At 44.3% G+C, this 276,727-nt stretch overlaps 2 protein-coding genes, 1 long non-coding RNA gene and 2 pseudogenes across 16 annotated transcripts; 3 read left to right on the forward strand and 2 right to left on the reverse strand.

Moving 5' to 3' along the window:
* The first annotated feature begins 291 nt into the window (after nucleotides 1-291).
* LOC147637177 (uncharacterized) lies at nucleotides 292-32,660 on the forward strand. The gene is made up of 3 exons (XM_086800787.1): nucleotides 292-503; nucleotides 31,523-31,633; nucleotides 31,788-32,660. Exons 1-3 carry the CDS (start codon nucleotides 387-389, stop codon nucleotides 32,418-32,420), a joined length of 861 nt encoding a protein of 286 aa, XP_086656913.1. The 5' UTR covers nucleotides 292-386; the 3' UTR covers nucleotides 32,421-32,660.
* A 16,337-nt stretch (nucleotides 32,661-48,997) lies between these two features.
* On the reverse strand, nucleotides 48,998-51,169 carry LOC147637178 (uncharacterized). 5 transcript variants are annotated; one of them, XR_015266344.1, is made up of 4 exons: nucleotides 50,710-51,169; nucleotides 50,529-50,627; nucleotides 49,488-50,451; nucleotides 48,998-49,407 (listed from the first exon to the last, which is right to left on the reverse strand). It is a non-coding gene; the product is annotated as an uncharacterized LOC147637178 (long non-coding RNA). The 5 variants fall into 5 exon arrangements; XR_015266340.1 differs by having other exon boundaries at nucleotides 49,488-50,627; nucleotides 50,710-51,168; XR_015266341.1 differs by having other exon boundaries at nucleotides 50,529-51,168.
* A 40,744-nt stretch (nucleotides 51,170-91,913) lies between these two features.
* GPAT9 (glycerol-3-phosphate acyltransferase 9) lies at nucleotides 91,914-198,694 on the reverse strand. Of its 10 annotated transcripts, none has more exons than XM_086800792.1 (16): nucleotides 198,496-198,691; nucleotides 198,339-198,358; nucleotides 161,531-161,608; nucleotides 160,217-160,330; nucleotides 148,558-148,615; nucleotides 148,279-148,397; nucleotides 146,723-146,822; nucleotides 145,831-145,926; nucleotides 145,645-145,741; nucleotides 145,395-145,482; nucleotides 145,202-145,298; nucleotides 93,174-93,259; nucleotides 92,784-92,903; nucleotides 92,599-92,697; nucleotides 92,420-92,479; nucleotides 91,914-92,087 (listed from the first exon to the last, which is right to left on the reverse strand). In XM_086800792.1, exons 3-16 carry the CDS (start codon nucleotides 161,560-161,562, stop codon nucleotides 92,066-92,068), a joined length of 1,188 nt encoding a protein of 395 aa, XP_086656918.1. In that variant the 5' UTR covers nucleotides 161,563-161,608; nucleotides 198,339-198,358; nucleotides 198,496-198,691; the 3' UTR covers nucleotides 91,914-92,065. The 10 variants fall into 10 exon arrangements, with proteins under 10 accessions (XP_086656918.1, XP_086656923.1, XP_086656914.1 ...); XM_086800788.1 differs by having other exon boundaries at nucleotides 92,060-92,198; nucleotides 198,496-198,694; XM_086800791.1 differs by lacking the exon at nucleotides 161,531-161,608 and adding an exon at nucleotides 160,581-160,678 and having other exon boundaries at nucleotides 92,060-92,198; nucleotides 198,496-198,693.
* A 26,044-nt stretch (nucleotides 198,695-224,738) lies between these two features.
* On the forward strand, nucleotides 224,739-226,377 carry LOC147637180 (uncharacterized; annotated as a pseudogene).
* Nucleotides 226,378-226,464: 87 nt separating this feature from the next.
* On the forward strand, nucleotides 226,465-227,082 carry LOC147637181 (uncharacterized; annotated as a pseudogene).
* Nucleotides 227,083-276,727: the final 49,645 nt, after the last annotated feature.

A 276,727-nucleotide genomic window follows, 5' to 3' on the forward strand; every position in this document is an offset into this window, starting at 1 on the left:
CAATCTCTGATCTTAAAAAGAATGAGAGAGAGAGAGAAGAGAACTTTTTAACGTCGTAGGAAACTATCCCAAGAGAGAGAGAGAGAGAGAGAGAGAGGGGGTATTAACGTCGGTAGAATTTAAATGTGTGAGAGAGAGGGGCGTGTGTGTGTGTGTGAGAGAGAGAGAGAGAGAGAGAGAGAGAAGAGGAGAAGAAGAGAAGAGAACTTTTTAACGTCCTAGGAAACTATCCCAAGAGACCAAATGGATCTATCCCACAAGATTTGAACTCAAGACCTTTGATTCAAGAGGGAAATGAGAGAGAGAGAGAGAGAGAAAGAGAGAGTACCTCACCAGGCTAAAAAGAATAAAAAACGCAGGCTTGGAGGCGAGGCAGCAAAGCACTGATGGGCTCCTTCACGAGAATTGCGCGCTACCTGAAGGACTTTTGGAAGGTGGTCATCCGAGGTGAAAATGATGATCTGCAACGCCAGACACTTGGGATGCAAGAGCAACTGGCCAGGGTGAGTTCCCCTGCACATTCAAAATTGTATCATGCCTCACCGCATCCTTCCACCCATGCATTCTACCTCACTGTATGCACTTGAGAGCAACCCTCATGCCATCCTTTCAACCCACCTAGGTCTTGCAACTCAGCCCATCCTTTACTCTCATTCTGGTTGTGATTTACGTTATTCAAGTAAAGAGGAGTCTTGGACACTTTTTATTCAATGTATGGATATACATATTTATGTATGCGTGTATATGTATGCATGCATTTGTACAATTACAGACAAATAAAGAGGAAAATCAAGGTTAAATTTGATCCTTTTCGCCTGCCACAATCAGCCTGTAGGACCACGAGAGTCACTGTAATCTGGAGTATGCTTGTAAGGGCCTGGCAAAAGTGATTTCTGCATTGTTTCATCTGCAGCTATGCCACGCTTAAGTGCTCATAAAACCATAACACACATGACAATATTCTCAACGTACATTCTTAGTGATTCACTATCCTCATGCTATAGAAAATTGGTTTGTTGAGAAGCTATTAACCCTCTTCCTGTAGCATGTGCACAATTTGCATATTGTAGTTGTTCTCTCTCCTATCTGTACTGCCCTACCTTTGTAGGGGACATTCTCCCTCCTAAGATGCCTTGATTGGCTTTTTGATCCGGGGTCAACTCTGGTTATCTTGCTTGGGCTTTGTTGGGATTTGGAGTCTCTTGTGTGTGAACACTCCCTATGAATTTTAGTGTGTATAAGCAGTGACGTCATTCAGGAGAGCCTCTTAGGCTATTAAAGCATTGTACTTTGTGAACTTTATATCATCAATCAAAGCATATCATTGTACTGTGCAATCATCTGCTCTCTCACTTTCAGATACATCTATCTCTCTCCTGTACGCACCATGGAGATCTTTTATCCTCCTTAGCTTACCTTAGGTCCGTGTAACCCTAAAGGTCGACATTTGGTATCAGAGCCCGTCGCCCTCGTGTGTCCAGCTGAGGGTACCTTTATGCCACTTCTCCGCCCCCTATCTCGAGGGCACTAGTGCCCGCAGCTCCACCGCTACCCAGCCCACGGCCGATGGCTCCTCCCCATTCAGATGGAGCTTATGTTAGAGCTGCCCAGCCCAGCTGACTGAGCTGCCATGCGCCGGGGGGTGGTGGTGGCGGGGGGGGGGGTGGGGGAGGGGTTTGAGCCGCCCACTCTTGGGGCTTACTTGGATGAGCCGCCCGCCCTTGGGGCTTGCCTGGTAACTGTCGATTTCCAGTCCGCTGGGAAGCTTTTTCCATTGACTTTCTTTCTCGACGGCCCTTCTGCACACCTGTTCCTGTGCAGGAGTCGAGTGCTGTAGGTATACCAGCACCGCCTGCTGTTCTTGACGGTCCTCCCACACACCTGTTCCTGTTCAGGAGTCGAGTGCTGTGAGTATAAGTGTCGCCTGCTGTGCACCAGGAGTGCCAGCGCTGTCCTGTGCAGTCGCTCATGTGCCTCTGCCTGTGCTGCCAAGTGCGCCCGCTTCCGCGACCGAGCGCTCCCACCAACACGTTTGTTAGCCTTGTACATACAGCCTCTGCAGCGGATACTTCCATGCCTTTTTGATCTAATGCTTCTACACGATCTTGTTGATGCTACTCAGAGGTGTCATTAGTCTTTGCCTACACCATGCAGCTCAACAGAAGCAACATCTCTTTCAAAAGGTTCTTTGGCACGAATTTCCCATCATGGTAGACATAAGTCAGGCTCTTGCTCATGCGAGATGGAGTCTGGAGTGTTGTCAATGGCACGGAAGAGAAGCCTGAAGGTGTAGCTAAAGCACTGCAAACAGAGTCTGGACTTGGCGACAATTTCATTCATCACGTTGACTTTGACAAAATTGCCAATTAGGTACGGGAAAATCTCGAAAGTGTGTTCGGGAATAAATTTAACAATTCAAAAGTATTTCTCAAGCAAAAGTATTATGGTTTAAAAATGAAAGAACATCACACATTGCAAGAGCACCTTATTAGCTCCTCAGGTTCCCTCCTCCAACAACCAACTGCTTTAAAAGCCAACATTGATGAAGATGACAAGAAAGCAGTACTCTTCTATGTTAGAAGTCATCTCCTGTCTTTACAAGACACCAGGGCCTCTGTTGTGGGTGTGCCCGCCCTTTGGTGTTTTCTCATTTTTCCTCACTCCCCGTATTTTTTCCCCGTTTCTCCCTATTTTTCCATGGTATGGGTGGCTGCCCTATGATGGCAGGATGACCCAGTAGCTGGCCGACTGCACCAGTATGCACGTGTTCATTTCTGGGAGCTGGCCGACTGGGTTGCACAGGTCGTGGACTTCTCTTGTGCTGGCCGACTGGATGACACCAGTCGTGAGGCTATCGGCAGCTTTTGCACAGGCCGATTGGGTACTTGGGGCCATATAAAATGGCCCCATGGCCCCCATTCCATTGTATCTTGTATCACTTCGGGATCTTGTGTATATAGAGCAGAGTTACACGCCTATCTCTCTCCTTGTCTTGTGCTGTCTATTTTCTACACTCTACTTGCTCTTGTGGTCTCAGATTTGGTTATCATCTTCGCTGTGTATTTTGACATGGTATCAGAGCCCTAGGCTCTTGATAGATCTTGGGAGTTTTATGAGCAAGAGGGGGATTGTTGCGTTGCTGATTGGTGGATTGTTCGGGACTGTTCGGGAAGAGAAGAAGCAAGAGGATGGCGGGCTGAGTTGCCTGACAGCCACTTGTAGGTGTAAGTTTTTTTTTTCCCACCCACCCACCCACCCAACCTTTCCAATTACATCCCCGCGATGGCAGATTTGTTAGAGATGGCTGAGAAGCATGTGAAGATCCCAACACTCCCCACGTTCCCAGTGGACCGTCAGTTGGACAAGAACAATTACGGCATATGGAAGGTTATGATGGAGTCTGTGCTGGAGTCATACGACCTTGCTGATTTCATCGTTGTTGGGGTTCCACGGCCGGAAGCAGAGGAAGGGGAGTTACAGTCAACCAGAAAGGACCGCGAGGCACAGGCACAGGCACAGATGTGGGATTGTGTCAACGCCAGGGTCCGTTCATTTATCTTCCTCAACTGCACATCGCAAGTAATCAATCACGTAAAGCATATGACGCTGGCCAGAGGCATATGGCAGCACTTGGCTTCTCTTTATAACAGGGTATCGCCCATGAAGCGGATTTCCTTGGAAGTATAGATGCGGGTTATGAACCCTGCAAAGTCGTTGATGCGGGAGCATATTAACAAGCTGCAGGCCCTTCAGCAGGAAGCCCTCCAAGCTGGGAAGGAGATATCATCAGAAGATATGGCCATTACTTTGCTGTCCCACTTGCCTTCTCAGTATTCCGCTTTCTACTCCTCTTTGATTACTAGTGGCAAGCTCAGCACCATTACATGGTAGGAGCTTGTGCCCATGGTCTTGTTGCGGGAGGAACGATTCACGAACCCTCCTCATAGCGGAGGTTCGGAGGCCTTAACTGGCCAACGGCCGAAAGGCCGGAATAACAACAAGGGCAAAGGGAAGGCTTCACCAGAGAAGTCTTCTGTGAAGAAGCCTGACATAGATCGAGAGAAACTGAAGGCCGAGAGGTCCTGCAATGATTGTGGCAAGAAAGGCCACTATTGGAGGAAGTGTCCTAAGCGGACTGGGGGAAGAGTGCTGATTCTTCAGCCTCAGCTGCAAAGACTCCAACATTTGTGCACTTAGAGATGATGGACTCAGATGCTTCATCGTCTTCGAGCGAGGAGGCAGTTGGCTTCACCGCAAAGGATACCCGGGAGTGGATTCTTGACAGTGGTGTTCCAGGCACATGACTCCTTCCTGAGACTTCTTTTTGGATCTGAAACGGCAGTCAGGTCGCATCTTCATTGGCGACAACTCCACCATTCCGATACGCAGTGAGGGCCGGATGGAGATTATTCCCGATGGCAAGGGGGGTAAGCATTCCTCCCGTGTTCTTTATGTCCCTGCTCTTGGTTTTCATCTTTTGTCAGTGCATGAAGTATGCAAGACTGGCTTTCGAGTGGAATTTCAGGAGCATTCAGTTGCTCTGCGGGACCGTGAGACTGGCTAGGTTGTTTGGGAAGGCGGTGTGGAGAATGGTATCTACAAGCTCTCTGCACTCTCCTCTTTGACAGGTTCTCAGGTCGGAGATCTGTGGCACTTTCGTTTTGGCCACTTAAATGTAGATGCACTGCGGCGAGCTTTCCGGGACCAGATGGTGGTTGGCTTGCCAGATGTTGGCAGTGATAGAATGTGCAGCGGAAGAAGGGAAAGTGGAAACACAGGAGGGAGAGAGAGAGAGAAAGATGGAGAGGAAACACAGGTGAGAACCTGCTCTCAATATCATCATCAAAAGGAATACATGTCCCGAGCAAGAGGGGAGAACCTCGTAAGTGAGGGACTGCAACTAGACAAGCTAGGCAAGCAATGCAAGCAGTGAAAATATGAGGGAGGCATGCCGGCCATATATACCTCTACATGAAGGCAGCCGACTAGGGATAAAAGACCTCCACGACTGGGGAAAATCCCAAGACCATAAAATGGGAAATAAATATGGGTAAAATATGAGTGAGGGGTGACCAGCCCCTCTGACTAACATGGTCAGCCCTAGAGGCTAAAATAGGACACCAAATAGGAAGCCAGCAAGTAGGGGATGATGTCTAACACCCCCTCTCAGCACCGGATGCTGAGCAAACTCCAAGAAGCCAGAGACGCCGTCCTCGATCAAAGATGAAAGACTGCAGAAACAGGTACCAAGAAAGCTCCACAAGCAATCTCCTCAGCAACTCAGCGGCAAAAGCAACAGAACAAGCTGCCAGGTACACCGTTCCTCTGGAAGAAAACAACCATATAGGCTGCGACGTGCTGCTCCAAATAATGGTTCCAAACCCAAGTGTAAGAACACTCCCCGAAGTCGAATGTCGTGTATCCAGCCTGGAGAAAGTATGAAAAATCTCATAACCAACCAAGATCAGATCCTGTATATAACCAATCCTGGGAGAAGCAAACTGCTCCTCACTGGAACCCTCAAAAGAAATAGAGTCAATCTGCTCCAACTCTGTACCAAGAGTAGCCAAATGCTGTATAAAAGCATCCTCTGAAAAGGTCGGCATCGCAAGATGTAAAGACTCTGTAGAAAATATGGGGTCCATCTGCTCAAACTCCATAACATGAGTTGCCCAATGCTGTACATAAGTACACGCCACTGAGGTGGGCATCGCAAGATGAAAGGACTCCACATCCCCCTCTGAAAAATGATATCGTCGGACTGGTACAAGCCCAACCTGATTCTGATCCAAATCCAAAAAACTCTGAAAGTACCACTGTGCCGCAGGCATGGTTAGCAACCACAAATCCAAAGCATCCCACTGGGTCCAAAAAACCACCCTCCACAACAACAAGCCATCAGAACTGGCAGGGGGAGGGGCATCCTCAAAAGCATCACAAAGAGAGGCAGAGGTAGACTCCTCACAATGAGGAAGGGAAGCAGGAATATAAACTGCAGTGGCAACAACGTCCTCAAAAGCATCACAGATAGCAGAAGACTGTTCCAGAAGTAGAACCAGATCCCAAGAATCAGTAACAGATAAAAAATCCATGTGAAAGGATCACACCCAAAAGGGCAAAACACCCTCCTTGTTCTGCAAATACTGCAAAGAACACAAGCTCGGACAAAATAAACTCTGCTCAGGATCTCTGAAAAGATCACTGCTCTCCTCCAAATAACTGTAAACTCCTGTCAAAGAAGAATGTCTCCACAGATACAACACAGCTCCCGAAACTGATCCTCAAGTGAAGTAGCTGGAGAAAGGCCCCCTCTGAGTGTAGAAAACTCCTGTGGGAAGCAAAACGCAGCCAAAACACTGCTATCCAGCAAAAAATAGCACTCCACCGCCAACCGAAGGCAAGGAACATGTAGAAACCGGGAAACCGTGTAGGCCAGGAACAAAACACAGGTATAGATGCTTCAAAATCAGCAAAACGCTGACTGAAATCAGAAATTCAGAATCCTCCTCAAGTACCAAACTGCCTCCAAAGCCACAATCCAATCAAGAAACCCCCTCTGCAAGTGATCTGTGTCCACTGGAGAAGAAAACGCAGCCAAACAAGGGCTACAAACCTGAAAATTCAGGCCAACCAGTGTCCACACCTCCTATGAGGAAAAACGCTGAAGAGAAGGTACCTTCGGGTCCAACAGATGAAGCCCAGTTGAAGGTAGAGCTACCAGCAAGATCGGTTCAAAAAAAACACAGCAACCATGGCTGCATATCTGAAAAACGCAGAGGTAAAAGGGGCTGTAGAACGGGCTGAATCTGGAAACGCAGAAGAAAGAGGTACACCCAAGCCTCAGATCAGCAAATCAGCATCAGAAACCTGTAGAAGAAGAAAACGCAGCAAATATGCTGCTATTGGCCTGTACAAAACAAGCAACCAGCACTACAGGGGGGTATGAATGCTGAGAACTGCTGAAAACTGCTGTAGACAGCCACCTGAAGAAAAACGCAGCAAACTATGTGCTGCTGTCCTTGCTGAAAACGCAAAAACGCAGGTCTGTCCAGGGGCAGAAAAAACGCAGATATGAAGAGGTATAGGAGGGAGCATCCAACGCTGAAAATCACCGGCGCTCTGATACCATGATAGAATGTGCAGCGGAAGAAGGGAAAGTGGAAACACAGGAGGGAGAGAGAGAGAGAAAGATGGAGAGGAAACACAGGTGAGAACCTGCTCTCAATATCATCATCAAAAGGAATACATGTCCCGAGCAAGAGGGGAGAACCTCGTAAGTGAGGGACTGCAACTAGACAAGCTAGGCAAGCAATGCAAGCAGTGAAAATATGAGGGAGGCATGCCGGCCATATATACCTCTACATGAAGGCAGCCGACTAGGGATAAAAGACCTCCACGACTGGGGAAAATCCCAAGACCATAAAATGGGAAATAAATATGGGTAAAATATGAGTGAGGGGTGACCAGCCCCTCTGACTAACATGGTCAGCCCTAGAGGCTAAAATAGGACACCAAATAGGAAGCCAGCAAGTAGGGGATGATGTCTAACAGGCAGCAGGCAAGGACGTTGCAGTTCTTGCATACGTGGTAAGCAGCACAGGGAATCCTTTCCGAAGCAGGCTTCCAGGTGGGTTTCAAAACCATTGGAGTTGATTCACACTGACTTGTGTGGACCTCAGCAGACACCATCATTGGGAGGATCTCTCTATTTCATGTTGCTTGTTGATGACTGTACCAGATTCACGTGGGTCTACTTTCTTTCACAGAAGGACCAAGCTTTTGCACGGTTCAAGGATTGGCACGTGATGGTGGAAAAAGAGTCTGGATTGCAGGTAAAGACTCTTAGGGCTGACAAAGGGGGTGAATTCTCTTCGAATGCTTTCGTCAGATTTTGTGCAGATCATGGCATCAAGAGGGAATTGGCCAATACAGGATCGCCTTTAGAGAATGGAGTTGTAAAATAAAAAACAGGACTGTGGTGGAGATGGCGAGGACCATGCTGGAGCATCGTGATCTTCCTCGTCCACTTTGGGGAGAGGCTGTGGCAACGGTTGTCCATACCCTCAACTGGTCTCCAACGACTTCAGTACCTAATATGACTCCGTTTGAGGCATACTTTGGCAGGAAACCTGATGTCTCCCACTTCCGTGTTTTTGGGAGCGATGCGTATGTACATATTCCGAAGAAGCAGAGGGGGAAGCTTGACTCCAAATCCCATAAGCTTATATTTGTGGGGTATAATTCTCTTTCCAAGGGATACAGATTGTATGATCCAGAGAGGAATGAGATTGTTGTCAGCTGGGATGTGGTCTTTGATGAGCATGTTCCAGTATCCACTATCGAGGAGCCGCCACTTCTTGGAGTTCCAGAGGAGTCTGATGATGATTCCCAGACCATTGTTCCAGTTGGTCAACCATAGTCAATACAGGAGGTTGAGCCCGCAGCTAGAGTAGAGCCCCCGCAGCATCAGGAGGCTCCACGATCTGTTCGAGTACCCAGGTGGTTGATGGACACCCTTCGGGAGTCAAGTGTCACGGAGCTACCCTCCGAGTGAACCACAGAGGACGGCCCTCGAAGATCGCACAGAGTCCGCGACAAAAGCAATACAATGGAGCTTCTTTAGGTAAACTATGCTTTGATGTCTCGTATCATGCGGGACAAGGAGCCCACTTCCGTTAAGGAAGCCCTTTCACAGGATACTTGGAGGAAAGCCATGCAGGTGGAACTTGATGCCATCGAGAAGAACAACACATGGGAGTTGGTACCGAGGTCGTTGAAATGGTCAGTCATTGGTGTCAAATGGGTCTTTAAGACCAAATATGCGTTAGATGGGTCGGTGGACAAACACAAAGCCAGACTCGTGGCTAAAGGCTATGCTCAGCGGCCAAGCATCGACTATGAGGATACCTTTGCACTGACAGTGAGGATGACCACGATTCGGACCGTTCTTGCCCTTGCTTCTTCTCAGCGGTGGCCCATATATTAGATGGATGTGAAATTTGCGTTCCTTAATGGTGACCTGCAGGAGGAGGTGTGTGTTGAGCAGCCTCCAGGCTTTGAGGTTCCAGGATTAAAAGGGATGGTTTACATGTTGCGGAAGGCCTTGTATGGTCTTAAGCAGGCTCCCAGGGCTTGGAATCAGAAGATTGATTCCTTCTTTCTACGGACTGGATTTCAGAGATCAGTTGCAGATCCTAACTTATATCTCTTTCGGCAACGCGGCATGGTCACGTTGATCATCCTTTATGTGGATGACCTCATTCTCACTGGCGGTCATGTGGACCACATTGCCGTGACGAAGGCTGCCTTGTCAAAGGAGTTTGAGATGACTGACCTAGGCTTACTCCACTTCTTTTTGGGATTGGAGATCTGGCAGACCATCAGGTTGGAGTCAAAAAGGGAGCCCATATGTGGACAACCCCAAGTGTGAAGGGGGGCAAAAAGATTTAAACTTAAAAGGTTTAAAAAAAAAACCTTTAAAATCATTTTTTAATGCCTTTTATGAAAGAAAACGTGGCCCATATGCTATTTTGGGGCCACGTGTGCTTTTTGGGAAAAAGAGGGGCTGGCAGGCAGAAAGGGGCGCCTATCTCTAGATGTGTGTGTGCTTTCCGCAGGAGGAGGACTGCTCTTACACGCCAGTTTTCTTCTTTGCACAGAGGCGACTGCTGGGCTACAGGGAAAAAGCACCGGGCTGAATACACTACCTTCTACCTCTCCCTTGGAAGGGGATTGACGGGCTGCAGGAAAGCGTAATGGACTGTGCTCGCTTTCCCTCTCTCTTTCTCTTGCATACTGGCAGGCTGGAATATGTGGCTACGCTGGTCTGCAGGGATAGGCCGGCTGAAGGATAGGACACGGTGCATGTGGAGGTACGTGGGCTGTAGCCAGGGATTGCAGCCTACGTGGCACACAGAGGGGCACACAGAGGGGCTGGTTTTTCTCATGGCAAGCAGCCACTAGGCGGCGCACACGGGCAGACAGACTGTGGAATGTCTCTCTCTCTCTTGTGCAAACAGGCGGACTGTGGGAGAAGTAGAAGCGTTCAGGTGGCGCCCAGGGATACAGGGAGTTTTGCTTTCTCTCTCTCTTAAAAAGGGGCGAACTGCCACAGGGCTGAACAGAGCGTAGATCTCTCCCCCTTCCTGGTGAAAAGCTGGCGCAAAAAGACTGTCTGCATGGACTCCACGTGGATGGACTGCAGAGGTGCACATGGTGCTGATCCTCCTTGCAACGGGACTGTTTTGGGACAGTTTATGGGCTGTTTTTGTTTGGCTGCAAATTCAGCAATGTACTTGGGTTTCTGGCTGCAAGTACGGGTCATTTGGTTATGTTTCTTGGCATGGGAGTGAAGCAAGCTCGCATGGCTGCGTGCTCATGGAGCAGATTGTTTTCTTCTTGCTAGAAAGGAACAATGGGACCTACAGTTATGGGCATCTCTATGTTGCCAGATGTTTCATGAGGGAACAGGTAACTAGATGTATGGAAACAGGACAGAAGTTTCAAAAGGGAAACAGATCTAAGGGTTTCATGTGGAAACAGGTCGTAGGTTTCTCGAGGAAACATGTTTTTGGGTTTCTCTAGGAGATAGGTCACATGCAGGCAGAAGGTACAGGAGTGGACACATGTTTGGTACAGCCTTGCTACTGATTGGACAGGGGACAGGGAATCCATGACAGAGATGGATAGTATCCTTGGAAGGTAGAGAGGGTTGGTACAGGTGTGTCAACTGTATGGTATGCTGTGCTGTGATACGAGTTCTCTTTTGAGAAACAGTTTGGGAGTCTGTGTTGTGATGCAGAAGCACTGGATGTGTCAGGGTGTGATGCTGTTCATAGTGTGAGAGGCTATGGATGGTTGTGGCAGCCTTGATCATGGGAGAAAGCTTCTGTATGCAGACTCAATGTGAGAAGAGTCTTTCGATGCGAACAATGGCTGGACTTTTTTGTGGATGCCGAGTGGACAAGAAGCCAGATGCAGGTTCTTTGCAGGCTTCAAGGGTTCTACTGCGACGGCTGAGTTCCCAGCCTTATATTGTAATCAAAGCTCTTATATTCAATTAAAGAAATACCGCAAGGGGCGCCACTGCGTTTTGGGGCCAATCGGTGTCCGTGTATTGTTTGCAGGAGCACTCTAGCTCCCCCTGTTTGTTTTCCTTTTCTAGGTCTTCAATGGCGTTGAAGTGTTTTATGTGCAAGTGTTTGTTTCACCGCCCGTCAGGCCGGTTTCAAGGTTCCGTCGCCGGGACATCGTCGACTTTCTCAAGGAGGCGAGTCCATGGTTGCTTTGGTCGGGACAATTGCCAACTTTCCCAAGGGGGCGAGCTCGTGGTTGTCTCATGAGAGTCACATCAAAAGCTTCACCGTGTGGAAAGTGAAAAGGAAGTGCAGGACACAGTGCAGGATTGTGTCTTTGCCTATATGAGGTAAAGAGCAAGAGCTGAAGATGAAGTTCAGGAGAAAAGACACCAAGGACAAGAAGTAGTCGGCCAGGAACAAGAAGTAGTTGAAGTGTTATGGTGCAAAACATGGGTTGAAGGCTATGGCTTTCAACAGTTTGTCACCGGTCGTATCTTCATAGAGGCTTCATGGGTTCGGAAGACAGTTTCTTTCTATGTTTAGCAGTGGTGATCTACTATGCTTCATCGAGGACTTGTGCTTATCACTTGGGTGGAGTGCAAGCAGGTTTTTGGTGCCTGAGGATGTATGAGATGAGACTCAGATGGAAGTGGAGGAACTTGACGAGGTTCTTATTCCTGAGCATATACTGGCACATAAGGAAAGAAAGGTACAGGGTAAGGTTTCCCGTCGCTATCCTGTGAAGTTCAAGAGCTGTTCACTGATGGATACGAAGTGGATGGAGGAGGTTCACTGATGGATACGAAGTGGATGGAGGAGGGTGACTTAGCAGATTCACCTCAGGATTTGCAGCTTTATCCTGATGCCTATGAGTTGGGAGTCGACTCTTGTTACGGCTCATTCAGGTTCAGCAGAGCATAGGTCTGGAGCATTGCTTGATGCTCAAGAGGGGGGTAGCACCTCCGCTCCCTTGTTGTTACAGACAGGCTCATTTGTTATCTAGGAGTCGCTTGGTGACATCTTTGTATTCACCCGAAGGTACTGAGGCTGACAGTACATCTGCTTATGGGACTTCTATGATATTGTGTACTAGTCACATGAGATGGTAAAGTTGGCAATCGCGCGCACCTTGAACTATAACTGCAACTATGGATAACTCTATGGAGGGCATAAGTCTTGCGAGCAGTCCTAGAGTTGGTTTGGTTCATGGAAATACGGATCGAACTCTATTTGTGCATGTATGCATACACTTTTTGAGGTAGAGGTATTTTTGTATTCTGGTGCCATTGGATCCTGGTACCATTGAGAATACATTGGGAAATACTCTGCATTGTGTCATGTGCTGCATGTATGTTGGTATGATACATCAAGTGCTTTATTATGTTCATGGATGCACCACTGGGTGTGACTCCTGCGGAATAGCCATGAAACATATGTGGGAAAGTACTTACTGGATGTAGTGTTTGGATGCATTGAGTGCTTGCATATGCTCATGTTTTACCATCAGTCGTGGGTCCTGTGGGATGCCCATGGGCGTAAGGCTTGCGAGCAGCCCTTAGACTGTTACTTTGGAGTAGGTAGAGCATTTTGGGGAGCATCTTGTTTGCGAATGCATATGTGTGTCATGCATATGTTTGTCATATGTAGAATGATGCATGGTTTTGTTTTTGGCTAACACCGTTAACGTGTTTCCATTTGGTTTTAGACTTTTGCTGTAGGTTTTGAAGGAACAAGCAAGAGGACAGTGTGGCTTATTGTGCAAGATGATGAGTGCAATCGAGGACGCTTGCCATTTTTCAAGAGGGGGGTATGTCACGACCCTGTGTTTTTCTCTGGACAAGATGCAGGTGTGCACGAGGACATGGTGGACAGTGTGAATGGCATCAGGTTGGAGTCAAAAAGGGAGCCCATATGTGGACAACCCCAAGTGTGAAGGGAGGAAAAAAGATTTTAACTTAAAAGGTTTAAAAAAAAAAACCTTTAAAATCATTTTTTAATGCCTTTTATGAAAGAAAACGTGGCCCATATGCTATTTTGGGGCCACGTGTGCTTTTTGGGAAAAAGAGGGGCTGGCAGGCAGAAAGGGGCGCCTATCTCTAGATGTGTGTGTGCTTTCCGCAGGAGGAGGACTGCTCTTACACGCCAGTTTTCTTCTTGGCACAGAGGCGACTGCTGGGCTACAGGGAAAAAGCACCGGGCTGAATACACTACCTTCTACCTCTCCCTTGGAAGGGGATTGACGGGCTGCAGGAAAGCGTAATGGACTGTGCTCGCTTTCCCTCTCTCTTTCTCTTGCATACTGGCAGGCTGGAATATGTGGCTACGCTGGTCTGCAGGGATAGGCCGGCTGAAGGATAGGACACGGTGCATGTGGAGGTACGTGGGCTGTAGCCAGGGATTGCAGCCTACGTGGCACACAGAGGGGCACACAGAGGGGCTGGTTTTTCTCATGGCAAGCAGCCACTAGGCGGCGCACACGGGCAGACAGACTGTGGAATGTCTCTCTCTCTCTTGTGCAAACAGGCGGACTGTGGGAGAAGTAGAAGCGTTCAGGTGGCGCCCAGGGATACAGGGAGTTTTGCTTTCTCTCTCTCTTAAAAAGGGGCGAACTGCCACAGGGCTGAACAGAGCGTAGATCTCTCCCCCTTCCTGGTGAAAAGCTGGCGCAAAAAGACTGTCTGCATGGACTCCACGTGGATGGACTGCAGAGGTGCACATGGTGCTGATCCTCCTTGCAACGGGACTGTTTTGGGACAGTTTATGGGCTGTTTTTGTTTGGCTGCAAATTCAGCAATGTACTTGGGTTTCTGGCTGCAAGTACGGGTCATTTGGTTATGTTTCTTGGCATGGGAGTGAAGCAAGCTCGCATGGCTGCGTGCTCATGGAGCAGATTGTTTTCTTCTTGCTAGAAAGGAACAGTGGGACCTACAGTTATGGGCATCTCTATGTTGCCAGATGTTTCATGAGGGAACAGGTAACTAGATGTATGGAAACAGGACAGAAGTTTCAAAAGGGAAACAGATCTAAGGGTTTCATGTGGAAACAGGTCGTAGGTTTCTCGAGGAAACATGTTTTTGGGTTTCTCTAGGAGATAGGTCACATGCAGGCAGAAGGTACAGGAGTGGACACATGTTTGGTACAGCCTTGCTACTGATTGGACAGGGGACAGGGAATCCATGACAGAGATGGATAGTATCCTTGGAAGGTAGAGAGGGTTGGTACAGGTGTGTCAACTGTATGGTATGCTGTGCTGTGATACGAGTTCTCTTTTGAGAAACAGTTTGGGAGTCTGTGTTGTGATGCAGAAGCACTGGATGTGTCAGGGTGTGATGCTGTTCATAGTGTGAGAGGCTATGGATGGTTGTGGCAGCCTTGATCATGGGAGAAAGCTTCTGTATGCAGACTCAATGTGAGAAGAGTCTTTCGATGCGAACAATGGCTGGACTTTTTTGTGGATGCCGAGTGGACAAGAAGCCAGATGCAGGTTCTTTGCAGGCTTCAAGGGTTCTACTGCGACGGCCGAGTTCCTAGCCTTATATTGTAATCAAAGCTCTTATATTCAATTAAAGAAATACCGCAAGGGGCGCCACTGCGTTTTGGGGCCAATCGGTGTCCGTGTATTGTTTGCAGGAGCACTCTAGCTCCCCCTGTTTGTTTTCCTTTTCTAGGTCTTCAATGGCGTTGAAGTGTTTTATGTGCAAGTGTTTGTTTCACCGCCCGTCAGGCCGGTTTCACTCTCTCTAGCTTTTTGGGGATACGTGCAAGCAAGCTTCATGCGGAGAGAAGAGAAGAAGATTGTCGACTGTTTTGCTGCTGTGTGTGAGAAGAGCAAGCTGTTTAGACAGGCCGTACAGAGCTGTACGACATCAAGTACAGGTGTACGGATTGTTGCAGGTTCAGGCGGCGTTGACAGAAGCTGAAGGCGGGTGCAGTGCGTGCTGCAGGTTGTGCTGCTGGTTCAGGCGACTGCTGCTCTGTGGCTGGTTGGTGCAGGTGAAGCCGTCAGGGAACCGTACAGCAGGTACAGGCGGTTGTACGTCAGCTGACACAGGCGGCTGGTTGCAGGTGCAGAACTGTACCAGCTGGTACAGTCGGGTACAGTAGGCGAACAGGCAAACTCAGGCGCCGGCAGCACAGTCCGTACAGCTCTGTACGGACAGATTCAGTCAGGTGTTGTAGACCTGTACGGACAGGTGCAGGCTGTCAAGGGCTGTTCTGTCCAGCAGGTACAGGTGGCAGCAGCTGCAGGCAAAGCTTTCTCAGAGCTTAGTTGGTGTATCAGTCAAGTGATTGCAAGGAGGAAAGTACAGGCTGGTACAATTGGCCTCACGAGTGCAGAATCACGTGCTGATTTGGTAAGCTCTGAACTTGTCCTTCTTTCTTTCTTTCCATTGGCCTATGTCTGCTGCAGAATTGTGCTATCTGGCCCCTTGTGAGAGGAGGGATATGGCAGATTGAAAGGGTGGAAACAGAGATTGGACAGTGGATGTATGTTTGTGCTGAATTGTGGAACCATGTACTTGGGATATGCCAGATGTGTGCTCAAGGCTGCCCTGCTGAATGGTCTTGGCTGATCAGAGGGAAACACAGAGTGTTGCTTTTGTGGGACACAGATCTGTGTGCGAATCCTCTGTGCTAAGAGGTCTTGTGGGCTGCCAGATTGGACATACAGGTGTATTCTCCTGGCTGGTTTTGTTGTACTCAGCTTTACATCTTCTTGAATTTGAATAAAGAAATACCGAAAGGGGCGCCAAGCTTTCTGGCCAATAGGTGTCGTTTTCATTTCAGATTTGGGGCACTCTAGCTCCAATTAAATTTGTTTTTATATTTGGACTACAAGTGGAAGGGTGACTGCTAGTCTACCGCACTTTGGTTTCTACCAGAGGCCGGTTTCAAGGTTCCGTTGCTGGGACCCATCATCAACTTTCTTAAGGGGGTCCATCTTTTGGACAGTTTCCGAACATGTAGCATGCTTTTGGTGCTAACTCACAGAGTTCCTTCTTTGGACAGCCATCTATTCCTCAGCAGACTATGCATCCAGGTTATTTTGGTGGTGGCTCTGTGTTCCAATCTATGACTGGGGTTATCCTCAGGGAGGCATGGGTATGCCAGAGACTTTTGGAGCTAATTTTCAGCCTGGTATGCAGGGGAATATGCATGGTGGTATGCAGTCCGGAATGCAAGGAAACATGTTTGGGGGCATGCAACTTGGAATGCAAGCAAATATGTATGGTGGCATGCAGCCCGGTATGCATAATGGAATGTTTGGAAACATGGCTGGAATGTATGGCATGCCAGGTGTGGGAATTGGAAATGTTGACCCTATGATGGGCATGAATGCTGGGGGTAGCAATCTTGTGAAGCCACTTCCTTACGATAATCTTACGCCTATGGGTAAGGCGAAGGATTTTAAGGAAGGGGGAGCTGCTGTGAAATTTGATACATTCAGTGGAGCCAAAGATAAATTAAAAGCACTTACCTTTCTACAGCAATTTGATGCTGCTTTTTTTGGTGGTAATCACACGGAGTCCTCTAAGGTGAGAAAAGCTGCCACTTTTCTCAAAGGCAATGCATTGCAGTGGTGGTCTACTCTTCTTCTGCAGGGCATAGCACCATCTACTTGGGTACAATTTAAACAGGTGTTCTCTTCCGTATGGCTCACATCTACTTTTGAGGTGGATGTAATGACCGCATGGCACAAGTTGGATGCATCAAAGTGTGATAATCTTGAAGATTATAACAAGAAGTTTTGGGAAGCTTTACTCCCAGTTACTTCTTACCATGCAGTGCCTTTGTTTGAGCAGGTAGAGAAATATTGTTGTGGGCTGCCCAAGGAGGTGCGTGACTATGGTATCAAGACTCGAGTAACAAACATGTCACAGATGATAGAGAATGCTATGACAGCTAATGCGTTACTCACTGGAGTCTCATCTGGATTTAAAGGCAGTAAGAACTCGAGCAAGAAATCTGAAAAGTCTGGCATGCTTCACGTGATGCAAAAGGGTCTACAGAGACGCGGTATAAGAAGTTGCCAATGCCCAAGAGAACTTCTGAGGAGAGACAGGCTTTGAGGGATGCTCGGAAATGTTTTTACTGTACAGAAGAGGGACATATGTCTTTTAATTGTCCCAAGAGAAAGTCCCAAAAGGACTCTGACAACAAAGGAGAGCCCAAGTCAAAGAAACCAAAACCTTCTGCAGGTTAGTTCTTGATCTTGTTGGGGAACAGCCAGGTGGTGAAGAGTCTGAGTTGTGCAGGGCATGGGGCAAAGTGAGAGATCAAAATGCGTTGATATTCTTTGACACAGGTGCTAGAGCCAACTTCATTTCACTAGATTTGGCTGGCCGATTGGGGATTCGTGCAGAGGAGATGGGGCCGTTATATGAGGCTAACATGGCTTGTCCAGGGTATGCAGAACCCGTTACTCCTATCATTGGGAAGCTCAGGCTTCATTTGCAGGGTTATGTGGACAGCGAAGAGTTTTTCATCATGCCACTTGATGGATGTGATGTTTTGTTGGGTATGCCATGGTGCCACGGTGGATACATACAATAGGAAGATCACTCTGACTCATAGAGGGAAAGAACATGTTTTGGATGTAAAACTTAAAGGGGAATCTGTTTCTATTGTATCAGCTTCGGCAATTTCATCAGTAATGAGAAAGCATCTTTCTGCGTACTTGATTTATGTAAAGGATGCAAACGATGATGAGTCTAAGTCTAATTTGTCTATGTTAGATAAGGACAGGACTGATTTCTTATGTGGGTTCCAAGATTGTTTTTTCGAGTCATTGCGAAGGGACTTCCTCCGGAGAGGCCAGAAGATCATGCCATTGATCTAATTCCTGGTAGTACTCCACCAAATAGACCGCCGTACCGTGTTAGTGCAGCCCAACAAGAAGAAATTACGAGTCAGGTACAGGAGCTGTTGAATAAAGGGTTGATACAGCCTAGCTCATCACCCTTTTGCTCACCTGTACTCTTAGTGCAAAAGAAGGATGGTTCTTGGCGCATGTGTATTGACTACAGGGCGCTGAACAAGAATACCATCAAGAATCGATTCCCCATTCCGAGGATCGATGACATTTTGGACTGCTTACAGGGCTCCACAGTCTTTAGTCGTATTGACTTGAAAAGCGGGTATCATCAGATACGTATTAGACCCGAGGATGTGCATAAGACAGCATTTCGAACCACGTTTGGGTTGTATGAATTCTTGGTTATGCCCTTTGGTTTGACAAATGCACCTGCCACATTTAACAGAATGATGGACAGGATTTTCCGGCCTCATAGAGCGTTTGTGGGCACATTCTTTGATGATATGATTGTGCATTCACAAACTGAGGAGGGGCATAGAAGGCATTTGGCCATTGTGTTTGCAGAACTGAGGAACCATAGGCTGGTTATTAATGGCAAGAAGAGTGAGTGCTTCTTGCAAGAGATACATTTCTTGGGGCATATTGTGTCTAAGCATGGAGTCCGTATGGATCCATCGAAGGTTGAAGCAATTCTTAACTGGCCAGATTTGAGGACCGTGCATGATGTACGCAGCTTTTTGGGATTGTGTTCCTATTACGGGCGGTACATACGGTATTTTGCTGAAATTGCTTCGCCCCTTCATGCTTTGACAAAGAAGGCAACTCCGTTTAGATGGGCTGATCGGGAAATTACAGCCTTCAAAAAGCTTAAAGAAAAGCTTACTTCGGATCCAGTATTGGTGTTACCGGATCTCCGAAAGGCTTTTGTTGTCCAATGTGATGCATGTGGAAGTAGCATTGGGGCAGTTCTCATGGAGGAGGGACATGTGATAGCCTATGAGAGTAGAATATTGCAAGATGCCGAGAAGCATTTACAGGTTTATGAGAAAGAGATGTTGGCTGTAATTCATGCTCTTTCTACATGGAAACACTATTTGCTTGGGGCTGATTTCACTGTGCAGACAAATCATCAGACCTTGCGTTATTTCCTCACGCAAACTAAGCTTTCAGAGAAGCATATGCGATGGGGAAACTTTTTGTCTATGTTTCAATTCCAGATTGTGCATGTGAAAGGCAAAAAGAATGTTGTGGCAGATGCTTTGTCACGCAAGCCACAGGTCTCAGCAGTTTCACTTGCTTATCATCATGAGCTTGATGAAATGAAAGAGCAGTATGTCCATGATGAGGACTTTGAAAGGTTGTATGATCAGATATCTGAGGGTCAGCGGCATGAGCACTATACTCTCAGAGATGGGTTTTTGTTGATGCATGGTAAATTGTGTGTTACCAGGCAATTGAGACTCAAGGTTATGATTGAAAGTCATGCTCCACCGTATGCAGGTCATAGAGGTATTGACGCCATGGTAAAAGCAGTGGAGACTTTCTTTTATTGGCCAACCTTGAGAAGAGATGTTGATGCCTTTGTTAGGCAATGCATCGTATGCCAGAAGGTAAAGTTTGACCGTCAAAAGACACCAGGGTTACTACAGCCTTTACCTATTCCAGATAGACCTTGGGAGAGCATTGCCATGGATTTTATATTTGATCTTCCACGGACACAAACGGGCAATGATGGCATTTGGACTATCATATGCAGGTTCAGTAAGCAGGCTCATTTCATTCCCGTGCGTAAGACGATCAAAGTGGATCATATGGTGAAGTTGTTCATGGCGAACATCTTCAAGTATCATGGCTTGCCTACGTCTATCATTAGTGACCGTGATCCACGGATGACGAGTTTGTTCTGGAGAGGGTTGTTTGACAACATGGGTACAAGTCTCAAGTTTTCATCTTCATTTCATCCACAAACAGATGGTCAATCGGAAGAGGCCAACTCTACAGTGTTAGATCTTCTTAAGTGTTATGTGTCAGAGCACAAGCAACAATGGGAAAAGTATCTTCCTCTGGTGGAGTTTGCATATAACAACACCGTTCATACCTCGACGGGCAAGGCGCCTTTTGAGATTGTGGAAGGAGGGAAGAAGGTACCACCCATTTTGCATACAAAGGATAAGATCTTTGAGGCTGATCAGTATGTGGAAAACATGGATGAAGCTTATCGGAGAGTTAAGTTGGCACTCCAGAAAATTCAGCAGAAGCAAAAGAAAGCAGCAGACCGTCACAGACGTGCTTTAGAGTTTGCATTGGGTGATTGGGTTCTTTTGTGCTTTGAAAAGGCTAGACTCAAGAAGATGAAGGGTAAAGCGCTTATTCCCTAAGTTGGGCATGCGTTATTATGGGCCTTTTCAGGTATTGGAAAAGATTGGTGAGGTGGCCTATCGCTTGAAGCTACCAGATCACTGAAGGATTCACAATGCTTTTCACGTGAGTCTCCTTAGACCTTTCCGTGGGGATGTGCTTGAGGATGTATCAGATGAGGTTCAGCCGGAAGTTGAGGAACTTGATGAGGTTCTTATTCCAGAGCAGATACTGGCACATAAGGAAAGAAAGGTACGACGTAAATTTTCCCGTCGCTATCTTGTGAAGGTCAAGAACTATTCACCGATGGATGCGAAGTGGATGGAGGAAGGTGACTTAACAGATTCACCTCAGGTTTTGCAGCTTTATCTCGATGCCTTTGAGTTGGAGCCGACTCTTGTTACGGCTCATTCAGGTTCAGCAGAGCATGGGTCTGGAGCATTGCCTGATGCTCAAGAGGGGGGTAGCACCTCCACTCCCTTGATACAGACAGGCTCAGATGACATCTAGAGGTCCCTTGGTGCAGTTTTTGTCTCACCCGAAGGTACTGATGGCTGACAGTACATCTGTTTATGGAACTTCTATGATATATGTGTACTAGTCACATTGGATGTTGTGGTTGTGTATAGTTTCCAGTGGTATACAACTTGGACTACTACTACGCCATTGGTTTGCAGTGAATGTTGATACATGAGCATGGCTTAGAGAGATTGGGACGCTGATCTTGCCATATTGTATATTTCACTGTGGATATTTTGCTGTATCACCAAAATGCAATCAAGGATGCTTGCCATTTTTCAAGAGGGGGGTATGTCATGACCCTGTGAAAATGGAACAGCACAAGTGTGGGCATAGTGGTTGCTGAGCAAAAATATTAAATGATTCACATTTGGGGTGCCCGGACAAAGAGAATGATGTGTGGACATCTCTAGGTGTGAAGGGGGACCAAGAACATTAATATTATTAATGTTTTATTCATGGGTGGTCCCTAGGCCTTAGTGGCCCCTAGGGAACTTTAATAAATATTAAAGTTGGGGCCCTAGGATAATTTTGGAGAGAGGCCACTCCACTTTTGGAGTTACACGCCTCTCTCATCTCTCTCTCTCTCTAGCTTTTTGGGGATACGTGCAAGCAAGCTCAGGGAGTTGGAGTGCCGCCGAAGCAACGCTTGAGATAGCGACTTCGTGAAGAGGTCCACCGCACTGTCCTCCTTCGAACAGAACTCTAGCAAGATGTCATCAGCAAACGATCTTTTCACGAACAAAGTGTCTTTGGATGACCGTGGGTTCCACCAGTGGAAACCCAATCCTGCCAAGTAACCTCTGCAACTTCACCACCTCACAAGCACCACAAGCAGCTTGGTACTCTGCCTCTGTCGACAAGGCAAGAGATAACTGCCTCTTACTGCTCCATAAAACTGCTCCTGAGTCGAGGGTAAAACTGTCACCTGAAGTAGATCTCCTCGTGTCTGGATCTCTGTCACGTGCACACCCATCAGGTGTACAAGTGGCATGGCATCATCAAGCATTAATCAGGACATTTAAGTATTATTCAGGCATATATCAGCATGAGCATGTATATGGGGGTGTTTCCAAAACCAACATCAGCACTTTAGTCATCATGAGCATATAAGGCATTCATTTGCATCAGGTCGGGACTGTTAGCACCACCCGACAGCAGTATGACCAGCCGACAGCACATTATGGGCAGCCGACAGCAGTTGGGCATTTATGGCCAGTCGTGAGCATCCAGGAGCTGGCCGACTGTAGCAAAGCTGGCCGACCAGCATCATTCCCACATATAAATAGAAGCGCATGATCCATTCAGTCCATCATCTCAGTTCAGCAACGCATTGAGCATCCATCTCCTCAGCGTTTCCTTTCCAGGCAACAAGGAGAGCATCAGTGTTTTCAGCATATAGACAACATACATCAGTTCCAAGCATTCCCTTCAGAGTTTCCTTCCCAGGAGACAAGGGAAAGTCAGTGGGATAGCAGTTCATCCAGCATATAGTCTTCAAATCAGCATATTCAGCATATAAGTCATCATTCCTACCTCCTACATAGAGGGAAGCCGGCATTGAAGGGTGGACCTCAGCATTGGAGCAAGGAACAGTCCTCATCTTCAGCATTCAGCCCATCCATCTCATCCCGAGAAGGATCTTCATCTAGGACAGCATCATAGATCTATTTAGATCTTATTGTAACCCATTCATCTAATATAGCTGCATTGCATTGCATTGACACTATTTGTCTATCTCTTAAGCATCATTAAGTGCAATTTAGTTAGCCTAAGGTTGTGTTTACGACGGTCAATCCCTCACATGTCACAATCTCCTCCCCAATCTGAGTCACTCCAGCTGTGGAGTTGGACTCCATCCATCAATCCCCCTCCTGTGTAAAAGAGTCCAAGATCCTTCGCATGCTGTAGAAACCACAAGATACGCAATCCTGCCTCCCAAAGAGTCATATGAAAACATGAGCTCAACAACCTCATCAGGAAGCTCCCGTCCAATTTGGTATACATCAACCAAATCAATGAACCATTCTGCTTCCGAGTCAAAGGCACCATACTGCTCACAAGGGTCAACAACTGTTACAGTGGGATGCCAAGTCCTGGAAACCTGCTGAAGACCACTCAAGGCCTTCGGAAACTTGTAACCAACCCCCTCTGAATCCGGAACCACAAAGCCTGGAGAATGTGCAACATCCACCTCCTTTTGCAAGTAATCAACTGTCACTTGCCTGGCCTTCCAAGAGGTTCCTGTGGAAAGAACTTCCTCATCTACAGGAGTTTCTTTGTCCCGAATACTACGAGACTGTAACACGCGGAAGCTTTGGGCGTCTTCTTTCAGCCCTAAACACCATCTAAAACATGCTGATGCAAAAACGTAGACAGAAGGGAGAGCTGCCATCCCCTCTGGCTTTGTGGAACACCACCAACAAACCTCCTGAGAGCTCTTCCCGATCTTGTGTTCCTTGCCTTGGGCTTCGTACCCGTGCACTTTCTTGTACCTTGGACTTGTACACCATCTTATGGGACTGAAACAGCGTTTAGCCTTGCTGAGCCTGATGCTCTGATACCAATGTAACACGTGGAAGCTCTGGGGGTCTTCTTTCAGCCCTAAACACCATCTAGAACATGCTAATGCAAAAACGCAGACAGAAGGGAGAGTAGAGAGAGAGAGAGAGCTGGAAATTCAGTATATTTATATGGTACAAAAAGGTACCCCTACATCTACAGCCATCTACAGCCATAGGCTGCCTTTCATAAAAGGTGAAAACACCCAAAATACTCCTAGTACTTGACCCACTCCCTAGTGGAGTGAATCATCTAACTCAATGAGCACATTTGCCTTTTATAGGCCCTTGGACCCCTTGGAGTGCTGGCCCACTGGTCATGAATCCCATGTACTGATGCGCTTGCAGCCGCGTTCCTTTGGTTCAGCCGACAGACCCCTTCATGCAGCCGACAATATCCTCCTCATGTCCTCCTCCTAGTCCCATACTGCCACATTTGCACTTTATGCTCCAACTCTTGGTTCTTATCATCTTTTTCTGGCTGCCCCTTTTGGACTAGCATCAGGATATGTCCATGGGCAAACTTGCACATGACAGAAACATCAGAGCATAAGTTACCTGTAAAGTTTCCTCTGACTGACAAACACAAGAACTACCAACATCTGTACTGGAAAGTTCCTGCCAACTGCTGCCATCAACTGGCAAGCTATCCTCCCTCTGGTCCCGGAAAGCCTGGACCTGCAGCGTATCCACACATAAGTGGCCATTACCAGACTGCCACTCATCAGACCTGGGAGAGAGAGTGCTGAAAGTTTGTAAACTCCATTCTCCACTCCGCCTTCCCAAACTACCTAGCCTGTTGCCTTGTCTCGGAGAGCAACAAAATGCTCATCAAACTCCTCCCGTACGCCAGTCTTGCAAACCTGATGCACTGACAACAGATGAAAACCAAGGGATGGAACATACAACACCTGGGAGGAATGCTTCCTCTCTCTGCCATCGGGAACTATCTCCAACCTGCCCTCATTGTAAACTGGGATAGTGGATGTATCCCCAGTAAGAATGTGACCAGAATACCTGCAGAGATCCTGTAAATCTGAATGGGAAGGAGTCATGTGCTTGGAAGCACCACTGTCTAGAATCCACTCCTGAGTATCCATAGCGGCGAGTCCTCCAACCTCCTCCTTGCCCAAAGAAAATGAAACATCGGTGTCCATCACCTCCAGGTGCACAAATGTTGGAGTCTTCACGATTGCTGCTGAGGATTCTTCACCCTTCTCAGTGTTCCGCTTGGGACACTGCCTCCAATAGTGGCCTTTCTCGCCACAATCATTACGGGTCCTCTCTGCCTTCAATTTCTCGTGGTCTGAGTTGGACATCTTCGCAGAAGACTTCCTGATGAAGCCTTCCCTTTGCCCTTGTTGGTACGGCCTTTTGACCGTTGGCCAGTTAAGGCCTTTGAACCTCTGCCTTGTGGAGGGTTCGAAAATCTTTCCTCTTGGTCCAAGACCATGGGCACAAGCTCCTCCCACGTGATGGTGCTGAGCCTACCACTGGTAATAAAAGACGAGTAGAATGCTGAGTACTGAGAGGGCAAATGCGATAGCAACGTTATGGCCATATCCTCTGATGATATCTCCTTCCCAGCCTGAAGAACTTCCTGCTGAAGAGCCTGTAGCTTGTTAATGTGCTCCCGCATCGTCAATGACTTTGCAGGGTTCATAACCCGTATCTGTAATTCCAAGGAAATCCTCTTCATGTGCGATACCCTGTTTTAGAGAGAAGCCAAATGCTGCCATATACATCTGGCTAGCGTCATATGCTTGATATGATTGATTACCTACGGTGTGCAGTTGAGGAAGATGAAAGAGCGGACCCTGGCATTGACATGATCCCACAACTGTGCCTGTGCCTCGCGGTCCTTCCGAATCGAGGGTAACTCCCCTTCCTCTACCTCCGGCCGTGGAACCCTAACAACAATGAAATTAGCAAGGTCATAAGACTCTAGAACAGATTCCATCATTACCTTCCAGATGCCGTAGTTATTCCCGTCCAAGTGACGGTCCACTGGGAATGTGGGGAGTGTCGGAATCTTCACATGTCTCTCAGCCATCTCAAGCAGATCTGCCATTGCGGGGATGTAACTGAAAAGGGTGGGTGGGTGGGTGGGAAAAAAGAACTTTTTACACCTGCAAGTGGCTGTCTAGCAAATCAGCCCGCCTTCCTCTTGCTTCTCCTCTTCCCGAACAGTCCAGAACAGTCCACCAATCAGCAATACAAAAGTCACCCTCTTGCTCACAAAATTCCCAAGAACTATTTCAAGAGCCTAGAGCTTTGATACCATGTCAAAATATACGCGTCCCCACCCCCCCTGCCTGCCCCCGCCCTACCCCCCCTTTCGCGTTTTACCCGCCCCCCCTTTCGTTCCCCGGTTTTTTTTTCCTCCGCCTCTGCCTTCCGCCCATCCCCTTCTGGTTTTTTTCCGCCTCCCTCTGTCTTCCGCCCCTTCCCCTCTGTCTTCCTCCCCCCCCCCTTTGTTTTTCGGCCCTTTCCCTCTCTTCCCCTCCCCGCTCCGCTTTTTCGTGCAGCTTGGCTCTTGCAGGACCCCCCGTTTATCGCTTCGCCCTCGACTCAGCTTCAGACTCTGATGGAGGTTCCTCCCGCTCCACCTCAGAGGGACTCTTCCGCAGCCCCCTCGCCCGCCCCTGAGGATACCCTTCTCTTTCGCCAGAAGAGGAAGCGAGCCTCGCTGCAGAGGTGGAACGCCTCCAGGCCCATTCCACCATCTGCCGTATAGTTGGCACTCGCCCCAGCAGACGGGAGATCCGGGATCTTCTCCAGGCCCGCCTTCTTGCAAATGTGGGCAAGATCCTGGACGTTCAGTTACTGGGCTGCGGACACTACCAGATTGAGTTCGAGACAGACCAGAGCGTGGCCCAGGTCCTAGCCATGAGTCCCCTTGACATCAGGGGCGCTCGGGCCTTCTTTAGACCTTGGCAGCATGGTTTCGACCTAGCAGCGGCCGAGCAGGCAGAGCGCCTATTCCATGTTACAGTTTGCTTTCCTGGACTTCGCCGCGAGTACCTCCCGCTCCTTTCTAGGATAGGATCATTGGTGGGCTTGGTGCTTAAGACTGGCCCCACAACAGCTTCAGTGGTGGCTAGAGCAGCTGGCCTGCCATCGGTCAGAGTTTTGGTTCTTGACATCTCCTCCCTTCCGAAGGTCATTCAGTTACCTAGGATAGGGGGGGGATGGATCCATCAGAGAGTGGAGTTTTCGGGGCTCCCGAACCAGTGTTTTATATGCAGGTAGGTCGGCCACCTGGCCAAGGCCTGCCCTCGCAGGAGACCCCGACCTTCACCGCAGCCAGCAGACCCCCGATGGCCCGCCCACAGATGCGGCTCGGCAGGCAGCCTCCAGGACACCTGCTCAGCCCACAGAGACCTCGGATTGGTAGCCTGGACAGGGGCGTCGTAGAGGGAGACAGCCACAGCAGCAAGCCCAAAGACCGACGCAGAAGCAGTCACAGCCTCAGCATCACTGGGTTCCAGTGAGGAACAGCTCCAGGAGGAGACCCCAACGCAGACTGAGGATCAGGAGATGCCAGCACCCCCCCCCCCCCTGTCCCCCCCTCCCGCCTTGCTTCCACCTTCGCCTCCTCCCGTTCCCGCTCCCGCTTTTTTAGCGGCTCCTTCCCCACCCCCACCCCCTTCCCCACCCCCTCCTCCCCCTCCGCTCGCCTCAGTTTCCCGGGAGGCACTGGCAGTACCCTGGCGCTCACCTACAGTCCGGCGGGCACTGAGCACCAACCTTGCTTGAGCACCGCAGAGGAGACCTACCATGCCGATTCGTGCTTCACGGATATCCTCTATCCGTAGTCGGCTGAGTAGTCTCGACACTAGACAGTGCTCGGAGGCTTTCGACTACTCCTTCACACGCCTTTTTGGAGTGGAGGGCCCCCATGAGCCAGCACCCATCAGAGTTCATGTGGTGATATACCTACGGCCCGAGGGGAGGAGGCACTTGATTCAGCGGTGGCCTTCTCCTTCCCTCTTTGCGGCACTAGCGACTGAGAGTGGACTCTGGATCTCGCTCTTAGTATTTTGAAGACTCAGGCAGTTGAGTTTTCTCACCATGTGAGCGATTTGGAGATGACAGACGTGATAGGCCGACGCTGGGAGTTGGCACATTTCTTTGATACCGGGAGTGCGGATGCCTCCGGGATTCGACATTTGGTGGTTCGCATAGTGGCAGACCTAGCACGAGACCCTGGCTATGTATGCATACATGAGGTTTCTCTCTCCGAGCAGGAGGCAGTCGCTATGGGACACAACCACTGGCGCCTGGTCTGAGACTCTTGCAGCACACCGGGTGGGCAGATTCGTAGCCGCTCGGATGGGGATTACTCTCCATCCAAGCCGCTTGCGAAGGCCTGCCGTATGGCTGAGACAGCCTCCACCTCAGCAGGTCATCCATGAGGATCATCTCATGGAATGTACAGGGCCTTGGCGGCGCACACTATGTACATTATCGTGGTTGCTTGAGGTAGGAGCTTGAGAGATGCCTGGTAGGGGGCAGTATTGATATTCTGATGATGCAGGAGCACCATTTGAGTGAGAGCAGGATTCGGAGATATGGTTCGATGATGCCTGGTAGATGGGACACATTTTGGTCTGCAGGTTTTGGCCCCTTGGGTGGACAGGGAGGAGCATGTATGGTCATTGCGGATGTATGGCGGCAGGCCATTGTGGATCGTGGGGTCATTGTGCCTAGTAGAGCACAGTATGTTATTTTGAGGATGCACGATGAGCACTTTGGAGTGCTCAATGTCTATGCACCCAACCATGCTAGTGCCAGAGTAGAGTTCTGGACCCTTGTTACAGATGCATCGCCCGAGGCCGCACATTGGTGTGTTGGGGGAGATTTCAACATGCTTGAGGACCCAGCCGGTAGGGTGGGAGGCAGTCATGTTACAGTGCACGGCACGGAGCTTGCAACTTGGGAGCGATTTTGTATGACACTGCGGATCACTGATGCATGGCAGCATGAGGCTTTCTCCCGTTCTCAGGACAGTCTTAGTTTCTCTCGGTCGGATTGCCGGCAGGGAGGGACTAATCTATCACGGATTGATCGCTTCTATGTGGGCGACAGGTTCGGGGAGCGTGGTGGCTCCGTTGGCATTCTCGATGGCACCTCTTTTTCAGACCATGCGCCAGTTATTTTGACACTTGAGGAGAGGACACGGGAGACCAGCTTGCAGTTGAGGATCCCAGAGAGGATACTTACAGATCCCGGTCTTTCTGAGGACATTGAGAGGATATGGCATGATAGCCAGAGCTCTGACCTGGATGCAGCAGGCCAGTGTGCCCAGGGACTTATCGAGCTCAGCTCTTTTTTGCACGCTACAGCCTTGACACGGCTGGGAGAGACACGAGAGCGGGAGTGTCGCTTGAGACGTAGCCTTGCTTCGCTCCAGCGTCTTAAGGAGCAGCTGCCTACATGTGAGTGGGTGGCGTCCCGGCTGAGCCAGGCACGCCAGGAGGTTAGAGAGGTAGAGGAGCAGAGACATGAGTTCTACTATCATCGCCAGGCCTCTCAGTGGACGCAGCTTAGTGATAAAGTGACTGGGGAGTTTTTTGAGATCACCGGACCTCGCCATGCTCGAGCAGGAGTACGCCAGCTCAGGAGGCAGGACGGATCGTTAGCCACTGAGCCCGGGGAGATTAGAGCCATTGCCACTGAGTTCTATAGAGACGTGCTTTCAGCGGAGCCAGCCACGGAGGCACGTGATGCTTGCAGACAGAGTGTGTGGGCCCATGTGCAGAGGAGGGTCACAGATCGTATGCGCACAGTTTTGGGTGAGCCCCTTTCAGAGGATGAGCTTGTTGAGGCTTTGAGGGTCCTTCTGCGTCACAGTTGCCCTGGGGAGGACGGATTGACGCCTGCCTTCTTTATGTGCTATTGGGACCTTTTGGGGCCAAGCCTCCGCAGGGGTTTTCAGTATGTTTTGGACACTGGGGTGATGCCACATAGCTTTTCAGAGGGCTTTTCTTATCCCCAAGGGGGAGGGAGTGTCGGATGATATTCGGCATTGGAGGCCTATTACGATCCTCAATACTGTCTACAAGGTCCTAGCAAAGGCCTTGAGTTTGAGGATCCAGCCCTTCCTTGGGAAGTTGATTCATGCTACCCAGATAGGATTCGTCAAGGAGCGCAGTATCCTTGACAACATTTTCACCTTTTGGGAGGCGACGGCCTGAGCTAGATTCCTCGGTGAGGACTTGGTCTTGATGCTTCTCAATTTTGAGAAGACATACGATAGAGTCGATTGGGGTTTCCTAGAGGGCACTATGCTTCGCCCGGGTTTCGAGCGAGACTGGATCCGAGGAGTGGCGGCTCTATATTCCACAGCTCGTAGCTAGGTGTTGATGGCAGGAGGACGGGGGCCGAGTTTTGAGTTGACCAGATTAGTTCGTCAGGGATGCCCTCTCGCCCCGTTCCTTTTTCTCTTCTTTGCAGAGGCTATGAGCATGTATCTGACAGCAGAGGAGGTTGGTTTGAGAGGACTCTAGCGTCCAGTCCGGGTTGAGGACCTGCTCGATTCTGAGTTTGTTGATGACACGGGATTGTTTCTGCATGGCGAGGAGGCCAATCTATAGAGGGCAGAGCAGTCGCTACAGGTTTTTGGTGTGGCCTCGGGAGCATTGATCAATTGGCGCAAGACAGTGGCTTTTTGGATCAGTAGCGCTCCCGCTCCGGCATGGAGCCCAGACTCGGGTTTTAGATGGATTCCTCCTGGCACAGCAGTGCGGTATCTGGGATGCCAGATTAGACTTGATTTGTCACCTGAGCAGCAGATCGCCCCGCTTCTTCTGAGCATTCGGAAGAAGCTTTTATATTGGAGTACAGCTCGGCTATCCTTGGCTGGGAGGGTGGTGGTGACAAATCAGGTGCTTTTAGCGACTATGTGGTACATCACGTCTTGCTGGATCTTCTCGAGCTCTTGCATTAGTAGCTGATCAGGAACTTTCTTTGGTTTGGGCGGGATGGTCAGCCGGCCCGGGCTAAGGTTGCTTGGGGAGTTATTACTCTTCCGCTGGCCCAAGGGAGCTTGGGCATTATAGATCCAGCTGATCAGAGTAGAGCCTTGTTGGGGAAGCTTATTGTTCGGGGGCTGCTTCCAGGCGTTGAGCCTTGGAAGGAGCTTCTTTTTCAGCGACAGCAGGCTAGAGCTCCCCCAACAGGGGGCACTTGGGCACTAGAGATACGGTGGATCTTCATAGAGATGAGGAGAACAGGCCTCAGTAGAGGATGGGAGGACAGATTTGCCTTGAGCATCCTGCGAGCTTGGGAGTTGCTGAGACCGGGGCTTTCTCAGAGACCTACCACTTGTGATGAGGAGCGGGCCAGACAGCCGCTCATCTGGAGCCCCACGGTACGCACAGAGCATGGTCATATGCTGGGTTCTCGGCCTCGTCTAGCCTGGGGACCATTGGCGGCAGGCCCAGCACGGAGTTTTGGAGATTGGCAGGCCTTTTGCAGTCTCCCGGAGGAGATCCAGGCGGAGAGGCTGAGTCACTTCAGAGGGGGGCTGATTATGAGGGATGACACACAGTTGGAGATCCTGATTGCTGTCAGAGCTTGCACTGAGGATGGTAGATGCCTCTACTATGAGATACAGGATGAGGGCAGACTTCAGAGAGTGGATTATTGAGCTAGCCAGTCACTTCTATCGGAGTGGCCTCCTTTAAAAAATTGCAAAAGACAATTTTACTTCGAGTCATTGGGAAGTCTGTCTTTCATGTCTAAAGGTCCCATCCTGTGCGTGTCCTCATGGCATACACATTTAAGATCCAAACTATTTGAACGACGACATACAGAACACATTTATTGCCCAAAGCTAAGCAGAAGAGACCATCCTCCATGGAATGCTCTATTTGATGGAAGTGAATAAATTGTTTAGTACTACAGCTCAATAGACCTTGTATAGGAAAAAGTATGATGGGGCTTAATAATTAATGTGAAGTACTCGTGTTTTGGTTTGAGGCTGATGAGTAAACTGCTTATGACAAGAGTTTTAGAGTCGCACAACAGATGTGTATGTATGCTGAGAGTGTGAACACAGTCTCAATCAAACTGTGTAGCCCAATGTGATTAGCATTTGAAAAGAACGCATACATTAAGATACGTAGAGAGAACCACATCACATTTTTTAGTTTCAGTGTATAAGTGAGATTTTTCTTTTGCAGATTCGGAATCGAAGGATGACAAATGAAAAGGAACGCGAAGCAGCTGCTTTAAATCAGGCTCGGAGTGCTGTTGAAAAAATACGAGAGCTTCATAAGAGCCTACTTGCAGCTGTAATCACACAAACAAAGCTACTTTATCTACTACTATCAAAAGAAAGAAAAATACTGTCTGTGTTCCTCAAGGCTCAGACTATGTTGAACCTGTATTTTTTGCAAAGATTCTGTATGCTACATGTAGGCAATAAAATTGAAGTTTATTTTGCAGGAACAAGCTGCATCTGAGTTTGCCGCTAAAATAGGTGAGCATGCCAAAAGTAATATTGAGGCAGAACAAGAGATACGAGAGAAGACTTGTATGAAGTTCTTTATGAAACAAAAGCAATTCTATGAGCAAGGGAGTGAAACAGAGATGCAAGCTAATGCAGGTGCACCGATCTCGGAGCTCTTATCTCAATTAAATCAACAGGATGGAGCTGGCAAAGAGTCAGAGCTAAAAATAAGCACAGCAGATGAGCATGGGATCTTTTCTCCTGCTATGGGTGGAAAAGAAGCAGATGAAACAGGGCTGGATCAGAAACCTTGTGTTAATGTGGAGAGTGGTGTTATGGTAAGTGGTGCTCAAAATGAGGAAGTAAGGCAGCTGGATGCGAGCTTAGTACATGAGGAGTGCGTGGCATCTTCCTCATCAGTCAACATTGTGGATGTTAACAAAGTGGAGGTGTTGGAGATGGCTTCTCCAAACATTTTGGGACAATTGATGGAAGAAGCAAGAAAGCAGGCACGGCTTGAAGAGAAGGTCCATGTGGAGGCATTGTCGAGAAATAAAGCAATCCTTGAGAAGGAAATTGAGGCTCGGGAAAATGCTGAACGTGTTAGCATGTCACAAGGTCACCAGTGAGGAGGATTGCCAGCCTACATAGAAATAAAATGCTATATGTGGCGAGTAGACCTCATTCAAAGAGCTCCCCTTTTTAATTCTGAGGTATATAAGCTGTCAAGTTTGACGTGTGTTGGTGGGCTTTTGTTTGAGCGGTTAGTTCATATCCCACCCCATCTAGGAGGAGGTGTCCCTGAGAAAAGGAAGTTTGAAGTTTGTGATTGTTAGCACTAAGTTTATTAAAAAAAAAAGTCGTGTGTGATTTCTAGGCATATTTTTCCTAATGCAAAGTAGATTTCTTTGAATCTTGTGGAGCCCTTGTGGCACATAAATTGATAGATTTCCAAATTGGTATGTTGTTCTGAATTAGACAAACATCACCATGGTATTTATCCTATGTTGTTTTCTAGGAAATATAAATTTGTGTGACACCTTCATTTGTTGTGTTCTCTAGGCAAGATAATTTTGTATAACACCATATATACATATATATACATATATACCAAAAAATGCTCCTAGCGAAGCCTTTTATAATGTACTTTTGATATGGATAATGATGTTTCAATGCTAAACATGCCAAGGAATAGCTTAGCAAATGTGATTAGGAGTGGAATTTGCTCGAAAAGCATAATCATTAATCTCCATTAGGTGTGGATTAGAGTTGGATAGTTAATTTTTGATAATGTATTTCATAATATTTTTCATGCATTGCTTGAATTGGTAGTTTAGAATCATGCAAATTCAATAAAAAATAGTTTTAAATAATATTTAATTACTTACATAACAACCATTAACTCTAGGATTAGGATCCTTAGTCAACCACATCAAGTTCGAAAATCTCAAAAGACTCCAAACGAGCTCTCGAGTTGGGAGATGTGAGTTCACAATCATGTGAAAAAAAACGTGAGTGGACACACATGACTCGTGAGCTTCGAGACGTGAGCTTGTAAGTCATGAGTCTCGACACGTGAGCCATGAGTCAACATAGACACGAGTCAATTAGATTCGAGTCTAGAGGTAGGTATAACTAATATTGTACAAAGTAAGTATTATGTAAAGACATACCTACTCATATCCATTCAAGATTTTCTTGTTATACAATGTGTACTAGTTATAATTTCTAAGGAAAAATCTTGTCCTTTGTAACTATTAAGATATTAAAGTATAATCCAAACTTGTTTTAGGCTCAGCACAAAAAATTATATGTCCCAAGTAAGTCTATTTCATAAAAATAAACTAAGACCCTAGTATATACAAAAAAGATGTGAGCCTACACACTTAGTAAAAACATGTGTACATGTTTGAGTCAACACACGTGAGCCTACATGTGAGTCAACACACATGAGCCAACATACATGAGTTTACACATGTGGGCATAGGAGATACATACATGAGTCTATAGGCGTGAGTCAAACGCACGTGCGCCTAAAGACGAGTCCGGAGGTGTGAGTCAACAAACGTGAGTCAACATTTGTGAACCTAGAAACATGAGTCTAGAGACGTAGCCTAGAAATGTGAGTTTGGAGACGTGAGTTAATAGACATGAGTCAACACATGTGAACCTAGAAAAAAAAACCAAAAAATCTTTAAACTTGTTTTAAAAAAAGGGTGGAAAAAAATATTTTTGTAGCTCGAGCAAAACAGACATGTCTAAAACCATTTTTAGACCTACTCCAAAAGCACTAAAAGCCTTTGATGTGAACCAAACGTCTAGACTAGTTATTGGAAATGAGAATACATTTGACTATAGCACATCAAACCACACTTCTAGAAACCCACCAAGCCTTCAACCCTTGCAAAAGATGAGCACTCAACAGAGCGCTCCCTAAAAAAGAAAGGCTAGACTCCTTCGGATCCACCTCCTAGCGAAGAGTTTTGGGATGAAATGGGCTAACTGAACATAAGGAGAGCCATCGCTGTGTAGCAGTCTTACCATCCTTATTCCCATTAGTGCAATGGCCTTACCCATCTGTGTTCCCATCAAAGAAGAGCCACTCATGGTGCCAAACCTCGAAGAGAGCAGCATACAAACTTTAATGGCACCACCGAGAAATCTAAAGGCTAAAAAAGAACATCACAACCCCGTAACACACGATGTTACAATACCAACTTGCTAGTTGCAACTGGAAAGATAAAGTTTAATCAAGCATATGCTAGCAAAGCCGATGACAATGATGTCAAGGCTTTCATCGTGGATGGGCAAGCGGCCCTCAACCTTCACTTTATATGAGAGGCCATGCCGTAAGCCAAAACCTTAAAACCCCATTGTTTATATGTAACATAGAACTTTCTATTAATTATACATACATATATACTCGAGAATGATTAAAACCCAAAAAACCTAAAAAATACCAAAATTTAAAATATGCATATGCACGTACGTGCACACAATGCATGCACACACCCCCATGCCCGCACATGCACACTCTCTACTTAAGGTAACACACACACACGCACACATAAAGAAGTGCCACGTGGTGACGTAGGCTCATGGGTGCCATGTCATTACAAAAAAAGTTTTTTTTTAAAAGTTGAAAAAAAGATACCACATGGCGACAAAGGCTCACATGTCAAAATAATAATAATAATATTTATTTCAAAAAATAATTAGAGAGAGAGAGAGAGAGAGAGAGAGAGAGAGAGAGAGAGAGAGAGAGAGAGAGAGAGAGAGAGAGAGAAAAGAAGAAGAGAGAAGGAGACTCCTCTAAGAAGTGAACCGGGAAGCGAATCTAAATGGGAAGAAGAGCCGACAATGCAATCGAAGCCGACAAAATCCCAAGACTCAACTCAGCTTTGCTTCTCCCTCCAAGGTGCAAAACATGCCGATAACCATGCTAATCAAACGACGTAGAGATGCCCATATCACTACAAAGCTGTATCCCATGATTTTAGGATTGTCCGACAAGCCACCCATTGCTCATAATTTATCAATGTACATGCCATGTTGGGTGTCCTAAATCCTTCTATATTAGGTGTCCTAAATTTTTCCATATTGGGTGTTCTTAAGTATGCTATACTGGTGTCCTAAATTCTCCCATTCTCATGGACAACCCAACCTTCTACACGGCCTCACCTTTTTCCCAATGCTATACACGACACCTACAATGTACACCGGGCTCTGTAGCTAGTAGACACATCAATAGACATTGATATCTCAAGCACTTGTTTTAAGCCTCATAGTCAACAATAGTCCAAGTGCGTTTCTAGATTGGGGGGACCATGGCATGGTATGACCCATTGCTTGGACCTTCCTCAAATATGCAGGAACCTTTCATGGCCTCTTCTTTGGCCCTACCACCCATTGTTCCACATTACCTCTATCCCCACCAATGCTCGTTAATGCCAAATCCCTCAAGCTACAAAGGCCCCACCCAACTCCATTACACTTATGGGAAAAGTCAGGTGCCATGCACTAATGATCTTGACTCCCCAAGAAAAGGGATGTCAAGAAAAGAAAGTAGCAAAGAGAGTCAAATAAAGCAGTTAAGTTGGAGAAATCTTCAAATTGGAGTAAACTCAAAGGGGTACACAAATTGGATGAGTACACACATAGGGGGCACCTTGCACCCATAGCGGCACACATAGGAAAAAATGCAAATTGGAGGAGTACACACATAGGGGGCACCTTGCACCCATAGCGGCACACATAGGAAAAAATGCAAATTGGAGGAGTACACACATAGGGGGCACACCTTCCACCCATTGTCCATGCACGTCACTTGCATATTTTAGTCTATGAGCATCATAATTTTTTTAAAAACATATCACGCAACTCATAGTACACACAAACATGTGCACCTACAACTAACCAAATACTCTAGGTACATCTCTAGGTGGGGGGGGGGGTGGGGGTGGGGGTGGGGGTGGGGGAGGGAGGGACCATGACAGTGGGGGCCCTTGGTACGGTCCATCGCCTAGAGAACCCACGACCTCATAGGTGCCTCCAAAGAGCTTCAATGCATGTAACCTCTGCTTAACTCTAGTTCAACACAATTAAAACCTTGCCTTAGCCGATGTATTCACCCAAACGAAGAATCCCAATATCTAGGCATCATACTATGATATCAGGATATACTCTCATGTTATGCCATGAAAATCCAGACCGCCATCTACCCATACCAATCATCATCCATGGTGGTCTTGGTGCTCATTCCATCAATCACAAGGTGTGGATCACTCTTCTACCAACTACCTAATTTTGAGGGATACATGCCACTTCCATAACTTAACATAGGCCTAACACATGAAGAACCTCTACATTGCATACACCAATTTTCCCTATATTCGATTATAGATCGGGCATGAACCATACCACACCCTCGCATGGCATATCCTAGACCATACCACACCTTTCCACGTTGGTAGCACCTTCACCATCGACTTAGGTAATGCAAGGACGATGTCACCATTAGGAAGGGGGGTGTGTTAAACACTTAGTAGGTTAACACAGTTTCATAAGCCCTACCTAACACTGTAAGGTGCTTTACCATGTTACCCACTCAAGCATGCACTTATCTTTTATAAGACGACTCTGGAACTTATAAAGCAGCCTTACCACATAATATCAACTAGAGAAAGTCTGACTTTTTCGTATACATACTTTCTCAAGATTAGTAATGGAGGTCAGATTATCTTAATTTTGGCTGACCTAGTGTGAAAACTAGTCACTTATATACAAGTCTCGTCACTTAGATTCACAAGCCCTACCTACCATTGTAAGGTGCTTTACCATCTTACCTGCTTGAACATGCACTTATCTTTTATAAGATGACTCTGGGACTTATAAAGTGGCCTTACCTTGTATGTAATGTCAAATAGGGAAAATATAAGGACTTCATTGTATACATACTTGCTCAAGATTAGTAATGGAGGTCGGATAGTTTTTAAGTTTGGCCGACCTAGTGTGAAAACTAGTCACTTATATATAAGGCTTTTTTAACTGTATAAGCAGTACATCATTCCCCTGCAATATAATACTTGTGATCTCTTCTCCTACTCTTTCTTACTTATATGCTATTGGATTAATGCAAGCTAGATGGATGCTTGCTTAATTAGGTTTTCTTGCAAGTTTCCCTCTTCCATTAACTTCTTCTTTATCGGTGTGGCAATGGAATGAGGATGCAAGAGATAGTGGACTGGGAGCTTGAGCACTTAGAAGTACCATTGGATAAGAAATACCAAGAGAGAAGTACCATAAGCAGAGCAACGAAAGCACCCGTGAGAGGGAAAGAGATCATCCAAAATTAAATAAGCATGCAAAATTTTATTGAGTGTAGAGATTTGATATATATATGACTTAAGTTATGGGCCTTCACACTTGTCAACCGTCTATAACTTACATACTAGTCTCTTAATATATATAACTTAAGTTATGTCCATTCACACTTCTCAACCATCCATAACTTATATAGTTACTAATTCCTCATTTCCTAAGGTCTTAATTTAGTAGATAAGACCTAGGCACATCCTTGGACATACTGTAGTGCCATCACAAGCAATGGAGCTTCGAGCCGAAAATGTCTTTTCGTCGTGCTAGTGCATTTTAGTCATTGTGCTGGGAATCTATCTTTGGTTAATGTAGACCATTAATCCACTTCTAATTAGCATATTTACTCTTAGAATTTGCTACTTTACACTATGTGGATCTACCTTGAGTGAGTGCAAGCCACTTTATGACCTTCTTTGATCATTGACCTCATTGATCCTAGTTGACTAGGTCAAAGCATTGAGACCGAGTTAACATGATGGGGTTTACATCACTCCCTTCTTTAGCAGACATTCAGTTCCTTGGATGTAGGTTGTGAGTGGAATGATTTGGAGTGCTATTAAATGGTGAAGCTTGAGCCAATTGAGTCCTTTGGAGGTTCATGTGCATTAGACATGTGCCAATTGAGTCCTTTGGAGGTTCATGTGCATTAGACATGTGCCCCTTGGAGAGTTTTGTTATAAGTGAGAATAATCAAGATCTTTGAATAAAAGCTATGACCAGAGTGATGTATCAGTTGTTAAACCATTGTGGCAATGATTAGGATTTTATTTTCTCCTCTAATAGAAGGGAGATTGATTTCCTTTTCTCCTTAAATATAAAAGGAAAAAACCAAGTGTATGTGTTTCCCTCTTTGTTGCATTGGTCATTGCCTAGCTCGGTATTGCAAACCATTATGTTAGGGATTCACTAAGTATACATCTCAAGCACCTTCGATTGATATTGCTTTATTGCTTAGTATTTGTGGCCTTTTTCTTTAGTGCTTGTATTGAACTTTACACTCTCTCTTATTCCTTTGTATATGCACCATGTTAATCACTTTGTAGGTTAAAATGGTTTCACCTACCCAACCTATGGTAAGGTGCTTTGCTATCTTGCCTGCATGTAAAGGACACTCAACCCTTGTAAGATGGTGCTGGACTTTATGAAGTGGCCTTATCCTGAGCTTAATGCCAAATGGGAAAGTGATAAACTTCATGTTCATAGAGTTGCTAGACTAGAACTAGTTCTATTTTTAAATTTTGTCTGACCTAGTGTGAAAGCTAATCATTTGTATATAAGTTAATTTTGACATTAAGAAATAGTTTATTTCCTTTATGAGACGATAGAATACTTGTCTGCTCTCCTTCTTCTCCCTACCCTCTCTTGCTTGTGTTCTATTGGGCTTGCTAGATAAGTTTTATAGGTTCTCTCTTGCATGAGCTTCTTATGTCTATCAACCCCTTGCATAGTGTAGATGACAATGCGATGGATGGGCTAGTACACCCACAAGGGAAGTTACATTTATAACTTTACAACACCAAGGCACAGTACCAAATGACACTTATTTTGGCAAAGGCTAAGGTAAGCTCTTGACTTAAATATATTTAGCACCCCGCTCTAACGAGGAAAAGACTAGGGATTAGCTCAACTTTTTGGTCCATTCTTGGTGTTGATTAGGAGCACAAAACATATGATTTTGGAGCTTTGGATATGTTAGATTTGCTGTGTTTTATCTTGTTTGCATTGTATTTTCATACTTGGAAAGGAAAAACCCGTGATTTATTTAATGATTTTAGTCTTTTATTTTGTTGTATTAAATCAAGAAATAGCTTAGCATTTGTGATTTGAAATGTAATCCACTTTGAAAACATAAGTTTTGAGCTCCATTCGGTGTGGATTAGAGAGAAAGTTAATTTTTGTTTATGTAGTTCATAATTTTTCATGCATTGTTGGAATTGGTAGCTTAAACGCATCTAAAATCAACAAAAAAAAACATTTACTAAAAATTGAAAAAGACTTAATCATATGAAGAAACACCATTAATTTATATACAAAAGGATTCGCAAATTCTGAAGATTAATCTCCATATGTGGAAGGCACACCCCATGGAAGGACAGTTGTTTGGCAATGATTCGGTCACAGCAACAGATTGAACCACATCCTTATAAGTTTGCCAACCAGTTAAAGAACACTCACAGGAAGAGGAAGAGAACGAGATGTACGCATCGCTTCCACCTTCGAACTTTAGTGAAAATTGGATGCATGTACTTGCCACCATAGATGTGTTGCCCCCCAGAGAAACAAAGTATGTTGAATCAGGAACCATTCCTACTACCTCAGTGCGCATGATGAATGTGCAACTCATGGAAGAGGACACAGAAGATGAAGCATCAAGCACAAGAGTGCACATGGTGAATGTGCAACTCATGGAAGAGGAAACTTAAGATGAAGCCTTAAGCATAGGAGTGCCTGGGAAGCAAGGTCGCACGCACTGAAGAAGGAAACAAAATCAGGCTCTGGCTGAAACCGAACGAGAGGTAAGGAAGGTGATGGATCGCAAAGAGGGTGATAATGACGACAAGCTAGCAGACCTGCACCCAGTGCTACCAGGCCATTTCAGAACTTACACCATCGATGAGCGGAAGGTAATCCAACTCACGGCCAAAAGAGTGAAGAAGAATGGCCATTCCATGTCCTACAATGGACTAGCAGAAGTTAAAGTGGTAAGACATTGCTGACCCAGGGGAGGATCCTAAACCTGTCTACATTGCTAATGACTTGATTGCTGCTAAAGAAGAAGAGGAGCTCATTGCTCTCTTGAAAGAGTTCAAGGATTGTTTTGCTTGGAAGTATATTGAAATGAAGGGTGTACCACCTGAGGTGGTTCAACACACTATTCCGATCATAGAGGGATAGAGACCATCCATGAAAAAACCTTACTAGATGAATATCCTAAATACACATCTATTGTAAAGGAGGAAATTGATAAGCTTATAGTTGTGGATTTCATCTACGAGATTGAGCACACAGATTGGCTATCACCAATCGCGATTGTGCCAAAAAAGAATGGGAAGCTCAGAATGTGTGTTTGATCTCAAAAAGGTCAATGAAGCTACCAAGAAAGACCACTACCCATTGCCATATACGGAGCATGTATTAGAATGGGTAGCAGGAGACAAAGCCTACAACTTCTTAGACAGTTTTTTGGGATACAACCAAGTGCCCATTGCACCAAAGGACCAACACAAAACAACCTTTAACACAATGTGGAGACCTATGCTTATAAGGTTATGCCTTTTGGCCTCACTAATACCCCTGCAACATTCCAATGATTGATGTGCATGGCTTTCAACAAGGACTATTTGCAAAATTGTCTTGAGGTATTCATTGACAATCTTTGTACACACTCATGATGGACGGAACATCTGACTTGCTTAAAGAAGGTGTTTGAGAGATGTTAATTGTATTGCATATTCTTAAACCCTTTAAAATGCCATTTTTGGGTCAAGCATAGTGTTATATTGGGACACATTGTGTCTAAGAATGATATTTCCACCGATGGAAAAGTGAAGATTCTGGAATTACCCCCACCAACAAACTACAAGGGTGTACAACGGTTTATGGGACACGTTAGGTACTATTGAAGATTCATTATATTCTATGTTGAAATTGCCAAATCATTGTATAGACTGCTCATAATCTTTGAATCGACTGAAAAGTGCCAACAATAAGCATATGATCGGTTGAAAAGGGCACTGGCTAGTGTGCCAATTTTGAGACCACCCAATTGGGACCCTGTATTCCATGTGCATATTAATGCATCAAATTTTTCTATAGGATACGTATTGGTGCAACCTGGGAAATTCAAATTGGATTACCTAGTTTGCTTTACCAGTTGACAAATAACTGATGCAGAAATCAACTATACCATAACTGAACGTGAAGGGTTGGCCATGGTATATGCTGTCAAGAAATACATACATTACTTCTTGGCCAATAAGTTTGTATTTTTTATGGATCATCAAGCCTTATTGTATTTGGTAAACAAGCCATGCACTATGAAAAGGATCACACGTTGGTACTCTTACTCTTGGGATTTGACTTTCTGGTCACAGTAAGGAAAGGATCATAACATGTTTTGGCAGACCATATGTCAAGGATTCAATATGGTACCTGAGTGGAGTGAGGAAATATCTAAGTACCTAGCTTATAGTTTTCCAAAGGATCGGCCTGAATAAGGATAAGATGCGTTGGCTTATTAAGTTGGCTACACCATATCAACTAATTGCGGGAGAACTATATAAGCTAGGTAAGGACAATATCCTCAGAAGATGTGTGTGAGAAGATGAATTCATTATTAGAAAAAGCACACTCAGGAATAATCAGAGGAAATTTTGTTGGAGAAGTTACAACTCGCAAGATACTTCAAGCAGAACTATAGTGGCCTACATTGTTTGGAGACGCCATAAAATTTATAAAGAGATGTGAAGAATGTCAACGATTTGCCATTCCATAATAAAAAGATAAGATGCCACTTACCCCTCTAATAGTGAGACAACCTTTTGGGAAATGGGACATTGATTTTGTTGGACCCATTAGTCCAGTGGCACATCCATCACAAGCTTGATATTTGATCACGGCCACATATTATTTCACCAAGTGGGCAGAGGCGAGAGCTTCTTAAAAAGTTGATGCTCGAATTACAGCTAAATTCTTGTATGATTAAACTATATCTAGATTTGGCTGCCCGCTAGAATTAGTTAGTGACTGAGGTTCGCATTTCATTAATGAGGTGATTGAACATTTACTCATGGGATTCCTTGTGGTACATCGTAAATCATCACCTTACTATCCACAGGCAAATGGCCAAGCTAAGAGCACCAACAAGATTCTATGTGCTATCTTGACAAAGACCTTAGAGGCCAGTTGAATAGATTGGGAGCACAAGTGACTGCAACATTATGGGCCTATCGTACTTCATATAACGTAGTGATGGGATATACTCCCTTCCATCTAACTTATGGCATCGACACGGTAATGCCTATGGAGTTCTTAATTCAAAGCCAAGTACTATGGTACAAGAAAGGCTCACAGAGAATGCGTTAGCCGAGAGGTTGATGGACTTGGAGAAACTTGATGAAACACAGCTAATTGCAGTGCATGGGCTTATGGTCGAGAAAATCTGAAGGAAGCATTGGTTTGACCATAACCTAAAACACAAGAAACTTGATGAAACACAGCTAATTGCAGCACATGGGCTTATGGTCGAGAAAATCTGAAGGAAGCATTGGTTTGGCCATAACCTAAAACACAAGGAACTTGAAAAAGGGTACGTTGTCCTCATGTATGGTGTTGGAAGCACCAGGAAAAAGAAATTGAAATATTGAGGGTTAGGTCCCTTCAGAGTGTTCGAGATCACCCCAAAGGGTGAGTAAGAATTGAGACTATGAATGGTAGAAATGGAGGGTTACATTAATGGAAGCAAGTGAAAAAGTATTACGGACCACTAACCCAAGAAATGGTCACACAAGAGCATCTTTTGAAACAAAAGAAACAACTAGAAAAAGAGAAATAAATCAGACAAAGTGGAAGCCAAAGCTAGGGAAGCCAAAATGAAAAAAGGACTCTAGGGAAGAACTCTACATGTAAGCATTGGATTCACTTGCATTGGTAGAAGATGATGAGCTAGATATTGAACCTGCATGCCTAAGTATACAATGGGTAGTCAAAAAAAAAGCATTGCATTGATTGATATGGGATCAAGTCACAACTTAATTTCCTATGAAACTTGGGTAGCACTGGTACCTAGAGGCAACTAGCGCCTAGGTTCGAAGTGTGCATTTGTCCCTTACTGAAACCATGGGGCTTTTAAATGTTAACATTTCCATTAGAAATAATCCCTTGGTTGGGAAGGTTTTTGTTATGCCTACAAGTAGTACAATGGAAGAAGAGATGATACTAGGAAGGTCCTGGATTTGCGCCACTAATTGTACCATCTAATGGGAGGAAAGGAAAGTGCAACTCAACCAAGGCAATGACCCCCTGACCATTCCATTATGGAGTCCCTTGAATGGAGAAAAGTAAGCAATTGAATGCAGCATGGAGACACCAGTAACAAGCATTTGAACATAATCCAAGGTAAAGGCATCGACCTCTAAAAAACCTCACCCCTTAAGAGGACCGCCACAAGGGCACTATATGTTCCCAACAAGGAAACAATGGATTCCAAAGTCCCAGCTCAAGACCCAAGGCTATTATGATAATGTCAACACCTGTTGTAGAAGCACAATCGGGATACAAGCAAGGGCCAAGGTAACAAACCCATCGAGAGGAAGCAATAGCACAAATGAGCCAGAGCACCATCAAGCATTCAAATGAGGTGGGTGAGAAAAGACATTCAAGCCACACATGGATACTATTAAACAAATAGTCTAAAAGAATAAAATACTAATCACGTCACATTTCACGTCGTGAAACACACTACACCTACTATTTCATGATCAAGTACTTTTTCATGCCGTGAAATGGGTTACCCCCCTTCACGTCGTAAAATACACACATTTGATGTCTACTAAAGGACTCTATCTGTTGTTAGCCCTTGCTCTTAAAATATCTATGATCTAGTTCAAAGATACAAACCAACACAAATCACCACTCACCACCTCACCATTTCACGCCATGAGATCCAAACTCTGCTATTTCACGATGAAGTACTATTTCACCCCGTGAAATGCTAACTCTACTATTTCACATCCACACTGCACTTCTGTTGTGCTACTCACCATACTAACCATCTTTCCATCATGCATGCACATGTTAGATGATTACTTACTTATTTTATTCAAATTCACATCTTCAAACAAACCTGTCATTTCACACCGTGAACCAAGTTGCATTTCACATCATGAAATGCCTTGATAGGCCCATGAAACACCTAGTCGGACGTGAAATTATAACTTTTTGGATGCCAGTTTCAAGTTTTTGACCTCCCCAAAGCCTAATACACATGTATTGAGCGATCTTGAAGTCCTACCAACCTGCAGAGGCTGACGCTCATGATTTTGTTTCAGATGGCTTCCAAATCCACCAAATGATAATCGGACCCTGAGTATGAAGAGACCCCTACTACCACTTAAGCAAGCGGCACCGGATCTCCTATAGCAAAGAAGAAGAAAAAGATAAAAACAAGATCTTGCACTAGAGTCACCAGAAGGAACGAAAAAAGGGCGTTGAGGAATCAAGCTAACTTATCTCGGCCCCAATGCCAAGGACCTGGACGGGACGATGATCCATCAAGACATCCAAAAGAGCACGATAACCTCCTCTTCTAGTATCACAACTCAGAATGCCTCAAGATTTTGGAGGATATAGATGTGTAGTACAAGTTGGAGAAAGTGGGCTTGGGAAGGATGGCCGAGGTACTCCCCAAAACCTTCAATCAGGACTTATGTGTAGAATACCTCAAGATATATGATAAAAACACCAAGAGAAGAACCATCACCAAGCTTGATGGATCTAAGGAGCAAATCCATATCACGAAACACATTATCAGGGAAGCCCTCCACTTGCCACCTCCAATAACAACACATCTCCACCACATTGATTAGATCCCTGTAGAAGACATGCTAAAAATCTCTCCTACAATTCTAATGGGGGGCAGAGTACGTCAACATAAAGGAAGAAGTGGATGAAAGAGCCTGTCGTGCCAGGTCAATGATTATGTAAATCAAGCTGTGGATAGGTACAACAGAATACCCCTTCACAAGATAGCATGTGTACATGAGGAGAAAAAAGATGATTGGGTTTGGGACCTACACAAATAGATGGAGTAGTACTTGAGATCCCACCAAGCCAAGGTCTAAAACCCCTATCTCCTTACCAAAATTCTAAGTGATGCTGGCAATATTCCGATACCAATGCGGCATCAAGAACAAGCTGTCTCACAAGCCCAACAGGAAGTAATGTGAGATCCGGCACACAGCTATAGGCAAAACGACAATTAGGGAAAGTTGTCCTAAAGGACACCAAAGAGCTAATGAAGGAAATTTTCAAAGGCGCGAAGGAAGGAAAGAAGAAAGATAAACCCAAACACATGAGAGGCAGCATTACAAAATCCTCCCAAAAGCCAGTAACCAGGCAACATCAAGACGACTGGAAGAAGATGATGTGGCCAAGGACATCACAGAATATAACACCGCCCTAGAAGGACAAGAAGTCCCCCTGCATGACCACCATAATTGATGCCAAATTAGGCGTGGAAACCATCAGATTCACCGAGCAATTACCCTTGGGGACAAGGGAACCAGACATACCAAAATCTATACTCCAACCCCCCCCCTTCTAGCTCGGCGGCCTTAGTCTTCAAAAACCTCTCGCCTCTACATGATATGATACTCCCAGATCTGCCCCCATCAGCTGAAAAGGGAGAGCCAATAGAAAAGGATGAGCAGCCACAGCTACAGGCAAATGTCATTAAGGGAATCGAGGAAACCATCTTAGCACCTCAAGATCTTGGTCTGGAGGAACAAGAGAAGGAAGCCGAAAAGTGAAAAAGGCATAAAGAGAGTTCGAGTCCTAGAGCAAAAGAAGGCACCTTTAGTTTGAAAACCTCCAAGGTGCAAGTTCATTCTTAGAGTAGCTAGACATGCCAAAAGATGCAGATACATTTTGGAAGAAAGCTTGGAAGGACTGGACTAGTTGCTCTAGCTCCAGCTTCAAGAAACGAAAGGCTCCGCCTCTACCAGCACACATATGTGGTCACAAAAACAATGAGTGTGATGATGCCACCTAATGACCACACATCTATGACACAACAGACATGTAGAGCTATGGAAGCATATCAAAGCCACCACTAGCTAGGTGTAAGCCCTGAAAGACTAGCTAGCTCTGCAGACGACGCCACACACAAGGAAGCAATTGTTAGAAGTTTAAAGACTGCAGAGGACCAAGAAGCAAAGATAACATCATTGGAAGAGCATAATACACTACTGAGAAAGACAATCATCATAACGCACAAGGAAAATGAGACACTCAACACTCAGGTCAAACATGTTAAAGAATAGCTCCAAAACGAAGTGGCACACAACAAAGAAAAAGAAGAGTAGCACAAACAACAACTAAAGGAAGCTCATGCCACCTTCAAAGCTAGAGAAGAGGGGTTTACCAAGCAGATAAGCGAGCTCAAAGAAAAGGATGCATCTCAACACATGGTGACTTGCATGCAATCCAAATGTGAAATGCTTAGCAAAGCACATGCAAAAAAGATAAGGGAGCTCAATGAGACTATTAGTGTAAAGGCCACAGAAGAAATTGTGATAGGACTGCCTAAGTTAAAGGTTGATGGTATGCAGAAAGTATGTGAAGCATGTCAATTTGGAAAGCAGATAAAGCAAGTGTTTCCACATGATATAAATGTGAGCAGGAATGTACTAAATGTGGTGCATTCAGATGTATGCGGTCCTACAAAAACTACGTCTATAGGTGGCTACATGTATTATGTAACATTCATTGTTGATGATCACACAAGGAAAGTATGGGTGTATTTCATGAAGGAGAAGAGTGAAGTTTTCACTCATTTTCAGAATTTTAGAGTGATGGATGAAAAGTAGACAGGAAAACATGTGAAGTGCTTAAGGTCAGATGGAGGGGGAGAGTGCTTCTCCAATGAGTTCTCTGATTTTTTGTTCCTTTAAGCAAAAGGGATATAGATTCTATAACCCTACTACACGTGAGTTGAGGGTAAGTAGAGATGTGTTTGATGAAATGAGTAGCTGGTATGTTGCTGAAAAAGATGTCATTGGGGTTGATGTAATGGGAAATGTGATTGCATAGAATGCAAGCCAATAATCATAGTCATTGAGTGGATCAGGAGAGTCTTCTTGTGTTGGGTATGTTGATAGACCATGGAGTGGTAGGTTACATCAAAATACCAATCCTAAAAATGCAATTGGTACATCACGAAAAGGCAAAGAGAAGGTTGCTGAGCCTCTTGGTATGCCCGATATTTCTGTAGGGCATTCTTATGTTGATGGAGATTCTAGTGGCTCAGAGGAGAGCCTTGATGATGAGCTTGGGATTCCAACTATTAGAGCACCTGGTGTAAGGAAGGCAAGAGAAGTTGCAAAAATGCCAAGTAGTGTTTTAAGGACAACGTAGGTCAGGCAGATTTAGAAAACTTGTTGACAGGTTGACATATAATGGTTATGTGGCTCATCATTATGCATATATGGCTAAAGTTGTGCAAGATGTTGAACCCACATGTCTTGAAGAAGCTATTAGGAATGTAGATTGAGAGAAAGCCATGGATGAAGAAATGGCTGCATCATTGGATGTAAATGAGACTTGGGACTTGGTGCCATTGCCTGAGGATAAGAAGGCTATTGGATGCAAGTGGGCATACAAAATAAAGCACAACTCAGACAGAACTATTAACAGGTATAAAGCAATATTGGTTGCCAAAGGTTATGCTCAAACTTATGGCATTGATTATGAGGAGACGTTCATCCCCGTTGCCAAGATGGCAACCGTGAGAACTGTTATACTGGTGGTGGCTGCATCAAAAGGATGGGTTTTACATCAGGAGGTCCAGGAGTAGCTGGCACATTTTCGCTCTGATCCAGGATTGGTTGCCAAAGGTTATGCTCAAACTTATGGCATTGATTATGAGGAGACGTTCATCCCCATTGCCAAGATGGCAACCGTGAGAACTGTTATACTGGCGGTGGCTGCATCAAAAGGATGGGTTTTACATCAGGAGGTCCAGGAGTTGCTGGCACATTTTCGCTCTGATCCAGGACGCATGTTCCAGACATTTACGGCATCCTCAAATCGGATGTATGACATATTGTACCCAGACTATGGGGCTGGATGGAGTTAGGAGTAGATAACATATCATACTTGTATCACCCCTTCAGCATATAGAGATGCATTAGTAGCCCTAGTACTCCATCCACACCACCATTGAGTCCCCTATGGTCGTGTTGTCATGCTTGTACATTTTATTCTCACTCCACATTTTCCTCTTTATGACTGGAGGAACATCATTGTACTACTTGTTTGTCTCATAGACCAATTTTGGCCTTTTGCAGACGTTAATATATCTTTCTTTCTTTATCTCTCTCTCTCTATCCTTCTCTTTGCTCTCTCTCTCTCTCTCTCTCTCTCTCTGTGCTCACTCTCTCTATATGTCCTTCTTATTTCTCAACACAACATACTTAACTCATGTTTTGCATATAGATCCTCGAGTCTACAAACATTTCACTATCTTATTCATCCACATAATACAAAAAAGTCGATTCTTTATTGGTTTGTAAGACATGTTGTACATAAACATCGTTGTAGAGGGGAATGATGTCTTATTGCAAAACCCCAACATGTGTTGCTCTCGCCCTCTTTCTCTATTTTTTAATATGAAAAATAAGATCATGTCACAATCATAAACAATTGTTAAACCCAAGCACTTGAATATTCACAAATAAATATGTTTACTGCACTACAATGAAATCTTCATCAAGGCACCCTCCACTACATCCTCTTCTTTGGGATCAATACAAACAATGTTCGTGCTTAATTTTTATGCTACCATAGCACAATCTCCACACCAGCATAAAGCTGTACTATCACTTGCCCTTGATTTACATGACGCTTCAACAGGCTATTCCAAAAGGCAAATCCACGCTGAGCCTGCAAAGAAAACATCACTTGCTCTTGATTTACATGATGCTTCAATAGGCTATTCCAAAAGGCAAATCCACGCTGAGCCTGCAAAGAAAACATCTCTCTTAATTCCATCAAAAAATGTAACGCCCTTATTTTGGAGCACAAAAATGTCATCTCCATACCTCGCCATGCTGTCCCATCTTGGAGTTTGCCGCCCCAATGCATCATGTTGTAAGGATCAATGATATAATCAGGTGAGAAAGGTTGTGTATGGTTTTGTCCAATGATGCTCGTGAAGGTAGTAGCGACTAGGGTATGTATTTGCACAAGAGTATGAGATGATTCTTTGTAACGAAAAGTGATGCTCAATGGCAACCTCTATGGTTAGTGTTGCTTACCTTGGTCCAAAGGCCTTTCTAGTTTGCATTGTACATCGCACATTCACCAGGGTATCTAAGGAGAAGCAAGAGCTCTTGGCATGAGCTATAATGGTTACCACTTGATACATAGTACCGATGACAATAATAGAACCATTATCGTCTAAGATGGCCTCACAAATCTGAAACAATGCATGCTCCTCTCCATCTACGTGGCATCAAAATGACATACACAAAAAACATAAGCATGAAATACACTCAACATATGCATAACAACACATAAGGTCTTAATCAAGGGAAAATCATCTCATCACTCACATGTGTAGAGATTCCATGGTGGGACAATGTCATTGGGGTAGCCATAAATAGAACCTCCTGTGGGCAACCTCACTACACACGCTGTACTTGTATTGACACCTTTGACAATAAAGGTCCTGTCTCCAATGTTGACCTTCTATAACATACAAAGACATGTTCTAGCTCTTGTGGACACTCTTGGTTCAGAAGTGCACGGCCTATCTTTAAAGGATTCATAACAAATGCCATTATCTATGTAGAATGATGTCCTACCACACCATGTTGAGTAGAGTTATACATCAATTGTTATTACAGGATATAAAAGACACACCTTTACAATCCTTTCACATGTGGTCACAATTGATTATTACACTTGTTAACGTCGAGGCTTCTATAATAACAGTAAAGGAACTAGCACTTTGATGTTCGCTCAGAACGGCGAGGACTACTGTCGTGGGACGACTAGACACTCCTACAAAGTGTACATGTTGTAAGTGCATGTACCACACAAATATATTACATTATCATTACTAATGAGTAAAATCATACCTGGCGAATTCATTTGGATTGGGTTCAGGTCACCCAGGCTAGGTGAATTAATATGTCACAATGGTGCATTTGGCGCTTTACCTCTTATGCCAAGCTTATCTGAATCCATAACTTAATCTATGTTAGTATCCAAACAATGTAACAATAATACCAATGAGCTACAAGTAAAAGAGTGCCTTGCCTATGTTGTTGCACGACCCACTTCTTCAACTTTTGGGGAAGATGGTATCTCAAGGAAAAACACCCTGTATATACATTTGTGGCATTTATGGAAAATCCCTTGGGAACTAGACCTTTGATTAATCTTTGGACAGGCAAGCATGTTTTGGAAAGGCTTCCACCTAAAGGTTTCACCACTGAGACCATGATGATAGCTTGTATGTAGTCGGGCTACCATGTGTCCTGGAGTCAATCTTCTTTTGTGTGGGAGGATGAGAGATGGGATTTTCTTTGCAAACTACTGAATTGTAATAAGTATGACTTGGAGTAGGCTTGGGATACAAGTACTTTTAGGGGAGCCTTTTTAAGGAGATTATGTGTTGTAAATATGGGCTTTCAATTTTAATATTATAAATATTTTCCCAAAAAAAAACTTTACTTTATCCCCCCCATCTACCTTTCGCTTGACTCTTTACTTTATCCCCCCCTATCTATCTTAAATATTCCCCCCTTAACTCTTTACTATATCCCCCCCATCTACCTTTCTCTTCTCATATCATTTTCCTACCTTACACACATCCCACTCATTTTTTAGAAATCAAACACCACCCCCCTTTTAACCTATTGTTTTTCCTTGTCCCTTTCCTCCATCCCTTCTTTTTTACCACTATTCTCCTTTATATTAGAACCATTCAAAATATTGAGACCGCTCATTCTATACCTACAAACAATCCACACAAGAGAGAGTAACGAGAGAATTAATGGATTACACTCTGGGAAGTATACCCATCAAAGAAAATCCTAAATGCACACAAGTCTTAGATTTGTTGAGTCTTCTACTCTAGCCTCTCTCTGTACCTTAACTACACATGAATCACCTATGGCCAGATACTCCACACAAGTCTTAGATTTGTTGAGTCTTCTACTCTAGCCTCTCTATGTACCGTAGCTACACAGGAATCACCTATGGCCAAATACTCCACACACTCACCACTTCTCTCTCACTCCACTTAGTAGAATAAGACTTACAAGAGAGCACTGCACAAGGTAACAAAAATGCACAATGAACTTAATAACATTACCACCCCAAAACTTACACACGAATGCCCACAATCTTACAAGGCGTACCCCATACTCTTCCCACACAACCTACATCTAGTGAAGGGGGAGAATCCTATCTCCATCATCTAGAATGGGAAGAAGATCTAAGAGATATACATATATGACTCACCTTGGTAAAGAGTAAAATACTAAAATAATGTTATTACAATGTCGACTAAGGTGGCCATTCACAAATGGTAAAAGTCGCAGAAGTCGGTGACGGCACACACGGCGGTGTGACAGACGGTGGAGCTCGCTAGAGATGGACGGATCGTGGAGTTCGGCAGAGACGAACGTTGGAGCTCGACAGCTCGGCGAGAGGCGGAGATGGTGGAGCTCGACGGAGTTGGATCGTGGAGTTCGACAGAGACGAACGGTGGAGCTCGAGAGCTCGGCGAGAGGCGGAGATGGTGGAGCTCGACGGAGTTATCTACAGTTTTCCCACCACCACTACTTCATTCATCATCCCAGTGAATACATGGGAATCCAGTGAAGAGGAAGAAGGAAGCACCACAGGGCATCAAGGGCCCCAAGCAAGCCTAAGAACGAAATACTAAGGACACCTTTCTGAACCAAGAACTGAATACTCATGAATGCTAAGTACTAAATACAGACCCTCAAATGGCCAACCAAATCATAAAAATCACACTGAAAGAACATGCTTCAAAGAGCAACAACCAGCCTTCATCGAGGAATAACAAAACCGAACTAGAATCCTAAGAAGAAGTGACGCCGGCCCTCACTATATTGTGGAACTAGTAGTGGAAGCACTAACATGCCTTTTGAATTGACGACGAGTGGCAACCAGTGCATCTTTGCTAAGTCATCCTCTGCCTCTACAGCCTAGGCTCTCAAAGTAGCAACCTCCAGCTCATGGCGTGTAGTGAGTTCTACTATCACCTAAACATACTCTGCCCGAATCTGATAGCTCTCCCTCATGTCCCCAGGCATAGAGTATCAATATCCTCCTTATGCTCCTCTTCTAGCTAGGTCAGCACTCCCTCTCTCTATGTGGTAGATGGGGGAATGAGAGGAAGAGGTGTTGATGCTAAGAAAGGGTGTATGTCTCTCAGAGAGGAACTGGGGTAGCATGGGGAGAAGACTGGTAGCCCAATGCCTCCTCACAACTCCTCGAGAGAGGTGGTGACGGTGGTGAAGGTGAGGATGGTCGATGACGAGGACAACAAGGTCGAGAGGAAGGGTGAATCAAAGCCTGATGACGAAAGCAAGGCAAGGATGGGAAGATGGATGGTTGATGGCCAGGAAGGCACAATGGTGGACTGATGGAGATGGAGAGGAAAACCTTATGAGAATGGAAGGGATGGCCGATGGTGAGGATGAAATCGCACTCACGATGGGAGGGGTGGTGTTTGCTAATGAGGATGACATGGTAGTGAAGATGGACGGGGTGGTTGATGACTAGGAAAGCCCCTAGGTACCACTAACGAATGAGGAGTAGCCACCAAGGAGGCAGTCAATAAGGGAGGGGGTGAAGAGGGAGATGAAGGGGTGACGGCCCACGGGTGAAGAGGCAGATGAACCGGTGACATGCTGAGGGGGGTCAAAGATGTGGATGAAGGGGTGACGGGTGAAGTGGTGTGGCAAGGGCAGTGGTAATAGGTGACAACCCCATGGAAGAGGAAACTAGTGGTGGTAAGGTATCATAGACCACCCGAGCTTTGAGACGTCTAAAGTATACATGCTCGGTGTCTTCCTCTTATAGAGTCGAAAGGGTGGTGTCTTCCTCTTGGAGAGAGATGGGGTGCAAGGGGGGTGGGTGGCATGATGCGCATAAAAGCACCAGGCCACATGAGTAAGGAGTGGCGCAATAAAACATAACGATGGAGTGAGTGAGGAGGTGAGACAAGCGACAGATGAACGAACGGAGCAGCCACGAGGGTGGCTCAATGAAATGGGTGCACCCTGTGAAGACACAAAAATGGATCAAACAAGTGGGAATGGATAAGTGCTAGAGGGGTATGCAGGGCGAAGCGAGTGAGGATGTCATACAAAAAGCAAGGTTGGAGATGGGTGGATATGACCGAGATTGTGGAGCTAGAATCTAGATAAATAATGGGCGCAGCAGGATCATGGGATATTTGGCATGTGGAATCGCCCTGGAAATAAGGACTGCAAGATGCCCAGCAGATCTTGGTGAGGCAATCCTGCATAACCCTCGTCCTGTGGTTTAGGCAAATTAGAGGGGAAGGCTCGGAGAGAGTGGGAATCCGTCGGGATGCCAGATCCCCCACCAAGGATACTGAGAGCGTGGGAATCTGCCGGGATGCCAGATCTAACAGGAATCTGCCGGGATGCCAGATCTAACAAGAATGTGCGACAGAGGGCCTCTGAGAGATATCCTTGAAATCGAGGGTCTCAAAACACTCCTGAGCCCATCCTCTGAATCTACAGACAAGGAAGGTCCCAAAGGATGACAAGGAAAAGATACTTCTACATACACTGTATCCAACTGAGGACGTGGATGAAGGTCGAGGGGCCACCCGATGGAGTAGTCGGTAACTCGGGTACCCGTCAGGGTCATGGGCGGTCGCCCAGTGTGAACGGACAACTGCCATGGAGCATGTAGAAACAGGGTGGGGGAAGGCTCTAAAGAAACTCTCGATGCGTGCAGAGGGAGGTGCTTGTGTGGTCGGGAAAAAAAAATTCCAGACTTTTTTTCCCTCCCTCGACCTCCCTCCTCCATGTTTTTTTTGTTTCCCTCCTTGATGTTTTTCCCTCCCTCCCTCCCTCCTCGTTTTTTTAATCCCTCCTCGATGAACCTACAATGAGGGGAGCGACCGCCCTGTCAAACTCCCACGATAATCTTGGCCTCTGAACTCTTGCTATGAAGCAACAAAGGTTTAGCCACAAAGAGGAAAGCAAGGTCGGTGAGGTAAGGGAAAGCCAGGTGGTGAGAAAAAGGAAAACCACAAATCATGCACGCAAACCGTGATGGCGCGAGAATCCAGATGAGTGCAAACTTTAATGGCTGGAAAGTGACATAAAAAAAAAGGGAGGAGCAATAACTAGCTTGCAAGAAAACAACAAAGTTTCAGAGATGGGCGATCAAGGATGATGCTCGAAACGATAAGGTTTTTTTCTGGAATCTTTGGTTGGTGTGGTGAATTGTCGAGATGATGGAGCAGTGACGAACTTGTGAAACGGCAATTGGTAGTGATATTTAAAAAAATATATTTTTTAGGAAACTTTGTGTTAACCCTATTTCAAGGTAAACATTTGCCACATCCTAACCCTATATTAAGGCAAACACCATTTTCCACACCCAATTATATGCCAAATTATGAGAAATCTACATCAATTGTTAAGGATAGACACACCAAACTCATGTACAAACAAGCCATGAAGTAATGGTGTCTAAATCTCTAACTTGGACAAGCGCCTGTAAAGATCCAACGGCTAATTAATGGTGTTTTCTGTTCCAAGTGCGTGTGATAGTGAGCTAGGATGTGCTCCCTAGTGTTGTAATACATCAATGCATTATGAGATGAAGCAATGTACAGCATTATGAGATGAAGCAATGTACAGGACATAGGCCACCTAAAAGCTTTGGGCACTTGCTTGGCCATAGTTTAAGTGTGTGTAAACACTTGTGGCCATGTATATAAGTTAATTTCTCTCATAATGCAAGGACACTCTCCCATTATGGAATTGAGATTTTTCTCTTGCTAAACCTCTCTCTAATCTTCTCTCTAATGCATGCTAGTGAGTGTGTCTGAGTGATTTGATGTGAGAGGAGAGAGTAGTCCCCGCCGCAGTGCAATCCGACGTTGTGACAATGCTTGCAGGAGAAGGCGAATGGTAAGCTATCCATGGCAATGTTGAGCTTGGAGACCTTAAGGGTTACAAGTTCGGCCATCAGAAAGATCCCCACGATATATTCAGGAGAATAGAGGTGAGTGGTTCCCTCTTTTCAAGCTCTTAGTCTTAACATTTTTGACGCTGTTTGTTGTCGCGGAGCAATCCCATTTTTGGCGTTGTTTGTTGTTAGGGAGCAATTCCATGGCTTTATCATTTGTTTTTGTGTAATCTATAGTTTACTCATTGCTCACACTCTTGAATAGTGGAGTTCCACAAACAAGAGTGAGATTTGATGGAGATTTGTGTGCTTTTTGCTGTCTTTTAACTCTCTTTTTTTCTTGTTTTCAAGAGTATTTTAGCTTAATTTATTCCTTAATTTGTTGTTTTCATGGTGTTTGGAGTGATTAATGGTGTTAGTAGAGCATACATGTAGGTGAAAATCGGTTTGGTTTGCACAAATTATATCAAGTAGGAGTTTAACATTGTATTTTTGCTTTCTTTTATGCTTAAACATAGAGCTTTTTTGCTTAAATCTTGTGTTTTTTATTATGTGTAAGTGCATTAAATTGTTAGTAACTATTGTAAGAAGCTCAATCATATAAAAAAACCATGGAAAAATTCTTGAAATTCACTAATTACTCTTAATAGACTGATTTTTTCCATTAAGGGGTGATTAATGAATCTCAAGAGCCAAAAAATTTACAAAAATGTGTTGTTTGTGTCCATTCTGATCATATATGGTGTCGAAACTAGTATTTTTAAGTGTTTTGAGACCATTTAGGCGCATCAAAACACCCAATTACATCATTTTCTTCATTATTTGGTAAATTCTTGCTATCCTTTGTCTCATTACACTAAGTAAAGGGCATACATTGGTCTTTGATTATTAAGTTAATGACACAATAAACTATGCAAATAGTTTAGAATTTTCATTAGTAATCTAATGATATACATGATTTTCATTATTAATCTATTGATATGCAACATTGTATGAATTAATTCATAATTAAGGATTAGTTAGAGTCTAACAATTTAGACACAAAGGAAAAATTAGCATGTGTTAATCTTTGATTAGTACTTAAACTAATTTTTACACAACTCATTAGTGTTAATCTTTGATTAGTACTTAAACTAATTTTTACACAACTCATTAGTGTTAATTGTGGCTTAATTGTCATGTATTCAATGCATGTGTAAGAGATGTGTAAGAGGGGAATGACCATAAACAAAGAAAAGATTGAAAGTTGTCATAGGCATTGAATGAAGTGTAAGAGAGAGTATTGACTTTTGTCTCACTCACTTTTTGGAAAAACCACCTTTTTTGAATTTTTCCACTTGTGAAAACCAAGAAACTACCCAAACCAAATGGAAACTACTCATCACGAGTAAGGTCGCACGTGGTAACCCGAAAAAATCTCAAAAATTACATGCCACCATGTCATCAATCATGCCATGATTTGTCACTTCATTAAAAAAACTCAAGAAAAAAAGTTATGCCACCACATCATCATTCCCGTCGTGATTTGCCACATCATCAAATCATGCCATGATTTACCACATCATCCCCAAAAAATCTCCACAAAAATTAAATCACATCGCCAGGTCATCAATTACATCGTGATTTGCCACATCATCAACTCACACATGATTTCCAACATCATCCAAAAAATCTCATAAATGTTTTAAAAAATATCATCGCGATGTCATCAATCTCTCCATGATTTGCCACATCATCCCAAAAAAATCTCAAAAAAAAATAAAAAACATTCTTATATGTCATCACGTTGTGATTTACCACATCATCAAATCACACTGTGATTTTCTACATCATCCCAAAAAATTTCTCAGGAAAAAAATCATGCTACCACCACGTTATCAAATCATGCCGTGATTTGCCATGTCATCCCCAAAAAATAAAAAAAACACATTGCCACATCATCAATCACACCGTGATTTGTCACATCATCTAAAAAAATCTCAAAAACAACATGCTACCATGTCATTAATCACGTCGTGATTTTCCACGTCATTTTAAAAGTCACGATGCCATATTATCAAATCACGATTGTCGTGATTGCCAAATCACCAATCATACACCTATATTTGCTTCTTCGATATGGGCTTCATCTACACATCCTTTGATCTTCTTCAACCTATTATGCTTCATCATTTTATCTCTTTTATACTTCCATCTTCGACATCCTTTCCCACATCCAATGGGATTGAATGTGCAACAATAGGAAGGGGGAACATTTACCCCTAGGGTTAACACATGGGCTGACATTGAGCTTCATTGAGACTAGTCTAGGTGCACATACACATTGCGCACATTGTATTATTTATTTAGTACACATAGCCTAAGATATTTGTCTTACCGTGATTGTTGCCACGTTATCAATCATGCCTCTTGAATCACAACCGTGAAAACGTAAACCTACTAAAGTACAAGTTTAAAAAAGGGGAAAGAATGGCTAGTCTAGAATGTCAAAACTTACCTCTACACATGAAAATGTCGAATTTAGTTCTCGAAGTCGGTCTTATGCAGCCATTGAGACTTATGTTTGTTGAAATTTATGGTGCCATTGAGGGCAAGGTATTAGTAGAGAACCAAGATCAGGAGAATGTAACCATATTATACTTGGACATTATCCCACATGAGCACATTTGTAAGAGGTGTAGCCGCCTCATATAAAAAGGGGCACATTTGTAAGAGGTGTACCTGCCTCATGAAAATAAGCTGCTCTCAAGTCTTTCTATAAGTACAAGTTTCCATCTTGTAACCTAACTGAAGTTGAGTCAAGCTTAATTAGCTCATTAGGTTTATCATTCACCATAGGATTAGGATTTTTTAATCACCATAATTAAGGGCTTCATTAGACAGCTTCCATAGCCATTGTCTTGGGCACCCCTCTCCTCTTTGAGCCTCTCCAACTCATTCACCTTGAGCTCATTAATGAGTTTTTTTCACTAATCACAATCACCATTAGCACTAATTTCATCAAGTTTAGTAGAACCTTATCTTCTCACACTCATTGTGGCTAAGATTAGAGGAGTTGGTTCTCCACACTTCTTGCACCATTTGCCAATCTTTCTTAGCCACACAATGCTCACCTAAGGGTGACCCTATCTCCTGGAGAAATTGCCCCGCGAATCATTGCTTATAGCCCGAATTCGGTGCAAAGCTTACAACTGATCTTTTATGCCATTCTCAACATAGCCTTAAAATTGGCCTAAGACCTCTTAGGGCAAGCTTAAGCTACACAAAAACTCAAACCTCAACTCAAACCCGTCACTAGTTGAGCCATAGGCAGCGAATAACTAATCACTAAAATTTGCCTCCCTGCACCGATTTGAGCTATCATTGAAGTGGTTTGTGGGATTGGGGCTATCACTCAGCCAAGGGCAACATAGATATGCAAAAACCCCCATTAAATTTTCTCTATACATGCTCAATTTGATCCTCCAAACTCTAAGCATGATAATTATCATGTTTACTCACTTAACATAGTCATATTAAGTGGTGATTAATCAAAATTGGGATCAGGGATTTAATATTCACGTGATCACAAGTTTTTTCTTGTTAATAACACATGTGAACATGTTAATAACATGTTTACATGATTACACGTTCACAAAATAGCAGGTTGCTGGTTCCCTGGTAACCGGCCAAAATCCCGCCGGGATTGAGAAAGAACCCGACGGGCCCGTCGGGTATAATTAAAACCTAGCGGGAATCACCGGGGCCGTCAGAATTCCCACCGGGCAACATATTTCTATATATATGAAGCCCGCGGGCCCCCTTGGGGATTTATTACTTGACAGCTGTTTACACACAGGTAATGTCTTATCTGCATGTGGGTAGTGTGGGTGTGTGAGTACTCGTGTGGGCAGCCGCCAACACTCGCAGTGTGCGGCTAGATGTGGGTGGTCCGCCACACGAGAGATGGGTGTGTGTGTAAGGCCATTTTTCGGAATGGTGCTTATCATGGGGCACGTGGTCGGTAACGCCGCCGAGTTGTGTCCTATGGTAAGTATGGCACGTTGTAATGGTACTAGTCGGTAACACGGCAAGCATAGTATCATTATGACGATGTCACCTTCCCTTCCCTTTATCAAATGCGGGCATATGGTCGGTAACGTGGCTAATTTATGTCCGTATCCAATTCCTATTCCCATAGATTCGGGTGGCACCTTGTTGGTAACGCAGCAAAATGGTGTCGTTCGCTAGTGCATATGCTTTGATTGCATATTGCGGCATTTGATCGGTAACGCGATCAAAAAATGTCGTAAATTTGTTTGGTTTGTCGGTAACGCAGCCTGTGTTGTTTTTATTGCGTGTGATACATGCGATACTTGGTCGGTAACGCGGCCTGAGTATCACATGGGTCATAGTTTAAATCATATTGTCTACAAGTCTCATTTCATGAAATAGTAAAATCAAAGTAACAAAGTAATAACCGAAATAACACTAAAAAATAGATGATATTCTCTCTCTCTCTCTCTCTCTCTCCTACCTCTATCTTTACTTGGGTGATTATGGCTAAACGTCCATGCAAAGATGACAATGTAAACAAAACAATTCTACACACTATTTTAGTCTATCTTGGAGAATTTACGAAATCATTCAAAATGTCTTCTACTATTCACTCTCTCTCCTCTCTCTCTCTCTCTCTCTCTCTCTCTCTCTATTTTCCTTCTCTTATCTCTGTCTTGACTAGGTGATTATGGTTAGATTTCCATGTATAGATCACAATGAATATAAAACAATCATATACATTATTTTGCATTATCTTTAAGAATTTATAAAACCATTTAAAATGTCATCTTTAAAAATTTTTAAAATTATTTAAAATGCCATAAAGGGATTATAAACATTGTTTTGCACTGTCTTTAAGAATTTATGAAACCATTTAGGAAACTATCTTTAAACATTGCTGAAATTATTCAAAATGCCATCTAATATAATCTCTCTTTCCATCTATTTCTCTCCTCCTTCCACTGTCTTGACTTAGGTGATTTTGGCTAGACAGTGAATATAAAACAATTTTAATCTCTCTCTCTCTCTCTCTCTCTCTCTCTCTCTCTCTCTCTATCTCTCCCTCGATTCACGTGATTATGGCCAGAAGGATATGTATATATGACAATGAATATTTAGCTTGACTGTTCAGTGCCTTTCCTCTCTATCTGTGTCTTGATACTCTCTCTCTCTCTCTCTCTCTCTCTCTCTCTCTCTCTCTCTCTCTCTCTCTCACTCTCATATATTTCTCTTGATCTACTTGATTGGTGGTAGCAGTTCAGTGAATGTGCAACAATGGATGCTTCTTTTGTTTGATCAATGATAATTAATGTGACACACTTGTTACGGTTGTTTTACCTGTTTTAGTGTAAAGCGTAAATGGATAACATGTTGATGTATTGCTTGATGTTGTTTTCAATACTATTGTTTGATATTCTGTTTTTGTTATGTATCTAAAGATATTTGCTAGATTTGCGACGATGGCCACCATGCTCTCCACCGAAGAGCGAAAGATCATCCTGCGAGCCATTCGCACAGAGGCAGTGTGTCACAATGTTCAGAAGAAGCTGTCAGAAAGACTAATGAGTCAGATATCCTCATGAGAGACCTCGTCGTGCAAATCTGGAAAAATGCACAGCATCGTCTCAGATGCGAAGGCAACGCTGAATTGTGTGAAAGACGGAAGTTAGTCGACTTTGACTACCAGCACAGGATACACACTATCTTGGGGAGTATGCATTCGGCATACGAGGATCTCAGAGATGCCGCACCACCTTCTGCTGACTTATGCCGTCTACAACTGTGGGACGCAACATGGAACGAGTAGAAGGTGAAGAGCAAACGTATGAGAGTTCTTTCTGCAGACACACTTCCCAAAAGAGTGCGCATCGCCCAAGATATAGCCGCTGCACCGTCCGGACAACCGGATGTGACACGGACAGGCACAATCATGCGTATCATTTTCAACGAGCGATGTACACACCTTATCGCACGAGGCCTTGATCGAGGGGCAAACAATAGGGTCAGGATCTTTTGGCATAGTGAAGGAGTATAAGGTCCAAGGCATCTCATTTCTTCCAGAGCACGTTACTTTTTGCGGAAAGCTTCACAAGGGAGAAGGCAGCTCAAGATTTGAGAGCTTTCAGGGCAGAGCAGGGCATGCATGTTCTACACCTGTCCATCGTGTGATGCATAGCCTTCACCAAGGAATCGCCTTGGATCACTATTTTTCCGTTATATAACGGTGGCTTGCTGGGTGACACGCTCTTGAAGGTTTCTTTCAGACATAGTGAGTTTACCAGAGCGATGTACCGCTTGGATCAGGGATGGAAAAAGCCCCGCCTGCTGACATACAATTAAGCCAGGTGCAGCTCGCTCAGATAAAGGAGGTGGCTTTGAATATGCCTCACATTATGCATGCCTTGGTGGATGGCCTAGTAGCCGCACACATGGCTAGCATCATTCACACTGACCTACATCCCTTCAATGTTGTGCTAGATTTTACAAAGGATTTAAAAGCATGCATTGGTATCATTGACTGGGGCCTTCTGCTGAGAGCGTCCAAAAAGCGAGTATCGCTCAATTTTGTATTCGAAGCCAGTAAAAATCCAGAAAAGGTGGTAGAGGCTCAAGCTTATGCCGACAGGGAGCGGAACAAGCGACCATGGATAGCTCCAGAGATTTTTGATCCTCTCTTGGAAGATGCATACACTCCTGCGAGCGATGTTTTCGCCTTGGGATATTTATTAGAGGTGCTATATGACTTTTGGAGGAAAGTGCAAGAGTTGTGGATGGGCGGCAGTACTCAACGACAAAGCCACCATGGACGCAATTATATATAAAGTCAGAAATTGGATGTGCTTGCCTAATCGTGATGAGAGAAAATCTCTCTTGCAAGTAGCAAAATTTTTTAGATCGCTTAAGACTGAACCAGCAAGGGCGCAACGTGCGCTGGTGGAGCTTTTTGTATCATTTGATCCTATTATGTAATTGAACATGGTGTCCGCCTTACTTTGAAGAATGACCAATGTTTTCTAGTGTGTGCAATGTTTTGACGTATTTTTATGTTAAGTGGATACTTTCCGAGTCTTTGCATTTCATCTTTCATCCCGTGGTGTTTAAAATTAAGTTTTTGAGGATAATGATGAATTTGTCGTACGTTTTATTTTATAGTTCATTAAAAGCCTAAAGTCATCTTTATTTGTCCTCTATTCGTGCAGACATGGGAGACGCACAAGCGAACGAGCGCCACGAGCTGGCTAAGAAGTCGTACGAGCGCATGAAATCCCTTGCACACGGATTGACTGCTCGTGAAGCGACTAGAACGGCGTGCCGGTTGTCAAAATGGGCAAACCCTTCTTATGCCCAATGGAAAGACATCAACAAACAAATAACCATAGATATGATTAAACAAATATGGCCATGCCCAGATGGCGAGATCAAGAAGGGAAGGTGGAAGGTGTCGTGGTGCAATCAAGACGACATAAAAAATAATGTCGAACGAATATTCTTAGAAGTGTACGGTCGTCCTCTCCACAATGCAGACGCTCCACTATATTTTGCCAAGATGCTGTATGCCCAGTTTGTCCTGCAAACGCCTGTGGACTTCACTCCTAGAGAGGTCACTGTCAACACCCACGATTTGCGTGAAGAGACAGTGACCTTCACAAGAGAGGAGCTTGCTCTCATGGTGGAAGGGGTTGGGCTAGAGCTGAACGCGGTCAAAGACAACCTAGGGGCAAAGCTCGCAGAGAAGGAGCAAGAAGCAGTGAGATTGTCACAGGCCCAAACTCCCCCCTGGCCAACAGAGAGGTTCAAGAGCAGCTCACCCGGCTTAGCCAAGATGTGCAAGGACTATCTGCACGTTTAAATCCTATGCGTCAAGGGAATCATATTTCACATTTTTTGATGCATCCTGAGCTTGTGGGGGCTACTAGCGGTGCTACTAGTTCCTCCACCTCGCAATGTCCCGTGTGTACAAACCATTCGACGGTTGGAGCGGCCACTATGTTCTACCATGTGGCCACTACTATCACTTGATATGCTTGGTGAGACAGATGCAGAATGTGTCCACATGTGCATTGTGCGGCATAGCAATTAATCGTGGTATTTATGCTATGTTCGGTATGGCTAATGAATACAAACCACCGGGGTCACCCTCTGCTACTCCTAGTGTACTTCGCAATCTCTTTCAAGACGAAAGCTAAATGTACAAACACTTCTTGCGTAATGGCAATCTTTTTGTAATGACAAATTGTACTGATGACAAATTGTAATGACAACTTGTAATGACAAATTGAAATCTTTCATTTGAGTTGATAAATCATATAATGAACTTAATTTTAAGGAACTTCAAGTTCCTTCTTCCCCTATGTCAACATCGTGCTCTAAAATCCTTTCACTGTCTACTCTCCCATCTGCTTGATTGAGCTCATCCGAGTCAATGCTTAGATTATCTTCTATCTCAAGGCTAGTGCACAACATAGGTCCAACGTCAAAGTGCTCGTCTTCTACATCATCACAATCATACATCCATCTGGGCATATCTTCTTCATATTCTTCGCTTTCAATGTGTCGCAGGATTTTTTCATTGCAATACATGTAAACAAGTTTATCAGCTCGGTCTGTAAGAAGTCGATTGCGAATAGTGCTATGAATATATTTGTACATGCTCCAATTTCTTTCTGAGCCTGAGTTCGAAGAACACTGGCCTAGAACCTTCATCGCAAGGTTGCGCAACAAAGCATAGTGCTCACCACCATTCATCATCCTCCACTTCCATGCAGGTTTCTCTTTAGCCATTTGTTGAACAAGGGAGTTGGAAAATAGACCTTCTTTCAATCGAAAACAGAACATCTCTTTTGTACATTTTACACGATCATCAACATTGTTATAAAAAGTGTTAACCACTGTGTAGAAATCCTGAACCACCTCAACGTTAGACATCAAATCCATATTCCAGTATTCAGGATCTAGCATATAAGCAGCACTGTGTAATGGTGTATGCGCTCCAATCCATCTGGCATGGAAGTACTTCAATAGGACTTTTCTTTGTCGACTGGAGAATGGTACACGCTAATGCTTTTCAACCACCGAATGCTCTAATTTCTCAGGACACTCTAAGCTCCGCTGGACAGTCCACCATTGCATCCATACTTTTCCAAGATTAGGCGCTCTTTGATCAAGATTTCGTATCGCATACATAAAAGGCATCATTAAATGGTACGCATCCATTACACTGTTCCACCAGGTTTTCTTCGTGAGCGCCGTCTTTAAGACTTTGATTTCCTCTTTCACTCTTTCAGTCTGAGTGCTCTCCCAATCATGAAATGCCATACATGTAAATGTTTCACAAACTTCATCTTTGTTTCGAAGAAGAGACTCGAAAGTATAGAAGTGAGTGCAAAACCTGGTCTACGCAGGAAGCTTTAACATAACTGACATGCGAGGCCGAAAAATATCTAACACTCTCTGTCTCTTGAGCATAAATCTCACAAGCTTGCGAACAGTATTGACGATTGAGGCAAACCATTTGGTATCATCACTTTTATACCAATCTTTCAATACAAGATTCAAACTATGAGTATTGCAGCCAGACGGGAAAACATGTGGATACTGCCACTTTAAGATTTTGGATGCATTCTTGCAATTTTTTGCATTGTCCATAACAATTTGGGCTACATTTTTGGCACCCACTTCTTCTATCATTCACAGAGGCAATGATACCAGCAATATACGCCCCAAATTTTATTGCACCAGCCGAATCCACGGCACGCATAAAAGTCTCACCTCTAGGTGAAACAACCATTATATTAATTAATGGTTTTCTTTGTACATTGGACCATCCATCGCTGACTATACTACATCCAGAAAGCTCTATGTTGCTAAGAATTATTCTATGTACACGTTCTTTCACTTGAGCATAGCATTTCTCCAATAGATCATTTCGCATAGCATGATACGAAGGCGGTGAAAACCTTGATCCAAATTCACCGATTTTCTTCCATGCTCTCTTCCAATGCTCACTCTCCACCATCACCATAGCACTCCCTGAAAAGTAGATCGCTTCAGGGAGTTGTGCATCATTGAGCAGACCATTACGTAAGCTTTCCTACAATGAAGTTTGACGCATGGGTATGTTAAAGTTTGACGCATGGGTATGTTAAAGTGACGCTTGCAAGAAGATACACTGGGTAGATTACTTTCTGGTTGCACATTAAAGTTTGGAGTACAAGCCGGCGATGCTTCCGGAGTTTGATGATTAGAACAACAATGTTCTTCCTGCCTCGATACATTGGCAGTAGATGAGAACAGTTTCCTTGCGTATTTCTTCTGCATTTCATCTCTTAAACGTTTGGCCACTGTAGGTGCAGAGGGGTGGGTACATTCTCGGCCTTTTTTCTTCACTCCACCTAAAAAGTGTTCTCTTAATCGAGGCGCCCCACCTCATTTTACTGTGTGGCATAGCTTACACTCCCAATCTATGAATCGGTCTCACCGATGTTAATTGCATATTGCCACCTTATCCCAGGTGCCTTTTTTTTCTGCTCTTCTGAATTTGGGCTCTATTAGAAGTATCGCTAGGTCCAACGTTTTCTTCCATCTCAAATAACCTATTCAAGCAAGCATACAATAATGAATACACAAACGAAGTAACAACAAAGCCACTCACATATTACAAAACATATATCACCACATAGAAACATAGAAGCCTTAAAAAACCAAGTGATTACTGAAAAGCTAAAATGTAGCCAAGCAAAAATCTGAAACTAGTTTGAATCTATTTTGACAAAAATAAAAGATCGTCATATATGTTATTTATTGTTTTTATTTTAAAAGAGAAAGACATGCATGACGATTCATGCTAACTGCAAAGGATGACTGAAAGTTTTTTGCCTATAGGAATTTTATTTTTCAACTTACAGAACCGTAGATATTAATTTTTGCTAGACTTTTAGCGTCACGACAAGACAAGACGAATGCATAAATGTGTATTCTAAGATTAAGACACATGTAATTGACAACATGCATATAATGCACATTGCACCCCCGATGAAGGATGTCTTTCGTACCCAATTAAGGATACTTTAAACAAATCAAAGATCTATGATTGCCCAATACTCTAGTATAGGACAAAAGACCTTCTCTAAGACTCTAACATTGACAAAGCAAATCAAAGATCTATGTTTGCCCAACACTCTAGTATAGGACAATAGACCCTTGTCTAATAAAGACTATATCAAATATCAAGAACCAATACAAGCCCCTAAGGAGGACTCTTGGCTCCATTAAACCATTTATAGAGCAGAATAAGTTAGAGTACCTGCGCTGCTCGAACGCAAAGTTGAAGTGACTCCAACTTTGTCCCTAAATCTCCGCGAGTATTAGCTACGAACCACACTCTGCCCACAATTCAAAGAATTGAGGACTAGTGGCTCAGTAGCCTTAGGAGTGCCAAAAGGAAAGATAATAGCCCCTAAGATAAGGACGTACTTCCCTAGAGGATGCTTCTAGTTGACTCGGAGCTCTATAAGCACTTCAAGGAAAGATGTGACGCCCCCAAAACAAGGACAATCTTCCCAAAAAGCCGGCTGAAAGGTGTCGGGCGCCTTTTATTAATAAGAAATATGCCCGCCGGGATTCTTTGTTTCCCGACGACGGGGCCCGCCGGGAAACAAAGAATCCCGACGGGTTTACAGGAATAGTAAGTTTTGGCCGGTAAGAGATCAAGTCTTGTGAATATATGTTGTGATCACATGTTTTAGAATGTTAATAACACGTTTTGTTAACGTGATCACGAATTTGTGAACACGTTTATGAAATCCCTGATTGGGATCAAAGAGAATAAATTAAAATCTTTGGGGTATATTAGTTTTGTACAAGCATCAACATTCATCATTTGGCATTTGGATTATAGGCCGAAAGCAGCTGATCACAGTTCACCGCATCCTAACTGCCAAATTGTATACAACTAGACACTATCATATTAAAGCTCAAAAGCTCAATTGGTAAGACCTTTGCAAATGGCATCCACAAACATTTCATCAATTTAGAAGTACATTGGGAAAGGATTTCATACTTGGGCCACACAGATGAAGTATCTTCTCATGCATAAGAAGTTATGGAAATTAATTAAGCAAAATGTACTTGCTAATCTAACTGAGGATCAGACTGAAAAAGATGAACATGCACTGTCATTAATTGGATTACACTTGTGCACTAATCGTATTCATCACATTGATTCCAAAACCACAACAAAACAAGCATGGGATGAGTTAAATTCAAAAATCAGGAAATTCATTTGAAAATAGATTTTTATGGCTCAAAGATGGAATTTCATGAGTCACTAGCACAATTCATAAGCAAAATGAAAAGTATCATGACCTAGTTGGATGGCATTGATGCAAAACTAGGTGAAAAGGATACATTTGCCATACTTATAAAAAACATGCCAGAGGAATATGGTGCACTAGTGCCCACTCTAAAGAATTTGCTTGAACCAACAAGTTTATCAGCTCGGTCTGTAAGAAGTCGATTGCGAATAGTGCTATGAATATATTTGTACATGCTCCAATTTCTTTCTGAGCCTGAGTTCAAAGAACATTGGCCTAGAACCTTCATCGCAAGGTTGCGCAACAAAGCATAGTGCTCACCACCATTCATCATCCACCACTTCCATGCAGGTTGCTCTTTAGCCATTTGTTGAACAAGGGAGTTGGAAAATAGACCTTCTTTCAATCGAAATTAGGACATCTCTTTTATAGAACACTGGCCTAGAACCTTCATCGCAAGGTTGCACAACAAAGCATAGTGCTCACCACCATTCATCATCCACCACTTCCATGCAGGTTTCTGTTTAGAAATTTGTTGAACAAGGGAGTTGGAAAATAGACCTTCTTTCAATCGAAAACAGGACATCTCTTTTATACATTTTACACGATCATCAACATTGTTATAAAAAGTGTTAACCACTGTGTAGAAATCTTGAACCACCTCAACGTTAGACATCAAATCCATATTCCAGTATTCAGGATCTAGCATATAAGCAGCACTGTGTAATGGTGTATGCGCTCCAATCCATCTGGCATGGAAGTACTTCAATAGGACTTTTCTTTGTCGACTAGAGAATGGTACACGCCAATGCTTTTCAACCACCGAATGCTCTAATTTCTCAGGACACTCTAAGCTCCGCTGGACAGTCCACCATTGCATCCATACTTTTCCAAGATTAGGCGCTCTTTGATCAAGATTTCGTATCGCATACATAACAGGCATCATTAAGTGGTACGCATCCATTACACTGTTCCACCAGGTTTTCTTCGTGAGCGCCGTCTTTAAGACTTTGATTTCCTCTTTCACTCTTTCAGTCTGAGTGCTCTCCCAAATCATGAAATGCCATACACGTAAATGTTTCACAAACTTCATCTTTGTTTCGAAGAAGAGACTCGAAAGTATAGAAGTGAGTGCAAAACCTGGTCTCCGCAGGAAACTTTAACATAACTGACATGCGAGGCCGAAAAATATCTAACACTCTCTGTCTCTTGAGCATAAATCTCACAAGCTTGCGAATAGTATCGACGATTGAGGCAAACCATTTGGTATCATCACTTTTATACCAATCTTTCAATACAAGATTCAAAATATGAGTATTGCAGCCAGACGGGAAAACATGTGGATACTGCCGCTTTAAGATTTTGGATGCATTCTTGCAATTTTTTGCATTGTCCATAATAATTTGGGCTACATTTTTGGCACCCACTTCTTCTATCATTCACAGAGGCAATGATACCAGCAATATACGCCCCATATTTTATTGCACCAGCCGAATCCACAGCACGCATAAAAGTCTCACCTCTAGGTGAAACAACCATTATATTAATTAATGGTTTTCTTTGTACATTGGACCATCCATCGCTGACTATACTACATCTAGAAAGCTCTATGTTTCTAAGAATTATTCTATGTACATGTTCTTGCACTTGAGCATAGCATTTCTCCAATAGATCATTTCGCATAGCATGATACGAAGGCGGTGAAAACCTTGATCCAAATTCACCGATTTTCTTCCATGCTCTCTTCCAATGCTCACTCTCCACCATCACCATAGCACTCCCTGAAAAGTAGATCGCTTCAGCAAGGGCGAGCTGTGCATCATTGAGCAGACCGTTACGTAAGCTTTCCTACAATGAAGTTTGACGCATGGGTATGTTAAAGTGACGCTTGCAAGAAGATACACTGGGTAGATTACTTTCTGGTTGCACATTAAAGTTCGGAGTACAAGCCAGCGATGCTTCCAGAGTTTGATGATTAGAACAACAATGTTCTTCCTGCCTCGATACATTGGCAGTAGATGAGAATAGTTTCCTTGCGTCTTTCTTCTGCATTTCATCTCTTAAACGTTTGGCCACTGTAGGTGCAGAGGGGTGGGTACATTCTCGGCCTTTTTTCTTCACTCCACCTAAAAAGTGTTCTCTTAATCGAGGCGCCCCACCTAATTTTACTGTTTGGCATAGCTTACACTCCCAATCTATGAATCGGTCACCGATGTTAATTGCATATTGCCACTCTATCCCAGGTGCCTTTTTTTTCTGCTCTTCTGAATTTGGGCTCTATTAGAAGTATCGCTAGGTCCAACGTTTTCTTCCATCTCAAATAACCTATTCAAGCAAGCATACAATAATGAATACACAAACGAAGTAATAACAAAGCCACTCACATATTACAAAACATATATCACCACATAAACATAGAAGCCTTAAAAAACCAAGTGATTACTGAAAAGCTAAAATGTAGCCAAGCAAAAATCTGAAACTAGTTTGAATCTATTTTGACAAAAATAAAAGATCGTCATATATGTTGTTTATTGTTTTTATTTTAAAAGAGAAAGACATGCATGACGATTCATGCTAACTGCAAAGGATGACTGAAAGTTTTTTGCCTATAGGAATTTTATTTTTCAACTTACAGAACCGTAGATATTAATTTTTGCTAGACTTTTAGCGTCACGACAAGACAAGACGAATGCATAAATGTCTATTCTAAGATTAAGACACATGTAATTGACAGCATGCATATAATGCACATTGCACCCCCGATGAAGGATGTCTTTCGTACCCAATTAAGGATACTTTAAACAAATCAAAGGTCTATGATTGCCCAATACTCTAGTATAGGACAAAAGACCTTCTCTAAGACTTTAACATTGACAAAGCAAATCAAAGATCTATGATTGCTCAACACTCTAGTATAGGACAATAGACCCTTGTCTAATAAAGACTATATCAAATATCAAGAACCAATACAAGCCCCTAAGGAGGACTCTTGGCTCCATCAAACCATTTATAGAGCAGAATAAGGTAGACTACTTGCGCTGCTCGAACGCAAAGTTGAAGTGACTCCAACTTTGTCCCTAAATCTCCGCGAGTATTAGCTATGAACCACACTCTGCCCACAATTCAAAGAATTGAGGACTAGTGGCTCAGTATCCTTAGGAGTGTCAAAAGGAAAGATAATAGCCCCTAAGATAAGGACGTTCTTCCCTAGAGGACGTTCCTAGCCGACCCGAAGCTCTATAAGCACTTCAAGGAAAGATGTGACGCCCCCAAAATAAGGACAATCTTCCCAAAAAGCCGGCTGAAAGGTGTCGGGTGCCTTTTATTAATAAGAAATATGCTCGCCGGGATTCTTTGTTTCCTGACGAGACGGGGCCCGCCGGGAAACAAAGAATCCCGGCGGGTTTACAGGAATAGTAAGTTTTGGCCGGTAAGAGATCAAGTCTTGTGAATATATGTTGTGATCACATGTTTTAGAATGTTAATAACACGTTTTGTTAACGTGATCACGAATTTGTGAACACGTTTATGAAATCCCTGATTGGGACCAAAGAGAATAAATTAAAATCTTTGGGGTATATTAGCTTTGTACAAGCATCAACATTCATCATTTGGCATTTGGATTATAGGCCGGAAGCAGCTGATCACAGTTCACCGCATTCTAACTGCCAAATTGTATACAACTAGACACTATCATATTAAAGCTCAAAAGCTCAATTGGTAAGACCTTTGCAAATGGCATCCACAAACAACCAACAAGGGTATAAAAGAATGCTACCACTGCGAAAGGATAGGGCACTTAAAAAGCGAATGTAGGCCTAAACGCAAGCCCAAATGTGGACACTGTAACAAGTTCAAACACAAGGAAGAAAATCTAGATGTATAAAATGCAAAGGATTTGCTAGGCCAATAGATATTGCTTGAGGGGAGAAGAAATATAGGTGAAAAAGTGATTATGTATTTATGTATTGGTATACATAAGAAAAAAGTAACGCCTACATGTCAACGTGTGTGTGCCAATAAAGCCTACGTGTCAATGTTGGTATACCCGCCTACGTGGCCTACAGTGCACCTATGTGTCTGCTTGTTTTTTTTTGTTGAGCTGACGTGGCTACGTGGTCGACTGCCTGCTGTGGCGCCATCTCAGGAGGCATTTGGGCTTTGTGTGTGCGATGTCCCATGGAAGTTTGTGTGAAGTCTCTAATGTGAAGTAGATAATTTTTTGAGCCTTTTTCTTGCATTATGTTCATTGCGTTGCATGACTTTATCTTATTTATCCGTTATAATAGTTTAATCTCGTTGCATAACTTTATTTTTGATGTATCCACATGACATTTATTATAATAATTTAATCTCTTGAAAGCGATTTAAATTCTTGGCCAATGTTATTTATTTTTAATATTCTAATTCTTGCTCACACTTGATCTTGGGTTTTGACAGGCCACGAACAATATAATTGTCATCACGATCCATCAAGGAAAAAAAGTGACATAGCAGATGTGCTACCCCATTCAATTATTGTGGTGGGGGCATTTCATCTTAAAGGAGCACTTCAAAAGCTTATTGAACTTAATGGATAATATACTTAAAGGGAGAATATACATGGTCATCACACCACTATATACACAACCAATCCCCCATAATATACTACCCAATCCTTGAGGCTATCCCTCTTAGCCACTTCCCCCAAACAGGTTGTGTTTTTGTACTTTTTGTAAAATTTCTCCAATGTTAATATTATAAATATCTTTTTCCCCAAAAAAGGGGAGCCTTTAGATACATTAAAGTAAAGACTTTTAAATCCTTTGAAACTTTAAAAGGTCTTGTCATGGGCCTCATCATCATGATGAGTCACCAAAGAAGAAAGAACGGCCAACAATATGGATGGTCTTCTAGCCTCATGACTATATCCCACGGGGCCTTTAAGAGGCCCCTCAGGTGGGATCAATGAGCACGGAGGGCTAGCCATCAAATTGAGCGAGCGATGCTGATGGATCGGGCGGGAAGGCTAGCCGGCTGCTCGACGGGCGGATGACCAAAGTAAAGTGGGATGTAGGCAGGACACATTTGAGCGCCACGTGGCTAGTATAAAAAGTAAACTAGGGAAAAACGTTACGTGAGGCGGCTGGGTGGTGGGATAATAGATTCCCCTAGATTCTCTTTTTCAAAAGTGAGTTGTTCTCTCTTCTCTTCCTTGCCCCCTCTCTCACATAGGCAGTAACCAAGAAACCAAGATCCATTGAAGGCAGGTTGGTGGGCTCTACTAGTACCCTTCCCCCTCTCTCACACAAGGCAACCATTAAGGCATTGAGGCCATTGAAATCAAGATAAGTTGAAGATCCATTGAAAACCAATGAAGGCAGGCTGAAGGGTGGATATTGGAGATTTTTTTGAGGTATTTGCTTTCATCCCCTCTCTTGATCTCTCTCTATATACATAATGTATTTTAATTATGTCTTCTCTCTCATGTACCATTTGGTCAGTGAGGTTCATAAATGCCCACCGTCAAGCTAATATTGATGTCTTGATCATTCATTCATATGCTATCTCATTCATTTCTGGCAACTCTATAAGGCTAAGTATGTAAGGAGTAAACTGGGACTGTCAAAAGTAAACTAGGACTGTGAGCATTAAGATTGTTAAGTATATTATAGTATTTTTTTAATGTGGTCGTGTTTGTGTATGTATGAGAGAGAGAGAGAGAGAGAGAGAGAAAGCGAGTGTGTGTGTGTGTGTTGCTATATATTTGTATTGCAAGCAAACCATTGATATACTTATTATTTATGTAGTCTTGTTTCTCTACAATGCAAAATGGATTGGTTGGAAGATGACTTTAGTGATGTTGAGTTTGAAGAGTGCTTGCATCATGATATGAGCTATTGCACGACAAGTGATGATATGGAAGAGCTCTTTCAAGACACCTTTGAAAGCATGGAAACAAAAGGCAACTCAAGTACCATTGCCCCACTCAATCCTTTTCTTTATGTGTCGGACATGTATTTCTCTTTTGATAGGAAAAGCTATGACTTGATGTGACACGTTCAATTCAAGAGGATGTCTCAATGACATTAGAGACTCTAAGAGCTTGTGACACAAGAGGGATGCTTGATTTGAAGAAGTGGAGGAGAATGAAAGACAACCTTTGCTAGGGAGAGAATGAGGACGGTACTCTTTGCCTTTGCTTGAAGTCCATGCCAAAGCTAAGAATCTCATGCATAGAGGAGTGGGAACGCATTGTTATGTCATAATGAGGCGGAGATTGGATATCACCAAGGGGTAAATGATACCCTTGATACAATCAAGTCTGGATGGTGTATAAACATTAGAAAGCATGGTATCCCCATTCCGTACATAAACATTTCATCAAGGCTTGTGGTTGTGGGAGATGTAACAAACAAGTTGATCCTGCTTCTTTTTCTTTTTTGATTCACAAGAATGATCGAAAGAAGCTTCCCAAAAATATCATAAGTATAGACAAGGCTCATGTGGAGAGACATTTGATGGAGATAATGATTGAGCACAAAGTGAGGCTAGTAAAGGTTCATTTTACCAAAAACCATGGCCCATCCAAGGTGATTGTTGATTATATGTGCCATAGAGGTGGAAGACCTTGCCAAAACATAAAAATCAGGAGATTGAGAAGCTCAAAGAAATGTGGTTGTCCATTCAGGGTACAAGTGGAGTATTTGGATGGCACAAATAAAGCTTCTATTACAATACGTTCCACTCATGAAGGACATGTACCTGGCACACGCAATGATTTGTATCATTTGCCTGTCCATCCAAAAGTCATCGAGTGCTGCATGGAGGACTTGTTTGATGTGGGTACCTCTCGACATATAGCAAAGATGTCAATTTCAAAAGAGAGATTGCATATGGAACAATCTTCTCTTCTTAATCGTACAATCTATAGGTTCTTTATGATCCCAAAGGAAATATGCATGATGTCATACCAAATATGCAATCAAGGTACAATCTACAAGTTCTTTATGATCCTAAAGGAAATATGCATGATGTCATACCAAATACGCAATCAAGGTAACATGATTAAAATTTATCTCAAAAGTTACGTGCATTCTTAAATGGGTAGAAGAGATTAATATTCGTTATCTTTGTAGGCAAACTTTCAAATGATGATTGGACTGCAATGTACATGGAGTGTTTAATTTTAAGGACACAAAATAAGGTATATTCTTGTGCTTTAAAAGATTTTTGATAATGCAGCTATACTTACGTGATCCATTGATCCAATGTAGGTGTTGTATTGTCTACCTTATAATCCTCATGCAGAGGATGACAAAGATGTGTCATTCATCTTTATCATTCAAGATGATTGGATGTTACAAATGTCATTACGTTTCTCTCAAAATAATTTATGGGCCATAGATAGCACTTTCAAGACAAATATCTTTGGTCTTACCTTGTATGTTGATGTCCTACCAAACCATCATGGAATGGGTATACCCTTGTGGTTCATGATGTGCACTAATGATCCAAGTTTCAACCAAGAAAGCATTGCCTCAGAGTTAACATTGAAGATTGTCTTCTCAAGAATAAATGGTGTACGACCCACCGCTCTTGTAATTAACAAGTCTCAACAAGAACTACAAGCAATATTAAAGGCAATTGATGAAGGTCCACATTGTTGGCTTTATGAAGCCATAGGATATCACCAACAAATTGCATGCCATGTGATAGTATGCTGGTTTCACACTTAGAAGGCTTGCGTGAAGAATCTTATTCCACAGGTAGGGCTATACAATCTTTTAGAAGATACCATTTCATAAGTAATCTAGGATATTATTAATAAACTATGGTTTGATTTCTAAATGATATACGTGGTTAGTAAACTAGGACTGTGAAAGTTAAACTAGGACTATGATATGTAAATTAGGACTGTGATACTAAACTAAGAATGTGGTTATTGTGAAAGTTAAACTAGGACTATGATATGTAAATTAGGACTGTGATATGTGAACTAGGACTGTGATACTAAACTAAGAATGTGGTTATTGAGATGTGGGATTGTGCAAATGTAGATTCCAAAGTAAATACGAGGTGACATCTACATATTAATGACAAATATTATGCACAGTGTCACAGAAGATGACTTTCAACAAAAGTATGATAAGCTTTTACGACGTTATTCCACGTATGACAATGTGGTTAGATATGTCACAAACGGATGGTGTGGATATAAATGTATATGGTGAAGATAGTGGCCAAACTTGGTCGACTATTTAATTATGGAAATGTTGATACAACCAACTTGGTGGAAAGGTTATGCCAGTACATAAAATACACTCTCTTGGATACACGAATTAATATGTCTAAAAAATCAAGAAAAAGCAAGAAATAGGTGATATTTTTTACTTGGTTGGTATACTCACTACATTTCAGTTGTATACATTAAATTCTCACTAAACAATTGTAATTGCATGTGCTAGTGGATTTTGGATGCTTCAACATCCCTGGATCATCAAAGAAGCACACTTCAAGATTGCTCGAGGGAGAGAGACTCTTACAACAGTATGAGAGGGATCCATCTTCTCTATAGATTGCGAATGAAATGACAATGTTGTTCAAGATTCAAAGTAGTTCCACTCCAAGTCAGTGGTACCATGTGAGCTTGCAATTGGCTTATTATTATGATTGTCCTGATTGGACAAGTGATTGCAAGCATCTTTATGGCATTCGATTGATAATCAAGAATCACTATCCACATTTGCAAGGCATTTGGCCAATTGTCAACAATGTACATGCCTTGGGCCCAACTTTCAGGATTGAGGAGGTGCCTCCAAGTCCGTGCAATGAAGCAGAATATAATGAGGCAAGCACAAATGAAGAGATTCGGCTTTATGTTGAAGACTTCAGAAACATCCTTTGCAGAATTGAAGAAGACTTAGGGAGGAAGAAAGACTGGACTAGACTCTGGACTAAGTAAACAAGGACTGTGAAAAGTAAACTAAGACTGTGAGCAATAAATTGGGACTAAGCATTGAGATTCTGGACTAAGTAAACTAGGGTTGAGATTCTGGACTAAGTATTAAGATTCTGGACTAAGTAAACTAGGATTGTGAAAAGTAAACTATTGAGATTCTGGACTAAGTAAACTAGGATTGTGAAAAGTAAACTAAGACTGTGAGCAGTAAACTAAGACTATGATAACTAAAGTAGGATAGTGAAAAACTCGATTGAGAGAAATAAACTAGAAGAGAGTGACTAAGGGTTAGCTATGATGACTAAGGGAATGGCTACCTATCTACTTCACTAAGGAGTAGGATGACTAAGGGCTAAGATAACTAAGGGCTAGCTAGGATGACCAAGTGAAAAATTGGATTGAGAGAAGTAAGAGGATGACTGAGGGCTATGACTAAGGGCTAACTAGGATTACAACTACACAAGTCTAGATAGTAGGCCGAAGTCTTGGAAAGAAACCTTGTGGTTGTAGACACTTTGGCCTCTTATGTATGCTGAATGTGGCTAATTTCAAAGATGTAATCTTGTGGACTGGTCATTGCACTTGAAGCTGGATATGTTGAACACAAATTGAAGCTGGATATGTTGAACTAGGACCCATGTTCAACCTCTTCTTGTGATTATCCATGCTCCATATTCTCAAGCATTACAATCCAATCATCTTAACACATTTATCATCAAAGACTCAAAATAAAGAAATAAAGATCTTGGCAATATCACCATGAATTTTTGATACATCATTCAATCTCGAATCGTGATTATAAATCATTACCCGAATATGATATAGATTAAACAAAAGCAAAGATATAGAATTATGATATGAAAACTGCAATATGATCGTAATCCATGAATCAAGCTTGCTAATTGATACACATCATATTATGGATAATGTCAATATACATATGTAGACATTGCTATACATAGTCATGCTGCTCTTTTCTTAGCCCTTGGCAATTGCATCCGATCACAACCCTTCAATGCTTCCACTATCACTTGCTGCTCTGCTATATTTCTTGGCCCTTGGCGGTTGCATCCGATTAAAACAGTTCAATGTTGCCACTGTCACCTACTCCTCTGCTACCACAAACTTCTAATATGCAAGTAAAGGTGACTACATGCTACCACAAACTTACAATATGCAAGTAAAGGTGATTGCATGCTACCACAAACTTACAATATGCAAGTAAAGGTGACTGCATTTGGAAAGAGACACTCATTACCTTGCAGCTGCTCAAAACACAAATCAAAACACCTAGCGCTACCTAGAACCGACTGCACCTTCAGAGAGTAAAGGATTCAAACCCCTTCAACACAATTTTATGTGGCTACACCATGCTCTCTCTGAGAGGATGGGAGAGGGTCTATGTATGATCAGTCGACCCACTCCCACCCCCTCTCGAAACAAAGGCAGGATCAGTAAGTTCATGAAATCCAAATAACTTAATTCAACAACAAAATCCAAATGACATGAAGAAACAAAATCCATCACATGAAGTTATATAAAGGTAATATTGAATGCTGCAAACAGGATTAAGCACCATCTATTCACTATTCAACAACATATGAAGCACCACACACATGAAATAAATGAATTCAACAACAAAATCCAAATGAGCTGAAGAAACAAAATCCATCACATGAAGCTATATCACACACATATGAATGCTACAAACACAATTAAGCACCATCTATTCACTATTCATTGTCACATGAAGTTATATAAAGGTAATATTGAATGCTGCAAACATGATTAAGCACCATCTATTCACTATTCAACAACATATGAAGCACCACACATGAAATAAATGAATTCAACAACAAAATCCAAATGAGCTGAAGAAACAAAAACCATCACATGAAGCTATATCACACACATATGAATGCTACAAACACAATTAAGCACCATCTATTCACTATTCATTGTCATGTTTAAATATCATAGCATGTGCATAATAAACTAGGATTCTTCAAAGTAAACTAGGACTTTGATATTAACTAGGATTGTGATAGTAAACTAGGGCTGAATTTGGAGCCTACATGGACATTAGTAAACTAGAAGCACCATCTATTCATTATCTTCCAACATAATAAATTGGTTGGTGTTATGTTTAAATATCATAGAATTGTCACAGTAAACTAGGAATGTCATAGTAAACCAGGACTGAATATGAAGCTTACATGGACATACAAGATTAAGGTAGTAAAGTAGATACGAGAGGTCAAGAAGTCTTGGATTATAAGATTAAGTTCACACGAGAGCTCTATCACACATTTAAGCACAACACATGGCAAAAAAATACATATGTATGTCCATCTCACAAATGTGTCTAAAATCCAAGTCCAAAATGCATCTATTGTGCACATTGAAAGATTGTCCTACTCCAAAAGAGTATCTAATACATGCTCCATATAGCTCCAATGCACCATGCATGAAGATCACTTTTTAACTTTAGGATGTCATCATGGCTAAACCATGTCTTTGTTAGCTACACCAAACACCAATAAATTGTTAGGAACCCTAAACACCAATGAGAAATCTAGTAAACTTGAAGATTAATGCAAACTAGTACCCATTTTCTAGGTCTCTTTCTCATCAGCGCTCCCTCGATGAGGTACTTCATGTAGGCCATAACATAATACCCACAGTCTATAGCATTTGGTTGGGAAGGCACCTAGATCATTCGATTGGCGTATCAACGATTAGAATTGCATTTACTAACCAATAATGGTATAAGGACTTTTCTTCAACGTACCTCCATCGGTAAAAAATCTAAAGAGTTTGATAGAGTCCCAAGCGAGGCCTTCAAAGCCACATTCAAACAGTTAGAGGAGACCAACTAAAGAGAACTGCAATCAAAAAATGCAACCAATGATTGACACGTGGCATTCACTAACCAAGACAATGGTCTTAATGTGGTAAGTAAACTCATCTTACCGATGCACGGCTGGGAGATAATGATCAGGGGAAGTTGTACCCATAGAGTCAAAGTACAACATGGCACCCTTCTTGCTTGGTAACCGTGGGATTCTCTTGATGCAATTATTAAACATCACAAATAAAATCCAATGCCCCCCATGAAAGCAAACAAGAACTTCCCATGTGTTTCTTCGCCACACAAAATGGATAAAACCATAAACTGGTTTGCAAGGTAATTTGGCAAGAGACAACACTACTTGTACCTGTCAACTATTGGGAGGAATAGAAACATGTGCTTTTGCATGTCTATGCCCTCAAAATAATTCTTCAATGATGTCGCATCAGCCTTTTACACGTGGGGCCACAAATAAATACCACAAACTATCCAAAAACCAAACCCTATCTACAACATCCATTATATGGTGTTCTCCATCCACCTGCTGCAAAAAATATTGACTCAAAGATATAGCAATTAAAAACTAAGAGGCATTCCTGTATTCCATGTTAAAATACACTCACATAGAAAAGAGGTTTAAAGTCCTGGAAAAGAGAAAATACACTCACATAGAAAAGAGGTTTAAAGTCCTCGTCAGAGCCTCAATAACCAAGATTGCGTCCACTAACTGCGCATCCATCTTAGTAGCAATCATCCATGATCTTTAAATTGCACCCGACGGCTCAGTGGTGATAGAACACTCAATCTGACCACCTTCCACGTTGTGAGCACCACCTCGGTACTACACATGTGAAGGTGGCAGGCTGCTGTAACCACTAGAGTAGCCATTGTCAAGATCAAGAAGACTAAGCTTAAAAGGATGGTGCAAGGCACGCAGCGAGGGCACTAGTTGAAGGTTGCAAAAGTTGCATGCTACAATTATCTCACAGCTAGTGGAAAGCCAATGATGTGAAACTTACTATAGTTATAGTTCTTAGGAGGTCGTAGCCTTGTGTCGAGCAGTTTCTCTGTAGTGAACTAGTACTAATTCTAGAAGTAATACATCAAACAAGAGCAGTGTTGCCATTCACTTTATCTTTGTGCACTTTTTGTTATGTGTTGATCATCAGGAGTGTTGTGTCTCTGTTTTAATGAACATGATATGCAAGTGAAAGAGAGTGAGTGAGTTACGTAGCAGTGTGAGGGCAGAGTGAGAGTGCGTGAAGTTCTAAAGCTAAGCGATGTTCTGAGAGTCCCCATGACCACTCTAGAGTTGGTGTTCAAATCCAGAAGATTTGTGGTGGCGGGAGGCCACATGTCTCCCAATGGCATTGCTTGACTAGTCTATTATCTCATAATATTGTCTTGCCATTCTACTGAGAGGAAAATCAACCTGAAACACTTGGCAATCCTGCTAGGGAACTCTACTGCAACTCCATTGGAAAACTCCCTAATGAGGGAAACCTCTACCTCAACTGGGCCGGAAATCTCTCCTTTTTGGAAAATCGTGGGGTGAAGTGAAAAAATCTTCGCTAAGTAGCATCCTACACCTTCAAGCAAAGGAAACCCTAAAAAAGAAAGTTTTGGTTCTAGTCAGACTGACCTTGTTAGAAATAGACCCCTAAAACAAGTCTGCAGAGAAGCCATAACATGGAGGGGATTTTTTGGGAAATTCAGTGCAGAGAACCTTTCACCACATAGCCCAACTAGCAAAAATGGATTCAGGCATGCCTCCCGCATGATTGTGAATCTAGGAATGGGGAAAAGTAATGCCTTCCAAGAAACCCTCTAGAAAGCTCGCACAACTCGGAGTGTTTTGCACTGCTCCAACCAAGAAGATAGTACAGAAACTTCTACAACCCCACACGAGCAAGAGGGAGTGTCAAGTTTCAAGCATAATTTAGACCAAGAAAAGGAGTGCCAAGAGCTAGAAGCTGTGCACAATCAAGGTCCAGGAAGCCCAAGAAGGGTGGAGCAACAAAATCCGGAAGAACAACCACAACAACAAACCCCTCAGAAAAGGTTCAAGAGAGCCATGACATCATTAGCCAAAATTTTTCCGGTGTTCTCAGGAGAGAAAGGGGAAGATGTAGATCTACATGTAAGGACATTCGCGCAATACTAGAAAGTGGTCAGACCTCAGGATGTGGAAGAGCCAGAGCTAAGTGAAATCTGTAGAGATGTTTTTATGAACACCTTCAAAGACAGAGCCACGGAGTGGGTATCAAGATACCAAGACAATCTTTACCAGACTTATGAAGATGTCATGGCTGCTTTTCTGGGGAGATTCCGCAAAATAAAGTCTACAACTCAACTCTGGATCAAATGAGAGAACTCTGACAAGAAGACATGGATGTGCAACCTTATGCAACAAAACTGTTGAGCTTGAGGTAGAGAGTGGCAAAACAAACCCAACCCTCAATGCAAATAGTTGTAGATTGGTTTGTCCAAGGGCTTAAGATATCCATACAGCAGTCCAACAGCACACAAAGCAGGAGAAAGCTGAAGACGAGTTTGAGGAACTAGTTGGGCTGGCCAAAATGGAAAAAAAAGAAAGCCAAGAAAGAAGACAAAAGAGGAAGCCCATGAAAAGTGTCACAACTGAGGAGGATGATTCAAGTGACACCTCTCATAGGACACTCCAGTGGCAATGAAGAAAAGGAAGGACAAAAAGAAGAAAACTGTGCAAGCAAAAATGAGCCCGGAGAACTTGTGTTGCAGGTGAAGCAGTTGATACAAGAGATGAAAAAGAGTAAAAGCTTAGACTTCTGCAAAAATGTGTTTTGTTCTCAATGCAAACAAGAAAGCCACCTCAAGGAGGAATGCACAATGCCACCAACGTGTATGATTTTTAACATATACAATCATAGTACATGGAACTGCAGGTAAAACACGAAAAATAGAACTCCCATGGTGAACAGCATGGATGGACTGAAAAGAAGACCCTCACAAATGGGAAGGTATGGGAGCAAAGGACGCGAAAATTACTCAGGAAGAAGAAGCCAAGGACATACCGATGGTACCACCACCTTCACATGCTACTATTGTCAATAGCCTAGACACACCAAGGTAAAATGTGCCAAGGTAAAATGTTTGATTTGCATGATGCAGAATTGATGCAAATCAAACAAAATCCACCTAGTTCTAACATGATGCAATCGGATGACATACAAATGGAGGTTTAAACATCTTGGCAGACACAAGGGCTAAAGAAAATGAATCTGGTATAGTAACAACTCCAGTAGATCGTCAGGACTCACCCAACACAAGAAGGCACTTGTGGACTGGGACCAGCAAGAGAAGGTGAGGATTCAAATCACCAAGGATATAGAAAGAAGAAAAGGCAAGTAGAAGGAGAATGGCTCATGTGAATTCATCGCAGATCTTCCATAAACAAGCGAAAATCTGCACAAGATGCACGTAGAGCATAACAATGAAATATGCTTGGAAGAAAGCAAGAAGGATACTGATTGGTTGCAAACCAATGTAGTATCAATGCTACTATATAGACAGGTTCTGTTGAGACAATTGCTGGACTTATGTCCAAGATTCAAGGCTAAAATCTTGATGGCAGGCATTGAAGGACTGAGCAAGGAATTGAGACACTAAAGAAGAAGAAGAAACCCCAGAATGCAACAGAATGCAAGTTGAGTAACCCCTAACATCCAGAGATGATGAAGTGGCCAAAGTCACAATCCAATTGAACAATGTGCTCATAAATGATGCAGTACTGGATAGTGAATCTAGAGTAAATGTCATTACGGAGGAAACTGCAACAAGATTGGGTCTCAAATGGAAACCCATACCATTCAACAAAAGAATGAAAGATGGTAGAATGGTGGTTCCAAAAGGAATTGTCAAAAGTGTCCAAATTAAAATCAAACAAGTAGACTTCAAGGTCAACTTGGTGGTCATAACCACTGAAAACCAAACGAGGTATTACCAGGTGTTATTGGAAAGGTCCCGGTGGTTGAGACATGACAACGTAAAGCAGGACTTGGATAAAAACAGAATCTCTATCAGAAAAGGGAAGCAGAAAGTCCATGCCGACATTTTCGATGTAAGGGGATTAGTAACACCTGCTCTCAAAGGCCAATTCATGCAGAAACATTCAATATGTCACAAGACTTTGATGATGATGAAGAGGATAGAATTCTTTCCAACCTGGTGCCCTTGTGCATGTTACATGTAGATGAAGTGATGGAGCACTATCCGGAAGCAAAAGGTAGAAAAGCGGAAGAAGCAACCAAAGAAATAAAGAAAAAAGATTTAAATTTCGCAAAACCAGAGGGCTCAAGGAGAACAAAACTGAGAAAAAACATGTAGGAGAAAGCCTCAAAAGAGGTTAAATGGGCCCGAAATCTGAAGCAAGAGAAAGAAATACAAGAGATCCGTGATTGGGTGCAAAAGAAAATGTTGAAATATGCAAGTGAATGGGTGTGTGTATAAACAAGTCCTTAGCAAGAGACTGTAAAAGGGAGTTTATAATTAAGTGGGTAGCAGTGAAAAGGTGAGGATATTGATGAGAGAATCAAGGGTAGCATGAGTGAATATAGGGGTGTGGAAAAATTCTAGGAAAAAGTGCCCCAGATGTAGGAGAGGTGGCACAAATCAAGGAGAAATCAGTGGGATTAGATGCTTGGCATCTTGTGGATGTACAACCTATAAATTGAGGCATTGGCCTAATGAGAATTTGTTGGTTTTTGAGTATCCATGCCTACATTATCCTAGTAGATTAATTGCTCACTAATCTCATCTTAATCATCATCTAATCACTTGTTAATTATGTTGATTCTTGCATTTGATCCACCATAGCTCATCACATTGCTGCAAACTTAACATGGTATCAAAGCCAAGCTTAGGATTCAGCTAGTATTCAAGCCTAATCACTCTTGCTGAGTCATGATTAGGAGTTAATCATATTTTTAGTCTATTTTCAACTAATCTCTGTACCCCTAGCTGGTGGAGGAGCTCTATCTCTCTCTAACCATAACATTAACCCAAATCCTCATAGCACACCTAAGTAGCTTTCCCACGCTTCAATCAGCCACCTCAACTCGTCAAAACGCTGCCAGGAACTGCTGATTTTTGTAATTTTATCGACGCCAAGTTTCTGGAGAAAAACCTAGATCTACACTTGCACAAGGTGAATTGGTCTAATTCCTCTCAGCCCCCCAAGGGTTTTCAAGGGTTCTCTACAAGTCTATGACCTCAAAATCTTGAAATCCTTCGAGGAGAAGTGAAATCAAGCTCTGCATCAAATCTACAAGTGACTTTGGTAAAACAGAGATTGAGCATTCAATGTTTGGTCAAATCTTTTGTTTCTTGGCTTGATCCACTACTAGACTAACTGCTATTGATGATCTTGAAAGGATTTGAGCTCATTTGAACTCTAAGACCCGTACACTCTATTTTTTGCATACAAAATAGAGGATTATTTCACTAATTAATGATTAATTAACACTAATCACTACATTTTGGTGCAGTTGATGGTTCAAATTTACCATTGGGTATCTGATACATATTCCTATCACTTTAGATTGCAATTCGGAGATGGTTGGATATCCCAACCATTCAGTACAAATCATTTACCTTTGGCTTTATGTAATTTTTGGTGAATTCATCTGATAAACTTGTTATAATCATCATTAAATATCAGATTGGAGTTGTAAAAGGATAGACACTGCCCTTGAATATTGAATTGGATCAAGAGGTAAGGTTTCACATCATCATGAGCAATGCACAAGAAATAGCTAAATTTAACGGGGAGCAGTTTCATACATGGCAAACAGAGACCATGTATTTGCTCATAAGGAAAAATCTGTGGGGGGTACTTGAGGGAAGAGATGAATGTCTAGAGGAGATTGGAGAGAATGAGTGGAAGAGAAGGAACGAGAAAGCATTAAGACTCATTGCACTTAGCTTAAATGATGAAATTATTCACCACATTGCAGGGATACAGAGCAGGCTAAAGATGCATGGGATGAACAACAAATTATTTGGCACTCAAGCAAAAAATTCAAAGATAAATCAGCTAATGCAATTCTACAAAGACATGAAGGAAAGTGAACCTCTAACCACACACTTGAACAAATACAAAAGCATTAAACAACAAAACTGGCAGCCATTGGTAAGAAGGTAGAAGATGACAAGGCACTAGCAATGCTTCTGAAGAGTGTGGACAAGGGAGAATATGACAACATTGTGGCAACCTTAAAGAATGTACCAGAATTGAAGCTACATGAGATAGAAGGAGCTCTACTAGTGCAAGAGAACAAGGTCAAAGAGAAGAAAGGATTGGACCCAACAATTGGAGAGGAGAGAGCATCCTACACCCGAGGAGGAGTCTCATGAGGACGAGGACGAGGAAGAGGTAGGGGAGGAGAAAGGGCCTTCACTTACCCCACAACTGTGGGAAGCCATGATATATGGCTAGAGAGTGCTATATAGCAAACCAAATGAAGAAGGATCGACATCGGCAAACTTCATGGAGACTCCTAAGGTAGAGGAGTCAGGACATCTTTTCTGAGAGAGAAAGAGAGAGAAACCCCACAACCTAATGTAACCTGCCGGCCCAATAGAGTAAAACCACCTCTGAGCCATCGATGATGTAGGCCATGTGGTAGATGTATGTGTGAGCACTTTAGTCAAGGTCACGGGCACTTGTAGTAGCCTTGGACACATGGAGAGAGAGTGTCAAGGACTATGAGTTAGGGACTTGAGGCACTCGTCGTGGGCTACCAAGTAAGAGAGACACTTGATATAGGGTCAAGGTGTGCTAGAGTTATTCACTTGAGGGGAGGTGTTGAAATATGCAAGTGAATGGGTGTGTGCGGGAACAAGCCCTTAGAGCAAGAGATTATAAAAGGGAGTCTGTAATTAAATGGGTAGCACTCAAAAGGTGAGATGTATCTACTGATGAGAGAATCAAGGGTAGCATGAGTGAATATAGGGCTATGGAAAGATTCTAGGAAAAGGTGCCCCCCAGATGTAGGGGAGAACTGATGCAAGAGAAGCAAGAGGGGTATATGCAACCCATTCATTGTGCTAGCAAAGCCCTCACAAAGGTGGAAAGGAAGTACAGCACAACAGAGCAGGAAGCTCTCTCAATGATTTATGCTTTGAACAAATTCTCACACTACCTCTTGGAAAACCAATTTGTTTTCCACGTAGACCATCAAGCCCTCATTTATCTAGTGAACAAAGCCTTTCTGGTTGGGAAGATGACAGTGAACAAAGCCTTTCTGGTTGGGAAGGTAGATATTTCTACTGCAAGAGAGTTCACCATCCAGGACACGCCCCGAAAAGAGTGCGGTGGTGCACTTTCTGTCCAGACTGGATACCGGAGAACCTATTCTAGATGGAGTGGATGATGAACTCTTGGATACCAACCTATTCACAATAGCAGCTCCAAAAGTGGGAGAGAATTGGTATTATGATATGGTTCAGTTTTTAAAGGATCAAACATTCCTGGAAAGGTGACATTGCTGAGAGAAAGAAAGGATTGCCTTAAGGAGCAGAAACTTCACAATGACTGCCGGGTAGCTCTACAAAAGAGGCATAGACCAGATCCTTCGAAGGTGTATCCCTGGACCATGAGCAACAAGCGGTATTAAGGGAAGCACGCTGTGGCATTAGTGAAGGACACATGGGCAAAGAAATCACAACCCGAAAAATTTTGGAAGTAGGTCTATGGTGGCCAACGATCATCAGGGATGTCAAACGAAGCAAAGCAATGTGATCTCTACGAGCGAATGGGTCAACCTGGTGATTCTAATAGATTTTCCATCTCGCCCATACTATCGATGTTTCCATTCATGAAGTGGAGATTTGATTTTGTTGGACTAATCAAGCTGCCCACCACGAAAGGCAGCAAGTGTGAATACATCATTGTGGCAACTGATTATTTCACCAAATCGCCGGAAGCTAAAGCTGTGAAGAGCAATTCTACAGAAGAGGTGGTGAAGTTCCTCTTCAAGGATATTACTTCTAGGCATGGATTTCCAATGGAAATAGTCAGTGACTAGGACACACATTTCATAAACAAGGTGATGAAAGAGTTGATGGTGGAAAGGTACCTTATCAATCACAAGAAGTCCTCAACGTATTACCCAGAGTGCAATGGCCAGGCCGAATCTACCAACAAGGTTCTGACCAAAATTCTAAAGAAGATTATAATGCCAACAAAAATGATTGGGACCACAAGCTTGATGATGCCCTATGGGCATTTCACACATCTTACAAAGTCTCAACGGGGCAAACACCATTTAAACTAGTTTATGGACTGGAGGCAGTAATGCCCATGGAATTTGTGGTGCCCAGTCTGAGAGTGGCCCAAGAGAAGCTACCAATGGAAGAATTCTGGGAGCACAGAATACAGGAGCTCCTAGCTTTAGAGAAAGAAAGACAACTCAGCTCTCTACATGCGGAGATAGTGCAGTGGAGAAGAAAAGCCTGGATTGATAGGCATCTCAAGCATAAAATTTTCAAGCAAGGAGACTTGGTATTGGTTTACAACTCCAAGTTGGGATCACAACCCAAAAAATTCAAGATCCGAGATGGATAGGGCCATTCATGGTTAAAAAAACCCGGTCAGTCAAAATGCCTTTCAATTAGAAAGCTTGGATGGCATGCCTTTTCCCAAAATAGTGAACGGCTTCAGAATGAGAAAATATATGGACCAACCGGTGGTAGTCACACCAAAAGAAGAACAAGCGGAGGATAAGAAGCATGTTCGGAGCATCTGCTATGGCATGATCGCACTAGCGGAGTTTGATGCGAAAAATCCAAGAAGCACCAAAGCCGCAGAGGAATTCCGCAAGGATGGCCAATCTACAAAAGATCACAATTTCACAATCAAACAAGGCCAGGTAAGCAAAAGAAGCAACCAAACAAGGCCAGGTAAGCAACAGAAGCAACCAAACAAGGCTAGGTAAGCAAAAGAACTAGGCTACCATCTACAAAGAGAATTTGGCAAAAAGAGCAGCCACATGGGCCAAAGAAAAACAGCCAACCAACAGTGGCGCATGCAAACCTAAGGGCAATCGCACAAGCTGCGGGGTCTGTAGATCTCAAGTCTAGGCCTCCTATGCGAAACAACACCGCAAAGCTGGAGAATCCTCTAAGTCCACTAGAGTGATCTTCAGTTCTTTTAAAGATGATGTAGATGATGAGAAGGAATGATAGAAAATTACACAGAGAAGGCCAGCAAGAAGAGAGAGCTCAAAGTGGATGAAGAGTTGTTGCCTGACCCAGAAGTGGTAAAGACGCAGAAAGCAGAAGAAGAAACTGGAGGAGAGAGAGAAGCAAGAAGCCGCAAAAGCAAAAAAGAAGAGAAAGCTGGAAGAGGAGAAAAGGAAAAAGAAGGAAGAAGAAACGAGGAGGGATGAGGAAGAGAGAAAGAGCAAAGAAGGGGAACAACTGAAAAAGAGAGAAGAGGAATCCCAAAAGCACAAGATGTCTGCAGGGGCCGAGCTCTTCATACCACCAGAACTTCGGCCTTGGGTGGCAACTTTAGCACAAAAAAATACAAGAACGACCCAACCACAGCCCCAAGCTACCCGAAGAACTAGAGGCACAACTCCCCACCTAGCAAATACATATGAACAAAGGGCCGATGTCCGTGGCCTAGAACATTCTCTCTCAGGCCCTCGCTTTAGTGGAGGAATACGAGTCAAAGGCCCGAAGCACCACCAGTCAGATGTGTGCCCTGAATCAGCAATAACACGAGCTGATCAAAAATGTTATAGCCAAAGCCAAGGACTAAAGCACAAATTATGGCGCAGCATAATGTGGACATGCAGAACAAGCTTGCTATGGCGGAAAAGGCCTTAGTGCAACAAAAGGAGCGAAGACCCTCAGCAGTGAGAAAACCATGCTCCAAGCTCAGGTGGAAAGGCTCAAGGCAGAATTAGAGGAAGCTCAAAAGCCAGCCGAAGTCTGGGGAGTGACACCATCCAGGGGCTAAAGGAAGAAGTGATGGAGAGCACAACAGCATTGGCAGTCGCCCCAGATCGAGGTCCAAGCCCCGAAGACCCAAAAAGAAGAAGGATTATGTGCAATCCACTTGATGCAAAAGTGATAATCATTAGAACAGCGAAGGCCAGCCTTGGAAGCCCTGCTTGACATACGAGAACAAATGGCTTGTAAAGCTCAAAAGGTCATCCATGACCTAGATGAAGATGATGATGCAGACAAGGAGCAACAACCATAATAGCAACAGCAATAATAGCAATAGCAACAGGAGCAGCCTGCAAGCCAGGGGTCGCCCAATCCAAGCACTTCTGGAAAGGAGAAAGAAGCAAAAAATGAGCAGCAGAGCCTGGTGCAAGCCCTAAAGGCTGTGCCGCTTGGAAAGTAGTTCACAAGGAGAAGGAGGCTAAGAAGCTAGCAGAGAAAAATAAGGAATTACAGCATGAATTGCAGGACACCACACCCTTCTAGGAATATGCAAAAATTTTGAGAGAAGCCTATGAAGACTGAGACAAGGCCAAAACACATGCAGAAGAATACAAGGAAAAACTAGAAAAAAGCACAAAATTTGAAATGGACATAATCAGTGAGCCGAACGCCCTTGAATTAGAAATGCAACATTGTATGGAAAATGAAGATCAACTCAGAAAGGAAAGGCTCCGAGACTGGGAAGAATACAAGACAACCCTCCAAAAGCAGATAGAGGAGGTACAACCAATGGCGAAAAAGGAACAGTAAACGCAAATAACAAGATTGCAATGGTGGAAACTGGAGCTTGCGTGAAGCGAAAGAACAGGTCGCCAAGCTACAAGCAGAAATCGCCAAGGTGAAGGCTGATGCAGAATTAGCCACAAAAAGCACAAAGATGTTTTCGGCTGGTGTGCCAAGGAAAGAGCAAGGAGAGCTATTGGTTGAGGTCCAGAAGTTGCAAGACGCCAACCAAGCTCTAAACAAAGAAAATGAGCGCTTGAAAGACACATTAGCCCCAATAGCTCAGCTGCTCCATAGCCTAGCACACAAGCCATTTTTTGAAGCCTCTCATGTGTGTTCTCAGGACTATTGAAGGCTAAGAAAGAGCTACCACAATACTTTCAAAATGCAGATAGAATAAGGTCCATACTGACCAAGAAACCCCTCCCTCCAAAAGATCTATGCTCTCAATTCTTGTTCTCTCAGACTCCAAAGGGAAGGAAGATGCTTCCACTGAGGATGATGCAACCACCAAGCAATGCCGATGTTTGGAAGTGGGGCACCGCAGACCCAGATGCAGAAAAGACACAAAAACCACTTCCAGAACATCTGACAAAGTACAAAGAAGCCGCACAGGTTGAGTGGAAGCCAATCCCAATGGCGGAAAAGAAAATCCCAAAGGCAAACACCACTCCAATCAGTGGTAAAGAGTGTTCGACCTGCAGACTCCGCAGACCAATAACATGGATCTTGGGTGTTCAGAAGAGCAGGCGACAAAACTAAAAAGGATGCAGAAGTACGCCATGTACTCCGATAATGTGTACATTCCGGACTGCACTCCTCCAAAGATGTTTATGAAGTTTAAAGAAAAAATTGTTAAGGGAATGGGTTCCGGAGAGCAGAAGCTCTAGCACCAAGTGTGCTAAGTGTTGTGCCCAGTGGGCTCAGTGTGGCGACAAAACACTCAGTTTGACCACATTCCACGTCGTGGTACTACACGTGTGAAGGTGGCGGACTGTAACCACTAGAGTAGCCATTGTCAAGAATATCAATTAGACTGAGCTTAAAAGGATGGTGCAAGAAGGCGAGCACCAGGGGCACTACCTGAAGGTCACAATAGCGCCCCCTCACACACAATTGAAACTCACAAAGAAGCGGACACAAAAAAGCTACACCAAAGTTAAACAAACTTGATCTATATAACCAAAACAACAAAGAAGAACAAGGGAGAAGAAGGGAGATCAAAAGTTGAAGGGTAAGCCACAAAGACGGCCATCCCACCTTAGTCTCGTAGCTTACTAGTCACATTTTTCACACACAAACAACACGTGCGTAAGGCTATGCATAAAGGGCCTAACCTTTCACGGCACCCTCATTGTTAGTTGATGTGCCTAAAAAGGACATGACCAAAATTTAAAGACAAATATCAATAAGGAAGGGGATCATTCCTCACACACGCACAATGCTTAAGGATAACAAAGGAACTAAGATTATTAACGTATAGATTTTAATACTAAAGTGAGTACTGTCAATTCAAACATACGATTGTTCCAAGTTTCTATTTGAATTATTTACAAGCCCTAAAAATGAGCCTTTGCACAATGACATAAGGCTGCGCTAAACTTGATCTCCCAAGCTCCTGCATCACATCAAAACACAAGACGCTGTTAAACTCATACCTATGCTATCTTGTTTTTTTTTCTTGAGAGGTTGATTAATATATTTAGATGACATGGTTGCAACCCTGTACCTGCACATCGGCAGGCAAGGGTGTTACCACTCAGGCTAGAGCCTGCTAGCTTACTTAATGCTATCTTGCACAAAAGTGTTATAACAAATTTTCCAGATCACATTACCCCTAACTGGTTCAGGATAACCTTGTTACTTATAGCCTAGTAGTGTTTCAACCTTTATGTTTACACAAAAATATTTACCAAAGTAAATAGAGTGTTGAAAACAAGGATTCCTTACATGGAGGTTGGCCATCTCTCACCCAAGTGTGGTAGAATCGACTCGGCAAAACATTGTTGTCTGCATTCAATCCACTTGTTAGAATCTGACACACTAAGTGTGTCTGTGCCCATTAAGGACCTGAATGTTCTCTACTATATGAAATTATTACTAGTCTATGAAAAACAAGGGAGCTTTACTTCTTCTCAGTCAGCTTTGGGCTCGGCCTATAATACTTCAAGTAGCCATCCCAAGCAACCTTCTTTATCCCAGCTCTTTTTGCAATCATATCGCGAACTCTGAAAAAAAAGGGAAACATCTACTCATTGAAATCATGTCCTGTAGCACATGCTTTACAAAAATAAATAAACATATCAGAAATCACCTTTCTGCAAACTCAATAGGAGTCTCTGATGGTTGCAATGTTTGTGGCTCCAGATACCAAACATCACAGACCACCGCCCAAGATGTCATCAACCGCACCAAATGCATTGTGAAAGACTGCCTGCATCAGACAAGCAATTCAAAAATGTAATCCCTGAAGATTCAAGAGAGGACAAAATTGAACAAAATTGCAAGCATATGAAACATTGCAAGCATTGTTTCATATGCTAAGGGTCTTTACAGACAAATCCCCCACCGGACAAGTTAGTGGGATCGCCCTGTTTTCATGGGCAGGGCTTAGATCTTTAAAGCCCATAACACAAGCACTCTTTTAGATTGCTTTGCTCTAGTGTACCAATCAGAAAGAACAAGTAGGGTCTTGAAAACCTACTTCTTGCTATTCCAAAATGCATCAACAAATATTTTGTTGTATTTTATGGCAATAGGGCATACAGCACATCCCAATTCAAATGCACCCTGCAAAAAAGCCAAGTATTGTGAGACTAGCTTGGGACTTTGTGGGAACAGCCAGCCAACTGCAAAAGGGAGGAGATCAGACAACGAGCAGGAAATAACAATCGCGATGGACAACTAGCAGGAAGAAGAGATGGAGGCGGTCGACGACAAACAGGAGCAGCAAACACAGGCGAGCAGCACACTCTGTTTTCACACTGGTCACATACGCAAGTAGCTACCACGTAGTTCACAACGTAAGCAAGGAGCTACCAAACAAGTTGCAAGCACATGCGAGCCACACACACATGAAAACACACACACACACACCATTTTTACACACAAACAAACACATATATATGGGGTTACAAATGAACACAAAGCCCCAATTTTTTGCAACTGAAAGAGGCTCAATTTGCTGATTTTGACCTCAATGTTGAAAACCCCCAAATTCCAAACCAACAAAAGTGAATGGCACCACCTGCAATTTTTCTGGCAGAGGGCAACTTCTGGCAAATCCAGTGGCGACAGAACTGTCGGACGGAAGCGCCGGCGATGGAATTTCGCAGGGCGACGGAATTCTGCAGGCGTTGCTACAGGTTTTCTTCCAGGGGCAGAATTCCAGGGCCAGCTCCCTGCTCTGATACCAATTGTTGGTGTTGGACTCACACACTCACACACACAAACCTGCACATTAGGGTTAGATGCAGGATGGAGAAGCTCACACACAGAAATGAGAGAGAGAGAGAAAGAGAGAGAGAGCCAAAAGTGTGGTATCCACAAAATGCAAGTCAACCCTTGCATGTGTGCCACATCCATATAATATAGAAGTACAAAATATTATATGTTAGAGTGTCCTTTCACACTTGATATCCAAGGGGAAAAACCACATGGGAAAAAGTGCCCTTGGTTAAGCCCTGTTCACACATAGCACTACCATAAGTGAGTATATGCCTACACTTCGCAAGCTTGGAAATGGAGTTGGGAAGGAGAATGTGCAGAAAATGCAGCCCAACAGTCCTCATGAAAGAGGTGCCAATCTCTAGAGAGAGGAGGAGTGAGGTGGTGAGTTGTCCAGTGTAGGTGGCAGGCAGGTGCTTTGTGGAGCAAGCTAGAGTGGACACATGGCTGGCTACTCCCTTTGTACAAAGGGGATAAGGTCTGGGCGGTGGACATTGGGTTATGTCCACCTCGGGACATCAATGTGTGAACACCGGGCTGGTCATAATTTATAAGTGAGTTTTGGTCGCCCAAAACTTAATGAAGTGTGTACACACTCACTTATTAATTAGTGCTAACTCCTAAGGCTAGGTTTATGACTAATACTTACCACCTATCACATGCCACATAACCATGTCAGCAGACAGTTTCACATGCACGGTTCGCGGGCGGGCGTCCCCTTACCCGGAACTACACATTGATCAAGCAAGCATGAAAACAGCGTGCAATTTCAATTGCAAGCAAGCACATAAAGATGCTATGCAATGCAGCATTGGTATGGACAATCCCCGTTCGTGAGACTAAACCAAAATAGACGTGCTCCAGGCAAGTACACTAGGTACCAGACCCAATGGAACACCAATCCACCAAGCATGTACACGGAGGCACAAGTCCCAACGGAAAGCCAAGTCCACGGTATCACATGAGTGGCATCAATCCCCGGCATATACAACTGCCACGGACACCAGTCCAATGTACATACATGATGAGAAAGCATGGGTGGACCAATTGGGTGGCCAAATAGTGACACCAAGACAGAGAACAAGCCTGAAAAGAAAAAGTGTTGTGATTATTGCAGGAAAATAGGACACACCATAGAGGAATGCAAGAAGCATATTGAGAGTGAAAAAAAGAAGAAGCTGGCATCTTCTTCCATAGGTGCAGATCAAGCCAATTTGGCTACTCATGTGTCAGCCTTGACCCTTACATCGTCATCACCGCAGAGATGTCCTCTGATGCCATTGCTTTTGATGACTATGCTCTATAGTCTGTACTCCTTGGTATGCATTGTCTGGCAGATGCATTTCAGGGGGTATTTTACTTGCCCACATGCAGTTGGTGATGCCTCATGGTCACTCATGCTTGTTGACCCTTATGCTTGTCTACGCTAGATGCTTTCTCTTAGGTGATGTTTATTGGAGATGCCTTTTATGTTGTTTTCCCTTGCAACAGGATTGTTTCTACAGTGTTGACATTGTCACTTTCTCACATGTGATGTTTACTGGGAGTGCCTTCTACACACTTGGCCAATGTTGGCTTGCTCTCATGGTTTTGACATGTCACAAGTATATTATTCATTGTGGGATTATGTATCTTTACACTTGCCATACATGCCACTGATCATGGCATCGCTGAGAGTTTACCTATCCTCTCATAGCATTCGCTGATGCCTCCCTCGAGCCCCCACTTTTTCTCCCCATTTTCAGCTTTTCCCATTGCTGAATTTTTACTTTTATTAGCCCTACCATTGCTTATTTTTCCTCATCAGATCCTCCATTGATGAGTTTGCCTCTTACAACTTACATTCCATGTCTCACAGGCATGACTTCTGGATCCTATTGCCTTTACACATGCGTATATCTGCTACCTCTTCTTATGCTTATCACTGGTGCAGTTACAGAGCATTGATGTGGATTACATGCAGTTCAGCTTGGCATTTGGATGCTTGCCTTCAGGGGGGTATTATGCAATGCCTCTTGATTTGATACAGTTGATGTCCACATGATCTTTGCCATGCATTTCTGGTGATGCATTTATGTACTAATGTGCTCGAGCATTAGCACTATGACATTGGGGATTCTCCTTTTCCCCGTCATATATTGCTTGCTTTTTCCATTGGCACTGCAGTTCACTCTTACTGTGGAGCATAGTGCAGGGCAGCATTCACAGCTTTATCACCCTACTGCTACCCATTCAAATCATTCACTTGAGGGGGGTTTGTTGGTCATGTCCACTCCCGGCTAGTTCAGGTGTGAACCTTGCTTACTCAAGGGCCTAGGCTTTTTAGTACTCACTTGTACTTCATTTCACATCATTATTGAGTACATCTTTTCCAACACTCTCACGTTTCTCTGTGCTTGAGGTTGTGTGTGTGTGTGTGTGTGTGTGTGTGCAGGCTAGCTACCCTCCTACCCAGCATGTCTTTGGCTCGATTCCTTCTTGTATCACTTTTAGCCACCAATTCAAGGCAGCATCCTTCAAGTGCATGCGAAGCGTGGATTTTTCAGAGAAGTCCTCTCCTCCAAAAGTGGCATCGAATTGCTTAATGAAAGATAAAGCTTTTTGTGTATCCCTTTTACCATAGAAAGCATCGTATTTGACACTCTTTTCTCCGGGGTTAATATCCATTTTGCCGGTTGTTGTAGGCTCCTTTGTTTTTCTTTCCCTTACTTGTCCCAAAGAGGCTACATTTTGAGAGAGCGGGCCTAGGATCAACCTCCATGTTTCCTCGACTAGAAACAGACCTGGTGGCTCTAGATCCTTCCGCAATGGTGACTCCTTTGGCACGAAGAAAGGCTTTGGCAGTTTTAACTCCTTCGACTTCAGTCGCTCTATCTTTGAGGAAATCTTCAAACATTTGAGCCCTTCTTTGGTCCTGTTCCCTCTTGGCTCTCCAAGCAAGGAACTCTTCATCTCTGAGCAAACACCTGAACTGCTAAAAGTCATGGTACTCTTCTGATGATATGGCCGCAATCTCATAAGTAATGGATAGACGAACCTGGTTCCCATCCTAAAGTCCATGATCGGCCTCATAGTTGTTCCCTTCATTAGGCCCTTGGTTTCTCTCTACTCACTGTTAGGTTAGGGTTGCACACAAACTGAGGCACACAAAGAAGTACAACAGCAAGGACACTCAAGAGAGAGATGGTGATTGATGCTCACACAAAGAAGATAGCATACAATCTGTGGAGCAAGGGAGTTGACTCCACAACAATAAAATGTGGTGTCCTTTCACACCTAATATCCAAGGGAGAAAACCCAAAGAGAGAAAAGTGCCCTTGGTTAGCCCATGTTCACATGTGGCACTACTCATAGCATATATGCAAATAAATTCTCCCTATAGTGGCAATGTGAATCTATACAAGATCAGCAATAGATCACTCTTTGGAGGAGAGTAAGCCTAAAGCTTTTTGGAAAGCTTCAAACTTCTCTCGAGGCAACGCCTTCGTGGACAGATCTGCAACATTGTCCTGTGTAGGACAGTAAGATAATGAGATCTCCCCTGCATGAATCCTCTCCCTAACATAATGATAATGAATCTCTATGTGCTTAGTACGTGCATAAAACATTGGGTTTCGTACCACAGCTATAGCACTCTGACTGTCAGTGAGTATGGTGGTGGGTGTCTGCTGATACTCACCACGAAGATCAGTCATCCATCTTCTCAACCATACACAATCTATTGTGGCTGTAAAGGCTCCTTTGTACTCAACCTCAAGTAGATGTGGCAAAAATGGGCTGCTTTTTGCTCAGCCATGATATGCATGAATGCCCCAAACAGAAACAATTCCCACTCGTGGATTGCCGTGTATCATAGTCACCAGCCCAGTCGGAATCACTGTAAGCATGTAACTATAATTGCCACCCCCCCACCCCCTCCCCCCCTGGGCCCCACGGGATATACCAATGCAAGATCTAGGGAGCCTTGAAGATAGCTGTGAAGATCCTTGAAGATAGCTGAAGATCCGCTTCACCGCTTGCCAATGCTTTGCACCTGGGGTGTGCATAAATTTACTACACTGGGAAACCCCAAACTGAATGTCTGGGCGTGTGTTGCATAAGTATATGAGACAGCCCACTGCTTGGCTGTAAACACTCATATCAAAAGCCTCTCCAACATCATAGATGTTCGATTTCAGCCCTGGCTCCATCGGAGTACAAATGGGCTTACAATCTTGAAACCCAAATTTGTGCAACAGCTTTCGACTGTACTTTGATTGGTGTACATAAATCCCAACACTTGTCTACACAAATTGTATGCCCAAATAATAATGCAACAATCCCAAATCTGTCATCTCAAATGATGTTTGCAATTCAGCTTTGAATGCTGAAATTTTCTCCGTATCATTCTCAGTTAGCAACATGTCAACCACATAAAGAATGAGCATAATCAAAGTGCCATGATCCTCTTTCTCGTAGAGGGTGCTCTCTGTTGGACTATTGTGAAATCCCTACGTGGTCAAATAAGTATGTATCTTCTCATACCAAGCTCGAGGAGCTTGTTTGAGACCATAAAGTGCTTTTTCAAGCTTGCATACTTTGTTTTCATGACCATGCATCACAAAACCAATGCGCTGATTTACATACACTTCTTCCTGCAAATCCCCATTGAGAAAAGCTGATTTTATGTCCAACTGATGCACTTTCCATCCATGATGGGCAGCCAATGCAACAACACATCTAACTGCGGCCATACGAGAAGTAGGTGCAAAAGTCTCATCATAATCAATGCCCTTTTTCTAGGCATAACCTTTGCCCACTACCCTAGCCTTGTACCTGTCAATGGTACCATCAAACTTTCTTTTCAACTTGTATACCCACTTGGTGCCAATGGGCCTCTTGCCTGCAGGCAAGTCTATCAAATCCCATGTGCTGTTTTTATGGATAGAATCCATCTCATTTTGTATGGCATGCATCCAATGCTCATCCTCATGAGCCTCCTCAAATGAATCTGGCTCATATGCATCACAAACTGTACTCATGCAAGCATTGAACCAACCTGTGTCCTGCTACCAAGTGGAGATAAAAGTTTGCACTCCTATAAAGTACAGAGCAGGCACCGAGGCACAACTCTAGCCTCTTCCGTTGCTGTCCGCTCTTTACTCCACTGCCTCCTCCACATTTTGAGGTGTAATGAGCTCATTCATGGGTTGATTTTGAGCACCCAAATGCTGTCCATTAGGCAAAGTTGATAGCTGATTTGTTGAGCCATCAATTCCCAATGGGAAAAGTCCTTCAAACATGTTATGTGGACACGAAGGTGGCCGTGCAAAAATTAGCCAATGGCTGGTCTGAATTTTCAACAAATACAACATCTCTGCTATCCAAAATCCTGTGTGTGGAAGGATTAAAGAGACGTTAGTGTTTACTGCCACTGCTGTAACCCACATATATGCACTTAGCTGCTTTGTTATCAAGCTTACCTCTCAACTGTTGAGGTACATGTGCATAAGCTATACATCCAAAAACTCTAAAGTGATCAACTTTAGGTTTCCTTTCGCGCCAAGCCTCATATGGCATTATGGATTTCAATGCTTTAGTAGAGCATCTATTCAACACGTGTAGCACACATTATTGCCTCCATCCAGAATTTGTGAGGCAAGCCTTTGCCTTTTAACCATGCATCTAGCCATTTCCATCAGACTTGTTCTTTCTCTCAGTAACACCATTTTGCTAAGGAGAATATGGCATCGTGCATTGATGTTTAATGCCTTTTTCTGCCATAAAAGCTTTGAAAGCAATGGACATGTATCTATACGAAAGGTCTGCACTTTGCAACCAGTTTGATTTTCAGCTTGTGCCACAAAATGCTGAAAACATGCAAATACATCAACTTTTGCCTTCAAGGAATACACCCAGGTAAATCTGGAGTAGTCATCGATATAGGTTACAAAGTATAGATGCTTTCCAATAGATGGTGTCCGCATAGGACCACACACATCACTATGCACAAGCTGTAATTTCTGGACAGCCCTTGTTGATCCATCTTTTGGGAATGCATTTTTGTGCATCTTACCCAATATGCACCCTTCACATACATGTTTTGGTGGCAGTTCTACATGAGGCATATCCTGTACCATTATATGCCTTTGCAATAGCATTAAACTGCCATAATTCACATAACCAAACTTGGCATACCATAATTCTCCCTCATTCATGGCAGGTGTAAGAGTGGTAACCACATGAGCATCATGCTCTCTCCTATTGGAAATGAGAAGGGTGAGGTTTCTGGAATCAACCCTGAAGAGTTTTCAGAAGATGAGGAGGAGGAGGATGAAAACATGTTTTCAAGTTAAAACTTAAAATTCTGGGTAAAAAACACTTAAATCATACAGTTCCCAAGTGGACACGAATGAAACGCATTTCATTCGTATACACATCTATGAAACGTTTCGTTTCATTCAAGCTGCATGAAACGCGTTTCATTGCAACTATGGGACTCTGTCGTCCTCAAAGTTCACTGCATATCCTCTTTTAGCAAAAGAGGAAACGGACAACAAGTTCTTCTTAATCCTGGCACGTACAATACATCTAGAAGACATAAGTCTACACCATCTGTTGTTGTGCGGATTACCTTACCAACACCCTGAACTGGATAAGAAGAATTGTTTGCACATGTTACCCGCTTGCCCTCGGGGGCAGCCATAAGCTTCTTAAACAAATCTCTCCGTGAGGTAATGTGTTTAGAAGCACCACTGTCAAACTACCATGTGTCGTGTCTTTTATTGACATTGAGAGACATATGCTCCAATGATGCATCATAACTGCAAGTAAGGAAAGTCCACTCATCCTGCACAAGATTTACTGATGCATCATCTTTCCCTGCAGGTGATGAAGAAGAATCTACAGCCATGCCACTTTCCTTTTTCTTCTCCTTTGCGAGCCTTTTTCTGCACTCATTCAAGTAATGATCTCGCTTCTTGCCGTTATGATATTTTGGGCATGGACATGTGGACAAAGAAGGCACCTAGATGAAACTTGGGCGGGCATCAAGCCAAGAAAAGCATAAAAGTTGATAATTTTTGGCTAAAACTTGAAGTACAAGCAAAGAAAAGCTTTAAATTGGTATATTTGGACAAGTTCAGCTATTTTTGGACCAATCTGGTTATTTTTGGCAAAAAGGAAAAAAGCACTTCAAATATAGCTAGCCGACTTTATTAAAAGGAGTTGGGGGCTTCTCTTTTTGCCATGTGCATCCCTCTTGGAATTTCTCCCCCCCCCCCCCCCCCCTCCTGCTAGCGGACTCAAATTTTCTCTCTTCTCTCTATTGCGTTGGCCGTGTACAGCAACTCCTGGTGATGATATCCTGCGCTGGCGGTTTAGCAGGCAGTTCTCTCTCTCTTCTAGCCTGGCCATGGGCAAATTTGGGCCAGTTTATGGAGCTGATTTGAGATCTCTTTTGGGGCTGATTTATGGCTCTGTTTTGGGGCTGATTTTGTAAATGGAAGGGCAACTGAACGTGGAAAATCTAATCAATAATGAAGTCTGAAAATACACATAAGCATGCCACATAAAACAAGATGACAAATCTGCACAGTACACCACACTAGGGGCCAGAAGATGGGCTGACACCCCCCCCCAATGGTTAGATTACCAAAAAGGAGTCTGCTTCCAATACAACTTTGCGGGTGCCCAGGGTTTACCACGTGCTGCACCTATTTCTTCCAATACAATATGAAAACAAGAAAACATAACATAAACTGAGTTTGCTGACAATTCTCAGCACAAGTGAGCATTCCCGGCATCAAGCACATGTAGGACAACTACGGACAGCCCATAGCACTCCCACATCAGCCTGGGACAACTCAACATCATCGTCTTCTTCCTGTTTGGCTCATAGAGCAAGTCGACCAGCCCTCAAAGGCTGTTTTCAGCAGTCAACCAGCCCTCAGTAGCCTCAAAAGAAATCGACCAGCAGCTGTACACAAGCCTGCAAACCCCTGCTCATCAGAAGGAAAACTGTCCAGATGCCCTCGACCAGCCCTTTCTCTCTGTTTTTATGGTCTGTCCAGCCTCTGTTCAAGCTGTAAATCAGCCAGCCAGCAGTGGAGAACATGCAGAAGGGGTCGGCCAGCACTTCCCATGCACCTCTTAGATTTTTGTCGCGGTAGAAGGCCGTAAACAGCCTGTAGAAGCAGTCGACCAGCTCCCATGCACCCAGAAAAGCAAGCGCCTCACATAAAACCGGAGTCTTACTCAAGATTACAGCTCCTCCGTCAATTTTAGCTCCCATGTGTGCTTTTTAGGTCCAGAAGGGGGGTGCCTACTAGAAGGAGGCCCAATTAATGTCCAGTGCCCAACTTTCGACCCAAACAGGTGTGCACATACACGTCCACAGGGTGCCCAGGCGTCCCCAGTCCCATGGACAACACAGGTAGAAATCTCAGGCATTGTCCAAGCAAACAAGACAAGTCATCCAAAGATAAAATCAAAGTCATGCACATGAGTGCAGCTAGATTGGAAGAAACACCCATCTGCTCAGTTGTATCCGATAAAATGTCCAAGGCTCATGATCCTTCCGGAACCTTCCCAGAACATAAATACAAAAAATCTCCAAGATAGCTAGTCCCATAGAATTTCATCATGTTAGGCTCCATGGGCCATGGCCCATACATGTACACCATGTCAGGCCCCACAAGCCACACATGTACTATCATGTCAGGCTACACCAGCCATACATGTACTGTCATGTCAAGCTCCATATGCCACACAGACACACCATGTCAGGCTACACCAACCATACATGTATGTCATGTCAGGCTCCACATGCCACACATGAACAATAGAAAAATAGAAGTTGTAAGAATTTTGTGACAGATTTCGTACGGAACTCCGGGCTGATTTGGGCTCCGTAGTGGACTTTTTATGGACAGTTTTCAGTACTGTATGCACCTTGGTATCTTGTAAAAGCTTTTGTGTCAATAAAGAAGTTGCTACGGGAGGGTTGGTCGTTCCGGCTCAGAGCGGTGTTATTGTATTGTTTATGGTTCTTCCACTGAGTTTTTCATGCTCTTATTCGTATTTGAAGTTTTCGTCTATTTATTGTTCCAGGTCCCCGCTTCCTACTTGTGACAGTGGTATCAGAGCAAAGGCTTTTTCGGAAGCAAGAGGCTTCCTTCCAACAATGAGAAAGAGAAAAGCTCAGAAGTGGGGACTACTGACCAACAGTTTAGCTACTGAGCTTATGAAGCAGTCATGAGCATAAGCAATAGACAACTTGCTCTAAGAATTTGTGGATTCACGGATTTTATACTCGGAGTTTTATGTACCCTTGTTCAGCACTTTTTCCATATGGATTATTGTGGATTATAAATCAAGCTTATGAGCAAGCTATATGGAGCTATATCTCAAGATATCTTATGCGTATGCTGAGGAGATATTTCTTTCGGCTTCATGACGAACCCGGCAAGAAAAGCTACGTATACTTTGAGCTTTGCAAAGTTGCTGCTTTTTGAAATTTGTTGCAAGTGTTTTTGGACACTTAACCCTTGTATGCCTGTACAAGGAGAATTGTGTGTTGTTTGTTTGCCTTGAACTGTTTCAGGTAAACATTATGGTTGAAAGGCTGGTTTACATGGTTTTTCATACGGACATGACCAAGGACTATGGACAGAGTTTTTGGTTCCTTTTCGCTCGGATGGAGTATTTTTTTGGCTTCCTTTATTTGGGATGCAGTGCATTTCTGGAATTTATGGATATCTTATGGATCGAGGATTTATCTATGGATTTCTTTTATCAGCTGAAATGCCTAAAAAACTATTGGCAACCGAAATGCTTGTAAAAGCTATCTGTCGCGGACATACTTATGCAGAACCAGGATATTTATGCATGTGGCTTATTCTCATCTTACCTTCTACACTTGAGCCCACCTCTCCTTCTAGGTCTGTGATCACGATACCCTCTCCTCCAAGGTGTGTGGTCGAAGTACCAACATGGAGTGCATGTGGTCGAGTGAACTTGAGCCCATCTCTCCTGGGTACTGACATGGAGTGCATGCAGTAAAGTGGACATAACGCCTTGTTGGCTGGGGACTTATGTCTACGCCAAAGGTCATGTGATCTGGATTCACTCATGGAAGGGTTGTAGCCCTGGTGAGTGATAACGTGAACTCATGGAAGGGCAGTTGCCTTGGTGAGTGAAGCCTCATGGAAGGGGAAACCCTAGCAAGCATGTTCATTCATGGAAGGGTAGTAACCCTGGTGAGTGAATTCTTTCTGTGAACTCATGGAAAGGTCGAAACCCTAGTGAGTGTCGCAAGACCTCATGGAAGGGTAGTTGCCCTGGTGAGTGAAGCCTCATGGACAGGGAAACCCTAGCGAGCATCTCTGGTTTCATGGAAGGGTTGTTGCCTAGGTGGACCATATGGCTAGTCGACTTCATTAAAAGGAGCTAGGGGCTTCTCTTTTTGCCATGTGCATCCCTCTTGGAGTTTCTCTCTGGCCGTTTAGCAGGCAATTCTCTCTCTCTTCTAGCCTGGTCATGGGCAGATTTGGGCTTGTTTATGGAGCTGATTTGAGAGCTCTTTTGGGACTGATTTATGGCTCTATTTTGGGGCTGTTTTGGGCTCCGTACCGGGCTGTCTTATGGACAATTTAAGGGCTGTTTTATGGACAGTTTATGGGGTGATTATGACCTGGTTATGGGACTGTTTTGAGATAGTCTTCGGATGGCTTTTTGAGTGCTGTGTTTGTATCTTGGCTTCAGGCTGAGATCTGGGCAAGTGTTGTGTTGGTGCTTTTTGGAAATTCCGGTGGTGTATGCACATTGGTATCTTGTAAAAGCTTCTGTGTGAATAAAGAAGTTGCTACAAGGGGGCCAGCCGTTATTGTATTGTTTACGGTTCTTCTGCTGTGTTTTTCATGCTCTGATTGGTATTTGAAGTGTTGATCTATTTATTGTTCTAGGTCCCCGCTTCCTACTTGTGACATACGACTATTAATTCAATTAAACACTAAAGTTGGCCACAGCCCTGAACATATGTCACTTGATCCACAAAACTGTAAAAGAGAGATGTGCACATCTAACACCACATAGAGGCCGGCATGGGCCGACCCCTCTCTCTCTCTCTCTCTCTCTCTCTCTCTATATATATATATATATATATATATATACATATATATATATGTATGTATATGTATATACATATACATATGTATGTATATACATATACATACATATGTATATGTATATATACATATATATATGTATATGTATATACATACATATATATATGTATATATATATATATATGTATATGTATGTATATACATGTACGTATATACATACATACATACATACATATATATATATATATATATGAGAGAGAGATCCCATTTTATTCAGAGAGCCACATTCCCTACGCCAGATCTTTGATGCAACAGACTAGCACATACTGGGGAGATTCATTCTAGACATATAGTGTCACAGAGAGACATCATTACAAGCTCAGACAGGGACGACAGACACAGATTGCTACATTTTTTCAGAGATCGACCCCACTCCCAGCCCCTACACAGCAAGGAATTACTCTCCAAAGAGCAGAGACACTCAGAGCCCGCAGGAGACAAAGGACACCTGGCTTTCGAACACCACGCCTATACCAGAGAGAGATGACAGAGATCAGAGCTCAGTTTCACAGAGAGGGTGTGGAGCGACTGGCTCGCTACAGAGCAAACCCAGGCATGTTCTTCAGGGAGCTGTGGACACCCCCTTCATTGATGTATACCATTCTATACCCCCAGTATGGTACAGGATGGAGCTAGCTAGGCTGCATATCATGATTGTATACTCCATGCATATAGCTTTGCATTCTCCTAGTAGTAGCGCTCCATCACCTGCCCCACTCATTGTACTTATTGCACACCCAGATTCAGCTTTTTAGTTCAGTACTTTTTCATTTTGTTGGGATGACAGAGGATACCCCACACAGGTACACTGATTTGTCTCATAGGCCGAGTTCGGTCTTTTGGAAGACGTTAATAAAATCTTTCTTTCTTTCTTTCTTCTTAAAGGTTGTCCGCAACTTTAAGTTTCAAGTCATATATCCAAGCTATAATCATGTCCCATCAAGTAGGTGAGACTAGATAGTCTCAAAAATCCAATATGACTGAAAGAATCCAAACCGATTGACCGTGCACGCGTATGTAGAACGTCCACTAGATCTGAACCGAGACATCAAGTCCCCAGCATACCACATTCCAAATTACTAACACTTTGCATAGACATAGTCTCCTGCCAACAAGGTATCAGTCCACATGACCCTTGGCATAGACATGTCCACTGCCAACAAGGTATCAGTCCATATGACCCTTGGCATAGACATAAGTGGTGTCATGTCCACTCTACCACTTGTTGGTACTTTGACGACACACCTTGGAGGAGAGGTGACCTCAAGTATGTAACAAAAGATAAGAATCACTCACAGGCACAGATATCCTGGTGCTCCATAAACATTTCTGCTACACATAGTTTTTAGGCATTTCGGCCACCAATAGTTTTACAGGCATTTCAGCCACCAATAGAAATCCTCGATCCAGGAGAAACCCATGAGTTTCATAAGTCCAATGCATCCCAAATAAAGGGAGCCAAAAACATAATCCATCCTAATAAAGGGAGCCATAAAAATATCCCAACTGGTAGCCCATTTGTCATAGATACTTTGGTATTTACTCAATTCCATATGTAATAACGCGAACAGAATTTCCATCGAAGTCAGGCCGAAAATAGCAACTATCCTAAATTTTAGGAGCGTTATCCTTTGTATTCCAAGATAATCTCCCATTCCCAAAACTTGTACTTTCCAAGTATTTAGACATCTTGGAGTCTACCAAACTCCTTTCATACTATAGTGGTTTAGTACTTTAGGTACGGTGCGGTATGGTACGTGTACGGTACGAGTACATAAAGTACGCATCAAGATAAGTACTTTAAGTACGTTCACATTTTTAATTATATATATATATATATATAAGGAATATCTAGCATCCATACAAAAATAGCATGAAAGACAATGGTGTTATTGAAGTGAAAATTAATCTATTGACTACTGAGCAATGACCACTCACTAAAATAATTAAAAAACGGGCCAATTAAGTGTTGTACATTGAACCTCATATTTAGTTTGAAGATCTTATCCGTATGAGGTACGGTATATATGGAGTGGTACGGAAAGTACTAAAGATACACATTGGATGAGTACAGGTACGGAATGCAACTATGTTTCATACCGGGAAATGTCCCGGCTAGTGACACTGTGCCATCAAAAGCCTATGTGATTGTGGCTCCAATGACGACATTTGCATAGTCGTTGATGTGAATCAAGACATTGGAGTCCATTTTTCATGGAAAGCTAGAACGCTAGCGTGTTCTTCTTTTCTTTCCATTCCCGAAAGCGATTCCCGAAGGCAATTGGGAATACCCTCCCAACTAGAGCAAGAACCTTTGATGGATTCTACAACTAGAAGAATTGGGAAAGTGAGTTGCAAGAATTGGAGCTGCAATTGCATAATGTAGATTACAAGTTCACATAGCCTCAATGAGGCTAACTTACTTGCACCAGCAGAGCAGATGAAGCAAAAATAATGCTAATTGGTTACGAGAGACTCTCGGGCTTACTTTGAAGTGGGGAGGCAATGGGAAAGGTAGGGCTCTTTCAAATGGTGATTTGGTACTTATTGATACAAAGATGCCACAAAATACTCTGGATCTTTCAAATAGAGTATTTGAAAACAGTGAGGTAGAAGGCCATGGTAATTTAAAATAGGTGCAACAAAAACTCTTGCTGAATCGTACATCATAGGAGATACACAAGCCATAGCAAAGATTGAGGGCATTAGAAACGTTTTGGTGACATGGTGTTTGATGAAATGGTAATTTCAATGAGACCATTTTTTTTAAAAGATCCCTTGATGTCAATGACAAAAGACTGGAGGTTTCACTGGTTGTGCTTGCAACCCCAAAGCCCTTGTTACCATTTGTCTTAGCTTTGTCTCTTGCCGAAAAGACACAAATTTAAAATATGAAACAACAGGTTTGGCGAGAACATGTGCCTGTTACTCCACTTGTAGGCTATCAATTTGACTTGTCTCAAATGATTATGCCTATTGATATAAGCACTGGAGGCAGTCAAAGTGCAAGTTTATTTCGTCCCTTAAAAGGCACGAAATAGAAGCCCTACATCCATTGAAGAAATGGATTATTTCGAGTTTTCAAATTTGGATATGTGTCCTGTGTGGATTTCAAAAGGACGATTCGGGAATGTGATAAAAAGATGCAATGAAGAAAAAATGATTATGCGAAGACTCCACGAAGTAAATATAGTTCATGGGGATATCAAAGAAAGCAATATACTTGTGTCTTTTGGAGAGTCCTAGATGCTGGCTGGGAAATCTATATGACCAATGAAATATGTATGGTGGAGTCAATGTGATATGAAGGTTTTCCTATAGGAGTTTGTCACGTTTCAGTACTTCCCAATCTTATCACTATCTTTTTTGTGGTTTACTCTTTGTGATACTTTATCTCGTATTGAAGATACAAGGCGGTTTTTGTCAAGGTAATGGATTAGTCTATGCATGTGGATCTGATTTAATCCCTCGAATGATAACACAATCAAATTATAGTTAAAGAGTTGATGGATTTGGTTGTTGAAAGCACAATGATTGACATGTATGGAAACTATGGTGCCAAAGAGGAAGCCTACATTGTATCAACAATTTGCCAGAGCACAATGCTTTTTCTTGGGATTGATGATTGTTGGACATGTCAAACAAGGTTATGGCCTACTTGTTCTTGAATGTTAGAACACATGAGAGGGTATTACACCTGATAAAATGTTAAAAGCATGTGGCACAAAGCTGAATTTGAAACATATCTGTTTTTTCTTGCATCTTAAAAGCATGTGGCAGAGAGCTTAATTTGAACCAGATCTCTTTTTCAATAACATAGTAGTTGACATGTATGAATTCAAGGAAGAGAAGAAGAAGCCATCTTAAAAGCATGTGACACAGAGCTTAATTTGAACTAGATCTGATTTTTCATAGCATAGTAGTTGACGTGTATGAATTCAAAGAAGAGAAGGAGCTTCGTAGTTGACATGTATGAATTCAAGGAAGAGAAGGAGAAGCCATCTTAAAAGTATGTGGCACAGAGCTTAATTTGAACTAGATCTGTTTTTTCATAACATAGAAGTTGACGTGTAGATCTGTTTAAAATGCAAGAAAAAACAGATCTTGTTCAACTTTAGCTTTGTGCCACACGCTTTTAACATATTAGGTGTAACACGCTCTCATGTGTTCTAACATTCAAGAACAAGTAGGCCATAACCTTGTTTGACATGTCCAACAATCATCGCACCCTAGAAAACGGCATTGTGCTCTATCTTCTCCTTCTCTTCTTTGAATTCATACATGTCAACTACTATGTTATGAAAAAATAGATCTCGTTCAAATTAAGCTCAGTGCCACATGCTGATGCAAGAAAAAACAGATTTGGTTCAAATTCAGCTTTGTGCCATATGCTTTTAACATTTTATTAGGTGTAACACCCTCTCATGTGTTCTAACATTCAAGAACAAGTAGGCCATTACCTTGTTTGACATGTCCAACAATCATCGCACCCCAAGAAACAGCATTGTGCTCTGGCAAATTGTTGATATAATGTAGGCTTCCTCCTTGGTACCACAGTTTCCATACATGCACAATTCCAAACATTCGCAAATGCTTCATGAACCAAGCATTTGGAAACATTTGACAAAAACGCGTATGAAACTATCGTTTCATTCGTGACTTTTTTTTGGATAAGATAATCGTTTTTTTTTTGTTCTTCGAAGTACATTTTTTTTTTTTGCTCGTGTTTTTTCGTGCCCACTACCAGCTGCAGCTCACCACGCACTCCCACGACTGGTAAGTCATGACTTCAACTCTCAAGTTTCGCTTCTCAAGTTCTCGATAAGCGTGCGCCGTCACCCGTGAACCTATGAAGAGACTTGAACTTTGAAGCTTTATTTTTTTTTAATACTGCAGTCTATTCGTCAGCCGTCTAGCGCTCCAGCCTCCCGGGCCCCTGCACATCTGCCACATGGCTTGTACGGCCTGTACCTGCAAGCTGCCACTGTGTCAAGGCCCACGACTGTACGGCATGTACTTGCTAGGCCTGTACACATGCTGCATTCACTCTTGCATGCTGCAGGTTTTGTGTTGCATCCCATTTGGAGAGGCAAGGGCCAAGAAGCTAATGGGGAGGCACAAAATGGATATGTGGAAGAACAAGGAGTGCTTATAGATGAGTTGGATGCATATAGATCTAAGGGGGGCTCCTTCGCTCGTGAAATTGCAAAGGAAGAGAAAAGTATGCACCAAGCAATAAAATGGTGGGAGTCATTTGGAGCAAGTACACCAAAATTGCAATAGCTTGCTCTTCGTGTGCTTTCTCAAGGAAGTTGTGCATCTCCGTGTGAGAGGAATTGGAGCGCTTTCTCTCTCATACACACAAAAAGAAGGAATAGGTTGAAGCCCTCCAACACAAAAAAGTTTGTTTACATACACACAAACCTTAGGCTCATTTCTAAAATCAAGGCAAGAGGGTTTGACAAAATGGAGGTTACCATGGAGATGATCAGCACAGAGAAAGATAATGAAAGGCTAATTATTATGCAAGAACTTCAAGAGCCTCAAGATGATCCGGACATTGTGGGAAATGCAACCATTAACGCTCAAGTGAATGTTGATGTTGAAGAGCAGGAGGATGATGACTAGGATGATGATGATGATGGTGCTTCTTCTCCCTCTCATGTGGCAGAAGAGGATCAGGAATCAGGATACACTCTAGTGTCATGATTCATCATTTCTTGTACCTATCATTTCTAGTTTTGGTATTTAAGTTTTGTTGTAGCTTCATATCTTTATTGTTGGGATTTGGGTTTTTCCAAACTCATGTTGGAACTTGGGACTTGGTCTATGTCATGAGATTTTTATTGAAATCAGAATTTCAGCTTGTATATCTCAATGCTTATCATTTGACATTGATCAAAGTTACAAACCTAACCTCTAGTTTCCCAGAGGTTTTAAGTTACAGCTTTTCATATGTAGTGTCATGACTCATGAGGTTTTTATGAATTTCAACTTTCAGCATGTATGAAATCCAAATTCCAACATCATGCATCATTGCATGTATGAATTTCAGTAAGTTCCATGTATTATTTACAGCATGCCTATGGCTTGACCATTCAAACTAGAGGTATTTGGGAGGCCACGTATAATACTCCACAGAGACTTCAGTCAAACGTTTTCATACTTTTCATTCTCCCAGTCGTTTGACGAATGCCAACGAATGTTTGGAACTATGCATACATGTCAACCAATGTGCTTCCCCATCGAACGCTTTAACTATAATTTGATTGTGTTATCATTCATGGGATTAAATCAGATCCACATGTATGGGCTGATCCATTACCTTAACAAAAACTACCTTGTATCTTCAATACGAGATAAAGTATCACAAACAGCAAACCACAAAAAAGATAGTGATAAGATTGGGAAGTACTAAAATGAGACAAACTCCTATAGGAAAACCCTCATATCACATTGACTCCACCATACATATTTCATTGCTCATATAGATTTCCTAGCCCCCATCATAGGACTCCCCAAAATCAATCAAAGTAATATTACCAGCAGAAAACATAAGTATATTGCTTTCTTTGATATCCCCATGAACTACATTTACTTCGTGAAGTCTTCGCACAGCCTTCTTTATCCAGGGAATAGCATCTTCAATTGCTTGTCTTGAAAGTGTCCTGAGAGGCTTTCCCTCCAAAGACAATTCCAAGAATAAATTATATGTATGGTACAACCTTCCGAACCTATACAATTTGGGAATCACTTTCCCAAACAGCTTTACTACCTTGAAGTATGTGTTGAGTTCATTCAAAAAGCTAGTATTGATGGGGAGAAACCTGAATTAGGGTTTAGAGTTCATTCATGGGAGACATACACAGAGAAGCAAGGGAGAGAGAGAGAGAGAGAGAGTTGTGGGGATAAGTCAACTCATGAAAAACATGAGTGTGTGACTCCCCTCTCACACATGTATATTGCACTAGTACACATAGTGCACTTAGTACATTAAAAGTACTAAGTGTACTATGTACTATAACTTATGGGCTTGTACACACTATAAGGGTGGGCATAACGCCTTTACCCCAACAACCTCCCACTTAAAGGCAAAGTGCCCTTAAGTAAAGGAAAAGAAAAAATCAGCATGTACATGATAATATACAAGGCCATATCAAGGCTGAAACTGGCCTCATCCAATGCCCATCAAGTGTCTGCAATGAGCAAACCGCTCCGGAGGCAAACTCTTCGTCAACAGATCAGCCGGGTTGTCATCCGTATGAATCTTAACAAGCTGAATTTGCTTGTTCTCTATCACCTCTCTGATGAAGTGATACTTCACATCCACATGCTTCGTCTTTGCATGAAAAACAGGGTTCTTTGCCAACTGGATGGCACTCTGACTGTCACAATGCAACAATGGAATATCCCCTGTATAGCCCAAATCAACCACTAACCGAGATAGCCATAATGCCTCCTTGCAAGCCTCTGTGGCTGCAATATACTCGGCCTCTGTAGTAGATAAGGCTGTGCACTTCTGCATCCTGGATATCCATGACACAGCACCTCCTGTGAATGTAAATACATAACCGGTAGTAGACTTCCGGTTATCTGGATGACCGGCATAATCCGAATCCGTGTAACCATGCACTAATGCATCCTGTTTGCCAAAACAAATGCACAAATCCTGTGTGCCCTTCAGGTATCTCATGACACCTTTCACTGCTTCCCAATGCTTCTTGCCAGGGTTGGCCATGTATCTAGAAACCACTCCCACTGCAAATGCAATGTCCGGCCTAGTAGCAACCATGGCATACATGAGACTGCCACAAGCTGAAGCATACGGAATCTTGGCCATATCAGCCCTGTCTCTATCTGACTGTGGGCTGTCCATAGCACTGAGTTTCACATATGGAGGCAAAGGAGTACTAGCTTTCTTCCCCCCGTCCATATTGAACCTCTGCAAGACTTTGCCAATGTATTCCTTCTGAGACAAATACAACACATGCTGATTTCTGTCCCGAAGTATCCGCATACCCAAGATGTGATTTGCATCACCCAAATCCTTCATATCAAAGGTTTGATGCAGCCTCTGCTTCAAGGCATCCATCTCTTTACGAGATTTCCCGGCAATCAACATATCATCAACATACAAAATGAGAATCAAGAGACTGCCATCCAAAGCTTTCTTGGTGTACAAGCAGTGATCTATGTCACTTCTCCTGAATTTTTGAGATTTCATGAATGTATCAAATTTATGATACCATTCTCTTGGTGCCTGTTTGAGTCCATAAAGACTCTTTTTCAGCTTGCATACAAGCTTCTCCTTTCCACTTACTGCATAACCCTCTGGCTGCTGCATATATATCTCCTCATGGAGATCACCGTGAAGAAAAGCAGTCTTCACATCCATCTGAATCAAGTCCAGATCATCATGTGCAACCAAAGCTAACACAGCTCTAAGTGTGGTCATTTTGACCACTGGAGAGAAGATCTCATCAAAGTCCACACCATATTCCTGCTTAAAGCCCTTAGCCACTAACCTGGCTTTGTATCTTGGCTTTGCATCTGGTGCAACTTTGAGCCTGTATACCCACTTGCATGGCAAAACCTTCTTGCCTGCAGGCAAAGGCACCAACTTCCAAGTTCCATTTTTATGCAGAGAATCCATCTCTGACTTCATGGCACGCTCCCATAGAGCCTTGTCTGCCCTCTGTAAAGCCTCTTTATAACATGAGGGCTCCCCACAGTCAGTGAGCATCGAGTAGTCAACCCCTGGAACACACCTGTCAGGGGCTCTGGAGGGTCTAGTGGACCTCCGTACCCAATGACCATCATTTGCAGGTTGCTGTCCAGCCTGCATATCACCCATTGGTGGCTCTTGTTCCATGCCATAAGGCTGAAAAATCATGCCCGGTATCTCCTCTAACTGTGGTATATCCATAGGGATATCTTCTGCCATATCTGGCTGTCCATTTGGACAATTTTCAGCACCATTTAAGGGCTGGTTTTCCTGCTGTAATGGCTGATTTACAGCCCTTTGTTGTTGTCCATGATGTCCATCATCATCAAAGATGACTCTGCCAGGCTCCTGTTGCCTTGCAGGCTCCTTATACATGCATGTTTCATCAAAAATGACATCATTGCTGCGTATGATCTTTCTATTTATGGGATCCCAAAGTCTATACCCCATTTCACCTCTGTCACCATATCCTAGGAATATGCATTTGTGAGACTTGGGATCAAGTTTGGTGCGCATTTCCCTGCGTATGTGCACGTACGCAACGCAACCAAACACTCTCAAGTGCTTGTATGACGGAGGCTTCCCTGTCCATACATCTTCTGGCACTTTCCCACCAAGCCTCGTGTTAGGTGACCTGTTTATAAGATGAACGGCTGTCATAATAGCTTCAGCCCAAAAACCATGAGGTAATGCAGCATGTGACAACATAGAACGGACCTTCTCCTGTATGGTCCTGTTCATCCTCTCTGCTGTCCCGTTTTGTGGAGGATCATAAGGAGTAGAGAGCTCCCTCTTGATGCCTTTAGCATCACAAAAGTCCTGAAACTGTTTGGACATGTACTCTCCACCATTGTCGGAACGCAAAGCCTTCAGTGTTTTTCCAGTTTGGTTCTCAACAAGAGCAACAAACTTCTGAAACACTGAGAATGTATCACTCTTCAAACGAAGAGGATAAACCCACACCTTGCGTGTGGCATCATCTATAAAAGACACAAAATATTTTGCCCCTCCCAAAGAAAGCTGAGGCATCTCACATACATCTGTATGCACAAGCTCTAACTGAGCATCTTTCTGTCCAAGAGCTTTCTTGTGGGGGCACTGCAGTTGCCTGCCATATATACAATGCTCACAAAACTGAAAACTTGAAAACTTTAGAGAAGGCAAGTAACCCAAACGAGACAATTGCTCCATTCCCTTGACACTCATGTGTCCCAACCGGCTATGCCACATAGAAATTTCCGGCAGCTCGGTTGCATTTACATTAGCATGGTGACAAACACTTGCATGCATAAAGTAAAGAGTGTCCACCTTAGAGCCTCTGGCAACAACCAGTGAGCCCTTACTAATCTTCCACTTTCCACTACCAAATGTGGTAACATAATCAGCATCATCAAGCTGTCCAGTAGAAAGCAGATTCTTTTTGATCTCAGGCACATGCCTGACATCATGGAGCATAAGCTGTGAGCCATCTGAAAATACAAGCCTCACATCACCTCTGCCAAGTATCTTGCATGCATGGTTATCACCCAAATAAACCACTCCTTCATTGCCAGCAGTGTACCTGACAAACAAGTCTCTGCAACCTGTGACATGAAAGGAGGCACCTGAATCAATGATCCATGAGTACATACCATGACCACCTGTAAGAAGTGAATGGGCATCAAGTGAAGACGTAAAGAGGACCTCATCCTCACTGCCACCTGCATGTGACACATTGATTTCTTCGATCTTGACTCCACTTTTGCCCTTTGGCTTTACATCTTTGGCTTCATCCTTCTCTTTGTCTTTGCCTTTTCCCTTTTCCTTTTGATCATTTTTCCATTTGTAGCATTGCTTTTTGATGTGTCCCTTCTTGCCACAATAATGGCATTCCAAATCCTTTTTGGAGCGAGACTTGCTCCTTCCCCTTTCTTGGCTTTTACCCCTTTGCTGGGATCTCCCACGTGCATTCATTGCATTGGACTTTCCAACAGAGTTGTTTTTCCTGTTCATCTCTTCTTGAAGAAGAGCACCCTCAACATCTGCATATGACAGCATAGCATTCGAATTGCTAGTGGCTGTCCTGAATGTGTCCCAACTCTCTGGCAAAGTGCATAACAAAAAAGTGGCTTTGAACTCATCGTCCATTGCCAACTTTTGATTGATAACCTGGCTGACAATACCATTAAACTCATTTAGATGGGCTGTCATAGAAGCCCCTTCCTTCATCTGAAGGCCTATGAGTTTCTTCAACCAATACACTTTGCTTGAGGCACTTTGTTGGGCATACAAGTCCTGCAGTCTCTGCCACATTCCCCAAGCTGTCTTCTCTTCACGAATGCTGAAAAGTAATGAGTCTGACACAGACAACATGATAGTAGATCTTGCCAGCTCATCCATATCTTCCCACTCTTCAACTGTAAGAGAAGCGGGCATTACACCCCTTTCTTTGATAGGCTTGTGCTGCTTTTTCTGGAGCAACACATTGTAGCACTGGGTTTGCCAAATATCATAGTTATGCGAGCCTTCAAGCTTCTTGATGTGAAGCAATGAAGAGCTCTCACCTGTGGTTGCCATAGCAATATGCAACCTTTAATGCCCGACTCCCTACAAAATGTGCAAACACTGCACCCAAAGCACACAAAGTGCTCACAAATGTTCTCCCAAGCTTTATCTCCCACTGCGGAAGCAAGAATGCAACTTTTCTCCCACTTTATGTGATGAAAACACCAAAATCTGGTTGCTGCAGATTTTGGACAGCACCTTGAATGTACTCTTTTGCCCTTCCAAAGTACTGTACAGCTGTACTAAGTGCTCACCAATGATGTACCAAACCTGTACCGGCAATTTCAGCAGCTGAATTTGAACCTTTTGATCACTCAAAACAGTGTACAGCCATATGCCAAAACATGCACAAAGCTGTGCCAAATCTGTACCAGCAGGTACAATAGCAATAAATGCTCTCCTGGCTGTCCAAATGAGTGAAAATCAGATTTTTACAGTCACGAACACTGCATAAAACAGTCCCGAACAGAAATTGGGCAAAAGCCCCTTGACTGCAAGCTGATTTTTGAGGATTCAAGGCATAAAAGTCTTGCCTGCTGCTTTGCCAAGCTCAACAAGCATGAAAACTTGAAAAGCCCCTTGATTTGAGATCAATTTCTGATCATGCATGGTACATTGACGCACATGAAGGCATCCAGAGTGTTCACGATGCTTCCCCCTGGCCACATATACATCAAATACATGAAAGCCCCTTGATTTACAGGCACATTGAGTGCTTGTAAGGCATCAGCACATTATCCACAGCATCAAATGCGATTGCATGCATGCAAATCAACCAAATCGGCACAAAAGCCCCTTGATTTGCACTGCAATTTGCTGCAATTTTGCCCAAATGTGCGATTTTTCACATCATACAGCATGTATGAGTGCCTAATTGCACAATTACATCAAAAGCCCCAAATTTCGACATCCAATTTCCTGCAAATTGATCCTGATTGTGACCAATTTCCTGCAAATTGATCCTGATTGTGACCAATGTCACCCAATTTTGCCAATTTTGCTCAAAAATTGAGCAATTGGGCACCTGTACCTGCTCAATTGATTTAATTGATAAGAAATTCGCAAAAAATTGAAGGCAAATACCTCTGAAATTTCTGAATTTCTCTGATTTGCAGGTTGATGATTTGGTGCTATTCTGCAGAAAACTGATGCAGATAAGGGACTCGCTTTTCCTGTGACAAACCCATTTCAATTCTGGCCAGCTCTCAGATTTATCTCTGCGATTAGTGCCCAAAATTAGAGCTCAGCCAGTTGATTAGGTTGCCGCAATCGCAGAGGTTGAACACAATCACTAGTGTCTGGATTTAGCATGGCTATGGCTGTTTTGGCGAGAACGCTTAGCCTGAAGCGAGCCAATGCGAGGGCGAAGACTTTCCGAAGGACGGACGGCAGCGCTTGTTGACGTCGCCTTCCTGATGTATTCGAATTCTTCGCCAATGTTCGGCTGGCTGCTCACGCTCGACGCCCAGCGCACAAGAACGAGTCAGCCAGCTATCCTATCCTCCTTCGCTCCACGCTCAGATGCAGAAGTGGCTGCCCGCAGGCGCAGGCTGGACTGTACCACCCTGCCGCGAACTCCTCCGCCCAGCGCTACGGCTGCTGCCTTCGCTCGCTTTTTGGACCAGCCGACGCTACACGCCTTGTGTCAAGTCGTCCTTCGCTTCACTTTGCTGCTGTGTTCGTTCACGCTGAACTGCTGTAGGCGCCTGGCTCTGTTGCCTACGTCCAGCAATAGCGGCCACCTATCCGCCTGAAGTCGACGCTTTTGTGTCCAGGTCCCTTGCTGCAAGCCTAAGTAGTCGACTGTGCTGATGACGCTTCTCACCAGCGATGGCCCTCCCTCTAGCGCCAAGCTTGGCCAGACCTCGTGGCTGTTGGGCAGCCCACGCTGGTTGGCTGGGCAGAGAAAGGCGACCAGAATTCAGCACGACCAGTACGACTGCTCCAGGGCTCTGATACCAGTTGATGGGGAGAAACCTGAATTAGCGTTTAGAGTTCATTCATGGGAGACATACACAGAGAAGCAAGGGAGAGAGAGAGAGAGAGAGAGAGAGTTGTGGGGATAAGTCAACTCATGAAAAACATGAGTGTGTGACTCCCCTCTCACACATGTATATTGCACTAGTACACATAGTGCACTTAGTACATTAAAAGTACTAAGTGTACTATGTACTATAACTTATGGGCTTGTACACACTATAAGGGTGGGCATAACGCCTTTACCCCAACAAGTATGAGCACGACTATGTTTGCAATCAAAGAGCATTATGGCAATCTCTTTTCCTTCATTGCATCTTTTTATCACATTTTCGAATCGTCCTTTTGAAATCCACACAGGACATATAAATCTGAAAACTGAAAATAATCCATTTCTTCAATGGATACAAGCCTTCTATTTCATGCCTTCAAGGACCAAAATAAACTAGCACTTTGACTGCTTCCAATGCTTATATCAGTAGGAATAATCATTTGAGACAAGTCAAATTGATAGCCTACAAGTAGAGTGACAGGCACATGTTCTCGCCGAAGCTTCTGTTTCACAATTTGAATTTCTCTCTTTTCGGCAAGAGTCAAAGCTAAGAGAAATGGTAACAAGGGCTTTTGGGTTGCAAGCACAACAGGTGAAACCTCCAGTCTTTTGTCATTGACATCAAGGGATCTTTAAAAAATGATCTCATTAAGATTATTCAAAATTCCAATTACTCTTTCATCAAACACCATGTCACCAAGACATTGCTATAAACTCCCATCAACCTTTGCTATGGCTTTTCTATCTCTTGTGATGTACAATTCAGCGAGTGTTTTTGCTGCACCTATTTTAAATTGCCATGGGCCTTCTACCTCATCGTTTCCAAATACTCTACTTGAAAGATCAAGAGTATTTTGTGGCATTTTTGTATCAATAAGTACCAAATCACCATCTGAAAGAGCCCTACCACTCCCATTACCTCCCGGCTTCAAAGCCAGCCTGACACTCTCTCCTAACAAATTAGTGTTATAGTTGTCAGGTACGATGCCGTACGGTTCATACGATACAAAACCGTACGGAAAAATATGGTATGATATTTTTTTTTTAAAAAAAACTTATGGTACGGTATCGTATGGTCTTTTAAAAAAAACTTACAAACTTTAGTATTTTCAATTTCAAAGAGAAGACAAGTTGTCGCATGACTCAAACAAAAATTCCATTAAAACCAAGTTAAAAACATACATAGATGTTAGGCTAAAGCCTAAGTCATACAATGCGAGGCTCTCTAGGCACATGTAGCCGTAGTAGCAAGTACAAAGAGTGGTACACAAAAAGGGGAGGCTAGAGGGTTGGGGCTAGAATCTAGATGGAGAAGTGATCACTATCAAAATCAGAGCTCTCACTAGGATCATCTCCATCAGAAGAGTGCCTATCAGAGCGCTTACGGAAGTCACCCTCGCTAAAGATGTTGCCCTCGTCATCAAACTTGGGCTCTCTAAGCTCCTGTGACAAGGCAATCGAAGCGTCCTCATTTGCAAGAGCAGAGGAAGAACTATCGGAACCTCATCGTGTGTTTTAAAAAATTACTTACAAACTTAGGTATTTCCAATTTCGAGATATGGAGTATTTTAAAAAGGAGGGAAGCATCATAGTACAGAGGAATGCTCAAACAACTTAGACAAGAAAAAACAAGACCATCACTCCCAAAAAAACATATTATTTTTTTTAAATATTTTTTTTTGAAAAAAAAATCGTACGAGTTCGTGTAGTATCGTACCATACGGTATTCCGTACGATATGCTGTCATACGTCGTACAGAGACAACTATGATTAGCATTATGAAAAAGTAGTTCAATGATAAGACTTCTAATTTATGTTGCTGGTGCAAGCAAGTCAGCCTCAATTAGAGGCTCTCTGAACATGCAATCTACATTATTCAATCGCAACTCAACTCTTACAAGTTACTTTCCCAATTCTTCCAGTTGTAGAATCCATCACAGGTTCTTGCTATAGTTGGGAGGGTATTGTCAATTGATTGTCTTCGGGAATCGATTTCAGGAATGGAAAGAAAAGAAGAACACGCTAGCTTTCTAGCTTTCCATGAAAAATGGACTCCTGCGTCTTGATTCACATCAACAACTATGCAAATGTCGTCATTGGAGCCACAATCACATAGGCTTTCCAAGGTGTTCTCCCACTCATCCTCAAAGATGAAGGATGCCAACATCTTATCATATGCTGTACGGCTCGAGATTTCCAAGGCTAATGCCCTCGGGTCAAGGCTAACATTAAACCTAGTCTGAAGGCAATGAAGTATTTTCACCCTAATTGTGTTAAAAGGCCTTTTGTGGCTAAGACCTCTAATCCCCCCTTTGATAACCCACCCAATCATTGACAGGCCTTGGACAACCCTAAAATCAGGGGAGAGAGAGAGAGATGGAGAGAATTGAGAAGGATGAGGCCAATAGGCGGAAGAAATCTGTAAAGCACTGCTTACCTCTCCTTCCTTATTATCTTTTTCTTCCTTGTGAAGAACTCTCCATCCTCGTCTTCTACTTCTATTGATCTCACCACTGGTTGCAACCCTTGTCTACTAAGCTCATCTTAAACATTACCAGAGCCATCAATCCTTAGTGACTCCTTAGGTTCGTCTGTGATGCAAGCAGGAAAGCCAAATAGTTTAGGTACAGACATGCGCTCTCATAAGCATGAAAGAAAGAAGGAAGAGCACTGCTTACTTCGTTGTTTTAATTGTATCTAGAGTTTCCATTTAGATTTGTACATTTTATTTTAGCTTTGAAAATATGCAAATGGGAAAATCTTATGTGAAGATTGGCCTCTATGCAGTGATGCAGAGGACATGGCTTCTTGTCGGAACCCGGTTGACACATGTACTCCTTGACACAACTTCTCCTTCTGCCTTACCTTGAGTCGCCCTCAACCCCCTAAACTCGCCCACTTTACGCCTAAGATAGGCCCTCGCCACATCAACACCATGTTGTACCCTGCTGCATCCAAGCCTTGTCGTTCTGCTGCCACCAAGCCTTCCGATTATGAGTGTCTCTATCTCCACTTTTAAAACTCTTTTAATATTTGCCTTGTATTAGTCTTCCAGTTGGTTCTCTATAGCTAAGGTTGCTTGTTTTATCCTGCTTCTATCTTACTTTTTATTTACTCTAGAGATGGGTAAGGAGTATTTTGAGATAGGTGATAGATTTGATGGTACTAAATACCACACATGGTCCATAAAAATACAAATGGTCATGGTGAAAAAGGATTATTGGGCCATACCTAAAGAGGATTATAAAAAACCCACTAGGGATGCTGAGGCACTAAAAGTTTAGGAAGCACTTGATATGAAGACTTTAGCCTTTCTTATTAAGGGGTTAGATGAGACACAAATATCACAAGTAGTAAGTGCCACGTCAGCCAATGGACTTAGACTAGGCTAAAAGGCACTTTGGTCAAACCAATGTTGCTTCAAGACTTTGGTTAAGGAAGAGACTTTATAGAGTTGATATAGGAAAAAAGGACATAGTTGCAACCCATTTAAGCAATATCAAAAGTCTCATGAATCAACTTTCAAGGACTAGGGACTAGGGTAATTATTACAAAGAAGATGATGTTTTTATGTAACTTTTCTTCTAGCCATTGTACTTGTTGTACCAACCCTTGCACTTGCCGTACCTGCTGTACCAACCATTGTACTGACTGTACCAACCCTTGTACTTGATGTACCTACTGTACCAGCCATTGTACTTGATGTACCAACTATACCAACCACTATACCAACTGTACCAGGCTGAATGGAGAGTTGTACTTGTTGTACCAGCTCTATTGCATGAAGACCCGTGGTTTTGGGGGAAGAATCAGTACCCCCACGGAGGTATATGGATTATATTGTTGGCTCGGCATTTCTACAGCCTGTGTTCCGGCTTGGTTGCCTCATGTCCGGCTGTGTTATGGCATTTGTATATGGATAATCCGGCATCTCCCATGGGGAGAGTAAGGTCCTCAAAGCTTGTACATGATATTTTCTCCTTGGGTAATAAAATACTCCAAGGAGGGGGATCGGCCCATTCCGGCCTCTAAGCGGTGTCACATGTGCAATCTCCATTTTCAGCATTTGTGGATGTTTTGTCCAGCTTTTATGTTTTATGCAAAGTGATGATGGATATGTGTTAAGGCTATGGCCATGTTTAGATGTTTTAATATGCATTGATGGTATCAACAAGTGTGTCAAAAGGCCCTAGTCCCCCGGGCACCCGCGAGTTACAGAGGTAAAGCTAAACCAAGAGGGAGTATTGAGAATATGGTTTAGCTTTGATATATCTTTAACCTTTGTGGTGGTTGCTTTTGCAAGGAGTAAAAGGACTACACAAGCTAATCATTTTTAGGAGCCTAGGTGGCAAGGGTGTCACATGGCATGGGATTAGGTGGCACCCTAATTGAGGGGAGTTAGGAGGTGGCCTTAGATGCTCTCAAAGGGCATTTCTCATCGTTAGTGATGTCATTCTTTTGGGCACCCTCTTGCTACTCCTCTCTATATATAATGAGAGGTCACAAAGACTCTTCAATCATCTTGGATAACTCTTGTATTAGCACTTGAATAAAAGGGATATGTGCCTAGTCTTTTGTGGACTATATCTTGTGTGTACTTTTAGTTATGTTGCTTAATATGTTCACTTGATTCGTGTTGAATCTCCAACAAAGAAGAGAGAAAGAAAGAAAGAAAGAAAGATATATTAACGTCTACGAGAGGCCAAAGTCGGCCTATGAGACAAAAAATAATACGACTGTGTTCTTCCGGTCATCGGAAGAAAAGAAAGAAAAGAAAAAGTGTGCATGTGTCTGGATACTGTTGGGGTAAAGGCGTTATGCCCACCCTTATAGTGTGTACAAGCCCATGAGTTATAGTACATAGTACACTTAGTACTTTTAATGTACTAAGTGCACTATGTGTACTAGTGCAATATACATGTGTGATAGGGGAGTCACACACTCATGCTTTTCATGAGTTGACTTATCCCCACAACTCTCTCTCTCTCTCTCTCTCCCTTGCTTCTCTGTGTATGTCTCCCATGAATGAACTCTAAACCCTAATTCAGGTTTCTCCCCATCAACTGGTATCAGAGCTAGCAGCAAGTGACTGGCTTGGGTGTGTACACGCAGGCGAAGCAGGCTTCCTGCAGTACAAACAGCGATAGCGTGAGCAGCTTACATCAGAGTCGCAGCAGGCAGCCAGAAGCTTGCAAGAGAACGGAGGAGAAGAAGGCGAATACAGGACTGTCGACTTCAGGCTGGGCGAGCACGTGGCACAAGGCAGCATTCGCAGTCTAGGCGAAGCGTGAGCGAAAGCAGGCTTGAGCGTGGAGGCGAGCGAAGCGAAGGCTGGCGCTAGGGCGCTGGGCGTAGATGCGCACGGCGTAAAACAATCAAGGCGTCGGCAGCAGCCAGGCGAGTGTGGCAATCGAAACGCAAGCGAAGGCTTGGCGCTAGGCGAAACATTCTCATCCGCAAGCTGAGCGAAGCGCACAGCACACATGGGCGAAGGCAGCAGCCGAAGGCGAGCGAAGAAGTAAGTCGTCGGCTGGCGTTAGACAAGTAAGCGAAGGCAGAACTGCAGAACCCTTCCAAGGGGCCCTTTCGCTCGCTGGAGAACTGGCGGCTGACTCCTTCGAATCCATCTCACAGACAGCCACTAGCAATCGGGCTATGGCAGGATTAGCGAAGGGAAGCTGTGCTAAATGGACCCTTGTGATGCCGTCCTCGTCCACAGATCACCCCTCACAAGCAGAAGAGAGCAATAGGCAGCAATAGCTTTCTGCATCAGCATCAGCATGAGCATCAACCCCTCTTTTCCTGCAACAGCCTGCAAATTGAAGAGAAAAATCAGAAATTTGAAAGGTATTTTGCTTCAATTTTTTTTTGGGACTTGCAATTGAGCAGGTACAATTATCAATTGAGCAGGTACAGGTGCCCAATTGCTCAATTTTTGAGCAAAATTGGCAAAATTAGGTGACATTGGTCACAATCAGGATCAATTTGCAGGAAATTGGTCAAATCAAGATCAATTTGCAGGAAATTGGATGTCGAAATTTGGGGCTTTTGATGTAATTGTGCAATTAAGCACTCATACATGCTGTATGATGTGAAAAATCGCACATTTGGGCAAAATTGCAGCAAATTGCAGTGCAAATCAAGGGGCTTTTGTGCCGATTGAGTTGATTTGCATGCAGGCAATCGCATTTGATGCTGTGGATAATGTGCTGATGCCTTACAAGCACTCAATGTGCCTGTAAATCAAGGGGCTTTCATGTATTTGATGTATATGTGGCCAGGGGGAAGCATCGTGAACACTCTGGATGCCTTCATGTGCGCCAATGTACCATGCATGATCAGAAATTGATCTCAAATCAAGGGGCTTTTCAAGTTTATATGCTTGTTGAGCTTGGCAAAGCAGCAGGCAAGACATTTATGCCTTGAATCCTCAGAAATCAGCTTGCAGTCAAGGGGCTCTTGCCCAATTTCTGTTCGGAACTGTTGTATGCAGTGTACATGACTGTAAAAATCTGATTTTCACTCATTTGGACAGCCAGGAGAGCATTTATTGCTATTGTACCTGTTGGTACAGATTTGGCACAGCTTTGTGCATGTTTTGACATGGCTGTACACTGTTTTGAGTGATCTAAAGATTCAATTTCAGCTGCTGAAATTGCCGGTACAGGTTTGGTACATCATTGGTGAGCGCTTAGTACTGCTGTACAGTACTTTGGAAGGGCAAAAGAGCACGTTTAAGGTGCTGTCCAAAATCTGCAGCAACCAGATTTTGGTGTTTTCATCACAAAAAGTGGGAGAAAAGTTGCATTCTTGCTTCCGCAGTGGGAGATAAAGCTTGGGAGATAAACTGTGAGCACTTTGTGTGCTTTGGGTGCAGTGTTTGCACATTTGCAGGGAGTCAGGCATTGACAGGTTGCATTTTGCTATGGCAACCACAGGTGAGAGCTCGTCATTGCTTCACATCAAGAAGCTTGAAGGCTCGCAGAATTATGACATTTGGCAAACCCAGTGCTACAATGTGTTGCTCCAGAAAAAGCAGCACAAGCCTATCAAAGAAAGGGGTGTGATGCCCGCTTCTCTTACAGCTGAAGAGTGGGAAGATATGGATGAGCTGGCAAGATCTACTATCATGTTGTCTGTGTCAGACTCATTACTTTTCAGCATTCGTGAAGAGAAGACAGCTTGGGGAATGTGGCAGAGATTGCAGGACTTGTATGCCCAACAAAGTGCCTCAAGCAAAGTGTATTGGTTGAAGAAACTCATAGGTCTTCAGATGAAGGAAGGGGCTTCTATGACAGCCCATCTCAATGAGTTTAATGGTATTGTCAGCCAAGTCATCAATCAAAAGTTGGCAATGGACGATGAGTTCAAAGCCACTTTTTTGTTATGCACTTTGCCAGAGAGTTGGGACACATTCAGGACAGCCACTAGCAATTCGCATGCTATGCTGTCATATGCAGATGTTGAGGGTGCTCTTCTTCAAGAAGAGATGAACAGGAAAAACAACTCTGTTGGAAAGTCCAATGCAATGAATGCACGTGGGAGATCCCAACAAAGGGGAAAAAGCCAAGAAAGGGGAAGGAGCAAGTCTCGCTCCAAAAAGGATTTGGAATGCCATTATTGTGGCAAGAAGGGACACATCAAAAAGCAATGCTACAAATGGAAAAATGATCAAAAGGAAAAGGGAAAAGGCAAAGACAAAGAGAAAGACGAAGCCAAAGATGTAAAGCCGAAGGGCAAAAGTGGAGTCAAGATCGAAGAAATCAATGTGTCACATGCAGGTGGCAGTGAGGATGAGGTCCTCTTTACGTCTTCACTTGATGCCCATTCACTTCTTACAGGTGGTCATGGTATGCACTCATGGATCATTGATTCAGGTGCCTCCTTTCATGTCACAGGTTGCAGAGACTTGTTTGTCAGGTACACTGCTGGCAATGAAGGAGTGGTTTATTTGGGTGATAACCATGCATGCAAAATTCTTGGCAGAGGTGATGTGAGGCTTGTATTTTCAGATGGCTCACAGCTTATGCTCCATGATGTCAGGCATGTGCCTGAGATCAAAAAGAATCTGCTTTCTACTGGACAGCTTGATGATGCTGATTATGTTACCACATTTGGTAGTGGAAAGTGGAAGATTAGTAAGGGCTCACTGGTTGTTGCCAGAGGCTCTAAGGTGGACACTCTTTATTTCATGCATGCAGGTGTTTGTCACCATGCTAATGTAAATGCAACCGAGCTGCCGGAAATTTCTATGTGGCATAGCCGGTTGGGACACATGAGTGTCAAAGGAATGGAGCAATTGTCTCGTTTGGGTTACTTGCCTTCTCTAAAGTTTTCAAGTTTTCAATTTTGTGAGCATTGTATATATGGTAGGCAACTACAGTGCCCCCACAAGAAAGCTCTTGGACAGAAAGATGCTCAGTTAGAGCTTGTGCATACAGATGTATGTGAGATGCCTCAGCTTTCTTTGGGAGGGGCAAAATATTTTGTGTCTTTTATAGATGATGCCACACGCAAGGTGTGGATTTATCCTCTTCGTTTGAAGAGTGATACATTCTCAGTGTTTCAGAAGTTTGTTGCTCATGTTGAGAATCAAACTGGCAAAACACTGAAGGCTTTGCGTTCCGACAATGGTGGAGAGTATACGTCCAAACAGTTTCAGGACTTTTGTGATGCTAAAGCCATCAAGAGGGAGCTCTCTACTCCTTATGATCCTCCACAAAACGGGACAGCAGAGAGGATGAACAGGACCATTCAGGAGAAGGTCCGTTCTATGTTGTCACATGCTGCATTACCTCATGGTTTTTGGGCTGAAGCTGTTATGACAGCCGTTCACCTTATAAACAGGTCACCTAACACGAGGCTTGGTGGGAAAGTGCCAGAAGAAGTATGGACAGGGAAGCCTCCGTCATACAAGCACTTGAGAGTGTTTGGTTGCGTTGCGTACGTGCACATACGCAGGGAAATGCGCACCAAACTTGATCCTAAGTCTCACAAATGCATATTCCTAGGATCTGGTGACAGAGGTGAAATGGGGTATAGACTTTGGGATCCCATGAATAGAAAGATCATACGCAGCAATGATGTCATTTTTGATGAAACATGCATGTATAAGGAGCCTGCAAGGCAACAGGAGCCTGGCAGAGTCATCTTTGATGATGATGGACATCATGGACAACAACAAAGGGCTGTAAATCAGCCATTACAGCAGGAAAACCAGCCCTTAAATGGTGCTGAAAATGGTCCAAATGGACAGCCAGGTATGGCAGAAGATATCCCTATGGATATACCACAGTTAGAGGATATACCGGGCATGATATTTCAGCCTTATGGCATGGAACAGGAGCCACCAATGGGTGATATGCAGGCTGGACAGCAACCTGCAAATGATGGTCATTGGGTACGGAGGTCCACTAGACCCTCCAGAGTCCCTGACAGGTTTGTTCCAGGGGTTGACTACTTGATGCTCACTGACTGTGGGGAGCCCTCATGTTATAAAGAGGCTTTACAGAGGGCAGACAAAGCTCTATGGGAGCGTGCCATGAAGTCAGAGATGGATTCTCTGCATAAAAATGGAACTTGGAAGTTGGTGCCTTTGCCTGCAGGCAAGAAGGTTTTGCCATGCAAGTGGGTATACAGGCTCAAAGTTGCACCAGATGCAAAGCCAAGATACAAAGCCAGGTTAGTGGCTAAGGGCTTCAAGCAGGAATATGGTGTGGACTTTGATGAGATCTTCTCTCCAGTGGTCAAAATGACCACACTTAGAGCTGTGTTGGCTTTGGTTGCGCATGATGATCTGGACTTGATTCAGATGGATGTGAAGACTGCTTTTCTTCACGGTGATCTCCATGAGGAGATATATATGCAGCAGCCAGAGGGTTATGCAGTGAGTGGAAAGGAAAAGCTTGTATGCAAGCTGAAAAAGAGTCTTTATGGGCTCAAACAGGCACCAAGGGAATGGTATCATAAATTTGATACATTCATGAAATCTCAGAAATTCAGGAGAAGTGACATAGATCACTGCTTGTACACCAAGAAAGCTTTGGATGGCAGTCTCTTGATTCTCATTTTGTATGTTGATGATATGTTGATTGCCGGGAAATCTCGTAAAGAGATGGATGCCTTGAAGCAGAGGCTGCATCAAACCTTTGATATGAAGGATTTGGGTGATGCAAATCACATCTTAGGTATGCGGATACTTCGGGACAGAAATCAGCATGTGTTGTATTTGTCTCAGAAGGAATACATTGGCAAAGTCTTGCAGAGGTTCAATATGGACGGGGGGAAGAAAGCTAGTACTCCTTTGCCTCCATATGTGAAACTCAGTGCTATGGACAGCCCACAGTCAGATAGAGACAGGGCTGATATGGCCAAGATTCCGTATGCTTCAGCTTGTGGCAGTCTCATGTATGCCATGGTTGCTACTAGGCCGGACATTGCATTTGCAGTGGGAGTGGTTTCTAGATACATGGCCAACCCTGGCAAGAAGCATTGGGAAGCAGTGAAAGGTGTCATGAGATACCTGAAGGGCACACAGGATTTGTGCATTTGCTTTGGCAAACAGGATGCATTAGTGCATGGTTACACGGATTCGGATTATGCCGGTCATCCAGATAACCGGAAGTCTACTACCGGTTATGTATTTACATTCACAGGAGGTGCTGTGTCATGGATATCCAGGATGCAGAAGTGCATTGCCTTATCTACTACAGAGGCCGAGTATATTGCAGCCACAGAGGCTTGCAAGGAGGCATTATGGCTATCTCGGTTAGTGGTTGATTTGGGCTATACAGGGGATATTCCATTGTTGCATTGTGACAGTCAGAGTGCCATTCAGTTGGCAAAGAACCCTGTTTTTCATGCAAAGACGAAGCATGTGGATGTGAAGTATCACTTCATCAGAGAGGTGATAGAGAACAAGCAAATTCAGCTTGTTAAGATTCATACGGATGACAACCCGGCTGATCTGTTGACGAAGAGTTTGCCTCCGGAGCGGTTTGCTCATTGCAGACACTTGATGGGCATTGGATGAGGCCAGTTTCAGCCTTGATATGGCCTTGTATATTATCATGTACATGCTGATTTTTTCTTTTCCTTTACTTAAGGGCACTTTGCCTTTAAGTGGGAGGTTGTTGGGGTAAAGGCGTTATGCCCACCCTTATAGTGTGTACAAGCCCATGAGTTATAGTACATAGTACACTTAGTACTTTTAATGTACTAAGTGCACTATGTGTACTAGTGCAATATACATGTGTGATAGGGGAGTCACACACTCATGCTTTTCATGAGTTGACTTATCCCCACAACTCTCTCTCTCTCTCTCTCTCCCTTGCTTCTCTGTGTATGTCTCCCATGAATGAACTCTAAACCCTAATTCAGGTTTCTCCCCATCAGATACAACTGTGAATCATCATGGATCGGTGGAGCCCATATACAAACAATATAAGGGGGGGTGGGGATGTGGATGGAGTGCTAAGGCAAGATGCATCTCTATATGCTGAGGGGGTAGTACAAGCATGCTATGCAGATCTATGTCTAACTCCATCCAGTGCCATAAGAGGGATATAAGATATCATACATTGCCGATGGTGAGGCTATGAATGGCGTGAACATGTACCCTGAGTCTGAATGAAAGCGAGCTAGCCTCTCCCGTGTCTCCATCTAGTGTCTCATTCGGATAGCTGCTATCTCTCGGTGACGGAGTCGGGGTGCTCTATGTCCAGTCTGTCTAGGTCTCCTCCTGGCTCTCAATTCCTCTGCTCTCTGTGCGGTCACCCCACGCGGTACATGAGCTGGCACTGGCATAGCTCTCTGGAAGAAATCTGTGAGCTGGGACTCTCTCGCACCCCTGGTGGGAGCGGTGTCACTAATGTATCAAAGAGCCACCCCTTCGTGCGGGGTTCCTGAAAATGTGCCTGATGACACTGACGCTCAAGGCCAGCAAGAGCTGCATACCCCCGGGTCACTCTGTCTCGGACTGCCTGAGCCATGGAGAAGCGTCCAGCTGAGCTAGTAAATGTGATGCCAAGGTAAACATAAGAGCTCACCACCTCGACCCGCCCTCCTGCTAATGTGAGAGTAGTGTGGCTCCTGACTGCAGGTGAGGTGTGGAAGATCATAACCTTGGTTTTCACTGTGAGACCCTGCTGTGCGCAGAAGTCATCAAGAGCCACAAGGTATCTTTGAAGCCCAACCTGCGTGTCGGATACCAAGACGATGTCATCAGCATAAAGCATAACATGGACAGTAATACCTGATAGCTCAACCCCAAAGCCTCCTCCCTGTGTGATGTAATCAACCACCTCATCAATATAGAGCCCAAAGAGCGTGGGGGAGAGCGGGCACCCCTGCTTCACACCAATGGTCCTAGCAACTGTGTCGGACAAGCCTCCTGGACATCGGACTCTCCCAAAGACCTGCTCATATAGCCTATATATGCCCCACATCATGTCTAAAGGTATGCCTAGTGTCTGTAGTCGCCGAAAGAGGCTCTCTCTGGACACAGTATCAAATGCCTTGCGGAAATCCACAAAGCAACAATAGAGCCGTTGCCTCCGTTGCCTTGGCCTGATCAATCAGGCACCTCAATGTAAAAATGTGGTCGATGGTCGAGAAGGCTCGACGAAAGCCTACCTAGCCTGCTGCTCTCAATCCCCCAACCTCTGCATGAGTGCTCAGCTCTGCCTCCAAAACTGCCCCGTATAGTTTGGCCAATATATGGCCAATCATGATGGTCTTGTAGTTCCCGGGGTCTAGTACATCTCCCGCTTTATGGATCGGCACAATAGTGTGCATCGTCCACTCAACCGGAAACCCCTCTGACAGAGCTCTGTTGAAGAGATGAGCAAGAAATGGTGCCGATGTATCAATAGCATAGATGAGATGCTCTCCCTGTAATCCTGTATGATCTGCCGCCCGTCCATGTTGGAGTCGGCATATGGCCCTCCTAACCATAGGTGGGGTGAAGAAGGTGGAGACTACGGAGCATGGCTCTATGGGCTGTGGTATAGGGGGCTGTGCAAGCACATCATAAAGTCTCTCTGCATATGTCTGCCAGGTCTAAGGATCGGTAATAGGTGTGGGAGGACGGGGCTCTCTGAGTCTTCTCCGAGCAGCAGCAGCATCTTTGCTCATGAGCATGTGATATGTGTCCTAGTACTGAGCCTCCTCATAAGCTCGCCGCTTACGGCGGGTGAGAGTATGCATCCTCCTGCCTGCCTGCCTCTGGGTGATCTCCTCGCGAGCCCTCTGCACTCGGAGACTGCGGTAAAGGTTTCTGCACTCATCATCATACCATCGGTTCTAGGGCATGCTCCCAGATGTAGGTGGCTGTCCTGTCTGTATGTGGTATGGGAAACTCCTCACGGCTGCGGAGTGCAGTACATGTGAGAGCTGGGAGGTGAGCATAGCCATGGGTGCCGATGGATCTAAGGCAAATAGCTGATCATGAACATGATAGTCGTACACATCGGCTAGGTCCTGAGTGAAGTGGAAAATAGTGCGTGGTGGCTGTATGATGGGTGGGTGGGTCTCCAGTAAGCTCCTGAAAGTGAGGGAAAGGTATGAATGATCCGCCCCAATGGGGCATGGTGGTACGGTAAAGTGAGACACCATATCTGCTGCCTCCACGGATCCCATCACATAGTCCACTGTACTACTGCCGCCTCCCACTGGAAAGCAAGTCAACCCACCTGAATCTGGCCACTGAGTCATCCCGTTATAAATAACAAGATGGTGTCGGGCCCCAAGCTCCAGCAAATGTTGCCCATGCTCCTCCATCAGCGGAGATCCAAGTGGTCCCTGCATCCTCTGTAGCTAGCGGCTCTAGTCTCAAGGGATCCTCAAAGTCATAGATCTCGCACTGTCTGCTCTAAGTCCGTGCATTGAAGTCCCCCATCAAGAAGACTTCTCCCAGTGTCGAATAGTGTAAGATCTCCTCAGATAAGACAAAGTATGGAGACTCACTAGCCTCTCCTCCACCTGGCTCCTCGGTGGTGGCAAACCGCGACCCTTTCGGAGGAAAGTAGCAAAGAGGCGTAAGCTAATCCACATGTATCTCGCCTCGGAGTCTCATGCTACGACTCAAACATGCTCATGTAACCCATGTCTGAAAAGCACTGCACTACCTCCTGAACCTCGGGAGGTGGCCTGTCTCATCCCCTGTCGTCGCTGAGCTAACTCCCACTGATAACCCTCAACACGTGGTAAGCCCCTCTCCGGGCTCTCATGTGTCTCTGTCATCAAGATGATATCCCGGTCCTCCATCACCTCCTCAAGTCTCCCTCGATGTGTCCATAGGACTCCATTACAGTTCCAGACTGCTATGTGTATCTCTTTGTCTTCATGTTGTTTCCTCCGTGTCTCATAGGCCAGATGGCGCTATTCGACCCTCTTTCCATCAATGTAGATGTGACCGTCCCTATAATGTGCCTTCTTTCCTTCTTTGCGTGTCGCCTTGATCTTCGGCATGCATAATCTTCTGTGCTCCAGCTGCATCCATGTGAGGTCATCATCGAAGTAGATGGGGTCCCCTGGCAAGCTCCTCAAGATAGCCCGTCTTCTCATAAAGCTCATCCTACTCTCCTCGTCCGTACTTTAGGCCTTGCTTTTGGTGGAGTCCTTTGGGGTTGTCATCCATACTCTAGTGAATGGGAGCGGCTCATCCTCCTTTAGTCCCAGCTTGGTACATAGGTTCCGCCCGTCAATCTTGGGCGTGGAGGCAGTGCTCTCTGGTATCCCTGTGACTCGGATGTTGAGGCGCCGGATCCGTCGCATCTTCTCTTCATCAAGAGTACACTGCATCATGTGTACATCTTCTTGTACCTCCTTCTTGATGTTCTTCTTCATCACTTGTACATCTTCTTGCACCTCTTTTTTGATATTCTTCTTCATCACTTCTACCCATCCTTCGCGGGCCGCCTCCATTTTCCCCTCGATTGTGTGGGTGAGGGTTTTGGTGATCTCTTCTTTGATTGCCTCTTTGTCCACCTCAAGAGGCTCACTGGAAGGGAGGCAATCTGTCCATGCTAAAACCATGTGCCTGGAACCAAGATGTCATCTGTCCATACCAACAAGCCGTGTCTCCCTGTAAAGCTAACTATCGGGAGGACTCCAGGGCGAGGCGTGCATATCTGTCTCGGGGGAGATCCCACAAGCCATGTATGTAGGAGACTGATCTCGTAAGAGCCTCAATCACCAGAGGGGCAGCCGCTAGCTCTGCTCGAATAATCTCATGAGGTACCACGGCCTTGGCTCTAATAATCCTAGCAATCATAGATACCAAAGGCCTCGCCATACCTCTCCACCCGCCTACGCTGTGATGGCCCACTGAAGGTTCCCATATCTGCACTCCATAAAGCATAGCTGATGTCACTAGAGTGTCAAAAAGCCAAAGTTTCGTTCGAGGTTCCTGAAACTGAACCTGCGACACATCCTCTCCAAACCACCCAGGGCTGCATGTGCTCTAGTCAATCTAGTCTCTGCTGCTCTCCTCATCGAAAACACTGGCCCACTGAATACTACCCCAAGATATGTATATGCATCTGTATACTCCACAATCTCCTACCCATATGTAAATGTGGGAGCTGATCGCCTAACCCACTGTGGCGTGGTGTTAAACACCATAACCTTGGTTTTGCCAAGGTTGACAGACAATCCACTATCATGTGCAAACTCATGTAAAGCATCCAGATGACGCTGCATACCCTCAGGGGAGTCAGAGATCAACACAATATCATCAGCATATAACAATAGTGGGATCCATGTACCTGCTAGCTGGGCTCCTCTGTCCCCCAATCTCTCAATGTAGTCAGAAGCCTCATCCACATACATACCAAACAATGAAGGAGATAACGAGCAACCTTGCTTCACTCCTATAGTGGAGTGAACCAAAGTAGAGACCCCCTCTGGGGTGCGTACCTGTCCTGCAAAACTGATCTATATAAAGCCATAATCCCCCATATGAGCTCTGTGGGTACCCCCATCTCCTGTAATTGCCTCATCAATCTGGCTCTGGGCACTGTATCAAATGCTTTGCGGAAGTCCACAAAGCTACAATAAATCCGTCGCCCATGCGACCTGCCCTCCTCAATAATGGCCCGCAGAGTCAATATGTGGTCAAGAGTAGAGAAACCTCTCCTGAACCCTGCCTGTCCCTCTGCTCGAATGTCCTCTCTCTCTGCCCATCTACTCAACTGCTGCTCAAGAATGGATGCATACAATCGTGCTAGTGTGTGACCAATCATAATAGTGCGATAATTCCCTGGCTCCATAGGGTCCCCTGACTTGAAGATAGGCACGATGGTGGACCTACTCCAAGTCTCGGGTAAGCCTTCGCACATAGCACGATTGAACATCACTGCTGGAAGCTCTGCCAGCATGTCTCTCGCATGAATAAAGTGCTCAGCGACCAATCCATCATGATCATATGCTCTCCCAGTCTTCATCCTATCAATGGCCTTCCTTACCATCTCTGCGGTAAAGAAAGTGCATGTCTGTGGGCATGGTGCTGGCGGGTCAGGAAAAGGTGTCTGTCCAGGAACTGTATATAGAGATGCTGCATAACTACCCCAGACCTCTGTAGAAGTGATGGCCAAAGCAGGGGAGGACTCATGAAACATACGCCAAGCCTCCCTCGAATCCTGGCTCAAGAACAGCTGGTATAATTCCTGCTCTAGCTAAGCATGGAAGTCCCGCTTCTTCCTTCGCACAAGGCGTCGGAAGGCAATACTTGACTGTCGGTGAGTAGTGACTCCCAAAGCAACCTTCCGCTGCAGTCGGGCTCTGGTCTCTCTGCACTCCTCATCATACCAACTGTTCTGGGGCATACATCCAGAACGCTGTCTCTGTCCAGGCTGAGTATGTGGATATGCCTCTCTCGCTGCATCCTGTAAAGTCTCTGTCAGTATATGGGTCAACTCCTCCAAAGGTCTCCCTGGCTCCTCTGTGTACAAACATCTATAAATCCCATCTGTGTAGACAGCATCAGTCTCTGAGGTAAAAGTATATGAGTGTGATCTGCCACTCGTGTCCTCTGAGCTGTGGTAAAGTGAAAAGAGATAGTCAATGTCAACAATGCATGATCCACTACTACCCCAATGGGCCGAGATCCAACTGTGAAGTCCTCAATGCATGAAACAAAGCTCGGCATAGCCATAACATAATCCACTGTGTTAGCACCATGTCTATGTGGAAAGCAAGTAAATCCAGCTGCTGACGGAAACCTCTGCAAGCCATTAAGTATGGCCAACCCATGTGCAGTCCCCATATCTACCAAATATCTCCCATACTCTGTGCACTCCACATCCTGTGAGCGTCTGTCTAATCCCATATCCAGAGTGTCCAGCTCTCTCAGCATCTCCTCCGAGGTATCATAAAAGGCTGTCTGGCGGTTGCCCGTCCGGGCATTAAAGTCCCCTAACAGGATGATGTCTCCATCTCTAGAGAACTCCCATATGTCATCATCTAGCACAGAGAAAGGAGACTGCCCTCTGGGTGCTGCATATGTCGATGTACTAGGAGCAAAATAGCATATGGCAATATACAAGAATCTGCCTATGTCGGCCCTCAGTCTCACCCACATATATCTGGCCTGATCATCTCTCCGAACGATGTGTAGAAGCGGTTGCAGCTCCTCCCTGAAAAGAACTGCCACCCCCCCTGATCCTCTAGTACTGTGTACTGATCTCGTCCCTACTCTGCAAGCTGTCTCCCATCTGTATCCTGTCACCTATGGCATCATCTGACCAGGGGCCTGGTGAGTCTCCGAGTAGAAGACTATATCTCTATCTCTAAAGCTGTCCTCAAAGGCACCTACATCAAGTCTGAGGGATCCATTGCAGTTCCAGGCTGCCAGCTTTAATTTGGTCCCATAGGTCTCGCACCGTCATGTAGAGCGTCGCTCAACGATGACCACCCTCCCTTCTCTATAAAATGCTATCTTTCCCTTTTCTCTTGCCGCCCTAATCTCTGGCATGACTTCCTTCATATGTGCAAGCTGTGAAAGAGTAAGATCATCACCAAGAAAAATGCTTGTATTCTTTAAAGTGGGTCGTCTCTTCAAGAACTCCTTCTTCGCCTCAATAGAGGGGAAGCGAAGTATGAGAGCTCTTTCCTTTGATGTTTCCCCGTTGCCTCCGTTTTTTTGCCCACTCTCCAGGCTTTTGCGTGTGCCGGACTGTCAATCCCCATCAACACCATACGCTCTTTCACCTCCTCTTCAACTTTATCCCCGTCTTTAAGACCGGTAATCCTCACATGCAAAGCACGTGTACGTCTTCGTTGTTCCTCTTCCAAAGTCATGTTAATGATTGTAGATGTAGGGGTTGTTATCTCCTTACCTTTACCCTTCTTGGCGACCTCTATCCACTTCTCCGCTTCATCCATCTTCTTTTGAGTTTTGGTGATGACTTCCACCCATGAGGAAGTCTTTGCTTCGTGTTGCTTCTCTTCTTCCTTAATTGCCCGTACTTGTTCCTTGATAACCTTGAGCTCTTCTATCATGGATGGCTGAATTTCACCTTCTTCAAGTCCACCATTTGCCTTGGCCTCTGCAAGCTCCCTCTGAAGAGCTGAAATTACGCCTTTGAGCGTATTGACTTCCCCGTGAAGGTCTTTGACTTCTGCTATGAGAGAGAGAGAGAGAGAGAGAGAGAGAGAGGGGTCAAAAGGCGGGGTGCAGGCAGGCAAGAAGGCGCACAGGCGGGGAGGAGGGGAGGGAGAGATGTGCAGGATATAGAAACGGGGGGGAGGGCAGACAGAGAGAGCGAAGGGCAGGCAACGTGAGGGGGGGGCGCAGGCAGGCAGCAGGAGGGAGGGGCAAAGGGCAGGCAGCGGGAGGGAGAGCGAAGGGGGGGCAGGCAGGCAGGGGGGGGGGGGGGGGCGCGCAGCGGGAGAGGACAGCGAAGGGGGCAGCGGGAGGGGGGGGCAGCGGGAGAGAGAGAGAGGGGGGGGGGGGCGCAGGCAGGCAGCGAAGGTGGCAGCGAGAGGGGTGGGCGCAGCGGGAGGAGGGGGGGCGCAGCGAGAGAGAGAGAGAGAGAGAGAGAGAGAGCAGAGGCGAGGGCGAGGAGAGAGGACTGTGTATTTCAGTATATTCATACAGTACAAAGAGGTACATGATTTCTCGCAGCCCTAGGCATGCCCAAAAGGTAGCAAAAACCCTATTCTATGACCTATCCCAAAAAGGAATGAGATAAACTTCTATGAGCCAAGCGCTGCCTTTTATAGGCCTTTGGAGGGATAGTGAACTGGCCGACCACAATTCCTTGGACATGCAATATTCCTCCTGTTGTGCCGACACCATCTGATAGGTACATCATTTGCTGGCCAACAGGAGTCCTGGTCCACAACCATGCCTTCCATGCCTATGACAGCTGCCCGCTCTAGTGTTTTATCTACTACAAATCAGGGATTAGCATGTCCATGTTCATGCACATGACATCCCCTTTTGTTAAATTTGATGATGGGATTCCAACTTCTGACCCTGGATGACTGTCATCATCCCTTGTCACCACATTAGTTCTCCCATACCTGTCATCCTTCCCTTCCTGGCAACCTTTTCACTGAAAATCTTGCCTTAGGTCTCTAATTCCACTCCAAAATTTGGTGTAGATCTAATTCCAGGGTATGGGGGGAGAGAGAGAGAGAGAGAGAGAGAGAGAGAGAGAGAGAGAGTTGATTCTTAGACATAAGGTTCACCAGGTTAGAAATAAAGAACGAAAGAAAGAAAGAAAGTTAAAAGGCCAAAGGGTCTATGAGACCAAAATTGTTAAAAGACATCCATTAAGTAACCATATCATGAAATAAAGATAAAACAAACTTAGATTCTAAGCTGAAGCTCCCGCCTCCACCCTGCACTGCGCGCCCTTCGCACTCCCTCCCTCGCGTCCCTTCCTTCCACCCCCCGCCTGCCATCGCGCCCTTCTTCTCGCCGTTGCGCCCCCTCCTTCCTCGCTGCTGCGCCTCCCCCCTCCTCGCCATCTGGTCACCCCCGCCTAGCCTCTTCGTCTGTTCGCCCACCCCCCCCCTCTTCGCCTGTTCGCCCCCTCTCCCTTTGTCGCCTGTTCGCCCCCCCCGCCTCTTCGCCTGTTCGCCCCCCGCCTCTTCGCCTGTTCGCGCCCGCCTCCCTTCAACAGCGCCCCGCCCCCCCTCCCTTTCGCGTTGTTGCCGCCCCCCCCCCCCTTCAGGGCTTCTCCTTCGTTTTTCGCCCCTCCCTCCTCTTTCGCACTGATTTTCACCCCTAGGGGGTTTTGTTTTTTCTTCATTTTCATCCGGTCTTCCGCCTCTTTGTGTGCAGCCCGTTTCTTGCAGGTTTTCCGCTTTCGCCTCGCCTTCGCCTGAGCTTCAGACTCTGATGGAGACTCCTCCCGCCTCGCCTCAGAGGGACTCATCTGCAGCCCCCTCGCCCGCCCCCGAGGACATCCCCATCAGGCTTTCTCTTTCGCCGGAAGAGGAAGCGAGCCTCACCGCAGAGGTGGAACGCCTCCAGGCTCACTCCACCATCTGCCGTATAGTCGGCACTCGCCCCAGCAGAGGGGAGATCAGGGATCTTCTTCAGGCTCGCCTTCTTGCAGATGTGGGCAAGATCCTGGATGTACAGCTCCTGGGCCGGGGCCATTATCAGATCGAGTTCGAGGCCGCCCAGAGCGTTGCCAAGGTCCTTGCCATGAGTCCTCTGGACATCAGGGGTGAGTTTGTTTCCCTGGTCTCCGCCGGGAGTATCTTTCGCTCCTCTCCAGGCTCGGAGCACTGGTGGGCTCGGTACTAGAGACGGGCCCCTCAGCAGCTTCAGTGGTGGCCAGAGCAGCTGGGCTACCTTCGGTCAGAGTGTTGGTGTCTGACATCGCCTCCCTTCCTAAGGTCATTCAGCTACCTAGGATAGGGGGGGGGGGGTGTGGATAGATCAGAGAGTGGAGTTCTCGGGGCTCCCGAACCAGTGCTTCATTTGCAGGCAGGTCGGTCATCTGGCCAAGGCCTGCCCTCGCAGGAGACCTCGACCCTCACCACAGCAGCAGGCTACTGATGGCCCGCCCACAGATTCGGCTCGGCAGGCTGCCTCAGGGACACCTGCTCAGGCCACAGAGACCTCGGAGTGGCAGCCTGGACAGGGGCGCCGCCGAGGGAGACAGCCACAGCAGCACGCCCAGAGACCGCTGCAGCAGCAACCACAGTCTCAGCCTCACTGGGTTCCAGTGAGGAACAGCTTTGCTCCCCTTCAGGAGGAGACACCTGCAGCGACCGAGGACCAGGAGATGCCAGCTCCCCCTCCTTCACCCCCCCCACCCCCGTCCCCTCCCACCGCCTCGCTTCCACCATCGCCTCCTCTCGCCCCCGCTCCGGTTTCGGCAGCGGCTCCCTCTCCACCTCCCTCGCCTCCCCCTCCTCCCCCTCCGCCCGCCTCACCTTCCCGGGAGACCCTGGCAGTTCCCTGGCGCTCACCTGCAGTCCGGAGAGCGCTAAGCACTGACCTCGCTCGAGCATCACAGAGGAGACCTATGCCGATTAGGGCCTCACGGATTTCATCTATCCGCAGTCGGCTGAGTCGCCTTGGCATTAGACAGCGCTCGGAGGCCTTTGATTATACCTTCACACGGCTTTTTGGAGCAGAGAGCCCCCATGAGCCAGCACCCATTCGAGTTCATGTAGTGATACCTCCGGCCCGCGGGGAGGAGGCACTAGACTCAGCGGTGGCCTTCTCGTTCCCTCTATGTGGACCTTGTGATCGGGAGTGGACTCTTGAGCTCGCTCTCAGCACTTTGAAGACTCAGGCAGTTGAGTTTTCTCACCACATGAGCGATCTGGAGGTGACAGATGTGATAGGCCGACTTTGGGAGTTGGCTCATTTTTTCTTGGATCCCGGGAGTGTGGATACCTCAGGGATTCGGCATTTGGTCGTGCGCATAGTGGCAGACTTGGCACGCGACCCTGGATATGTGAGTATACACGAGTTTCTTTGTCAGAGCAGGAGGCAGTCGCCATGGGCCACAGCCACTGGCGCCTGATCCGGGATTCTTGCAGTACACCGGGTGGGCAAATTCGCAGCCGTTCGGATGGGGACTACTCTCCATCCAAGCCGCTTGCGAAGGCCCACCGTACGGCTGAGACAGCATCCACCTCAGCAGGGCATCCATGAGGATCATCTCATGGAATGTACAGGGTCTTGGCGGAGCACACTTTATACGCTATCGAGGTTGCTTGAGGCAGGAGCTTCAGAGATGCCTGGTTGGTGGCAGCATTGACATTTTGATGATGCAGGAGCACCACTTGGGTGAGCAGGATCCGGAGATATGGTTCGGTGATGCCTGGTAGATGGGACACTTTTTGGTCCGCAGGGTTTGGTCCTTTGGGTGGACAGGGAGGAGTATGCATGGTTATTGCAGATGCATGGCGGCAGGCCATTGTGGATCGAGGGATCATTGTGCCTGGTAGAGCACAGTATGTCATTCTGAGGATGCATGATGAGCTATTGGGTGTCAGCACGAAAGTTTTGGCATTTGCATTTTTCACTTTTCTTTACTGCAGTATATGTCACACATACAATGCTTATTACTTCTGCATCCCAATTCGTACATGAATGTAACACATTGCATAGAGCTTAACTTGATGCATTGCCAGAGGCCGCACATTGGTGTGTTGGGGGAGACTTCAACATGCTTGAGGACCCGGCAGATAGGGTGGGAGGCAGTCATGTTACAGTGCATGGCACGGAGCTTGCAGCTTGGGACCGGTTTTGCATGTCACTGAGGATCACTGATGCATGGCAGCATGGGGCTTTCTCCCGGTCTCAGGACAGTCTTAGTTTCTCTCGGTCGGATCGCCGCGGCAGGGAGGGACTAATCTATCACGGATTGATCGCTTTTATGTGGGCGACTGGTTAGGGGAGCGAGGGGGCTCCGTCGGCATTCTCGCTGGCACCTCATTTTCAGATCATGCGCCAGTTATATTGACATTGGAGGAGGGGATACGGGAGCCCAGCTTGCAGTTGAGGATCCCAGAGAGGGTACTTGCAGATCCCAGTCTCGCTGAGGACATTGAGAGGATCTGGCATGATAATCAGTGCTCTGACCAGGATGCAGCGGGCCAGTGTGCCCAGGGACTCATTGATCTTAGCTCTTTTCTACACGCTGCAGCTTTGACACGACTGGGAGAGATTCGCGAGTGGGAGCAACGGCTGAGACGCAGCCTTGCTTCGCTACAGCGCCTTCAGGAGAAGCAGCCTGCATGTGAGTGGGTGGCGTCCCAGCTGAGCCAGGCACGCCAGGAGGTTAGAGAGGTAGAGGAGCAGAGACATGAGTTTTACTATCGTCGTCAGGCCTCTCAGTGGACGCAGCTTGGTGATAGAGTGACTGGGGAGTTTTTTGAGATCACTAGACCCCGTCATGCGCGAGCAGGAGTCCGCCAGCTTGGTAGACCGGATGGATCGGTAGCTACTGAGCTCGGGGAGATCAGAGCCATTGCCACTGCATTTTATAGTGACCTGCTTTCAGCGGAGCCTGCCACTGAGGATCGAGATGTTTGCAGACAGACTGTGTGGGCCCATGTGCAGAGGAGGGTCACAGACCATATGCGTACAGTTCTAGGTGCGCCTCTGTCAGAGATTGAGCTTGCCGAGGCCTTGAGGGTCCTGTCGCGACATAGTTGCCCGGGGGAGGACGGACTGACGCCGGCCTTTTTTATGCGCTATTGGGACCTTTTGGGGCCAGGCCTCCGCAGGGGCTATCAGCATGTTTTGGACACTGGGGTGATGCCGCAGAGCTTTTCAGAGGGCTTGATCTATCTTATCCCCAAGGGGGAGGGAGTATCAGATGACATTCGGCATTGGAGGCCTATTACGATCCTCAATACTGTCTACAAGGTCTTAGCAAAGGCCTTGAGTTTGAGGATCCAGCCCTTCCTGGGGGAGTTGATTCATGCTACTCAGACAGGATTTGTCAAGGAGCGCAGTATCCTTGACAACATCTTTACTTTCTGGGAGGCGACGGCCCGAGCTAGATTTCTTGGAGAGGACTTGGTCATGATGCTTCTCGATTTTGAGAAGGCATACGACAGAGTTGATTGGGGATTCTTAGAGGGCACTATGCTTCGCCTGGGCTTTGAGACAGGATGGATCAGAGAAGTGGCAGCTCTGTATTCCACAGCTCGCAGCCAGGTGCTGATTGCAGGAGGACGGGGGCCGAGTTTTGAGCTGACCAGATCAGTCCGTCAGGGGTGTCCTCTCGCCCCTTTCCTTTTTCTCTTCTTTGCGGAGGCTATGAGTATGTATTTGACGGCAGAGGAGGTTGGTTTGAGAGGACTTCAGCTCCCAGTCCGGGGGGAGGATTTACTTGATGCTGAGTTTGCAGACGACACGGGCTTATTTTTGCATGGCCAAGAGGCCAATCTTATTCGGGCTGAGCAGTCGCTCCAGGTTTTTAGTGCAGCTTCGGGAGCATTGATCAATTGGCGCAAGACAGTGGCCTTTTGGATCAGTAGTGCTCCCACTCCGGCATGGAGCCCGGACCCCGGTTTTAGATGGATTCCTCCAGGCACAGCAGTGCGGTATTTGGGTTGCCAGATTGGCCTCGATTTGTCACCTGAGCAGCAGATTGCCCCGCTTCTTCTGAGCATTCGGAAGAAGCTATTGTATTGGAGTACAGCTCGACTATCCTTGGCTGGGAGGGTGGTGGTGGCAAATCAGGTGCTGTTAGCGACCATGTGGTACATTACGTCTTGCTGGATTTTCTCGAGCTCTTGCATCAGCCAGGTACAGAGGCTGATCAGGAACTTTCTGTGGTCTGGGCGGGGCGGTCAGCCAGCTCGGGCAAAGGTTGCATGGGCAGTTATTACACTTCCGCTGGCTCAGGGCGGTTTGGGCATTATAGATCCAGTCGATCAGAGTAGAGCCTTATTGGGGAAGCTTATTGTTCGGGGGTTGCTTCCAGGCGCTGAGCCTTGGAAAGAGCTCCTCTTGCAGCGACTGCAGGCTCGGGCGCCCCCTGCAGGGGGTACTTGGGCACCAGAGATCCGCTGGATCTTCATAGAGATGAGGAGGACAGGCCTCAGTAGAGGATGGGAGGACAGATTTGCTTTGAGTATCCTGAGAGCTTGGGAGCTGCTGAGACCGGGGCTCTCTCAGCGGCCTCCTTCTTGTGTTGAGGAGCGGGCCAGGCAGCCGCTCATCTGGAGCCCAGCGGTTCGTACGGAGCAGGGTCATATGCTGGGTTCTCGGCCTCGTCTAGCCTGGGGACCTTTAGCGGCAGGCCCAGCTCGTAGTTTTGGAGACTGGCACGCTTTCTGCAGTCTACCAGAGGAGATCCAGGTGGAGAGGCTGAGTCACTTCAGAGGGGGGTTGATTATGAGGGATGATATACAGGAGGCACTCACAGAGGAGTGGTTCACACCTCTCGAGCCAGTGGCCCCACGGTGGATGGGAGCCTTTACACAGTTGGAGATCCTGATTGCTGTCAGAGCTAGCACTGAGGATGGCAGATGCCTCTACTATGAGATTCAGGATGAGGGCAGACTCCAGAGAGTGGAGGTGGAGTCGCCTTTGGTTGCAAAGTGCACCTTTCAGAGGATTCGGGTAGTGGCTGCCGCTTCTCGGAAGTGGCATATTGACCCCGACCCTGCTGATGTGCTTCCGGATTGGCGCATATGGGCATATGCAGCGCGCCCCTTGGCCCGGCTACAGTGGGACCCCGGGGAGTACGAGTGGCATGATCCTTATGCATCCCTTGAGGCCACAAAGATCACCTTTTTCCAGTATACTGTTCGGCTGGGACGGCATATTTTGACGGCGAGGAGGACGGTTTCTCCAGCGGCAGCGGGGCATTGGCGATTGCAGGGACTCTCACAGGAGTTCCTGGAGGATTTCTGGGCTAGTCGGAAGGCCCGCAGGATCTCGGCTTTTCAGTGGCTGGTCGCCCCACAAGGGCTCAGCAGTTGGCACTTGGCTTGTTTACAGCGGTCTTCCGGCGGCCTGCGTCCGATGCGGCCACCCTATGGAGACACAGAGACATTGCCTTTGGGACTGCCCTCAGGCACAGCAGATTTGGCTGCGGATGCTGCGTATTCTGGCCCCCCTCTCTCCAGAGGGTGAGTTTACGTGGGGTGCCGCTGCTTGGTCGACTTCGTCAGGGCCTGCTATGGGCTATGAGATGGAGCAGGGCAGTCAGGCCATCAGATTTATTAGGGGCCTGCCTCGCCTGGTTCCGGCACCGGATTTCTCGTCCGCCAGCTGGACACAGGAGAGGGATTCACGATGGAAGCTCCTCAGCAGCCTCACCATCTGGTTCACCTGGAGGGCCCGGTGCTTTACGGCCTTTGAGGGGAGATTGGAGCCACCAGCAGAGACTGTACGGGGGATTTGGCAGGAGTTGATCCACACCCTGCGAGGACAGTACGACCGCATCCGGGGAGACTCGGATGAGGCGATCTTACGGCGCCAGGCCTTTCACACCACTTGGCGCTGTGGCCCGTTCTACACCTTACACACGGGATCCCCCCGTTGGCACTACAGGCCACCTGTTTGGCTCTTTCCCCCCCCTATTGTATGATTTAGCCGCTCAGTTCTTTATACTGATGCTTGTATTTTGCAGCACCTAGGGAGAGTCTCCCGGGCTGCCATTATGTATTCGCTGCTCTTCTCTCTCTTAGGAGCAGGAGAGATCTTTTGTAGCCCTACGGGCGTTTTTATATAACTAATGAAAGGATCTTTTCTCGGAAAAAAAAAAAAAAGATAAAACAAACTAAAACAAAAGCATCCATTGGTATGACAATGTTATGATGTATCCTGGAATATATAGTGGAATCATAAGAGATGTCTACAAGCTGCATGCAGGACATACCTTTTTAAACATCACAGTATATTCATTGTTTACACAGGTACCTTCGGGAAATATAAGCAAAGGATTTTTCTCTGGGTCTTCAATATGCTGCTTAATTCTGCAACTAGTAAGTAGCATCATCACTACTAGATCTAGGAACTGCAAGGAAGAAAGGAAACAAAATTCTAAAAACTTATCTTCTCCTTTTACCCACTTCTTTGCAACTACTTCCCGGTCTTTTGCCTCTGTTCTGTTGAACCATATGCAACCAAGGCTCTCTAGGATGGTTGTCTGCAGCAATCCTGCAAATGTGTTTCCGAGGGTATTATCTCCTCTACTGATAATAGTTCGTGTATAAAGATGAATAAATACAACGCCAGGCGAAGTAATGTCTGCATAAACATATTAGAAAATGTTGAAGGTAAAGTGCCATACTAAAAAGATGTAGGGGTTGGAGAACTCACCAACCCATCCAGGGTGCTTTTGCATGATGACAGCAAAGGCGGTCATCTGCTCGAGGATGATGAAATCAATCATGGACGTGTGGTTAGCAACAAACACCTGTGATAAATAGCTTAAGTGGTTAATTCATGAAACTTTCACGATAATGAGTTTTTTTATCTTGAAGCTAAATGCTCATGTATGCATACTTGCTTTGGCCTTCTGCTAGGTCGAGGTCCATGATACTTGACAACCCCAGTCCAAGAGGCTACAAACACACTGCAGATAAACTCCACCAAACCTCTCTGCATTCATTACAATGTAAAAATATGATTTAGAGACATTCAAACAAGTGCAAAAAATAACAAGGGGTATGCTGATTCCCAGATAAAGACACCTCGGAATACAACCTTTTCTTACCTCCCCCTCTTTGTCTTAAATTTCTTTAAACAATATTAATTTAAAAGTAAGCAAGCGGTTGATGATACTATGAGCACCAATGGTGGCAAGTCTCCATCTTGTTCTTAAGGATGTGAGCTCTCACAGAAGAATGAATGCCGAGTCCTTACTGGATTTGACCCAGAGTTTAAGCTTAGTCAATAACCAAGTCTGCGGACACTTTTACGGGAGAAAAACACATAATAAAAGCAACTCTAATAAAGGAAGGGTGGCTCTATTTGAGGGGGTGCATCAGTCTTAAATTGACTTGTCAACAGCCTAATGATTGATCTAGCCAAAGGATTCATTACTTGGTGGCCGCACCTCCTGTGGTATGGGAAGCTCCGTCGCAAGCTAAGGGTTTGGATGCCACGTTGCAGCTCCGGAGTGAGCTCTGTTGGAGATTAGGTCCCTGGGCTCTATGGTTGGAGGTGAGTCTGCAAGACATGCTTGTCAGTTAACTCAACACAAAGGCCTCTTATCAGCTTTGCTGAAAGGATGAAGCCCTGGCATACAGTCGTTCTTTTGGCATGGCTGATAATTCCTTTCTAGCCTCTTTGCAAACTATCAATATTACGGTGTTTGAATCTATTACCTACATGTTGAAAAAGGTCTTTTTAAAAACAAAGGCAAGCGGTTAAAAGCTTAGTATCTCGTGCCAACCTCCAACATTTGGCGTAGCTGATCATGGCCTCTCAATATTGAATGGACAGGTATAAATAATGCAAGGAAAACAACCCAGCCTGCCGCAAGCAGTATCACTCTGTATCAACCAGCATCAAGGCAAGGTGTTAGTAGCTAGCCAAGCACTTAGTGACCTTAATCCTATATCAAATCCTTCACAAGAAAAAGAGAACTGAATGAAAGCTCTGAAAATCAAACTGGCCTCAGCTTCATAAATTTATTCCAACTTCCCACATAACAAAGACATTTCACCATGCTTATGTTTCAAGCCTTCAAGCTTCAGTAAAACCATATTTTGCAAGTAGATGACTCAAGGATGGCAATGGCGTTGAGGCATAGGTCCAAAGCACACATCACATGCACTGGCAGAAAAGTATGGGATAATAGAGCAGCAAGGCTGTGTCACCATTTCAATAGCTCTGCACTTGGAAAACTATGCCTATATCGTATGTTTGGACACCCAAGTTCAATGATGCATGGCAGATAAAGACAACTCTGCATACAGCTGGACAAGAAATGGGAGTGTTGAAAGTGTCAAAGCAGCACATGCTTATGCTCCAATTTGGACACCTGAGTTAATTATCCATGGAAGATAAAGACAGCTCTAAAGCATCCAGCTTCATGTGAAAATGTCCAGTCATCTGTGTGCAAGCACTTCAGACAGCCAAAAACAAAGCTGACAGGTCCCCAGAAATGGCAAGCAAGGACAGGACAGCAGGAAGGAGGTGTCAGCATCTGAATGCCCTGTGGAAACCAAAACCAGACGAGCTCTTGGATGGTCAAGGCACTTGGCAAGCATATGCAGCAGCAGCTACAACTGGCTGCGGGAGCTACAAGAGACTGACCTTTAGTTATCATGGCCCTAAGGGTAGCCTAGACTTAATATTAGCACTTCCAAGCCTATATCACACAGCTTATAGCACCTCCAAGTCTATATCACACAACTTCAATGATCCATGCAGATCAAAATGGGACTAGGGAGTTTGCCATACAGCTGGACACGAAGAACAGCAAAATATCATTCCGAGAAAAAAGCACCCTTGTTGTAAAGAAGACAGCACTCTCGACACCTACAGACAAAGCACGGACGTCACAAGCAAGGCTGTGTCAAAATCTCAATAGCCCACACATGTGGACACCCACACTAGATGGGCCTCGGATGGTCCAGACCAGGGATGCTCGCAAGGTGCAAGACAGCCACACACAGGCCTGACGTTTGCAACTTGATGCAACACAACCAGCTCTACAAGAGACTTAACATACCTATAGTGGCCATATGGGCACTTGGATGGTCCAGGCCAGGCCAGTTAACAAGTCAGCCATATGTAGGCCAACTGAGTGCAATTGATGTCCCACAAACAGCTTTACAGAAGACTGACCACACATATAAGAGGCTGATTAACAACAATGAATAGATATGATGTTTACTCCATCAAAAAGCAAGATTAGTCTAAAATAATGCTTCAAATGGTGATTTGAATGCAAAAGTGAGCAGTAATGAGACTAACTAAGAAGACCATTAATAAGGAAACCACCTGATAGGAAAGAGAACCAAGTACCGCACAAGCACCCCTAGGCACCAAAGAGGGAACAAATAAAGGTTCCAGTTCCATGGCTCTGGTGGGTTCGATTTGAAACACCTTGTGAATGTATCCTGTGATTCATATTAGACACGCAAGGACTCGTATGTCAAGCTGTTGGTCGTAAGCCCCTAAAATTTGATGTTCTTCAGAGCATGAATCAGAAATGAGTATTGATTTTGTAGACTTTGTGAAAAAGAAACACGTTATTATAATCATAAAAGGTGTACTCACATCGACTATGGCACTTGCAGCCTCGTTCAAAACAGGTGAAATATCGAGCAACTCACGTCTAAATCCCATTAAGAGAATTCCAGCTGATTTACCAACTAGACAAAAATTTAAACTAGCAAAATCCATTAATACATTAAATATCCTCCATTATGTGTGCGTGTTTGTGTATGTGCGCACATGTATACATGAATTTATCTGCGTATGTATATATGTATTTATGTATGTATATATGTATGCATGTGTGTATGTGCGTGTATGTATGCATGTACATTAAGTCAATATGTAGGAGTGTACGTATGTATGTAAATTTGTAGGTATGTATGCATGCATGTGCGTGCATATGTATGTATGTATGTATGCATGCATGTATGTATGTGTGTGTGTGTGTATGTATGTATGTATGTATGAGTGTACATATGTATGTAAATTTGTAGGTATGTATGCATGCACGTGTGTGCATGCATGCATGTGTCTGTGCGTAAGAGAAAGAAAGAAGAAAGAAAGTTGTATTAATGTCTACAAAAGGCCAAAATAACCTATGAGACCAAAAGGTTACATCATATCCATGAAATACATCATCATGTGGGTACTAAAAATAAAAATCAAAGAAAGTAATAAGAGCTGAAATATCAGATCTGTCACTTGCCATAGCTCATCCATGAGGATCCTCTCATGGAACATCCAGGGTCTCGGTGGACATCGCTGCTACATTGGTCGGGGCAGACTTCGCCAGGAGATCCAGAGGGCTCTCGTTGGAGGACCCATAGATATCCTTTTCATCCAGGAGCACCACCTTTCTACCGGACGTACCCGCACCTGCGGGAAGATCTTGCCAGGCAGGAGTCACACTTTTTGGTCACCGGCATATGGCTCCCAGGGGAACCAGGGTGGAGTATGCATCTCAGTCAGCGAACAGCTTCTATCCGAGGTTGTGGACTCTAGCACTCTGGTCCAGGGTCGAGCGCAGTGGATCATCCTTCGGGTTGGGAAAGACCGCATTGGCTTCCTCAACTTCTACGCCCCTAATGGGGCGACCGGGAGAGCCGAGTTCTGGAGCACCATTAGGCAGTCCCTCCCCTTGGCAGACCACTGGTGCCTAGGGGGGGATTGCAACATGCTGGAGGATGCAAAGGACAGGATGGGGGGCAGCCAGGAGACCATTCATGGGCTGGAGCTCGCTGCCTGGGAGGAACTAGTGCTGCAGGTGAGAGGCCAGGATCCGTGGACGCTCCCGGAGTTTGGCAGGTTGCAGGGGAGTTTATCTTTCTCGCGCTCGGATAGACGGGCCACAGGAGTTAACCTTTCCCGCATCGACAGGTTTTACATTGATGAGTGGGCTTGTGATAGAGGTGGCACTGTGGGCATACTTGCAGGCTCCTCGTTTTCAGACCACTTTCCAGTGCTTCTCCAAATCGAGGACCCTACGAGAGGAGAGCGGGGCTAGAGCGTCCGGATTCCAGATTGTCTCATAGAGGAGCCCGAGATTGCGACCAGAGTTGAGTAGGTCTGGCAGGAGCTGCAGTTCAGGAGAGGATCGACAGCCAGCGATCTTGCCAGGGGCTTGCAGGAGATCAGTCGAATGCTCAGACAGGCTGCCCTGGACCGTCTGGAGGCCTTCAGAGAGCAGGAGAGGAGCCTACGGAGGAGTCTAGCGTCCCTTCAGAGACTCCAGGAGAGGGATCCTACGAGCCCTTGGATCTCAGAGCAGATGGAGTCAGCTCGCACTGAGATCAGATCCATCGAGGAGAGGAGGGTGGAGTTCCGATTCCATGCTCGGGCTTCTTTTTGGACACAGGCTGGAGACAGAGTGACTCGAGATTTCTTTGAGGCGACAGGGCCTCGCTTCAGACGAGAGGGTCTCAGGCGTCTTCGGCAGGCTGATGGCCAGGTTGTGGTGGATCCCCCCAGGGTTCGGGCGATAGCCACAGATTTTTACAGGGATCTTCTCTCTGCTGAGCCAGCAGATGACAGGGTGAGAGAGGCTCGGGAGGCAGTCTGGAGCTTCACGAGACCGGTTGTGCCGGCCCATTTGCAGCACTCCCTTCTCTCCCCCTTCTCGGATACGGAACTGGAGGAGGCTCTTCAGGCACTACCTCGGGGCAAATGCCCAGGAGAGGACAGTCTCTCAGTGGCTTTCTTCCAGAGGTACTGGGGTCTCTTACATAGGGGTTTCAGATTGGCATTCCAGGAGATTATGGAGTCGGGAGTCATGCCGGACAGCATGGCAGAGGGGTTGATTCACTTGATCCCCAAAGAGGGAGGAGACAGACTGGAGATTAGACAGTGGAGACCGATCACCTTGCTAGGCACGGCCTACAAGGTCCTAGCTAAGGCGATCAGCAGGCGGCTTCAGCTCACCTTCCGGACATCATCCACTCCACGCAGACAGGCTTCATCCAGGATAGGAGCATTCTGAATAACATCATCTCTTTCTGGGAGGCTACGGCTTTGGCTAGATTTCGGCAGGAGGATCTGGCAGTGCTCCTTCTCGACTTCGAGAAGGCATATGATCGGGTGGACTGGGCCTTCTTGGAAGGCACTATGGAGAGGATGGGCTTCCCCCCTCAGTGGATCCGTGGGGTCTCTGCACTCTACACATCGGCTCATAGCCAGGTGCTGATACAGGGCGTGCGCGGAGAGAGGTTCCAGCTCTCGTGCTCGGTGCGGCAGGGGTGCCCCTTGGCGCCCTTTCTTTTTCTTTTTGTGGCGGAGGCCATGAGCACTTTTTTGACGGCACATGATACAGGTTTGCGGGGCCTCCAGCTTCCCATCCGCACCTCGGAGGAGCTCCTAGACTCGGAGTTTGCGGATGACACTGCTGTCTATCTTCAGGGAGGAGAGGAGAACCTCCGCCGCTTCGCCTCAGCCATGGACAGGTTTTTGCAGAGCTTCGGGCGCTTTGATCAACTGGCACAAGTCGTGTGGGTTGTGGGTCAGTTCTATGCCCCCCCCGACTTGGAGGCCAGTTGATGGTTTTCAGTGGCTGCCCCCCGGCACTACAGTGCGTTATTTGGGATGCTATGTGGGCATTGACATATCTCCGGAGCAGCAGATAGCCCCCCTTCTTCTGAGCATTCGAAAGAAGCTTCTGTATTGGAGTACCGCTCGTTTATCTCTGGCTGGCCGAGTAGTTGTGGCCAACCAGGTTCTGCTTGCTACCATGTGGTACATCACTTCTTGCTGGGCCTTCTCTCGGGCGTGCATTGGCCAGGTGCAGAGGCTCATCAGGAACTTTCTTTGGTCCGGTGGCGACGGGCGGCCCGCCAGGGCCAAGGTGGCATGGGCTATGATCACTCAGCCGAGGGAGAGAGGCGGCCTGGGCATTGTTGATCCTATTTGCCAAAGCCGAGCTTTGCTTGGCAAGTTGGTAGTTCGTGGCCTCCTACCAGGCGCTGAGCCGTGGAAGGAGTTTCTTGTTTCCAGGATGCTCAGCCGCACTACTCCTCTTAGTGGCCCCTGGACCCCCAGCATCAGGTGGATCTTTACAGAGCAGCAATCCAGAGGAGTGGGCCTTGGCTTCGAGGAGCGTTTTGCAGCTAGCCTTCTGAGGGCCTGGGCGCATCTGAGGCCGTCACTCTTCCAGTCTCCCCCGGGCACCGATGAGGAGCGCCTGAGGCAGCCATTGATCTGGAACCCCTTGATTCGACTTCCCAATGGCCATATGGTTGGATCGCGGTCTCACGTGTTGTGGGGCCCGTTGAGCTCCGACCCAGCTCAGTCCCTAGACGACTGGATATGTTTTCAGCAGCTGCCTCTAGAGGCTCAGGAGAGGAGACTCAGTGGGATGAGGGGCAGAGAGCTGATGAGACAGGACATTGAGGCGGCCATCCCCCGGGAGTGACGGACCCCAGTACAGGACCCTCCACCTCCACAGTGGATGGGCGTCTTTACTCGGCATGAGATCCTTCTAGCGGTCTGCGGCACAGCGGAGAGAGTCGCCCCACTCACTTTCGAGGTGGGAGAGGGTGGCCAGCTTCAGAGGACACGACTAGATTTGGATGAGCTCCAGGGTTGTACTTTTCAGAGGGTGCGGGTGGTCGGCTTTCATCAGAGACAGGGGGATGTAGACCCCTCACCGGCCTCGATAGGCGAGGACTGTTCTTGGAGATTATGGGCTTGGGACAGCAGGCCTCTTATTCGCCTTCAGTGGGATCCAGGTGAGTGGTTTTGGCGAGATCCCTACTCGGCCCCTACCAGCCCAGGCATCCTCTTTTTTCAATACACAGCGAGGCTGGGGCGGCGGATTCAGCGGCACATGATAGCGAGCACCCCGGCGGCGGCCGAGCATTGGCGGCGACAGGGGCTCTCCCCTGCCTTTCTTAGGGAATTCTGGCAGCGCCTTTGGGCCAGCTTCCGGCCCCGGAAGGTGACGCTTTTTCTCTGGCTCACAGCGCATAGAGGACTGGCTGTGGGGGCCTGGCTAGCTTTTGGCAGACACCCAGCGTCCTGCCCTCGGTGCGGCCATGCACAGGAGTCGCAGCGGCACTGCTTATGGAATTGCCCACAGGCACAGCAGGTCTGGCAGCGCGCTCTCAGGATGGTTTTTGCAGGCTCGCCAGGTGAGATGCTGGTGACGTGGGGTGCGGTGGCTTGGGCCACGGACAGCGGCCCGGCCCTTGGATATGAGGACGTCCCTGGCAGCGCGACCATCCAGGTCTCTGACAGGGCGATGGCAGTGGTTCCGACGCCAGACTTCTCTTCGGCAGTCCCTCAGGAGGGGGTCGGGCACAGATGGGAGATGATCAGCAGCATGACGGCTTGGCACATATGGAGAGCCTAGGCGACTCCACCGGCGGAGGTCATACAGGCCCTCTGGGTGGACATCATTCACACCTTGAGAGGACACTGGGGGAAACTTCAGGGCGACTCGGATCGCATGAGAGGTCGCTGCAAGGCTTTCCTCCGCACTTGGCAGCCTGGCCCTTTCCTCATCGCAAGGGGCGAGGATGTCACTTGGCACTATAGGCCTCCAGTTTGGCTTTTCTCACCTCCCACATGTACTACTAGGTAGCCCCCCCCCAGAGAGCGGCCAGCCACGGGGGTGGAGCTCAGGTGTTCACTGTGTGTTTTTTATCCCTCCTTGCGAGGTGAGCTTTGTAGCCTTATGGCGTTTTCTCATTAACTAATAGAAGGATCGTTTTTTTGGAAAAAAAAAATATCAGATCTGATTCCAAAACAAAAAAGTGTCCAGCTCTCGTATCACCCTCAAATATCCCGCATAGGACACTACAACATGGCACCCACTGTAGTAAAGCTGGGCCGGCGGGAGAAAGTTCTGTGGTGGGGGGAGATGATGGCTTCTCTGATCCTCCTGTAGTGACGCAGGCGTGCCCGAGGTCCACAGGTCGAGGGTCTTGGGCTATACATAGCTCAATGGCTCTGTCTAGTGTCACTCCTCTCAGTTGAGCTCCTGCATCAGCCTAAAGGTCGGGTGTAGTGGGTGAATCTGCCCTCGTCACTCTGGTCTAGATGAATTCGGTGAGAGCTCTCTGTACTGGTCCTCTAACGGGTACCGATGGTCAAGGCCGCAAAAGAGACTCCCTGTGTATGCGAAGCTCCAAGAGGAAAAGCCCCAAGCATCTCTGGTCTGGGAAATCCATGATCCTAGAAAGTGGTCCATATCCATCTCGGAAGAGGTAGTGGAACATCCCCCGAATCTCATAGTATATTGGGCATCTGAAACTCATCATGGAATACTAAGAACATAGAAACATGAGAGCAACATCAGCTCCAAGTAAATGGTATACCACTCTCCAAAATATCAAGCATGGGGCTACTGAGTATGGCCGAGAGGTCTCCCTCAGCTAATCCGAGAACTCCGATACTGATCATGGCATAATGTCATGTGGAAAGGTAGCATGGCAGTGGGGCATGTCCTAGATCTGGAGCTGATGAGGTGGTCGTGGCCGCCAGGGGGAGGGGGGGGGTGGGGGGAGACACGCTGGAGTGCGGAGGCTCGGTCCGAGGTAACTCCTCTTGGGCAAGGTAGGTCCAGAGCAGCTCATGGAGGGTCCACAAGATCCACTATATCAGTGTCCTCCACCTCCTGGTCCGGAAGAAACTGGTGATGGTCTGTTGGCGAGGGAGGGGGCGGAGTGGCTGGGACCGAAGCTCTCTCAAGAAGGTGTCCCTGTGTCTCTGGAGCTCAAGCAGGAAGAGGCCTAGGCAACGTTGGTCCTGGAAGTCAATGATCCTGGAGAGAGGACCAGATCCCTCACGAAATAGACAGTGAAACCTCCTGCGGATCTCATAGTATACTGGGCAGCGGCATATGTAATGCTCCTCCATCTCAATCTCTATGTGACATAATCGGCGGATCCTCTCCTCTCTAGGTCTTCATATGAGCTTCCCGGCTCTAAGGATGCACTCAACTCTACCTGTCTCCACTCTGAGGCGGTCGGATGAAACCCATATCTAGCCAATCACAATCCGCATGGCCTGGGACATGTGAACACTCAAGTAGCCTGGCTGCTGGATGAATCCATACAAGGGTCGGTCCATAATCTGAACCCGACTAAATGAGCTGGCACTATAACTATGCCAGTCTCTAGTAATCCAAAATGGTTGTCACACAGCCTGTCATCCCACTGGCCGCATATCACCCATATTCTCACCAACCATGCCAGTGGTGTAGATGCGGAAGCTATCACCCAGGCGGGTCATCAATGTCCACCATAGCACTAGTTGAGCTCGATATCTTAACATCCCATCTCCAAGCTCTGGTGTATCTCCGAATAGAAGACAATATCTTGTCTTGTAAATGTATCCCGGAAGCCTCCCACATCTGACCACAGAGTCCCATTACACTTCTAGGCTGCCATCTTGATGTGTGTAGTCTAATAGATCCTGTGCCCCTATTTTGGGGTGGGGTGCCTCTCCATAATGATGACTCTCCCATCTCAGTATACTGCACACTTCCGTTCCTTATGGGCTGCCATGACCACCTCCATTGAGGCCTTCCTATGTGCCACCTATCTCGGGGTCAAATCCTTGTCCAGTGAGTGTGAGGAAGTGATCTCTATAGAAGTGCATCTTCGTGGGGAGCTCCGGAGGTGTGCTCCATGTGCAATGGGTGTAGAGGCTGAGAAGATCTAGCCGGATAACCCGGTTGGTATCCTCGTGAGACAGCCGGAGAAAAGGGGAGTCCAAACTGTACCGAAGGGGGGCTAGGCGGTCCATGCGGAGCCCATATACTGAGAACCAAGTGGAAACTAGTGCATACCATACTCCGAAATGGCCCTCAAGTGCTGGCTGTCTTGAGGACTCCAGGGCAAGCCTCGGCTACCTGTGGGGATCCATGTGACTGATGTGATGGAGGTATGTGACTGTCTAGAAGAGTGCATCGACTATCATCGAGGCTGCAGCAAACTCTAACTGGATAATCTGGTGTGGAACTGATGGTTTGTTGCGGATCGTACGGGAGAACATCATGACCTGGGGCCTCTCAACTCACTGCCAATCCTCATCTAATAAATCTGGCCCCCAGAAGGTTGCTCCATACATCAAGGCTGGTGTGACGAGGGTGTCAAAAAGCCAGCCCTTCGTCCTGGGCTCTTGGAAATGTGCCTGGAAGCATTAGCGCTCAAGTAAGCTCAAGGCTGCATATCCCCGTGTCACACTGGCATGTGCTGCAAGAACCATGATAAAGCGTGGGCCACTGAAAGTGACACCAAGGTAGACATAGTATGAGACAATCTCCACAGGATCCCCTCTATATGTGAAGCTCAATCTGGATGTGAAGGGGCGAGAGGTATTGAAGACCATTACCTTGGTTTTACCAAGGTTAACAGAGAGGTCCCGCTAAGTGCAAAAGTCATGTCAAGCATCCAACTCTCTCTGAAGCCCCTCGGCTCAGTCTGAGAGGAGGACGATGTCATCCGCATAAAGTAGTATGGGGATCAATATGCCTGCTAGTGTGGGACCAGCCCTGCCTAATCCGTCAATGAAGCTCGCGATCTCATCAATGTAGAGGCCGAAAAGAGTGGGTGATAGAGGGCAGCCCTGTTTCACCCCAATAGTGCTGGAAATCTCCTGTGATGTACCTCCTGGGGCTCTCACTCGTCCGATGATGGACTCATAGAGGGCGATGATGCTCCAAACCATGTCAGATGGGACTCCGATCAGCTGTAGACGGTGTAGGAGGCGGGCTCGGGCTCCAAACCTAGCTCTTTGCAAATGAATTGAGCTCCGCCTCTAGCACTCATCCATAGAGCTTGGCCAATGTGTGGCCAATCATGATCCTCCTGTAGTTATTAGGATCAAGTGGATCTCCGGCTTTGAGGATGGGGGTGATGGTGTTGGTGTTGGTGGACCAAGAGGGTGGAAATCCTTCACAAAGGGCTCTATTGAACATGTAGGCTAGTAGGGGCGCTAGGGTATCATGGGCATGCGAGATGTACTCGGCAGTGAGTCCCTCATGATCTTGGGCTCGCCCATTGCGTAGTCTATGAATGGCCTTGAGGACCATGCCCTTTGTGAAGAAGGTGGAGGTGGTGGGGCGGGGGTCTGGTGGTGGGGGTAGGGGTGGCTGATGGGGGATGGGGGATATGATAAGAGGGAGCGTGCATAGGAGTGCCTAGTGTCTGGGCAGGTGATAGGTGTGGGAGGGCGATGTTCTCGGAGTTTCCTCCATTCCTCTTTGCAGTTCGGCCCTAAGAAAAGTCGGTATAACTCCTCTTTCCGAGCATAGAACTCCCATTTCTTGCGTCGGGTGAGCCGTTGAGAAATCCGTTGCGGTTGGCGCTTCGTGATTTGCCCAATCAGTACCTCATGCTTAAGACGGGAGCGTGTGGCCCGACATTCGTCATCATACCAACAGTTCTGGGGCATGGAACCGTAAGGTGGCTTGGCGGTAGACCGCCGCCTACATATGAAAGAAGCTGTGGCGGATGTGTGGAGTATGGTGGTGAGTTGTGTTGTGAGGGTGGATAGGGGGACAGGAGGTTCCACATCCTGGAGTTGGCGGTAGATGTGGTTGGAGTAAACAAGGTCAAGCTCATGATCAAAGAGGACCTGAGTGTAATGTGAGATGGGGGGAGGTGCTGGAGGGACGGGTGGTGCGCAGGTAAGAGTGACAGAGAGGTAGGCATGGTCAGCTTCAAAAGGGGGTGGCGGAATGGAGAAGTCAGGGATAAGGTGTGCCAAAGCCGGAGATCCCATAAGGTAGTCCACAGTGCTAGTACCTCCTGAGCAAGGGAAGGAGGTGAGGGCACCGGAGGAGGGCCATCGGGACATCCCGTTATAGATAACGAGACCATGTGCAGCTCCCAGCTCTAAGAAATATCTCCCGGACACTGTGACCTCCTCACGGTCCTGTGATGATCGCTGCAGCCCTGTGTCAGTGATGTCCAGCTCCTGTAGTCTGATAGGGTCATCTAGATCGAGTAGTGGGACCTGCTGACTTCCCGTCCTCACGTTGAAATCCCCAAGCAAGAGGACTTCCCCCAGCTGTGTGAGAACTCCATGATATCCCCATATAATGGAAAGTACGGTGATTGGCCATGCTGTGCGGCGTAAGGGGAGTGGCGTGGTGCAAAATAAAACACAGCAATGTGGATGACTATCACTGCTAAGCTCTAGTCGCACCCAAAGATACTGTGCATCCTCGTCCTTCCGATGCTGAGAATCTGTCAGAGATGCGATCTAAAAAGGACAGCTACCCCTCCAGAGCCACGTACTCCTCCTAATGTGTGCGTCTCGCCTCGGAACGCTGACTCCCACTCATACCCGGCTATGTATGGTAAGCCCTCTCAAGGCTCTGATGAGTCTGTATAAAAAATGACATCCATACCTGTGAGAATGTCGCTCGAGCCTCTTGGATTCCACCACAGCATGCCATTGCAGTTCCACACTGCTAACCTCAGGTGTTTGGCCTCATAGACCCCGCATCCTTAGTGACACTTAGTGATAATGACCCTACCATCTCTGTAGATAGCAAACTTACCTGCTCTGCGGGCCTCATGAACTGTCCCCATCACGTCACGCCGGTGTGCCACGTGTGCTGGAGTGAGATCATCTCCCATGTACACCTGTGTGCCCTTGAGGGCAGCCCGCCTGTCGAAGAAGGCCTGTCTACTGGTGGCATCAAGGAATCTAATGATGAGGGACCGCTCTCGTGTCATATCCTTGCCTGCCCCCTCCATGTATCTGCAAGGGGGGGGGGATCCCGTCCACTCCTAGCATCTGGTAAAGCGTCACGGCATCCTCCTTCGGGAAAGCCCCCGCCTCTAGCCCCCCCCCCCCCCCCCCCCCCCCCCCCCCCCCCCCAACACACACACACACACTACTGTTATTAGCTTTTGAGTCACCTTCAGTTTTTAAAGTAATATTTTTCAGTCAGATTGATGCCCCATGTCTTGGATGCACCTCCCCCGCACTCGAACATGGAGGACCCTATCCTTCCTACGTTTCTCCTGAGAGAGAGAGAGAGAGAGAGAGAGAGAGAGAGAGAGAGAAAGATTTTATTAACGTCTTCCAAAAGACCGAACTCGGCCTATGAGACAAATCGGAGTACCTGTATGGGGTATCCTCTGTCATCCCAACAAAATGAAAAAGTACTGAACAAAAAAGCTGAATCTGGGTGTGCAGGGGATGGAGCTCTACTACTAAAGACCCAATGGGCCTATCAGACCAAAGTGATACAATAATGTCCATGGCATATCTCATCATGGAATGGAAAATAAAACAGAAAGAAAACATAAACATAGCTATCTCACTGGGGTGATACAAAACTGTCCATGGAAACTCATCATGGAATACTGAGAGAGAGAGAGAGAGAGAGAGAGAGAGAGAGTTCTATTAAACGTCGTCAAAAGACCATAAAGGTCAATGAGACAAAAAGTTACAAAGTTGTGTTATAAAATCTGGTAACAAATGAAATTAAATGGACAAAAGAAAACAGGTTCTCCATGTGTTAGTTACAAGTCGGATTTTGGCCATGTTGAAGAGTGTGTCAAGAGAGAAGAAGATATATTAACGTCTTGCAAAACACCCAACGGGCCTAATATTGATACCTCCTCACGCAATACGGATCTGATGGCCAAGAGAATACCTCGCCTCTATGATGGAAGCATGTCATAGCGTCGAAGAACCTCCTGGATCTGCTTCTGACCTGTGGACGGTAGTGATGCTCTGGGTCGGGGACGTCTGGCCTGCAAAATAGATCGAGCTCTATCGTTGAGGACCTCTCTAGGGTGGAGGGCTGGACCACTAGAAAGATTAAATGTCTTCAAAAGACCCAAATGGTCTATGAAAGAAAAGAAAAGAAAGAAAGAGATATTAACGTCTTCAAAAGACCCAGAGGGTCTATGAGACCAAAAAAGTAGTACAATGTATCCATGATAAATATTGAACCATGGAAAAGAAAAAACATCCTCCTCCAAAACAGAACGCAAAGCAGCCATAGCCTCTCCCCTCTGTGCTGGGAGTGTCAAAGGATATCCGGGATCTGCAGCTGTGGGTGGAGGGATGAGGCCTCAGAGGTCTAGGGTGTCTTGCTCTCAAAAGGGATGGCGCACGCTCACTACTAGGCTTTGCCCATACTCAGCTGGTAATAGATAGAAGTTTCTAATAGATGGTGATAGGTAAAGCTTCCAAACTGTCCTACATTGATGAGTATATTTAAAATCCAACCAAATCTGAAACTCCTGACTGTGGATACAGAAGCACCCTTTTGTCTCGCGCAATACGTGAATTTGCCAGCTCTTCTACCCCTAGTTGATACAGGTCTACCTCTGACGCAGAAGGCTCCATCAAGAATGCATCTTCTCTCTCTCTGCAACAAACCCACAGATCATAAGATCAGCAATCCTGATTGGCTCCAACACAAACAAAGACAAAGGCATGTAACGATTCCTTATTTTCAGATGTACATGGCAGATTTTCTTTACCTTGCAGGCTGTGAATGCATGAGCTGTGCCCCATCAGGGCGCTAAAACGTGGCCAAATTGAGGAGATATGTACAAATGCACATAGATGGATATGAAGACCTTGCCAATTTTAACTACAAAATCTGAGAAGGTAACCTCATTGGGCTTATATGCTAGACCCCTACATTCCTCCAAAGACAATTTTGGCACCAGCACTGTCAGGTTTGTCACGACCAAACCCTCTCTAAGATCACCTAAACATAAAACACAAGCATCATTGGTCCAAATTAGATTCTGCAAGCTCAACTCACCACCCAACCGTAGATCTTGTATACATCCGATCACCCCCAAGCATAGGGGTCAAGGCTCCCATCCATATAGACTCACACCACTCAGCCCTGGACCTGTCCTAAGGGACCATCGGTAAACTGTATGGACTAGCAAGACGGGGGTTACGCTCATGGCCCAAGTACTGACCAGAAACCCACTCATCACATTACCCTGACTTATATTCCTTTTGTCAATAAAAGCTATACTCATCGGATTATTACTTATAAGACTTGACGCTTCAAATCAGCCGGCTTTTCCTAATCCTTATGCCCAAACCCCTAGATTAGGTCACATAACCCTAAGCTTAGCATCAGGTACATAACATACTTCCCCCCCTCAAACATTTACGTCCTCGGACATAGTCATAAGCATGAGAAAGACACAAAAAGAAGAAAACCTGCACTTTCAGGGGTGAATATACAGGAATCAAAACATGTAAAAGAATGTAAAAGTTTTGTTCCCTCAAGGTCTCCCAAGTACTCATAAACCTAAACAACACAAAAAAAAACATAAAAAGCCCATTCTTTTCTTCTTTTTCTCACCTAACACTACACGTTATCCTCTTCTCAACCTGCACAACACTGCTTAGAAAGCCTGGCTAAGGGAAAAGATACTTAAATTAGGGAGCGGAGGCTCTAAAAGGAGTGGAGGAAGCGAATTGCCTCCCCGGGAGCGGCACCAAAAATGTTATTGCCCGTTTGAACTCTCTCCAAAATTCCCTCATTCACATGCAGAGAGCATAAAACAAACAACAACGATCGTAGTAGAGGACTTACCTTGCCTCTAAGCTCGAGTCTCTTGAAGTCATCCAAATTTAACTAGTGGTGCTGGTGCCTCTCCTTGAAGCTCTCTTCCTAATTGTCACCAAGGAAGCTACTTCACCTCTTGCAACGACTCGCTCTCTTCTCACTACCTACTCTCTCGCACAAAGAATATATAGGAACATAAACTAAGAAGAAAACTAACCTCTACTCATAAAACTCTCTCACACACAAACAAGAGTAAAGAGCAAGGAGAAAGCTTAGAAGATTGGTTTAACATATAGCGGGGTTAGTGCCTTTTCTCATGACACTTATTCATCACTCTCATGTATGGCAGAGAGTGTCTAGTACTGGGGATTTCTTTGAGATTGCAAGCCCCCACAGGTGGAGAGATGGTATTCGCAAGTTGCGAGGCCAAGATGGATCTATCGTTTTTTGATCCCCCCCATGTGAGAGCCATGGCCACAAATTTTTTCAGATCCCTTCTCATGATGATGTGTCTAGGAGAACTTGCCTTTATAGCCTCGTCTGAAGCACGCCACCGTGGGGAGGAAACTATCACCAGCACCACAACCCAACAGAAACACCACTAGAGACCACCAGCACACCCAACTAACGTCTCCTGATCCTCAACTGACACAATTGAATACTTCAACACCCTCCCAACTTCCCAATTCAGTCCAGTTGCCTACTCAAACTATCCTCTCAGGTCAGTTCTAACCTATAACGCCTCTGCTTTTCCAACTAAGAGCCCCTCCTGACCTCAGCTGACCCCCAGCTAACCAAAATGACTTCCAGCTGTCACAGACTACCTATAAACTGATTCCGAAGTCCTCTTCTTGTTCCCAGTAATGTACATTGGACTAGTGTCCATGGCAGTTGTATATGCCGGGGATTAATGCCACTCATGTGATACTGTGGACTTGGCTTTCCGTTGGGACTTGTGCCTCCGTGTACATGCCCGGAAATGCTTGGTGGATTGGTGTTCCATTGGGTCTGGTACCTCGTGTACTTGCATGGAGCACGTCTATTTTGGTATATTCTCATGACTCATGAACGGGGATTGTCCATACCAATGCTGCATTGCATAGCATCTTTATGTGCTTACTTGAAATTGAAATTGCATGCTGTTTTCATGCTTGCTTGACCAATGTGTAGTTCAGGGTAAGGGGACTCCCGCCCGTGAACCGTGCGTGTGAAACTGGCTGCTACATGGTTGTGTGGCATGTGAACAGGTGGTAAGTATTACCCAATCTAGGCTCAAATAGCCCTTAGGACTTAGCCAATATTTATAAGTGCGTGCGTTCCCACTTCATTAAAGTTTGGGCGTCCAAAAGTCACTTCTAAATTATGACCGCTTCCAAGTTCACACTCACTGAAGTCCCGATGTGGACAAGACTCAATGTCCAGGACCTGATCCTCCCCTTTTACTCATAAATGGGCATCTCCCCATGTCCCTTCACCTGATTGGACCCCAATTCACTTACTTATTAAGAGAAAATTCGTGTTTTCTCTTCATGAAGATTTTTGGAGGCTGAAAACTATGTTTTTCCACCATTTCTCTCCATTTCCAAGCTCTCCATAGCCATACCCAACTTGCTAGGGTGTTTTCCAAGCTTCCAAGAGTGTTTCCAAGAACTAATCACTCCCCTACTCAATCCCAATGACTGAAATTCAGCAAAACAGCTCTCATTTTTACTGTAATTTCTGGTCTTTTGCTGAAAACCCTAATTTCAGCCTTTCTTTCTCAAGTTGAACCATAGGGGAAGCTTTCCGAACGTTCCCTTCATCCTCTTGAAGACTTTTGTCGCGAAGAAAGACGACAAATCAAAGATCCCAACACTCCAAGGACTTCCATCGCGAAGACTTCCGCTGTCATCGACTCTACTTGCTATTGGTAAGCTTTTATGCTTAAATATGGGAGCAAGTAGCAGGAGAGAGGAACCGGATTACAAGATCACATACCCTGTGTAGTGTTCTCTTGTCCTACGTGCTCTCTTACAGATTGTTGCTACCTTGTGTTGGTGGAACAAAAGAGAGCAGATGGTAGGGAACATGGGCACTTGAGAGGGTAGTGTGGGTTGCAAGTCTACATCGACAACCAATTGTTTGCAATACTGTATTCATATGCATTGGTATGGAAATCTGGTCAGAAATGCCCATGACACTATGTACTTGATTCTCCCAAGATCAATATACTTTATTTGAGGGAGGAGTCGGCCGTTCCGGCTCATTGTGTGTCTCCTGTCAATTCAGCAATTTACTTCTTGTATTTGAACAAGTGTCCATCAAATCTTAGTGTATTTAAGTGTATTGATTAGCATTGTGTTCAACCAAGTTACATTGGTATCAGAGCATACGGTTCTCTTTCACTTCTATCGTGAGAGATGATCACCGTGAACACTAGCTATCTCTACACTTAGAACATTATGGACAGCCATACAATGAATGTTGAAGATGCTAATACAAGAGGCAGGGACAATGAAATGCATGCCTCCAATGCTTTACAGGATGAGCAAACTCGTGTGGTGCACAATAGGGAACATGAATACGTGGGACAGCCGTCCCGTGGCAAAGAGAAGATGCAGGATGAAGAGTCCATAGTCTTGAGGGCTGAACTTACTCGTATGCAGGCTCTTCTCCATGCAGAACAAGAAGAATTGAATCTCTACCGCCGCGAGGATCCATTGGTACATGACCGTTTGAAGGCCAAGAAAGCTGAATCTTATATGGATCATGCAATGGCAATGATTGCTCAAGAGTTGTACATGCAACCGAGGGATGCAGCACGTGGATACTTAGCTCGTACCGAGGATGCCTATGCAAAAAAGGCAACTATCCTACATGTCTTGGAATCCCTACAAGCGCCCGAACAAGAACTTATGTCTATGAAGATGAATCTCCATGTGATGGGAGAGGAACAATCATTGACTTCACGCCATGCAGGAACACCTTATGTAGCCCGTGAAGGATACAATGTGTTTGATGATTGTTCATCTGAAAATTTCATATCCACACAGATGGCAGTTGCTTTGGGTATTGAAGTGGAGGACATGGGTCCTCAAATTGAAGCAGGGGCTGCCTTTGTTGGTAGAGAAGTGCAGGTCATGCCTATTTTTGGCAAGTTGCGCATACACGTTCAAGGCTATGTGGATCATGAGGATTTTCTTGTGGCACCTTTGAATGGTTGTGATGTATTGCTTGGAAAGCCTTGGCATACACGTATTGATCCGTGCAAGGCTTACAAGACCAACAGGATCACCTTCATGCATAAAGACCAAGAGCATGTAATTGATGCTGGTGAAGAGGGTGATACCATTCACCTTGTATCTCATGTACAAATTAAGAAAGTAATGAAAAAGAGTGTTTTTGCCTACTTGATTTTTGTACGAGATCATGTTGAGGAAAATAATGTACATGTAAACACTCTTAGTAATGATAGGCTGAAATTTTTGCAAGAGCACAATGATTGTTTTGCTGATGAGTTACCAAATGAGTTACCACCTATACGACCGGAAGATCATCGCATTGATCTTGTGCCGGGTAGCTCACCACCTAATAGGCCAGCCTATCGTGTAAGTGCATCCAAAAAAGAGGAGATCATGAAGCAAGTAAATGAGCTTCTTGAGAAGGGTTTGGTTCAGCCAAGCTCTTCCCCATATTGTTCACCCGTTCTCTTGGTTCAAAAGAAGGATGGATCCTTTCGTATGTGTGTGGATTATAGAGCTTTGAATAAGCTTACCATCAAGAATCGGTTTTCGATTCCACGCATACACGACATCCTTGACAAGTTGGATGGATCAGCATGCTTTAGCCGAATTGATCTCAAGAGTGGGTACATCAAGTGCGTGTAGTGTTTGAAGATGTACACAAAACAGCTCTCAGGACAGCATTTGGGCTTTATGAGTATCTTGTTATGCCTTTTGGTCTTACAAATGCCCCGGCTACATTCAATAGAGCGATGGATCGCATATTCCGTGGATATAGGAAATTTACAGGTGTCTTCTTTGATGACAACCTAGTCTTCTCGAAGACCGAAGAAGAGCATAAAGCTCATTTGGCTATTGTTTTTTAAGAGCTCCATAAGCATAAACTCTTCATAAATGCAAAGAGGAGTGAGTTCTTCTTGTCAGAGATACATTATCTTGGGCATATTGTGTCCAAAGATGGAGTGCGGATGGATCCTGCAAAGATTGATGCAATTCGGAATTGGCCCGAATATAGTTCGGTGCATGAGATCCGTAGTTTTCTTGGATTATGCTCTTACTACCACAGGTTCATTCGGCACTTTGCATGGATTGCTTCTTCTTTACATGATTTGACAAAGAAGAAGACCATGTTCAAATGGACTAATGTAGAGAGAGATGCATTCCTCAAATTGAAAGATGCAACTACTCATGGTCCAGAGTTAACCATTCCGGATTTGCAAAAGCCTTTTGTGTGGAATGTGATGCATCTGGAAATTGCAAGAGTTGTCCTTAATCAAGAGGGACATGCCGTGGCTTATGAGAGTCGTAGATTGCATGATGCAGAGCTATCTCTTGGCATTTATGAGAACGAGCTCTTGGCTGTAATTCATGCACTTACGATATGGAAACATTACCTTCTTGGGGCTGATTTCACTGTGAAGACAGATCACCAGTCTTACTCAAACTAAGTTGTCAGAGAAGCATATGAGGATGGCCAATTTCCTCTCTATGTTTCATTTTCAGATCTTGCACACCCCGGGAAAGAAGAATGTAGTGGCCGATGCATTGTCACGAAAGCCGTATGTAGCAGCTATCTCGGTTGCCTCTCATGGGGACTTGTCTACCATGCGTGATTTGTATCATACGGATGCTGATTTTGCCACTATTTGGATTGATTTGATGGCTGGTCATGCACATGCCTCATATGTGATCAAAGAGGGTTATCTCATGAAAGATAATTGCCTATGTGTGGTGTCTGACATGAGGCAAAAGGTTTTGGATGAGTGCCATGCTCCTCCATATGCTGGTCATAGAGGCATAATGCCTACTACGCACATGATTGAGCAGTATTTCTTTTGGCCAGGTATGCGGAAGGACATAGAGACACATGTACGTGCATGTATCACCTGTCAAAAAGTCAAATTTGATAGGCAAAAGGCACCAGGTTTGTTTCAGCCATTGCCTATTCCCACGCAGCCATGGGAAAGTATTACAATGGATTTCATTATGGACTTGCCACGTACCCAACAGGGTAATGATCCAATTTGGACAATTGTGGACAGGTTTAGCAAGCAAGCTCATTTCTTGCCGGTCAAAAAGACCATCAAAGCTGAGCATATGGTTAAAATATATCTTGCACAAGTGTTCAAACATCATGGAATGCCAAAGTCCATTGAGGGGGATAGAGATCCCAGGACTACAAGTCTCTTTTGGCGGGCCTTATTTGATAATATGGGCACCAAATTGGACTTCTCATCAGCTTATCACCCTCAAACGGATGGGCAAAGTGAGGCTGCAAATTCAGCCGTATTGGATCTCTTGAAATGTTATGTGGCCGATCAGAAGTCTTCTTGGGAGAAGTACTTACCGCTTGTGGAATTTGCATACAACAACACGGTGCATGCATCTACGGGAAAGGCCCCGTTTGAGATTGTTTATGGTAAGGTGGTTTTGCCACCCATCCTTCGCACAAAGGATGAGATATTTGCAGCTGATGAGTATGTAAGAGACTTGGAGATTGCTTTTGCTCAGGTGCGGACAGCCATTGCAAGGTCACAAGACAAGCATAAAAAGGCTGCCGACAAGCATAGAAGGCAATTGGATGTTAAAGAGAATGATTGGGTATTGCTGAAATTTGAGAAAGCAAGACTTGCAAAGAGGCCTGGCAAAGAGGGTGCATATCCTAAGCTTGCAACCAGGTACTATGGGCCTTTCCGAGTGATCGAGAAGATCAATGAAGTGGCTTTCAGATTGGCATTACCTAGTCATTGGCACATACACAATGCTTTTCATGTGAGTCTCCTTCGCAAGTATGTAGGGCCGGAGCCCAGTGAAATGGTCATTGAGGATCCACCAGAAGTGGATGAGCTTGAGGAGATCTTGCAGCCAGAGCAGATTGTGTATCACAAGGAACGCAAGCTTGCTGCAAGCAAAGTTGTCAGGCGTTACCTTGTGAAGTTTAGGAACTATCTTCCCATTGATGCTAAATGGGTAGATGAAGAGTTCTTCAAAGATTGCCCGCATGTGCTTCAAACATACTTGGATGCTTTTCAGTTGCGGACAACTGTTTAGAAGCTGGGGGAGATGTCACCATTTGGCCACCCAATTGGTCCACCCGTGCTTTCTTATCATGTATGTACATTGGACTGGTGTCCATGGCAGTTGTATATGCCGGGGATTGATGCCACTCATGTGATACTGTGGACTTGGCTTTCCATTGGGACTTGTGCCTCCATGTACATGCCCGGAAATGCTTGGTGGATTGGTGTTCCATTGGGTCTGGTACCTCGTGTACTTGCCTGGAGCACGTCTATTTTGGTATAGTCTCATGAACGGGGATTGTCCATACCAATGCTGCATTGCATAGCATCTTTATGTGCTTACTTGCAATTGAGATTGCATGCTGTTTTCATGCTTGCTTGACCAATGTGCAGTTCCGGGTAAGGGGACGCCCACTCGTGAACCGTGCGTGTGAAACTGTCTGCTGACATGGTTGTGTGGCATGTGAGCAGGTGGGTAGTATTACCCAATCTAGGATCAAATAGTCCTTAGGACTTTGCCAATATTTATAAGTGAGTGCGTTCCCACTTCATTAAAGTTTGGGCGCTCAAAAGTCACTTATAAATTATGACCGCTTCCAAGTTCACACTCACTGAAGTCCCGAGGCAGACAAGACTCAATGTCCAGGACCTGATCCTCCCCTTTTACTCATAAATGGGCATCTCCCCATGTCCTTTCACCTGATTGGACCTACTTATTAAGAGAAAATTCGTGTTTTCTCTTCATGAAGATTTTTGGAGGCTGAAAACTATGTTTTTCCACCATTTCTCTCCATTTCCAAGCTCTCCATAGCCATACCCAACTTGCTAGGGTGTTTTCCAAGCTTCCAAGAGTGTTTCCAAGGGCTAATCACTCTCCTACTCACTCCCAATGACTGAAATTCAGCAAAACAACTCTCATTTTTGCTGTAATTTCTGGTCTTTTTGCTGAAAACCCTAATTTCAGCCTTTCTTTCTCAAGTTGAACCATAGGGGAAGCTTTCCGAAGGTTCCCTTCATCCTCTTGAAGACTTTTGTCGCGAAGAAAGGCAACAAATCAAAGATCTCAACACTCCAAGGACTTCCATCGCAAAGACTTCCGCTGTCATCGACTCTACTTGCTATTGGTAAAGCTTTTATGCTTAAATATGGGAGCAAGCAGCAGGAGGGAGGAACCGGATTACAAGATCACATACCCTGTGTAGTGTTCTCTTGTCCTACGTGCTCTCTTGCAGATTGTTGCTACCTTGTGTTGGTGGAACAATAGAGAGCAGATGGTAGGGAACATGGGCACTTGAGAGGGTAGTGTGGGTTGCAAGTCTACATCGACAACCACTTGTTTGCAATACTATCATATGCATTGGTATGGAAATCTGGTCAGAAATGCCCATGACACTATGTACTTGATTCTCCCAAGATCAATATACTTTATTTGAGGGAGGGGTCGGCCGTTCCGGCTCATTGTGTGTCTCTTGTCAATTCAGCAATTTACTTCTTGTATTTGAACATTTGTCCATCAAATCTTAGTGTATTTAAGTGTATTGATTAGCATTGTGTTCAACCAAGTTACACCTTTGAGGCGTATTTGCACAGAGCGGAAGCAAATAAGCACTAGAGTGTGCTGAGTAGAGAGTGCAAGAGAGAGAGAGATATGGAGCAACTATGCTGAATATACTGAAGTGATACAGTCCCAAGCAAGAGACAGAAGTAGTCTCATAAGTGAGGGAGCAAAAGATAGACTAGGCAAGATACAAAACTGAGAGGCCAGCCCACCTATTTATAGGTGGGGGGAGGTCGCCGACTGGAAATGCTGAAGCAGGCCGACTCGGCATCTGAAGCTGTCCGACTGGAAAAAAGACATCCAGGCTAGGAAAAATCCCAGAAAAATATATAAAATAAGAGTGGCCAGCCCACAATCAAGGGCCATGCAAAAGGGACCAAAAGGACACGAGACGACAGCAACCCCTCGTGATATCTGCTCCCTCCGGCACGGCTCCCCATCTCCCCATCCCCCCATCTCCCTAAAAAATAAATAAATAAATAAATAAAAGCTTACTAGCCTGGGGAATCACTAATTATTTTGAAAACCAAAGATCACCATGACCGCATCGAATCTATCCGAACAGGATTTTCACACCAGACATGGGCAGAAACTAGGGATGAATGTGCTAACACTCCCTGTCATCAGCACCAGATGTTGAACAAACTCCGAGAAGCCGAAGAAGTCATCCTCTGCCAAAGACAAAAGAATGCAGTAACAACAGGTACCAGGAAAGCTCCACAAGCAATCTCCATAACAACTCAGCTACAAACGCAACAGAACAAGCTGCCAGGGACAGTGCTCCTCTAGAAGAAAGCAACCATGTAGGCTGCGACGTGCTGCTCCAAATATTGGTGCCAAACCCAATTGTAAACACAGTGCCACAGAAATCCCTAGAAGCCTGTAGCTCCCAGAAGATAATACCCTCAAAAGAAATAGAGTCCATCTGCTCTCACTCTGTACCAAGAGTAGCCAAATGCTGTACAATACCACCCTCCTCGAAGGTCGGCATCGCCAGATGTAAGAATTCAACTGCCCCCTATGAAAACTGATGTCGGGACTCCACAAGCCCAACCAAATCCAAATCCCAATCCTTCAAACCTTGGAAGTACCACTGTGCCCCAGGCACGGTCACAGACACACCTGACCACAATCCAGAATCCTCACACGAAGTAAGGGAAAGAGGAACATTCACAGTAGTGGTAACTGAAGTAGTAGTAGCCTCCTCAATAGCATCACAGAGCGTAGAAGCAGGCTCCTCCATAGAAGGCAAAGGGACCAACAACACATCCTGGTCACTGGGTGTCAAAGAAAGAGTCGGAGGCGAAGTAATAGGAGACAAATCCCCCTTAGAAGCTATGAGCAAAGATAGCCCACTATCTTCCTCAAAAACATTACCAGATATATCATCCCTTCCTCCCACCAAAACGCAGCCCTAAGAGGCTGGACAGCACCTGAAAATCCTCCTGTAGCAAAAAATGCAAAAGCTTTTGTCGACTGTACCTCCAACCTTGAGGCCACCAGAAGAGGGAAGCAAAAAATGCAGATTTGATATAGAGAGAAAAGGCAACCACACAGGACCTGGGAATATGCTATAAGAGGGTGCACGAGGGAAAGGCATCAACTATGACAGTAAGCTTGGGCTCTCCTCAAGCAAAAAACACACAATCTCAGAAGAAGTAGTGTCCACCATAGGTACCGAGGTTGCCACCAAAGCCCAAACCACCACAATACCCCCTCTGCAAAAAGGGAATGTCCACCGGAGAGGAAAACGCAGCCAAAGAGGGGCTGCTGTCCTGAAAAAACAGGCCGCCTAGATCCAAACTCCAAGTAGAAGTAAAACGCTGATGAGAATATTACCTTCTGGCTACAAGCGATGAAGCCAAACTGAAGGCAGAACAATCAGCAGAAGCTGTCCAGAAAACGCAGCAACCAGAGGGCTGTAAATCTGAGAAAAACACAGAGGTTAAGGGGCTGTAAATAGGGCTGAATCTGGGGAAGCAGAGGGAATCGCTGAACCGGGAGCGATGATACCATGAAAGAGTGCACAAAGCGGAAGCAAATAAGCACTAGAGTGTGCTGAGTAGAGAGTGCAAGAGAGAGAGAGAGAGAGAGATATGGAGCAACTATGCTGAATATACTGAAGTGATGCAATCCCAAGCAAGAGACAGAAGTAGTCTCATAAGTGAGGGAGCAAAAGATAGACTAGGCAAGATACAAAACTGAGAGGCCAGCCCACCTATTTATAGGTGGGGAGAGCTGGCCGACTGGAAATGCTGAGGCTGGCCGACTGGGACCAAAAGGACACCAGACATGGGCAGAAACTGGGGATGAATGTGCTAACAGAAACCAGATGTCTCCCATTTCCGTGTGTTTGGGAGTTATGCATATGATCACATTCCAAAGAAGCAGAGGGGGAAGCTTGACTCAAAGTCCCAAAAGCTTGTTTTTGTGGGATATAACTCTCTTTCCAAAGGATACAGGTTGTATGACCCGGAGCAGAACGAGATTGTCGTCAGCAGAGATGTTGTTTTGGATGAGCATCTTCCAGCTTCCACTGTTGATGAGCCACCACTTCTTGGAGACCCAGATGATTCTGATGATGATTCCCAGTCGATTGTTCCAGCTGGACAGCCTCAATCAGTTGAGGTTGAGCCCGCGGCTGGAGATGAGCCCCCGCAGCGGCAAGAGGCTCTGCATTCTATTCAAGTACCCAGGTGGTTGTTAGACACCCTTCGGGAGTCAGGTGTTATGGAGCTTCCCTCCGAATGGACCACAAAGGACGGACCTCGAAGATCGCATAGAGTTCGTGACAAAAAGTCATTTAGCGGAGCTCTTACAGATAAACTATGCTTTGATGTCTCGTATGACAAAGAGCCCACTTCCATCAAGGAAGCCCTTGCACAGGATACTTGGAGGAAAGCCATGCAGGTGGAACTGGATGCCATAGAGAAGAATAAAACTTGGGAGTTGGTTTCGAGGCCATCAAAACGGTCAATCATTGGTGTCAAGTGGGTCTTCAAGACCAAGTATACGTCAAATGGGTCAGTGGACAAACACAAAGCCAAACTTGTGGCTAAGGGTTATGCTCAGCGGCCAAGCATCAACTATGATGATACCTTTGCACCGAAAACGAGGATAACCACGATTCAGACCGTTTTTGCCCTTGCTTCTTCTCAACGGTAGCCCGTATATCAGATGGATGTGAAATCCGCATTCCTTAATGGTGACCTACAAGAAGAAGTGTATGTCGAGCAGTCTCCAAGCTTTGAGGTTCCAGGAACAAAGGGGATGGTTTACAGGTTGTGGAAGGCCTTGTATGGTCTTAAGCAGGCTCCCAGGGCTTGGAATCAAAAGATTGATTCCTTCTTTCTACGGACTGGATTTCAGAGATCAATTGCAAATCCTAACTTGTATCTCTTTCGAGAACACGTCACATTGCAGTGACGAAGACTACCTTGTCAAAGGAGTTTGAGATGACAGATTTAGGCTTACTCCACTTCTTCTTGGGATTGGAGATCTGGCAGACCTAGAGGGGGTTCTTTGTCTCTCAGCACAGCGGTATGCCCATGAGTTGCTTGAGGTCTTTGGGATGGAGAACTGCAAGCCTATCAAGTCACCGATGGACCCGAACATGAAGCTTACAGTGAATGATCCTTGTGAGCCGGTTGATGCCTCTCTGTACTAAAAGTTGGTTGGTTCATTGATCTGGTTGCTGAACACCAGATTGGACTTGAGCTTTCCTATGGGGCTGTTGAGCTCGTTTATGCAGAGACCGTTGAAGTCTCATTGGGACGCAGGATTGCGGATCTTGCAATATCTACAGGATACGAAGGATCTTGGACTCTTCTACGACACTGCAGGTGAAATGAAGGACCGAGTTCGACTCCAAGGTTGGAGTGACTCAGATTGGGGAGGAGATCCAGACACGAGGAGATCTACATCAGGCTACAGTTTTACCCTCGGCTCAGGAGCTGTTTCATGGAGCAGCAAGAGGCAGCTGACTATTTGACTATTGCCTTGCCGCTACAGAGGGCAAAGTACCAGACTGCTTGTGGTGCTGCTTGCGAGGTTGTGTGGCTGCGGAGGTTGCTTGGCGAGATTGGGTTTCCACAGAAGGAGCCCACGGTCATCCAGTGCGATAACCAAAGCTGTATTGCTATTGCTCGGAACCCGGTCTTCCATGCCCGGACCAAGCACATAGAAATACAATAACACTTTGTTCGTGAGAAGATCTTGGTTGGTGACATCTTGATTCTTTATTGTTCAACGGAGGACAATGCGGCAGACCTCGTCACGAAGTCTCTCCCTCGGGCTATGCTCCGGCGGCACTCCAGCTCACTGGGGTTGGTTCCACATCTAAGAGCTTAGAGGGGCTGTTAGCGGTCATCTTCTGTCTGTACACTACACCAGGGCCTCTATTGTGGGTGTGCTCGCCCGTTTTTAGTGTTTCCCCATTTTTCCTCACTCTCCATGTATTTTCCCATTTTTGCCTAAGGTGTGGAGAGCAGTCGACTGTCTTCTGATGCTGGGCGACTGCTGATGTGCTACCCGACCTGTTCAGGTGTCCTGGCCGACTTCAGGCACCTAGCCGACTGGCCCCTTTGCTGGTCGTGAGCTGCCCCTTGGCTGGTCGTGAGCTTGGGCTACTGTCGAGCTGTTTTAGGCTGGCCGACCAGCAGCCTGGGGCCATATAAAATGGCCCCTTGCCCCCCACACTTCCCACTTGTGTATTCCAGGATTTTGTTGAGTGTATATAGCAGAGTTACAGAGCTTCTCTCTCTCTCTCTCTCTTTCATCTGCGTTTTGCTCTCTACAGCAGTTGCCTTCATTTCTGCTGTGCATTCTAACCGAGTGGTCCCCACTGGTAATCTCTCTCTTCTTTATAGGAAAAAGGAAGTCTTGCTCTAATACTTATATAACTAAAAGTGTCCAAGGGAACTAGGGCCTTTGACACACGTTCGATACCATCAATGCGTATTAACATTACTCTCCCACCTATAGGCCTTCAAATCAGAATAAATAGGATAACAGCTTCACATATACTTTTGCAGATACAATACATAGAAACATTAGAACTCATGCTTTGTATAAAACCTCTTCTTCCCGTGTGGGTACTGATCTTCCGCAAACTCACGTAAAAAACATATACAATAGATAAACTCAGCTGAAACATTGAATGCTTCCACACATTGTGTGAATACAAATAACCCGTAGATATACAAGCTCGGGAGGCAACAACCGGTGTAGAAACAGTTCGGGCCGCCATAACAGATTTGGGGAATCTTCCTTGGCTTCTTGGGCAGCCTCTACAGGCCTTCGGAAGCCACAGCAGGCCTAGGAAAGCCACAGCAGGCCTAGGACAGCATAAAGCAGCCAGTATGGACATGTGGCAGCTTCATGGGTAGTCAAAACAGGGGCGGGCAGCATGGCTGCAGGTCATGCAGGACCTGGTGGGGACGTGCGGATCTTCGTGAAGAGGCTATCTTGCAAAACTGGCTCCGTGCCATGCTCCCCGGGTCAACAATTATCATAATCTCAAGTCTTCTTTAAGTTATAAAACCTTGGATTAAGGCTAGGCAAGAAAAAATAAACAATTTTTCCCACATAGAGAAGAAGGTCAACATCTGTAGAAATGCCCAAAACTTAAGCCCATGTTTGATTCTTGCTATAATATGTCCTGGGCACCCAAAACATTAAAAAACCAGCCCAATATGTGTGAAACAATAAAATGTCCAGCCTTTATTATGATGAATGAAACCCTTTAAAAACCAGGCTGCCCATAGCCTCCCTCTGGAATGATGTCAGTGATTCTGTGTATCTGGTATGGTACCGGATGCTAGATCACTGAGTAGTTAGTTAGGGTTTGCTTTTAGAACAAGGGGCCAGCCCATAGGGCTACCCCAAGTCTTAGTGTGGGCATGGGGAGGGTGTGAAACCACCCCCATGAGGGCCAGGAAGGCCCTAGCTGAACCCACCAGCCATGGAGGGGCTGTAGGACAGCCCCAAGGGCATGCCAGGGGCAGCCGACAGTCCATGAAGCAACTATTGGGCTGTAGGGCAGGTATGGGGCAGTCCATACAGGCTGCCCAGCCTCAGGGTACTTGCAAAAACAGTGCCCAGCCCATCCTGAATCAGGCGCATGATGCCCAGCCATATAGGGAACAATGCGCAGCATTTTATGGGATTTTCCTAGCATTTAATGCTATTATCCAGTCGTGGGACAGAAGTAATGCTGGCCGCCTGGTTTAGAACTGTGGCCGACTGCTCATTAGAAGAAGTATAAATAGGTGAGCCCACAATCCCATTAGTTGATCTCATTTTTCACCAAGAGCTCAAGCATACAAGGGCTAGACAAGCCAAGGAGGTGCTAAGCAAAGGGGTGAAGGACTGCAGGTCAAGGGCAGAGTTTTCTCAACCAAGAAAGGTCAAGATTTTTGTATTTTCTTTTCAGATTTACATCATTCTAATAAAGCAAATACACCATTCGTGGTGGGGGCCCTACAGAGGGTATTTGGGACCCAATACTGTGTCCTCTCCCTCTCTCTCTCTATTTTCCGCACATCTTCATTCAATTTGTGCGTTACTTCCGTCGCGAAAAGAGTGCTGATTTCTGAGCATTGAAGTTACCGATCTTCTCCGAAGCTTCCACATGTTACGGTAGTATCAGAGCCTACTTCAAGTGCAAAGATTCAGCAAAGAAACCAGAATTTTTTCTCGCTCGTGTGGTTGGTTTTTAGACGCCGATGGACTCCCCCTTTCGCAGTAACTCCTGTCCCTCGAAGGACGGTTGATTCTCTGCCTCCGGACATGTCCCACACAGATAGTGGATGGTCAGATTGTGCTCCGGAAAGGAAGTGCTTTTTCCTGCTATAGCGAGCTTCGACGACCAGAGAGACCAAGAACCATGGGACCAGAGTGCACCAGGCAGCCCAGCTAGGGCACCAGGCTTGAGTGTTACAGATATGTTCCAGCAGATGATGCGAGCAATCGCAGACCAGACATCCAAGTTGAACGAGCAGAAGGCGCAGATCTTGGCTCTGGAAGAGCGTACCCGTTCTCCAACATCACGTTTTCCATCTCCTCCTCCCTCTCCTTCCGTATCCCAGTTTCCAGATCCTCGACACAAGGACCCTCTCGCGGAATCACCGTTGCAGCCAAGCTCTTTGCTTGAGTTGCAGATGCGTGCATTGGAGATCCGACAACGTGAAGACGAAGCCATGCGACGCGTGGAGCACGAGCATTACCTAGCAACTTTGGACGCCAGATTGACACCGGCGGCGCCATCGAATCATTTTCTCGAGAAAATGAACTTCAGCAAGTATAATGGTAAACTCGATCCCACAACTCTCTATTCATGGTTACATCAGTTTGAAGCTTACTTTGCCGCGGTTAGAAAGACAAATACTGACAGAGTGATCTTAGCCAATTGGTACTTGGAAGGTGAGGCCATTCCTTGGTGGACTCAGTGGGCTCATGCCCACACCAGATTAGGTATGGCAGCTTATGTGTGGGACGAGTTTGTCCGCGACCTTAAGCAGCGGTTTCTACCGCCCCACTACCTTGAGCGACTCGAAGACGAGTTCAGGGGAGCGCGTCAAAACGCGCAACCAGTCCTTCAATTTGCCAATAGAATTTCGACTTTATGTCTACAATTACCACAAACCAATAACTAGAAGAACTATTGGAAAATACAACTTCGAAGAGTGTGGGATCCTCAAAATACAACTCGTCGACATCTGGACCTAATTCTAGGACTAGATACATGACGGTAAAACTGCACTCCAGCAAAATATATATGTATATCCCAGTAATCACCTTTGCTCTGTAGCCTTCTCTTCGGCAACATCCAATCTCAAAGACGGTCTTTCTTAACCTTCACTTGCTCTTTACTATCCCTGGCAGCTCCCAGCAAGTCACCACCACCTTGTTTGTCTTTGTACTTCAGTCTACACCTCTGCATGCTATGGGCGCCCTCCTCACCTCTCTGTTTGCAACCAGCTCTTCTCAGGCTCTCTCCCAGCCGCCGCTGCACACGCCCAGCTGCTCACTGCTAGGCGGCCTTCTCTACACTCATAGAAGGCGGCTGCTCCACCAGTCGCCTGCAGCTTTCGCTACCTCAGGATCTCTGCAGAATCTCCCCAGCGCCACCCGTCTTCAAGTACAAGGCGGCTTTTTCCCTGTAGGCGGTCCACAGTTGCTTGCCCAGGCTCTACTCAGCTACAGCCAACCCAAGCTCTTCTTGCGCCTGCGCCTGCGCCAACTTCACCACACAAAAAAACTGGCCACCGTCTTTGGTCGCTAACCACCGGCGACCCCCAAAACAACCCGAGCCCGTCGACTCTGTGTCAACCTTCCATCGCCCTGCATCCGGCGCCCTCCTTCGCTGACGTACCCTATGGCGGCTCCCCTCGATGTTGCCAGCAGCTGCGCCAACACTAGTCACCTCTCCCTCTTCTCCGTTAGCTCTGCTTGCTCACCAGAGAAGCCTCCTACCGACTGGAACACCAAACCAGAGCCTTCTACGTTGCCCCGCTTGGCCAATCTCTGCAGCAAAAAAATCTTTAGCACCGTGGCGGCCTCTCTTCCCACGTCTTCTCACATCTTCTGGAGCTCCTCGCTGGCGACTACTTGGCCACCCTGCAAGCAGCCATGTGGCCTTTAAATAGTTGGCCACATAGTTATCATTTTTTTAATTTTATTCCTAAGGCCTAGAAGATGGCCATCCCCAATACCTTCATTTCATACCAATGATTTTGTGCCATCCCTATCCACATGTAGCCGCTCTCTCTCTCTTCCATTTCACCAATTTAAAGGCAACATTGGCCCCATAATCTTTTAACTGCTCCCCACGCTCTCCACCAACTTCAATTGCAACCTCGAGTGCCCGTTGTACTTGGGACGCCCACACATTCAGCGCAGCCAAACAGCTGGCGTCATCCCCAGCCGACCACATTCCGGACAAGCCTGTACATGCTCACAGCAAAACCGTCCACCCTGTACATCTGCCAAGGCATCCCCGGGCAAAACTCTCCACACGCCACACATTCCATATGTACACAGACCAAAAACACCTTTCAGAAAAACTCCTAACAACGACAGTCCATGAAGCAACTATTGGGCTATAGGGCAGGTATGGGGCAGTCCATACAGGCTGCCCAGTCTCAGGGTTCTTGCAAAAACAGTGCCCAGCCCATCCTGAATCAGGCGCATGATGCCTAGCCATATAGGGAACAATGCGCAACATTTTATGGGATTTTCCTAGCATTGAAGCTTCCGCATATCACACATACTCCACCTCAAACACACAATGTATATCGCCACATTAACTTTCTAGCACTCTTTGGTGATGGAGTTTCCTAGCAATACATGCATGCTCGCTTTTGGTTACAGAAGTCATCACCTCCTATAGCTGTATATACTTTTACATGTCCCTAAAAAAAGATTTGCCAATTCAATGGTCAAAATTACCACGTGATAGTGTGTTAGAATTTATGCATCTCAGTGTTTTGGGTTGTACCTATTATTTGGTATTTTATGTATTTTCTCCCTATGTAGTAGGTCGTGAGCTGGTCGACCTGTTTTAGAGCAGTCAGCCAGGTCATATATTCACTATATAAGGAGTCCTCTCTATTGCTAACTTATTCATCCAATCCCTTGCACAAGTTCAACATTCTCTTGCTAGTCGATTGATATTGTAAAGCTTCAAGCTAATATAAAAGGTGATCTTGTGTCATGGCCCTGTGAAAATGGAGCAGGACAAGTGTGGGCATGGTGGTTGCAGGGTCAGAATATTTTATGATTCACATGGGGGGTGCCCGGACAGTGTTTAAAGATGTGTGGACAACCCTAGGTGTGAAGGGGGAACATTAAAACATTAACTTTTAATGTTTATAAAAGTTGCCCCTAGGCCTTAGTGGCCCTAGGGAACTTATTAAGTTGGGCCCTAGGGATTAACTTGGGAAGGAGGTTTTCTCTCTCTACACTCTCTCTCCTCTCTTTTTGGGGGAGTCGTGTAGCAAAAGGAGAGGCTTCCTTCATGCGCATGTATCCAAGCGTGGAAAAGCACAGGAAGGGGAGGCGACTGCTGAAGAGAAGTGTGCTGCTGTTTTTCTGAGGCAAACCAGCCGTACAGCACTGTACGGCCAGTGCTGGACTCTCTCTCTCTCTCTCTCTTTCTCCTCTGCTGCTGGCGGCGCACAGGACAGCTACTGTTGGGCTGCGCAGAAGGCCTGTGCAGGCTGCACAGTTGGTTTTTCAGCAAGTACACCCCTGTACGACTGCCGTACAGTGTACGGGCAGTCAGGTACAGAAGGTACAGCTGCTGCAGAAGTGTTTACAGGTGCTGGACAGACCTGTGCATGCTGATTCAGGCTGGTACAGAAGTGGACAGCAGGCTGTTTTTGCAAGTACAACGCCTGGCACGCATCCCGAGGCGGTACAATCAAGTACAGTGCTGATTTTCAGATCTGTACTTTCAAGGACAGCATAGGAGTGAGCATCAGGAGGAAGATACAGGCAAGTGCAAGCACACGTGTGAAGCAGGATTGTGGGTTCAAGTGCCTGCAGGCACAGATTGGTGCTGTTGCTTCCTCCAGAGTTGTTTCACGAGCTGAACTTGGTAAGCCTTGACTCTGTTCATCCATCTCTCTTTCTATTGCTTGATGTCTGCTACAGGTATGTGTTATCTGGCTCCTTGTGAGAGGAGGAGTATAGCAGATTGACAAGGGATTAAGACAGGGATTGAACAGCACATGTATGTTGAGCTGAGAAGATGTATCATGCTTATGAGTTATGCCAGATGTATGCCCATGGCTGGCCTGCTTTGTGATCTTGGCTGATCAGAGGGAGACACAGTGTGTTGCTTGAGGACACAGATCTGTGTGCATAGATCCTCTGTGCTGAGAAGGATTTGTGGGCAGTCAGATTGGACTACAGGTGTAAACTCTTGGCTGGTTTTTGTATTGTACTCAGCCATACATATTATTTTAATGGAATAAAGAAATACCGCAAGGGGCGCCAAGCTTTGGGGCCAACAGGTGTCGTTGTGTATTCAGATTTGGGCACTCTAGCTCCAATCTGTGTTTGGTTTTTCATCTAGACTACAAGTGGACGGGTTTTAGCTCTTACCGCACTCTGGTTTTCTATCAGAGGCCGGTTTCAAGGTTCCGTTGCCGGGACCAATCATCAACTTTCTGAAGGGGGTGAGCTCGTGGTTGTTTTGGAGAAAGCCATCGCTGAAAATTCAGCAATCATTCAGCAATCATGTCTGATACAGAGGAAGAGTACTTCTATCATGAAGAAGAAGAGCAAGAGACTTCTCCTGAAAGAGATGTATCTGAGGATATTTTTGCAGGAGAACAGGCTGCAGATGTTGAGCCTTATGAGGATGTAACACAGCCAGAAGATGTGCATGGTAAAGAGGATGATGATGCTCGGTTCAAAGATCGCTTGGCTAGTGTTATGGATACTTTTATGCAGCTCACTCAGAGTGAGAGATTTGCTGAATTTTTGAGATCTCGCTCAGAGCCCCGCTCAGAGCCCCAGAAAAAGAAGAAGAAGGTTCGTTCGAAGAATCTTTCTCATGGTCATAGTGGTACCACTCCACAGGATCCATCTCCTGCCCAGTTTCCGAACATGCAGCATGCTTTTGGTGCTAACCCACAGAGTTCCTTCTATGGACAGCCACCTATTCCTCAGCAGAACATGCATCCAGGTTATTTTGGTGGTGGCTCGGTGTTTCAATCCATGACTGGGGGTTATCCTCAAGGAGGCATGGGTATGTATGGGCCTTTTGGAGCCAATTTTCAGCCTGGCATGCAAGGGAATATGTATGGTGGTATGCAGTCCGGTATGCAAGGAAATGTGTTTGGAAGCATGCAACCTGGGATGCAAGGCAATATGTTTGGTGGCATGCAGCCAGGTATGCAGCATGGAATGTATGGAAACATGGCTGGGATGTATTGTATGCCTGGTGTTGGAATGGGAAATGTTGACCCAATGATGGGTATGAATGTTGGGGGCAGCAATCTTACGAAACCACTTCCATATGATAATCTAACGCCTATGGGCAAGGCGAAGGATTACAAGGAAGGGGGAGCTGCAGTGAAGTTTGACACTTTCAGTGGAGCCAAGGATAAATTGAAGGCCCTTACCTTTTTACAGCAGTTTGATGCTGCTTTTTCTGGTGGGAATTACACAGAGTCCTCGAAGGTGAGGAAAGCTGCCACTTTTCTCAAGGGCAATGCTTTGCAGTGGTGGTCTACTCTTCTTTTGCAGGGCATAGCACCCACCACATGGGTTCAATTCAAACAGGTTTTCTCTTCCGTATGGCTCACATCTACATTTGAGGTGGATGTTATGACCGCATGGCACAAGCTGGATGCTTCAAAGTGTGATAGTTTGGAGGATTATAACAAGAAGTTTTGGGAAGCTCTACTCCCAGTGACTTCTTATCGTGCCGTGCCATTATCTGAGCAGGTAGAGAAGTATTGTTGTGGGCTGCCCAAGGAGGTACGAGATTATTGTATAAAGACAAGAGTAACGAACATGTCACAGATGATTGAAAATGCTATGACAGCTAATGCGTTACTCACAGGTGGTTCATCTGGGTTTAAGGACAGTAAGAAATTGAGCAAGAAAGCTGAAAAATTTGGGCATGCTTCTCGTGATGCTAAAGGGTCTACAGAGACAAAGTATAAGAAGTTGCCAATGCCCAAAAGGACTTCTGAGGAAAGACAGGCTTTGAGAGATGCTCAAAAGTGTTTTTACTGTACTGAAGAGGGGCATATGTCATTCAATTGTCCCAAAAGAACGTCCAAGAAGGACCCTGACAATAAAGGAGAGCCCAAGCCAAAGAAACCAAAGCCTTCTGCAGGCTTAGTTCCTGATCTTGTGGGGGAGCAGCTAAGTGGTGAAGCTACAGAGTTGTGCAGGGCATGGGGCAAAGTGAGAGATCAGAATGCTTTGATCTTCTTTGACACAGGTGCTAGAGCCAACTTCATTTCACCAGATTTGGCTGGCCGATTGGGGATTCGCGCAGAGGACATGGGGCCGTTACATGAGGCAAATATGGCTTGTCCAGGGTATGCAGAACCCGTTACTCCTATTATTGGGAAGCTTCGGCTTCATTTGCAGGGTTATGTGGACAGCGAGGAGTTCTTCATCATGCCTTTGGATGGCTGTGATGTTTTGTTGGGGATGCCATGGTGCCACAGGGTACATGCGGTGGTGGATACTTACAATAGGAAAATTACTCTGACTCATAGAGGAAAAGAGCATGTATTGGATGTAAAACTCAAAGGGGAATCTGTTCCTATTGTATCCGCTTCGGCGATTTCATCAGTAATGAAAAAGCATCTTTCCGCGTACTTGATTTATGTAAAGGATGCACAAGATGATGAGTCTAAGTCTAATTTGTCAATGTTAGATAAGGACAGGGCTGATTTCTTAAGTGGGTTTCAAGATTGTTTTTCCGAGTCATTGCCAGGAGAATTACCTCCTGAGAGGCCAGAAGATCATGCCATAGATCTGATTCCTGGTAGTACTCCACCGAATAGACCGCCGTATCGTGTTAGTGCAGCCCAACAGGAAGAGATTATGAGTCAGGTGCAGGAGCTTCTAAATAAGGGGTTGATTCAGCCTAGCTCATCACCCTTTTGCTCACCTGTGCTCTTAGTGCAGAAGAAGGATGGTTCTTGGCGCATGTGTATTGATTACAGGGCGCTGAATAAGAATACCATCAAGAATCGATTCCCCATACCGAGGATCGATGACATCTTGGACCGCTTACAGGGCTCCACAGTTTTTAGTCGTATTGACTTGAAAAGCGGGTATCATCAGATACGCATTAGACCCGAGGATGTGCATAAGACAGCATTCCGAACCACATTTGGGTTGTATGAGTTCTTGGTTATGCCCTTTGGTTTGACGAATGCGCCTGCCACATTTAATAGAATGATGGACAGGATTTTCAGACCTCATAGAGAGTTTGTGGGCACATTCTTTGATGATATGATTGTGCATTCACGAACTGAGGAAGAGCATAGAAGGCATTTGGCCATTGTGTTTGCAGAACTCAGAAACCATAGGTTGGTGGTTAATGGCAAGAAGAGTGAGTTCTTTTTGCAGGAGATACATTTCTTGGGGCATATTGTGTCTGGTCATGGAGTCCGTATGGATCCAGCAAAGGTGGAAGCAATACTTAATTGGCCAGCTTTGAGGACCGTGCATGATGTACGCAGCTTTCTAGGATTGTGTTCCTATTACAGGCGTTACATACGGCACTTTGCTGAAATTGCTTCGCCTCTTCATGCTTTGACGAAGAAAGCAACTCCGTTTAGATGGGCTGATCGGGAAATTACAGCATTCAAAAAGCTCAAAGAAAAGCTTACTTCGGACCCAGTATTGGTGTTACCGGACCTCCGAAAGGCTTTTGTTGTCCAGTGTGATGCATGTGGAAGTAGCATTGGTGCAGTTCTCATGCAAGAGGGACATGTGATAGCCTATGAGAGTAGAGTTTTGCAAGATGCTGAGAAGCATTTACAGGTGTATGAGAAAGAGATGTTGGCTGTAATTCACGCTCTTTCTACATGGAAACACTACTTGCTTGGGGCTGATTTCACTGTACAGACAGATCATCAAACCTTGCGTTACTTCCTCACGCAGACTAAGCTTTCAGAGAAGCATATGCGTTGGGCAAACTTTTTGTCAATGTTTCACTTCCAGATTGTGCATGTGGAAGGCAAAAAGAATGTAGTGGCAGATGCTTTGTCACGCAAGCCACAGGTCTCTGCAGTTTCTCTTGCTTATCATCATGAGCTTGATGAAATGAAAGAGCAGTATGCCCATGATGAGGATTTTGAAAGGTTGTATGATCAGATGTCTGAGGGTCAGCGGCATGAGCATTACACTCTCAGAGATGGGTTTTTATTGATGCATGGCAGACTGTGTGTTACCAGGCCATTGCGACTCAAGGTTATGATTGAAAGTCATGCTCCACCGTATGCAGGTCATAGAGGTATTGACGCCACGGTCAAAGCAGTGGAGACTTTCTTTTATTGGCCAACTTTGAGAAGAGATGTTGATGCCTTTGTGAGGCAATGCATCGTATGTCAGAAGGTAAAGTTTGACCGTCAGAAGACACCAGGGTTATTACAGCCTTTACCTATTCCGGATAGACCTTGGGAGAGCATTGCCATGGATTTTGTATTTGATCTTCCACGGACACAAACGGGAAATGATGGCATCTGGACTATCATATGCAGGTTCAGTAAGCAGGCTCATTTCATTCCCGTGAGGAAGACAATTAAAGTGGATCATATGGTGAAGTTGTTCATGGCGAACATCTTCAAGTATCATGGCTTGCCTACGTCTATCATTAGTGACCGTGATCCACGGATGACGAGTTTGTTTTGGAGAGGGTTGTTTGACAACATGGGTACAACTCTCAAGTTTTCATCGTCATTTCATCCACAGACAGATGGTCAGTCAGAAGAGGCTAACTCTACAGTGTTGGATCTTCTCAAGTGTTATGTGTCAGAGCACAAGCAACAATGGGAAAAGTATCTTCCTTTAGTGGAGTTTGCATATAACAACACTGTACATAGCTCGACAGGCAAGGCGCCTTTTGAGATTGTAGAAGGAGGGAAGAAGGTACCACCCATTTTGCATACAAAGGATAAGATCTTTGAGGCTGATCAGTATGTGGAGAGCTTGGATGAAGCTTATCGGAGAGTTAAGTTGGCCCTCCAGAAAACTCAGCAGAAGCAAAAGAAAGCCGCAGACCGTCACAGACGTGATTTACAGTTTGCATTGGGTGATTGGGTTCTTTTGCGCTTTGAAAAGGCTAGACTCAAGAAGATGAAGGGTAAAGAGCGCTTATTCCCTAAGTTGAGCATGCGATATTATGGGCCTTTTCAGGTTTTGGAAAAGATTGGTGAGGTAACCTATCGTTTGAAGTTACCAGATCACTGGAGGATTCACAATGCTTTTCACGTGAGTCTTCTTAGACCTTTCCGTGGGGATGTGCCTGATGATGTATCAGATGAGGCTCAGCCGGAAGTTGAGGAACTTGATGAGGTTCTGATTCCAGAGCAGATACTGGCACATAAAGAAAGGAAGGTACGAGGTAAAGTTTCCCGTCGCTATCTTGTGAAGTTCAAGAACTATTCACCGATGGATGCGAAGTGGATGGAGGAAGGTGACTTAACAGATTCACCTCAGGTTTTGCAGCTTTATCTCGATGCCTTTGAGTTAGAGCCGACTCTTATTGTGGCTCATTCAGGTTCAGCAGAGCATGGGTCTGGAGCATTACCTGATGCTCAAGAGGGGGGTAGCACCTCCACTCCCTTGATACAGACAGGCTCAGATGACATCTAGAGGTCGCTTGGTGCAGATTTTATCTCATCCGAAGGTACTGAGGCTGACAGTACATCTGTTTATGGGACTTCTATGATATATGTGTACTAGTCACATGGAGATTTTTCTGGATATGTATGGTTCACAGTGGTATACAACTTGGACTATTACTATGCCATTGGATTGCAGTGAATGATGATACATGTGTATGGCTCAGAGAGATTGGGACGCTGATCTTGCCATATTGTATATTTCACTTTCGATATTTTGATGCATCACCAGAATGCAATCGAGGACGCTTGCCATCTTTCAAGAGGGGGGTATGTCATGGCCCTGTGAAAATGGAGCAGGACAAGTGTGGGCATGGTGGTTGCAGGGTCAGAATATTTTATGATTCACATGGGGGGTGCCCGGACAGTGTTTAAAGATGTGTGGACAACCCTAGGTGTGAAGGGGGAACATTAAAACATTAACTTTTAATGTTTATAAAAGTTGCCCCTAGGCCTTAGTGGCCCTAGGGAACTTATTAAGTTGGGCCCTAGGGATTAACTTGGGAAGGAGGTTTTCTCTCTCTACACTCTCTCTCCTCTCTTTTTGGGGGAGTCGTGTAGCAAAAGGAGAGGCTTCCTTCATGCGCATGTATCCAAGCGTGGAAAAGCACAGGAAGGGGAGGCGACTGCTGAAGAGAAGTGTGCTGCTGTTTTTCTGAGGCAAACCAGCCGTACAGCACTGTACGGCCAGTGCTGGACTCTCTCTCTCTCTCTCTCTTTCTCCTCTGCTGCTGGCGGCGCACAGGACAGCTACTGTTGGGCTGCGCAGAAGGCCTGTGCAGGCTGCACAGTTGGTTTTTCAGCAAGTACACCCCTGTACGACTGCCGTACAGTGTACGGGCAGTCAGGTACAGAAGGTACAGCTGCTGCAGAAGTGTTTACAGGTGCTGGACAGACCTGTGCATGCTGATTCAGGCTGGTACAGAAGTGGACAGCAGGCTGTTTTTGCAAGTACAACGCCTGGCACGCATCCCGAGGCGGTACAATCAAGTACAGTGCTGATTTTCAGATCTGTACTTTCAAGGACAGCATAGGAGTGAGCATCAGGAGGAAGATACAGGCAAGTGCAAGCACACGTGTGAAGCAGGATTGTGGGTTCAAGTGCCTGCAGGCACAGATTGGTGCTGTTGCTTCCTCCAGAGTTGTTTCACGAGCTGAACTTGGTAAGCCTTGACTCTGTTCATCCATCTCTCTTTCTATTGCTTGATGTCTGCTACAGGTATGTGTTATCTGGCTCCTTGTGAGAGGAGGAGTATAGCAGATTGACAAGGGATTAAGACAGGGATTGAACAGCACATGTATGTTGAGCTGAGAAGATGTATCATGCTTATGAGTTATGCCAGATGTATGCCCATGGCTGGCCTGCTTTGTGATCTTGGCTGATCAGAGGGAGACACAGTGTGTTGCTTGAGGACACAGATCTGTGTGCATAGATCCTCTGTGCTGAGAAGGATTTGTGGGCAGTCAGATTGGACTACAGGTGTAAACTCTTGGCTGGTTTTTGTATTGTACTCAGCCATACATATTATTTTAATGGAATAAAGAAATACCGCAAGGGGCGCCAAGCTTTGGGGCCAACAGGTGTCGTTGTGTATTCAGATTTGGGCACTCTAGCTCCAATCTGTGTTTGGTTTTTCATCTAGACTACAAGTGGACGGGTTTTAGCTCTTACCGCACTCTGGTTTTCTATCAGAGGCCGGTTTCATCTTGTCCACAAGCTCTCTCTACTCTCTCTCATCTTGTTTATGCTTCAGCCTGTGCATTCTCCAACATGGTATTAGAGCTCGACCACACAAGGCGGTCCTAACCTCTGTTTGACCGAGGTGCTCGAATTGAAGGAGGGTGTTGGATGTGGCGATTCGCGTAGCTACTCTCGGGTTATCGCATGACTAGAAGTTGTGGTGGATTATCCCATATGCAAGAGCATGGGAAATCGAAGAGCCATGTATAGTGTGTGGTGGCACCTTGTCATAGATATCTCCTCCAGCCAGGTTATTGGTTGCGTTTTCTTCTACAAAGGCAAGCGTTGGAGTTTTGGCTCTATATTCTACTCCGGCATCAGTTGTTGGTGAGTTTTGCATGTGGAGTTGCCAGACAAGTGGTTGTACATCTTCTTCCTCCACAGGTCCCTACCCTTCCGGTCCGTCTTTTTATGACGTGTGTGAGAGAGGTGTTGATGAAGACTGCAAGAATGAGGTATGCAGGTGTGGTTGAATGTGTGCTTTTGAATATGGGAAGGATTTCCCATAGGCTTGGCCCAAGGTTGCATGGCTGCCATGTGCAGGCCAGCCAAGTAGGGCTGCTGTGTGCAGGCGCCATAGGCTAGCCTAAGGCTGGTGAGAGGCTGCGGTAAAATCCCACAGGGCAGCCATAGGGGTTACTGTGTGCAGACAGTAGCCACAAGGGTGCTGAGTAGGGGTCACCCGCAGCAAAGCAAGGCCAGCATGGCGAGGAAGCGCAGCATAGAGAGAAGAAAAGCATGCTATCGCATACTTGCTGCTGTATGAACAGGCAAAGGCCCACGTGCAGGCCACCAGGCAGCCACAGGAAAGTGAGGTAGGTGGCGGCAGCACGAGGGGGACAAGAAAAGCGGCAGCCAGAGCACGTGGGGGACAAGAAAAGCAGCAGCCAGAAAAAAGTTGGCTGCCAGGATAAGCGCTGGCAAGGAAAAAAAAAAAAAACAGGAAGCCTGGGAAAAGAAAGCATCGTTTTTTTTTAAGGTACTTTTTTTTTACGAGTGGTCGCCTATGCTACGAACGTGAGGAGGACTATCGATGGCACTTGTGAAGGGCTGTTGGAGTCGACCAGGGCTGTCGACGGTTGCAGGGATTGTCGAGGCTCAATGGCGCTTGTGGCAGCCCACATGGGGACTGCACCTTGCTGACGGGCACCCCTTTGGGGTGAGGAAGCCCAAGTTTTTGGGGCTGTTTCCCATGCAGCCACGCATGATGTGTGCACGCACTCATGCAGATGCAAGGCAATCTAGCAGAGCTGCACATGCCACAGCCATCCATGTTACCCGAGGTCTACCACACGCAGCCAAAGGTTGTGGACAGCCACATGTGGGCTGTCCGGACAGAGGCGTACGATCGTCAGTGGGCTGCCCTACAGCAGCAAGTGATGGTGACATGTTTTTTCTACGATCTTTCTTCAGATTCTTTTCTCTCCAAGATGTCTAGGTTGTGTACGGGACTTTGTGGTGTACTTGCGAGGTTCAGATTAATGTGCTTCATTCTATCTCAGTTTTGGACCAGCGTGTTATGAGGTATGTGTTTGTTTTTCACATGCAAGATAGGGTTTAACAATAAAAGCACACTGTTGTACCATATTATGCAAGTACACATGTTTGTTCTGGGGTACACATGGGAGTTTTTACTCCAAGAACTTCACGGACACACACACACGAGTTAGTCATGGGCTTGTACCATGCAAGATATAAACCTAATACCCTACAGATATTAGAATGACCATTGTTTTCGTTGTTAGGCTTTGATAGGCAAGACTTATCTACATATGTAGGATTGAGGAATAGTTGACCACACATTGCCACTGTGGCTACACGGATATTTGATAGAGGGCATCTAGATTAAGTTTACTTGTTGGGATTCATTGTCAAATTGCATGACAGGACGGTTATACGACAATACCCAATATGTACCTTTTCAGCCTTACAGTCCTCTAGTTTTATATCCATAGCAGGAGTGTGTACAGATATTTACACTATTCCAAGTATACCTGCCTATTCTTATACCAAGACCATTGAATCATGGTTATTCAAGAATTTGCGTTATGTGCATAATTTTTTAGAAGCCAGTTTTGGTTTCCAAGATTTTCTAGGTTTAGACAGATGCTTTGACTGGGACGTTGGTCAAGGTTGTTCTTCTTTGTGTACACAGATGTTGTCTAATCCTTGGACCAAGTTATGATCAGTAGTCTCGTTTGGAGTTCTTTCTTTCGAGAACTTGTTTCAGTTCGTGGCACATGGTCAGCCATTGGCATTTTTTGTTTCTAATAGATCACGACAGATCCACAAACTGGTGTTTTGTAGTAATCGTTGTTTTTGTAGTAATCGTAGCACGGGTATGGGGTGTATCATGGTGGTATGGGACGCCATGATCCATCGCATGTTACGAGGCTACACCAGATTGTCAAGACTTCATTCAAACTCTGCGCCTACAATAGATACTTTACTTTTGATCAAACAATTATGATAGATGCTAGCTGTCATGTGCACACACATGTACATACTTCTCACAGGGGCTAACCCTAAGGAGGCAACAAGATAAAGAAGGGATGATCAGAATAGAACCAGAATTTAGGAGCATGTTGTGCAGATTTGATAAGTGTGGACTTGGATAAGGACAATGGAAGACATTGCAGGACAGTTGGCTGTACCAAGGGCTGTCCGTTGCAGGCGCATCAACGCTTGAGGATTTTGTCCAGTCGGCTGGCCGACTGCTGGTCGGCCAGTTCTCCTTTGGTCCAAGAGGCCTATAAAAGGCACATGTGCTCATTGTGTTAATGATTCAACTCCCTATGAGTTGGGTCCTTAGAGTAGGACACCTTTTATGAAAGGCAGCCTATGGCTGTAGATGTAGGGTACCTTTTTGTACCATATTAATATACTGAATTTCCAGCTCTCTCTCTCTCTTCTCTCTCCTCTTTCTACGTTTTTGCATCAGCATGTTCTCAGTGGTGTTTAGGGCTGAAAGAAGACCCCCAGAGCTTCCGCATGTTACACTAGCTTGCGTCATAACCAGGTCTATTGGAACAGTTGTTCCTTGCATGTCCAAGGTACTCATAGACTTTCCAAGGTTTGTTTGGGAAGTTAGACTTCCGAGGTGACGAAGTATAGATTGATGATCTTTCTAGAAGATCGGTTCTTCTCTTGTTTGGGAAGAGACTAAAGTTGTGTTCCACTTGGTTCAAGCTTCAGTAGTAGGTTCTCGGTTTCCCCAGTTTTGTGGTTTTTTCCGAACCAGATTTATAGAGGACATCAAGATGAAAGCATGGTAGTCAAAAGGAAGATACTTTTGGTTTCGGGATAACTCTTTAGGATAGTGGTTGCTTACCTTTGGTACTGGTAGCACTGTCAGCTTCGAGTTACCCAGATGATCCATTCGCTCCAGATTAGGCTTTTGTGACTAGGACTTTACGCTCATGTCATGTTACTTGTGCAGGTTGATCTCTTAGTCGGATTGTCCTTGAGACTATTGGTTTCGACCAATAGAGGGTGTTTCTCTAGTGTTGCGAGTGTGACAACTTCGTGCACAGAGCGGAAGCAAATATGCACTAGAGTGTGCTGAGTAGAGAGTGCAAGAGAGAGAGAGATATGGAGCAACTATGCTGAATATACTGAAGTGATACAGTCCCAAGCAAGAGACAGAAGTAGTCTCATAAGTGGGGGAGCAAAAGATAGACTAGGCAAGATACAAAACTGAGAGGCCAGCTCACCTATTTATAGGTGGGGAGAGCTGGCCGACTGGAAATGCTGAAGCTGGCCGACTGGGCATCTGAAGCTGGCCCACTGGAAAAAAGGCATCCAAGCTGGGAAAAATCCTAGAAAAATATATAAAATAAGGGTGGCTAGTCCACAATCAAGGGCCATGCAAAAGGGACCAAAAGGACACCAAACATGGGCACAAATTGGGGATGAATGTGCTAACAATGTGCATGCTAGGGACAGGCAGATTGACGAGCTAGAGTGTGATATGTTGTGGGTAGACGTGTGCTTTTTGGTCCGCTATTGATAGTGTGTGCTTTTTGGGTGTTCCTTCCCTATTTATTGGGGGGAGGGGTACCAGTTGGGCACACACCGACAGATGAAGCACAAGAGTGCAGAGCGCGTGGAGTAGGAGCACCATCACGCAAGAGGCCGTCATCCTTGGGGGACAACCCCGGGTGGTAGAGGACACCGGATGAGGACGATGGCAGGGCACTCACGAAAGCATGACGCTCTAGCTCGTGGCTCGGTGGGGATGGCCAAGATTGTGAGCCTCGCTCATGGCTGTCATGGTTAGGTGGCGAGTATGCCTACACCCCCTTCATGGTTTATGGTTTGTTTTGTAGGTTTGCCTTACGGGGAGAGATCCTGGAGGCTTGACAACTATGCCCATTGGAAGCTTCAAATGTGAATCTAGTTCATCCACAAGGGTTTGTGGGATATTGTTCAGGGCACTAAGAGGAAGCCCGAGCGTCCTCAAAACTCCAAGAGATGGACTCAGGATTAGGAGGATGAATTTGTTGCGGAATTACAAGACTGGGAGACTCAAGACTCGAAGACGTACTCGGTGCTTGTGTGGACCATCACAGAGGAGGTCTCACCGGCAGTGCAAACTCTCACCAATGCTCATCACGTATGGTCTAAATTGGAGGATCTCTTTGCTTGAGATTCGTCGATGCGGGCAGTTACCTTGCAAGGGCAGCTCTACGGTTTGTTATTCCTTGAAGGCGGTTCCATGTAGTCGTTTCTCATGAAGGTTAAGGTTATCCATGACCAATTACTAGCTATGGGTGTTGCTTTGTCCTCTACTCTGCTAGTTGCACTTATCCTCACCAAGCTTCTCCCGGACTATGATGTGATTTCTTGATCTTTGCGATGCCAGGTCACATCCACTTGGTTGGATTTTGATGATCTTAGCTCCCTACTATTGGAGAAAGAGTCTGTCCCAGGTAACTTGAAGGTGTCAGTCAATAGTTCTGACCAGGCACTTTCCTCAGTTCACAAGAAAGGTCGGAGTCGTTGCTTCTCTTGCAGGAAAAGAGGACATATGTCCAAGGATTGTTTGTCCAAGAAGAAGGACAAGACCAAGGGCAAGGCTTCATCTCACAAGAGCAAAGACACGACACACGATAGTGATACAGATTCTAGTAGCACTTCTAGGGCTCCCATGGCGCTTCCGACTCAGGAAGACCCAAATGGTGTACTTCTCTAGTACAGATGCAATCATGTATGGTCTAAATTGGAGGATCATTTTGCTTGAGATTCGTCGGTGCGGGCAATTACCTTGCAAGGACAACTCTACGGTTTGTTATTCCCTGAAGGCAGTTCCATGTAGTCGTTTCTCATGAAGGTTAAGGTTATCCATGACCAGTTACTAGCTATGGGTGTTGCTTTTGTCAAAATACACAGCGGAGATGATGACCAGATCTGGGAACACAAGAGCAAAACGCAGTGCAAAAAATCACAGCTCAAGAGAGAGAGAGATAGAGGCTTGTAACTCTGCTCTATATACACAAGAAGTTCTCGGAGTTGATACAAATAATGACAAGGGGCTGGGGGCCTATTTATATGCCTCCCCATCAGCAGTCGGCCTGCTGCAGGGCAGCCGACTGGACACAAGAAACCTCCACGATTGAAAAATCACAGTCGGCCAGCAGCAGAGCAGAGTGGCTCAGCCAGCATCAGAGAAGTCCCACGACTCATGCAGTACAGTCGGCCACTTCCAGAATCTCCACAGATGCAGTCGGCCAGGTTCAAGGTCCTCCTACCACTACTAGACTGCCTCCCATGCCACAGAAAAATAGGGAAAAATGGGGGAAAAATGCGGAGAGTGGGAAAAAATGAGAAAACACCTCATAAGGGCGGGCACACCCACAACAAAGGCCCTGGTGTATAAAAATAGACAGGAGATGACTTCTAACACCCCCTCTCAGCTCCTAGCTGTGAAACCAACCACAGGGAGCTGGGGTGCCGCCTGAGCAAATCCTGAGATAGCGACTTCGTGAAGAGGTCCACCGTACTGTCCTCCGTCGAACAGAACTCTAGCAAGATGTCATCAGCAACGATCTGTTCACGAACAAAGTGCCTCTGGATGACCATGGGTTCCTCTAGTGGAAGCCCAATCCTGCAATGCAACCTCTGCATCCTCACTACCTCACAAGCAGCATCACAAGCAGCCCGGTACTCTGCCTCTGTCATCGACAAGGCAAAAGATGACTGCCTCTTACTGCTTCGTAAAACTGCTCCTGGGCCTGAAGTAGATCTCCTCGTGTCCGGATCTCCTCCCCAATCTGAGTCACTCCAACCGTGGAGTCGGACTCCATCCAACAATCCCCCTCCTGTGTACAAGAGTCCATGATCCTTCGCATGCCGCAGAAACCACAGGAAATGCAATCCTGCCTCCCAAAGAGTCATCCGCAACCATGAACTCAACTGCCTCATCACGAAGCTCCCGTCCAATCTGGTGTCCATTAACCAGATCAATGAACCATTCTGCTTCTGAGTCAAAGAGGCATCACACTGCTCACGAGGATCAACACCTGTTACGGTGCAAAAACAAGTCCTGGAAACCTGCTGAAGACCACGCAAGGCCTTCTGAAACCTGTCAACCACCCCCTCTGAATCCGGAACCACAAAGCCTGGAGTATGCACCTCCTTCTGCAAGTAATCAACTACCACCTGCCTGGCTTTCCTGCCTGGCTTTCCGAAAGGTCCCCGTGGAAAGAACATCCTCATCTACAGGAGGTTCTTTGTCCCGAATACTACGAGACATCAGGGCATAAGTTACCTGTTTAGTTTCCTCTGACTGACGAACACAAGAACTACCAACATTAGTACTGGAGAGTTCTTGCCAACTGCTGCCATCTACTGGCAAGCTATCCACCATCTGGTCCCGGAAAGCCTGCACCTGTAGCATATCCACACTTAAGTGGTCATTACCAGACTGCCACTCATTACAAACCTGAGGACCTGGGAGAGAGAGTGCTGAAAGCTTGTAAACTCCATTCTCCACTCCGCCTTCCCAAACCACCTGGCCTGTTGCTTTGTCCCGGAGAGCAACAAAATGCTCATCAAACTCCACCCGTACGCCAGTCTTGCAAACCTGATGCAATGACAACAGATGAAAACCAAGTGACGGAACATACAACACCTGGGAGGAATGCTTCCTCCCTCTGCCATCGGGAACTATCTCCATCCTGCCCTCACTGTGAACTGGGATAGTAGATGTATCCCCAGTAAGAATGTGACCAGAAAGCCTGCAGAGATCCTCTAAACCGGAACGAGAAGGAGTCATGTACCTGGAAGCACCACTATCTAGAATCCACTCCCAAGTATCCGTTGCGGAGAATCCTCCAATCTCCTCCCTGCCTGAAGAAAATGAAACATCGGTGTCCACCACCTCCAGGTGCACAAAAGCCGGAGCCTTCATGATTACTGCTGAGGAATCTTCACCCTTCTCGGTCTTCCGCTTGGGACACTGCCTCCAATAGTGGCCTTTCTCGCCACAATCATTATAGGTCCTCTCTGCCTCTAGTTTCTCGCGGTCAGTAACGGACTTCTTCTCAGAAGACTTCTCCGACGAAGCCTTCCCTTTGCCCGTGTTACGGCCTTTCGACCGTTGGCCAATTAAGGCCTCCGAACCGCCGCTGTGAGGAGGGTTCGTGAAACGTTCCTCCTAGTCCAAGACCATTGGCACAAGCTCCTGCCAAGTGATGATGCTGAGCCTGCCACTAGTAATCAAAGACGAGTAAAATGCTGAGTACTGAGAGGGCAAGTGTGACAGCAACGTTATGGCCATGTCCTCTGACGATATCTCCTTCCCAGCCTGAAGAACTTTCTGCTGAAGAGCAAGCAACTTGTCGACGACTTTGCAGGGTTCATAACCCGCATCTGTACTTCCAAGGAGACCCTCTTCATGGGCGATACCCTGTTGTAAAGAGAGGCCAAATGCTGCCATATATCTCTGGCCAACGTCATATGCTTTACATGATTGATTACCTGCGGTGTGCAGTTGAGAAAGATAAACGAACGGACCGTGGCATTGACACGATCCCACATTTGTGTCTGAGCCTCCCGGTCCTTTCGGATGACGGTAACTCCCCTTCCTCTACTTCCGGCCATGGAATACCAACGACGAAATCAGCGAGATCGTAAGACTCCAGAACAGATTCCATCATAACCTTCCATATGCCGTAGTTGCTCCCGTCCAACTGACGGTCCACCGGGAACATGGGGAGTGTCGGGATCTTCACATGCCTCTCGGCCATCTCAAACAGATCTGCCATTGCGGGGATGTACTCTGAAAAGGGTGGGTGGGTGGGAACAAAGAAGAACTAATACCTGCAAGTGGCTGTCCAGCAAATCAGCCCGCCGTCCTCTTGCTTCTCCTCTTCCCGAACAGTCCCGTACGGTCCACCAATCAGCAACACAACAGTCCCCCTTTTGCTCACACAAATCCCAAGAACTATCTAGAGCCTAGGCTCTGATACCATGTCAGAATACGCAGCGGAGATGATGACCATCTGGGAACACGAGAGCAAAACGCAGTGCAGAAAATCACAGCTCAAGAGAGAGAGAGATAGAGGCGTGTAACTCTGCTCTATATACACAAGAAGATCCCGGAGTTGATACAAAAAATGACAAGGAGCTGGGGGCCTATTTATATGCCTCCCCATCAACAGTCGGCCTGCTGTAGGGCAGCCGACTGGACAAAGCAACCTCCACGACTAAAAAATCACAGTCGGCCAGCAAGCAGGGCAGTCAGAGAAGCCCCACAACTCATACAGTGCAGTCGGCCACTTCCAGAATCTCCACAGATGCAGTCGGCCAGGTTCAAGGTCCTCCTACCACTACTAGACTGCCTCCCATGGCACAGAAAAATAGGAAAAAATGGGGGAAAAATACGAAGAGTGGGGGAAAATGAGAAAACACCTCATAAGGGCGGGCACACCCACAACAAAGGCCCTGGTGTATAGAAATAGACAGGAGATGACTTCTAACAACTTTGTCCTCTGCTCAGCTAGCTGCAATTATCCTCACCAAGCTTCCCCCGGACTACGATGTGATTTCTTGATCTTTGCGATGCCACGTCACATCCACTCAATTGGATTTTGATGATCTTAGCTCCCTACTATTGGAGGAAGAGTTTGTCCCGGGTAACTTGAAGGTGTCAGTCAATAGTTCTCACCAGGCACTTTCCTCAGTTCAGAAGAAAGGTCGGAGTCGTTGCTTCTCTTGCGGGAAAAGAGGACATATGTCCAAGGATTGTTTGTCCAAGAAGAAGGACAAGACCAAGGGCAAGGCTTCATCTCACAAGGGCAAAGACACGACACATGATAGTGATACAGATTCTAGTACCACTTCTAGGGCTCCCACGGCGCTTCCGGCTCAGGAAGACCCAGATGGTGTACTTGTCTAGTACAGATGCAATCCCCCCCCCCCCCCCGAGTGTGTTTCTAGCCAAAGGAGGCTTGTGGGCGGGAGAGGGGACTGATTACAGCTCCACTTACTAGTGCACGGGGGCCGTGATTCGGCGTTCCAACCATTAGACATCTCATAGGACATGGTTATCTTTTGTATAGCAAAGATTATGAACTGGATCTGCTCCGAGTTCATTGTTCGAGGCTTTTGGGACGTGATGTGTTCCGTCCCCACTTGTGTGGGGACGTGATGTGTTCCGTCCCCACTTGTGTGTGGGAATTCGTGGCCAAGCAAAGTTCCTTACTGTTCGTGGTGGCATTTTGTTTCGAGGAAACAAGTTGGTGGATGCTCTCTCCAAGGTGATTCCAATATTCACGGTGCTGGAGGATCTATGGTTGCATCATCGGCTTATCTTCTTCCGACTCTTGCACACTATGAGCTGCAAAGGGGGTGTTAGAATTTATGCATCTCAGTGTTTTGGGGTTGTACCTATTATTTCATATTTTATGTATTTTCTCCCAAGTGTAGTAGGTCATGAGCTGGTTAGAGCAATCGGCCATGTCATATATTCACTATATAAGGAGTCCTTCCCATTGCTCACTAATTCATCCAATCCCTTGCACAAGTTCAACATTCTCTTGCTGGCCAATTGCCATTGTATAACTTCAAGCTAATATAAAAGGTGATCTTGTCCACAAGCTCTCTCTACTCTCTCGTCTTGTTTATGCTTCCGCTTGTGCATTCTCCAACATAGTGACCCTAAGCAACCGGATACTATTTTGTTGGGGAGGGGGGGGCGGGAGTGACAATTTTAGAATACTATGTAGCCAAAAACCAAATACCCTTTGATTTTTGTGCATGAAATGAGTGCGACTCTTGCATTTCCACACTGGTCAAGTAGTCTTGTACTTGTCATTGGTCTCTCACATCGAGTACAAATGTTACGAAACCACCCTACAGAAAGGGGTTTGCGAGGCAGGGGGTATAAAGAGTAGTGCAACATAAAAATAAAGGGCCTTTCCTCACTTAGCTCTTATCCAAATGGTGCTCTCGCGACCTACTTAGGGCCTTTGCAGACTCCCATGAGATGAACGGGGAGAATTTCCCACCCAGGGCCTTTACAGACTCTGTGAGATGGATGGGGAGAAATCCCCAACCATGCTCTGCCACTCAACGCCCATCACACGATCTTGACATATTTTGATGGCAGGGATAGTCTGTGAGCTCAAACCTTGACACTTTTGGTGCTCCCCTGTGTCCCCACCCAAAAAAGAGAGTCTTTTTTCAATAACAATATCTTTGCATTTTCAGAGCTTACAGTTGCAGAGTTAGAGAAATTTTATCCTACATAAAAAGCATTGAACAAAGCCCTGAATAACCACGGTAAAATCTAAAACACGATTTTCCATCACGCTAATTCAAGAAAGTTGTAAAAACAAGAATTTGGAAGTCCTAAATAAGAACTAAAAGATAAACTATCAGGAAAAGGAGAAAAATAAGCATACCTGCGCGATGGTGGACCGGCCTGCACAAAAGAAGGGCACAAGAGAGGTAAATTATTTTGCAGTTTTTATTTTGATTTCCCTTTTTCTTTTAAGCGCGCTTCAAACACAGGGATCGTAATGCGTAAACACCTGCAAATTTCTGAAAACAAGAGCATACCATGTGAACGAGGAAGACGAGCTCCAAGAAAACTACCAGAAGCGCTCACAAAGACTCTCCCTGTTCAATACATAGCACCCCTACGCATCCTTCACACTTTGTGGTCTATCAAATTCCGGTCTCACTATTATGGTCTATCAAATACAACTAGGTGCCTCACGGTTTCGTTCGAGGAGATTCGATCCCACTACCTCAAAGAGACACTCCAACACTTCCACCATTTGCAGTATCTTCTTCTTTTACCAAATAAAATATAATATCAAATTTATGTCTCACTTTCTTCTTTTATCAAATGAAATATAATAGCACGCATACACACGCATGGTGGTTGTAGAGACGCACTTCATGGACTATCACAATAAGAAGAGAACTAAAATGCTTGGGTAGCTATGCCAAATACTCCTTATATAAAGGAACCCCAGAGTCATTGTCGAGTTACCACTAGGATTATAAGGTCCAATTCTCCAAGTGGTGCACAACCCAAAGGGCAAATCCCCTATACAATGCTATCATTTAGTGGTGTACAACCTCGAGGGCAAGACAATAATATTGTAGCTTGCAAATCCCCTCTACAATGCTAATATTGTTAGGGACCTCATAGAGTCATCTTTGGTATCTTGTGTACCTTCACAATGTACAGTACGAGCAAGATACACTTTAGTCTCACTTGTATGATCCATAGTCATGTACACTATTACATGGGACTTTGGAAATATTGCTTGTTAAGATGGAACCAAAGACAAAAAGTCTTTTTTTTTAATCATTGTATCCAAATTCTCTTATACAGTCACTTATTTTAGATTTAGCACGGAAGCAAGCATGGAAAACTTATTTAATTTTGAAATGATAATGTACTAAATTTGTGTTCTTACCTTGTCTATGTTGTCTCCAAAACTATGACTTAGAAATTGTCACGTAAGGGCTTGTGTTTTCTATGTCCTCGATCTATGTTTTCTCTATTATCTCCAAAATTGTGACTTGGATATTGTGACGTAAGGGCTTGTGTTTTCTATGTCCTCGATCTCTTTTGGTAGCAACTTTGTGATTCTCTTTAAAAAGTCTATCATGTGCCCTATGTATTTTCTTATGTTTGGCATACTAGAGATGGTGTAAATTTGTGTTGCCTCTTAGCGAGACGGAGACACTTTGATGGAGGTTGTTGCTCTCATAAAAGCTGATTTCTTGTAACTCCTTTAAAAAATATATTGTTTCTTTATTAATGCACGAATTGAACCATTTTAAAGAAACTAATTTGTTTATTTTCTATCATAGATCTTTGTTTTTTTCTAAGGGTCATTATTAGCTCCAGCATGTTGGTTGTATAGCTCCTTTGTTGAACATGAAATGTGATTATTCTCTTTGTTGTTATTATTTGTCAAGATGTGTCATGCTCTTGGTTGTGCTTGGCACCCAGCTTGATTCAATGTCTTTTCTAAGCCTTACAACAACAAGTTATTTCTAAGCTTCATCTTGTTGTTTAAGAAGATCATGTTATTTGACCTTACATGCAATGAGGGTTTCTCTACATATTTGAATATTACTTACATTTGTATATTTAAACATTTTAGGACCTGGTTTTTTTCCCTCTCTCTCTCTCTCTCTCTCTCTCTCTCTCTCTCTCTCGTTCAGTGAAGAATGTAAATTTATTAAGGTCAATAATTTTTCAATTATGATTGAGGTCATTGCATAATTATTTGACATGAAGAGGAAGAGCGAGAGTGAGAGGAAGTGAGAGAGAGAAGAACATGACATTAAATCCTTAAGATCAAAAATATCGATTTCAATTACAAATAGAACCAAGTTCATTCACATACAACTTTGAAATATAACTCTTCTATCATAACTGGTGTTCAAGTCATGATAACAAATCAAAAATTTTATTTAATTAATCAAAACAACAATAAATTAAAAATTTGACAAGGCAATTAATACAAAAGACAAGGCAATCTATAGTTGAGACCACTTTGTTCCATAAAAGTTATTACATCATCCTCACGGACTAAAGACAACTATGTACTTATAAGGGCTACTACAATTAAGCATTGTTCCTACACCTATGCGCCTTTTTGGACTACTCTATTCTTTAACTCCTCTCGTAGGGGCTTCTCCGTCTCTTCGACAATCTACCCGTAATAACTCCACCAAGTGCCGATAGCACTTTCAATCTTCAAATTCCACACATACAAATCACCAAAATCAATACGCTCATCCGCCAACATCTTGCTCTAAAGATTATGGGCGTCTGTCGTGATTCTGAGATGTTCTGTCATATCTCCACCCGTTTTGCACAAATCTTTGCAAACCCTATCCAGGGTTTCCTTCAGAGTATAGCTCAGGGCATTAGAAGAAGCCATTAGAGATCAACAAAGGTTAGATGATGATGGTGAGGGTTGTAAGGAAGAGAATGATGGTGTGAGGGAGAGAAATACAATGAGAGGGAGAGGGAGGCAATAAGATTTGGAAGTGAGGATTAGAGTAAGCGGCAGGGGTCATATTTATAGATACACAAAGTTAAAAGAAAAAAGATACTTTACATGGCTATCCACTAAATTTAGAAAAGTAGATGCATGGCTATCCACTTAATTTAGGAAAGTAGAAAAGTAGATGAATGGAATGAACATATTCAAGCCATTGACATACAAACATATTGATTGCCCTGCTAAAACATTAGAAAAACAAAAAGTAAATAGTCCTTACTAGAGAATTGAGACAAAGGACATTTTATTATTACAACATAAAGGATATTTTCAAAACTATAGTACAATGTCATCATTACAAAATGAGGTCCTTTTCACATTGTTCTCCTGCTATACTGCTACTGAACATTCTCATTAGGTCCTCCTTTTTTAGAGTGGGTTGATGTATAAACATATTATGGTTTGCATCTAACCCAAAGATATGAAAATATACAAAATAAAGGTGCTTGCATGCACAATATGGTCATCCAGTACCTACCTTGATTTGAAAGTCAAGACATGTGCATGATATATTCTTTCTCATAATCACCCAGTATTTTTCATTGCGTACTAGTGATTTCTCAGTCCCAATTATAGACACTTCCATATGCTTGACCTTAATTACCAAATGCTCAAAGACCGTACCTGTGCTTGAAATTACCGAATCTATTCTCTTCGGGCTGCCATATCCGATATGCCACTTATGTACCTTGTTGACCGATGGCCTACATCATTTGCTTCCTGACGTAGTCCCTTTTGCAATACAAACCCACCAGCCTCCAATGGATCTCATACACAATCAGGTTTATAACAGATGGTGTAGATACTCTCCAAGTATGATCCACATTGCTGCTGTTTACGAAACCACATGGACTCACACCTTTGCCCCAGACCATTCTCTCATACCATAGAAAGAAGGAGCTGGAACACCTTGCCCGCACTTCTTGGTGCTCTTTTTGCACTTACCATCTTGGCCACCTAACCATCCTTGGCAAGTTACCTTGTTGTATAGAGATGTTCAATGTGTTTCTCACATTGAGTCGTGTATGTCACTCTCCACAATTTCATGTACCTCTGCTTCAGTTCTATCTCCCTCTGCATTGTGTTGACCACCTTCAATAGCTAAAGGAATAGTGGTGGAAAGTTAAATCTCCTACCTTTTTTCTTACGTGGCACGTTTTCTGTGACATATTGTGGATGATGTGATGCGTTATCTTCCTCAAAATTTATAACTATGGGTTTTCAATGCGCGCCGGCTTATGGTAATGTTATCACCAAAAAATTTCGGTTGCATGTGCATTGGCGTGCCACTTACTCCTTCCCCCACCAACTTGCCTAGTGCTTGACGGAGTTGGAGATTTTGATGTTTTGGCCTTCTCCATCAACTTTGTTATTGTAGGTCTTGCTCCATGATATTTACCTTGCATGAATGCATGATTCTTTGTGGATTGCAAGAGGGCATTAGCGAGGTCAGAAACAGTTGCATCATATAAAGAGATGGTTTCCCTGAAACCCTCACCTGCTAACCAACTTGTGTGTTTTGTTTCTACTAGATTGGTGTGGTCGGCATGTGCGACACACTGGCATCATCGACATCCTACAATAGGAGATGAAGTTAATTGCAAGCTCCAACCACATTCCATAGCCAAAAGATTAACTTTGACAATTCCAAATGTAAGCTATTCTTTTCGAAAACCAAGAAAGTAATACTTACCCTTACAAGATGTTTCCTCCAATGGGGATATCTAGTATGCCACCAACTAAGCCAACAATCCATGACTGGTAAGTTTGCATCAGTGACTTTATCGTTCATCCACCACAATCTATTGTGTTTGAATTTTAAAAGTGTCTCTTCTTTACTCAATGCACAACGCCACTGACCACATAGTTGCTTGTGCTCTTCTTGAAAATTCATAACTACATATTATACTGTATGAATGTTCAAGCTTTGCTCCCAATGAAAAGACACGAGCGCTCACGACCTTCCAATATATTCTCTGGTCTAGTATTATAGATTGTCCTAACTACCCTCCAGTTGGCTCCAACCTCATCAGCCATGAAGCCAAAAAAAAATCTGGTTTGGAAAAGCCTTTTTGGATCACCACTTTGTTAATCATTTCCCAGAAAAGCACTTGTGCCACTGTGTCCTCCTCTTTCATTTCACAAGTTGCAATTGTTTGAGCTCTTGCAGGCTACATGCTATCATACAAGAGTTGGAAAACTACTAAAAACAATTTCAAATTTATTAAGAACTTTTCAAGACCAAATTGTACCTTGGATCATATAATTGTGCAACCATCGTTATCCATCCTTGCACATGCCTGACGTGATCAAAACAAACCCAAGACCTCCTCAAATCACTGCCTCATGTTTGGCGTATACGGTTCATGAGATCCAAACCTGATGTAGGCCCTGTGGTTAACATTTTAAACACGTAACACCGCTTTGACTCCTCTAAACCTTGCCCAGGAAAAAGACTACCATGGAAGAACTCAAAAGCACATTGTCTCTTCAATTATAGGATAATTGACTCTACTCCTTGCACTGAACCATTGATCCTAGAAGCACGTACCATCCTCCCCTGAATCTACAAGAGAACTGGACAACTTTAAAAACTATGTAAACTTAAGTTCACAAGAATCATCAAACAACTAAAATCAATATGGAATTGATATTACCTTGAACATTGAATTAGGGGATGCATGTATTTCAATAATAGTGACAACTCCATGATGCTAATATTTGATTCATTCTTTGTATGCTTCCTGCTGTCAACTGCATCCAATACGAGTTGTTTGGTGATATCCATTTGTATTACAGGACCTTTTCTCCAAGTACAAGACTTCAACAAATTTTACAAATTACTTTAAATAAGTTAACTACAAGTTAATACATCAACATTAGAAGAAGAATTAAATGGAAAACTTAAATAAAAAAATATTTATGAACACAAGACAAAAGCATTGGGTCCAATCTACCCCTCCATATGTAAGACCCATGGTCTCACATATGAGTATCTCAAGGATTTATTAAGGTATGAAGTAATTTGATCCAATCATACATCTTCTTATCAAAGGAGAAAAGAGAACATAGAAGAAAAGAGAGCTTCATCCAAGGAGCCTGCAATTCTTACAAACCATGTTTAAGCTCTCTCTCTCTCTCTCTCTCTCTCTCTCTCTCTCTCTCTCTCTCACTTATGAAATAATTAAACCATATAAGGAAAACAATAAGAGAATTAATACTCCTTGTAGACGTTTGCCTATCTAAGCTTGTCTTGACTCCCTATATACAAGGACAAGCCTACAACTTGCTGCCACTATATCTCTCTAGTTTTTCGTCAGAATATAGTCGAGTTGGTACTTAAAATTACGGGAATAGGCTTGGTCTACAACTTATCTTCGTAGGCTGTTTCGCTAAATTCAATCGTATGAAAAACCGACCTACTTTTTGAATTTTTATTGAATAAATATAATTAAATTCTCAAGAAAGTTCACTCACGTAACAATCCTACGAGTTAAAACAGCAATTGTCCTCAGTTGTGTACCCTGGTCCAGAAATTTGACAAAAGAAAAGTCATACATTACCAATAAAATGTGTTTAGCAAGTCCTACCAAAACCATCAACAACAAAATATGTATGTTGTTAAATATATTCCTTTTTTCTTCAACAAAATAATAACAGTTGATAAGAAGCATACCCATCATACCAAAAGCCGGATATTGTTGTTAAGATATCAATCATCTCGTTCCATTGTCTTAAATTCATGCCATATTCACCCTGGCTAATGAGCAACACATGCTCACACTCTCTCCAACTATACTAGTTGTCCACCATCACACAATGTTAGCAGCTCACAACTACTAACACCGACAACAATCGTGAGTACTAACCCATACTCAAGTCCAGTTTTCTCTAAGCCATGGGTATCCCCAATGACCCCAGAGGGTGATTAAACACATCAGATCAATGCCTCTTTTTTCGAGAAAACAACTGTCATCCAGTGTATGGCTGAGAAAACCCTTCTCGATAATTACTCATACCATATCACCACCATTACGTCCCAGCCATTCCGGCTTACGAGCACAAAGACCATCAATCTCACCAACCTACATAAGGTTGTCCATTCAAACACACTACAAGTTAGCAACACATGCTAAAAGTCCACGACAGCGCATAAGTAATAAATCCAATACTTAATTCCAGCTATCCCTAATTTCATATGTCCTACACATGGAATATTCGGAATCACCCAAGTGCCATGCTACGAACATAGTGGTAATTAGGTGTCCCCAATTAACCACAGAAAGATGGATGGACAAACCGTGACATTCGATAATTACTCACACCATATCACCACCATCACGTCCCAGCCATTCCGGATTCCGAATATTCCATGTGTTGCTAACTTACAATAGATAGAAATGACTTTTCAATACATTGAAAGTTTAAATAGAAATATAAATATGAATGACTAGCACAACAATTCTAACATTCTTGATTAATAAAATGAAAACTTGAATTTAACTATTTAATAATAACTCGCTCTTATGAATAAAAAATAACAAAGTTTAAGACATAAAAGAAAGATAGGTCAAATTAAGCCGAACAAAATAAACTTGTACAAAATGTAAGGCAGGCTTGTATAAATACCTTTATAAGATACTTGTAGCAAGAATCTCTCAAATTTGAGGAAAGCAATCCTTAGGTTTGAAATGGCTCAAATCAACAAGTCTAAATATGTGTGCTTACCTTACATAGATTCGATTGCAACGATGTTCTACAAAATAGCAGAAGCACTATAGTCGAATTATTAATAGGTTAGTCCATAACCCACATATTTGATTTTCTTTCCCTAAGCATGTGAAAAGATCTTGTACTTGGCCTGTAGCTCTGATACCACTATTACAAGACCTTTTCTCTAAGTACAAGATTTCAACAAATTTTACAAATTACTTTAAATAAGTTAACTACAAGTTAATACATCAACCTTAGAAGAAGAATTAAATGAAAAATTTAAACGAAAAAATATTTATGAACACAAGACAAAAGCATTGGGTCCAATCTGCCCCCCCATATGTAAGACCTTCGGTCTCATATATGAGTATTTCAATGATTTATTAAGGTATGAAGTAATTTGATACAATCGTACATCTTCTGATCAAAGGAGAAAAGAGAACATAGAAAGAAAAGAGAGCTTCATCCAAGGAACCTGCAATTCTTACAAACCATGTTTAATCTCTCTCTCTCTCTCTCTCTCTCTCTCTCTCTCTCTCTCTCACTCATGAAATAATTAAACCATATAAGGAAAACAATAAGAGAATTAATACTCCCTGTAGACATTTGCCTATCTAAGCCTGTCTTGACTCTCTATATACACAAGCATAGGCCTACAACTTGTAGCCACTATATCTCTCTAGTTTTTTGTTAGAATATAGTCGAGTTGGTACTTGAAATTACAGGAATAGGCTTGGTCTACAAATTAGCGCGGGCCGTTTCGCTAAATTCAAGTGTATGAAAAAACCAACCTACTTTTTGGGGATCTTTATCATAAATATGCTATTTTTAACATAAATTATATTTCTCTAATTGTTTAGAGATATTCATGTACTCTCATCTCTAACTATAATTTTTATTGAATAAATATAATTAAATTCTCAAGAAAGTTCACTCACATAATAATTTGTATCTTTCTCGGACCACTTGTAGCCACCTCTGAAATCATTAATCTCGTCATATGTGGGTTAGCAGCCATACAATAGTACACCATAGCACCAAATATTCTTCTACATACATGTTTGTTCTTACAGTAAAAACAAGCTAGTGATCCATATCCACTCATTTGTTAAGCTGAGCGCGGAAAGCTTATGTGTGAGCTTGCTTATTATGTGAGAAATTACAAAGTTTCAATAAATACTCTTATTAATCAAAGTTTATTGAAATTGAGCCAAGTAATAAGCTTACCAATCCATGATGTTGTATTCGGTATGCCGTTCATAGTTATGCTTTCACACAAGGCATAAGTGCACTTAAATAAGCCTCCCACAAGAACTCTTTCGTACAACTCCATGAAACTTCATGTGACTCTCCACAGGTTTCACACAATAATGGCCATCATGTACTTGCTCCATTCCTTGCATTAGAGAGACTGAAGGATCACATACATTCGGCAACTCAAAAGCCACATTGCCATTATAGATTTGAGGAATCTCCTCTACTTTCTCAATATGTGTGCTTACTAATAACATTCTACGAAGAACACCAGCATGAGATTCCTTAGACAATAAGTATTTAACCACACTCTTCTAAAGTGGTGTACCTGTGGGAGAATATTCTCTTATAAGATCAATAATAACTTCTTTTGGGGTGCTTGCTATAGTGTTGCTTGACTCTCCTATTATTCGAACAACAAGGTAAAGATATAACATGGTTTCTCTCCAGCGAGACTAGTTGATTGGATAGATATAAGATGATCTACACCATCATCTTATGGTTTGATTGTAAAAATACTCTCATCGATGCTACCTTCACACGAGCATAGTTGCACAAAACCAATGACAACCTTTCTCACCTGATTATATTATTGATCCTTGCAACATGATGTACTGGGGTAGACACCCAAATGGGACAATATGGCGAGGTATGGCGTTAACATTTTTGTGCTCCAAAATAAGGGCATTTTTTTTTGGTGGAATTAAGAGAGGTGCTTTCTTTGCAAGTGGATCTCAGCATGGATGTGACTTTTGGGATAGCCTGTTAAGTGTCGTGTAAAGCAAGGGAAAGTGATAATAGAGCTTTATGCTGGATGTGGAGATTGTGCTATGGTAGCATAGAAATTAGGCATGAACATTGTTTGTATTGATCCCGAAGAGGATGTAGTAGAGGGTGTCTTGATGAAGATTTCATTATAGTACAGTAAACATGTTTATTTGTGAATATTCAAGTGACTGGGTTTAGCAATTGTTTATGATTATGCCATGATCTTATTTTTCATATTAAAAAAGAGAGAAAGAGAGCGAAAGCAACACATGTTGGGGTTTTACAATAAGACATCATTCCCCTTTGTAATGATGTTTATGTACAACATGTCATACAAACCAATAAAGAATCGACATTTTCTATATTGTGTGGATGAATAAGGTAGTGAAGCATTTGTAGACTCGAGGATCTTAGAAATGAGAAGGAAATATATATATATATATATATAGCAACACATGTTGGGGTTTTACAATAAGACATCATTCCCCTTTGTAATGATGTTTATGTACAACATGTCATACAAACCAATAAAGAATCGACATTTTCTATATTGTGTGGATGAATAAGGTAGTGAAGCATTTGTAGACTCGAGGATCTTAGAAATGAGAAGGAAATATATATATATATATATATATATATATATATATATATATATATATAGAGAGAGAGAGAGAGAGAGAGAGAGAGAGAGAGAGAGAGAGAGAGAAGGGTAGGGAGAGAGAGAGGGAGGATAGAGAGAGTAAACAAAGAGAAGGATACAAAGGGTGAGAAAGAGAGAGAGCAAAGAGAAGGGCAGAGAGAGAGAGACAAGGAGAGGATAGAGAGAGTGAGTAAAGAGAATGCTAGAGAGAGTGAGACATGGAGAGGACAGAGAGAGCTACAAAAGAGACAGAAGGATAAAGAGAGTGAGCAAAGATAAGGATAGAGAGAGGGAGAGAGCGAGAGCCAAGAGAAGGAGAAGAGAGAGAGAGAGAGAGAGAGAGAAAGAGAGAGTAAAGAGAAGGATAGAGAGAGTGAGCAAAGAGATGGATAGAGAGTGAGAGAGGAGGAGGATATAGAGAGCGAGAGAGGGAAGGAGGACAAGAGGTAAGAGAAGGAGAGAGAGAGTGAGAGTGAGAGAGAGGGTGGGAGAGTGAAAGGGAGGAAGAGAGAGAGAAATGAAGGAGAGAGAGAGGGGGGGGAGGATAGAGAGGGGGGGAGGATAGAGAGAGCTACCAAAGAGAGCAAAGGATAGAGAGAGTTAGCAAAGAGAAGGATAGAGAGAGTGAGAGAGGGATATATATATATATATATATATATATATATATATATATATATATAGAGAGAGAGAGAGAGAGAGAGAGAGAGAGAGAGAGAGAGAGAGAGAGAGAGAGAGAGAGAGAGAGAGGGAAATGAAGGAGAGAGAGGGGGGGATAGAGAGAGCTACCAAAGAGAGCAAAGTATAGAGACAGTTAGCAAAGAGAAGGATAGAGAGAGTGAGAGGGGGGGGAGAGAGAGAGAGAGAGAGAGAGAGAGAGAGAGCCAAGAGAATGATAGCGAGAGAGTGAGTAAAGAGAAGGATAGAAAGAGTTAGAGGGGGGGAGTAAAAGGGAGGGAGGGAGAGGGAGATGAAGGTGAGTGAGAGAGGTGGAGGGAAGAGGGTGGGAGAGAGAGAGAGGGAGGGAGGGTGGGAGACTGAAAGGGAGGGAGGGAGAGGGAGAGGGAGACGAAGGAGAGTGAGAGAGGGGGAGGGAAGAGGGTGGGAGAAAGAGAATCACGCAAGAGTTAACAGAAGAAGAAGCTACCCCCCAACAAAAAGACAAGGTGACGAATATCTTAGAGACCTGGGAGATGAACATCATAGGGGAACCAATGCAAAAATCCATGTTCCCATCCCATACACCTTAAAAAGCTTGAGACAAAGTAGACCCTACCTTCCTCATCAAAGGACAGCCTCCGTCCCAAGAGACATTGCAGGTCTTTCTTCTTTCATCTTGTCTCAGGTCCAAATTCCTATCGGCACTTTGCTCCAAGGTAGCCCAACCCTATGGAATGACCTGAAAGACTAGATGGAGGGACGTCTCTCAGGGCGGGCATGCACAAAACCATGGAGCCCGATAGCTCTGATGAATTTGAGGAGGAAGATTTCCACATACCTCTTAAGATAAAAGGGACTCCTATTGTTCAAGTGAACAAGCTCAAACAATACTTTAAAGGTGATGAACTTAATATGGCCTTGCCGATAGACGGCCACCAAGTTATCGGCCTTGCCGATAACTTCTGACAGCCACCAAGTTACTGCAATCTTGGATGGAGGATCCCGAGTGAGCATTGTGACCAAACAATGCTGGGAAAAATGGGGAGCTCGTGCCTTGGATAACACCCAATTATTAGTTAAGCTCACTGATGGAGCCACTGCTATACCCATTGGTCTACTAAGGGATCTTAAAATTAAGATTCTGGGAACCACCGACCACCTACCACCACACTTTTGTGGTGATGAATTTTGGACGTCAGCCAGCTTCATATGATTGCATCCGTGGGCAGACCCTTTATGGCGAGAGTCCAAGATAATCTATGATTGGGATACTGACCACATCTACATTTATAGAAAAGATCTTACCTTCAAGATCAATCTACGCATGTGGAAAGTATACCCCATGAGTGGCAAACCATTTGCAGAGGACTCAGTCACAACTACAGGAACTACTAAAGTCTATCTATGCCAAACATGCCATAAAACACTGGAAGATGAAAGGGAGAGTGAGGATTGCGCACCACTTTCGGAGCCGGCGGAAGACTTTGAGAGCTGGATGCATATCCTTGCTACCCTAGACATCTTGCCTAGAAAAACTGGTACAAGATTTGCCGCGATGGATGGGCAAGAGCTTTACATCATTATATATGCTTAGTTTAGCATATCTGGACAATATAGCCACACAAGAGCTTGAATAGGTTGATAGAGCCAAGCTATCAAAGAGTACACGCTCCCATAAAACTCATAGGCCTGAGGGATTTCTTGGGCCAGAGCGGTACATCTTCCCAAACAACTCTAAAACCCGTTGGTTGAAATGTGTGGGTGCCGCAAGCCCCTGAGCATTTCAATGAAATGTGGCGAAAAGAGTTCGCAAACAGCTCTCTTTTGGTTCACATTACTATACCACAGCCAGTTGAACCCATTCAACTAGAACCACTCCCTGAAAAACTTTGCCGCTTTGTACGCAAGCCATGCAACAAAAAGTTGGCACTCACAGAAAAATAAGCCAAAAGACTAATTGATGGAGGAATGTGCTAAAGCCGACGAAACACGAGAACTACCCAAGCACTTTAAGACCTTTCAAATGGCCAACCACTTTGTTCAATGTGATTCGGCACAAAGGTCTAATGGTGGGCAACCTGGGACCTCATATGACGGTCCACCAACCAAGGTTAAGGAAGTGAACCTGGTAGGCCCGGCGGGTGAAGACCCGAGGCCCGTATTTGTGGTAAAAGATCTTTCTAAGGAAGAAGAAGCCGAGCTCATTTCTCTCTTGACTAAATTCTAGGCCTGCTTTGCTTAGAAGTAGACGGATATGAAAGTGTACCCCGAGAAGTGATCCAGCACACCATTCCCATGGTTGATGGAGCTAGGCCAGTCAAACAACGAGCTTACCCCATTCTAGGCCTGCTTTGCTTAGAAGTAGATGGATATGAAAGTGTACCCCGAGAAGTGATCCAGCACACCATTCCCATGGTTGATGGAGCTAGGCCAGAGCTTACCCCATGAACCCCCAAATATTCCAAGATGGTCCACAAAGAGATTGAAAGACTTATCGACGCCGGATTCATCTATGAAATTGAACATACAGAGTGGGTATCACCGATCGTGATAGTGCCCAAGAAAAACAAAAACATCAGGGTGTGCATTGATCTCAAAAAGGTCAATGCCGTCACCATAAGGGATCACTATCCTTTACCATTCACTAAACATGTGCTAGAAAGAGTAGCGAGAAAGGAAGCTTACAGCTTCCTAGATGGATTCTCACAATAAAACTAGGTGCTGATTGATCCCAAGGACCACCACGAAACTGCTTTCGCTATTGAATGAGGTGCATACGCATATAGAGTCATGCCCTTTGGGTTGACCAATGCCCCCGGAACCTTCCAACGCTTAATGTGTATGGCTTACAAGGAATATCTCTGAAAATTCCTCGAAGCCTTAATAGATGACCTATGTGTCGATTCTTCTTGGAAGGAGCACCTCGCATGTGTGCGCAGGGTGCTAGAGCAATGCAGACTATACCGCATCTCTTTGAACCCTCTTAAATGCCAATTCTAGGTTTGACACAGAGTGATCCTGGGATACATTGTCTCTAGGTAAGGAATATCGACTGATGATAGCAAAGTGCGGCTCATTCTTGAGCTGCCCCCACATACCAATTTCAAGGGTATCCAGTCCTTCATGGGACACGTCAGCTTATTGGGCGATTCATTTTTATGTACGCTGATATTGCTAGACCCCTTTATGGACTCCTTATAGTTTTTGAGTGGATAGAAGAATGCTAGAGGGCCTACACCACACTCAAAAAAGCCTTGGTAAGCGCTCCAATTCTTAGATCCCCTAACTGGGATCTCATCTTTCATGTCCATATTGACGCCTCAGCATTTGCCATAGGATGTGTGCTGGCCCAACTAGGCAAACACAAGATGGATTTCCCCATCCGTGGCGCCCAACTAGGCAAACATAAGATGGATTTCCCCATCAGTTTTGCCAGCCGCCAACTCAATAACGCTGAGAGAAATGACACCACAACTGAGAGAGAAGGACTAGAAATGGTTTACACGGTTAAGAAGTTCCTCCATTATCTTTTGGCGACCAAGTTCGTCTTCTTCGTAGACCATCAAGCCCTCTTGTACATGGTCAATAAGCCCTATATGATAGGCAAAATCACTAGGTGGCTGCTTATCTTGCTTGAGTTTGTTTTCACCATTACGGTGAGGAAAGGCTCTCAGCATGTTCTTGCAGATCACATATCAAGGATTCCCAATGGGCGAATAGCCAATGGGAGTAGACGTTGATTTACTAGACGTCGTCCTGTTCCAACTTTGCTTAATTCCTAAATGCGATGAAGAAGTGGCTCACTTCTTAGCCAATGGCTTACCAGTTGATCCTCTCCTCAACAAGGATCATGCCCATCATTTAATAAAAAAGGTGGCCCCTTACCTGCAAAGACATTGTGTTAGAGAAGATGAGCATGTCTTCCTCCTTGAACGGGCTCACTCTACTGTGCTGGCGGGAACTTTGTAGTAGATATCACTGCTCATAAGGTTCTCACAGCTGGGTTATGGTGGCCCACCTTAATGGGGCTGATGTTACTGAGTATGTCAAACGATGTGATGAATGTAGCGCGTAGCAATCCCTCGTTTCAAGGATCACATGCCCCTGAACCCCATCGTGTCCTTACAACCATTTGAAAAATGGGGGATAGACTTTGTAGGACCCATCAGTCCAGCAACCAAATACACTTAAGCCATATATATAATTGTTGCCCCCCACGGACTACTGTACCAATTGGGTAGAAGCTCCGGTAACCCGCAAAGCTAATGCTCGATTGCGGCTAAATTTCTGTATGAGTCTGTGATCACACACTTTGGTTGTCCTCTCAAGCAATGGAACGCATTTCATCAACAAGGTAATCAAATTCCTCTTGCAAGAGTTCCTTGTCGTCCACACAAGAAGTCCTCCCCTTACTATCCTCAAGCGAATGGCCAAGCCAAAAGCACAAACAAAACCATGTGTGCCATTCTCACCAAAACAATGGAGGCCAATGATTGGGAACAAAAGTTGCCGACTGCACTTTGGCCCTATAGAACTTTGTACAAAGCGACAACCAATGCTACCCCTTTTAGTTTAACCTACGGTACTGAAGCGGTCATGCCCATGGAGTTCTGAGTCCCGAGTCTACGTGTCAGAGTGCACAAAAAACTCACCAAAAATGCCTTAAGTTGTTGCATGTTTGAACTTGAAAAGCTTGATGAAACCCACCTCTTAGCAGCCTACAACATGATTATAGAGAAGCTCAGGCATAAACAATGGTTTGATGATGAGCTCAAGGACAAAGAGATGAATGAGGGTGACATGGTCCTCTTATTCAACACCAAAACATATAAGAAAAATCTCAAGCTGAGGGGCTAAGGACCTTTCCTAGCCTCTGAGATCACACCACAAGGTGTTCTGTGCATTGAAATACTTGATGGTGTTGAGATGGCTGGTTACTTCAATGGTAGCAAACTTAAACGCTACTATGGCCCTCTCACCGAGGCCACCTGGAAACCAATCCATGATAAAAAAACAACGAAAACAAGACCATGAGGATACGAAAGAAACTGCACAAGAAGAGGCCAAAGTGAGGCAAGCAAGTTGAGGCAAAAGCATATCATGGTCAACATGGCCCAAGTATTTGACTTAGAAGAAGAAGACTGGGAGGTGAAGCCAGCTTGGTTATGGTTAGGAATGACCATACCAAATAGCTTTGTCCAAAAATTAGCTCTTGTTGATATAGGGACTAGCTACAATCTACTATCCTACGAAACTCGGGGAACCCACATTGAAAGAAACACCTGCCATTGTCACCACAGTTGCCTCATAGCATATTCACTGCATTGGCACATTCACACTTTTGTTCCACATTGGAAACAATCCCTTGGAAGGGAAGTTTTATGTGATGCCTACAGGAACTATGCATGAAGAGATCCTCCTCGGCAAGGGATGGATGGGCCATAACATATGCAACATCGACTGGGATGCACGGACGGCCACCCTACAATTGGCTTCTGGGCCACGTTACCATTCTAATGACAGATGAAGAGCTAGTTCCCGTTACTTCCCCATGCCAAGAACTCCCATTTGCACCACCCACAAGTACCCCAACACCTCACCCTTATCACTGCATTCCCCCAAAAAAGAGTCCACTCAACATGCCATCCACATCAATGCCTCTCGCATCCACACCACCACCACGCAAAGAGGCAGTGCGCTCTCACATGGCCAAGTCACAAGTAGCTGCCCTACCAAATCACACTAACCAAACTAACACTGCTAACCATATTAACAAATCCCCACAAGGCTCAATATCTGCCCAAGCTACTTCTTGCAAGACAAGGCTACTATGAGGGAGCATCTCCATTGTGGATCCCCAAAAGGTCCCACCATCCCCCTCACCAACAAGTATCCAAAGTTTCTCATCCCCCAGTGTAGGTCCCCCATTCCCCAACCTTAAGCCTACAGGGTACAGGATTGACGCAGATGTACATGCTCTCCTAGGCGTTAAGACCCTTGACCGAACCCTAAACCCACACACTCAACCCTTCAGTGGATCCCAAAATCTCTTCTCCGTGCCTAACATTACTATGAAGGCAATCATACCATATGGATCCCCAAACCTCTCCAACCTAAGCTCCTACCTCATGTCACACCACAGTCACCTACCCTTCAACGGGTACCCAAGGCAACATCTGCAGTCAAGATTACTCAAGACAAAGGGAAGCAGAAAGTCCTATGTGACACAGTCACCCCCAAGCTACCGATGACAAACTTCCTTATAGATATACCGTCAACATCAGCAATTCCTTCGCCTATCATTCAGAGGCTTGATAGGACCGCAAAACTCCCATCAACCACCTCAACCCCAGCTATTTCCTTGCCACCCTCATCGAAATCTCTTCAGGAAGTGCCACCCCCTACTTCGCCAATACCTAATTGGCATAGACTCCTTTCTTTGGCATATTGGGCACGCGGTCAGTACAAAACCCTCAATGGGGTACTGACGGCATAGCCTTTGTGTACAAAACCTATTACAGGGTGCACAAAAAAAAAACTTGCCATGGTCGTTTCTTCGTCAACCGAAAAGCCCGCGACGGCCGTTCCAAGTTTTGCATGGCCGTTCCCTTCTCAAAGTGTGGATTTCCATGGACGTTTCCAGGTTGGAAAGATGATTCCCTCTCTCGCACACTGCCACCACGGTCGTGTCAACTCTCTATTCAAAAGCCCCCAGTTGTTCCAACCAGTTCCGCAAGCCCGTCGTCGTTCACTCAGCTTGCCACGTCCATTCGCTCCTCTTGCCATGGCCGTTTACTCGCAGTCTCACTTCGCATGCTCGTATGCTTATAGTCGTACGCCCATTCCTTGAACTTGCCACGGTCATGTCTTCTTCAGAGGGTTATAAATATGGGCCCCCTCCTTCCATTTCCTCACTTTTCACTCTCAGCCTAGCCAAACTATTGTAAATTTTTTCCCCAAGCTCTTACCCCCTCATAGCTGTCATTCAAGATGTTAGAAACTTTCGACTCCATCCTGGAGGTGCTCCACCACACTTTCGTGAGGAGGAAGAGACCTACCTGCTGTGCAGCTGCTTCGAGGAGTACGCGAAGCACCCCACCCAGCTCTCCCACCTAGGCAAAGCATTGATGAAGCAAGTCAATGGACACACTGTCCATTCGCTGATGAAGAATCATCGTAAAGCTGAGCATAAGCTCCTTTACTACACTAGTCCATGCTATGGAGCTGTTGTAGATGACCTAGCGGTGGTGCAAAAATTAGAGCAGCTTGGATTGGGCCAACTACCCACCCTAGAGCCTTAGGGACCGGATTTGTATAACGCCTTATACTTCACCGAAACCTATGATGCAAATCAGCACACCGATGTAATATTGGATTTTGAGGGCTGAAAGCATCGAGTTTAGCTCAGCGTAAGGCTTGTGTGAGAGGCACTTGCACTCCCACATATGGAGAAACCATATGTATGCCTAGTCAATGCCCTTAAGCTCACCCACGTGGCTTGTACAGGGGCAATGCTAATAAAGATGGAGTTGAGTGGGGTAACATTGCCTAGGATGACCTTGTGATGCAAGCATGAGCTCTGTAGTTTCTCCTCACCACTAGGTGGACTAACAAGTTCAGCAAGTGCATCTTAACCACCTTAGCTCGTGTGCACCAGGGTCAATAGGTCAATTGGTCTCACTACCTCTTCCGGGAGATCCATGTTGTATGCTTCAACCCCCAAGGCAAGTTGATGGCAGCAACATTACTCACCAGGGTCCTCTATTATGCACTGGGATGAGAAGAGTTGCCACATGGGCAATTGAGTTGAGCGGCCCAGATGCCACTGTTTCTTCTTTATACCCTCCATCCACCTCTCCCATTTCCCCACCACCAGCAAAGAGGCCACACCACACGAGCTTGCACCTATAGAAAAAACTCAACAAACTTGCAATCAGGATGGGGGTATGTCAACCACTTTGGTTAACATGACCTTTCACGCAGCTACTATACCTCCTTTGTAATTCATCTTTGTGTAACCGCACTAAGCGCTAATTGAGACATGGGATGATTGATCTTACAACTTATGTAATGCCAGTCATAGGGAATTGATGTACATAGAGCTAGTTAAACTAGGAAGACTAGTTTTAGGCCCCCATTTGTAATTGGGCAGCCAAACATTGTAAATATGAGCTCATGTATATAAGACATTTTAAGAAATATGAAAAGAGACAATCCCATTTGTCTTAATTGAGTCTTACCTTCTCTCCCTCTCTCTCTCTCTTGAGCTTATGGTGGCTTGCTTGCTTGCTTGTGATTGTTGGTGTATGTGAATAGGAATGGTGTTGCTCTCCCTTCTATCCTTCACTCGCTTCTCATTGCTCTCCACCTTGTCTTTTTTGCATACAATTGGAATGAGGTAGAGGTTGAGCTCTCCATAGCTCCTTCCCTCTTTCTCCTCCATAGCTTGCTTTGATCTCTCTTTGGGTGACACAAAGAGAGTGTAGAGTGAGCCCCTAGCCACCTCACATTAGGGAGTTCACCCTAATAGGATTGGCCAAGTGCTACTCAGTGGATTTTACCCTTGAATGCAGTGTCTTCTTCTTCTCCCTTATGCTTGTGAGGTAGCATGTTAATCCATTAACAATCATTGACTAGTTTAATTGGATAGCCAAATATGGTCATTATCATCTCATAAGAGAATTTTACTACTGATATAGCCTTGTTATCTCTGAGAGCTTTGGCCTTCAACCCACTTTGTGTAATAATTAGTAGCGAGTAAAATGTATTTATTGTTGATTCTTAGAGCTGGGGGCTTGAAAGGTCCTACAAAATCCAATCCCCATTTTTGAAATACTTCTAGCATCAATATTGGATTATTATCGAATTATGTAGCATTTGATTATCCTAACCGTTGATAGAAGTCTTTGGTGGCAAACTACCAGATATCTTTTAACATTGTGGGCCACCGTAATCCTGCCTGAAATATATTTCAACCTGTAATTTCTCCAAAAAGTGTCCTTCAGTGACACCTTGATGTGCTTTTGTAATCACTATAACTTTCTCATGAAGTTGAACACATCGTCTTAAAATTTGATCCACCCCCATTTTGTACAGCTCGCCTGCTACAATTATAAAAGTTTTACTATGGAGTGCCATTCTTTTTTGGAGCAAATGATCACTAATCATTCCCTCCAAAAATGTTCCATTTGTTGAGAACATAAGCATTTCATCATACCACGTGTTTGGTGAACATCCAAAAAAATAGGACGACATCAAAAATTTATATGGTATTCTATTTGCTGGTTCTCTGGACTCTAACGGAGATAGAAAATCTACAACTACATGCTCATTTTTAGGCCTGTGTTCTATGGTAAACTCGAACTCCCTGCAGTAACAATATCCATCTTGTGAGCTTATCGCATCTTGCGAGCTTATCAATGAGATTGGGCTTGCTCACACTAGATAAACCAATGAACATGTAAAATAAAATGATTATGTCTGAACTTATTAACCAAATAAATCATACCCAAGGCTACTCTCTCTGTTGTCAAGAGTAATTGTTTTTTGCAATAGACAGCATCCATCTTGCATAATAAATTGGGTAGAACTATCCTCCTTTGGTTTGTTGCATTAATTACAACATCCGATGCATCCACAAAAACATGAAATAACCTCTCCCAATTTGGAGGTTACACTATTGGTGCTACTGTCAACAACATCATTTTGAGATTTCGGAATACATGCTCACATTTATCATTCCATATATGTAGTGAGCATTCTTCTTTGTGAGTATATACAGGTGATATACCACATGTTCCAGATAATAAAGGAACCTTGTGTACCATTTGATTTACATAAGAAACCTACCCAATTTTTCTGATGTTACGCAGGGCTTGAAGTCTAACTATGACAATCACCTTCCAAGGATCCACTACTAATCCTTCCTCTGAAACTATATGTTTGAGGAATGCTCTAGTGCTCATTGTTGCAAAGGCACATTTTGCTGGATTGAGGACTCAGTCTGGTTTCTTGGCACCTCTTCAGACATAGTGTCAAATGATGAAGATGCTCTGAATGCTTCCCAAACACACCGACCCTCGTGAATGTTATGAGATATTCGTAAAATCATGAACCATTCTTTGGAATATAGTTGATGTATTCTGTCTCATAACATTGGGGGTAAACACCCCCATTTTGTGATAAAAGCTATCTTTTCTTTGTCTTCAAGTGCCATCCGCACACCTGAATATAACCATTGAATCCATCAAAAAATGAATACATTTCATGACCATCGATAGCTTCCATAAGAGAATCTGTGAAGGGTAATGAAATGGGATTCGTAATTGTGGTTGTATTCAATTTCTTGTAATCCACACATACCTCAACTTCCTATTTTTATTTGGGACGATGTCAATTGGAAACACCCAATTAGATTTGTCAATGGGGTAAATAAAACCTACTTTTAGCATCTTATCAATCTCTTCTTTAACTTGACAGGCATAATTCAGATTCATCGAGTGCCTCTACTACCGGATGGGAAATTGCTTCTTCATTAAGATTGATTTAATGTTAATAAAATTAGGGTTAATACCCTTCATGTCTATATAGCTCCAAGAAAATACATATTTATATATCCAGATAAAAATTCTTACAATTCTTGCCTCCATTCTTATGTGAGTTTAGCACTTACCTAGACCATTTGAGTATAATGATCATCTCCCAGTGTTAACCTATGGGGTGGACATTGAGACGTATTACTTTTTACGTCATATAATTATTTTAAGTATTCTCAGTCATGGCCGGGCTTGTCGGCACCACATGTAAAGGATAAAGGGATTGGGTGATCGCTGATGAGAGGCGCACCTCTAATTTCATCAAGATAAGGGTTAGGATCGACCGGCCATGTGTGGGCGCCCATGTGTGAACGGCTAGGTCACATATAAGAGTCAAATGTAACCTAAAACCTCTCATTCTCAATGTGTTGAATACAAGGAGTGCTCTTGCTTTATCTTCTCCATCCCCTTCTCCTGCGTGTGTGTGTGAGAGAGAGAGGGTAACGAACGAGCATTGCGTGGCGGTAGAGCGACGGCGGCGGCTCCTTCTTCATCTTGGCACGAGAATCCTTTACAACGGTGGTCTAAGCGGTGAGTGACACACCATTGCTCCCTATTTGAACTTGCTGGTTTCTGGTTGTGTGCTTTGCAGCCATTCGTAGCTCGCATACGGTGCCTGGCAAGTCCCTAGCTCTGACACGTGCAGCAAGAGCGTACATTTTTGGCACCGCTGTCGGGAAAATGCCCTGCACCAAGCTCCAGATGCATCTCGGGCTGCTGTTTGAAGTCAAACTTATCCTGCAGGAAAGGCAAAGAGAGGCATGATTGTGTGTATGCTATTGATTTCCATTCATTTTTTCAATTCTGTTTTGCCCAGCCATTTCTCAGTTCTGCGCACTATGTGCGCGTGTGTGTGTACACGGAGGACAGAATAGCAACGACACCGTGCAAGGTGCCGTGGCCAGCCTTAAAACATCTTCATTAATATTTTCTCCAAAAAAAATAAAAACAAAATAAAATTAAAAAAATAAAAAAAATAAAAAAAATGAAACCCGCGTGGAGTGGAAAGAAATTTTTTATTTTGAAAAAAATTGAAAAGAAAAAACCCCCAATTGACCCCGACCCCGGCCTTGGTCTCTTGAAATATATATATATAGGAGAGTGAGCCTTGTTCAAATATACAAGTGAATAGGGTGTGTGTGGGAACAAGCTCTTGGATAGAGGCTGTAAAAGAGGAGATGTAATTGTGAAAGAACCTGTGAAAAGGTGAGAAGAATCTACTGGGAGAGAATAATGGGTAGCATGAGGGAATTTAGGAGTGTGGAGTTATTCTGGGAGATAATCAGGGAAAAGAGAAGAGGTGGAGAGAATCAGGCAAGAGGTGGATATATTCAGGGAGTGAATCATGGAGAAATCAATGGGATTTGATGCTTGATGTAAACTCTATAAATTGAGGCATAGCCCTAATGAGAATTTGCTGGTTTTTGAGTATCCATGCCTACTTTAATCTATGTGCTAATTATTCACTAATTACGTCTTAATCACTTGCTAATCACTTTGTTAATTATGTTGATTCAGTGTTTGATCCACCATAGCTCATCATTTTGCTCAAATTTCAACATGGTATCAGAGCCATGCCTAGAATCAACCAGATTTATGAGCCCATTAGTGAATTAATTAGGATTAGTAGGTAATTAGCAAAAAAAAATCAATTTTTAGTGAGTTTTTCATCTTCCCCTTCACCCCCAGCCAGTGGAGGACTCTATTCTCCATGCACAGTCAACATTAGGTCTTGCCCTCTTAACACAAGCTAGCCAACACATCTAGCTACAAGCTCATCAAACGACGCAGAAAAACGCGAAAGCGTTGAGGAGAAATCGACGTTTCTTTCAGTGCTGATTTTTCTGAGTAAATTGCAGATCTACACTTCATCAGTTCAAATTGATTCAATTCCTCCTAGTCCAAGGGGTAATCAAGCATGCTCTACAAGCTGGTGAAGACAGAAATCAATTTCATCAAGCCTACAGTGAGATCCAAGCTCTTCATCAAATCTGCAGGTGACTTTGGTAAAACAGAGATTAAGCTTTCATTATTTGGTCAAATCTTGTGTTTCTTGGCTTAATCCTCTACTAGACTCATTGCTATTGATGCCTTTGAAAGCATTTGAGCTCATTTGAAGTGGAAGGCACCAGATCTGGGCTCCCCGCATACTCTGTTTTCTGCACACAAACCAGAGCATTAATTTGCTAATCAGTGATGCTAATCACTGCACTTTGGTGCAATTGAGGGTTCAAATTAACCATTAGGTATCTGATACAGATCCCTAAAGCTTCAGATTGCAAATCGGAGTTGGTTTGATACTCCAACCATCCCGTACAAATTGGTTACTCTCAATTTAATGTAATTTCTGGTGATTTTATGCTGATAAAATTGTTGTAATCATCTATTAAACACCAGATTGAGTTGTAAAAGGGTAGACACTGCCCTTCAATCTTGAATTTGGATCAAGAGGTAAGACCCCCTTCACATCACCATGAATTCAGCACAGGAAATAGCCAAATTTAATGGGGAACAGTTTTATACATGGCAGACAAAAACCATGTATTTGCTAATGAGGAAAAATCTGTGGGGATTAGTTGAAGGGAGAGATGAATGCCCAGAAAGAGAAGAAAATGAGTGGAAGAGTAGGAATGAAAAAGCATTGGGACTTATTGCACTCAGTTTAAACGATGAAATCATTCATCATATCACAGGGATACAGTGGGCAAAAGATGCATGTGATATGATGAAATCATTCATCATATCACAGGGATACAGTGGGCAAAAGATGCATGGGATGAACTCAATAAATTATTTGGTACACAAGCAAAAAATTCCAAGATAAATCTATTAATGCAATTCTACAAATTGGACATGAAGGAAAGTGAACCCTTAATCACACACTTGAACAAATATAAAAGTATTAAGCAACAACTGGCAGCTATTGGTGGCAAAAAGGTAGAAGATGATGAAGCATTAGCTGTACTTTTGAAGAGTGTGGACAAAGGAGATTATGAAAACATTGTAGCAACACTAAAGAATGTACCTGAACTGAAGATACACGAGATAGAAGCAGCTCTACTAGAGCAAGAGAGCAGAGGCAAAGAGAAGAAAGAGCTCGACTCAACAACAGGAGAGGAAAAAGCATTCTTCACCCGAGGAGGATTCTCTCGAGGACGAGGACGAGGAAGAGGCAGAGTAGGAGGAAGGACCTTCACTTGCCACAAATGTGGAAAGCCAGGACACATGGCGAGAGACTGCTACAGCAAACCCAGTGAAGAAGGAACGACATCGGCAAACTTCATGGAGGCTCCAAGGGAAGTGGAGTCGGATCATCTTTTCTGAGAGAGAGAGAGAGAGAGAGAGACCCACAACCCAATGTAACCTACCCCAACAAAGTAAAACCACCTCTGAGCCACCGATGATGTAGGCCAAGTGGTAGATGTATGTGTGAGCACTTTAGTCAAGGTCGCGGGCACTTATAGTAGCCTTAGACACATAGAGAGAGAGAGTGTCAAGGACTATGGAGTTTAGGGACTTGAGGCACTGGTCGCGGGCTATCAAGTAAGAGGGAAACTTGATACAGGGTCCAGGTGTGTTAGGATCATTCACTTGAGGGGAGGTGTTGAAATATACAAGTGAATAGGGTGTGTGTGGGAACAAGCTCTTGGATAGAGGCTGTAAAAGAGGAGATGTAATTGTGAAAGAACTTGTGAAAAGGTGAGAAGAATCTACTGGGAGAGAATAATGGGTAGCATGAGGGAATTTAGGAGTGTGGAGTTATTCTGGGAGATAATCAGGGAAAAGAGAAGAGGTGGAGAGAATCAGGCAAGAGGTGGAGATATTCAGGGAGTGAATCATGGAGAAATTAATGGGATTTGATGCTTGATGTAAACTCTATAAATTGAGGCATAGCCCTAATGAGAATTTGCTGGTTTTTGAGTATCCATGCCTACTTTAATCTATGTGCTAATTATTCACTAATTACATCTTAATCACTTGCTAATCACTTTGTTAATTATGTTGATTCTAGTGTTTGATCCACCATAGCTCATCATTTTGCTCAAATTTCAACAAGCCTCCATAGCTTTCTTTCAAGTGAAAGCTTAAGGGGAGTGAAGCTCTATATGTAGTCCACCCCCCAAGGAGTGGAGTGGGCATGTGGGAGAAAGCCTTCACCTTTCCCCCCAAAGGCACCCTTGGACTTTCAAATTTAGGCCTCACACCTAGACACAAATAGAGTGTTCTAAGGACCACAGGATCTCTGGATAGGCGAACACTATGCTGTAAAGCATGCTAGGACCCCTTGAACGATACACTTGTCTTGAGCTATCACACGCCTTATAGTCTAGTTTCGACCATAAGTAAGGGGTAAAAACGGGTTGAAAATAAGAGAAAAACAAGTAAAAACGGGGTGCGAAACACCTGAGAAACCACTTGTGTGGGCTTCAAGGGTAGTTACCAACGCCCGTAGGATACCCATGTCACATGCATCTACGCTCTGGTCCGTCTGAGCAACTAGAAAGCGTTTTAATTTACGCAGGCTCACACCATCCCTCCACGTTAGCATCTTGGCCTTCAATTTTTGGAACCCAAGGAAGTGCAACCCAAGATCCACGAGCTAGTGACACGTCCTCTGACTCTGAAGTCATGGAAGGGCACCCTACCAAGAACTCTAAGGAAGCAAGCCAAAACGTGTCAATTTGGGCCCCACAACCCAGATCTAGCATGTTTAGTCGTCTAATAGAGACTTTTAGTAGAGCTACGCGCTTTGAACCTGTGACAAGTGAAGTAAACGAAGGAGGAGGGGAAGTAGATTTGCCATTCACATCTCATGTAGACCTTGCCCTCCCAAAAAGTGTCCATGTGGATATTCTACCCACTTCATTTAATGAAGGCCCTACAGAGCTACCACCTTCTGACGCTCTTCCTAAAGTAGAGGTCCCTAGAAGTCAAACCACAAGAAGCGACATTGCGTCCACTTTGAGAGAACCTTTTGGCATGCCAAGTTTAGATGAGATATTTCTCAATGAAAATTGGGAATATGACCTACACACGAAGACTCTGACTAACCTATACACGGGTTACACATACCATGTAGGTTGGTTAGAAGTCATACGATCTACATCTAGTGCCACCAATCTAGATGAACAACAACAAATGATATGTGAAGTTATCCATAGAATTATCCGATTCGAGAGGCAGAATAGGGGAGTGAACCTAGTTTCCACTAGCCCTATGAGATTTTTGGATACGAGCAAGGCTAAACAACCAACCCTGTCGTAATTGGCCCTTGGTGAGTCCCGTAGATCCTTCATATGTTGTTTCTCCTGGAGTCTCAATGCAGGTTGAGCCCACGAGCAGTAACTTTAGCTTTCCAACTTTGGCTCAACTTTCCATTATGGAATCCACAATGCCTACTCCAATGATGAGCATGACGGAAAGTGCACCCGTTACCACTGTAGTTAGTACAACACTGCTACCTAATGGTACAGTACCTACAACAATGCGTACCAGTGCATATCGACCATATGTACCTATCGTTACTGATGCTCATGTAGCTCCTACGCCTCCTGTTATGCCAATGGTGTATGCTCCATGAATGCCTTATCAGAACCCTTATCCAAGAGGAGCTATGCCTAGTCACATATCATATCCTACATCAGCTGCATACATACCAAGACCAATGCCATCAGCTGCATACATACCAAGACCAATGCCAACTCCTGTCAACTAGGCCATCCCAGAATTGCCTCCACTAGCTATGCCTGCTTACGTAGGTGATCTAGCAGTGTTTGCTCAAACGATTGGACAATCTATTGCGGAAAACATGCGTGGCATGGCTCCTGAGAGAGAGCCTAGAAGCAAGGCAGTACAAGTTGCCAAGCTCACTTAGAACTTCAGTGGTAACGAAGATGTTAGGAAGCACATTGAAGTTTTGGAACACGTGTGTGATTCCTTAGAAGAGCACAATGAGCTACATACATGTAAAGCCTCAGGCTTAACCTTGAGTGGAAAAGCCAAAGATTGGTATTGAACTTTAAGGGTTGAAGAGCGTACTCACTATCCCACTCTCAAGAGATTGTTCTTGAAAGAATACATACGTGAGTGTGTGCTTTAGGGAGTAGCATCTCAACTCCAAGAAGCTGAACGCGAGGAAGGAGAGTCAGTGAGAGACTTTATTAGTCGACTAAAGCATCTAAATTCTCGCTGTACTCCCGATGAGCGCTTCAATAACAACCAACTTCTTGATAGATTCATCTGAGGATTGCGCCACGAGGACATATACAATGGCCTAGTCATTAGAGGTCTTACAACGTGGGAAGCAGTCACTGCCAATGCAATCCAGTTAGAAGACAACTTGATGATTGCAGGTAAAAAGGTGTCTTCGGAGACAAAGTGTGTTAGTTCGCAAGTATCTGGGCACGAGACAATGACTGTAAAACCTATTGCCAAGGAGCCCAAGATATCCGAAATGTCTATAGCTGACCTTACTAAGGCTCTCCAAGAATACTTTAGGGGTAATCGAGCTCCTCAAAATAGCCATATGTACCCAAGAAGAGAGCAACAATGGTGTTCAGTTTGCTTAGGACCACATAGCACGAGTGAATGTCCCACATTCAGAGTTAAATTCAATGGAACTTGCAATACATGTGGTAAGTATGGCCATCAATCTAAGGATTGTCTAGTACTTAAGCATATGTTAGCAAATCAGGCACCACTAGCATGGTCAAACACACCTCAAGTACCCACACTGATGCCTGCACCACCTTTCGAGCAACCGTCTCACAACACATAGTTCCACAAGGAACCCAAATTTAGTCCAGTCTGTGCCATTACCATCGGACCACAACCTCCACATTCAAGGATTACCCCTATAAACCAAATGGGTTGTGAGTCACATAGTGCGTGTGAGGATTATGAAGAGGATCATTTCGAGCAAGTCAAGCCTGTATATCAAGCGGCTGCTCTCGCCACAAGAGGGCAAAACCTTAATACCTTGGCAAGAAGACCACCTCTTCAATGCTACGATTGTGGTGGACTGCATCGTGTAGCGGAGTGCCCTAATAGGCTATAGCAGATTGCTACTCAAATGCAACCAAATCAAGGGAGCACATCGGGAATGCCGGTACTTACATGTCCACATAACTCGAGTGCACCCAAGATTACGCCATTGAATTTGGTTGAGGTCACCAATGAGACACTAGGAACCACACCTGTTGTACCTGTGAATGTAGTCACACGGTCAATGCTTCAAAATCAAAACTACATTCTTGAAGAGAGGGATACTGCATCAATTGCTCGAGCAAAGAAAAAGAAAACGCGATGGAAGAGATCGCTTAATGCCACAAGCTCCAAACCTAGTTCAAAGACTAATATAGGGACAGGAGACGACCCTGTGTATATGAATGATCCTAAAGATGATTCTGATTCAATAAGAACCATGGGGACCAAAGCCACTACTTTAAGGGAGGAACCCACTCGGGAGCTCAACGAAGGATAATCAAGCGAATAGATAAATCAGGGAAAACAAAAGCAAACTTCTCTGGCCCCACAACCAAGTCAGCTAATGCCCTCTCGGCTACCGAGACTGACTGAGACTCCCAAAGACAAGCCACGTGGGCCAAAAACCCTCAAGAAAAAGATTGGAACTTACCCAAACCCAGTAGAGGAGATAGAACGAGTGCAACACTTAAGGGGTTTGGTGGAAGAAACACAAAGAGAACTAGAGTCAGCAGACCCTAGAAGAATCAAAATTCTAGACACAGTGCTTCCTACACAAGTTCAAACTCACAGGAGCCATAAACCGTTAGCTATACCTAGAATCATTCAGGAAGAAAGTGAGGATAGGACATCAGGAAGTGGGCAGACACCCTTCTTGCTTGAAAGAATGTTTAGTGAGGGAATGCCTGACCCCATCGAAGAGGAAGCAATTCCATCTTCACCATCCCCTAGTTAGGGGCCAATATCTCAAAAAGTACCGTTGAATATGTCCAAACTAATGGATTTCATGTCCTCTGAAATCAGAACCACGATCATATCCAAGTTATACGGAGATCCTGAGCTAGTCTTAGCTCTTCGGGCATTTCTCAATGGATAACTGAAGGCGGGGTTACCACAATTTGCAAATATGGATAAACCCGACACGCTTCAAGATGAGGAGGAACATTTGGATATACAGCCCAACTTAGATGAAGACTCGGTCATTGAAATACATGTTAACAAGTTGGGACAGTACTTTGAAGGTGACGAATCTAATGCAACCGTCCCCATTACTACCAAGGGATTAACTCTAAAGGGAATCCTTGATGGTGGTGCTGGAGTGAGCTTTGTGACTAAAAACTATTGGGAATCTATGGGAAGACCTCACCTAGAAGTCACAAACATAGTGGTTAAGATGGCAAACGGAACTATAGCTAAACCTATTGGAATGCTAAGGGACCTTAAGATCAAGGTTCTGGGATACAAGGTAAGACATACCTTCATTGTAATGGATTTCTCTAAGCATCCTATGTCATATCAAATGATCTTAGGATGTCCCTTCATGAGGGAAGCACAAATGGTGCATGACTGGTCGAAAAACCATGTCTACTTACAATTCCAAGACTCTGTTATTCGAGTTGATCTTGAGAATGGTCGTGCGTATCCTTTAGGAAGCAAGGTTATCATCGATCGGATACCACTATTCACTCAGCCCCATTAAAGTATTGCTATACATGCAAAAAAGAATTGATGATGGGAAAGATTCTCCTTATATGGATGTCCTACTGGGCATGACTGAGTCGGCTAACGTGGATTGGGTACACCTAGCGGCAACCATAGACACATGGGGAAATAGAGGCACAAGTTGGGTAATGCCTGAGGGGCAAGATATGCTACCATTAGTGCTAGTAAACATGATAGGTGTTATGCACTTGACTCCTGATGGCAAGAAAGTGGCAAACTCCCGTGACACTGAAAGTAGCGAAGACTCTGACCAATGCAACTCCGAGTCTAAATCTCAATAAGAAACTGACTGAGCCTGATAGGGGGGTATGAATCAAATATTCACCCAAGTGTGGAAGCCACGTGCTCAAGGCCTAGGACAGTAACCTCTTGCAGTTCATCCGAGAGTGAGAGGGACACAAGTGAAGATCGATCAAGTGAGTCCGAATCTGATATAAACAAAAATCAAAAACTAGGTAAAAAGAGAAGACGAGACATAAGCGACAATGCTATCGAGCTAATGTACAAACTAGAATAAACAAAGAGAGATCCACTGCAAAATGGCTTAGTTATGTAGGAGCATATGACGCTCATCGAAAGTTAGCGGATAATTGGGGACAATACCTCCAAACTGTCATGTGGTGTATTCCGCAACCTCATGACATCGCCCAATTAGAAATCGAAGAGAAGCCAAAACTAAGTCGTACTGTGCGAGAAGGCGTCAAAACCGAGAGTTAGCTTAGCAACAAAAGGATGCGAAATTAAAAGAAAAAAGCATGGCACAACAAGAACCGGTAGACTTACACCCCGCACCTGAGCATTTCAAATCGTTTACCACGAGGGAACGTAAAGTCGTCTACACAAAAGCCCAACGAATGTCTACCAATGGGAGTAGCGGTGTCTACGATGGCCCAGCAGTAGTTAAGGAGATAGAACTAGCAGATCCAGGTGAGGAGTCTAAACCAGTTTTTATTGCTCAAGACCTCACTAAGACGGAAGAAGCTACACTTAAGAGGCTTCTTAAAGAATTCAAGGACATATTTGCTTGGTACCATGATATGAAGGGTGTTCCACCCTCTGTGGTGCAACACACAATTCCAATGATTAGCACTGCTAAACTAGTCTAGCAATGTCCCTACCCCCAATGAATCCTAAGTATGCAAAGATTGTACAAGAGGAAATTGAAAAGCTTATAAAATGTGGTTTCATATACCCTATTAAGCACTCAAAATGGGTTTCTCAGCCGATAGTCATTGTACCAAAGAAGAATGGGAAACTTAGAGTGTGCGTTGATCTCAAAAAGGTTAATGCAGCCACCAGAAGAGATCATTACCCCTTGCCCTGAACATGTGCTTGAAAGGGTTGCAGGGGCAAGGAGGCTTATAGCTTTTTAGACAGGTACTCTGGTTATAATCAGATCACAATTGCAGTAGAGGACCAAGCTAAAACAACTTTTATAATGGAGTTTGGAGTGTTTGCCTTTCGCGTCATGGCCTTTGGCTTAACCAATGCACTTGCAACATTCCAACGATTGATAAACATAGCCTTTAAGGAATATCTAAGAGACTTTTGTGAAGCTTTCTTAGATGATCTTTGTGTTCATTCCTCTTGGGACGAGCACTTGATGTGTTTACGAAAAATATTTAAAAGGTGAAGATTATATCGCATCTCATTGAATCCTTTCAAATGCCAATTATGGGTTAAACACGGAGTTATTCTAGGGCATATAGTGTCCAAAAATGGGATTTCCACCGACGAAAGTAAAATCAAGGTCATTCTGGAATTGCCCCCACCCAACTATAAGGGAGTCCAATGCTTTATGGGCCATGTTGGTTATTATCGAAGGTCTATTTTATTCTTCGCTGAGATAGCTCGACCATTGTACAAGCTTCTCATTGAGTTTATTTGGACCGAAGATTGTGACCGTTCATATGAGCTATTAAAGAAGGCCTTGGGTGGCGAGTGCTCCAATCTTGCGAATGCCTAACTGGGATTTAATCTTCCATGTGCATATTGATGCATCAAACTTTGCTACTGGGTGTGTACTAACTCAACCTGGAGAACATAAACTAGACTACCCCATTAGCTTTGCCAGTTGCCAGTTGAACGATGCTGAAATGAACTACACCAATACGGAGCGAGAAGGGTTGGCAATGATATATGCAGTAAGGAAATTTTGTTATTACCTTCTTGCCACCAAGTTTGCTGAGCTTAAGAAAATACAAGCGAGAGTTGAAGCTAAAGAACGTCAACAACGTGTTAGGCACCAACAACGAGAAGCCAACTTGGGGATTGTGCAAGCATTTTTCGAGGAGGCAGAGGAGGATTCAATGGAATCTGACCCGCCTCTACGGTACCCAATTGAGCTACAGAGTCCTTACGAGGAGGTGCTATATAATGCATTATTGGATACGGGAGCTCAACACAATTTGCTATATAATGCATTATTGGATATGGGAGCTCAACACAATTTGATGTATAATGCATTATTGGATACGGGAGCTCAACACAATTTGCTGTCATATGGAGTGTGGTGTCAACTTGGAAAACCACCTTTATCCAAGAGTGCTATCCAAGTTAAGGGTATCAATAAGAAGAAAACCACTGTCTTAGGAATTCTGCACACTTCTGTTGCCTATGACAAGGGGACTGTAATTCAAAGCTTTTTGGTTATGCCTCTTGGTACCATGGAGGGAACTATAAACTTAGAGCGCAAATGGATGTTAGCCACCAAGTGCAATATTGATTGGACAACCAGGCGAGTTACAACACAAGAACCAGCTCTCAGTCTGACCGCTCAAGGTCCCGCACCTAAGCCATCAACTCCGGACAAAACGCTAGATAACGAAAAATCACAAAGTCAAGTGGCCACACCATCTTTGATTGTTTACCACCCCTCTAACGCTTCAACGCCAAGAGTGGAAATAGGCAGTGTGGTCTCCAAGGCTCCGCTTACTTTACCAAAGAGTACATACAAATGGGTCCCAAAAGCTTCGTTAACGGCTACCTCTACTACTCAATCTCATTCAGACAAGAAGCCTCGTAGTAGGAAAGTAGCTACCCGCCCGAGAAAAGGCAACGTAACATCACGTTGGATTCCTAAAAAATTATTAGCAGCCCAACGGTACTACAATGGGAATGACCAGATTTGGGTCCCTAAACATAAGTTGAATCCCTCTACATTGCCTGTAAAACCTTGTAAACCAAATGTTGCCACCCCAAAACAATTCAAGACCGTGGTAAGGGAAAGGTAATGGAGTGCTCCACACCACTTCTTCCAGAGCTAGTCTGGATTCCCAAACGATATCGATTGATACCACCTAGCTCAGGAAGGGGGGAGCCACATGAAGCTTCTAGCTCCTCATGCCAGGCACACGTTGATATAGAAGTTTCTACATGCTCTACACCTACCCTTGTCAATACCCACCAAGAAACCAATGAGTCTACGTCTCCCCTTGTAAAAGTATCGTCGAAAACCATTTCTTCCATTCGTTCATGGGAGCGTACACTACCATCTCTGCAATTTGATGTGGCCACAAGGGTCATAAAAAGATATCTGCCCACATCACCACCTATAACCCACTGGACAAATTGGTTCCAAGGGGCTACAACATCATTGTTGTTGCAAAAAATATGATCTATCCAAGGAAAGGGGGAGCATGTACTCACATTTAATATTCTCTTGCTTCCTCCCTGACCTTCTCCCCTGACCATGTAACTCCCAAATTCGAAGGAATGTATATATAAAAAATAGTAAAAAGAGCAAGAGCACATTAAGAGGAGAAATATCCGCACACAATTAGGAACTAGATTGACCTGTCTTCATAAACCTACTAATGCTATATCTGTGTTTGTGCAGATATGGTAGATGCACGAGCATCATACACTTCATCCACTCCCACCTTTGGTGAGAGGTATCATCTGTACCTTTCTCATATATTTCACATGTGCTATTCTGTAATTAAAACCGAATTGGATCATATAGATGTACTAGCCAGAGAGGGAAATGTTGAGGAATTAGAATGGCTAATTCGCCTATTGACCATGACTAACCCCTACTCCGTAGAGGATGTATCCCCAAGAGCCCAAGACTTTTCTTTTCCACAGGATGACTATCCTCGCATAGTTACATTCTTGACGAGTTTATGTGGATGGGAAAACGAAGAAGATATATCTGACGACGATGAATGGACGGATGAAACTCATGGCACTACCAAGGTTGATTTTATTTATTTGGATGATCGGATAGAGGCATAGTCTTAGGGCTAGAGTCAAAACTCTACAACATCCTCTTACCTTGATTCTCAGTATTAGTGTGGTACTGGTAGGTAGGTTAGTGTTTTCAAGTTGTTTCTAGTTTTGTGTCCTTAAACGAGTACTTATTTTTTCCCACTGATGTGCCTCTCGAGGTATAGTGCTTGTTAGTTAATTGTACAGGTTGAAAAGTTTGAGGTGGGTTCGCTTTCAAGTCCTGAGACTGCCGCAATGTTCATACATAAATATCTACATCAAATTGCGGGCATTTCTCATCGAATCAAGGAGATCTCCAAAATACAGGTGTAATTCTTCCATGCCCACTCTCTTTCATTTTTACTGTTCAATTAATTGCATGAACTATAATGCATGACCACATGGAATTTGTCAAAGCACTGCTTAGTTTTTGAAGTTATATAACGTGTTAGTGTAAATCATTAACGAGTTTAACCTTATTTTAGAAATTCTTGGGAATGCATGAAGTCTTTAGTTAACCTTGGAATATGGTTGTCTTAGGTCTAGGGTTAAAACCATCTTAATGTTTGAACAACCTGGCCGTGTGTGTTGACCTCTAAGACATAGCTTTTACCACTTTATCGAATGGATGTAAGAACACATTATAATTCAAGAGCGAAAATCCAAAGAGATAAATAAAATAAAAGGAAAGGCCTACAAAAAATGGCAATGTAAGTCTATTATGTGCTTTCATGTCGGCCTATTGCCCTATTGACACTTGGTAGGCGAGGAGTATTCCACTCCAGACCGATGCCTTGGGTTGGTAGGGGGTAGCCTTGCCTAAGGTGAGCTAATAGATTCCTGGAGAAGGCCTTGTGTTAAACATGGCACCAGGATCGATGCTAGTTTTGCCTTAGGGAGGTCGCCATTGTTTGTAAAAATTATCACGTGCATAAAAGAAATAAAGGCAAAAGGCTCCTATAACTCTGATGTTTCTTGTGTCTCTAGGCTCTTGGGATTAGCTTATTCTTAAAGTAGACACATTGTGGTCATCTGTTTATTTATTAAGCTTGGTAATTTTCCTTGACTTAGGCCAATTATAGACCTTGATTAACCTTCGACACCTTGCTAACTCTTGAATTACTTTCAATAATTTTAAACTCCTGTTAATTTGCTACGCTAGCCTCTTCATGTGACGCCTTAAACTAGGTTCTCATGGCAAACTTCCATTGTGGTCTAACATGCTTGGTTTTATTACACTCTATATCTTTTGAATTCCAGCATACTTCCACTCTACTTTCCTGTTTTTTGTAGATACAATCTACCACAATAAACCCTATCGAGCTTACCATACCATAGCTTCCGAGGATGGAATCTACATCAGGAAAGGGGGCATGTTAACCTATGGCGAACATTGAGATATATTACTTTTTACGTCATATAATTATTTTAAGTATTCTAAGTCATGGGTCGGGCTTGTCGGCACCACATGTAAAGGATAAAGGGATTGGGTTGTTGATGAGAGGCGCACCTCAAATTTCATCAGGATAAGGGTTAGGATCAGCCGGCCATGTGTGGGTGCCCATGGGTGAATGGCTAGGTCACATATAAGAGTCAAATGTAACCTAGAACCTCTCATTCTCAATTTGTTGAATACAAGGAGTGCTCTTGCTTTATCTTCTCCATCCCCTTCTCCTGCGTGAGAGAGAGAGAGAGAGAGAGAGAGAGAGAGGGTAGCGATCGAGCATTGCATGGCGGCATGGCAGTAGAGCAGCGGCGGCGGCGGCGGCTCCTTCTTCATCTCGGCAGCACAAGAATCCTTCACAACGGCAGTCTGAGTGGTGAGTGACACACCATTGCTCCCTATTTGAGCTTGCTGGTTTTTGGTTGTGTGCTTGCAGCCATTCGTGGCTCGTATACGGTGCCTGGCAAGTCCCTAGCTCCGATACGTGCGGCAAGAGTACACACCCAGGTTCATTTCAGACAGTTCAACTGACCAATTTTGTGCATGTCTTTTTCATGCACTTCTTCCTTAGCAATTAATGCCTTAATATCTTTAGTAACTTCAACTTCCTCTATTTGTGGAAGAATCCACTTAACCCCATTCTTTGGATTTACCACTATCCCTTTCTCCATTAGTGTCACTGAGGATTTACTAACATCACTTTCTCCATTAGTGTCACTGAGGATTTACTAACATCCCTTCCTCCATCAGTGTCACTAGGATTGGTTGTACTACCATTACATCCAGCTTATATTTACTAGCATCCCTTCCTCCATCGGTGTCACTAGGATTGATTGTACTACCATTACATCCCAACTCATATTGGGAAACAACCCGGTCCACATCCACCTCAAACAAGGAAACTAGATCCAGATTCTCCTTTAAGATTTTATTTTCCTCATCATCCTCCACTCCTTCCACCCAATTTAGCACTTTTGCATAGAGTGGTCAGCTCGACAGATCCACTTTTTCTTTGGAGAACATAGACACTTTGACCTTTTTCTTTCCTCTATGAATGGTGAGGCGGTTTGTTTCCCAATTTTGGTAGATCTTGCTGTTAGTGGGCGCACATACATGTTATTCATTAGGCATTAACCATGGACATTATTCACACTTATATGGTCATTTAACCTTATGTATGCGCCCACCCTTTCACTCACACCTTTTCATATCATAACCATAACACCTTCTCCCTCAAGTTCAAGTCACAAGTAGTGTAATGAGTAATGGAAATCTCTTTTCATCTCTCTGTTTTCTATATTGTGCATAATATTTCATGTTGAGGCTTTTAGCCCACCAACACTACAATTCTGCTATTTGATCTTACTCATAGTTTTAGCAGTAGTGTATGCCTCTTTTGTGGTGGAACATAGACACTTTGACCTTTTTCTTTCCTCTATGAATGGTGAGGTGGTTTGTTTCCCAATTTTGGTAGATCTTGCTGTTAGTGGGCGCACATACATGTTATTCATTAGGCATTAACCATGGACATTATTCACACTTATATGGTCATTTAACCTTATGTATGCGCCCACCCTTTCACTCACACCTTTTCATATCATAACCATAACACCTTCTCCCTCAAGTTCAAGTCACAAGTAGTGTAATGAGTAATGGAAATCTCTTTTCATCTCTCTGTTTTCTATATTGTGCATAATATTTCATGTTGAGGCTTTTAGCCCACCAACACTACAATTCTGCTATTTGATCTTACTCATAGTTTTAGCAGTAGTGTATGCCTCTTTTGTGGTGGAAGTTTGAGATGCCATTCATGGTAGCATGTTGAACTAGCAACCTGAGTCGGACATCTAAGTTGGAAGGTGGCAGCCAATTGAGAGGATGCTAAGTGGACAGCTCGGAGATTCCTAGTCATCCCAAGGGAAGCGATGTACCATAGTATCAGCACCAAACCGGACTGTAGGGTCTGAAGACTATCAATGGTCTCATCAACCAGAATTTGAGTTGGAAGCTTTTGCAATCCAAGATCTGAATCATGTTGTTTTCCAAGGTTACAATTTATACTTTCTTTTAAGGATTCATCACACCTAAGGGATGGTTTCCATGAATTGGTTTTGATTTCTAATTTCCATGGGAAAGAAGAAGAAAAAGAGGTGCCAAATTTGTTTAAAGAAGGATCATAGCACATCTACATGCTCGTATTTGACTGAACCTTAGAAAGGGGGATAAATGCAAGTATTGGTGCATAGTTGACTTCGCAAAGGAGTTAAATAGGACTATTAAATCTTTCCATAAAGCATCTTCATCTTTTAAAAAAAGAAAGCTAGAGATAAATTGTCAGAGTTTTCTGACACATTGGATGATGCTTATGTTATCATGAGGGGTAGATGGGAGTTGAGAGTGCATGGGAGAAAGGCTGAAAGTGCTAGGAGGAGTTCTCAGATGTACCTGATTCACATCATCATATGGATCCCAGGGTTTGTCAGATGGTCAAAATTCCCATGATGGTATGCAATTCGGGCATGGACTTGCCGATATGATTCTTGATGTCTCTGAGTATGTGTCTCATGATGAGGCAACCTCTGATGGATTTTTGGGAGAGCTCTTTATGACATCCTTGTAAAGAGATGCAAGTTATGTGATTCATATGTGATTGAGTCTAGTTCACCACATGATGCAATTTTAGACATGGTTAACGATAGCCATGTTTATGATGATGCTTTTACTCATGATGTGGTGATATATGGTGAAATGGGGGATTTTTCTATGCTATTGGCATGTAGATATTATACATTTATGATCCTATTTGTTTATGTTCTTTGATGCTAATATGGGGGATATATTTCTTGAAGGCCCTCCTTGTGCTTGGTGGTGAGGAAGGAGCATATTTACCTTGATTGATGACACACATGTTCTTCATGATGTTGTATATGTGGATCATACTCATGATAATCATGTGATGATCATTCTTTTGATGATGATATCTTTTATGATGTGATGTCTGAGTTAGAGCATGCTGACGCTCTAGATTGTGTTTCAATAGATGACCTTGTTTATGCTACCTCATATTATAGATGTAGATTTTACGATTCCTTATGTGGAAGATTGTGGCAGTTCCTTAATGATTACTTTAGGACGCCATACATGCTTTATTTGATACAAATGATTAGATATTATTTGTCATGGTTTTATTATGATTATTTGTTACCATGCACTTCATCGACATATTTTCTTGGTGTTGTGCCATCTTGGGCATATGTTCCAGCTGTTGGAGGATCGCCATTAATATATGTATCAATTTGATGGAGGTTTTTTGTCAACATATCTTTTTGGTGATAGGCTATTCTTAGCCTATGATGCTGATGTTGGTGCTTCATGCAAATTTTCATGGTCCACTCCATGCTCTTGGAGTGTGGACATTATTATTGATGCTTGGTTCTACATTTTCATATTGTGTGATATGGCATGGTATCATATATACATGTTACATACACAACCTTGGCATGACCCTATGATGTTTGTGGTTTCGTCTTTGGATTTGCTATCCGATCCACTGGGTGTGCCATGTGTGTGTGGGCACACATACATGTTATTCATTAGGCACATTAACCATCATGGACATTATTCACATTTATATGGTCATTCAATCTTAGGTATGCACCCACCCTTTCACTCACACCTTTTCATATCATGGCCATAACACCTTCTCCCTCATGTTGACACACAAGCAATTTAATGAGGAATTGAGTAATGGCAATCTCTTTATTATGCATAAGATTTCATGCTAAGGCCCACGGTCGGCCAAGCGACATCAAATATGCGTTAGAGTTTTCCTTCATCTATAGTATCATAAAGGATACCAAAAATTTACATTCAACCACATGGATTTCTTGGTTATGGACAATGCTTGCAGGCATAGCTCTCCATTTATTCGCCATCTTGACGACGACGAAGGATGCCATCTACATCTCTACGATGCCTAATCTATGGACCATTTCTTTTGACATCACATTGACTCTAGATCCTCTATCTATAAGGATGCTATATTCTATCTGACCTTTAAAAGCTACTATCTCCTCCAAGATTGCTTCATCATACTCCAAAACTGGTTCTACTAATCCACAATATACTACATTTATGTGATTACTACTTGCCTTGAACTTCCACCAATTTCTCCATAGGTACCATCATTTTCAATAGTTGTTGCCAATAATTAGGCACTAAACACAAGAATTGATCCAATGTAATGTTGAGCTTCATCATCTACAAGTTCTCCCATAGATCATATTCATATTTCAACAAATGTTTGTTCCTTACTTCCAAATTTCTGAAGCAAAATATCCCCTCTTTGTCGAGCACTGCTCTAGGGTTCCACTATCTTTAATTGAGCTAACTTTTGAGCTAACTTTTGAGTTTTCTCCTTCCTTGTGAACTTTAACAATGTTCTTTCTTCCTTCCTTCTAAACCTCAACAGTATGCTTTGTTGGGGTCAGATAGGATATGTAACCAACATGACACAACACCAAGAAAATATGTCGATGAAGCACATGGTGAAAAATCATCACCATAAAACCATGCCAATAGGATCTCAGCAATTGCATCAAGAAAGCATGGATGGTCCAATCATCCTCCAAAGAGAACATCATATCAGAATGATCCACCATAGGTAGTAGAGCAAGGTCCCCCACTAGAACATCATCTAGAGCACTATCATGCTCTAACTCGGACATAGCATCATAAAAGATATCATCATCAAAGGAATGATCATCATAATCTGACACCATGAGAACTGCCTCGAAACTAGGAAAATGAGCATTCAAAATTAAGTGCTAAAGCATCAACATACTCATCAACCATGAAAACATCATGTGAGAACTTATGAGTATTATGTGTAACACCAAATCAAGGTCATAAGATAAATTTGCTCCTTCCTTCCTATGCAGCACTGCCAATCATAAGGAGGGCCTTCAAGAAATATCTCTCATGTTATCATCAAAGGATATAAACAGATAGAACCATAAATGTATAATATCCACATGCTAATACCATTGGAAAATCCATGCTCTCCCACCACAACATATAATCCATAAGCACATACTTGAACATTTAACACAAGACAGAGCACTATAAGAGAATCTACATCTGGGACATCCTCCTCATGTATATCATGCAAGAATGAGAATCACACCATGACAAGGATCATCAAGAGAACCCAAGAACTGTATAATCATGGCATCACCATCATCATGATGGAGAGAAACATCATAAGTGAGCAAATCATCCATGCATAATAAAACTGGAAAACTATAAAATGAGATCACATTAACTTGATCACAACCACCATGCATAGTTGCCTCAATAGATGGAACCTCCAAATCTTGGTCATGAACATTTGGAATGCCTACATAGACCCAAAGATAAGCCTCATATTATCTACATCAATGCTTGCCAAGGCTAGCTCCTCGGGATCATCAAGAAGCTCGATGAGAACCTCCTCATTGTTAATCCAAACATACAACCTTGCACACAAGAGAGGAGAAGAAGAAGAGAAAAAACCATGTAAGGGTCGAGTCGGAGATGTGCACTTAGCCAACTCTGATGAGGGTTAACTCCCCTTTGTGAGGCTGCTAGGGGCTCACTCCACCACCACTTGTGTCACCCAAGTGGAGATTCAAGAGCTAGGTGAAGAGCAAGAAGGAGGGAGCTATGGAAAGCTCAACCTTCACTCCATGCCACATGCATGCAAGAGGGACCTTGGTAGAGAGAGAAGAGGGGGGAAGAGAAGAGGAGAAGCTAGATCATCACCATCCCTACAAGCATATTCAACCACAATAAGGCATGCAAGCATCAACAACACAAGCATGCATCCACAAGCGAGAGAGAGAGAGAGAGAGAGAGAGAGAGAGAGAGAGAGAGAGAGAGAGAGAGAGAGGCAAAACTCCAATGAGACTAATGGGAGTGTCCCTTTTCATATTCCATAAAATGTCTTATATACAAGAGCTCTCATTTTACAATGGCCAGCTGCCCATTTAAAATTGGGGGCCAAAAACTAGCTTCCTAGCTCTATGTACATCTCTTTCCTTCTATGACTGGCATTATACAAGTCGTAAGATTGATCATCCCATATCTCTTTTATCATTAAGCACTTTGCACAATTACAGAAAGATAAGTTACAAGGAGCATAGCCATGCTTGAAAAATTTGTTAACCAGAGTGGTTAACATACCCCCTCCCTAATTCAGGTCCGTCCTCGGCCGGATCTAGTGGTAGTAGATCGAATAGGTTTTGACAAAATTGTGGTGTAAGGTAGGAGTCATGGTGCTTGATGGAAGACTCGATAGCTGGTCCAGAAGTTAGTCTCCATCATGTCTTCAAAAGTTTGGAGGTGCCAGGCTGGCATCCACATGATGCACTCATAGTAGCCAAAGATTTGCTTTAGTGTTAGCCCTTTGTTGATGTCAAAGGCTAATCCTTGCGTGCCTTCATGGTACTAATTCTAGTTGAGGAATGCCTCCAACAGCGTGATGATGAGGTTGAAAAAGCTAATTGTGGCAATCAACCACCGTGCAAGGTCGGGGACCTGATCATATCTTTGGATGAACTCGTGGATGTGCATTATCATGATCTCTTATGTGCACGGCTGTGCTAGGGCATCGGAGGAGAAAACCATGGGAAGTTGAATAGTAGCTTAGGGTTCTTCTGTTGCTCCTAGAGGAAGAGCCTCCAGGCCCACCTTCGTCTGATTAGCAGGTACTCGGGGTTGATTCGAAGGGGGCGCGGTGCCTCTTGCAGTAATTCTCCCAATTGTAGGGTTTCAATAAGAATGGGCACCTCCAAGCCGTTTGCTCGCCCATAAGATCAAACGTTATGTGGCAAGCAGAGCGGGTGGCCGATGGTAGCCTCTGTGCTGTTGGGACGGTGCTCAAGCCTTCAGTTTGTGATGCTTCGTGATGTCCATGTGATCCACGACCCGTGTGAGTGGCATTGCCTAGAGTTGTCGACCAAGCACGATTTGTATTGCCTTCTCGAACTCCGTTCTGTCGATTGGGTCACACGAGTTTAGTGAGTTGAGCGGAGGGTCAACTTCCTCACGCTCAAGTGGATAGGATGGTCAAAGAAGATGTGGAGGTGGGTGAAGGAGATGAGGTCTTGGAAAAAGAATTGGGGGCGGCGGAGGGTGATGGTGTGGCAGGGGAGTTTGGTGAGGATGTATGTGTAGGTGGTACGGGAGATGGGTTCTTCGATGAAGATATTATGTTGCAGCACAGATTTAGGCGGACCGTCCTATAGTGGAGGTCAAGGAGCTCGAATGGGTTTTGCGGAGGAATGGCAAGGTTTGGGAGTTCCATCGCGGTATCCATCAAAGCATCCACCTTTCTGTTAGTGGCACTGGAGGTGGGGACAGAGGGTGTGTGTGGGGGGCTACGCTACTTTTACCTCTGTGGCTTCCAACTGGGCCTCTTTCTAATGGAGCGTCTCCCCGGTGATTTCTCAATAGCGCTGGAAGTCTAGCTGTGGTGGTAGGCTAAGGGCTTCTTCCATGTCCATAGCTCTTTTCTAAAAGTCTTTGGCTGCTGCTGCTTCTGCTGGCACACTAGAGACAGGCTGTTGGTAGCCCTCTGGGTTACTTCTTGTGCTACTTGGAGCTGGTACACTGGAGCGTTGAAACGGTCAAGAGGGCATTAATCAAATGCTGCTCCTGATCATCGATTAACTGTCTGGAGATGGAGGTTGTTCAGGTTAGAGGTGTACAAATCATCGATAGTTTGCTGCTCCCTTAGCTTTCTCAAGCAATATTTATTGTTGTGCTATTGCTGCAACCTCTTGCTACTAACGATAAATGCAATCGATCAATTGTGTAATAAGCTCATGGGCCATGTGAGAGAAGCCCTGGGTGAAGTTGGGAACTTCCCCATGTGCTACGCACAGACACTCTCTACGTATGCTTCATTGGATCTGAAGCTGCCTATTGTCCTCCTTGCCCCCAGCAGAGGGTCTACAGAGTGTTGAAATGGGAGGAGAGGATAGGCCTGCATCATCTGAGTAATGAGGGGGGAGGTTAGACGATCCTTCAGGGGGTGGGGTTTCAAATAGATTTTATGCTCCAAAAAAGCTTGTCGTTGTGCCTCCTCCTTAGCGGCCTTTTGTTGTGCCTCTTCAGCTTCCTGCTAGTGGCTCCTTGTCATCGTTAGAGATTCTTGACATGTGATCTACCAAGACATGCTGTGAGCCCTTCTGCACCACTCTGTCAGTGAAATCAAACTCAAGCAAGATCAGCAACAACAGCCACATGGTAATCCTTCATGTTGTACATGGCTTGTTTACCAAGTATAGATGAGCTTGATGGTCTACAAAGAAGATAATGGCAAAACTTCTTAATGGTGTAAACCATGGCCAACCCTTCTCTTTTCATTGTGGTATGATTTCTCTCGGCCTCGTTCAGTTGGTGGCTGGCAAAAGCTGATGGGAAAATCTATCTTGTGTTCTCACCGGGTTGATGGACTAGCACACATCCAACAACAAAAGTGGAGGTTCTATGTGGACATAAAAGACAATGTCCCAATTGGGGGACCTGAGAATATGAGCACTAGCTAAGGATTTCTTGAGAGGCGTATAAGCCTGTTGTCATTCCTTCGTCAACTCAAAAAGAATTAAGAGTCCGTAAAGAGGTCAAGCTATATCATCATACATAAAAATGAAACGCCGATAATAGCCAACATGTCCCATGAAACACTAGACTCCCTTAAAAATTGGTGGGTGGGCCGCACCTTACTATCATCTGTGGAGATTTCTTGTCGTCGAGAGACAATATGTCTGAGGATAAATCCATGTCTAACACAAATTTGGCAATTGAGTGGGTTCAATGAAAGGCAATATAGTCTGCATCTTTCCAACACCTTACATAAGCAGTCAAGGTGTGCCTTCAACGAGGAGTTAACACACAGAGGTCATCCATAAAGACCTCAAGGAATTTCTGAAGATATTCCTTATAAGCTGTGCACATTAATTGTTGCTAGAAGGTGCTAGGGGCATTGGTCAGCATGACACAGTGTGCGTAAGTGCCCCATTCTCTGGCAAAGGCTGTTTTGTGATAATCTTTGGGGTCAATCAACACCTGGTTATAGTAGCCGAAGAATCCATCAAGGAAGTTGTAGGCTTCCTTTCCTACGACTCGTTCAGGCACATGTTCAATGAAGGGTAAGGGATAATGATCTCGCATGGTTGTGGCATTAACCTTTTTGAGGTCCACGCACACTTTTACCTTCTCATTCTTTTTGGGCACTATCACTATGGGTGATACCCATTCTGTGTGCTCTAATTTGTAGATGAATACGGCATCAATGAGTTTATCAATTTCTTCTTGGACCATCTTGGAGAACTTTAGGTTCATAGGATAAGCCCTTTGTTTGACCGGTCTTACTCCATCGACCATCGGAATGGTGTGCTTGACTACTTCGGGAGGTACACCTTTTATATCTATGTACTTCCAGGTGACACAATCCTAGAATTCTATGAGTAAAGCAATGAGCTCGATCTCTTCCTTTGTAGAGAGGTCATCTCCAATGTATACTGGCCTCATGTCTTTGCTCAGGCCTGCCAAGTTAATTTCTTTTACCTTAACCGAACCATCATATGAGGTCCCTAGTTGTCCATTGTGGGACATTTTGGGCCGAGTCATATTGCACAAATCTATCGGCCATCTCAAAGGTCTTGAAGTGTTTGGGTACTTTTTTGGTCTCTTCAGCCCTAACGTTTTCTTCTTCTATTAGCTTTTTGGCTTCTTTTTCCACCAACGCTAACCTTTTATTGCGTGCTTTGCGCACAGAGTGGTTGTGTGGACCAGAAAGGAGCTATTTGCAAACTCCTTTTAACATATTTGGTTGAAGTGGTCACGTGCTTCAACCGCCCCAACATATTTTAGCCATTGAGTGTCTCAATCGTTAAGAAAAACATAGCATTCTAGCCAAGGGAATGCATAAGGCTTGTGAGTTATATGTGAGTGTGTTTCCCTTCATGGTTCCATTTTAATGGCATGTTCGAGTTCTTGAGTGGCGACATTAGGCAAGTATGCAGTGTTAAGCATGTATAGATATGTGATCTCCTACCCATCTACCATAGCAAACCTAGTTCTTGTCCGTCTAGGAAGTATGTCTAGGGTAGCAAGGATATGAATCCAATTTTCAGAACCTTATGGCTTTGGAAGAGGTGCACATTCCTCATTATCCTTTTCATCATCTAGTGTCTTGTGGCGCGTTTTTGACACAGTTGTGGACTGCAGTGGATATGGTAGTTATTACTGAGTCCTATGCAAAGGGTCTGCCACTCATGGTATGTACCTTCCACGTGCATAGGTTGATCTTCACTATCTGATCTTTCCTTCGAATAATGTAGTTATGGTCGGTATCCCAATCGTGGATCATTTTGGTTTCCCTAGTGAATGATCGCCCAAGGATGCAGTCATATGAAACTGGATGACGTCCAAAGTTCATCACTGCAAAGGTGTGGTGGTGGCGGAAGGTAGTTCCAAGGATCTTTATTTTCAAATCCTTCACAACAATAGACCAATGGGTCTAGCGTTGGCTTTGTCAGCGAGTTTTACCAGTAATGTTGTGTCATCCATGGTGGGTGCACCCCATTTTTCCTAGCATTGTTTGGTAACAATGCTTACTCATACTCCCCCGTCCAGGATTACTGTGACGTGGAGGCCATTGAAGGTTATCGGCAATGCTGCATTAAGCTCATTGCCTTCAAAGTATTATCCGAGCTTATTGACTCGAACTCTGGTTGTGCCAGTGATCTCATGGGGTTCAACAAGCTCGTCTTCCTCGGACTCATTAGAGTTGCCTAGCTCTATGGATTCTTACATGCCTACCCTGACACATCCCTCCATCCAATCCTTCAGATCTTTCCATAAGCTTGGGCTACCTTAAAGCAAGGTCCCAATGGGGATTTGGATTTGAGAAGAGAGGAAGGAAGAGAGACCAACAATGTCTCTAGGAGCAGAGGTCGTTCCGTGATGAGGAAGGTCCCCTTGGCTGGTTCTTAAGCTCTTATGTGTATATGGTATTTGAATGGGGAATTCTGGTCATCCCCCAGATTTATGAGATATTCGGTTACCAAGTTCCCTTGGTGGGAGGTAGCTATCGCAGTGGGTGCTGCTGCTTGTGTGGGGGGGTGACGAGTATGGGAGCTCTTTAGTATATACTTGAGCTTCTTCAGTGGGTCTCATGTTGGAGACCATAGGGCATGGCTCGAGGTAAGCAGTTGGAGGCTCATCTTCTTCCTGAGCAGTTCGAGGTAAGCAGTTGGAGGCTCATCTTCTACCTGAGCAGTTCGAGGTAAGCAGTTGGAGGCTCATCTTCTACCTGAGCGCGAAAATCCTTGACCAATTCTTGGGCTACCAAGAGTCTTTCCTTCTTCTCTATGGGGTTAGGGTATTCAACAAGCTTTTTATGGAGCTAGTTGGTGTCAATAGGTTCCTTGGATTGGGTGGTTGAGCGTAGAAAATCTTTCTCTTCTGACGAAGAGGTTGATGCATGTGTGGTCGTGCCATCTTCCAAACCACTCTTGATAACTACCCGGCTATCCCCTTTGCCGATTTTCATGGTTTTCTTTCTCAAGCATCCACTTGCTCGTGCTTGTTCAAGGACATTCTTTGAAGATAAGACCTTTGTTGTTCCCTTTTCTCACATGAGGTTGATGCCTTTGTTGCAGCATCATGAGTTGTGGCCCTCTGTCTGTTTTGCAATTTGGTTATGATGTTGAGAGGGACCGTATGGATGAAGCCATCTCTTACACTCACTAGGTTAATGCTAGTGCTAGGATTAGCTTCACAAGCCTTCCTTGTTGTCCCTAGTCTCGAACAATCCTTATACATATGGTCTATCCCATACCTAACGCATAAAGGGGTTAATGTGGAAGCATCTATAGAGGTTCTTGCCATTCCTTTCTTGATTAAACAATCAGCCACTTGATGAGGTTCTACACAATAATAGCATTACGTGGGTGGTCGTTTTGCCATTGTATTCATGTCCCGGCCTCGTGGAATTGGGGCTGCTAATAAGTACACTCAGTACATTTGGTCACCCACCATCATGTAGTGGCTTAGGATTTGAGAGGGTGGACTAGTTGTCTCAAGGGGTTCATAATAGGTAGGACCTTCGGGAATTTCCCCCTCTTTCCCTTCTTCAAAGATTTTTGTCAAGCTTAGCTGATGAACCGATGTGATTTGCAATAATGGGGTTGAGGTGGAAGAACTGGGGGTGATAAGGGCATTTTAGGTACCCTTAGAATTCCTCTTTGGGCCACTTCTTGGTGTGGTTGAGGTACATTGTGAAGAGCAAGTGCTGGCAAGGCCAGCGGGCGATTGCCTTGGGATTGTAGAGTAGGTAGGGCTTGAGGTAGAGCGTAAGCTTGAGCAGCCCTTTGCTAATAGTAGTTCATAACTTCATGATTGCCCCATCCTTGGCAATATGTGAAATAGAAGGTGGAATGAGGTCGCAAATGTGGAATGAGGTCACAAATGTGGACACTCCGTGGTGCTGGTCTTGTTAGCTCGACAAACGGGCACCATACTAGCTCCCTCTTTGGATAGAGATGGGGTTGGCCAACCTGATCCTGGCCTTGGCCAGTTTTCCAATGTTGGGTCATTCGCTGCATTAATATGCAATGGCCAACTGCTTGACTTGTTGTCTAGAAGTGGACTCCTTGCTCTTTCCATCAGATTTTGTGCTAGTTGTCTCTTGAATGAGGCCTCTGATGTACTGTCATGAAGTTCTCATAAACGAATTTTGTAGGGGTACGTCATCCAGACCTTCCAGAAATCTCCCTATTAACCTTTCATTAGAGAGCTTATCTCTGGCACTACAACCGGAGTGGAGATATCTGACTTTGTTGATATAATCTCGCATGGTTTCACCATCCTTTTGTCTAACGTTGTGCAGTTGTTCAACATGACTCCATCTGGTACCCTTATGAGAATATCCAACCTTTAAGGCCTCTTTTAAGGCTTTGAAGGTGGCCTTATCCTAGCTTTCAAGGACCTAAACCATTAGCCAGCTTTATCTCTCTAGGGTGAGGCCAAAGTCACTCACCTTAACTTGATCTTCTACATGGCCAAAGGCTTCACATATTTGGTTGAACATCTCTAAGTGTGGGATGGGGTCTCCAATCCCATCAAATTTAGTGATTAGCTTTGAGATGTTTACGAGTTTGTTCTCCTCTATTAAGGGTCTTGGTACCAGTTGAGAGCTGAGGCTAGGGGCGTGATGCTCGCAGCCACCCCCTCCCTATTTCCATGGCTAATCTTAACATTTTTTGTGTTAGCCCTGCATGGCTGGAATTGGTGTTGGTTAGGGAATGATTGGTAGATGAGTGGGGCCATGAAAATAATAGACCATTGGAGGCCTTTATCTTATGGGTGGGTTGGGTTGTGCCCCCCTGTGTGGTACCATGTGGTACCCTGGGTATGCTCCCTATGGTGGGTACTATTGATATATAGGTGGACTGGGCTGATGAGTCGGGATCAGGTATGCCCTTTCTCTCTCGTACGATGTTTCGAGCCCTTGGGAAGATGGATCTAGCCCTAAGTTTTGTATGGGTCTTTGGGCCCTAAATGAATCAGCCACCCTTGAGATAGGCATGGCTCTCCATAATGGAGGTTGAGTTTTTGCCCTATTTCCACTATAGGATCTAGAGACGGAGTGGGCCCACTTTCCTTTTGATGCTCCATACCTCTCACCCTGGGTTGTGGCTCTTTTGACTATGCATTTCCTGAGATAAAGTTGGAGAGCCTCAAAGCAAGGCTTCCCTATGAATGTGTGGGAGGGGTAGGTCTTACTCTTAGACATGTATGTCCATTCATTGAGCTTCGGGTTCTCCTGTTTCGAGGTCAGGAGTTTCTCATCCCGTGTTGGGATGGTCTTAGCTCTCACTGGTGTTGTCAAATACGAGCACCATTTGGCTCCACCCGGTATTGACCGATGGGTCAGACCTTATGAGTGAGGAAGCTTCAAGAGATTTTACATCATCAAAGAGGGTTATTTCACAGCAATTTACCCAAACGTAGGTGCATGAATGTGTGGAACTACTGTGCATAACCCCTCTGTGAATAATCTTTTTTTTAATGGTACAACCGTACACTTTGAGATCGTACGGGCATACACTTCATAAGAGAGCATGCATACACTTCTCAAGGAGCAGATGGCATGGGCGTACGGTTCTTAAAAGATACAAGCATGGTTTCAATAAGGAATGGGAGTGTGCTTTGGGATGGAGAAGGTATGAGCGTAGCAAGTAGATGGTATAAGTGTGGCAAGTTTGCCACATGGGCGTACGCTTGTTGGAGCCGAGGCAAAAAAGAATGACACGGGTGTGGTAAAATTGACACGAGCATGGCAAGTGAAAGGAACATGTTGGAATGGTCGTGGCACAAACGGAATGGTCGTATGCTTTCAAAATCAAAGAATTTTCAAAGAATTTAAGACTAAAGGTCTGACAGCCACCTACAATATTCTCTGACTGTGCAACTATACCCCTTGGTTAAATGCAATTTATACCTACTTAATGCAAATATTCTCTTTTTAATGCTAACTGCTAAATTAAAGGCTAAATATTTCCCAAGATATGCCCAGAAGTAATGGTACGATTGTGGCACATTTGCCACAGCCGTGTCCTATGAAAGAAACGAGCATTCGCTTCTTCTGAGAGGAGCATCCAGAATGGGATTTTCGCTTTGTTTCCTCCTCTAATTTTTATAGATTCAGTATCTTCCCAATGTTTTTCTGGATTTTAGTTTTGAGATAAGGAGTTAGAGCTAATCTATAGCTACTTATTGATGCCTAGAATGCATAAAGAAACCTAACAAATTGAGATTAATTTGACAATTAAACTATGATGAACAAAAAAATAAAATTTGTATAAATGTCAAGAGCAAAGATTAAACACTTACTTGTGTCTTCCGCACTTTGTGAAGACCTCAATGCTCCAATGCTCTGGTCAACCTCCATATCTCCATGGAACACCATCAAACAAACAAATAATAAACTCAAACACAAGCAAACAATCGATGGATTTGCACTCCAACTGAGACAAATGAGGACTCTAGCAAATGAAATAAGTGGAGGACCTTAACATAAGTGCTATCCCTCTGGCAGCGGCGCCAAAGATGTTAATCCAAACATAAAACCTTACACATGAGAGAGGGAAAGAAGAAGAGAAACATCCATGCAAGGGTCGAGTCAAAGATGTGCACTTAGCTAACCCTAATAAGGATTAACTCCCCTTTCTGAGGTCGCTAGGGACTCACTCCACCACCACTTGTTGGTAAGCCAAGTGGAGATTCAAGAGCTAGAGCAAGGAGGAGGGAGCTATGGAAAGCTCAAGCTTCACTCCTTGCCACATGCATGTAAGAGGGACCTTGGTAGAGAGATAAGAGAGGGAAGAGGAGAGGAGAAGCTAGATCATCACCATCCCTATAAGCATACACAACCACAATCAGGCATGCAAGCATCAACAACACGAGCATGCATCCAAAAGCTCAAGAGTGTGTATGTGAGAGAGAGAGAGGCAAAACTCCATGAGACTAATGGGATTTTCCCTTTTCATATTCCATAAAATGTCTTACATACAAGAGCTCTCATTTTACAATGGCCAACTGCCCATTTACAATTGGGGGCCTGAAACTAGCTTCCTAGCTCTATGTATATCTCTTTCCTATGACCGACGTCACACAAGCCGTAAGCTTGGTCATCCCATATCTCTTTTATCATTAAGCACTTTGCATGGTTACAAAAAGATAAGTTACAAAGGAGCATAGCCATGCTTGGAAAATAATGTTAACCGAAGTGGTTAACACTCATGAATGGAAAAACTAGATCATCATGACCATCTACCAAACCCTGAAAAACCATTTGATATGTAAAGCTAGGGACATTCGAGAACTCCTCCTAGCACTTCTGGCCTTCTTAGTTCTCCCATGAGATCCCATAACCCCCACCATATCCATCCCAACATAATGGTAAGCACAGTCAACATCATCATCACTATTTGACTCTGAATCACTCTCATAAGCTTCCTCTAGTTCCTCTACTACTTTACTAGCTCTATGACATGATTCTAGTGCTTTCGACACTTTCTTGCCCTACACTACTACGGCTTGATTTTGGTACTTTTGAGACTTTCTTGCCCTAATTGCACCTATGTTGCTTGATCCTAATGCATTTGGCACTTTTTGGCTCTAGACTGCTGCTTGATCCTAATGCGTTCGACACTTTTTGGCTATGGACTGCACCTATGTTGCTTGATCCTAATGTGTCCAGCACTTTTTGGCTTTATACAACACCTATGCTACTTGATCCTAATGCATATGGCACTTTTTGGCTCTAGACTGCACCTATGCTGCCTAATCCTGATCCGTCTAGCACTTTCTGGCTCTAGACTACACCTATGTTGCTTCTTGATCCTGATGCATCTCGCACTTTCTGGCTTTACACTACACCTTGGATCCTTTTTTGTTCTTTTTAACTATCTCATTTCTATTGACTGAATGGTCTCCGGACTATCTGCTACCACTATATTTGGCAAGGGAGTTTTTTGAGCATTCTCAATCTCACGCTATGCTTTGTGTACAATCTTGACGACTTGTTCCTGGACACGAAAACTGATCCTCTCGATTCTTTGATTTTTTCTTTGTCCTTGGTCCATCCTGACTCTCTAAATTAACTATCGGGCCTTGCACTCTTATGACTGCAGGACAGCGTGCGGAGGATCAGACACTTTTAAATATGGCTGAATTTGTAGGAGGTTGATTGTTAGAGGCTAGGCTAAAGTGGATCCCTCTACTTCTGTTTTATGGAGGTCCTACTGATGACGCCACCACACTAGACACTCTATCTTACGATGATTGATTTCTTTACAATAATAACACTGGAAAGGTACACCTAGTGCACCACCATGACCTCATCCATAAGGATGAGTCTGCGGTATGGCTATAGTAGTGACATGGTTGATTAGTGCTATCTATTAGGCTAGAACTACAGCCAGGGTTTGCTCTGCTTGACATTACAGATTAAGCCTCTATAACATGAGTGGTGGTCTACCATATAGCACAGTAGGGAGTACGCTTACATTCCTCCTTATTGGTGTGACCTTGAACACTTCGTGCACTGCACATGATTGTATATATGTATATGTGTATGAAGATAGAGAAGGGGAGAAGTAGAGAAACTTGACACAAAAAAATTAACTAAGGTTTTGATTTTTGTGAGTTAATTCTATTGATGATTTTGAGAGATAAAACACCACCCAAGGAAAGGTGGTTTAGACAATGTGTGTATAGGTTTCCTCTATATGTGTGAGGTGGTTTTTGTTGAAGTCCAAGAGAGTAGAATACTTACAAATATGTTAAAATCATTAATACAAATTGAAGATCAAATGATATTAAAGCTAATACAATGATTAGTAGCTAACAAAATGTAACGTTTGCAAAGCTATAAGAAATTGATTCAATGTGGAATGATGAGGGATAATTTAACCTATCACTTCAATGATGCTATAAGAAATTGATGCAATGTGGAATGATGAGGGATATTTTAACCTATCACTTCAATGATATATTCTCACTTGTTACATTTCATAGATAATCCAGCATCTTCAACTATCACATAAATAATCAAGCATCTTCAACTATCACATATCTTTGGCCTAACTTCCTACTATATAATCAAGCATCTTCAACTATCACATAGATAATCAAGCATCTTTAACTATATCACATATCTTTGTCCTAACTTCCTACTATATTTAGGCTCCTAGAAATAAAGCCATAAGTTTAGCTTAGCTGCTTTATTAATTTGGTAAATCCTAATGGGCATAATATTCTATGTAGATTTCTCCACAACTTTATAGAAAGCATCACCTACATCCAACCAATATGACTTCCTTGCTTGGATATCTTTTTTCTTATGTTCAACAACTTGTAGTGAGGATTGTAAATCCATAAAGTTTAGAGGATACCCTGAAGAGAAATAGATTGAACCATGTTATCATCACTCATGAAATTTGATCCAACTCTTCATCCTTTAATACCTCATCAATGGTTCTAAGTTTATTATTAAAGTCCTTGATTCCAAGTGAATATGGATGAATGGTATTTGACTGTAGCAAATGGCTAGTGTTCTATTAGTTTTATAAGCTTCATAAGCTATGTTGCGCTCCTACTTGCACAAACATTATTTCAAATATCTCATGCTTCTTTAGGGTTAGTATTTCTTTCTAGATTATGAACTAAAGCATCACTTACATATGATATACAAGGCTTTTTTAACATTCATATCCCATGTGACCTAGTGTTTTCGCCTTTAACTTTTACCTTCAACAATGCCAATTCAATCATGACATAACCCTAAAAAATAATTATATGCTCCAAAATTTTATTTAAATGCTTTTTATAAAAGCTACCTAAGTTTTAGCAAAACTAATTCTACATAGATATTGGTCATATTGGAAATGATTAATTCTAAAGAGATATTTGCATGATTATAAACTAATTCTAAAGTCTAAGATATTATTCATGGAAATGATTGTAAAAATAAAATTTAACAAGAAAACAATTCAAACTATTGTGGATTGTATGCAATTCGAAAGTTAAGAAGGTAATTTACTTAGTCTTTGAGTAATAAGGATAGAAGATTTAACAAGAAAACAATTCAAACTATTGTGGATTGTATGCAATTCCAAAGTTAAGAAGGTAATTTACTTAGTCTTTGAGTGATAAGGATAGAAGATTTAATAAATCTTTTTTTTAAGATTATTGAATCAAAACATAGTTATATGTGCTTAGTTTGCCCCATTGAGTTCCAATCTACATGTAGTTTGGACTATAATGTGTTTCCTAAATTAGCAATAACCCTTTACTCTTTTTAACCTAGCCAAATAGTTGCATCCAATTTTAGGCCAAAATACTTTACCTAAAAATAAAAGTTAGTGAATATTTGAGAGGACTAAATAGGCAAGCTCCACTATAAGAAATTTTATATCAAATTATTCACTTACTAAAATTAGTAATAACTAAAAATAGTAAGTTATTGATAAGCTGGTAACACTAGTGCCATAAATGCAAGGAGTATCAACATGAAAGTGGTGTGTGCAATAATCAATCCAAGGTAAGAGAACTTAAGAACACAACTAGTAATGTTAGGAATATCTAGTTATTTCATTTATTAATAGATTTCCTAAGGTTAGGGTTAGCTTAGGAAATAAGATTTCAACAGTCATTTTGAATAGCAATAATGTTTTGATTCATAACTCTATCAAGCTATAGATGTATTGTGTCTACAAAAAGCACTTACTGTAAGAGAAAATATACAATGATCATGAGCAATGTTTATTCATGTAGTTCTTTGATACTTGTTAACCTATGATGACGGACATTGAGACGTACTATGTTTTACGTCATTAATTTAAATATTCTGAGTCATGGGCCGGGCTTGTCAGCACCATATGTTAAGGGTGATCGTCGATGAGAGGCGCACCTTGAATATTAGTAGGATAAGGGTTAGGATCGACCGGCCATGTATGGGCGCCCAAGTGTGAACGGCCAAGTCACCTATAAGAGTCAAATGTAACCCTAAAATCTTCATTCTCATGTGTTGTGAATACAAGAGTGCTCTTGCCTTATCTCCTTGGTTTCCTTCTCCTGCGTGTGTGTGAGAGAGAGAGAGAGAGTGAGAGAGCGATCGAGCACTGTGTAGCGGCACAGTGGCGGAGAGGCGGTAGAGCGGCGACAGCGGCTCCTTCTTCACTACGACGCGGGAATCCTTCAAGGCGGCGGTTGAGTGGTGAGTGACACACCTTTTGCATTCTGTTTGAGCTTGCCTTCCTGGTTGTATGCTTGCAGCCATTCGTGGCTTGCATACGGTGTCCGGCAAGTCCCCAACTACGACCTGTGCGCGGCTGCGTCGCTGCCGGGGAGTTGCCCTGCACCAAGCTCCAGTTTGCAGCTCGGGCTGCTGCAGGAAGTTTAATTTACACTGTAGGAAAGGCGTCTGTGTTGCTGTTGAGGTGTTTCTGTGGTTTACAATCTCTGTTTTTGCAATTTGTCTTCTGCATTTCTGTTTCTTTTGTTATTTTTTCGCTCCGCGTGTGGGCGTGCATTCTGTTATCTGGTTTTCTACGTGTGAGGGGGGGTTTCTGAATCCCCAGCAGACCTGTGCTGTGTGCGAACTGCACCGCGGCCAAGGCTGAACCCTAGATAGAAACCCTAGAAAACTTATCCCAAACCAAAAAAAAAAGAAAAAATTAATTTTGAAAAAAAATTAAAAAAATAAAAAATAAAAATTAAATGTTTTTTAAAAGAAAAAAACCAAACGTGTGGAGAGGAAAGATTTTTCATTTGGAGAAAAAAATTTTGAAAAGAAAGAACCCCAATTTACCCTGACCCCGACCGGCCCCTCGGACTTTTGATATATATATATAGGAGAGTGAGCCTCCATAGCTTTCTTTCAAGTGAGAGCTTATGGGAAGTCGTGCCCTATATGTAGCCCACTCCCCAAGGAGTAAAGTGAGCATGTGGGATAAAGCCCTCACCCTTTCCTCCACAAGCAAATAGGCTTTTGCCCCTTCCCCCATAGGGAACGGACTGTTTTGAGGACCACAGGAGCTCTGGATAGGCAAACACGGTGCTGTAAAGCACGCTAGGACCCTTTAAACGATACGCTCGTTTCGAGCTATCATCACACGCCCTAGTCCAAGTTCGACCGTAAGTAAGAGGGTCAAAAACGAGTTAAAAACAATCTAAAAACAATCTAAAAACAAGTAAAAACGGGGTGCGAAACACCTAAAAAACCACTTGTGTGAGTTTCAAGGGTAGCTACCAACGCACGTAGGGTACCCACGTCACATGCATCTACGTTCTGGTCGGGTGCTAGAGCCTGAGCCACTAGAAAGCGTTTCAGTTTACGCAGGCTCACACCATCCCTCCATGTTAGCATCTTGGCCTTCGGCTGGAACCCAAGGGAGTGCAACCCAAGATCCACGAATAGTGGATAGTGACTCATCCTCTGACTCAGAAGCCATGGAAGGGCACCCTACCAAGAACCCTGAGGAGACAAGCCAAAACATGCCAGTGTGGGCCCCACAACCCGGATCTAGCATGTTTAGTCGTCTAATAAAGACCTTTAGTAGAGCTACACGCTCTGAACATGCGACAAGCGAAGTAAATGAAGAAGGAGGGGTAGTGGATTCGCCATTCACATCTTATGTAGACCCTACCCTCCCAAAGAGTGTCCATGTGGATATTCTACCCACTTCGTTTAATGAGGGCCCTACTGAGCTACCACCTTCCGATACTCTTCCTAAAGTAGAGGTCCCTAGAAGCCAATCCATAAGAAGTGACATTGCGTCCACTCCAAGAGAACCGTTTGGCACACCAAGTCTAGATGGGATATTTCTCAATGAAAATTGGGAATATGATCTACACACAGAGACTCTAACGGACCTATACACGGGTTACACATACCATGTGGGTTGGTTAGAAGTCCTACAATCTACATCTAGCGCCACTAATCTAGAAGAGCAACAGCAAATGATATGTGAGGTTATTCATAGAATTATCTAAATTGAGAGGCAAAATAGGGGAGTGAACCTAGTTTCCACTGGCCCTATGAGATTTTTGGATACGGGCAAGGCCAAACAACCAACCCTATCACAATTTGAGACTCCCTCAGTGAGTCCCATAGACCCTTCGTATGTTGTTTCGCCTAGAGTCTCAATGCAGGTTGAGCCTACGAGCAGTAACTTTAGTTTTCCAACCTTGGCTCAACTTTCCATTAAGGAATCCACAATGCCTACCCCAATGATGAGCATAGCGAAAAATGCACCTGTTACCACTGTAGTTAGTACGACACCGCTACCTAGTGGAACAGTACCTACAACAGTGCGTGCCAGTGCCTATCAACCATATGTACCTATCGCTACTCATGCTCATGTAGCTCCTACGCCTCTTAGTATGCCAATGGCGTATGCTCCACGACCACCTTATCACAACCCTTATCCAAGAGGAGCTAGGCCTAGTCACATATCATATCCTACGTCATTTACCAACATACTCAGACCAACACCAACTCCTATCAGCCAGGCTATCCCAGAAGTGCCTCCACCAGCTATGCCTGCTCACTTAGGTGATCTCGCAGCGTTTGCTCAAACGATCGGATGATCCATTGCGGAAAACATGCGGAGCATGCCTGAGAGAGAACCTAGAAGCAAGGCAGTACAAGTGGCTAAGCTCACTCAAAACTTCAGTGGTAACGAGGATGTTAGGAAGCACATTGAAGTCTTTGAACACGTGTGTGATTCCTTGGAAGAGCACAATGAGTTGCATAAGTGTAAAGCTTTAGGCTTAACCTTGAGTGGGAAGGCCGGAGATTGGTATCGAACCTTAAGGGTTGAAGAGCGCACTCACTATCCCACTCTCAAGAGATTGTTCTTGAAAGAATACATACGTGAGGGTGTGCTTTGGTGGGGGGTAGCATCTCAACTCCAAAAAGCTGAACGCGAGGAAGGGGAGTCAGTGAGAGACTTTATAAGTCGATTGAAGCATCTAAATTCTCGCTGCACTCCCGATGAACGCTTCAATAACAACCAACTCCTCGATAGATTCATCCGAGGATTGCGCCATGAGGACATTTACAATGGCCTAGTCATTAGAGGTCTTACAACGTGGGAAGCAGTCACTGCCAATGCAATCCAGTTAGAAGACAACTTGATGATTGCTGGTAAAAAGGTGTCTTCAAAAACAAAATCCGTTAGTTTGCAAGTATCTGGGCATGAGCCAATGACGGTAAAACCTATTGCCAAGGAGCCCAAGATATCTGAAATGTCTGTGATGACCGACCTTACTAAGGCTTTCCAAGAATACTTTAGGGGTAATCGAGCTCCTCAGAATAGCCATATGTACCCAAGGAGAGAGCAACAATGGTGTTCGGTGTGCTTAGGACCACATAGCACGAGTGAATGTCCCACATTCAGAGTCAAATTCAATGGGAATTGCAATGCATGTGGTAAGTATGGCCATCAATCTAAAGATTGCCTAGTACTTAAGCGAATGTTGGCAAATCAGGCACCACTAGCCTGGTCAAACACACCTCAAGTACCTGCGCTAATGCCTGCACAACCTGTCGAGCAACCGTCATAGCACATAGTTCCAAGGAATCCGAATGTAGTCCAGTCTGTGCCGTTACCACCGCCAGTGCTAGGACCACAACCTCCACATCCAAGGATTACCCCAATAAACCAGATGGGTTGTGAGTCACATAGTGCATGTGGGGATTATGAAGAGGAGATAGACCCCACTGCTCCATACAGGGTTGATACATTTGAAATGATTCCCCAGTACTACATGAAGGATCATTTCGGGCAAGTTAAGCCTGTATATCAAGCGGTTGCTCTCGCCACAAGAGGGCAAAACCTTAATAGCTTGGCGAGGAGACCACCTCTTCAATGCTATGAGTGTGGTGGACCGCATCGTGTAGCGGAGTGCCCTAATAGGCTACAGAAGATCGCTACTCAAATGCAACCAAATCAAGGGAGCACATCGGGAATGCCGGTACTTACATGTAATCGTTGTGGCATAGATCATTTGATCGCTCAATGTCCACATAATCCTAATGCACCCAAGATTACGCCATTGAATTTGGTTGAGGTCACCAACCAAGCACGAGGAACCACACCCGTTGTACCTGCGAATGTAGTTACACGGTCAATGCTTCAAAATCACAACTACATTCTTGAAGAGAGGGATACTGCATCAATCGCTCAGGCAAAGAAAAAGAAAACATGGCGGAAGAGATCGCTTAATGCCACGAGCTCCAAGCCCAGTTCAAAGACTAACATAGGGACAGGAGATGACCCCGTGTATATGAATGATCCTGAAGATGATTCTGATTCAATAGAAACCTGGGGACCAAAGCCACTACCTTAAGGGAGGAACCCACTCGAGAGCTCAATGAAGGAGAATCAAGCGAGTACATAAATAAGGGAAAACAGAAGGAAACTTTCTCGGCCCCACAACCAAGTCAGTTAATGCCCTCTCGACCACCCAAACTGACTGAGACTCCCCAAGACAAGCCTTGTGGGCCAAAAACCCTTAAGAAAAAGATTGGAACTTATCCAAACCCAGTTGAGGAGATTGAACAAGTGCAACACTTAAGGGGTTTGGTGGAAGAAACACAAAGAGAACTGGAGCCAAACTCGAGAAAAATCAAATTTCCAGACACAGTGTTTCCTACGCAAGTTCAGCCTCACCGAAACCATAAACCGTTAGCTATACCTAGTATCATTCGGGAAGAAAGTGAGGATAGGACATCCGAAAGTGGGCAAACACCCTTCTTGCTGGAAAGAATGTTTAGTGAGAGAATGCCTGACCCCATTGAAGAGGAAGTGATTCTATCTTCACCAGTCCCTAGTCAAGGGGCGATGTCTCGAAAAGTACCGTTGAATGTGTCTAAGCTAATAGATTTCATGTCCTCTGAAATCAAAACCACGATCATATCCAAATTATACGGAGATCCTGAGCTATTCTTAGCTCTTCGGGCATTTCTCAATGGAGAACTAAAGGCGGGGCTACCACAATTTGCAAATATGGATAGAGCCGACACGCTTCAAGATGAGGAGGAACATTGGGATCTACAACCCAACCTAGATGAAAACTCGGTCGTGGAAATACCTGTTAACAAGTTGGGACAGTACTTTGAAGGGGACGAATCTAATGCAACCCTCCCCATTACTACCAAGGGGTTAACTCTAAAGGGAATCCTTGATGGTGGTGCTGGTGTGAGCATTGTGACTAAAAACTGTTGGGAATCTATGGGAAGACCTCACCTCGAAGTCACAAACATAGTGGTTAAGATGGCAAACGGAACTATTGCTAAGCCTATTGGAATGTTAAGGGACCTTAAGATCAAGGTTCTGGGGCACAAGGTAAGACATACCGTCATTGTAATGGATTTCTCCAAGCATCCTATGTCATATCAAATGATCTTAGGACGTCCTTTCATGAGGGAAGCACAAATGGTGCATGACTGGTCGAAAAACCATGTCTACCTACAATTCCAGGACTCTGTCATTCAAGTTGATCTTGAGAATGGTCGTGCACATCCTTTAGGAAGCAAGGTTATCATCGATAATCGATCGGATACCACTATTCATTCCGCCCCATTAAGGTATTGCTATACATGCAAAAAAGAGACTGATGATGGGAAGGATTCTCCTTACATGGATGTCCTACCGGGTATGACTGAGTCGGATAACGTGGATTGGGTACACCTAGCGGCAACCATAGACACATGGGGAAATAGAGGCACAAGTTGGGTAACACCTGAGGGGCAAGATATGCCACCGTTAGTGCCAATAAACATGATAGGTGTTATGCACTTGACTCCTGATGGCGAGAACGTGGCAAACTCCACCGACACTAAAAGTAGCGAAGACTCTGACCAATGCAACTCTGAGTATGAATCTCAAGAAGAAACTGACCCTGAGCCTGATGGGAAAAATGAATCAAATATTCACCCAAATGTGGAAGCAAGGTGCTCAAGGCCTAGGACAGTGGCCTCCTGCAGTTCATCCGAAAGTGAAGATCGACTAAGTGAGTCTGAATCTGATAGAAACAAAAATCAAAAACTTGGTAAGAAGAAAACGAGACATAAGCGCCAACGCTATCGAGCTAATGTACGAACTGCAATAAATAAGGAGAGATCCACTGCAGAATGGCTTAGTTATGTAGGAGCCATTGACGCTCATCGGAAGATAGCGGATAATTGGGGACAATACCTCCAAAGTGTCATGTGGTGTATTCCGCAACCTCATGACGTCGCCCAATTAGAAATCAAAGAGAAGCCAAAACTAAGTCGTACTGCAAGAAGGTGGCAAAACCAAGAGTTGGCTCAATAACAAAAGGAGGCAGAATTAAAAGAAAAAAACCGGGCACAACAAGAACCAGTAGACTTACACCCCACACCCGAGCATTTCAAATCATTCACCACAGGGGAACGTAAAGTAGTCTACACAAAAGCCCAACAAACGCCTACCAATGGGAGTAGCGGTGTCTACGATGGCCCTGCGGTAGTTAAGGAGATAGACTTAGCAGATCCGGGTGAGGAGTCTAAACCAGTTTTTATTGCTCAAGACCTCACCAAGGCGGAAGAAGCTGCACTTACGAAGCTTCTTAAAGAATTCAAGGACATATTTGCTTGGACATATCATGATATGAAGGGTGTTCCACCCTCGGTGGTGCAACACACGATTCCAATGATTAGCACTGCTAAACCAGTCCAGCAACGTCCCTACCCAATGAATCCTAAGTATGCAAAGATTGTACAAGAGGAAATTGAAAAGCTGGTAAAATGTGGATTCATATACCCAATTGAGCACTCAGAATGGGTTTCTCCGATAGTCATCGGGCCAAAGAAGAATGGGAAACTCAGAGTGTGCGTGGATCTCAAAAAGGTTAATGCAGCCACCAGAAGGGATCATTACCCCTTGCCATATTCTGAACATGTGCTTGAAAGAGTGGCAGGCAAGGAGGCATATAGCTTTTTAGATGGGTACTCGGGTTACAATCAGATCACAATTGCAGTCGAGGACCAAGATAAAACAGCATTTATCACGGAGTTTGGAGTGTTTGCCTTTCACGTCATGGCTTTTGGCTTGACCAATGCACCTGCAACATTCCAACGATTGATAAACACGGCCTTTAAGGAATATCTAAGGGACTTCTGTGAAGCTTTCTTAGATGATCTTTGTGTTCATTCCTCTTGGGACGAGCACTTGATGTGTTTACGAAAAATATTTGAAAGGTGTAGATTATATCGCATCTCCTTGAATCCTTTCAAATGCCAATTCTGGGTTAAACACGGAGTTATCTTAGGGCATATAGTGTCCAAAAATGGGATTTCCACTGACGAGAGTAAAATCAAGGTCATTCTGGAATTACCCCCACCAACCAACTACAAGGGAGTCCAATGGTTTATGGGCCATGTTGGTTATTATCGAAGGTTTATTCTATTCTTCGCCAAGATAGCTCGACCATTGTATAAGCTTCTCATCGAGTTTATTTGGACCGAAGAATGTGACCATGCCTATGAGCTATTAAAGAAGGCCTTGGCGAGTGCTCCAATCTTGAGAATGCCTAACTGGGATTTACTCTTCCATGTGCATATTGATGCATCAAACTTTGCTATTGGGTGTGTGTTAACTCAACCTGGAGAACACAAGCTAGACTACCCCATTAGCTTTGCCAGTCGCCAGTTGAACGATGCTGAGATGAACTACACCACTACGGAGCGAGAAGGGTTGGCAATGATATATGCAGTAAGGAAATTTCGTTATTACCTCCTTGCCACCAAGTTTGTTTTCTATGTAGATCATCAAGCATTGTTGTATCTGGTAAACAAACCATGCTCCACAGGAAGAATCACACGATGGCTATTGATTCTTCTTGAGTTTGATTTCACTGTTGTTGTGAGACCTGGCAAAAAATATGTTATGGCTGATTATTTGTCTCGCATACCTAATGGTGAGGCTCCTACGGGGGTTGATGATGACTTACCTGACACATCCCTGTTCATGGTGGAGACAATGCCTGAATGGAGTGAGAAGATTGTTAACTTTTTGGTTAATGGCTTTCCACCCAAGGAGCTTCGTAAAGATCTAGCTCGAAAGCTAATCAAAGAATGCGAACCCTATTGCCTGATAGCCGGGACTCTTTATAAAAGAGGAAAGGATGACGTTCTTAGGCGTTGTGCCCGAGAGGATGAGTATCTATACATTTTGCAAGAGGCACATATGGGCGTAGCCGGTGGTCACTTCTCAGGAGACTTAACTGCGCGAAAGATCTTGCAAGAGGCGTTGTGCCCGAGAGGAGAGTATCTATACATTTTGGAAGAGGCACATATGGGCGTAGCCGGTGGTCACTTCTCAAGAGACTTAACTGCGCGAAAGGTCTTACAATCAGGGTATTGGTGGCCCACTATGTTCCAAGACGCATCACTCTTTGTGAAGGGTTGCGATGAATGCCAACGATATAAGAAACCCCACAGGAAAGATCAGATGCCCCTACATCCGATCAAAGTAAACCAACCATTTGAAAAGTGGGGTTTAGACTTTGTAGGTCCAATTAGTCCAGCGGCCCGAAACACACAATCTCGCTATATTATTGTGGCCACTGACTATATGACCAAATGGACTGAAGCGAAAGCGACACGTAAGGCAGATGCGAGGACAACAGCCAAGTTCCTCTTTGAAAATATAATCACACAATTCAGTTGTCCTTTTGAACTTGTGAGCGACAATGGTACGCATTCTATAAATGAAGTGATTAAGGAGCTCACAACAAATTTCATGATATCCCATCATAAATCTACTCCTTACTATCCGCAAGCGAATGGCCAAGCCGAGAGTACCAACAAGACTTTAATCTCTATTTTGACAAAGACAGTTGAAGCTCATCGCGCGGATTGGGATCTAAAGCTTACGACAGCTTTATGGGCCTATCGTACTGCGTACAAAGTGGCTATTAATTGCACACCATTCAAAATGGTATATGGCCAAGAAGCAGTCATGCCGTGGAAATTTGTCATTCCTAGTCTTTGTGTTGCTACTCAAGAGGGTTGGGATGGTAATCCCTTAGTAGAGCATCTATATATCCTTGAGCGGCTAAACGAAGAAAGACAATTGGCTATATACAATGCCCTTGTGGAGAAGGATAGAAGGAAAAATTGGCTATATACAATGCCCTTGTGGAGAAGGATAGAAGGAAAAATGGTTTGATCGCCATCTAAAGGACAAGGACATCAAGGTTGGGGATAAAGTCCTGATGTATGGAGTGCGAAACGAAAAGAAGAAGCTCAAATATGCTGGTAAGGGACCATATAGAGTATGTGAAATTACCCCGCAAGGTACCATCAGAGTGGAGACTCTCGACGGAGTTGAAACCATTGGATTCCTTAATGGGAATAAATTCAAAAGATACTATGACCCCCTGAGCCAGGAGGAGTTACATGCAATCCATCAAAAGAAGGCAGCTAAAGAACAAGCTGAGCTTAAAAAGATACAAGCGAGAGTCGAAGCCAAAGAACGTCAACAGCGTGCTAGGAGACAACGAGAAGCCAACTTGGGAATTACGCAAGTATTTTTTGAGGAAGCAGAGGAGGATGCACTGGAATCTGACCCACCTCTAAGATACCCAATTGAGTTACAGAGTCCTTACGGGGAGGTGCTGTATAATGCATTATTGGATACAGGAGCTCAACACAATTTGCTATCATATGGCGTGTGGTGTCAACTGGGAAAACCACCTTTATCCAAGAGTTCTATCCAAGTTCAAGGAATCAACAAGAAGAAAACCCCTGTCTCAGGAATTCTGCACACTCCGGTTGCTTATAACAAGGGAACCATAATTCAAAGCTTTTTGGTTATGCCTGCTGGTACCATGGAAGGGATTGTAATCTTAGGGCGTAAATGGATGATGGCCACCAAGTGCAATATCGATTGGGCAACCAGACAAGTCACAACGCAAGAACCAACACTAGGTCTGACCGCTCAAAATCTCGCACCTAACTCATCCACTCAAATATTAGATAATGAAAAATCACCAAGTCCAGTGGCAAAACCATCTTTGATTGTTTGCCACCCCTCTAACGCTTCAACGCCAAGAGTGGAAACATGCAGGGTGGTCTCTAAAGCTCCGCTTACTATGCCAAAAAACACATACAAATGGGTCCCAAAAGCTTCATCAATAGCTACTTCCCCTGCTCAATCTTGTTCAGCCACCAAGAAGCCTCGTAAAAGGAAAGCAGCTACCCACCCGAGAAAGGGCAATGTAACATCGCAATGGATCCCTAAAAAATTATTAGTAGCCCAAGGGTACTACGAGGGGAATGACCAGATTTGGGTCCCTAAACATAAGTTGAATCCCTCTACATCACCTGTAAAACCTTGCAAACCAATTGTTGCCACCCCAATGTCAATTCAAGACTGTGGCAAGGGAAAGGTAATAGAGTGCTCCGCACCACTTCTTCCAGAGTTAGTTTGGATTCCCAAACGATATCGATCATTACCACCTAGCTCAGGAAGGGGGGAGCCACATGAAGCTTCTAGCTCCTCATGCCAGGCACACACTCATATAGAAGTTTCTACATGCTCTACACCTACTCTTGTCAACACCCAACAAAAAACCGATGAGTCTACGTCTCCCCTTGTAATAGTATCGTCGGAAACCATTTCCTCCATTTGTCAATGGGAGCGTACACTACCATCTCTGCAATTGGATGTGGCCACAAGGGTCATAAAAAGCTATCTGCCCACATCACAACCTATGACCTGCTGGACAAATTGGTTCCAAGAAGTTGCAACATCATTGCAAATAATATGATCTACCCAAGGAAAGGGGGAGCATGTACTCACGCTCGACATTCTAATGCTTCCTCCTTAACCTTCTCCCCTGACCATGTAATTGCCAAATTCAAGGGGATGTATATATATAGCTTCATACATTTTATTTTTTAAAAAACAAAAAATAGTAAAAAGAGCAAGAGCACAAAAACAAGAGAAATATCCGTATACAATCAAGAACTAGATTGACCTGTCATAAACCTACTGATGCTATATCTGTGTTTGCAGATATGGCAGATGCCCGATCATCATACACTTCATCCACTCCTACCTTTGGTGAGAGGTATCATCTGTACCTTTCTCAGATATTCCACATGTGCTATCCTGTAATTGAAACTGAATGGGATCATATAGATGTACTAGCCAGAGAGGAAAATGTTGAGGAATTAGAATAGCTAATTCGCCTATTGACCATGACTGACCCCTACTCCGTAGAGGAAATATCCCCGATAGCCCAATGCTTTCCTTTTCCACAAGATGACTATCCTCGCATGGTTACATTCTTGATGAGTTTATGTGGATGGGAAAATAAAAAGGAAATATCTGACAATGATGAATGGACGGATGAAACTCATGGCAGTACTGAGGTTGACTTTATTTATTTGGATGATGCGGATAGAGGCTTAGCCTTAGGGTTAGAGCCAGGACTCTACAACATCCTCTTACGTATCCTCAGTAGTAGTGTGGTGACTGGTAGGTAGGTTAGTGTTTTCAAGTTTTTTCTAGTTTGGATTCCTTAAACGAGTCTTTAATTTTTCACACTGATGTGCCTCTCGAGGTATAGTGCTTGTTAGTTAATTGTACAGGTTAAAAAAGTTTGAGGTGGGTTCGCTTTCAAGTCCTCAGACTGCCGCAACGTTCATCAAAATATATCTACATCAAATTGCAAGCTGTCTCATCGAATCAAGGAGATCTCCAATTACAGGTGTAATTCTTCCATACCCACTCTCTTTCGTTTTTACTGTTCAATTAATTGCATAAACTATAATGCATGACCACATGGGAATTGTCAATGTACTACTTAGTTTTTGAAGTTGCTTGCATGCTAGTGTAAATCATTAATGAGCTTAACTTTATTGGAAATATTCCTAGGTAGCATGACGTCTTTAGTTAACCTTGGAATACGATTGTCTTAGGTCTAGGGTTAAACCATCTTAATGTTTGACACCTGGCCATGTGTGTGTTGACCTCTAGGACATAGCTATTACCCCTTTGTCGAAAGGATGCAAGACAAATTATAGTTCAGGAGCGAAGATCAAAAGAAATAGATTTTTTTTTAAGCCTACAATAAATGGCAATACAAGTCTATGATGTGCTTTAATGTTGGCCTATCGCCTTATTGATACTTGGTAGGCGAGGAGTATTCTACTCCAGACCGATGCCTTGGTTGGTAGGGGGTAGCCTTGCCTAAAGTGAGCTAATAGATTCCTGGATAATGCCTTGTGTTAAACATGGTACCAGGATCGATGTTAGTTTTGCCTTAGGAAGGTCGCCATTATGTGTAAAAATTGTCACATGCATTAAAAAAAAAAAAGGCAAAAAGCTCCTGTAAACTGATGTTTCTTGTGTCCCTAGGCTTGTGGTATTAACTTATTCTTAGAGTAGACACAGTGTGGTCATTTGTTTATTTATTAAGCTTGGTTATTTTCCTTGACTTAGGCTATAAACCTTGATTAACCTTTGACACCTTGCTTACTCTTGATTTACTTTCAATAATTTTAAACTCCTGTTAATTTGCTACACTAGCTCATTCATGTGACCCTTAAACTAAGTTCTCATAGCAACATCCATTGTGGTCTAACATGCTTGAATTTATACACTTTATATCTTTTGAATTCCAGCATACTTTCACTCTACTTCCCAGACGGTCAACAACAACCCTCTCGAGCTTACCATACCATAGCTTCCGAGGACGGAATCTACATCAGGAAGGGGGGCATGTTAACCTATGACGGACATTGAGACGTACTATCCCGCGTCGCAGTGAAGAAGGAGCCGCTGTCGCCGCTCTACCGCCTCTCCGTCGCCGTGCTGCTACACAGTGCTCAATCACTCTCTCACTCTCTCTCTCTCTCTCTCTCTCTCTCTCTCTCTCTCACGCAGGAGAAGGAAACCAAGGAGATAAGGCAAGAGCACTCTTGTATTCACAACACATGAGAATGAAGATTTTAGGGTTACATTTGACTCTTATAGGTGACTTGGCCGTTCACACTTGGGTGCCTATACATGGCCGGCCGATCCTAACCCTTATCCTACTAATATTCAAGGTGCGCCTCTCATCGACGATCACCCAATCCCTTCATCCTTAACATATGGTGCTGACAAGCCCCATACATGCATGTCTTGTGTTTCATGTTTGTTTCTGTTACTTTGAATATTTGGGTATCTCTTAACTATGTTCATAGTATGTGTGACTACATGTTTAATGTATGATCTTGGTGTTGATTTTACATGTGACGACATTCTCATCTTTGTTTTTGAGTATCATGCCATCGCCTACATGGATTTGGCTTGGGTGGATACCCTCCCTCACCAATTCGGTTTTTTATTTTTTGTTATTTATTAGGGTGTCCCTCCATTTGTGTTATGTTCTCGCTTATACCCTGATGGTGTTCATCTCTATGTTTTGTATGCCAATGTTTCTTCCTTGCATGTAACCATTTCTCTGATGGTGACACCACATACCACCATTTTGTTAGCATTTCTTTGTTGCTGGCACCACATTGCCACCATTTTGTTAGCATCTTACTGGCATTTAGTCGATGGTGTGGAGTTCGTCATGTTTTGTGGGTCTTCTTACTTGGGTCTTGTGATAGGCTTCTTTTCATGTACTTAGGATTGTTTTGTCCCTTTGTGTGGCTTTTCCATGGCGTTCCCTAGTAGTACCCCTTCTGACATGGAAAATCTTCTCCTTTTGGTGAAGGAGCATAAAGAAGCGTGGCAATGACTTCTATTAAGCCCTGATTTTCTATTATCTATCATTTATCAATCTTATCTATCCAATTCTCTATGATAGACCGGGATGACACTATGAAGCTCATCAAGAGCATCTTTACATTTTTATAGTAGAAGACGAGGAGTCGAGCGAGGAGCCAAATGATAACATGGAAAATCCTCTCCTTCTAGTTGGAGGAGCATGGTAATGACTTCTGTTAGCCCTTATTAGCTATTATTTATAAGTGTTCCTAGTCAGTTCTGACATGGAAAATCTTATCCTTCTGGTGGATGAGCATAGAGCAGCATGGTAATGACTTCTATTAATCCCTAATTATCTATCATTCATCTATCTTATCTATCATTCATCTATCTTCTATTAATCCCTAATTATCTATCATTCATCTATCTTATCTATCCAGATATTCTCTATGACAAACCAGGATGACATTATGAAGCTCATCAGGAGCATCTTTACCTTTTTGCACTAGAAGATGAGGAGTAAAGTCATGAGGATCCGAATGATGTTTGGGATAGCTAGTCATTCTCAGGTAAAGGATAACTATAGTCTGCTTGTAGGCCCAAATCAAAATGGGTATGCCACTCATGCAACCTACTATTTTCTAGTCTTTTGTTAGTCATGCGGATCTGCAAATTCTAGGTTATCCACTGCCACCTATTCCTTTAAGTCTCATGAGGGCTACCTTGCCTCGTTCGGCCTGTCCAACCATGGCTCAACTTGTGCCACCTAAGTACTCGAAGTTGACTACCTAAGAAGAAGAAGGAACCTGACACACATGTAGCGAATTTCACAAATATTTGATTGGTCCAATGTTGTGTGGCCCAATGTTCCAATAGTCCACAAGTGGAATGCTTTTAACAACACTTTTCATGGTTAACATGCACAATTGGCATGTGCAGTGTTTGGTCCCAATTATTTTCTAAACTCTGTGGCCTTGCAGTTTATTATGCAGTTCATTGCATCGAGAAGGGCAAGATGACCTCCCAACAGGTGTGTGCTGGAGAAGTTATGTTACCTAGAGTAGAAAAGCTTACCACCGGAGGACTATGCATGATTGGGAAACTGAGTTGGTGCATGGTTGGGCATTAGACCACATTTATTTGAGAAAATATACCCAAGTTTTAAAGGTAGACCTACAAACATGGAAAACACATGCAATGGATGGCAACTTGTTTGGTAATGAATCTGACACTATAGATCAAACCACTTCAATGCCGGTGTGTGCACCAGTAGTAGCTGAACCATATACTGATTTAGAAAAGGATAGGATGTACACACCTACAAACATAGAAAAGACAACCGATGGATGGTAACTTAATTACTAAAGAATCTAGCATGACAAATTAAACCACTTCAGTACAACTGTGTGCACCAGTAGTAGCTGAATCATAAACTAATTCGGAAGATGATATGACGTATGTATCCCTCCCTCCTTTCAGTGAGAAGTACATGCATGTGTTGGTCCCACCACCATTGATGTGATGCCAATAAGAGGAAACAAATATATAGAGAGAGACATAGTAGACCTAGGCCTCTTAATCTTGATATTCATGCTAGGTGTTGAGAAACTTTTGGTAATGATTCTTGAAGTGTATCATCAATAAAAAACAACTCAGATAATGAGGATCATCCAAAAGGTTTATGCCTTAGTCCATAAAATGGTCAAGAAGAATGGGGAACCTTATCAAGATGACCCCATTGAGAAAAATTCAGCAAAGGAATCAACATGTAGGAGAATACAATGTGGAGTGTATACAAGAGCACACTTACAAAAAGTTAGGATCTTTCATAGCAAAAAACTTGAAAACTCAAATTGCATAATAATAGACATAGAGAAGAAAGTGATACATTAGATGGCAAATCCCGGTCTTGTGAAGGGACCTTCAATGGTGGTTGACTTGGAAGTACAAGACAGATGTTGTTTGCTAGTAGAAGCTAGGGAGTAAACTCACAGTGATGATTGTGTGGTCATCTATATACACATGGGGTGGCCATGACATGACCATATAGATCCATGATCATAGTCACTGCCATAGAGATATACTAGCAACTGCATAGTAGTTACCCCACCTCCCACGGTCATCCAGGCTCACCTTGGGCCTCGTTCAGGCTCTACAATGATAGGATAGGGCATAAAGTCTACTTACTCCATGTGTGGACCAATATAAGATAACGATCCAATAGTATAGTATGTAGCCTGTTTTGCAATGTGCCAAATCTAATCTAAGCTATCTCTAAACCATCTAGCCTCATAGGTCACCTTCTCGTGTGAATATACGGAGCACCCGAGCTACTCAACCATGGTACTCCTCATAATGGAGAAGGACCATACAAACATGAGCTAGTGTGCTTAGACAATATAATATGAGGGTGGAGCACTGATATACAACACCCCCCTCAATGACTATGCACCCAAAGGTGAATTACCTCTATAATCCGATGTCAAGTCGATGAAGATGTGCTTGCACAATTCTTTATTGTTTCAAGTAATAGACCATATCAACATCCCTAAACATTATGAGCTTGCATATAAAGTGATAATGAATCTCAATGTATTCGTGCAAGCATGAAACGTAGGATTCCAAGCAATGGGAATGCAAGGTCAAAGACTATGTTGTAAAATTTTAAAGTCTTGTTGCCAAATGTGTAGAGGCCAAGGATTCTCAAGAGCTGCTTTAGCAGAATTTTGGATAGATTATGATGTTTGTGATACGAATGATAAGGCATCTTCCATGACAACTAGGTGCAGTGGCCAATGGTGGAAGGATACTAACTCACAAGATGTAGTAGCTAAAATAGCGATTGAGATGGTAGCAATGATGCACTGACAATTCAAGGCAAGTGATGCCTCATTTAAAATGGCTGGTATACAGCTGCAATATAATTCTTGGCATTGAATCCATCTACATAAAAAAATTTTCGTTAAAGTTACAAATACGAGAACATAAAAAAGTAATGAGTGATCTTTCTAGATTGCTACGCACCTGAATACAACATGCTTAGTAGCTTTGATGACAATATGTATTTGGTAATTCTCTATAATTTCTAGAAAGACTGTCACACCTTGTGCTCCAATCTTGTGCCATATCACTTCTTGTCTTAGCCAATCTCTGAATAAAATTGCATTTGCTATGTTTCCATTGAAACTTTTATTAATATAAGATACATTGCTTTGTATGTATGAAGAAAAAATAATTACTTACTCTTTGGGATTTGCAAGTCCTTTAGCCTCTGAGAATCTCCATCAATCAAGACATCTACCCAAAGGTGCAAGGTAGATGATCAAGCATGAACTTGTAGAAATTAATATGGAAACAACAAAAAAAAGGTAGAGGAGGATGCATTAAAAGGAAAAGGCAATTCAATGGTGGATACCCATTTAGCTATTGGTGGAGAAGCCAAAAGAATTTAATGCTTTGCAAGGTAAGATGATCAAGCATGAGATTATAGAAATTAATATGAAAACAACAAAATAAGGTAGAGGAGGATGCATTAAAAGGAAAAGGCAATTCAATGGTGGATACCCATTTAGCTATTGGTGGAAAAGCTAAAAGAATTTAATGCTTTGGTAATCAAGAAGAAGTTACGCCATAGTACCATGTCATCAAGAAGAAGTTATGCCAAAGGACCCTATAAAGCTAGTCCTTAATGCTTTGGTAATCAAGAAGAAGTTATGCCAAAGGACCCTATCGAGCCAGTCCTTGATGCTTTGGTAAATCAAGGAGAATTTATGCCAAAGGACCCTGTTAGGCTAGTCCTTAATGCCATAAGTTAGTAGCTATCAATTGAGTAATTTAACATATTAGAATTGGGAACAAGGGACTGTAGAATTGGGAACAAGGGACTGTACCAAGGTTTGTCAAGCCCACACTAGCAAAGTGGTATAGAGTGGCCATCTAGGCTACAAAGATTATAAGCACAAAATGGATGCCCGTAATAATGGGTAGGGGCAAAGTTCATCTAAGCTGGTCTGGCCCCACCACCCTTGCTCCCTACACATCACACCCCCCACACTTTGGCTTTTACACATAGCATTCACCCCTCCACCTCCTTTGCCTCCTCTACATAAGATTGGTGACTACTTTGCAAACACCCCCATGGTTCCCCACTCCACATCCTTTTCCTCCTATAATAAGCCTTGTGGCTTCTTTGAAAACACCCCCAATGATTTCCCCATTTATCATCATCTCCTTTGCGTTAAGTACCCCCCCTCTTTCTAAGCCACCCCCTATCGCGTCCAAGCCTTCATTGTAGCCCCACAAGGGTTACCACTTGTGAATGCTAGTTACCATTGTAAATTGACTATATCAATATTATTTGAGTTGCTTAGCTAGGTTGTCGGACTCTTTGCCTTGATGGAATACCTCTTTTGGGTGTCTTATTTAGTGGGAAACTTCCTCCATTAGTGCTTGTGTGTGTGTGGGGGGGCATGCGCGTGCATGTGTGAGACAAGGTATGCTTGTGTTTCTTAGCTAAGAGAAAAGAAGACCTAGATCTTGTGACCATCAATGACCACATGGCAATGCACAAAGCTAATCAGTGTGACGTAGATCTTGTGACCATCAATGATCACATGAAGCTAATCAATGTGGTAATGCAATCAAGAAGGCCAATGGGTTAAATCCATAGATATTAAACACAAACCTAGGACTATTTTTCCAATTACAAGAGCAAAGACTTACTACTAGAGGCTTTAGATTTTTCTCAAGTCCATACTTGGAGTGAGGATAACTTTTCACACATACATGGGCCTCGGTAATAGGTGGAGGAGAAGAGAGGTAGTCTAACTTAAAGGATCCATGGGTAGCCACCTTGTTAAGGATCCATGGGTAGTCTCTTGTTAAAAGGATGCAACCTTGGAAGAGCATGAAGTTAGATGATGATCACCATGTGATTTTAAAGACCATATTTGAACCTCATTAAGGATGTGGTCTTGGAAGAGTATGAATTTAGATGATGATCACCTATGCAATATAAAGGCCATGTTTAAACCTTGTTAAGGATGTGGTCTTGGAAGAGTATGAATTTAGATGATCACCCATGGAAAGGCCATGTTTGAACCTTCTTCATTTCCTAATTATGCCTTAAGATTCATATTGAATTCTTGATCCTCTTAAGAGCAAGAGATTCCTTGTACTTTAAAGTTTCTAAAGCCTCTTTATAACATCCTTAAATTGTTTAATATTTAGAGAGCTTCTAAAGGTCCTATGTTAGCTAAATGGAGCTCTCTTGCTAACCTTCTCAAGTATTTTGTCCACCAAACTAGCAACATACAAGGAGTTTTGGAGAACATGGTTCAAGGTGCCAAACTTCTAACAAATGGTAAGTAACAAGGGCATGCATAATGATCATATTCCAAGGCAATAAATAGTGCAAATGTGTGGGCTTGATTCTACCTTTTCCATGAGAACAAGGTACATTGCCAAGGTTAATGCAATGAATATACAAAGTCCAATGTAGAACCAAGCAAAGCAACTATTTGGTATTTATGCACACCCAAAGGAGAGGCACCATGAAATAATTTGGAGGACAACCAAAATGTCAAACTATTTAGGTAGATGGGCCCATGAGGTTTCCAAAGCTTTACTTAAAAGTTGCTTATGGCCATAAGTCGATGGCCATCCATAAGATTCAAGAAGAGGGATCTAATCTCTTAACAATGTAAAAGGGGAGATTCCAAATGGAAGGCAAGTCTCTATGATGATGGGAAGATCAATTTATTATGGTGCATTAGGGTGTTAACCAAGCAATTATGATGGCAAGTCTATGACGATGGAAGATCAATTTATGATGGTACATTAGAGTGTGAACCAAATAATGATAAGTGGAGAAAAGGTCATAAAACTAGGGACAAGTTTTCTTGGGCCTTGGATCCTAACCAATCATGGTTTAATTGATATGCCATGAATACATGATAAGACCATAACACATTGGTATGGGTGGTAAGTTGAAAAGATAAAATGGTGGACAATTTGAAAGAGAAAATGATGAATAATTCAAAAGCTTCACTTATTGGTGTGTCTTATATGGACAATTTTGATCATTAAAGGGGTTACCAAAGCACAACAGTGGAGATATCATTTACCTTGTTAGTTCAATCAAGGACCATGCAGCCACAATTGACTCATTGCTCATTATCAACAACCACTCATTACACTCATAATCATACATCCGAGGGACTCGATGTCGACCAAGAAGAGGGTAATGTTAGCTTGATCAATGATTTGACCAAGACAATTTAAGTCAAAGGTCAATAATAGTGAATGTCATGCCTTGGATGCAAGGATAAGCTAGGAAATTAATGTGTACAAGGTGCAAAGCCTCAAAGGATTAAGCATAAGAGTGTTGTCTAATTAATGGGATGGGCATGCCCAAGAGGGGTACATAATAAATAAAAATATGCCAATGGAAAGGCTAGATTCAAGCTGGGTAATAAGTTTAGATAAACCAAAGATGGGTTCTTAGCACCCAAAGATCATCATGATGGGACACTATTTTTTGGCATGAAGCTTCATTAAAATGCATCTTTAAAAATAGATGCCTTAGGGTACGTGCCTAGGTCCATGTTTGATTAATTAGGAGTTATAGGATCAACTATATTATAAGTGGGTTATTGATTATGAGCAAGTGTATGAAACAACCACAAGTTAATTATGGATATGGATATGTTATTTCTTTACACTTATTGCACCTTGACATGGCATTTTTTCTTTATGAGCTCTTGTACCCTACTTTTATTTTGTGAGTGCTTCATGTTTTTCTCTATGTGTGGTGCTTGATTGGAATTTATAGCTTTCATAACACTCTAGCTCTGATATGAGCTCATGTCTTTTGATTTTGCTTGAGTTTATGGCACGCCATTTGAGATTTCGAGGCTGTGTGAGTAGGATATGCTTATATTGATTTGCCTTGAATGAAGGAATAAGATTTAGGCTGAAATCTCAAGCTAGAGTGGGGTGAAGCTCGAGTATGGGAAGTGAGTGGATCTAGGGAGCTGAAAGGGAGAGGAAGAGGAGATAAGAAGAGGAAATGTGAGTCTAGAGAGTGGGATTGTGGAAAGTTCTTGTAAGTGTAGGGAAACCTTCCACCATTGTACTTTCACTTGAGAAGGATTTGCCTCAAGGGATCACATCCCATGAGGGATAAGGAAAGAGGAAAGAAAAGTAGCCTTGTGTCATGAACACCAACAAGCTTGGGTGCGCACACCATCTTGATAGAATGTGCAGTGGAAGAAGGGAAAGTGGAAACAGAGGAGAGAGAGTGAGAGAGAGAGAGAGATGAAGAGGAAACACAGCTGAGAACCTGCTCTCAATATCATCACCACCAAAAGGAATACATGTCTTGAGAAAGAGGGGAGAAAACCTCGTATGTGAGGGACTGCAGCAAACAATGCTAAGAAAGCAGTGAGAAATGAGGGAGGCAAGCCAGCTATATATATGCCCATGAGTAGGCAGCCGACCGGTGATAAAATCCTCCACGACTAGGAAAATACCCGACTCCATAAAATGGGGAATAATGTGGGAAAATATATGTGAGGGGTGACCAGCCCTCTAACTAACATGGTTAGCCGTAGAGGCTATAATAGGACACCAAACAAGAAGCCAGCAAGAAGGGGATGATGTCTAACACCCTCTCTTAGCACCGGATGCTGAGTGAACTCCAAGAAGCCAAAGAGGTCAGCCTCGATCAAAGATAAAAGCAGCAAGTCAGCTACAAAAGCAATAGAACAAGCTGCCAGGTACACCGCTCCTCTGGAAGATGAAAGACTGCAGAAACAGGTACCAAGAAAGCTCCACAAGCAATCTCCTCAACAACTCAGCTACAAAAGCAACAGAATAAGCTGCCAGGTACACCGCTCCTCTGGAAGATGAAAGACTGCAGAAACAGGTACCAAGAAAGCTCCACAAGCAATCTCCTCAACAACTCAGCTACAAAAGCAACAGAACAAGCTACCAGGTACACCGCTCCTGTGGAAGAAAACAACCATATAGGCTGTGACGTGCTGCTCCAAATAATGGTTCCAACCCAAGTGTAAGAACACTCCTTGAAGTCGAATGTCGTGTATCCAGCCTAGAGAAGGTATGAAAAACCTCATAAATAACTAACCAAGATCAAATCCTGTATATAATCAATCCTGGGAGAAGCAAACTGCTCCTCATTGGAACCCTCAAAAGAAAGAGTCAATTTGCTCCAGTTCTTTACCAAGAGTAGCCAAATGCTGAAAAAAGCATCCTCTGAAAAGGTCAGCATCGCAAGATGTAAAGACTTTGTAGAAAAGATGGGGTCCATCTGCTCAAACTCCATACCATGAGTTGCAATGCTATACACATAAGTACAATGCTATACACATAAGTACAGGCCACTAAGGTGGGCATCGCAAGATGAAAGGACTCCACATCACCCTCTGAAAAAAAAGATATCATCGAACTGATAGCCCAACTTGATTCTGATCCAAATCGAAAAAACTATGGAAGTACCACTGTGCCCCAGGCACGGTTAGCAACCATAGATCCAAAGCATCCCACTGGGTCCAAAAAACCATCCTCCAAAACAACAAACTTGCAGAAGTGGCAGGGGGAGGGGCATCCTCAGAAGCATCACAAAGAGGGGCAGAGGCGAACTCCTCACAATGAGGAAGGGAAGTAGGAATATAAATTGTAGTGGTAACAAAGTCCTCAAAAGCATCACTGATAGCAGAAGACTGTTCCATAAGTAGAATCAGATCCCAAGAATCAGCAACAACAAATAAATGATCCATGTGAAAGGATCACACCTCAAGGGAAAAACACTCTCCTTATTCTGCAAACATTGCAAAGAACAGAGGCTCGGACACAATAAACTATGCTCAAGATCTTTGAAAAGATCACTGCTCTCCTCCAAAATCTGTAAACTCTTGGCACAGAAGAAAGTCTCCACAGATACAAAACAGCCCTCGAAACTGATCCTCAAGTGAAGTAGTTGGAGATAGGCCCCCTTTGAGTGTAGAAAACTCATGTGGGAAGCAAAACGCAACCAAAACACTGCTATCCAGCAAAAAATAGCACTCCACCGCCAAAACAGAAGGCAAGGAACATGAAGAAACCGGGAAACCGAGTAGGCCATGAACAAAACACAAGTATAGATGCTCCAAAATCAGCAAAACACTGAATGAAATAAGAAATTCAGTATCCTCCTCAAGTACCAAACTGCCTCCAAAGCCACAATCGAAATAAGAATCCCCATCTGCAAGTGATCTGTGTCCACTAGAGAAGAAAATGTAGCCAAACAAGTGCTACAAACCTGAAAATTCAGGCCAACCAGTGTCCACACCTCCTATGAGGAAAACGCTAAAGAGAAGGTACCTTCGGGTCCAACAGATGAAGCCCAAGTG

Source organism: Cibotium barometz, chromosome 7 (assembly GCF_041138505.1).
Source record: "Cibotium barometz isolate CiBa-2024 chromosome 7, ASM4113850v1, whole genome shotgun sequence".
Lineage (NCBI taxonomy): Eukaryota > Viridiplantae > Streptophyta > Polypodiopsida > Cyatheales > Cibotiaceae > Cibotium > Cibotium barometz.

What these genes read in the sequence shown, in the direction of transcription:
- LOC147637177 (XM_086800787.1), top strand. Translation starts at nt 387, where the DNA reads ATGGGCTCCTTCACGAGAATTGCGCGCTACCTGAAGGACTTTTGGAAG. An exon ending in TGCAAGAGCAACTGGCCAGG is followed by an intron (nt 504 to 31,522) that starts GTGAGTTCCCCT and finishes TTTCTTTTGCAG; the next exon opens with ATTCGGAATCGAAGGATGAC. An exon ending in ATAAGAGCCTACTTGCAGCT is followed by an intron (nt 31,634 to 31,787) that starts GTAATCACACAA and finishes TTTATTTTGCAG; the next exon opens with GAACAAGCTGCATCTGAGTT.
- GPAT9 (XM_086800788.1), bottom strand. Translation starts at nt 161,562, where the DNA reads ATGACTTCAAGAGACTCGAGCTTAGAGGCAAG. An exon ending in CTAGCAGAAGGCCAAAGCAA is followed by an intron (nt 145,742 to 145,830) that starts GTATGCATACAT and finishes TATTTATCACAG; the next exon opens with GTGTTTGTTGCTAACCACAC. An exon ending in GAGAGATGGCCAACCTCCAT is followed by an intron (nt 92,199 to 92,419) that starts GTAAGGAATCCT and finishes GCCGATGTGCAG; the next exon opens with GTACAGGGTTGCAACCATGT.